General features: G+C 36.4%; 4 protein-coding genes and 2 long non-coding RNA genes across 9 annotated transcripts; 3 read left to right on the top strand and 3 right to left on the bottom strand.

Moving 5' to 3' along the window:
• Positions 1-16779: 16779 nt before the first annotated feature.
• Positions 16780-52169, bottom strand: SLC6A15 (solute carrier family 6 member 15). Its single transcript, XM_059846841.1, has 12 exons — positions 52017-52169; positions 41926-42402; positions 33048-33205; positions 32439-32565; positions 31430-31611; positions 30081-30191; positions 26448-26689; positions 26149-26341; positions 24822-25014; positions 22280-22439; positions 19511-19673; positions 16780-18134 (listed from the first exon to the last, which is right to left on the bottom strand). Exons 2-12 carry the CDS (start codon positions 42212-42214, stop codon positions 17763-17765), a joined length of 2190 nt encoding a protein of 729 aa, XP_059702824.1. The 5' UTR covers positions 42215-42402; positions 52017-52169; the 3' UTR covers positions 16780-17762.
• A 32520-nt stretch (positions 52170-84689) lies between these two features.
• LOC132328103 (uncharacterized) lies at positions 84690-92077 on the bottom strand. 2 transcript variants are annotated; one of them, XR_009486687.1, is made up of 4 exons: positions 91901-92077; positions 88646-88801; positions 87936-88172; positions 84690-87829 (listed from the first exon to the last, which is right to left on the bottom strand). It is a non-coding gene; the product is annotated as an uncharacterized LOC132328103 (long non-coding RNA). The 2 variants fall into 2 exon arrangements; XR_009486686.1 differs by having other exon boundaries at positions 84690-88172.
• Positions 92078-111014: 18937 nt separating this feature from the next.
• On the bottom strand, positions 111015-119276 carry TSPAN19 (tetraspanin 19). The gene is given in 9 exon segments (XM_059847926.1): positions 111015-111155; positions 112437-112510; positions 112513-112576; positions 114276-114390; positions 116190-116263; positions 117494-117525; positions 117528-117623; positions 118999-119080; positions 119187-119276. Coding segments are annotated over 9 exon segments (744 nt in total). The 5' UTR covers positions 119253-119276.
• Positions 119277-122798: 3522 nt separating this feature from the next.
• Positions 122799-225476, top strand: LRRIQ1 (leucine rich repeats and IQ motif containing 1). The gene is made up of 27 exons (XM_059846840.1): positions 122799-122972; positions 123447-123615; positions 124899-125010; positions 125927-125997; positions 127184-127286; positions 127981-128186; positions 130067-130141; positions 130323-131525; positions 132320-132472; positions 133636-133786; positions 137657-137850; positions 138748-138875; positions 144901-144974; positions 145271-145364; positions 148078-148254; positions 154326-154802; positions 156820-156958; positions 159394-159513; positions 175245-175334; positions 176043-176167; positions 176773-176868; positions 177216-177301; positions 186562-186663; positions 206911-207034; positions 208570-208630; positions 213370-213490; positions 225211-225476. Exons 2-27 carry the CDS (start codon positions 123481-123483, stop codon positions 225348-225350), a joined length of 4557 nt encoding a protein of 1518 aa, XP_059702823.1. The 5' UTR covers positions 122799-122972; positions 123447-123480; the 3' UTR covers positions 225351-225476.
• On the top strand, positions 194437-198350 carry LOC132327554 (uncharacterized). 2 transcript variants are annotated; one of them, XR_009486548.1, is made up of 3 exons: positions 194437-195987; positions 196328-196437; positions 196548-198350. It is a non-coding gene; the product is annotated as an uncharacterized LOC132327554 (long non-coding RNA). The 2 variants fall into 2 exon arrangements; XR_009486547.1 differs by having other exon boundaries at positions 194437-196437.
• A 12610-nt stretch (positions 225477-238086) lies between the features above and the next one.
• ALX1 (ALX homeobox 1) lies at positions 238087-256975 on the top strand. Of its 2 annotated transcripts, XM_059846839.1 has the most exons (5): positions 238087-238210; positions 238728-239000; positions 241201-241505; positions 245084-245212; positions 256339-256975. In XM_059846839.1, the coding sequence occupies exons 2-5, from the start codon at positions 238769-238771 to the stop codon at positions 256657-256659; spliced, it is 987 nt and encodes a 328-aa protein (XP_059702822.1). In that variant the 5' UTR covers positions 238087-238210; positions 238728-238768; the 3' UTR covers positions 256660-256975. The 2 variants fall into 2 exon arrangements, with proteins under 2 accessions (XP_059702822.1, XP_059702821.1); XM_059846838.1 differs by lacking the exon at positions 238087-238210 and having other exon boundaries at positions 238589-239000.
• The last annotated feature ends 31383 nt before the right edge of the window (positions 256976-288358 follow it).

Genomic DNA, 288358 nt, shown 5'->3' with positions numbered 1-288358 from the left:
CACAAAGAGGAAGGGTATTTATATTCAATTCATTTGGCAGGGTTTGGCAGCAGGGGAACTGCTGGGGTGGCTGCTGTGAGATCTGACCAGCTTAAACCACTACAGTCTTTTCTGGTGCCACATGTGGACTGTGGAGGAATTTGAGGAAAGGGCAGTAACCCAGAGAGGTAATCAGCAAATCTTGATCTGAATGTTACCAGGAAGCAGAATATTTGTGAGAACTGTTTCGTAGTTGTAATGTGGTGTAGGGACAAAGGGTGTGGCATGCATGTGATGTCCACCAGCGTCAGTGCAGTCATGATATCAGTTCAAATTTGGTGGACAATGCTCTTTATCAATGTATGTGAGGTTTGTGTAAACTGTGTGGTGAATGCATATTTTAATGATAATTTTTAAATATGTTCTTCACAGAGGTGATGGGGGGGATGTCTGGGGAGGCAGATAACCCAGTGCAGGCAGAATAGAAGTAACCTGAAGGAAGCTGCAGCCTGTGGGGGACCTGCACTGAAACAGCTCTGGAAGAGTTGCAACCCATGGGAAAGCCCCTTGTTGGAGAATTCATGAAGGATTGCAGCCCAGGGGAGCAGGGGAAGGGCATGAGGAGGAAGGAGAAGCAGACCTGAAACATTATGAGCTGTCCACAACCCCATTCCCCTCCCCATGCCTCACTCAAGGGTGCAGGGGGCAGAGGTACAGGAGTCAGGAGAACCTGAGGCTGGAAAGAAGTGGGAGTGGTGAGGTGTGTTTAGTTTTGGTTTTGTTTCTCACTATCCCACTCTGTTTTCAATAGGAAATAAACTAAATTATTCTTCCTCAGTTTTAATCTCTTTTGCCTGTGACAGGAATTGGTGAGAGATCTCCATAGCTCTACCCATCAGCTTTCAATCTTATGTTGTTCCCTTGTCCTGCTGAGGAGCAGAAGCGACAAAGTGGCTGGGTGGGCACCTGACAGCCAGCCAAGGTCAACCCACTGCAGTACTGAACAATGAAAGGGTAGGTTCTTATCAATATCCCTGTGCTCTGCAAAGTCTGTGCAGTTAGAAATAAAATCAATAAGCTACACAAACTGGAGGGCAACTTTTAAAAAGCAGTGAGTAAGAAAAAGGTACTGAGACAACCAGACGAAGGATAATTGGTTGAAATTGCTTGCTGGTAAGTGCAATTTTTGAGAATATCAGGGTGAATTTCTTATGTGCAAGCCGAGCATAAGGATTGGAAAGTACAAGTGTAGATCTTATGATTTCCTCTGTCACTTGAGGAATAATTTTTTGATGATGATGTCCACTTCTGGTGTTTATTCAAGAGAAAAATAAGGCAATACTTTCTGTGGGTAAGTGTGAAACACATTTCTTAAAGTACAGACATCTATAACCAGCAGAAATTTTACAGTTTACAGTCACTGTAGGCTTATATAAGACAAATTCAGCCTAATATTGAGGAATTCCTTTTTAACACAGAGTGGCTAGCCATTGAAATAGCTTTCCTAATGAAGCATTGAATTTTATATCATCTGCAGTCTTTAAATAAAGATTAGATAATTTTTCTAAAATGTCTCTTGCTCAGAAGCTGCAGAGTGGATACATCATTTACCAGTTTAAAGTCTACAGCTTCTACAAGCAGCTGAAGATACAATGATTCCTTATAGACTTGAAATCTGTGTTAATTCTTTAGAGGAATATTAAATGTGAGTGATAAGTTGGAAAAGAAATTGCCAAGAACAACAAGGAAACTTAGGCACAAATTTAGTGAAGTGCTTGTAGAAGTGAAAAAGGCCAACACAGACTTGTTTTATAAACACAAAGGTCGGCATCCAGAAAAATGTGTGGATTCAGTGCATGCCTAGTGATGTCAGTTTAATGCATCTTACTATGGGTTTTATCTTGTAAGAGAAACTGGAAGATTATGGAGAAAATCAACAATTCTATAGGACAGAATTTCTTTTTTATTGTGGTATTTGCATTTAATTTTGCACATTTCATGCTTGAATTGTAACATTTCAGTCAATGGGTGCAAATGGCAAAGAAAGGAAAGAAAACATCGTGCAGGAAGCTCACTTTTCTGTATACTCACCCCTCAAAAAAACTGGTTTAAAAGTAGGATCACTAGCATTTCATCACATCCAGATTTTTCATGATTCAAGTTATATTTTCTGGAGAAACATCTCTAGAATAGGGTGAAGCCTGGTGTTTATCACAAACCGTATTGCATATGTAGTTGCAGATCATTTGTTATGACTGTAGCCATGTCCCTCCTTTCAGGCTGAAAATTTCACTGATTTTTGGAGGTATTTAGAGAATGCTTGAAGATGAAGAATAAGTTGCTCATGGATTTTCCAGCTTGGAACAACTAGCATAGCATTGCTCCCTGAACTTTTCAGCAACAAGAAGCTGACTTTTGTGCAGCTGCTGTCAGCAGAAGGAGAACCCGGCAAAAATAAGTTGTCTACCTTTAAACATGGAGCAAATTTAAAATAAAGAAAATAAGAGTAAGAACTGTAATGGCTGACAACATGCAAATGGGGTTTTTTTGGTTTTTTTGGTGTTTTTTTTTTGCTTTCCAGTCTGTGTATTCTATCAGAGTAGCCATATGCTCTTATTACATTAACAATAATACTTTGCTCCAGAAAATAAGAGTGATTAATGATTGATTTGCCATTGTTTTGTACTTTACCATGTGGTTCTTGCTATGCTTCAATTTAAATGCAGGGTTTATTGCCAACAGCTTTGTTTTACATCCCTTCAAGATTGCTTTCACACAGTAGGAATGGCAAGGAAAACTGCCAAATGAAGGCCAAACTTTTCACATAGCACCTGTGCACACAAAGGCTGCACATCCCTAGTCTGTCAGAGGGCAGACCTAGCTGATCAGTATAGTTCTCTTTTCTTTTGAGGACAGTGTGTCTTGTGGAAAAGCAATGTCTGACATCCTGCTATGCACTTCCTCATATGACAAATAGAAATTAGGTTTTTTCCCAGTTCAGAGGGCTGTTCAGATTTGAGAGTCATGTACAGTGAAAGTTATTTGGTATGAAGTCCATTTTCCATCCTGGTTTGATTCTTCCCCCTGGCTTTAGCAGCCTACCTGGTCTAGCCAACTGTATTCTCTCCTTTTCTGGATGGCATTCACAGGCAGCTCATTTTTCAGCTCCACACTGGAAAAGAGTTTTCCTGGAGTAGTTCTTCTTTCTCAGAATTGAGGATGACAGCTCAAATGTTCTTAGACCCTTTGCTAAATGGATTTTGGATGGTCTCTTAAGAAGAGGCAGAGCTGGGTACTGATCAGGATGTCTTGCTGTACTAAAGTAAGATGCATGCGTGCAGCAACCTTAACCTTTTTTTCATTTTCTCCTTGACTGCAGGAAAAAGCATTGTATTAAACCACTGCAGCATGGGTTCAAATACAGGCAGAGTTTGGAATAATTTTATGAGAAGTATCCTTTGATTCTTTCTCTTCTTCTGGGGCCCACCAGTTCATTAACTAACTGGCTAGCTAGCTAGCTAACTAACTAACTAACTAACTCACTCTTTACTAAACTGGCAGTAAACCTCCATCCCTGCATGTCTTGGAATGTAGGAATTTCAACAAGTGGAGCTGTTGCTTTCCTTGTGCAATAGGTGGAGTGGCAGCCACAGACAAGTTCCAATATTATATCCTGCTTCTGAACAATGTTGATCCTGTAAAGCACATTTACCAAAAGTAATCCTACATCATTAAATCTTTTAGTATTCATCATTTGTATCAGCTGATTTCTATTATCTTTTACTCTTCAAAAAAAGTTAGAAATCTCTTCCACATGTGATCACCCATATAGCTGGGTGTTGACTATGTGTGAGTCACTGGGGGAAAGTATATCACTACTTGTGAAATTTTAGAAGATACATCAGGGTTCTCATTGTGTGGTTTTATGAAATTATGATGCATTCAATTGGTTTGCTTCAAGTTATCTATTCTCTGGTTCCTGTTTTACATGAGGATAAAGAGTACTTTCCAAGGACAAAACCAGACCATTTATTATAGCAAGTAATTCATCTCTATCCACAAAAACAAAAAGCTATTTCCCTAGAAATGTTGTAAAACAGATCATGCAGTTGATTTAGGAAAACTGAGCTCTGCTCATAGTAAAATATGACTAGCTGGTGAGCAGGTATTTCTTTTCAGTAGCATAGATAATGAAATTTCTTCCTGGCTCATACTTGTGGATTGAAACAAATAGGTACAAAGTTCTCAAGGCAGGGTGTTTTTCGCCTTTAGAAATATGTCTCCCTTCATGTTTTAAAATCAAATTTATTTTCTATATATAGAGAAAAGAAATTGAAGATCCAGCAATAAACTGGCTTTTTCTGCATTTGGAGGGGTTTCTATGGTCCCTTGTCGCTAGACAGAATGAGACACTACAGCATCCCATGTAATTTTTTTTCTCATTTGGCTGGCAGTACTGTACACTTTCAGCAGCTACATGGCTGTGCTTCACTGTGTCTTTTGTGTCCATGAGTTGTACATTTCCAAAGCTTAGAAGTCTGATTCAAAGAAACTCTGAAACTGCACAGGCAGCAGAAATGACAACCTACAATGCCTTCTGTGGTTCACCATGGACGGGAGCCATGACTTCTGCCTCCTCTTATTTTGTGTGGGTGGTCACTTGACAAGCTATCTGCAGGCATATTACTAATACACTGATACTTTTATTTGAAGTCCAAGCCTATCAGTTAGAATGAAATCATGCTGAAGAAAAAACACACTTTACGAGGACAGTGAAAACTTTCTTTGAAATGAAACTTGGCCTCATGAAATCCGCAGCTCTGGCAAGTGTCTCCAAGTGGATGACCTATTCATCACCAGCAGTTTCTGTAGCTGGTTGAGGAAAACTATCAACAAAACACCTCATTCCCATGAGCATTAGAACATCCCTGCCAAAAATAGTCTCATTTTTATGACTGCATAACCTGCCAGCATCTGAATATGACTATTAGCCACAACACTGTGGAGAAAAAATGCTTTGATTTTGTGAGCTGAGTACTCACAGATCCCCATTACACAACAGTCCTAACAAGAAATCCAGGTCTCATACGGTCTGGATTTCTAGGAAGAGCTGCATGTACACCAGCTACAGAGGTGTTTTACTTCATGCAAAAGCCACCTAAACTTGCGCCAGTCTACACATGGCAGAGTTTTTCTGAGAAAGCTAAATACATCCTTCCATTAAAAATAAAATCAGGCATTAATAAAAGGTTTCAATATCTGCTGTTCTCACCCTGTTTCTTTGATTTCTAATTTTTTTACTGGAAATAACTGGAGAAAATGTAATATTTTCAAGAAAATTTCAGTATCAAATAAGCATCTTCCTACCACACAGAATTTCTAAGCAGCTATCAACTTCAGTTTGTCAATTTCACAAAATTATTACAAAATCCCAAACCCTCCTTGAAACCTGCACAGAAACCATTCTTTTTGTCCTGCAGTTCTCTGAGTGAAAGCAGCCTTGCCCACATTCTCCTGCACGTGAATTAAGCCTGAATTAAGAGTGCCAAATTACAATGTTGAACTTCTTGAGAAGAGCTCCAAGTGATGTCCCTGCTGGATGTTTTTCCATGTTCCATTCTGTGTGGGGGCAGCATCAAGCATCATGCTGTCTACCCCATTCATAACTGATTACCTCAAGCCTCTGTTCATAAAGCTGAAATATCATGCACAAGACTGTATTGAATGGGCTGGGTGCACACTTATGACTACACTTGAAAATGAAATGGGTAGATGCTCTGCCCAGAATATAGTGCTCTATACTGCCATAATGGAGGAAACATAATAGAGTGTCACAGAAAACTCTCAGGCTTTTCTGTCATTGAGAAGAATAGCTTTCATGAGGATTGACCAATCTATCTATCTCTGTACCAATTCATTTTTCTGTCTTCATTAATCTATTTCACAAGATATATGCAGTGTTTCTCCAGATGTGTTGCATAGATTAGAATCTGTGTTCTTTTCAGCAAATCTTTTGACCCAAAGCACTTTAACAGTGCACAATGAAGAACTCACAACGAATTAAAATCTATATTTGCTTACAAATCTGTTAATCTCAGACAGTATTTTACTATTTTGCTTTGAATTTGTGAGCAAACTTTCGACTGAAAGGCTAAAAATTAACCTGAATCTCATTATGCCTTGGGAGTGGAATAATTTTATTATCCTGCAGATCAGGTGTTGTTACTGTTATTGCAATGATCAGATTCATGGTTGTACTATTTCACTCCCAGTGTAGTCATATTCCAGTAGAAAATTGAATCAGTAGATCAATGACTCTTGCCTTTACAAAGACAATTTCTGTCCTGGCCAGCCACAGCCTAACTAAAGAGGAAAGTGAAATTACTTATGAACCTAAGTATGCAGGTGCTAAGCCAGCTTCCTTCAGAGAAAGTGCCAGCAGATATTTATGTCTCAAAGTGGTCCCAGCTTATGTGGCTTAAGATACAAGCAACCTCAGCAGTACCTGAGATCCCAGGCTATGCTTTGGCTAAGTCAGATGGCAGTGACTGTTTTTGGTGGAAAGAAAAAGTCAAGGGATTCTCTACTGCTGGTGGAGCTGGCTGAGTCTAATACTGACTGCAGGAGACCTAGGACTTTAGCTAATCTGAAATAGCTTTCCTCCACTCGAGTGCACCTAGAATTCCTCATGCCTACTTTAAAAGAAACTCGACATAAAAATAGAATACTAATTATTAACTAAAAAAAGAATACTCACTCTGCTGTTTTGACTATCTTCAATGTAACAGTGAAAAATTTATTAATATTATTATGGGAATATTAAGATAAGGGTGGCAACATATTCAGACTTTTTGCAGGAAATGACAGGTAGAATAGAGATAAATTAAATGAAATCACACAAGAAGTCTCAGTCAGAGCTAGGTTTAGATCTAGTATTCCCTGATGCATAACTCTGTACTTGGACCTTAAGAAATTCTCTCCTGTCAGGTACTTGTTGCATATGCAGAACAGGTTTCAATCTCACATTGTGTATCTGTCCTGACATTGTTGGTGCTCAGCTGTTTGGACATTTTTGCACCCTATGTGACAGCTCCACAGCACCTGTGCCTTCTCTGTGCAGCACCTGCTGCCAGACCATCTCATTGTCCCAAAGCACACTCATGTGCTATATATACTGCACACCATCAGGAAATGTCAACACACATTTGGATTTTCTACTTTTAAGCAAAAATCCACAACTAATTTTTTTTTCACCTTAAAAAAAAGTAATAGGAAAAAAAGATAGCTAAACACTTCAATTAAACTAGGGAACTGCCTGCTCCTACTGTTAGTTCAAAAGAAGTTATTAAAAATCCCCTACTTTAAACACATTTCCCAAGGGTTATAGAGCTAGTCAGCTCTGCACTAGGTATGTGAAATTGTATCAGTATCCATCATCTCTTAATCCCACAAAATACATTTTAAAGTAAGGACACATTTCTTTCTTTGTTTTTACAAGTAAAGTTTCAGCTTCTTTCTCTCCTTTCCAGTGAACGTGATCTTATCCTTGTTCTAAATTTGTCACAAACTTCATTTGTGTTTCCTTCTAGTTTTTTCCTCCCAGCACAATAGAGATCAAACCTCCTATTTCAGGGGATCTTTGTGTCAGTACAGATTTAAACTAAAAAAAAAAAAAAAAAAAAAAAAAAAAAGAAAATAGAAAGCACGCATCATGGGTCTCACAGTACTGGGAAGGGGCTAAAATGATCCAAATTATTCTTGCATTCTCATAGGCTTAAAAATGTTGGAGAATCAGTGTTATCCAAACATCAGCAAAGAGGGAAGAAGAGGGAAGTCCTGTGTATGCTGTGCACAACTTGTGCACTGCCGGTTGTTTGGAGGAGCAGTAATAACCTAGCCCATCCCCAATTGCTGACAGCATCCTGCCTCCTGTAGATTGGTACCTGCCCCTTTCCAGGAGCAGTGTAGTGGCTGGGAAGGAGGTGTATCCCACAGAAATTGCACAATTCTACCTGCACAAGAAGAATCCTCCCACGTGCTGATTTGGAGGTTTTTACAAGCTTTCCAAGCATTAATCATGACAAAGATGACAATCACTCAGGTTTTGTAACAAACCTACTTCACTGGAATCAATTCTCAAATCTGTAATCTGTTTTTATTCTTACCTTCTTCTTCTTCTTTTCTTAAATTTTAAATTTATTTTTATTTTCTATTTTTTATGAAAAGAGATGAAAAGTTAAAGGTGAGGAAATACCAAGTTACACAACCACCTACAAGCATGCTCTTCCCTCCCATGAAAGATACTGTCTTGGGAAAGGATTTTTTTACAACTCAAATTAACTATTTTTAATGGCACCTATCAATGGAGTAGAACTGTCTCCTCCATGTAGAAAGAAAGCACTTGCCAGCAGAGATGAATTCTTTCTAATGCTGGTGATGATGCAGCTATATTAGTTCAAGGCTGGACTGTCAGCATAATTTAGGAGCCAGAGTACTGTAAGTCAAAAAAGGTACTGGCACAAACAGGACAGTTTGGCACAATTATGTGGCATGTGAGTTAGGATGTGTAGTACATGAAAGATTCAAAAATCAAAATCTTCATTCCTAATGGTTGCACAGGGTCATATCTTCAAAGAATTAAGCTGTATGACATCCATTAAAATAAATGTTTAAAGCTTAAATCTTCTCTCCCACATTCAAGACTTTCCACATTGTAGCATGACTTTCTTCATAAGGAGAATGAAATATCATATTTTCCCCTTAAAACTTGAAGTCAACAAAATGAGGGGTTAATCCCTTTAGCTTATGATGCACTACCTCAATTCTTTAGCATGATATACAACAACAACAACAACAACAACAACAACAACAACAACAACAACAAAAGATGAAGAGAGGCATTATTTTCTCACTTTTGGAATGGTTTACTTATTTTATCTTTCAAGAAAGGCAAGAGGAATATAAGTGAGCATCACAGTTTGGTGCTGTTGCATTTTTCTCCCCATTTTAACAATTGTAATAAATCTGAGTTTGGGGTGATGCAGTGAGACTGGGGCAACAGTGATGCTACCCCACAGATGACTTCTGTCTAACTGTAAGAGTGTTCATGATCTCTGAGCTTGGCTCTGGTTCTCTTTCCATTAAAGAATTACATCCACATCTCACTAAAGATCAGTATTCATTTGTCCTTTGTCAGTAAAACACAGTCTTGAGGGAACAGTAGGTATCTCCCACTGAGCAGGTTTATCTATACCACTGTCAGTACCTTGTGTGAAGCAAACCCCAATTTTCTTCATTTCTAGGCACAGTCTTAAAATCTGTTACACCACATTCTGAGTTTCTGAAATGTTTTGCCTGGGCAGTACTCAAAAATTCATATATGTCTGTAAATGTGCTAGGAGTCAAATCTCAGATCTGACTTTGGACACATTTTCAGTCTTTAAAGAAGTGGTTTGCCATAGCTAAGTAATGATATACTGTTGAATAAAATTAGCTATTCAGTCTTATGACTATGATGATGAAAGGTCAACAGCACATTCAATCCCACTTCAAGACAGGGAAACTTCCCGAGTTCAGCAGCAGCAAGCAAGCAGATTTAAAATCTAAAAGAGGGGCAAATTATTATATTCACTTTGAAGACAGGATGAGGCTCTAATCTTTCCCTCACAATGATCCAGAGATCATTAAAGTGCTTTAATAAGAAAGTGCTTTATGAATTTAATACATATTGTGAAACTTCATGCATGCATAAGAAAGGCTTTTAATTGATAAAGGGGATTTGAGAACTACTTCTTCTAGGCCAAAATTTAGATTATCCCATCATACATCTCTCTCTTGGTGTAAATGCTACATGACTGAGCAGATATAATAATTTCATTACTAATAAATGAGAGATGTCCATTCCTTTCCTGACTGTACAGCACCTCCTCCCTCCTGCATCTCTGCTTGCACTCATTTTGTCCTGTGATGAATCAGTTTGATTCACAACTTTTAAAAGAAATAATTGGAATAACAGTTTTCTGGGCTAATGAAATGGATCTGTCCATGATGAATATGGAAGTGGGAAGGAGTGAGAGTAGGAAGATAGAAAGAATCTCCTCCTCCTCCTCCCCTTCACCAAATTGCTACATTTGTTCAGTTGCTTGTTCAGCACATCCCACAACAGGTGCTTCAGCTAAGAATGGTTTGAAGTGTTGCAGAGAATGAGAATTAGATCCCTGTGTCCTTTACACAGCCAGTACAGAGAGATGCAGGATGTGTGCACAGACAGAGTGTGCTCTGGACCAGACTCCTGACCTGTGCGGTACTGGCACAAGTGCTTTCTGTCCAGCACAGCAGTACAGGCTCAGCTTCTCTGCATTCAAACTGCAATTAAGAAAAAAAATATAGATAATTCAACAGTGATTTTTTTTTTTTTTTTTTTTGGTGCGTGTGTGAGTCTGCTTCAGCGAATTCCAGATACTTAACAAACCGTTGAGTCCTGAAGAGTGCTAATTCTGTAAGGGGTAAAAGACAGATATGGAAGGATACAAAAAGTAATCCCTGAAAACAGAAGAAAAAGGCTGTGTAATGAAACTTAAGAATTCAGATTCCTAATCTGTTTTTAATAATTGTTATAAAGTCATGATTTAGTGCCACCAGTGTTTCTAATATGGCTGTATGGCCATTTATCTATACTCCATGTATAGTCGAATTTTCAGCTACCTGACAACTGTAAATGATGTAAAACCCTTAAGAGGCTGGATACTTTTGCAATTTTTTTGTTTGTTTGTAACATAGTTTTCATAGGGAATACTGAATATTTCTAAAGCTGAAAGCAAAATTCCATGTTCTTTCTTTGGTGGCAGTGCAGGCTTAAGCAATTTCTGCTTTCAGCCCTTCCTTCCTGTCTCCACACCACCACATCCATTGTGCCAGCACAGCTGCTTGTGCAGCTTGTGGTGAAAATGGGAACCATCTGATAAATCCTGGGGCAGCAGAGAGGAATCAAAATCAAAAGGAAGCCTATAACAATGTGTGAATTAAGATGTGTAAGAGGCTAACCTTACATTGTGACATCTATGAGGTCTATGGAGGCCTTGTTAAGTTGACCCTAAAAGATCTGAGGTCTAGGGAAACTTTTAGAGTCTCTTATGAAATTTCAAAATATGTCTAAAGAACCCTCTTATTTACTTAATTCAAAACCTCTTTCTAGTGACCTTACTTTTTAGCTGTTTGCTGCTTTGAAGATTCTTTATGGAGCAATATTAAACTTACTTAAAAATAAACCTTCCTAAGGAGTTAAGACAGACCCTTAAGTGCCAACTGTTCCATGTCCTTCTTGTTCTTCTCTCAGAAAGTATGAATTGTAGATACATGCATATGTTTATGTATACATAGAGGCAAAGGGAATGTGTACATATAAACTTTGCAATATTTTTGAAAGCCACTCTATTTTTTTGTGTCAGGTAAGCAGGTTGGTTTTGCTGCCTATGGGGGAGCAGAACAATCATGACAGCTTTCTTAAATACAATATCCATATAACTAAACACAGTTTTTATTCAAAATATTTTATACTTGAACAAAGATGAACATTTAATTTCTGCAGTGACCCACAGACACTGATGTCTCACCCGTCTGTTGGGCAGCTTCTCCAGATTGCCTCAGTTCCTTCTTTTTTTGATAACAAGGGATTCTGTCACACTTAAGTCTTGCATCAAATGTTGCCCATTTACAGGCACATAATTTTGGAGGACTTCACTGTCCAGATGCTCTGCATATGGGAGGCTGGGTATCTGGTTTCCATTCCAGGGACCATGCAGTATAATGCATATCATTGAGGTGCTTTAAGATTTTGGCTAATTTCAAGTCCATGAATAATGGTTGGAACTATTCATATCCTTGATGTAGGCAAATGCCCAAGAGATTTACTAAAATGTTAAATCACAGTAACACAGTGGTCTCCAGTTCAGAGTTTTCAGTCACTAAGTAATTTTTCTTCACCTCATATTCTCATGCACTGAGTTTTCTGCGCTTTTAAGTAATTATTTTTCTCCTTAAACCTTAAATACATGGCAAAATTTCACTGCTATTTTACCCTGACAGTTTTGTCTTCAGATCAGACAGCTAAAATGAAGTAAGTTTGGAAGGCTGCATTTCCTTAACATCTTTCCCCAGAACATCTCAAAATGTGTTATGAAAAATAATCAAGCTCTTCAGTACGTCAGAGACACTTGAACACTTGAAGGAAAATGAATTCTGGCACAGCTCAAGTCTTTCTTCTCAGCCCAGCGTTCTCCTGCCTGAGTCATTCCCCCTCTCTCTTTCTCCTCCTATGCTAACAAAACTTCAACTACCTTTGATTCATACCTCTGTTCAACAGCTACATCTTACTGCAGACTATTTAATCTAAAGGCTTGATTACACCATACTTCACCAGCCATCAAAATCTGTTTTCCTTCTGAAGTCCTTTTTTCCCCCTCCATACCCCTTTATCTTTCTGATCAACTACTACCTGTTTAATTTACACTTTGTCATTTATTGAATCAGTCTTCTTTCCTCAGTATCTTTTTCCTTCCTCTTTTAGTGTGTTCCATTTCAGTTCCACCCCCTTTCATCAATCTTTTGACATGTTTCTTAATTCTTTATTTGCAGGATTGCAAACCTGACTCTTTCTTTGTACGTGTTTCCTTTTCGCTTGAATCAAAAATCTGAAAATCTACTAGACTTGCTTTGAAGGAAATTTCTTTTGCCTTTTCCCACCATTCTTCTTTCAAGTTCTTTCAGTTAAGAGGATATGTCACATCTTTGAATCTCGAGTGTTGGAAAACACATTCTTTTTTTTTTTTTCACCTGTTGAGTTTGGGTTGGAAAGATTCAGAGGGCATCACGAAACCAGAAAATTACATCAGACTGAATAAAAAGGGAGAATTCCTACATCTGGGTTTCCACTGAATGTATTCTTTAACACCCTAATTTAAAGACTATGCCATGGGAGCTCTCATGTCATTCTGTGTACTTTGCTGGATAAGAATCACTAAAGGCATGTGCTGCTGCTGATTTCAGACAAGGCTGTCTTGGTTAGTCTTTTTCACTCATTTAGTTGTCAGTAACAATGAATGCAGTATAAATGGAAGACACAGAAGTTTTGTCAGAGCTTGTGAGAAATACTTCACACCTTCCTTACCAAAAGGGTTAAACAGATGTCCAAGGCACGTTTACCAGCCTCTAAAAACCAGGTATCTCAGCAGCTGCTTTCCTCAGAAGCAATGCTGCAGGCCAGAGTCACTCCTTCAGCTGCTGCCTCTACTCAGTGTTCCTTGCTACCTCCCCAACACCTTCCATCTACTTCCTGTCAACTTCAATAATTTACTGATGATGCCAGTGAGAAGCCCTGAAGTTTTTAATATAATTGTCAGTGTTAGTAGCAATATTAGAGTCAAAGATTCTCTTATGCCACTAATCTGTCAACTAATGACTTTGCTATTTTAAGAAATAAAAATAGCAAGTAATAAGATATTTTAAAATAAGAAAGCATGTTAGATAATATTTTCTATGTTTCAAAATATTGACTCAAGAGCCTACTGCCTGCTCTCAAGACCCAAAAGTGTACTACTGAACAATGGGATACTGACAGCTTGGTTTTACTTTTGATAGCATTAAAAGTTCGGGGGTTTTGAAAATAAAACCCAAATATGCATGAAAGCTGCATGAAGAAACAGATTATTAAAGTTCTGAGCTTTACCAACACCATGATTATTCGGAAGTCTTGTCTGGATAGAGAAAAAAAAATATTATTCTGCCCTTTTCAAAACGCTTGAGCATTAGATACCACCAACAGACATAACATATGAGCACCATCAAGTGGCTAAGCACCTAAATTACAGCTAGTATTTTGACTTCCTCTTTTTTCCTCAAACCACAGAATCTAATCGAGGCATTTAGATGTTGATTTTAAATATCTGCAGTTTTTTAAAATTTGCACAACCGTGGTAGGAGTAGAAAGCTTTTTTTTAAAGGCTCTGCATGTCACCTGAACAGGGCACTTGAGTGTTCCAAGCTGGTTAATATAGGCAAGTACTTTCAGAGTATCTAAAATTCTTTTGCAAACACATCCCTTTTTTTCTCTGCCACTGCTACCACAATCATAACTGATTTCTCCCTAGTATGACAAGACCATTGTTCTCCTTATGGCAGAATAAGAATTCATCAACTAAACTATATCTGCTGCTTCCTTAGAATTGGGTTAAGATTGTTCAACCCTTTTTCCCCCCTTTTTCCCCCCTTTTTCATGCTTACATATTTTTCTTTTTTTTTCCCCCATTCTCTTTCTTTTCTTCACTGCATGATACTCTATAAGGTATCAATAAAATTTTGATCCATCAAAAAAGACCAAAATCAGGCATCAAGACTGTATGTTTATCCTGCATTTCAGTGAATTTGGGAACCTCTATTGATGACTATGGAGGTAATTATGTGGCCTTCATTTGTGCCATATTAATGATGACTGATCCTTTTAAATTTCTGTAGCAAAATCAGATCCCAAAATTAATATTGGTTAGAGGAACCTTATGCCTTCTGCAATAATTATATTGGAAATCTATTTTCACTTTCCACATGGATGATCTTGTTCTTAGGCCATTCCCTAAAACCAAAACTGTGTAAGACTCAATTAGGATTTTCTTTAATTTTAAGCATGACTGACTTTTGCAATGATCTCTTCCTTAAACCCTCACCTCCCCAGATTAAATGTAGCTATAACTGACATGACACAGAGACTTTTAAGTAGGTAAATAAGAAACCTCTGTCTTCTGCTCTTTCCTTTTACTGCTTTGCTCACAAAGCTGAAGAATCAAAGCAATGCAGATTCCCTTGGCTTTAACAGCAAATGTACATATAATTTCTTTCTTTGCTTCAGCAGTTCTTTCATTAATATGTAAGAGCCTGGATGTCCCCCTTTATAGTAATTATTTTAGATTTTATAAATCTACACATCTGGCTGGTTTTTTTGACCAGTACTGCTTCTTCAGGCTGGACATTTTACGCCTGTGGTATTCACATGCCCTCTGAACAGAAAAAAGCTGTGAGACAAGCAGAGAAGAAGGAAAACACAATTCTTACCTCGCTTGTTGTGCCTGTGTTGTGCTAAAGTATGCAATATGGAGATTGTTTACCCAAAGTGAGGATGTTTTGTTCCCTTGGCCTATCAGAGCCAAGAAGTGTGTGTATGTCTGGGACTGTCATGGGACAGTCACAAGAGAATCAGAGATGAGTGCCGTTCTGGGCAGTTGTGAGCAAGAGTGAGTGCTTGGCAGATTCAGTTTAGGTGAAATGTACATAGTGTAGTATAATAATTCATTGGCCTTCTGATGATGGAGTCAGATGCATCATTCTCTCTTCCCTTCGTCAGAGCCGTCTTTGATTTGCAATTTATGCCTTTTAAGAGACCATCATACCAAACCACAGCTAAAGAACTCCTGCACTTGAGCATGTTCAATCACAGTTATCATCAAATTATGAATTGAACATCTGACAGCAGACAGGACATACATTCTGGGCTTTCTCAAGCCTGATACATTTCATGAAGGTGAGGAGTTAATATGAAGCAACCAATTGAGACCTAGTAGAAAGTCTTAATACTCATTAAAAGTGTTGAAGTAAAGAGCAAAAGGGTAGACACATGTTCCCAGCAGAATAATCTTCAGCAGTCGGCTAAAGCAACATTAGTCCCCTTTGTGATGCATTAAATAGAAGTAGCTATTGCACCTTAAGAGTAAGATCTTGCTCATATTCATTTTAAGAACTCTTCTGTAGCTGCAAACATTTGACCATGACTCTACATTGAAAACTAGGGTTTACAAAAGTAAAAGCATGTCAGTACAGGGAACTCATCGACAAGAACAGAATTCTACACTCTGGACGGGAGGGATGGATGCATGGCAACTACCCCAAAGAGTCACATTAGAAGCCTGATGTGGTATGATGGTGGAAATTTGCAGTTGCTCTGCCACAACAGGAATATTTTGTACATGCTTGCTCTAACAGTGAGACATTACACACATGTTAATGTTGCCAAGACATCAGTTATATAAGAACAAGCAGCTTAATTATGCCAACTCTGCCCCATATGTTCCAACCCGTGTGTTTTAGAGGACTTCTTTAAATGCTTTTTTAGGTGTACAATTTCTATCACATGTAAAATAAGCCTGATAATTAAATATAGCTTTTTGTCAACTAATGCTACTAGTTCAACTTTCCGATGATTAGAAATTATTTCAAAAGCTCTCAGGTTAAAAGTGGAAAATTATCTGAGATTATTCTCCTGTGACAGAAGAGTTATCCATACAGAATTTTATCACTTGCTAAAGTATTTTGGTTTGACATTCTGCTTCTTTCCATTTATTTGTCATAGCTTCTCCATACTGAAACGCACAAAACTGTAGTCTTGAGGCACAGAGCTTCAGACACTTGCAATTACCTCAAATAAACTAATCTAGTTCTTTGATGCTGGGACAATGTAAGCAAGTTCTTCCCTTTGCTCAGTAGAGGTAGAAAAGTCAGAATTTATGCCTAATTTTAAAACACTTTAAGGTAAGGAGTAGATCATGTACCAGCTTCCAGCGTATCCTGCCAGTTTACAACGTTACATCACCTCCTGTAGTCACAGTAAGTGGCCCTGTCCAAAAGTTTATTATGACTGCTTTTTGTTTTCAAGTTCTCTTAGCATCTCTATTAATCCAGTAAACGTCATTCTTTCAGGTAGTCCTGATGAGGAAAAAGCAGGCTGTGTTATTATAAGTGTATCAGGATATCACAGAGAAATACCTTATCAATCTCTTTATTCATTGGTTAAAATATAATGCCATACAGTTCTTAACAATTACTGACTGGAAAAAAAGTATCTGCATAAAACAGAAGCAAAACTGAAGGAGACTAATTAAAAAAGCCATCTTGCTTCAACTTTTGAAACGATTACATACAGAATAATATACATATTTACATTACAAGTATATTATATAAATATAATATATATGTAATTTTGTAACCACAATAAATATCAAGGTCTTTTTTAGGCACACAGCATAGAAAAAAATGCAGAATCTGCACAATCCTTAAGATTCTCGGAGTGACTCACTCTAACATTGTTTTCACACTGAAAAAGCAAATATTTTACACAAAATATACAGCCACAGTTTACACAGTCCCCAGTGAACAGGGAATCTTTGATCGCCTTCCTATAAGTCTACTCCTTGATTTTATAATACTATTGCTCTATACAGCTATTACATAAGAAAATAGTTTGCAGGTTTGATTTTTACTCAGCTAATAGCCTAAGTAATTATCAGTGCTAATAAAATAAGTACAGCATATCTACATAAGGTATATACAGGTGTTTACACAAACACGGGTTTGGTGAACTTCTACTGAGCTCACTAGTAATACTTGGGAGTCAACCTGAAATCCAGCAGAAAAAAAATTGATTTTCAATGATATAACCTCAGAAATATTTTATCATCTGAGCGACACCTGGGCTTCAGAAATAGAAAACTTTAAATTTAGAAGTTAATTTAAAAATCAAATTCTTGGCTATGCTGGCAGATGTAGGCTGCCATTGCATTAGAACATTTCCTTCAGTGCAAATGAAAACTCAGAGAATCAATCCAACGTGAATGCTCTCACCCATTTTAAAGACTGTCACTATGGAGCACCTGAGATCGCACCCTAGTAAGTGACGCTGACCACACCTCACAGCAGGGCCGTGATCAGTGAGAGAAGAAACAGACAGCACTTTTTTTGTTCTGTGGTTACAAATCAGACTCTGGCATGTCAGGCATATCTGCCATCAGGTAGCCAATACCATAACGCCCGTTTGGAGCCGTGTCCAGGGTCGGCGAGCCAGTCTGTTTTCGATATATGTTTTTGCCAAAATTTGGAGATGGCACTTCACTTGGACTCTTCCCATGAATCAGACTTGTATTATCTCCCTCCAGGTTAACAGGTTCCTTTATTATCCGACCTCTTTTGTAGGATACAGATGCCAAACTACCAGAGCTGTCGTCGATAAGGTTGCAACGGCGTACCATGAAGACTATTGGGACTGGCAGTATGGCCAACACCATCAAAGATATACAGACAATCATCCCCCACGTTGGATAGCTGTGGAACTCTTCCACAGCCTGAGAAACACAACAGAAAAATAATTAATACATCTTTACCAGAAAAATACAAAAACTGCAGTCCTCATTGAGGTCTGCAGTTCTCGAGCACATACTCCACAGCATTCACAGTGCAGGCACCACTACAGATCTCAGATTTGAAGAGTCATGGAGATGTAGGATTGCTATCTTTCAGCCAGTGAGAAGGACTAAAACACTGTTGAACAGTTTCTGAGAGCGCTTCAGAAGCACACAAATGAAGATTTTCACTTTAGGCTTTCTGCTACATTTCTCTGTAGTTTCCTGATCCTTGAAAGGATGTCCAGAACAGACAAGTGTGCAGTGGTTATCTGTAACTATGCCTGAAAGTCAGCCCCTGTTCTGTAGGCTAATAGCTGGTCTAGACAGGAACTATCTCAGTTATTGCACTTTGCATAGACATCAGGTAAACTGTAATGCTGGGGTACTACTATACCCCACACCTCTACTGCATCCATGCATCAATGGCCAACTTGCCTTACTTTCTATGTGGGAAGGAATGGCATGTTTGGTATTCTAAGGTATCTCTCTTTCTAATTTTTGAGGGCAAGACTGAAATGTAACAAGAGCATTTTTCTGAGAATCCTGTCGTTGTCTGGATAGAGTCAGCCACACTATCTATCAATAGTAAAGCCAACCTCCTGTGTTTATCCTTTACCTGTCTTTGCTGTGACTTCCCCCCTGGCTAATTTGGGAAAGTTTCATTAGATGAATGTCTGTGACATTTTGTCTCTGTCTATTTTGCATAAAAAGCCTGTAGAAATAGCTGAGAGCTCATGGGCCTACAATTAGCTGAAGCTTTCAGAGTTCCCTTGACTGAATCTCTTTTTGAAGTCAAAGCTCAGATCTGTCTTGCCACTCACCCAGACAAGTTCTTATCAGAGACAGGTTTTAATACAGCTGCTACCTACACTGTGATATGTGCTCCCACAGGAAAAAACTATGACACATAAAAAACCTGATGAGTTATCTGAAATGATTTATCCAATTATCATCTGTTTTCTGCAGTAAAATAAGACTTAATGAATGTGAACAGACTCACCCATGATTAAGAGTTTCTTTATCATACATTACAGAATAAGTCACCCAGAGCACACAGGTTTGTGCCAATCAGTTCTACTTTAAAGCAGAACTACTTAAAATTAAAAAATTGTTGGTTTTACATCAAAGTTACTTGAGATAAAAGCAATCATGTCATTATTTATGCTGATTTTGAATTTCTAATTTTAATTTTTTTGTCTGCTCATGTGTTTCTCAAATGCTTCAGATGCGATCACTGTGATGATGATGATGATGATGATGATGGTGTCATACATACATACAAGTCCTACAAATACACATACATACTATATACATACCGTATCTTCAATCCAAGCATTGTAACCAGGAGGACTCAATCCCATTTGGACAATGCTAGCTACCAGCAAACATAGCAATACAAAGGGTGAAACATACTTCCACATGTAGTAATAATACTGGCTTGGAGAAAACCCCAGCATATCCTTCAGGTCCTCCATAAATCTGTGAAGGGATTAAAATGATATTGTTAGTGTAGACACTGAGGTTTTGAGCACTATAATCAATACATAGCACCCAACCTGAGGGAATCAACACAATGGAAAAAATGTGCATATAGAAATAGCTGTAGTTTAAATTACTTGATGGGCTGAAAAATGGAGCTTATAGTAGTAGTACAGACCAGATGAACAAAAGGAATCCCCTGCACAGCGCAGTGATTTAGTAAGCTGCTTGCTGGACTGTGCTGGAAGATATTTAAACTCGCTTTTCTTTTAGAAGATTCTTTTTTACATTTTCTTGTATTGTCTACTGGGTTGTTTACCAGCACACCTTACAGATTGTGCAACATTAATTTTGAACCCACACACATGCTGCAGTCTAAGAAAACCAACTTTATGCATAAGCTATGATTTGCATCATATAAGTTGCTGAAATAAAGCTCTGCCAAGCTATAAAACTGCCTCCTTTCTCCTCAAAATTTTAAGTTAAGACATGAACAAAACTCCTATTTTTGTACTCATGATGGAGAACATGGTTCCAGAGCCAGTAGAAACAGAGAATGATTTTAGAAATAATTCTTTCGGAGTGTGCACAAGCAATGATTGTTTTAACTCCCTTGTGGTCCCACTCCCTTTTGAAATGTGCATCTCAAAAAAGTTCATACAAAAGGATGTTTTCCAAGCAGTTACACATGTGAAGCTTCTGTCATGTAAACTCTCAGAAAAATATTTTAACTGCACAGCTTGAGGCATTCTATTCTTTGTTTACACTGAAATAAAACGTATCAACCAAAAGGAAGCTGAATTTACAAATGGCTTGTGCCCTCTATAGATAGCCTTCTCTTTCTGAGACCTCCAGATCTTCTTCCAGTTGAACATGAATCTGTTATCCTTACTTTAAAGTAGTCTCCCATTGTCTCTGTCCTACTCATCCTCTTCTAAAAGTCTCCTTTAGCTCAAGCTCCTTAGAGCCCTGATTCCAGTATGGGAGATTTTCCCTCTTGGCCACAGAAATTCATACATTGTCTCCTTTCTGTAGCACCTTTTGGATGCTATGCTTTGGTTTTCTACTATCTGATCAAAGACTTGGTGTCTAATAATTGGACATTTATATGGAACTTTATCTGCAGGGAACCCTTGGTACTATCACAGCCAATGGCAACCTGAGGCTGTTGATACTGACAGTTTCTGCAAAGTGAATTGCTAGGTTTCTGCAGAAACATACATCAGAAGAAATACAAGGAATACTGCAGAGGGAATCCTCAGGTGGTCATTATAAATGAGAAACTTTGCTGTTAACTTTTCACTGTATCCTGTCAGAACCCCTTCTGAAAACATGACTTGCCTTCACTGTGAGCCATAAACAAAGGATTATCATACTTTAGCTATGCCTAAACATCAACCAACAGGTCAGCTGCTGACTTTTGGCATATCTACTTCCATTCACAGTGGAGCTTGGACAGTACCAACCTTATACCCAGGTTGTCTGTTTTATCTTTTGGTTGCATGTGTAAAATAATCTATGTGGTGTTTTTATATCTAAATTATCAATAATAGGATTATACACGTGGTCCAAGTTGGAATTCTCCCTGAACAAGCAAGTAGACCAAGTACTACTTGCGTAGACCAGAAACAATGTCTGGAAACCATAAAATTAAATTTTCTTATAGTTTTGGTTCATTGTGATAAATGATTGGCTGATTACTCAGATCAGACAAGTGAAAAGTCAAATGAAACCCCACCCATTCTATGTCACACTTTTTCTTCATGCACAGGAATTACAGACATTTTAATTACTACAACACATTAGTACATCATGTTCTGTTTAACCTGTGCATGCCACAAGTTATTTTTGACACAAACTCTTCTATTCCTTAAACATGGCATATACTGATCTCACTTACTGAACACATTCTGCTGATTTTAGATATAAAATGAACTCAACAAAAAAGGAAAAAAAAAGAAAGAAAAAAAAATAAAAAAGAGGGATTTATGGTCATTCCTCTTCACACATCCCCAACAGGTCACTTTACTTCATTGTCAGCTGTGCTGCTTCCAAGTAAGCTTTGACCCTGTTTTGGCTATCATGTCCTCTCTCACAACCAATACAAAGAAAAATCAATTGCTGTAACACCCCAAACTAAATTTAGTTCTTAAACTGAAACTTTTTTCTTTTTACTGCCATTAGAGCTGGCTTTGTTTCTTTCTCAGGCCGCCTGGAATACTGCATTGAAATACTCATCCTGATCTGTTGCTTAGACCATGGTTATTTCTGAATTCTTTTTTTTGATGTCTTTGTTGATAAAAATTCCCTATACTTTTTTAACTAGCCTGCTTTCTAAATTTCTAATTTTGTCTCTTTTACTGCATTCTCTTGTTTTTGGACCTCTTCCAATTATTCTTTGGGTTTCAGTACACTCTTCTGATGTAGTATCTTGCTCCAATCTTGTTCTTAGTAACAGACTAGATTCTGGACCAGACTGTCTTGCTTTCTAATTACTTGTATTTCTGTGTATAATGCAAATGCTTCACACAATATAATTAAAATAGCACTAATTTTTGTAAAGAATGGTGTTGATATGGACAGCGAGATACATTTCCTTCACTTACTTGTCTATTCCATAAATTCGGATGACTGCAATATTCTCCAAAATGACCACGATAAGCAGGGGCAGAGTAGCTGAGTAGTCATCAAACATTGTCACAAAATAATTTCCAGAGCGCTGCACAAAGATCAGGCCAATAAAAAATGCTACCAAGCAGCAGATGACTGGAATAAAGGACAGAAAAGTGAGCAATAACTAGAACAAAGTTCCACGGACAAGAAGGAACTAAGACATTACTTCATAAACGTCAAGTCAGTAACATTTTACTGTTTAGGGGCTCTCAATTTTAAGAATATTAGTAATACTACCTCTTTCCTACAAAACAGAGAAATGATGAAATTAGAATTACTACAATCACCATATCACAGCAGTCCTGATTAAGAGAGTAATCAGCAGAGATTAATCAAGTGACTATTTCTCACTAAACATAATGTAAATGCAAAGGTAAAATCAACCAGCAGGCAAAACATCACACATCATGGTAACTGGTCACCAGCTCACTTTTTGGAATTCAGAAGTGAAAAGAACTTAGAAGTGAAAATATGGGGGGAAAGAATAATATGAAGAAGTTTCTATGATTCTAAAAAGACTATGATTCTAAAAAATACAATGGCTGAATAGACTGCTCCTGGAAGATCAGTCATGGCATAAAGCTCTATTAGGATCTGTCTAAATATATTTGTACATTAAGCAACATTTCTGTCCCTTCTTCAGGGACAACCCAGAATATATTTCTTGAAAGGCTGATCCTGCTGCTCTTTTTTTTTTTTTTTCCCTCACAGGGAACTTAGGCTAAGGATGCATCTAAGTAGTCCAAAATTTGGTGAAATTAAGCTGGGTCAAAATATAAAATATCTTTACAGAATACACCCATTGCATGAATCCAAAATAATCAGTTCTTATTGATTATAGTACTGAAAGTAAGACAATTACACTGTTTCAAATACTGTAGTAGAAGTCTAATCCTGAACCTTTTAGGAACTATTACTATAATGTCTTTATGGACTTTCCACCACTCAGCATGAGGCATTGTTGAATGCAAAATAAATTTAAGCATTTGAGTTGGTTTCTCTGAACTCAAAGAGTTGCAAATATATGAACAATTCTGTAAAAGTTGAAAGTTTCTGTTTTGTAAGCACAAAATCTATTGCAGCTATAATCCTTCTTAAATACCACCAGTACTGCATGAAAAATAATCCAAATATTTCATTATTTTCAGCTAATTAACAAACCACCACATCAAGTTTTAATCTTTTGAGTACAACCGAATTTAGCTAAAATCATGCATGCACACCACTTTAAAAAGTTACAAGAGAAAGGCAGTTCTTGAATGTTTCTTTATCTTAATTATTTTTTTTGTCTAACAGAGTAACAAGGAATTACTGTAAAATGCTCCATTACTCCAGTGTAATGACTATAAATCATGGTACTTGCACACATACTTAGGAAGAACAGCTAATTTCTAATTGTTGCACTGGTTATTCAGCAAGAAGCTGAGACCAAATTAAAAAAAAAACAAACAGACCAAAAAGTGCTCAATAACTTAGGACATCTGAAAAATCAATTGATTTAGCTTTTTTAAGAATTTGATTTTTTTTACCTATCAAATATTACTTGTTATCAAATATCAAATGTTACTTGTTATCTCAGTAAAGTAAGGAAAGCAATTGGGCAAAAAGCAGTTGCTCTGCTGTATCAGGAGTTAACTCTTATAAAATGTATTATTATTTCTCTCATAGAGTTTATTATTTTCTTCATAGACTTTGACAATTTTAAAGCGCCATTTTTTAAAATTTATTTTCTATCCCACCTTTTGCATTGATAGGAAAGCTGAATTTGTGCATAACACACCAAATCTCTTGCAGCTGTCCTGAAGGTTTTCAGAAAGCTAACTTTCACACCTTTGCTGGTGCTTTATACAAAAAAGTGAAATCCCTACAAGTAAAAGCTACATGAACATGCTACACCTCAAATAACTTAGGGCATTTAAGCAATAAAAAAACCCCAAACAAATAACTTAGGGCCTTTAAGCAATAAAATCCCCAAACAAAACAACTAGACACCTTGTTTAAAACTTTATAAATATTTAACAAGGAAAAATATGTTTCTCTAGAGAGTTACTCTACTGATTTTGGCATAATAAACATTTCATCATAAATTAAGATTTCATCTGGCCTACGCAGGAATAATTTGTAGTAACTTGCAATGTATTTTCACTCTTTCCTTTTCCTTTGTTTCTCCAATGTGTGACACAGGGTGGAATGGAAAGCATTCTGAAAGAGCCCAAAAGGACTGACCATACAGAAACTTGTAATAGAAATTTAATGAAAAATTAAGTTTTAGGGTGTTTATGCGACTATAACAGTCAGGAAAAGGTTTTACTGGCAGATATGAATGTGCCTGTGCATGGAAGTACAGCCTGGAATACACTGATTTACTGCTCTGTAAACCTTCACATCAAAAAAAAAAAAAAAAAATTTCATAGTGCCAAAAAAAAAAAAAATTGGTTTACTGCTCTATGGAGAAAAGAAATTTGTGTAACTCACCAGTAAGAATTTCTTTCCTGACCTTGAAGGTATCAACAATGGGCGTGATAATGCCTTCAATGGTTCCAAACATACTTCCAAGTCCCAAATTTACTAGCATGAGAAAGAACATGACTGACCAGAAGGGAGAAGCAGGGAAGTGGGTCATTGCTTCTGTAAATGCAATAAAAGCTAAACCAGTTCCTTGAACTGCCTGTCAGTGAGGAAAAAAAATTATATCATTATTCATGAATTTTCTTTGGTTTTCTGATAGTGTGACAGCCTGACAAGTCTGACTTTGTGCTCATACAGTGTCATTGATTGCCTCTTGAAGGCAGAGTGGGAAATTGCCATCTAATACGAAATTCTTCCAATTAATTATATTTACTGAAACATGAGAACTTGTAAGTTGATTAGCATTAACACATTTCTTTCATAGAAGAATGACACATAGACTACGAGGTTTGAAGGTCACCCATGGATCATCTGGTCCAAACTTTCTTGGCAAAAGCAGTCTAAACAAGATGGCCCAGCACCCTGTCCAGCTGAATCTTAAAAGTGTCCCATGATGTGGAAACCACCATGTCCACTGAGAGATTAGTCCAAGGGCTGACTGCACTCATTATGAAGAATTTTCCTCTCTTGTCCAATCAGAACTTGGACTACTACAAAATACACTCTGTATTCTCCAGGAAGCATAGAAAGGATTTAATTTCTATACTTTTGTTTCAAATTTAAACAGCAGCCATAATATAAAAACTTCAAAAGTCTAAGTCAGCAATTTTATATTTTATCTTCAGATGCTGATGCAACTATATAGAAGTCAGTGTTTTAATCTGCAATTGACTCTCTAAAGCTAGAAAACTATAATTTCTGTTACAGATTTGGCTTACTGTAAGATTTCAAAACAGGATGATACTCATTAAACTAACTAATAAGTAGATAATTTTTCTGTTTTAGTGAAGTAATCTTTATATCTAATAATTGTATCTTAACACTAGAATATCTTGCAGTCTGAGACATTGAATAGGTAACACCTCTGTTTAGTCTTTGGAAAAATCCTCATGCTCAGTTCTTCTGAAAAACAGAGCTTAAAAAACTCATCTCCTCCTGAGAAGAATGATATAATGATCAAAATATATTATAAATCAGTGAAGACTATATTAAGACATCAGACCTAAAAGTCCTCAAGTGAGATGGAATGCAACCATGTTTCCATCCAGGTCTTTACAGGTGCACAGCTCCCAGGTACACTGTGCTGATACTCTGTGCAGGTACATGTGACAGCTTTCTTCAGGTTCACAAATATTCATCTCTTCCTAATCTCTGTATTCAGACTTAATCTCACCTTGTCAAGTTCATCTTCAATTTGACAAGATTTCAGACCAAGAGAATCAAACTGTTCTTCTTTGACTTTCTGTATAATGTCATAAACTAAATTGTAATCTTCTGCTGTAATGCTTGAGAAATTGATATGATGTGGGATCATATCTTGGCTGAGATTGCCCATTTTCAAAAGTTTTAAAATCTTCTCTGAATTTCTGTAAAACACAACAGAACAGAGAGAACAAACTCAGTGGTCTGTGTTAGTTCGTAAATGAAATAAACCGTAAAAATAATTTTTAAAAAAGAAAGGGATATTCATACTGGGTAACACATTTTTCATTTATGATATTGGCTTTGAAGCCCAGAACTGCAAACACCACCAAAGTTGCCAGCACAGAAGTGAAAAAATTGATGAAGGACACCAGTACAGCATCAAAATGGCAGTTGTTGTCTCTCTTGTTGTAGCTTGAAAAGGCAATGACTCCACCAAATCCAAGCCCTAAGGCAAAGAACACCTGAGTAGCAGCTTCTCTCCAGACCTTGGGCTCCAGCATTATTTCAAGCTGTTTGAAATTAGATATAATATATGTCAGCTATAAAATGCATTTCTATTATATGAAAAAAACAACAGAATAAACACGACATCAAAAAAATGCCAATACTCCACTACAACTGTATTTTCATTATGATAAAATGAAAGCTGAATGAAACCCCTGAAGCTGGCAAACTTATGGGCCAGAATTTCTATTTATTTAATATTGTCTAAACGTGGAGGAGAAACATGCTATAGATATGTTCCAAACAATGAGACACTACTGGAGCTATGTAACTGAAATAGCAGCTAGTTATACTGAGAAATAAGAGAGATTATTTTCTTTTACAGTGCTCTTTTATTTACAGTATATGTACTGACTTCTGTTAGACTTAAGGTGTATTTTAGATTGATCAACCCTTTTAATAAATGCAATGAGTATGATTAAAGTTGCATTGCTGTTACTTTTCAAATGAACAAAAAAGAAGGTGAACATGAGATACACATGCTTATATGGAATTCTATTACATGCAAATATAAATAAACACTCGCCAACACAAGCTGTATAGTGCAGGAGTCAAATCTCTTTAGTCAGATGCCTTGAACTTAACTCTATGTTAAATGGGTCATGTATTTCAGGGGCAACTAAGTCATTTATCAAAAAATTCAACAGTATTGCTCACTCAGATCAACTGCATTGCACAAAAAAAAAAAAAAAAAAACAAACTTTGTCTATCTCAAATTCTTCTAGATACTGATTCACAAAAAAGAATTAAAGAAGTATATGTCAAATTTAAACATCAGATTTGCTCAAGCTGAATCAGGGCCTCTATTAATGCAAGTGACTTTTATTTTCTTTAAGCCCTAGGTTTATTCTTAGAAGTAAAACTAAAAAGCATCAGCATAGATGCCAGAATTATTAGACTGACTGTCTTACTCTGATGAGAAAGAAATCTGCTATTGTTACAACATTTTGGATAAAATGTCTGTTTCCCATGGAGATGTAATATTTATTACAGATAGGCAGCAGAAAGCTTCTTTATTCACTTATATATATAAGTGATAAAATACAATAAAATTGGGAAAAGGTGTTTCTGAGAATAAACATCTTCCTGACTTGCAATTTAGATTATAATAACAATGCACAAGTTGCTACTGCACATAGTTCTAACTCTGGCACTGTCATGCCAGAGCTTTCCCACCAGAGGGAGAGCAAGGAACACTCTTAACTGCAACAAATCCCTAATTGCTTGAAATACCAAAACACTTCTCACTTCCTATAACATATCCTTTGGTACCACCAGAAGTAGTGTGGTTTTGGATACACGTGGCTCAGGCCTTCAAAATTAACTCTAGACTCATTTAGGTACTGTATGTGAAATTTTGGAGTCACTGTACTTCAGCTTCATATAATCCCACAATTTAACTGCAGTAGTCAAGTGGGCTTTTCACATACCTTTCTTTAAGTTTTCCATTGTCTTATTTAGAATTTCTGCTTTGTTTAACAGCTATGCCAAAAGACTAATGCCTCCTGCATTAGTCTTGCACTCTCACGCCTGCACCAATGTGTGCCAATCCTCTCCCATGCTGGCATAACTGATGGGAATTTGCTACAATCATCTGTGCTCAAAATGTGGTCATTTGTTCATCTAATTGGGCCAAACAGATGTTTCTCCCTCTCACATCTATCTACCTGGATAATTTTCCTGCTAGATTGGTTTAGCATTCCTTTTTAGAGCCTGGATGCCCAAATAAAGTGTTAGCACAGTGGAGTGAATGAAATGACAGGGGTGGGAGTCTGAACTTCTTCAGGTAGTCTCCTATGAACCTACGGTCCAAATTAGTGCTCAAGTACCAAAAATTTATAATGGAATAATTTTGTAAGGTTTATATTCACATATAATACATACGACATACAGGCCTCCTATCTTCAAATTTAAACCACAACTTAAATTTTTATACAAATCTGGAAACTGTCAGAAGAAATTAAGAACCATTTTTCTTTTGATATAACTTAAATGAACAGTTGAACCATTTGTATAATTAAGTATAATCTAACTGTAAAGTAAACACCAGCTGCAACTTTTTTTAAGTATAACTCATGAAGTAGTGAATACTGAAGAGGTGCTGGTATCCAAGGACAGTTTTTATATTTATTTTCCCTCACTATCTAGTGGTACTTCTCCAGCCAAAGGAAGTATTAACACTGTGGTTGAGAAACCAGATTATATCTTATAGAGGTCTGTATTTCACCTTTGCTTTAGACTTTCTCTCATTAGTAGGCATTACATTTCTCTCTTCCTCAGGTTTCTCAAATTTGCCTGAGCAGTTTGCAAATCTCTGCACAAGCATGACTCTCTAAAGTGGTGACAGTGAGTGAAGTGGAACGTGACTGCATCAATGTGAGAGATGACAAAGGTCATTTTTATAGGATGACAGCTGTCCAGACTCAAAACACCTGGAATCAAAACAACTGACAACACCCTGTCATCTGGCATTAGCCACTATGTGCATTGATTTTGATTATCTTATTATTTAGCTTTCATTTCTGAAATAATAGTCCTGTTTTTCTCAACTGTATTGTGAAGTGGACTTGTTGGAAAGCCCATTTCACAATACAATATGAAGCCCAGACTTACTCATTCCTGAGTATGGCTCTGACTATCCAATCATCCTGTTCCTATAGTATAGATGTAGTTGCAAGCATTTGAGATAGGTGCAGGTAGAATTTAGATCTTCAAGCTAAACAGTGATTCATAACACTCCTTATCACCTCCAGAGTTAGAAAACCTAAATGTGTTTCAGGCATGTTCCTGGAAAAAATATTGGCAGTAAAAAAAATATGCTTAGAACTGCTGCTATCATGGCATGTCATAAGAAAAGTAGTAAGGAAAGCTGAGTGGTGAGTACTTACACTACTTCACTACTAAATACAAGTCGCCTGTACTTTGGGCTTCTATGTAAACAGCTTTAAGTTTTTTCTAAAAAGGAGGAAAATAAGATGCTCTTTTCCAAAAGGGACGAGTTAATTATGCATGCCATGATAAAAGTGCAAAGTAAGGCACTGACAACCCAGAACTAGACATTTCAATATTAGAAAATGGCAAACTTCAGTATTTAGAGCTCTCTAAACTTCCTGAATCCTCCAAATTGCACTCTCAGTTGTTTAGCTCTGTAGAGGAGTAAAACTACAGGAGCCCTCACCTAAGAGAGGCAACTCTACAGACCCTTGGAACACCTTGAGCCTTTGGACTTTAGGGCTTGGTATTGTGCCACTGAGATCAACAAAAATTTTGCAATTTAAGCAAACAGAAATACAGCCAAATGTTCTATGAAAACAATAAGCTTAAATGAGAGCATTCATAAATGGTCAAAATGCCACTGAAACTTTAATACCCTGCAAACAGAAATTAAGTACATACCTTAGGGGTGAACATGTGACGAATTCCATCCACTGACCCATTAAGCAGCAATCCTCTGATCAGAAAGCATAAAAGTACCACATAGGGAAAAAGGGAACTAAAATACATGATCTGAAATACAAGAAAGCAAGGAAAAAATGTAACATGACATTTAACACGGAGTTTCTTTTCAATATGTTCATTCACTACACAGTATCCTTTGGATATATGACTGAATTGATAATCATATGCTCTATGAAATATGCAGAACACTTCCCCTTCCCCTTGTCTCTGTAGAAGAAAGCAAAATCACATGATTGTAAAAGAAATTAAATTCTCTACTGTACAAAAGCAACACAACTGCCTGATGTATTTATCACTAACCCGTAAAGAACCTCTGGACTTCCAGGGAAATTCAGCATTAATTCAATGAGATGAAAACAAAGACAGAAGTAAACTGTTGCAGAAAAGCTTCTCTTTACAAAAGCACTTTGACTGGGTATGGAAAAGGTATGCAGCATGAATAGAAATCAATTTTGCCTTCAGAAGGCATGGGGACAAGAATCAATAGAAAGTACATAACCAATGAATTCAATCACATGCTTGTTGTCAAAACAACAACAAAAAAAATCAATTCTGATCTTTCATTACCCATCACTAAAAAGAAAATTTATTCTGTAAAGCTTAGTTAAATGATTTTCTAGTTAAACTTGTTACTTGTTTCTTTAACTGAAATGCCCCAAGGAGGTCACATAAATTGCCATGTCAGTGACAAACTTTTTAATAGCAAAGAATTTTGCTATTGGGACAAATTGTTTTTCCTCTGAAAATCCCACCAAGATCAACAGATCAAGCAAATCTTTCACCAGCTGGCTGCATGCAAAGGAAAGAAGACAAGCTAACAGTACTCAGGTGCAAAGGGATGGTAAATCATTAGTCAAAAGAAACAATCCAGAATCCTGGAACGCTGCTGTGTTAATGCCAGAAGCATGCAGTTGTGAATGCACTGCAGTCATAGGGTGAGTACACATGGAAACTTATTTCCTTAGACACTCACAACACAGAGACTTATGCTGCACAATAAAGCTGAGGTACAGTTACATGCAACAACTGTGCTGATGAGAAGCAAAATTATTCTTCTTCAGATCTCAATTCCCACTAAATAACTACCATTTCCAATAAAATTGATAGAATTTTAATGCTTAACTACTAATATTCTTCTACTTGAGATTATACAAATGCAGGAGTGAGTCAAAGCACTTAACCTGCTCCTACAGATTTCATCAGAGTAAAGAGACAGTTTGGTGAACAGAAATGTCCTGAAATGCCTCAAAATAAAACAGTGTCATGCAGGTGAACAGTATACTCACTTTGCCTGAAGACTGAATGCCTTTGATCATGGCTAAGCATACCATGACCCAAGCAGCCAGCAAGCAGATAGTCATCTTCCAATTTAAACCCCCACTCTCTGACAGAGAGCTGGAAATATTCAGTGCTTCTCTGTACCAGTAATAAGTGGTTGCAGAACTTTTTTCACACTCTGGCTCCACAACTGTCAAAGATATGTTAGCAAGTAAAGAAAGGGTTCAGGAGAGATATTTCATAACAGTGCTCTATCACTTCTCAATATTTCTAACTGTGCCATCATCATTTATTAAAAAACTTAACTCACAGAACAGTCTCAAGACATTGTCTAAAAGAAAAAGTGACTGCTATCAGTAAAAGCTTCTGGGTATCTTTTAAAACACCCTTTTGGGATAATGTATTCCTCTGCATTATGGTTAAAACTACTCCAAGGCAGAATTTATTTCTCACTTCAGAACTAAACAGTAATCAGGCTTAGATGAAGACATATATTGAATTTACAAAAAAAATTACATTATCTGCATATGATACTATGAATTACATACTATGAACACTACCTCTCTGCAATGAACAAAAAAAAGTACAATGTTTCAAACATCCCTGGTGGTTCTTTATTCAAGCAGTAAATAAACCCACAAAAGATAATTAAAGAAAAGTTAGAATCTGAAAAAAAAGGAAAAGAGGAAATAATTCACATTTCAATAGCAATAATAATACAAAATATGTACTGTTATAAGATAACCAAACCAAAGGGATAAGGAACTTTTCATGCTGTCATAGAATATGTCCGTAAGAGATTATCTCATTACAGCAAAACTCAAAGGACTGATTATCTCATTTCTATTAATTTACATAGAAAACAGTGCTCTTGTAGGACACTTAAGAACACACAAATAGAACACTTTCGCACAAAAATATCTTCTTACATTGTAGTTTTTCTCCTTTTTGTTTGAAAGCCTCAAATTTTATATATTTGATGTGATTTTCAAGAACCTTATGTTAACACAGACTTACAGGTATGAGATGCATTTTTAACTAAAGGACATTGGTCCCACGGTAACGGATGCTGAAAAGACTGGGAAAAGTAAAACAGGCTCCATCCAATGATGACATTGTAGTACAGGGCCACAAAGAAGCAGACCTAGTAAGAAGTAAAAAAAAAAAAACAACAAAAAGTTACATTTAGGAAGCAAATAAAAAAATGCCTGCTGAACTTCTGCATATTTCTGTACATCAGTCAATGAACCTGATTAACTAAATTTAGTTTTATCCAACTAAATCAGAAGAAGGGAAGGACTTGTCCCTTTAAAGTACCTGACATTTTCTAAATTTTCACTTCTCTCCATATTTATTTATGTTATACCTACACTGTTACAGGCATTTTTCCTCCAGAAGGGCACTCTGTTCCACAGTTCCCAATTTCAAAAGAATAACAAAATACAAGTTGACTGACTTAACAGACATATATGTCAACAACTGGATCAATTCAAGTTGTAAGATCTTCAAAAACACCGTAAACTGACCTTGATGCCCAGTTATAAATCAATGGCCTTTCCCTGCAACAAAACAGGAAGTCTAAATCATGACATCTGACATCAAGCAACACAGTGTTAAAAAACATACCACACAGCTTGCAAATCCAATTCCTCCAAGTTTGGGGCTGATATAATTCCACACACCAATACTCCCTCGACGGATCCTCTGCCCGACAGCAAGCTCCAAGAAAAAGAGTGGAATCCCTATTATCAGCAGCAAGATTAAGTATGGCACAAGATAGGCACCTATGAGGGGAACAAAGAATAAATCAGAGTAAATGGAAGAAGAGCCAGGACAAATGTGAAACTTGACAGAGCAAATGTGAAAATTTCTAATAGCTTCAAATTTGAATTAGTGTCTTTCGTTGCAAAGCTTTTTTGATCACATGCAAGAATAATTTTAGCTGAACCTCGCTCATGTCTTGTAAGATATCAAAAATTCAAAGACACCTAATCTATAAAACACTGTAACATGTTTGATGCAAGTCTTCCTGCAAGTGAGATATTACTGAAATGAGTTATTTGTTTGAAATATTGGACATTCAATCAAACACTTTTTAGAAAAACAGAATCATCGGGAGCTAAATCAACATTTCTTAGAAGACCCAACAGCTTGGCCTGTAACAGAGCAGCAAGACTGAATATAAAGGAAATACAGAAAATACTCTGTACACAACATTCTGAGTGAGCTTCAATCATAAGAAGTCTCGGAAGATATCTCTTGATTTCTCCACTTCTCAGATGCTCAAAAAGGGGATTTCATACTGTCCATAACAATGATGCTTCCCAGCTAAGCAAGAAAACTGTATCAGCCTGCTGCCACAAGGCTCCAGACAGAAAACAGAAACATGAGGTGGAAGAGAAATGGAGTATTGTAGCTCTGTATCTTGCAGTACTCACCAACTCTCTTCTTCAAGTCATATTTGAAAATGCAGCTGTAACTTCACCTTTACATATAAACATATATATAAAAAGCAATTCCTCTTTTTTAACGTCTTATTCCCAGGAACTGATCATACACAATTCTAACTTAAGGATGCATATCCATTTATTTCAGGAAGTCTGATTACAAGCAAATATATCCATACTCTAAGCACACTGACAAGTTCCAAGCCTAACTTCCTCCTTGGTGTCGTGGAGTATTTATTCCCAGAGCTAATAAAACATGCAGGCATCAGCCCAAGCAACATGGCACCTGACTTTGTGTGGCTCTTAAGCTGCACTTTAGACCACTGTGCTGGACAACTAACTCAAAGGCTTTAGAACTTCTGTTTGAAACTATTATAAGGTTAAGGGAAAATCTTTGAGAGATGCAGACTGCAGTGTGTTGAAGCAAGCTACAAAGCAAAGATCTAAAGACCTCAGAAGCTTAGACTCAGAGCTGCTAACTTGTATAACCAATGTCTTCATCCTGTGATGAAAGAGAAGCTGAGCAAAGTTCAGAAACCATTTTGGCATTTATCCTCAACTCCAGCTACGTCCTACTCCAAGTTCCCTCATCGAGGGTCAACTTTCTAGGGCTTTTATCTATCAAAATGCACTGGCATTTTCATACCCTTAGTGGGCAATTTACCTCATGCAATACAGTTTATGCTAGAAAAGCTAAACCTTCCTAGGCTGTGCAGGAGGTCTCAGATGTTCTGGTAGCATTCATTCCCATTTAGGTCCACTTGCTATTTTGCTTCTCACAAAGAACACACTAATTGGACACCCCCTTCCATTAAAAAGATCTTATAAATTCGTGCAGTTAATCATGGATTAACTGCAGATTTGAGTTCAAGACTAGGGAGGGAAAAAAGAGACAAAATCTGAGTAAAATGGGAGCCCCAACATGAGATGTTGACCACCTGGAATGAGTCCACAGGCACCAAGTTGGTCACAGGACTGCAAAAGAGACGTGGGAAAGTTGGGGTTATTCAGCCTGGAGAAGAAAAGGTTCTGGAGAGAACTTACAGAAACTTATAGCAGTACTAAAAGGGACCTACAAGAGAGCTAGAGACCTTCAATAAGGGCTTGTAGTGACAGGATTTGGGGGAATGGCCTTTAGATGAAGGAGGGTAGATTTAGATTAGATATTAGGAAGAAATTCTTTCCTATAAGGTTGATTAGTCACTGGAACAGGTTGCCCAGGGAGGTTTTGAACTCCCCATCCCCAGAAGGGGGCCAGTTGGATGGGGTTTTGAGTAACCTGATCTAGTGGAAGGGTCCTTGCCTATGGCAGGGCAGTTTGAACTAGATGATCTTTAAGGTCCCTTCCAAACCAAACCATTCTACAATTCTATGAAAAACCACTGTCACACCAGACAAAGCACATTAGTCTCATGTACCTCACAATCTATGAGCTGTGTTACCAATGAAGTAGCTCCAAGATAATATGCTATGCAATGATATGGTCTGACAGTGTCTACTGAAGCACTGTTTTTACTGAGGCAGCAGTTACATTCCTGCTCAGTACTTTGGTGTCTCTTGCAGTTCATCTTCTATGTGCATGTAATCGAAAGAATTCAAAGGACTTACTGGCTATTAAGAAAAGAGACAGAAAAAACCAAATGTGAGGAAAACTGAAGAACAGAGGAACAACCACATTAAAAAATGAGGGGGACTATCTGTCTTAAAAACATATAACACAGAAACCATTAAATACCCCTGACTGACTCTCAAACTTTCTGCAACACAGAATTTACATTGCAAGTGAGAAGCTTTGGCATCACTGTCTTTAAAAAATCTGCTCACACAATTCATTGAAAGCCAACAGTACACAGGTGTTATATCATATAATGCTACTGTAAATGATACCTTAGATCTTAATTAGACAGATGTGCCATAGCTGAGCAGAGACAAACCTATACAGCTCAAAAAAACTGGGGCCTAATGACTTACCCTGTATCCCACTGGATGACTGTATTAGAGCAGGAACTGAACCCAGCTCTTCAGTGTCCAGTCCACAACCTTAATCACAAGGCTGCAAAGTTAAGCACACATTTAAAGACTGGGCTGATGTGGGTGTTTTATGGTGCAGTATCAATGTAAATTGCAAGATTTATCAGTTAGACTCTACTAAATGAGTTCAATAAATGTGGTGCTAAATCCACATTACATTAAACAGGACAGCTCTGTAATTCAGTGGGTAGCCAGACAGCAGAGTTCACCTCTACAATGCCAGGTTTGTGCAAAGCACCTGAAGTGCTGGTTCTTCTGATGATTCAAACCTCCTGAGTTTCCTTCTATCTTGTTCTTGTCACCAAAATGGACATAATGGAAAACTGTGCATGTGTGAGTTTCAGTACAATAGAGCTTGGACATAGCTGGATTATACAGCTGTGTCACAGCTGCAAAAGGCTTCTATGCCCCATAGTCAACAGGAAACCACAGCATCTCTGGGCAAGTATTTGGCTGAAGTCTTCCCTTGAAGCTAGACATACTTCAAAGAACTCTAAGACATCCTAACTTCATCCTAAAAAAGAATCACTATGGAAACATCCCAGCATGTCCCTTGCCTGTGCGTGAAACCATGGGACATTGCAGTTACTATATTGGATAAGGACCATTCTAATTTGAATTTGAATAATAAATTGCCCTTGAACAACATCCTACAGTCAGTTGTCTGCTACACCTATCAGCTAAGCTGCCTTCTGAATATTATAATTCTGTGTAATTCAGGATCCCCAGGTCTCCTTTCTACACTTACAAAATTATTCAACTGTGAACTCACTTTTTTTTTTTTGCCTGTTTTAATCTTAAACATTGGGTTCCATATTAAAAAAAAGTCATCTCAATAAGAAAAAAAAAAAGCTTTATCCATCTTTACTAGAATGAATGACAGAGATATAAGAGATTTCACAAAGATTTCATGATTGCTAAAACTGTGCACTACTTGGATTTCCTTATTTTTTCATTTTACTCAAGCACCAGAATGGGATATCTGGTAAACTGTTTTTCTTGAGATTACCATAAGGACTGCCTTTGGCAATATTATTGACAGAAGTGGAACAATGACATTGGTTTTGATTTAAGCTCTTTAAAATGCTTCAAAATTTCATAAAATTACATGATTAATTAGCAATTAAAGAGTTGGAAAACACTTTCAAAAGCAGTAATCCAAGGCAACATAACCATTACCACCTTGATACTACAGATGAATTTTCTTCTCCTAACAATTCTTGCTGCAACAGGAAAACATATTAACTTTCAACATTTGTTTCAGCTGCTGCTGTGCTAGATTTTAATTAAGTGTCTGGTGTCGGATTTAATTCTGATTCAATCAAGGTAAAGTTTACTACTGTCTTGTAGAGTGATCCCAGCTCTTATTGCTTACTTGACACTTACTAACAGAATGCAAGCAAGAAGCTGACATTCAGATGAAGATAAGCTGATTTTCAACGTCAAATGCTCAAATTTTCGAAGTAATGACAAATGAGCAACAAAACACTATAAATTAACAGTATACTAAGTTTCAGAAAGTAAAATTATTTACCACTACAAAATGGAAACTGCTTTTGTCAGGAAAATTCTGATAATGGTTTTACGTTTTATCTGTAGGTTTTTGTCTGTATCCTGATAGGATTGTCTTCCTGTCACTAGTTCCAGTTTCAGTATGTTCAGGTGTGCCTGTTTACAAAACTGTGATTAAAGGGTGAATATCATCTTAGCCAAATAGCCTCACTGAAGAATTGCACTTGCAAAATAGAAACAAGACATTTTCAGTCCACTAAAGTACAACTATTTTGAGTCTGATAATACTGAACTCGAAAAAATTATACTGTAGTCATCAGTGAACTCAAGGCACTGAATATAAATTAGTGATCCAAAGCTACATCTCTCAATCCATACTCGAGTATTGGAGTCCAAGGGGATATTTGCTTTGCTCCCTTTTCTCTTGCATTAGTTGTTTGCTTCTAAGAGCACTGCAGAGAAAAAAGTACAACTGCTGGCTTTTTCATTAGACCACAAAAGGTTAATGTCAATGTCTTGGTGTTTCAGTAAAAAATTCTGACAAATTAACTCTAAAAACTCACAATGTGACTCTACCCAGGTCAATCTTTTCAAAACATAATGACAGCATCATCTGCTACAATTTTTCGTATTTTGCTTACAACTTTTATCTCTAATTGTTTAGTTCTTTCGACTGAGATTAAAAAAGACTTACCCTGAAAAAAGAAAGAAAAGAAAAAAAATCAGAAAAATTAAGTTAATGCTCACAAAAATGCAACACAAAATCTTTGAACATGTAGCACCTTGGAGACTCCTCACTTTTCTTCAATGTAACACAGTCATTTTAGCAGAATAGCTAATTTATTTTGCTTTTGTTACTTCTAATTACATAACAGTATCATTATACTTCTGCAAATCCTAAAGGGAAATGACAACCAAACAGAATAAACTGTAAATATTTTCTTTGTTTGAAAATAGTGAAAGGTGTGCAAGGCTGTCCTCCAGATGACAGCTAGGAGCAGCTGCAAATTATAAATCCCATTTGCCACTATTTATGAGCATCTTGGCAAGACTGGGTGGACCTGAGCATTTTTAAGGCTACCAAGCACAGGAAGCTGAGGCAGCTCTGAACCTATGCTACCCTAACAGAGGTTATGAAATTGTTATATAGGAACTGTGCTTATCTGAACAAACACACACATTCACCTTCATGGAGTAAAGGAGGAATAAACAAATCCTACAGTGCAAAAATGAAATTGAGCATACTCAGCTCCAGCATAAATTGCCTTTATCAAGAATCAAGGATGAAAGAGCTTTTCCATCTGTAGGTTGCAAAGAGTGGAAGAGGGGCCCTAAGTGCCAGATGGAGTCTGGGCATTGTATGCCAGGGGTAAGAAGGGCCTTTGGTGAGGACAGAGAGATCTAGAGTCAGTTCTCAACACTTTACTGAACATCTTCAGCCCCTATTTCACAGAGCCTAAAACTCCTTTGCACCCTTCCTCTCCAAGTCAAGAAAGTCAGCACCCTGGAGTGCTCTTAGCTGCTCCCAGACTCTTTTTTCCACTCGATAATTCAGCATTATAGTTACATCCCCAGTGTGGATCCAAATACAACCTAGCTGTGTACCAGCCCTTTCTCTCACCTCTCCCAACAAACATTTTTCTGGGAGTAAGACAAGTGTGAAAGTCAGCAAAGAGCTACCCAGCCTAGTTTTAACTTAGTTAACTATAAAAAAACCAGATATTACTCTAAATATTTATGAGTTGCTGTGAATTAAAGCAATGGGAGCAAATGTTTAATAATCACAAGAAATAAATTGAAGGAGTTGGTTTGGTAAAACAGACCAGATCCAGAAACAGAGATTGCAAACACATCTACAGACATCCAAATTCTCAGTGCAGCATAGTGCCATTCAAGTTACTTTTAAAGATAGTGTCACAGGTATCTCATTGTAGCAGGAGAGAGCTCTGACATTAGGAATGCCTAATGGGCCACAGCCATAAACAAACTAAATCTCTATTGAAAACAGAGAGGGAAACAAAAAATTTTTTTCCACAAAAATCTTGAATAACACATGTCTATTTGGGCTAACCTTGCTGTGTCTTATCTATGTTTGTTTTGCTGTTCTGTCACAGAAGTTTAGAAAAAAGATAAAAATTGAGAATATTTCATAGTTAGGAAATGCCTTTTCTTTTACTGGTGGCTTTAGTGTTGTAAGAAGGCCGTGAAGGAAACTAATGAGTAACTATGGTTTTTACTTCCTTTTGGTTTAAATTGGAACTGGATCTATCAGTTTGCTACTTTTTAATATAACGCCCTCTCCTCACATGGTATTTTCCAGATATAAGTTCCTTAAGCACAGGGAAGAAAATGAAGGTCTAAACTGAAGGTAGAGACCTAGTCCTACACTAGGAAAGTTTACCTTATACCAAGAGACTTCAACAGGTATTTATCAGCTTTATCAGCAGAAGATTACAGAACAGTTCTGACACTGATGTTTACATGGGTTACATAAAACCACTCTAATTTTACCTAGAAAACTTATTAGAAATAATATGTGTAGCAGAAAACAGAACCTCATCCAAAATGTGTGTAGGTTTTCTTACCATGTGCTTGAAGTTTTCACTCCCTCCCCCTATTCTTCTATGCACTTGTGACAATTATCTGTCCATCTGCACACACATACAGGCACCAATGGACTGTACATATTTCCAAGTTTTGTGTCACCTTCTCCATCTTGCATTATGATTAACTTGAAAACCAAGCAAGCTTCAGCTCTAATGATCAATTCCTTTTCTCTGTTGCTCAGAAGGCTGCCATTTGCTAAAATGGTGCAAAATTATTGTTAAAAGCCAAATACACTCTTGTCTCAGCATGTGCAGAAAACATTGTATCTCCACAGACTATGCTATGCATCCAATTTCCTGTAATCACAGCACAGGAGAAAACACTTAAATTCAATCTCAATAGACATCATAATTACTTTTTCAAATTTGATTAATAAAGTGTCATAATCTTTGAAGATTGGCTGGTTTACTGTTTTAGGGGTTTTGTTTTTTGGTTTTGTTTTTTTTTTTTTTCTTGAAATTTGTAATTATTAACCTTACTTAATTTATTTGTATTTGACCAGAATTAAATTTACCCTCACTGACACAGTAACTTCAAAAGCACCTGAGGGCATGAAACCAACAGCCCAAGGAGCCCACCAATGGATCCCTTCTCGTGGTTCAAAGGAGAATCCAACTGGCTTGCAAAATTCCTGACTACATTAGACACAGACTTTCAAAGGAACACAACCACATAAAATAAACTGCTGTAGTCCATTGTCCCTGAGACTACAGCTTGACACCATACCTTAAAACAATAATTTAATTACTTTCTCTACAGAATAAAAGAGAAAAAAAGAAACTTAAATGATAGCAAAAAAAAAAAAAAAATCTACTGATATAAAAGAATTTAACTTTATCCTGAAGATAGAATATTTAAAAGCATAAACTTAATTTTTAGGGCTTGAATTGAAAGAAAACAAATAAAGAATTACACTTTTATCATATTCTAAGCTCATTTCTATACTCCTCAATTACATCAGTTGTATCTTTAGCTTTTAAAAAAGCAGCAGGAGTAGAATGCTATTCTTCATTTTCTGTACACATTCACTTTCTGTATCATAAAAGGAGGTTTGTTTTGAATGCAGCTTAGTAATTAGCTGTGATAGAGTGTGCTTTAATGTAGTATATTTGGGTATGGTATAGCATTGGATGAAGAAGCATTCTGCATTCATAGAGGAAGGAAAGCTTCCAGCCTCATACCTCAAACTGCATTCAAGACCACAGATGGTCAACTAACAAACAGCTTGATGCCATTGTTTTAAGTGAAAGGTACCTTGTTATTTACAAAAATAGTAAACTGTCGAACAGCACCAAAACATATGCAGTCCCTTAATGGAATTATTTAAATTATTTATCATCAGTTAAAAAAAAAAAAAAAATTAAAAAACCCAAAACCCCTACTTTTTCTCTTCCAGAGTATTCTGAAGTTCTTGCCAGAAGTAAATAATGATCAAATGGCAAGGAGTTAAAAGCAATTAGAAAGTAAAGGTGTGAAACTTAGTACCACTTAATACTAAAAGATCAAATGCTGCTTTGGTCTTTACAGTGGATGTAGTTTTAATGCCTTGATTTATTGTCAAACTATTATAAAGAACACTTAAGCACAATAACCAGGTCCTAAACAATACAACCCTCCATAACTATGTGTCATGGGTAACCACTGGTTTGAGCAGTAGCTAAGGTTGTATCAAGAGCTTTCTACCCTAAAATGAGGAAATGGCATCTTGGAAGAATCTGCTACTTATTTCAACAAATGCATCTTTCTAAATAAAGAGAATGTGAGATTTTCCTCATAGACTCTGGCAAAAACTAAAAGAAAAACTTGACATGTTGGAGCAGGTTTGACTGTGGCTCTCTCTGCTAACTTTGTAATCTGAAAGGTTAGCATCATCATCTAGGTACAACCAGCTGTATCACAAAACTTACCTCCACCATTCTTCTGACACAGATAGGGGAATCGCCACACATTCCCCAATCCCACAGAAAATCCAACTTGTGCCAGAATATACTGGAGTTTGCTGTTCCAAGCAGGTCTTTCATCTTCTACATCTGAGCCTTCTTCAACATCTACATCTTTTTCTTCTGGATCATCAACCATAAGTTCACTCTTCTTGAAGGCATCATCTGAAGAGTCCTCATTAGAGAGCAGGTCCTTAACTGACTCAATGACCTCATCATCTAGATCTCTTTTCACTACCTTGCTGTTCTTAGGCATTTGTAATTTGAAACAAACAGCAAGGAGATGACGTTCAGCTGAAAGAGATGGACACTGAAGCAGACTCTCCCTCTGCTTGGGATAAAATACTGAATAAAAAGACTGAAGATATTGCCTGATGGGTCCTTGATACGAGAGAATCAAGAGTAAGGACTTCTGTTTCTGAACACTTGCTCTACTGAAAGTATCTGTGGAAAAAGAAATTAAAAAGGATATTATATTATTACACAGAAGAAACTTAATTTTGAAATTGCATCCTTTGTTTTACCCATTTTTGCATATCTCAATGATTTGACAAGAAGAAAGGGATGTTAAACCACTTTCAAATTGTAGGGAATAAGTCCACTACTTACATTTATATTTTATAAATATTTTATAAAACACATTTCATTACCTTCTTAAGGGTTTTGTTTTGGTTTAGTTCCTAAGGACTGACAGACTAACCGCTCATACTTTGATACCACAACAAGATTTTTCTTATCAGGCATAAAAAGGGTATGTACTTTACATAAAATATAGAAACCCAACTCCCTAATTTCCTGACTTAATAGCTTTACTTGAGTTTATTAAAAGTATATTTTAACCAAAGTAAATTAAGTTTTTCAGACCATTTCAGAAAGTCACGCAGCAATTAAAATTTTGATAGAGAGGATGCACCTAGTAGTTCAAAAGCAATGGTGACTTATTTTCTTATCACTCTTCATCCTGGAATATATAATCACAGTCATAGTTTGAAAGGAGAGATGCTCAACTCTTATAAGCTTTGATGCTTTAGATATTTTTAATTATTTACTGCTTCTAAGAAACCATTTGAAATATTTGAAATGCCAGATCCATTTTAAAAGCCTACTGTTTCAAATGGGTATGTATAGAAACTAAAATGCCTGCATCTGAGTATGTGTTTTTCTTAAACATAATCATTTAAAAAGACAGACTTGCTTGCAGCTGCCATACAAAAGGCAGCCATAAGATTTTGGGGAGGAATGTATTTCAATAAATTCTTCACTAATCACATGGGATAAAACTAGTGTGTGCAAAGCCATCTGCACAATTAAGAGTCTTAAAAGGGATTTAGATTAGGTGTTAAGCTTCATGAAAGCTCTGAAGAGAGCTTCTGTAAAGAATACACAAGTAATCTAATCAAGAACTGCTGATGAGAATCAGAAATGACTTCAGGAAACATGAGACCTTACAGCTTTTGCTTATGGACTTGCTGCAACATCTATCTGGTCCACAGTCTGAAGGCTGCATCATGTCCTGACAAAATCCCCTGCACTGGAGAACTGCAAGGTACTGTTCACACAGCCACTGGGAGGTCGAGCACCTCGCGGCTGCTTCTGTGCCAGAGCCAAAGGAAAGACTTTGAGCCACTGGAACCCAGCCCACAGCTTATCACGCTGAGACTTCACAGCACCAGAAATAAAACCTCTGCCACCACAAGTCCTATCACCAGCCTCCTAGCCAACAAGGCAATCACTTTTTCCAATAATTCCCAAGGATTTGGAAGTTGAAGTTCACTCCAGTTGCCTACTGAACTCCGTTGTACCCTGTTTTCACTGATTCCCTAGACTCCGGTCACTGTCTTCTCACTTTCCCTTCTGTTACTGCCTCCTCTCAGCAACTCTAGCTCTGGCAGTCAGCCCAGTTTTTTTAAGCATAGTAGAACCTACTTGGCTTGTGATCTGCTTCATGTTCACTACTGTCACTGAACGGTTCAGGGTCCTATAAACCCTCCTTCTGACATGCAGTGGGACTAGCACCAGGCTTTGCTTTGACTGATACTAGTTCTTACAAAAAAAAAAAAAAATTAAGTGTTTGAGCTATACAGAGAACATGAGAGAAATCCTAATACTCTATCCTGTGTATCTGGGCTAAATGAATGTCTGTGTGGGCCTCTTTTCATCTATTCTCTCTTTTGCATTGCAGTCTTCAAAGGACTACACCTTCTTCTAGTTCATACATGATTCAGTGGCTCTTAGTTCTGACTGAGATATCCTATGTAGAACCAAAATGCAAACGTAATACATTAAGATGAAGCATTTGAGCAGTCCTAATGGAGCTCTGGGACTATAAGCCACAGCATCTGCTACTTCAAATATTACTTTTTGTCACAATTCAAACTTTTTTTCCCTTTGTTTCACTGATGCAAATTAGAAAGCAGCTTCTCAGTTCCAGTAATTAGTAATAAATTCAGGGATTACATTAAAATGAAACAGCTGCACATGTGAAACGACATCAGTATTTCTCTCTTAAGTCTGAAATCCTTCTCTAATTGTAATAACAAAAAGAGATTTTCAGTCAAAAAGACACAAGCCATAGATAAGTAGTTACTGAAATGTTTTAAAAGGTCATACCTGTTTTAATTATTTTAGATAGAGTAACTTGCAGAGCAGCAATATGATTTATCTGGAGCTCTCACTGATGAGTCACTTCCAACAAAAATTGCATCACTCTGTCCTGTCATGCATTAAACATTGCACTGCTACGCTTCAGGATAAACTGGGCTTGAGACTTCTACTCCTAGCACAGTATCATAATAATTTCCCTTTCATTAACCTTCCATTAAGCAGTATGTTACCCACAAAAATATCACTCTATAGACTGCAACATTTGCAGGGCTTGAGAAAATGTGGGAGGCATGCTCAGCAGACTGGTGCATGGTTCTAACAGGACTGCTTTCCTAACTCAATGCATCATCACCGGCCAGACTGCACCAAGGATGAGGACAGTCCTTCCGGACACATCACAAATCCAAAGGCACTCTCCTACTGCCAGATTTAACAGCTTTTCTCTGTATTAAAGGAACTGGTACTAAAGCAAATAAGGAGTCCTCTCTGAAGAGATACTACCATCAGGTGCAAATGTTTGAAGAGTGAACCCAGCAGGTTTGTGCAAGGAGTCCACTGCCCTGTGCTCAGCACTCCCAGAACGCAGTCAGTGACATGCACAGAAGCTGCTCTTTGATCCAGAACAAACCTGCACAGGAGACTGGTATCAAACTACTCAGCTTGAGCCAGGTATAGATATGAATGCTCCTGGGTGAAGTCTGAATAGGGAAAAGGAGTAGAGTTACTCACCAGCTCTGATTAGCTAAACACGAATCCCTGAACAGGCTTTCATTTTCCTCATCAGAGTACTGAACTTGAGCACAATGCTATTCTATGGTCCCACATCACTTGGATGTGATCTGGTACTGAAGTTCATCAGCATTAAACTAGGAAATATCACATCAAATTCTGTTAAACATATTCTGAGAGTTTCAGTACTTGTTACCTTGTATAGAAATAAAGAACTATGTGATGAGACAGGTAATTTTGTAAATCCTTAGTAAAATGGGGATTTGTTATGTAGATTTTTAAATTATACTTAGGAGAAACTATCATTATATTATATTATATTTATCATTACATTAGGACTCCAAGTCCTAAATCTTGTCAAGTATTTTAAAACATTACTATGATTTAACCAGTACCTCGGATTAGAAGTAAAATATCTAAAATATAATTTGGCCTTATTAAAGCTGTTTGTTTGTAGGTTGTATTTTTTCTTCTGTCTTGAATTTAGATCGTGGAATTTGATCAACTGATTAAGTTCTCAGTGTCTCATCCTTTTCATGACTCAAATGATGTAACCTGTCAGATGAAAACACTGAAGGGAAATTTTTATTACCACATTTATCGGAGAATATAATATTTTTCTGGACTTTTCCATGACTGAAATGAGCAAATAAGAATGATTTTCCTTTTTTTATTAAAATTCCATTTATAAAGAAATCTAAAATTACTCTTAAACTAACCTGACAAGTGTCTGTATTGTTTGCTGGAATTCAACAGAATGGAAATTGATGAACAGTACATGGTTCAGTTAAAGGAATATTTAGAAAATTATTCTGTCACTGAAATAAGAGCAATCAATAATCTAAGTTGGCATAAACAACTTTTGCAAAAACTTTACTAAAACAAACATATGAGCTAGATTTTAATTATGTCTTACTAGCATTGTCCTTGATATGCTAATATCTATTTCTTTCACATACTGAAAGATAAAACAGTAAGACTTCTCTGACTTTTCTGACATCAAGCAAACTGCAGACCCCAACTTTCTCTCTCAGAACACAGCAGGAATTTTGTTATTTTTTTCCATGGAAAAAGAATCAACTCAATGCACCAGCATGCAGAAGTAAAGTAACCTGATTAGACCTCCGCACCGCTAGCAGATTAAGCAATAATAATCCCTTACAACAGGGAATTCAGACCCAAATTAGCTCCCTGGGAGATCCACGCTCACTATAGAACTTTTACTTCAGCTTCAGGCCTGCATTCAGAAATGCTGGCACAGGGAGATAAGACTTGCAATGCCTCCACTGACCAAACTTGCAAGCATTTGCAGAAAGACCCAAAGGAACATCATTAGTCAAAGCACCAAAAGACATATTGAAAAACATCACTGCCTGTCCTTTTCTCACAATCGTTTTTGCAAGGAATGCCTAGTAAGGGAGTTGTCCTGTTTCTGTTCAACACTGCTGCTCCTCTTCACCATTACACTGGCAGTGAACCTTGTGTCGGGCTCCCTCCGATGCACCTCTATCAGACAGATCTGCATGCCAATCAATACAGAGATACCTACTAGAACACCACTGTACTTCTGGTTCTCTCAGCTGTGTAAGACCAATAAGCAATTAAAGTTACAAGGCTGGAGATTTTCCCAACATGTACAGAAAAAGAGTCACAAAAGAATCCCCTCACAGATTTGAAAGTATAATGAGTACAGCTGCCCCATGTTCTTGGAAATTCACCACAAACCTCTATAACAAGCCATTTGTAAGGCAATTTCATGTTTAAAACACCCCACAATACTATTGCAACAAGTGATATAACTAAGTATTAACAAACTTCTAGCAGTGTTTTTCCAACATAAATTACAACACAGTAATTCTTACATCGCGTTTCTTCTTAAAACCAGCACTTCCCTCTGAAAAGGAGAGCCAAAAATATTATTTTCTAACACAGTGCATTTTTTATTTTATAATCTTATTTTTACTTCTGATGGAAACACAGCGATTTGACAAAATTATTTACATTTCATTTTTACTGTTTTACAAATAATCGTCGATACCTTTCTTTGGTTCAATGTTTGCCATTGAAGGGATTAAAGAGAACAACATTCTACTCTTCAGAGCACTGCATTCTTCCCTGAGGAAGCAGTTACATACCAACATTCTGCTGTGAGGGTGGCAAAATGCAATAAAAAGCAGCCAGTTCACATCACTATAATCTCAGTTTTGAAAGTAATTATGCCAGTGTGGTGTGCCAGTCCAGTCCCACAAGCTTGAGTCTTATGTTCCTGATCACCAAGTCTTCCCTTTGACTCCCAACAAAGAAACCAGTATGGTTAAGCAGAGGACATGGAAGTAAAATCAGGATTACCACCATGACACATGTTCATAAAAGATTTTTATTGGTATTCATGCCAAATGTTTCAGTCTGCATGAAAGTGCAGAAGAGGTGCCTTTTGCAACAAAAGGAAATTTACAAAATGCTTCTCAAATATGAATAGACAAGCTGGGAAGAAAAACCATGATGGAAACAAGCAATACAGAAAATGAAAAGTGAAGTTTTGGGAGCAACACACAGCTGTAAGTCTGCAAAAAAGAAATCTATGCAGACAGGATGTGGGGAATATCTAGTGACAATCTATCTGAGTGAAAAAGAGAGGAAGAAGACTGCAAGAGCAAACCAGGTTTCATGGGAGTACTGCAACTGTGAAGAATGGCTATCGCTGGGGGAATCTGTGTACAGATAATTATTTCAGGAAGGGTTGCACTGTGTAGCAGTACTCATTGCACAGACTGAATTACTGCTGCAATGCAGCATTGTGTTCTTGGGCGGAAATAGGAATACACACCATAACCTTTTTGCCTAGTCAAGCCCATCTCTATCCATAAACTGAAGCAACCATTATGCTGCTCTTCAGCATGAACTACATGAAGTAGCATTTTTTCCTACCTAGTTTAATACAGCCTGTCAGTAATACATAGATTCAATAGGTGCTTAACTCATTTGCAATTAAAGATAATGATATATACAGTTATACTTGTATTAGCATGTCTCAGAAAACATCACTGAAGAATGTAAAGAAATCTGTTACACATTCACTGTAAAAAAAATAAGAGCTCTGTGGGCTATGGGAGACAAACACATTAGAAAAAAGTTTTTATTCTGGTGTCTACAACAGAATCATTAATATTACAGCAAAGCTATTTAAAAATGCCAGACTGAATTCACACCTGCTGCACATACAGGTAGTTATACAGTTTTTAGTGACACTGCATGTTTCATACTGCTAAGAAACTTGTTGTCCATTCGTACAAAATTTTGTTCATGGCTTTATCCTACAACAAAACCCTGCACAGACTCAAATGCAAAAAAAATCTGGTCCAGATTAGTCTCCTTAAATTTTAGCTACAGGAAAATTCTTCCTACTATTATAGAACAAACACAATAAATTGACAAAATCAGCAAAGTTTCTTTTTCAGGATAGTTCATTATCAATAGACTTGATCTTAACAGCTTGTATGACTACTGCCAAATCCCTGGCCCAACAGAAACATCTAGAGACAGAATGTTACAACCTAGAGCTCTTAAATGCCAGGGGTTTTTTTCACTGCACATAATCTCTAAAAAATTAATTTGCCCTAATGTAGTTTTTCGCTTCTGCACAGGTTTCTCAGTATTTTCTTCTCACAAATCAACCTCACTGAAATACTTCAGAGACTTATAGGATCAGCTAACTGCAACCTCCTATTCAAATGGAGAAAGTATATCACTAATTCAGTGGCCTTTTCTTACATGTACTTCATTGAACGAATAAATTCAGTGCTACCACTCCTTCAAGTGATCTCAGCCATGATGAAGAAACTCTACCCCTGGTTGGTCAAACTCAAAAGGAGTAACTATTGAAAACTTGAAACAAAATCTCCATATTCTACACTCGCCATATAAGATACAAGAGAACCATGAGTTTATTGTACAATTTTATCACACTTCTCAGAAGTGAGAGGTTGTAAAAGTATATTTAACATTTCAATAAGGTGTTAAAGTCACTCAAGTGTCAGAATCAATTACTGAAAATTAGACATTACCTGATACATAGTTGCCCCAAGACCCTAATTCTCTGACCTCTGTGCTTTAGAGGGCATCAAGAAGTCAATCAAGTTTCCCTTGGGAAGAATTTATGTGATTACTTCTTCCTCTTTTCTATACGCAAGCAAAAAGCCAAACTGAACATATGGGTTAGCGGAAGTCTTACTTCTCATCACATCTGATTATGTGATTTCATTACACGAATCACACTTTTTTTCCCCCCTAAATTGTTTCAATACATTTCCTGAGTAATGGCAAGGTTACTTTGAATCACTTTTCAAGGACAAATGGAGTTGCCCAAGCGGCCACCTGCTGATATGTTAAAGTTATTCTGCAACTGAGAATTCTGAGATCTCAAAAGTCATGCGTAAAAGCTGCTACCATTGCTATGCTGATCTATTAAAATTTGGGACTGAAAACTTCTTCCAATGTCAACAGGTATTTTGTCTTTTAATTAAGAACATTACTAATGGAGATGAGTGAAAGAACAATGGAAAGTAGTTGGGAAAACAGGTAAAAATGTTCTTAATGTTGCGCACACGTTTGGTAGACTACTCTAGAGAATTTAAAAAAATTTATCTTCCCAGAAAGATTCTACCACAAATACTTCAAGTGGTAAATCCATGCCACTTGAGCAGGGATTACTCCTTAACAATGTCATCTAAATCAAAGGAATAGCTGCAATTAGTAGATTGTGTTTCTGAAGAATTTGTGATTTTTTTCTGACCAATTCAGCATTTTAAAAATTTTGTGCATACGAGCGTTTGCAATATGGAAAAAAGACAACTGCAAGAACGACAAGACATGAAAGGTCAAAAGGGATCAGGTTATGCTGTAAAACTAGTTTCAAGATGCCTTGGCAGTTTCACATACTCAGTTTTCTGTACTGGTGACACATCTGAACAGCTATGAATGGTTTGGTTTTTCATGCACAGATCAAAACCAATGGGATTTTTTCTTCTTCAGTCTGAAGTGCAGAGCTGAGCCCAAAGGGTGTGTCCAACATGCACTGCATGCAGGCTGTGATTCTATAGTTATCTTAATATGGGGTGTGGGTAAACAAAACACTTGTATATTAGCCAAAATGAAATTAAGCAATCTTTCCTGAGTGTTTTTCATAGTTTCCTTTCTAACGTGAGGCAGATAATCGGAAATATACTGCTAAATAGAAAGAAACTGATTATGTTGTCATCGCTTTTTAATCAAATGGAGAAGCTGGCTGCACAATACATCCAGCATATATTTATATGACATCAGATAACAAAATCTTTACTTCATTCACACTTTTCTCTGTAGGGGGGAAACTGGGTCCATATCCTATGGTATGCCACAGTGACACACACATGATAACATATTATTTAGAAATTATTAGGCTTATCTTAGAAAACAAGACTTCAGCAGTGAGCTTGTTATGTAGCAGTAGCACACGGAAAACAAAATAGTTGATGATAATGTGGTTTTTAACAAGTAAAACACAGTGCGATTTACTTAATTAGATGCAATCCCATCACAACTCACGTGTGCCAGGTCAGTGTGACTGTGCAGACATATTAAAATCATCTCATTTACTTCCACAACAAAAGCAAAGCCTTGTGAAGAAATTCCAGTTCGCTCTAACACTAGCAAAAAGAGAACAAAACCAGGCACCACTGGCATAGAAAATTAGAAGGATTAATAAGCAAATCGAAGAGAAAAAGAATCACTGGGAGAACACTGTAGGTATGAATCTACCCTGTGGACATGTCGTGGTACATGCTGCGGGCTGCAACCATCAAAATCGCCCACAGAAAATAAATCCAAGAGGCACAAAGGTTGGGAGAAGGTCCTCATTACCATACCCACCCAAACATGGCTGACACCGGGGCGCACCAGCCCCCGGCCGCGGGGGGTGACCCCGCCTTCGCGGGGCGAGAGACGCGGGTGGCGCGGCGCCGGGAGGCACCGTGCGGCCCCGCCGGGCGACGCCCACGCTCCGCAGCAACAATGCAGCGCCCGGGCCCGGCCCTCGCCCCGTGGCGCGTTCGCCCGCGGCACATGGTGGGGATGGAGCCCGCGGGCGGCTCCCGATAGTGCCCGGCTCCCTCAGCGGCCGGCTCGCCCCGCTCTCCCCGAGCCCGGGCTCGTCCGGCACATCACCGCGGCGCTGCCGGGGGGGACAGTCCGCGCCCCCGCTCCGCACGGAACACGCGCTACACATGCATCTTTTACGCAACACACAGGAGATGAATGAAATTTCTTTCACTCGGAAAAAGATCTAAGTTCCTCGTCCTTGCCAACAGCAATAATAACAATAGAGCTGATTAAAACAGCCCCGTACATCCTTTTACCCTACCGCCTACTTAAAACACATGGGCGGCTTCTAACCGGCGCCGCTCGCTATTGTTTCCCGAGGGGCCGGCTCTCCGCGCCAGCGGCAAGCTGGCACCAGGGCGAAAGCCCCGGCTGGGCTGGGGGGACCCCTGACCCGCAGGAAGGCGGACGCCGGGCGGAAAGGGACCCCCCACACATCCTGTCCCTTCCCGACCGGCGACACACGCGAGGCTGCCACGCTCCCCCGCGGCCCCAGCCGCATGGCAGGGCTGGGAAAGCGCGGGCCGCCCCGCGCACCCATGCTCGGCGCCGCGCCGTGCCCTGCCGTGCCGTGCCCTGCCGTGCCTTACCTCCGCCCGCCGGGTGCCAGCTGCGAAAAGGGGGGGCCGGGTGCCCCCGCGGACGAGGATGGCGAGCGGGGCCGTGCGGGCGTGGGGCTCAGCAGCGGGCAGGCGGTGGCAGCCACATGTGCCCAGCCCTCACTGCGGCGGCGTTTAAAGACAGACATAAAAGCGGCGGGGGGAGAGGAAAGGGGAGGGCAGCGCCGGGCCGGGGGAGCCGCACCTCCTGACGCAGGGAGGAGCGCCCACCCACCCGCCTGCAGCAGCATCTCTCCGCCGGAGGCGGGCGGGGAGGAGGCAGACACGGCAGCGAGAGGAGAAGGAGGCGGCCGCGCCAAAATCCCCGCGGCCACGCTTAGGCACCGCGGGTGCCTCGTTTCTATCCTCATCATCATCCCCTGCCGCCTCCGCCTCTCTGCGCCCAGACTCGTGGCGGTGCCCAGGTCCTTGTGCCGCTCACGCTGCGAGCGGCCGCCCTGGCCTTGCTGTTGGTGGGGTAGCGGCACACGGGCGGGGGCAGCCTGGAGGCGGGAGGTCGGCACACAGGGGAACACGTAGGTTTTCTAGAAGAAGGGGGTCAGTGGGAATGAGGGGTGTGGGAGCCAGGAAGGAAGAGAAGCCTGTCGGAAGGAGAGGGGCGGCCGCAGCAAGTGCAACACCTAAATGCTGGCGGCCGGCAGGCGGCTGGGGGCGGGCTCGGAGCGGGATGGAGCGACTGTGAGAAGAGTGGAAGGCGCCGATCATCCCCGTGGTGATGGTGCACAGGTCTTGTAGTCCTGACTCCTGCAGTTGCTTCAGTCGCAGGAAGGCGATGTTTGGCTTCAACGCCTCCCCGAAATGTTCTGTCATTAAGTGTTCACTGTCTTTCGGTCAGTTTTTTCTCTGCTTGCGTTTCTCTTTTGGAAAAAAAAAAAAAAAAGAGAAGAGAGGCAGATCGATCCTGTCTAGCAAGGAAGACGTAGTAAAGATGAGGAAGTGAGTTGTTCAAAGGCGCGGCAGCCAGGTGGGAGAGGCTCATTGGCTTTGCTGAGGATAGGCACGATTGAATAGAGAATGAACTGGCTTTAATGCTCGCTGTGTGAACAATTATTGCGACAGCTTCAGTCTTAACGTACATAACCTTATTACATCTCGTGAATCAAGGAGAGATTTTCCTCCAGAGTATGGAAGGTAGTCTGCCTATATGATTTGCATTTCCTTCATCTTTTACTGAGAAACCTGTGATACAAACTTATTTTCATTTTAAAAGTAATTCATTATTAAAAGTAATTTTAATAATGAATTAAAAAAAAAAGCTTCATTATTAAAAGTAATTCATCAGAGCATTGTGCATTTCTTGCTATTGGTGCTAGTTCACTTAAATAATAATTTCCACAGTGTATTTCAATTATGTATAGAAACAGCCCTGTAGACAATAGATTATGTACTCACTGAATATTCTTTGCAACTCAGGAAAAATGAACTTGCCTTGAGTAAGTTTCTAACTGTGAATTAAGTTTCTTTTACACTAAGTACTAATAAAAGGAGGAATTTATGCTTTCATTTGCCAGATCATGAGTGATACTTTTATTTAGTAAATTAACTAGTAATGTTAATCAGATGACTGCATAGTTAATTGAAATAGGAAGAGGTCATTTCTAGATCCCTTTAAATTCTATGTGCCCTTAATGGTGAGCTAAGATCTGACGTAGGGTGCTACATGCACACAGACACAGAGAAAGCTTCATTTGCTTGTCTGACTCTCCAAGTGTCTCTGCTTGTGACTCAGGAGATTTGAGGATAGAGAGAAAAAAATCTAAGTGGAAAGCAAGACATGCCAGCACAACAAAAATCATTATCGTAAAAAGCAAAGCCCAAGTGCTGATGTACAAAAGTTCTACACCATCAAACATTTAGAGAAAAAAAATGCAGAAGGAGAGAAAATGACTGGAAGAAAAGCAGTTATGCCAATTTCATTTTTCTGCTAGGTTTTGCTATCTTGTCACTCATGTAGAGTTTTAAATGCCGTGAGTTGGAAGAGACCCATAAGGATCATCAAAGTCCAAAGTCCTGGCTCTGCACAGGACGACCCCTCACACACCATGTGTCTGAGAGCATTGTTTGAACACTTCTTGAGCTCTGCCAGGTTTCATGCTGGGACCACTTCCCTGGGGGGCCTGTTCCAGTACCCAGCCACCTGCTGGGGGAAGAACCTTTCCTTAATATCCAACCTAAACCCTGACATAACTTCAGGCCATTGCCTCAGGTCCTGTCACTGGGCACTGTTGTGGTGTGAAGCTATATTCTGTCCCTCAGCTGTGCTAACTTCTCCTTTCCCTTCCCCCTGCCCACTTGCCCTCTTCCTAAGTGCTGTCTGTCAAGTTCCACATTCCAGTAAGGGCGTTGTGTGATTGGCAGAAGTTCAAAAGATGCCTCTCAGACCTGGGGTCATTGGCCTGTCCAGGTGTCATTGTCCCCTGAGACCCTCCTCCTTCACACCTGGTTGGTAGCTCACCTATCCTCTCTTTCCCCCCTCCCTGTGGGCTTAAAAGAGACTGAAGCCATGCGGTCTGTGTTCTGTTGGAGCTGTTACCAAGATTCAGAACTCTGTCACCCTGGAATAAAACTCTGGATTTAACCCTCCGGCGGAACCCGCTCTCTTTCTCTTCACCATCGCCTGAACCTTTTCCACCAGAGGTAAACTGAGTTTCTACTTTGCTTGGACTCATTTTGAGTGCCTGACTGCCAGCCAGCCAAAGGTGTCTCTGAGGTGAAACATCCACAGCTGCTACCTTTGAGCACTAGGGCTGGATGAGCCCAGGCATGCTCCACCCGGCAATATTGGGATTTTTTTATTCCTATAGGGCACCACAGAGAAGAGATCAGTGCCTGCCCCTCCTCTTCCCCTCCCGAGGAAGTTGTAACTGCAGTGAGGTCTGCCCTCAGTCTCCCCCAGGCTGAACAGACCAAGTGACTTCAGCCACTCCTCACACAGCTTCTGTTCAAAGCCCTTCACCGACCTCGTGTCCTTACCCTGGAGGCTCTCTAAGAGCTTCATGTCTGTCCTATGTGGTGGGGCCCAAAACTGCACCCAACACGTGAGGTGAGGCTGCCCCAGTGCAGAGCAGAGTGGGACAGTCCCCTCCCTTGCCCAGCTGGCAATGCTGTGCCTGATGTCCCCAGGTCAGGGCTGGTCCTCCTGGCTGCCAGGTCACTGCTGACTCATCTGCAACTTGCCATTAACCAGGACTTCCAGGTGGTTTTCTGTGGTGCTGCTTTCCAGTAACTCATTCTGGATGGGTTCATGAGTTTCCTGACTGCATCACCTGGTTTTGTGTTCTGGAGACACTGAGAAAGGTGCCTGATTCTTCCCAGACTGGGGAAAATCGAGTACATTGCAAGCATTGGCCCAGTCTGTCCATACATCCAAGGCTGCCCCATCCCAGGTGCAGAATCTGACTTTTGCATGCAAGTATCATTAATATTCTCAGCACATATTAATGACACTTTTTCACATGCTGGATAAATGCAAATTAGTATTGTATTTTACACCTTTTGAATCTGTCACTTTTGTTAATATTGTCTTAATGTTAGTTCAGCACTGAATTTTACCTAAAAATATTCCACTCCAGAATATTATAGATTATAAACTCAGTGATACCAGTAATTAACAGCTATACTAGTTTGTGTAATAAGCAGCCATTCCTATTTTTTCCATATTTTTCAAAAGGGTTTGTGATCTAGTAATTCTAAATCACTTGTGATCCTTTTCAACTTTTTTTTTTTTCATTTTATTAAATGTAGCCTCTTTGGTTAAGAACTGTAGTAATTTATTCAAGAAAACAAAAATATGCTTTGTTTCCAACAGTAGCAGTAGGATTAATTAAAAAGAAAGAGATTCTTTATATAAGTTGTGTATTATTACTGGTCTTATGATAATGAATCTGTTGAGGAACTTCAGCTGAACAGAACAGAACCCCTGACAAATCACTGTGACTTCTTATTGCTGCATCATTCTGGCTGCTCTTAGTTCTCTAGGAGATGGCATCTGGTCAAGATTCTGAAGGAGATTTTGCCTTATTGCTCAAGACACAAATTATCCCTTTGGACATAGCAAGCATAGTAAGCATGGATTTCCTGACTACAGTTTTTTGTGTTCTGGAGACACTGAGAAAGGCACCTTATTTTTCCAAGGCTGGGGCAAATCAAGTACATTGTTAGCATTGGGCCAGTACAGAGATTAAAATAGTTCCAGGGACACTGTCAGTTTAGGGTATGGCTAGTTAGGGTTTGAGATAGGTGTTTGAAGTTTAATTTTCACCAAATTGAAAGTTTAGATGAAATTAATGGAATGGTATAGTGACCATAATTTCTTTAGAAGAATAAATTAAACAAGTACCCTATTTTACTCAGAGAAGAGAGAATTAGCATTCAAAATATTTAGATAAATACGAAGTATCATGTAAAGTAAAAGTGTAACCATCAACTTAGGAATTTTGGTTTTGAAAGTAATCCAGAACCTACTGCTTACTAAGGAATGCTTCCATGTGTTACGTTCATCTATATGACACATTATGAGAACTTTAGAAGCTATTTTCTCCTCTGAGATCCAGTGCTCACTATAAAGTCATAGCAATAAAATCATACCCAGGGGAAGTTCTTTCTGACCCCCAAAATTCACTGAGACTAGAAGAAAACGATTATAGCAACTCAAAACTCTGCATGAGTTAAAAAATAATTCCCTCTCATGATGTGTTCTATCTGAGATGATCCATTTTGCAGAAAAATTTTAGGATGTATTTTTTAAAATAAATTATTACTTCTATGATAGAATTAAATTAGTAGGAATTATTATTTCAATTACTACAATTCAGAATACCATGTAAATAACAGAAACTAACATTAAGACAAAAGAAGAGACTTTATTTTCAGAAATCCACTAAAGACTTTTACAGATTTAACCAATGGTAAAATAATTTCTGTGGCAGCAAGGAATAAAAAGCAATTGCAAGCCGTCCATGAGAGCTGCTTAAATGCATTTAGGCATGTAAATGGTGTGTTTGAAACCATCAAAGGAACCTCTGAAACTGTGGTAAGGCACATGGAAAATAAGAACATTATTGGTAAAGGCTAGCATGACTTCACTGAGGGCAAGTTGTGCCTGACATCACCTACCTGTGACTAGGATTCCTTCTGAAACTGTACAAAGCATTTGACACTGTCCTGCATGAATTCTACTCTCCAAACTGGAGAGACAGATTTGGTGATGGAACACTCTGTGGATAAGGAATTGGCTGCCCAGAGCTGCAGTCAACAGCTTGGTGTCCAAGTGGAGACCAGTGGTAAGTGGGGCTCCCCTCAGGGGTTTATAGTGGGACTGGCACTGCTTAACATCTTTGCTGGTGGCATGGACAATGGGATCAAGTGCACCCTCAGCAAGTTTGCAGGTGACAGAAAGCTGTGTGGTGTGATGGACATGCTGGAGAGAAGGGATGCCATCCAGAGGGACCTGGACAGCTGTGACAATGCAAACCTCATGAAGTTCAGCAAGGCCAGGTGCACGGTCTTACACCAGGATCAGGGCAATCCAAAGCATAAACACAGGCTGGGTGGAGAATGGATCAACATGAGCCCCAGAGAAAGGATTTGGGGGTGTTTGTGGATGAGGAGAGTGACATAAGTTGGCAATGGAGAGTTTGCAGCCCAGAAGGCCAACTGCATCCCAGGCTGCATCAAGAGCAGTGTGGCCAGCAGGTTGATAGAGGTGGTTCTGATCCACTCCTCAGTTCTCATGAGACCCCACCTGGAGTGCTGCATCCAGATGTGCAGTCTCCAGCATAAGGAAGGCTGTTATATGTAGGGAGATGTAGGGAGAATAACAGGATGTAGGGAGAATAACAAGTGCTCTGCTCCAGAAAATAGAAGAAAAACAAGATCTCAGTCATGGGTGTCATTGCTACAGCTGTGCTAAAAAATACTTGCTTTGAAAATTAAGAAGCCAGCAATTTACTGGGTTGTTTTTTTTTACATCAAAAATAGATCTGTATTGCAACACAGCATTCAAAAAATAAAATGTTTACATGGACATCTAATATTTTCAAATTGCCATATACTCAGCTTTAGCACATTTCAAATTAAGATAAACTATTAATATAAACCATTATATATACAAACACATAGGCATCACGTAGCAGTTCAACATACAGGTGAGCACAGTGATCTGTTCATAGATGTACTATGTCCTGAATTAAGGTAAAATGATGTCAGGAAGTTTGTTCTGGTTTTTAAAGCTTGGAGAGTAGTCATCTAAAAATTATTTTTGCTTGTAGAACAATGTGTCACATTTTAAATACTATATTGAGGTCTTAGTTCAGAATGGCCTTCATGTTAATTCCTGCCTAAAAGTGCACATGACACTCAGAATTGTTCCTTATGTTTTAGCTAGGTAAATTTTTTTAAATATAAAGTTTTGCTATGCTTTGGTGTTTTTTATCATTGCATAAGGAGGTGAGCCAGAATGGAATCCTAGTGTCTTCAAAATGAATTCTAAAATTCATGGATCTAAGATAACATGAGCTGTGTTAATCTGTACATTGCATGAAGAAAAGTTGTTTGAAGAAAAGTGGTTTAAAAAAAAGTTGCAAAATGTCTCTTGTCTCAGGAGATTTCAGGGCAATCCAGTTTGCCAGTATATTTTAACATATGTCATGTGATGACAGGTTCTGGGCTTAGAAAACCCAGGCATCTTTCTTAATCCCAGGACTGGCAAAGGCTCCACTAATGTGTGCAATCCACTAATGTGTGCAGTGAGTCATCACTGCCCCCAGAAGCTATCGTTCTCTACTTGCAGCCTAATAACTGAGTTATCCTATAATAATATAAAATCCATGTTAGATTTTGCCCATGTCTTACACATACTCTGTCATTTTTAGTTATTGATGGGCAAGTGTGGAAATTACTTTTTTCTCCTGCATGGAATTTTGTTTAAAATCTGTTTACAAAGGACTGGTGTTTTCCATATGCCTCAAGCTGAAGCCCTTATGAATCAACCACAACTTGACCCTTGTGTCAAAAGGCACAAGCAATTCATGTGAAATAATTTTATATTAATGCATTGCAGTCATAAAGCAATGAGGATATGTAAGCCTATAGTACATTAATAGAATTAGAATTGAATTGTTGACCTTCACTTAAGGGCAGGGAGTGAGGATCAGGATGTGTGTTTCATTCACAGGACTAAAAGACTGGAGGGGACAACTGGCATTAGCAAATCCAGTTCTGTGATATCCTAGTTAACTTGCCTGTATAAACCTGCCCCTATATTTATCATGTTCATTCTTAAAATTACTTCACTACTGCATCTTGCTGAAGTTTCTCTAGAACTTCTCTCCTGTGATGGTTAGAAACCTTCTTTGAACAGTCACACTTATTCATCATTATTTTTTCTTGTGCCAAAAGGTTTTTAAAATGCTTTCTGCCTTTCTATTTTATGTACCATTATGTATTTTGGGAGAGTCACTCCATTGTTCCCTCCCTTTGTTTTAATAGGGTAAAAAACTGAGGGTTTTTACAGCAGTAAAAGATGATACAAAACTAACCTCATAGCATATTAGTCATGCACATCATGAAAAGATATTAGCTTGAGTCTTAAAAGGAGCAGGCATGTGATAGTTTACTCTGATACTGTGATAGAGAAGTGTTAGTCCTGAGTTAATCTATTACATCTGTGAGAAACTCAAGTAGTTCCCCTGTGGCACAGTACGGTGCCCGTGTAAATACAGGACCAGAACAAAGATCCATCTGGACAATACCTGCCTTCAGCAGTGCTACATGCTAGATGTTTACAGAAAAGCATGAGGAACAGTGCAATTAGGACTTCTGATAGTATAGCAATCGATTTATAAATTTCTGACAGCATTTCCTTTAATTAAAGTAAAATACTAGTTTGTTCAATAAAAACACGAAGTTAGTATGCATGAATTATCCTTAGCAAATCCATACAGATATTACCAACTTTTATTTATCTTTGACTACTTCTTCTTTCACTTTGATTGAAAAATCAGCACATGATTGAAGTCAAATGAGTAGTCTCACTGTTTATCACTGTTTATTTTCAGACATATTTACTATTCTTAATTTATCTATTGTCAAAAATTACCAAGGAAAGTCTTAGAAACTTGTATTAGAATCTGTCATACATAGTACTTCTTGGTATTCTGGGATGGAAATAATATGGCTTTTTCCTCCCTTAGCTGTCTCCAGCTACACTTCCAGAAATAGAAGTTTGATTGTTGAGATGTGCTCAATTGTAATCATTCTCATTAGCCAAGCTGCCTTTGCCACCAAGAGTTACATCGCCAATTTTGCTTGAAGACTCTAGCAAGCTATCTAAATTTTTGCATATTTTGCTTAAGGACACTCTGTACTTACTCATTGCATAAGTCCACAAACTTCTGTAATAAGTTTCCTAATGTCTTACTCTTGGCTCCTCTGAAACTAAAATGTTAGTTACAGAATTACTTAACCTCTGTGTTTATGTAGACCAAGTTCAAATTTGCAGTGGTGCCTTTAGTTTGGAGTAGAAAACTTCAGAATTCCTTCAAATATCAAACTAGCTAACTCATGAAATTCAGCTGTTGGTTTGGTTTTTTTGGTTAGGTTTGGTTTTAGGGGGGTTGGTTTGTTGGTTGGTTTTGCTATACTAAATGCAAAAATACACAATGTATCACAATTGCTTCACAGACATGATTTACCTAACACAATGTCATCCAGCCCAACATCATTGTTATTTAGATTCCTCTGCAGGGATGTGATAAGTTTGGTTGTGGATACCTGTTCTGTCCAGCATCTCCAAAGAAGAACCTTAGTTTAAACGAGACTCCTAATTTTGCAGCAACTGAAAAATTCCATTTCTTGCCCAGGCATTTTACATAGGTAGAGACATGAGATCCCAAGTTGTTAAATTGGTCTCATTATGACAGAAATATTTTGACAGAGCTAACTGGTTGTACACTTTGACTAAATCCATATTATTAGAATTTGTGATGAAGAAATGTTTGAAAATGAGTATTTTCAAACAAAGTACATGTGGCTTTGTATTTTTAAACTAGCTATGTAAAAATGCTAGTTTAAAAGTAACACGCTGTAGAAAAATTTACTTTGGATTCTAGATATTATTTTGCATCTTAAGTACTATATGAATATTAGAAAAAGACTATTATGATTCAATTTGGGCATAGAAATTTCTCAAATTATATTTTTCTGAATATGCATTTAGAAATGCAGGGAATTTTTAACTCTTATTTACCTGAAAATAAGCACTATTTTCTGTACACAGAAATCAACATAAGCAATATTTACACTGATGATATTGTAGAATGCTTTCTTTACAGAATACTCTAATTTAGTTTCCCCTTACTGGTAGACAAATGATGTATCAAGGAATTTATGTTGTTATGGTGAGAATTTTCTTTGACGTAGACCTTGAAGAGTGATTTTAGCAATGCAGTTTAAACTTTCAAAATGAGAGATACTCAACTATACAGGGCTTGTGACTCAAAAGCTAAACTTAAATGCAATTTTCAGAGGTGATATTGAAATTTGTAGGTTTGGTGGCTGTGAAGACCTTGTTAGGTTAGTTCTTTTTTCAGGGCTTTTGCTTTAGCTTGGGCACTAGTCTGCACCTGAGAGCAGTGTGGGGTGTTCTATTGTGGAATTGAAATCACAAACTAAGGAGTAGATTGTTAGCTTAATTCTCTGTAGATGTGCTTTTCTTATGATATTATTTGGTTTGCAGTGTTCAGGCCTATGACAGCTGGGATTGATCCTGTTCCTGGCAAAGTCAATGGCAAAATTTCCATCGTAACAACTTACCAAAGTCAGTGGCAAAATGGTAAGTAACAACTAGAGTTTCCCAACCCTTGACAATGTTAAAATACGCAAGAACAAAAGCTTTACTCTGCTGCAGGTATGAACTAGCAAGAAATAACTCCCCAGAGTAAGAGAAGTAGGCAGGAATGAGTGCCTCAGGGCAGACAGACATGGTACTTGTAAGTTCTGCTGCTTTGTGCACCAGACTTGCTTTAAGCCAGAAGCTCTCAGGAAGTCAGCACAGGTAACAAACATTTCAAGTGGTAACTGATCGAGAAAGTTTGTCAAGGCTGATGTCTGTATAATCATACACAGGTGAATCATATACTTCAGGTGAAGTATATAATTAAAAAGGCAGAAAGCTTCCTCATATTTCCATGTTTTATTCACAAAAATAGTATGTTCAAAGTACAGAATCTCTTGCAAATATGTACAAGGAGACAATTAATGCTGGATGCATTACATGAAAGCACCAGTTAGAAAGCTGATTTCCCTGGTGTCTTATCTTTAAAATGCAGTGACCCTATTTAAACATGACAAATGAGGACAGAACCCTGCAAAACAAGCCTTGTCTAGTTCGTAGTGCTGATATCATTGTTTAATCAATGAAAAGGATGGATTTCATTTTAAAAAGTGGATATATATAATGGATTTCCTAAGGGATCATAGTGATAAAGCATGCATGTAATATTATTATTTAATCTGTAAAAGTAAACTAAATGCAAACAATTAAACTTTAGTTCTTAATTACGGGAAATACTTATTCGTATTGGGGTCAAAGACTTACAATCATGTTTACCCAATAGAACTGATAAATGCTACTGAATTCAACTGAGTATTTTTCCAGCTGTTTAACAGAGGATTATGTTTTCAAAAGGTTTTCATGAATTTGTCAAAATCAGGAAAAAAGTTAGTAGAGGACAGAGTGTCTTGCTAAGTAAATAAGCTCATTGATATGCCAAAAGTTGGGAGAACGAGGTTGGGTACATACTTCGTGGTGGCAGCTTGAATGTTGTGTAATTTTGGCAACCAGATTCACATATGCATAAGAACTCTGGTGATTGCTGGAGGATTAGCACAAATTTGGGATTTGGAGAAGCAGCAGCACCAAGGGTTCAGTTGAGCATGTAGTGAAAGTGTCAAGAGTGTTGAAAAAGGTGATTTAGTGTAGCAAGTAAAGAAAGTTCTTTAAGTATATGTTTATGTTTCCACTTTTGTGTAAGTACTCCGAGCCCAGTTTTATTCTCTTTCGTGACAATAATGGAGGAATAGGAATGCACCAATGAAGTGGATACATCATCCTTTAGACCAGAAAGGAGGTCCAGAATTTAATTTTCAGCTGCCAGGAACAGGGTCCTGAACAAGGACTCTGGCAGGGTACACCCATTCTGCAGTGCCATGCAGAAGTAAATAGAAGGTTCAAGTAGATAGCAAGTAGAAGGTTCATTTTGTGGTACCAAGGAAGGTAGTCACCTTCCTCACCTGTTTACTCACCACTGGCTCATCACATGGCTTTAATGATCAGTTGGGAGTGGGAAAATATTCAGGTTTTATTCAATAGAAATTACATGCTCATTTTTTGAAAACAGAATTGTTAAAAACAAAAAATTTAAAGACAATGCTTTAAAAATCTTAGATAATTTAAAACTGTTAATATTTTAGCCTAATTATTTTCTGAACCAGTAGAATATTTATATATTTGACAATTTGACTTTGTATTTAAAAGAGAAAATTATCTGTTGTATAACTTCATTCAGCCAGCTCTCTTGTTCATGTGGTTTGAATTTGGCTAGGGTTACAGTACAGTACATACTTGAGGGATTGGCATTAGAAACTAAAATGGGGTCAGAGAAGGGAAAGATGGCTTCAGACATTTCAACTTTGCATATTTAGAAAGTTTATTACAAAAAAAAAAAATAAAGACAACAAACAGATAATCTTGTTTTCACTTTGTAGTGATTTAGCCAATTTTATGTTTGGTTTCTTTAAAATTTTCTCTCTTATATCTGAGCCAAAACACTGACATCTCTTCTATGTCATCTCCTTTGATGTGAGAAATAGAAGGATTATAAATCACAAAATCCCTGCAAGCAGAATCTACTAAGTCTGTTGGAAAAATTGTGTAAATTAAGTCGGATACACCACTGTGAAATCCAAACTAAAACAGCTTTTGTTGTAAGAAGCTCACATCAGCCAAAGGAGGATAGCTATTTTGTGCAGAATGCTTGGTGGGAGTTAGCCATAGTTTTTGAGTTAGCCATAGTTTTTATACAGATTAGCAGGTAAAGGGAAAAATAGAAAGAAAACGTGGTTACTAAATGCTTCTGTATAAAATAAAACACCTGTGGCTCATATTCAAGTTCATGGAAAACAAATGAGCTAGTAAACATGTAGTGTTTTAATTTAGCAAAAGGATTTTGTTTCACCATGGGGGAAGAAAGAGTCTGACTCTACATTTGTGGTACTTAGACTTATATAGTGCTTATATTACTTGTCATCATACCATTTGCTTTTTTATTGCAAGTCTGGCAAAAATAAGATCAGTCATCCTACAAATGATGGACTAACGTGAAAACAGCTTCAAAATTTAACTCTTTTTGACCAACAGGTTGTTCTTACCAGATAGTACTTATAAAATTATGCATATTTCTACTGGAGCTGACACATATTCTCTTTCTGCAGGAATGCATACATGAACTGTTCACCCATATATACACCTGTACATATGCATTTTCAGGTATTTATACGTGGATATCTGTGTGTAAGGGTATACATACTTACACTAACCTATGGATAAACCATATATTAGAGAGAGAATGAGAGAAAGTGGTAGAGGGGAGGCAGAGACAGATGCATATCCATCTGTCAGGTTCACCAACTCCCACAACTCAGTGCTGTTTGCTTGTGGAGACTGGGGCTGACAAGCTGCTGTTTCTGAGCACAGAATGGATTTGCTTCAGGAATTATGTGCCGACACTCAGTGGTGACAGGGGACCCGCCAGGCCTGAAAGTGTGATCAGTGGAGAGAGTTAGTCCAAGGGTGGCATCAAATCTGGAACTTTGTGTCTGCTGGATGAACACCTTTCCATCCATAACTGCAGGGAGAGACTGTGCCTCCAAAAAAGGGCATCAGGATAAAGAAGTGCATGGTAGAAATGCTATTTGCTTTCCATATCTGTGTGAGTGAATTCTTGTGGGAACTACTTAAAAACAGGTCGAAGGAGGATGATGGTAAAACAACATGTGGGAAATATACTTAATTGATATTTTTGCTTATTTTATTTGATTGACATAATTCAGCAGCCAATGCCAGATTCTAGACTATATATTGGATGACATTATGTCTGTTGAATATAATCAAAAGAAGGATATCCTGCCAGCTTCCCCATTGTAAGCCACAAAATTTGTCTTCTGGCTACACAAATCTCAAATTTAAAATGTTGCCCTAACTTGCAAATATGCAGAATTTTTTTAATTTTTTGCATCTTGTTAGACTAAATATAACCTGTAACATTTATTGTTCATTATCCAGTTATTTCTTTTCCTGAGGAGTAGGAGAAAGTCATTCTGAAAACTAATGGGGATGATGATCACTGCCAAATTAAATCTGGAATAAAATCATCTGAAACAACCAGCAAAGTTGTGCATTCCTCTGCCATATTTTGGTATACAGATAATAATCCTTTCCCTTAGGATATAACCCTGTTCTCCTGACAATAGGTATTTGCTTCTGGCTATGATTTCTAAAATCATAAGTAAGTAAGTTACTTCAAAGTATGATTTTTATCAGTTTAAAATGGAGGTATGGTTCTGAATTATAGATATACTTTAAAATTGGTTTCCTTTCATGTTAGTGACCGGTACTCAGATTCCCTAATACATGGACACAGACTGCTTTTTATCCTTTTACCTTTCTATATATGAGAAAGAATATCCTGTCTGTCTGTTTGCTTGCTTGTTTGTTTTGGGTGATATTTCATTTAGATGATAGTGTAGGGAATATTCCAACTGACCCATAGGAAAAAATATACTTTTTTCACATCTCAGATAAAACAGTGATAACAGTAAAATGAAAATATTACTCAACCCCTAAATGACTGACTTGTCCAATAACCTAAAATTAGGTTGCATATAGGATTGTAAACAGACACAGGTTTCTGACCACAGAAACTTCTGAACTTGCTTTTAACAAAACAACCAGTTTCAGAATTAATTCAGCATTCAGGGTGTGGGGAGTAGGAAACATTTTATATGCCAGCTTGAATATACTATATTTTATTTTTATATCATTCAGTATTTTTTCTTGCAACTCTGTGGGATGAATAAGGCAATCCACAACAGGTTGGGAAACCTTGGAAGCATGGACTAGTCAAAGCAGTTTGTCTCCCTGATGATTTCCATACACTCTACAATAAAACAGTTATTAAGCAGAGCCCAGTTTTATTCTCTTGTGTGAGTGACAATTTTGGAGGAATGGAAAAGCATCAACAAAGTGGAGATCTCATCCTTTAGACATATGATAACCAGAAAGGAGATTACCAGAATTTAAATTTCAGCTGCCAGGTTCAAGGACTCTGGCAGGGTACACCCATCGTGCAGTGATAGCAAGAACAAGGTTCCCTTTGTGGCACTAAAGAAGGGAGTCACCTTCCTCATCTGTTTAGTCACCCACCACTGGCTCATAACACATCTTTAGGGATCATTAAAGAGTGGCAAATTCACCAGTGCTTTGTATTTTAGTCGGTTTTTTAGAGGTTTTTTTCTGCTTTAACATCTTGTTAGGAGTATTTCATCATGTTCAAAGCTCTGGGCAGCATCACATGTTACTCTGCATGTCTTAGCTTGGCTGAAGGAGCTTTTTGTCTACATTTCTTCCCTCACAGCTAAGGGAAATTGCTCTGGCTCCTCTTTTCCATAACTGAAAGTTTGTTTATGTTTGGCTGGTGTTGTGCATTTTGTCAGCAAAAGTAAACTGGTTTCTTTTACATCTCCATTATTAGTACAATACCAGATGGATGTGTGTTCCTCCTGTCTCATCCTCCTCTCTTTCATTCTTTTTTTCTCTGCTTATTACACAATTTGTTTTTTGAAGATCTATCTTGATGTTCAAAGCCAAACGAGTAGTTACAGCACTTTCTGCTAACTGCTTGATTCTAAGTGTGCATTGAGAAATGATGCCAAAAATGTTACTAGAATAAAATTTTGCAAGTTTAGGGGGTTTATAGAAAGGGAGAGATCTGAGGTCTAGAAATAAAACCAAACCATGTCACCCTGAATTAAGGACAATCAATTATTGCTGCTACTTAACAGAATTTCATTAATTGTAAAGGTCTTCATGGGGGGAGACAGATACAGAATGTCAAAGTATGGCTGAACTCCAACCTAAATGCCTGCCTTTTGCATGGACAGAGCACGTGGAGGGTGTGGAGAGGCAGCACACACCGTTCCTCACGCCTGCTCTGCCCGCTGCGCCGTGGCACCCCGGCACCGCGCCGCCCGTGTGACGGCCAGCCTGCCCACAGCCACCCTGGCACGGTACCTGCAGGCACAGGGGCCAAGGGCAGCTGGAGCAGCTGCTGTGACTCACCTGCGCCCAGCAGTGAACTCGCTGCTGTGCTCTGCTGCCCTGTGTGCACACGTGTTCGTGCACACGCTGGAGCATGCACACCTTTTCTTGCTCAGAGACATTTCCCTACCAAGGTGATGGTAGTACATATGGAAAACAAATCTCAATATACAACCTAAAGTGTGCTACTTCTAGCTCATTTACAACACACCAGTACTCACTCTGAGTAACATTGCTTGGCAGTGAAGAGAAACAATTGAAGTATAACCTTAGAGGAAAATTAAGAAATAGTGTTGGTTTTTTCTTTTGCTTTCCTTGACATATTTTCTTTACAAGACTCCATTCAACTTTAATTAAGTTTTGCTTTGAGGCTCTGAACCTGAAACAGTGCATTTTTATTTTCCTTGTAATATAACCTTTACCTTGCTGGTAGCAAAAAATTGAAATCTTGGAGCCATAATCATCAGATCATAGAATGAAAGGATTATAAGTTTTATACAGGCTAAAATATAAAACCTTTGAATTAATTAGCATTTTATGAGTTTCAGATATCTGTGAAATATCAAATTAGTAGGGCCTTATTCTATTCCTATTACGTGTTAGAAGAGTATTAAGTGAGAAAATGTAACTCATGTTCAGTTTAAGAGCTCTTCAAACTAGGAAGATGTTGGAAAGTGATTAAAGGATAGACTCTGAAAGCTTCACCAGCTTTAACAGTTTAAACTAATAGAAGCCAAAGGTTTGGGGGTGTTAACCTGAATAAGAGGAATAAAAATTCTACATCAAACAGAGCACCCTTTTAAACTGAAATATCTTGTCTTCAAAGTTGCTTTTATACCTCTGATATGAGCACCATGATTTCTAATGTTTCCTTTCAATGTAGGATTACAAAGCCTATACTGCTGCTCATTATCCAATTCTGTGTGAGAGATGCAATTGAAACAAGTGAACTAATCAAAGGTAGATGAAGTTGCAGCTCTGAAAGATCACAGAGCATGAAAAATTAGTAATAAAGAACACATTTTCTTGTATATTAAACAGGCAAATAATTCTCATTTATACTATATATGCATGTCGAGCATTTTAAAGACAATATTGAAATTGCAATCTAATTTTGATCATGAAATATGTTAAGTATTTCTGCAGTTTTATTTTTTTGAGTCACAACAATATTATCTTCTCTCATTGTTTCAACAAGCAAATATGAGTTTCCAACAATCAGAGAGACTTATCTCAGTCTAGGTATGAGAATCAGAGATAAAGGTTTCACTGTCCAAAGCATAATCCATTCTAAATTCCTGTGCTGAAAATGCACATAAGGATGTATTTCACTGCACAGGGTCAGAAACTCAAACTAATGTTGTAGTTTTTCTACAGTGGGTATTATGGGTGGCTTTTTCATGAAATTTCTGGAACATTTAATATCCCATGAGCATCCTTTTGCTAAAATGATAAACGTGAACAGATATTGATTGTGCCAAAAAAATAAAAAGTCAATCTACAAAATAATAACTTGAAGGGGTGCAGAAATGTCAAAATCAGCATTGATTTCAGAGAATAGCCTGACACATTCCTAAAAATCTGTTTTTCTGTGTGCAGCTAAGGCTTATATCCTGTGCCATTATAACTACAGCAAGAAAGGCAGAGAAAAATTCTGATTTGAGATCAACTTAATTTTTGAATTCTGCTTTTCAAGGAAGAAACTATTAAGAGAAAGGAATGAGCAAAATCCAAACATAGACAGTATCACTTCTTTAATGTAATTTTGAATTCATGCTAAAAGCCCTAGTTCTGAGACAGAAATTTTGTCAGAAACAATGACACTAACTTAGCTTTGTGCCCTTGTGCTCTGTTGCTCATGAACTTAGTTTCAGATCCATCATCCAAACTTCTCTTTGAGTGCAGCAGCTTGCTGCAGCTTCTTTTGTGAGGGGAAGGTAGAGATTGTGGAACAAGGTAAGTGCTTGGAAAAAGTTGCAAGCTCATGCAAACAGAAGAATCCTTCAATATTTCAGTCTTTTATCTGGTCAGCTACAGAGATTTCAGAATCTTGCTGACAGGTTAAAGAGGACTATTTCTATGTGAATATATAACTACAGGCTATGTTTTGAACTGTTAAAACTATTCCACAGTTGAATGAAGATAAATATTCATCTGTAACTTACACATTATTCCCTCTGTGAAGATCAGCAATTATGTTGGTGCTGACTTTGTTTAAAAGTTAAAGTCCTCCTCCTCTTTGTTCACTCCAATCTCATTTGGCTTCCTTATGTGACTGCAAAAACTTACTCTGACCTGAACATCACAATAACATTAGAGTAAGACACATTTTGAGTAAGGGTTTAATATTGTTTTGATCAAACATCAGGATGTGATAAATAAGCACATTTTATGCAGATTTCCTCAGTGTAGGCCATGCCCTTTGACTTTCTCCTTTACTAAATCATGAGGCATTATACACTCTGCTGCATGTTGTTTGCTTGGTCAGGGATCCCTGAGCAGCTGGGAGAGCAGAGCCATAGTTCCAAACACCTCCTTGACCTCTTTCAGGATGCTGCTGATCAGGTCCATCTGGACCACAGGACTGCAGAAGTACTGATTCTTGTGAAGTCCAGGACAGTATCCTCATCAGCATCTGAGGAAGGCTAACCTGTATTTCCCCTTCTTTGCTGAGAGCCATTACTACAAAGGGCAGTCAACACAATCCATGCAGTTGCTCAGCAGCCCTCCTGTGCTTTTATCAATGTGCTTTTCTGTTCACAGCTTCCTCTGCAATTTGCTGCAAAGGGGGCACATGCATAAAATGGGAATGGAAATTTGGAGACACATGGTGAAGAAAGGACCATGGTAAAGCAGTGCTCTTCCACAGCATAAAGCAGCATGAGCACAAATTGCAGGACATTTTATAAAATGGAAGCAGATGTTTATCTTGACTACACAGACTAAAGTGGATTTTTCTCCCAGCCATATAAAATTAGTATTAAACAGCAGAATATGACATCAAATTGTGCAAATTAATATGACCTTCTACACAGAGTTGAAGAAAAAGGACTGTCTTTCAAAGTGTTCAAGCAGAGAGAAGATGGGTTATTTTAATAACAGTATCATGCAGGTTCTTGTCCTGTTAAAATATTTTTATTACTACTAATTACTTATGTTCTAAGGGGAAAACAATGGGTTCTCTGTTCATTCTTAGTCTATTTCACAGCCAGAGTGCACATGAGCCAGCTTGTATTTCTTAAACCAAATAAGTGCAAGCTGTAGTCTTGATGATAATTAAGGTGCAAGACAGACTGAAGATTCAACTAGTTCTATATGGTTTTCTCTGTAAAAAATTTGTCCTGTCACATTTAAAATCTGTTATTTATGCATTTCACATAGTCTTAATAACAGATTCATATTTTTAAAAATCTTATGTATTTTCCAATAGGCTCATAAGGCTAGATCTAGAGGTACTTAACTTTCTCCACAATGATGTAAGAATTTCTGAAATCAGTTTTATTTGGTTAAAGTGACAATAGAAATTCCATTTTGAAACTAGATGTGCAGCTTTCAGTTGGAGAAAATCTAAATTAGGGGCTTTCACACTCTTCTCTTTCTGCCATCTGCCGAAGGTCAGACCTTGCTCTCAGTCCCTTAGTGTTTTTTATTGAATGTCAGTGACTTTCTCAGTGACACCACCTCTGGCTGGTCCCTAGAAGCACAATCTGACAAGGCTGAAGTCTGTCTGTCCTTGCTGCCCACTGCACTCTCTTTGGTGTCTGAGACTGAGCAGCTCTTGCTGTTGCCATTTCCCCTCTGTAGTTTCCTCAGGAAAGATGCAACGTCCTTCCAGACATCCCACCTGATGGATCTCATCTTGTCAACTATAAATAGCTCCTCTTCAAACCAAGACAGATAAATCAATGTTTGGCATTAATATTAATTTTATTTCTTATTTATTTATTTATTTATTTATTTTTTATTGTCTGTATTTGCCAGTCATTTTTACTTTGCTACCACTTAAAAGCAAGCCTTGGTCTCATTGTGCTAAACACTGCATGAACATAACTGATGACATGGTCTGTGTGCCTAAAAGCTTTCAGTCTGAAAGATAGGACATAAATAGTAGATGAAACAATCAAATCAACTGGACAAAACTGAGGGAAAACGTGCTCAAAAAAACCCCAACAATCCCCAGTTTAATGCATTCTGCATCACAGCCACAATTTTCCCATCTGTTTCTGACTGATAAGAGACTGAGAGATACCATTTCCCCTGTTACTGCTTAATTTAGTAAAACATTATGTTAAAAAGATGCCTCTCTCAGGGACATTAGTGAAAGGAATACAAGTGAATACAAAGCTTAAGAGGTTTTGGCCTCCCAGTTATTCCAAAGGAAAATAAATGCAGTAAGCATCAATGTGATTTTTTGCTGCCCTATGTTGTCAACAAAGGTGGTAGTTCTAATAGCAGGCAAGTCAAAGAAGCAAGGACTTCTCAGTCTTTCAGCCTTTCTGTGTGTAATCCCACCCAAGTCAAGAGCTGTACGGGATAGGATTCAGCCACAAGAGGTTGAAAATTAGTTTCAATTCAGGAAACAGATGTAAATAAACCAAATCAAAGTGTAAAGAATGAAGAGGTTTCTTTTTCCTTTAACTTTTCAGAGGAAGGAAAAAATGTTTTTAACAGTACGATCTAGCAAAAGTAAATCTAAGCAACTGTTGTTTAAAATAGCTAAATGAATAATATATTTGAAACCTTTTACCTGTCTTTTAATATATTCCCATAATTTTTTCATCAGTGGAAGCCAGCAACTTATGTCCATTATAATTATGATTCCCAGAATTTGTTGTCTTAAAGAATTTTGGCAAAATTTGCAAAGGAAAGAAAGCTAACAGAAAAATTAAAGGCAATGAATTTATATTTATTCACCTTTGAAAAAAGATGAATTTTGATATCCTAACAACATCTAGACAATTTTCCTCTTAAGATAAATCTTAAATTTTAGGTTTATATTCCAATGTAAAGGCTGGGATGTGGAGAATTTATTTGTCTTGTTTAGCTTCATAAGCAATATTTAAAGGTTCAGTTGTATTTATCAAACTGATTCTTCATTGATATTTATCTTTTGCCATACAGCTTATTGATTTATTTTTTCCTACTGAAAACTGTCTGTCAGCTGTTTGATTTGGCCACCTGACTTTTCAAAAAACTTAATTAGGAAGCAAACACTTCATCCTGGGCTATGGATGTGAGAACTTCCTGCAGAGGAAGAGGCACACACACATGTTTGGGGCAGCTGCTGTTTGCTAACTGAGCTGTGTCCAAGCCCAAATTCTTCCCTTCCCTCAACCTGTCATGTAAAGATAATTCAAGCTCCTCTGTCTTACATTGTGATCATGGTAGTTATAATATATTGCACAATAATTTATGATCATTTTGGTACAATAATTTATCTACATTTCAGAGGACCAGGTTGCTTTTGTGGTTCTTTCATAGGTACGAAGAAAAAAGTAATCCCATCTAGTAATGAGTTTTATAGCAAGCAAGTTTTCTGGCTGCATTTTGAAGTGTCTTCATTTTTTCTTTTCTTTCTTTTCTCTGATCTGATCAATAGTCTTCAATTTGCCAGTCAGGCCATCTCGTACTTGGCTGCTAATTTCGAAACTTCCGGAAACAGAATTTTTCACCTTCAGTTTTCTATTTAACACATTCCAAGCATCACTTCTCAGGTAACATGAAAGATAGTTTCTTTCTCAACACAAGAGAAAAGAAAATTTCTAGCTATTTTCAAAATTATTCTGAAAGAATGGAAGCTGTCTGTAATTTTTTTCTGACAGCATTTCTTTCTTTTGGTTGGCTTGATGGTTTTTTCCTTTTTATTTCTTGAAAGTCCCAAAACTGATGAAAATTCAAGCTGTTGAGACAAAGAAATTTTGAAAGATTAATTTGATGTCTTATATTTGTTTAGTATCCTTTAACTAATCTTGGTAATTAAAGGATTCTAATGAAATATAAGACACAAGTTACCCAATAATATATTGAATAGCATAAACTACACCCACAGGAGACCTATGAAGAAATAATGCTCTTTGCTTCATTTTTTTTTTTTTTTTAATTTTTTTGCTTTTGAATATAGGCAGGGTGAGGACACAAAGATTTGTGTAGTTTATAAATAATTACAATCTTCAGGACTAATTTTTTTCAAGATTTTGCTCCCACTACCAGAAAAACAGGATAGAATTCATAAGGTAAATAAATATCAGAACTTCCGACAAAAAATGTCTGCTTAAATGAGATGAGAAAAGAAATAATAAAAGATGTAGAAGGGATAGAAGGAAAGGAAAATCAGAAACCAAAGCGAGCTAAAACACTAAGAGAAGAAAAGAATGGTACAAGAATAAACTTGCCTGTAATTTCTTCTCAGTCTTGGCTTACAGAGTTTACTTTTAAATACTGTTCCAAAGATAATTATTTAAATATATCAGATTATGGTCTCAACAGATAATAAGATTACCATATACCATTTCACACATCAACTCTTAATTTCCAAGTCAGTATAGATCTTCTAGTTTGGAATGATTCACTGATTTTAAAAGATCTTAAGTAGAGATTCAACATACAATTAAACAAGCATACAATTAAATTCTGGTCCCTGTTTTCTCTTACATATGCTATTAACCTCTCCCTGTGTTTTAGTAGATTTGACTGTGTTACTAAATATCTTTTATTTTGTTGGCAAAAAATATATAGGTAAATATCTATTGCTTTTTCCTGTATGCATTTTCTTGAGGAATAAGAGAAACTGCATTTTAATGGGAAATTCATTATGAATTGGTCAATATTTTAATTTATGATTGTGCTGTCTTTTTATGCTATATGCTTCTATGGAACTTGCTTATTGTTATAGAGAATTCAGAAGTAATTGAATTCTGTAAAACACATCATACTTTAAAGACAACAAGAGGAGAATATTTAGCTATACAGTTTATCCAAAGTGTAAGTAAAAGGAAGTCTGATGAGTAGTTTTAAATATATCACATTTTCAAGATCAAAAATGTGAAATTTTATTTGGTATTAGATTATTTTCTAAAACCTTACTGGAATCTTTCTTTCTGCTAACAATCATAATTCTTTTAAATTGCATGGCACTATCATATACAGTAAATTATGTCCTATTCACAGAAATATATACTAAAGCCTACAAAAACACCTTAATGTGAGGCAAAATTAATAGCACTAACCAGTAGCAATATTTCAGCCTCTTGTTAGCTTGTAGATGATAAAATATTAATTCTTATATCTGTCACAGAGAATTTAGATTACTGAGCTACCACTCTTATTAGCCATTATCAACTACTAAATATTTCATAAAAATTATGTTGCAAATCAGTGCTCTTAGGTGTTGTTGTGTGTTGTGGGTTTTTTAGTCACTGCAAATCAACATATCAATACTCCTAAAGAAGCCAACAAGTTCCACACCAGGACACTTGCAATCCCACAGCATGCTGCCACTTAACACTAAGCCATGGGTATGGGTGCATTGCTCAGACAGCTGCTGTTGAATTGCCACAAAAGACAATCTGGCATATTACAGAAAACTGAAATTGATGGGGGTCTACCTTAAGATGTCAGGCTGTAATCTGCTGCAGTCATTAAACTGAAAGAAACCAGGTTTAGATTCTTTACTGAAGGTGGTGAGGCACTGGAACAGGTTGCTCAGAGATGTGAATGCCCCAGCAGAGGAAGCATTCAAGACCAGGTTGGATGGGGCTTTGAGCAACCTGGTCTAGTGGCAAGTGTCCCTGCTCACAGCAAGGGCAAGGAGCTTGAAAGTAGGTAATATTTGAGATCCCTTCAAACTCAAACCATTCTGTGGTTCTACAATTTCAGAAGCAGCTGAGCAGCCCCAGAACCTGTCTGGTTCCTGACAGGAGCAGAGAGAGGCAGGTTAACACCATGGGAGACAAAGAGCAGAAGCCGGAAGGATGGCTGGTACTGCCTCACTCTTCTGTGGAAATATATATTTTCTGTGTCCTCTCCCTCTTCACTATATAGCCACTTGTGGCTACTATTGCAGGGATGTTACTTTTCTGTTACCAACTCTTTCAACTGTTATTAAGGAACTGCAACAAAACTCCCACTAAGTACTGCAGTCATTAAACTTGATTCTTGGGAACTGAAAGCTGTAGGAAATTACTTTTTCTGTGACCTGAAGACCTTGATGTTTAAATTACAATCCTTCTAATTTCTGCTTTCATTCTGACCATAACACGAGTCACATGCCTCTCTGATCGTTCAGTCTCTGCTAACTCTGTTCTGCTTCTCTGCACACTGATTTCTGTGTGCTAACTTATGTCATGCCAGTGATTTCGTACACTGATTAACTGAATTGCTTATTGAATGGAGACATCTTTTTTTTCCTGATATTTTCCCCTTTACTCAAGCCTGGAACCTTAGCAAGGAAAAGAAAGGCTGATGTGTTCCGTGAAACCCACAGATGGTGCACATGGTGGTCTCTGAAATGATATTTAAGTACAATTGGGTCCTTGAAGAATATTTAAGCTCTTCCTCAATCAGTAAATATCTTTTAGATTAGGGTATTCTGTTGCTGGGCTTTTTGAATGATACTTGTGATAGCCTCATTTCTAAAAGTGATTGGGCTTCTGCAATTCCAGTATTCAGAAGAGTATATATCCCTTGACAACCTACACAAGATGTCCAAGGCCTGTGACTTTGCTCTTAAGCTGAACAAACTAAAAAGAAGATTGTCCATACCTATAAAGCTTTATCTCTTGGTACTGCTATGTCTCTCCTCCACAGAAAGCCAGCATTTCAGCCATAATGAATGGCTTGTACACACGTGATTTTGTCTCTGAATTCATCATTCTCTTTCCAATGAAAACCGGCGCTGAGGTGTAGATATACACAGATGATGAATAGATAGATAGATAGATAGATAGATAGATAGATAGATAGATAGATAGATAGACAGATAGATAGAGCAAAACAAACAAAAACCCCCTTTTGTTGAATCAAGTGTTTCTCACCTGTAGAAAAATTAGCCATGCACCAATTCAATCTTCATTTTCTGTATGTATATTTGCATGTTGCCATTTCCTGAAGAAAGACTTACCTTTTCTACCAGTTCATGAACCACCAGTCCTTTTAGAAGGAAGTCCTTTCTATGTAAAATTATAAATAATTGCATTCATATAAATATGCTTTCACAATTTTTTCTCATTGTGATAACTCATATTAAAATATTGAAGTGAATGTTAAATTTTCTGTATTACAAAGCAGATATAATTTGAAATTGTACACAGAAAAGGATTTAAGGCCCAGATTCATCACATTCCTACTTATTACCATAGGAAATGATGGGAAGGAGTGGTATGTAATAGTGCATATGGAGTTTGATTTCCCTTTCGTTCTCCTCTTGTGGTATTAGATGAAGGTAAATCACATATGACAAATTACAATTTTAATCCTATTTTTTATAAAAAGGACTAGATTTTGTAGAAAATTTAAGCGTTGTCCAAAATCCCAGGCAAATTTTCCGCCTTTTCTGCTACAGAAAGTTTTAAAAAGTGGACCCATGTGTGCTGAAAGGACCAAAAAACCTGAAAAGCAGATACTGAAATACAAAATAGAAGACACACTTTAAAATTAATTCTAAATTTTTTGGACTGGTTATTTGTTTGCAAATATTTGGGGCTTTTTAAATCATTTTTGCAATGAAAATATTTCTGTTTATGGGAATATAAACAATCCTGATTCATAACTGTTTGGACTGATATGCAGAAAAAAATACATATATATGCAATATACACTATGCTCTCATATGTTTTTAATATAACTATCTTTTCATAAGTATTGTGTTGTGTTTAATTGCAGATTTGCTTTTTGTTTTCAGACAAGTGCATTCCAGGATGTAACTTGTTTCCATCAAAACAAGTTACATCCTGGAATGTAAACCTGTCATAAAAACCCTGACCCCAACAGAGCTTTCAGGAGCATGTTCCTCCACTGTAGAACGAAAAAGAATTTAGAACTGTTAGGATTTGCATAAGTTGTTTTGTATGGCTGACGAAAAAAGGCCAGGAATCACATTTACTCTACCCCATATGACCATAAATTGAAAAATCCATAAAACAATTACACTGAAAATATTTAGGGAAAAAAAAAAAAACAATGAAAAAAAGCCTGAGATGAAGATATCAAATTTATCTCTTCAGGGGGAAACAAATCTTTAATTTCATGTTTAAACTTGTATGAGAATGTAAATTTTCAAGGAATGAAATGAACTTAATGATCACTGTACAGAAGCTGAACAGGAACATAACCAGGATCTGTCTCAGCACTATCCTTTAAAGGTCATCTTGACCTGAGAGAAAATTATCTTCTTTATTCCTCACCCTAATCCAGTTCTGTCAGACTTCACAGATTCCTAAATTCATACAAATGGTGTAATCTCTGTATCACACACTTGCTGCAGCTCTAAGACAGAGGTGTTTATACACCATGACAACACTTGGTTTTGATTTAGTAATGCCTTAGCCTGATTAGGACACATGAAATACTTATCTGCAACAGTTTTATCTGGGAGATTTTAATTACATTACGTTCATATTTAGGCCAACTTTGCTCAATATTCACAAGGAGATGTCATTTCAATTTCATATTACATAAAAGTGCATTGAGTATTTTGAATGAGAACAGAATACACATTGTCATCATTCACCCACAAAATGTTTATTCCTCCATGACTCATGCTGAATTGTATATTACCCCTCAATGAGTTCTATAGCAACCCTTTAGCCCCTTGCAGAAAGAAGCAATTTAAAAATGCATAAAATACTTTGAAATGTCTGCAGTTCTTATTTTCTTAATGTTCGTACCAAAATGTACAAGCTATGAAGTACAGTGACCTGGCAAGAGCCAGGCCAGAATTCACTCTTAGTTTCCTCTGTTAATAGTTCTTTTGGTGTTTCCAGGGCTCTGTTCATGCCTGTATGTATGCAAGTAGATACACATAACTGTAAAAACTGCCAGGCTGTTCTGTTTGCCCTCTGCACGTTTAAGGATCACCTAGGTTTTTCTTTACTCAGCAAGTTGGAATTGATTCACGTGCATTTCAATTTAGTTAGTGTTGAAGAATCCAGAAAATCTAATTACTTTCTCAAGAAGTCGTTTGAACAGAGATTCATGACATGAGATACCTTCATCATGGTATTTTTTGAAGAGGTTTTTAGAACCACCAGGAAACTTTTTTGTGTAAATCAACTAAAATTTGTAATGGAGGCTTGACACACATGAGGCTACTTGGTTAACCTGTTTCAGAAAGAACGCCGCTGAATTCCTACAGGCATTTTATTCACTTTTAGTTAAACTTTGGAAAAGACATCCTAAAGGCTGTTGGTTAAGTGGTGTCATGTTAGGGAGGGGGGAAGATGGTCTTGAGTGGTGTTTGGTTTGTTTTTTGATTTTCCATTGCTGATTTGTAGTCCTATTTCAATATTGCTGGGGAGCAGCATTTATATCATTTTCTCTGACTTTGTTACTCTTTTACAGGAAATGTCCTAAATACAATATTCATGTGTCATTCACTCACTTTTCATAGCAAATGTCTGCTAACTGACTTCTTAGAAATATTTACACAGATCTGTGGCCTAACACGTGGATTAAATGTACAAAAGATAATTGTGATTAATTACAATACATTCTTGCTGCATGAAGATACATGTTCAGGTAAACTTGCCCGCCAAAATAATGGAATGTTTCTTCTTTTATGAATTTCTAATTGAACATAATTTTCAGCATCTTAACACAGATACAGTTCTTGAAAAATTGCAGCTATACTTGTACATATAACATAGAAAAAGAAACTATTTTAAAACTATCTCAACATTATGGTATAAATTTTATTCTGTTGCTTGATGTCAAGATGGCAAGAAGCTGAACTTTTTACATCCATAAATACTCTGAGTACCTTAAAAAAATCTTACAGATAAATCTCTTGCATCTTGCTTCCTCTTATAAAAATTGTATCTATGCAAATGATAAAAGAATTAAATGCAGAAAAAAACATTGATCCTCTTGTTGCAAACTTCAAAAATAATCTATATTTTGTTGAACTGGCAGAGAAGAGCACCCAGCTTTCAGGGACAGAAATGTTTTCTATTATACTGACAGTCCATTAGCAATCCCCATTCTATCACACTCTCTCTTTTTTCCTCTGCTCAGAAACATGATGCAAATGTTATTGTCTCAAGCTGTGTTTATGACAAAAGCTGTGGCAGAAAAGTTAGTTGTTTTAATTTTTGGAGGGAGGAGGGGATGTCTTTAACAAAAATGTTAGAATTGATGCACAGGCCATCATGTTTTAAACAGCTTTTTCAGCACACAATTCATTTCTTTTGGGGAGCTGTTATAAAAACAGAAGAAAAACTTGGGTTTGGGGTTGGTTTGTTTTGTTTTGTTTTTTTGCTGTAATATAGGCAGATTTTAATGTTACAGTACAGCTCTCATTTCCACTCCTGACATCAGTGTATTCTGATGTATTGTGCAGGTAAAAAATTATAAAGTTGAGAACATTCTCTGAGTGCCTTTCCATTTATGTTACTTCAGTGAAGCACTGTTTCCCTCAGATTCAGTGTCTGGCCTGCTACTGAGCTAGTACTCCTAAAAACTCACATACCTTAGGTGAGAAAATATAAACCCTGTGAAGTTCACTAGAGGCAGAAATCTTGCTAAGATGGACACTCCCTTTTTACCCTGAAGAAGCCTTTGTTGATGGTAGGAACTTCTATCCACTTGGGATCTCACTTGCCAGAAGAGAAGCACATGGTAACTATACCTACCTTATAGCTGAGCAGTGAAGAAGTTACAGCACTTTCTTGGGAAGTGAGAGGCCTGGCTTGTAGATATTACAGAACAGGTCAAGCTACATCTTCTCCCCAGCAGATGACTGGTAGCCCATGAAATATCTTTGCTATGGATGCCATGGAGCACTCCTGCTGAACTTGATGCACTACACAGCTTGAGAGTTGAGGGTGATGTTCCCCAACTGAGTGACTGCAAAAGCAAGTTTCTCAGTACTGAAATGGCATCCTAATCCCCAGACCTTTCATTTATCATCTGTACAATAGTCACATAGGGAAAATCTCCCAAGAAGCAAAGTGAATATCCTGCCACAGTGCTCACCTGCTGCACAGGTGTGCTGCCAGCAGGGCCTCAGCCAGTGAGCCTCAACCCAAGACCAGGCACACTTAGAGAGGTCTTCTGTGCTGTTAGTTTGAAATACATAAGGTCATGATGCAGTCATGTAAAAGCAGGCATGTCCACCACTTTGCGGTAGAAATTATTGAACTTCTGTTTTACAGATGGCTTTCTCAAATTTTGTGGTTCTGTACATGGCATTCTTTAGTAAATACACTTAGTGCCATTTAGAAGACTCCCATTTTTAAGTTTCAGTTGTGTTATTTAATGTCAAAAGTGTTTGCATCTTTCAATAATATGATGAACTAAGAACGCATTTGCAGCATGTGGTGAATTGTGCTATCGTGTGTGTTTACAATATCTCTCTCTTTTTAGGGGACGTCTGTAATTCAAAGGTGCTTATTCCTTCTTTCAGCCATTTGGGTTCATAAATGGGACATAAATTGTTTCTTCCTGTTTTGAGTATTTTGAACTGAGTATTTCTGTCATGATGTATTCTTAATTTTTTTTTTTTATCATTTCCCCTGCAACACAATGAGTTAAACATTTCAGAGAGTGTGTCCACAGAAAAAAATCATTCTTTAGCAGATTTTTTTTAAAAGTGCTCTCCTAAGGTCATCTTAATAATTCTTCATCCCCAGTGTGTATATTCACATGATGTTCAACATTCCTCTGAGAGACCACAATTTAATCTCTCTCATTTGTTCCTCTGTGCCATTTTAAAGTGTTTAACTTGAATAGTCATACAGGAAGGTTGAATAAATGTGATACTTTAGCAATCTCGGATAACAAATAAAAAAAATTTATACTCTTTGAAACTGCATTTGAAAGATAAAGAACCAAAACTTTTCTATCAGTATCTTACTGTTTAATCCATGACCATGAAGCTATTTTCCTGGAGAAAAGGAAAAGGGGAAGACACTGGTCTCTTCTTTGTGCTGACCAATAACAGGACTGAGGGAAGTTGTGTCATGGGAGATTTAGGCTGGATAGTAGAAAAAGGTTCCTTACCCAGAGGGTGGTTGGAACAGACTCCCTGGGGAAGTGGTCACAGCACCAGCCTAACAGAGTTCAAAAAGAGTTTGGACAATACTCTCAGGCACTGGTGTGATTCTTAGAGATAGTGCTGTGCAGGGCAGGCAGTTGGACTTGATGATCCTTGTGGGTCTCTTCCAATTCAGCTGATTCTGTGATTCTGTAATTCTTATTTAAAAGAAATGTGTTCACACTAATCTTCACAGATGAACACTTTTGTCTAAATTCTGCTGATGCACTTATCATCCAGTGAAACTGCCCAGCAAGAGGGACCAAGAGCAGGTCACAATTCCTCAGTCCAGAAAAATGCCTGTGGTTGTATCATAGAGAAAAGAGAGGCTTTATACTATAGATAGCAGTTAGGCTTCTTCTGCAACTGACAATCAGTTACTGTATAAAAAAAAGTGAATACATAACCAAAACATTAAAATAGAACTCATGATAAACAGAGAGTTTTTGTTTTCAAATCCAAACTCACACCTTCTTGGATATTTTACACTGCCTCTTTTAAGAAGAGATTTGCAATTAGTAAAAATGAAATCCAATTGAATCAAAAGATTTCTTTTTGATACTTAGCTAATATAAACTATTTCTGTCAAGTCTCCTTACACAGCCTGAGCGGCTCAGACATAACCACAAAAAATCCCTTTTGGAGACTAATTTATAATCTGGTCTGGAGTGTGCATATGCATCTGTCAAAGGATATTTGTCACCTGATTACTAGGTTTCAACTACAGACTGAGAGTCATGTTTTCAGCTCTGTCTTGAAAGCTCCAGACATTTTTATGGTAATGTTATTTTGCCATAAACTTTGTAAAATATGAAGAAAAAAAGATACAGAACAAAAACCAAAAAATATTTATGCAACTGAGTTGTCTCAAGGCTTCTCAATAATGAGGGCATAAGAATTTTATCACTACAGAAATGAGGGACTAAAAGGAGGATGAATATGCCATGGTAAGGAAAGGAAACATGGAAGGACAGAAATAGGAGTAGACATTGATATAATGCCCTTGGAAGCGTGGGAATTTTGGACTGGATAACTACAGAAAATCCCCCTCCTCTGGTCTGACAGGTTTCTTCAGCAATTTTCCATCCCACTTCCTCCTTTCATGTCTTACACAACAAGTAAAGTAGAAGTAAAGATTGTTTTCTGACAGTTAAACATCGATCACTTAAAAAAAAAAAGTCAAATCCTAAATGTTTTATCAGAAAATAAGTTAGTAACTCTGCATTCTGAATTATTTCCAGAGTATAAAGAATATCTTTTGGTCCTGTCCCCGTCCCACTGAACTCAAATAGCAAACTTCCCATCAAATTAATGGGAAATAGTTCCAGAGTCTAGTTCATGGGACAAGTAAGTGTGTTGTATTGAAATGATGAATTTTGAATTAGGATGAATTTTCAAATGTAATGTCAAAAATTAGTTCTGCTATTGCAGGTTGTAAGGTTCTATAAACACTCAGAAAGCTGATAACAAGGGGCTATTGAAAAATATTTGAAAATGATAATTTAATGACCATGTAATTTTACTCAGATGCCCCAGAGAAAAGAAATGCATCAGTGTTGTAGTTGTTAAGAGACACAGGAAGTGTCAGATATACAGTACAGGTGATGTACAATAAATGTTACCCTAATATCTCTCAGTAATAAGATTACATAATGTCAAGAAAATAATGCCTTCAGAGAGCTGTCTAGAAATAGTGAAAGGTCATTTGCACTTTGAGCAATATGGAGAAAGCAGAGACCCAGTAATTTTTAACCTTTTGGGTTTTTTCCCCCAGAACCTGGTGAAAAATCACCGCAAACAGGCTCTCTATGAAACAATTTTCTGACAAAACAGCTGCCTTTGCCTCACGTTAACCAAGCTACTGATCTGGGCCTTCTAACACCAAAGGATTTATACAGCCAATAAAAACCCCAATTCTGAAGCTTGTTTTACCTTACACTTCCCTACCAACAACTGTGTCTGAGTAATCACATTCCAAAATATGAGTGGGAGTTATTTTTTAAAACATGTTTTGAAGTTTGGGAAATTCAATTATTTTTGAAAACAGGCTTGGTGTCCAAAAACTTGTGTTAGCCAAGCAAAGATAACGATTCTGTGGTTCGGAGGAAAAGAAGAGTAGATTACAGACATGTATTCATCTTCTTATTGAGAAGACTTTTTTAACCCTCAAGAGAGAGGAATGTAGGAAGTAAGTGCGTGTTGCACCCCTCCTTAATTTCTGTGAGGAAGAGAGGTGAGGGGAAGGGAGTTGACAGCTCTTTTTCTCTCCCTTCTCTTGAAGCAAGCAGTTCTTTTGTCTTCCCTGTCCTTAAAGAAATTCACTCCTTCTAACAAAGTGCACAGACTTACACAAAAATGTCTCAGCAGTCTCATACCCATAGGTTGCTGCTGGCATATGCTGAAAGCAACAGTTAAAGGAAACACCTATTTTTTATATCCAAAAACTCAGCTATCAAGTGACTCTGCTTGAGTCAACAAGGGATTTATTCCTCAGGGCCATCAGGATTTAGAAGACAGAAGCAAAATCTGGTGGAATTTCCAGTTCACAAGGGACTTGAATTTAACTCTAAAATTTAAATTCTTAGTGTTGAAGTTTGAATTTAAAGGAAAAAAGGTCTTGTATTCCCTGGCTAAAGGATTTTCTTCAGTATCTCTGTCTTTTTTCTTTAAACATTCATAGGCAAGCCTACTTTTTCTCCTATAGCTAGAAATAGCAAAAGTAACAATGAGTCTGATCTAGGCCTGCCAGCAAGCCTGGTCTAAATGAGGCTTTCATACAGTGATTAGGATTTTTGACTCTTTTCTTTTACCTCTAGTCTTGCCCCTGGCAGTTGAAACAGTGCCAAATGGACCTTGACAGCACTTCGTGTCCACTGTGTGCTCATACGCTCAGGTCTCTGGGAGACTGTGCCGTAATTAAATCTGTCTCCATCAACAGTCATAAGAGATTTTCTTTGGCTGTGGGGCAGGGTGAAACATTTCTGGCTTCTAGTCTGTTTATATAATGATCACAGGTTGAAATTAGAAGTCTCAAAATTTCCCTTTCTCTTGCTTACACAGAATCTTAAATTCACCATAAAATGAAACAGAAGATAGCAAATTTGGACCAAAATTAGTACAAAAGCAAAAAATAAAAGGAATGTGCAGAAAATTGAGGTCAAATCTTTGTTCTGTTAGAGTTAAAAGCAAAGTACCTAGCTGTCACAGTTGAACTCATTTTTATTATAACACTGCAAGTGAAAACACAATTTATAAATCTGTACATTTGCAAAGTGTGGGGGTTTTTTAATCACAGATGCTAGGGATGAACAGCTGAACAAAAGATCCAGTTAATGCCAACAGGTGACAGTAATCTGAGCAATCAATAACTATTTTCAGTTTTAACTGAATGACCATCTCATGTAGCAGGATGTTACATATACCCATTTTCATCTTTATCAAAAATCGCATTTTTCTCTGCCTTTTCTTCTTTATTTCTTTTCCCCCCTCTTTCTTGCACATAATTTTCTAATTGGTAGTACTCCTAGAGTAGTTTTAGTTGAATTATGACTAATGTTTTGTTTGTGTTCACATCTCAGATTGCTATCAGTCTGCAACTCTTAATAGTTTATTTTCCTGAATGGGGTTCTGCAAAAAAAAAGGTAATTCTACACTTTTACTTTATTCTTATATTATAGGATGTTATATGTGGGTTTTTTTGCTTTAACTTTGAACATAAAAACTTTTAGAACTACAGTAAACTCATTACTTTGGAACTGAGCAAATATCCATCACAGATCTCAAAATTAAGATTTTGTGTAATCAGGGTAAAAGTACTTAATTCACTGTTCCCATGGAGTTTTATTAAGGAGATAACACAATGATCTGAAGATCTTCACTGCTGCCACATGTTTGTCATCTCCAGGCTGCATTGGTATAAAGCATTACATCTCTGGTTGTAGCTGGGATCAGGGCAGAGCTCCAGCTAGATGGGATGGGACAGGCATTTCCTCAATTAGGTGAGTCACTATATTTACCTCTAATTCATCCATCAGGTCTCAATCACTTCCCATTCCCTATTCACCATTTTGCATTGCTCAGCTTCCTGACAACTTCAAGAATGTATCAACACTTTTCCTCCAGCAACAGTATTTCCAGATTTGCAGTAAATTTCATGATTCCAGAAGGAATTAAACCTGTATTTGGGGAGAATTTTTGGGGGTGATGGGTGGTGGGGAGGGGGATTGTGTTATAATGAATGAATACTATCCTTCCTCTCCATTTAATAAGGAATAGTTTTATAATTATCACCCTTGTTTTGCTGATAGGGTCAGGGCTTGTAATTCTGTTCCTTCTGATTCAGATTATTAAACTAGTTCCCCAGTTTCTCACACATACATAACTACATACATACCTGGCTTTGAAAAGGGTACTGTTCATAAGATACTGAGATGGAAGAAATACAGGCTTATGTCCTCATTTGAAATCATTTAAACTTGGGACTCCTGTTGTGCAGTTAGTGGCTTTTACTACATGTCTACAGTTTGCAGGTTGTGAGCATACAATCTATATTTCTCAATCATATATAGAGGATCTAGGAAAATCAATGACTGTATCTTCCCCTATGATCCATCCAGGCAAGAAGGAAGTGCAGTTAACTACAGAGAGCACAAGACAACAGCAACGTGGACAAATTCTTCTCTGCAACTGCTCATAAGACACAGAAATTCCACAGCATATTCACATAGCTGAAGAAGGGGTAGGTGCCTCCTCAGCAAGTTTGCTGGCAACACAAAGCTAGGAGGAGTGGCCAATACTGCCCTTCAGATACCCCAACCATTCAGAAGGGCCCCAACAGGCTAGAAAGATGCACAGCAAATAATCTCTTAAACCAGCACAGGCTGGGCTGACCTGCTGGAAAGCTGCTCTGCAGAGAAGGACCTGGGAGTCCTGGTGGACAGAGAACCCTCCATAAGTCAGTAGTGCCCTGGTGGGCCAATGGTATCCTGGAGTGCATCAGGAAGAGCAGTCCAGCAGATGAAGGGATGTGATCCTGCCCCTCTTCTCAGCCTTTGTGAGGCCACCTCTGGAGTGCTGCGTCCGGTTCTGGGCTCCTCAGGGCAGGAAAGGCACAGAGCTCCTGGAGCAGGTGCAGCAAAGGGCCATGTGGGTGATTTAGGGACTGAATGGAGCTTCTCTCCTATGAGAAAAGGCAGAGGGAGCTGGGCCTGTTCAGCCACAAGAGGTGACTGAGAGGAGATCTCATCGATCCATTTAGGTGTCTAAAGGGAGACATCAGAGGATGTTTTCCAGGCTCTGCTCAGTGGTGTCAAGCAAAAGGACAAGAGACAATGGGCAGAAACAGATTCACAGAAAGTTCCACCTGAATATGAGGAAGAACTTCTTTACTGTGCAGGTGGCTGAGCACTGGAACAGATTGTCCAGAGAAGTTCTGGAGTCTCCCCCACTGGAGAACAGCCTGAACACAGTCCTGTGCCATGTGCTGTGGGATGACCTTGCTTGGGCAGGGAGGTTGGACCAGATGACCCACTGTGCTCCCTTCCAACCTTAAACATTCTGTGATTCTGTGAAGTGATTTGAATACTGGAAAATTTGGATTGTGCAGATACAGCACAAAAATAACATTCTTCCTTTCCTGGAGTCTCAGCAATTTCTTTAACTGGGTTATAAAAGTTGCATTCCAGGGGCTCTGGAAAGTATTTCACTCACTTCTTTATCAAAAGAGCATCTTGATAGAGAAATAGAATGACTTGCATGAAATAAAACATGAAAGATCACAAAAAATTAGGGCTTCTGAATGTAAAGTTCATGATGTGCGGTTAGTTATGGACAGTGTATTTTCTTTCTACATTGTGTTCTCTTTTTATTGGAAGCTTACTGAGTGAATTGTAAGTATAATGGAGAGAAATAGCTTTCACATGTCCTGGCGTGCAGCAGGAATGATTAAAAGTGCTCAAATGTAACCCACAGTTTCTGTATTTTGGAGAGCAATTATTTTAATCGGTGATTCTTATTTGTTTGTTTTCCAAATCTGGGTTTATGGCATAATTCAAAGACTCTGCAACTATTTAACAATTTCCCACATTTGTCTTGAAGTGAAAAAGTCCTTTTTATACATTTCTTGCCCCCAGGTAAGTGCACATATCCTGTGTAGTTCAGCTACAGAAAGAATAGAAGGGATGTTTTTACATATGAAATGAAATGACTGTAACATTTCAATGTGAACAGTCCTCTACTCTTCCTGCTGTCACATACCCAGTCTTACCTGTAGCCACTGGTCAGAAGTGCAGGCTCAAACCCATACTGGCATTTCAATCTAGGCATTTTGAAAAGACAGGGTACAAGGAGTTATTTTATGCTGATTATTATATGTGATGAATTGTGATGAGGTGTTCAGCTGTTTTGATAAGCATTTCTTGAAAAGCAGAGTTTTTCTTTCAGATCATGCTCTCATTTCTTGAAATGAAATCAGAATTTTATAGATTTTTAATATTCGCTTCCCCTAAAACAAAAAAAAAAAAGAATAAATACTTCTGGTTTCTGTATTTTTCTACAGGTTTCCAGCATTCTGGAATCTATGCTTAGTCTCCAAATTGGAACTGCATAAACCCAGGTGCCAGCAGCCCCTAACCCTAATCTAGGTAAAGCCCTTTTGCCCTCCACAAGAAGAACCAGATCTTCTGGGACCCCCATACCAGAAGTCACCTGCTGGGATGTCTTTGAGTGTCACTAGATCTGCTAAAAGTTGGTGAACCTGAAGATTGTTTGGATAAAGTGTTTCAAGGGAGACAATACTAACAAATGAAATCTGATTGATTTATTTATTTATTTTAAGAAAATCTGTAACCAACTCAAACAGTAAACATAAATACTTACTGATATATCAGATGTTGAATTTTACTTATGCCCTTATGCCTTCATGTGGAACACAAGAACATAAATCTGAAAACCAGATTTTTTTCCAGCAATACTCACTGTAATTTTCATGGTGATGACAGAAGCTCATCTCAAAACTGGGTCTTGTATTTCTGCCAACACACAGCATGCTTGACCTGCAAAGCCCTTGCTATTCCAGAACTAAGCCTCTGCTGAGCAAACTCTTGCAGTCATGCAGACCATGGCAATGTGGATCTGTAGCCAGTTAACAGGAAAGCAACATTAAGAAATTAATTGTCACTTGTGACATGGAGCAGTTCTCCAGAGAAGCTAGCAGACAGGCATAACTTTGTGCTCCCCAGCTTACAACACCAGTGCCTGATAACTGGTGTTCACCTGGCTGCAACTTTGAAGTGAATACTCGAAAAATATGATTTGATGATGAAACCAAAATGAGATACCTTCCCAGCATGAATAAATACATTAAAAGCAGGACAATAAATTTTGATTAGTTGGTTACCCCTTCCTTTTAGCAGAAAAAGTCAGTCATATTTGATGCAGTTCCTAAGCAAGTGTATCACGTTAACAAGGAAAATATTTTATTTTTGACTGGCACTGGTACAGTTCTTGGGAGATCATGTGTTCATGACATCAGTTTAAGCAATTCAAGGAGAGGCCATCTCAACCTGTGGTGTCTCAGAGCTGGCCAGTGAGGCGGGGTGAGCCTGGTGCTGCTGCCCGGAGCAGCAGGCAGGGAGGGAGGCATGTGACATTTGGTGTGTGACAGCCAGCCAGCAGCAGCCAGAGCTGCCTTTGAAGGGCAGCCCTGGAAATATTGGTTTGGACAGCTGGACAGTTTCCCACTGTGTCGCAGTAATATTGATTGATAATTCAGGTGGAAAAGAGGACAAGTATAAAAAAACCAACCCTACGAGCAGAAGTTCTAACTAATTTTTTAGATGTCCTTCCAAGAATTATTTATTAAAAAAAAATCAGCAGATGCACTTACCTAACATTAGAAACATTAGCTTGGGGTTTGGGTTTTTTTTCTCTTTGACTACTATACTATAATGTAAGAAAAAAGAAGGACCAAAACATTTAACAGAGAAATTATAATATATTTAATAAGGAAATTAAAGTCTGAAGTAGAATATATGAAGTCTTAAGAAGAAAATGTATGGTTTATTCATTTTTCAGTGTCCTTTTTTTCCTCAGGTACTGAAATAATGATTAAGAACAATGCTGAGAAACAGTGCTCATAGGCTTCAAATCGATTATTATTGATATAATATTATTCAGATATAATACTGATATATTATTAATCAGATATAAATGTGTATTAGCCCACTGTGCATGCCATACCTCTGCAGCTTGGCACAGTTACATGCTCCAGGCATAAACCAGAAACTCAAAATCATCAATATATTTTTTCATTCATTTTAAATCCAGTAGATCTTTAGAAGCATTATGTATGCAGCAAGTTCAAAATCTCAAAGTAGAATATTGTTATAGCAGAAAATTCTAAGCATTAGGTTTTTATGAGGCAACATTTGCAATATAACAAATCAGGGTAGTCACACAAACTGGAATTTTTTTCTATGTTGCATGTTTCAGTGTTTCAATTTTTTTTTTCCTTCATAATTTAATTTTTAAATTTGTTTTTAAAAGTTATCGTTTTGATAACGTATTACCTTCAGTCATTGTTCAAAATATTTCTAGATGCTTGAATAATTTTTTATTATTTATACATAATTTTAAATTTAATTTCACATAACTTAATTAGTTTTCTAAACACAAAAGATTGCCAAATGTCTGCAGAAATTAAATTTCTTTTCTGCTCATAATCTTATGCTTGCAGCAAAAATTTACTCGTTAAGTTATAAGACAGAATAATATGCTGTCTTTTTGCTCCATTCTTTCTGCAAATGTTTATAGTTGACTGAGGTACTTAACCCTACACCTTTGCAGTTCTTATGAGGATATGCCAGTAAGCATATATTGCAGCAATTAATTATGGACTGTGTTCAAATACCAAGAGAAGAAAAATCACTCAGATATCTGATGGATAAGGCACTTAAAGTAAATTTCTCTGAAGCGTTTCATGGGAGCAACTTTAGTTTTTGTATTCATCAGTCATATTTCTAATAGTAACAGCTTCTTTTTTAGACTTCTATATATTTTATTTTAAAGTGGGAATATTCCCTGAGGAAATGCTCTTTTTGACAGAAATATCTTTTTCAAGAATAGAATTAAATGCAAATCCTAGAAACCTATGGCATCAGACCATTGCACTCTACAAGTATTCAACAACTTGATTCAGTCCTCAACAGGATTTTTCCATTACATGTGGTAGAGAACCTAAGCAGGCAGATCTGAGATGCCTGAGCCAAAAAAATTTCCCTTATACTGCCCACTCAATGATGTCTAAACCTGAAGGCTGTTAAGATCAGTTGGTTGCTCCCTGATTGATTTTAACATTCTCTAAACTCTTAAAATTTTGTTTCAGCGAAACCCCAGGATTTCCCCATCCCCAGGAGATCCTTATCTTTCTCCTAACCCTGATGCAGATGTGAAAAAAAAGGCATTTGTCTCCAGGCTTCTGTAGGGTCTGACACAGGCTGACACAACCTCACAAAAATGTTGTGGCTGCTTTCCTTCCCTTGCAGCTGAGGGGAAATGCAGTGGCCACAGACATTCAAACATTCAACCAGGAAAGAGACACTCTGGATCCAGATCTCTTCTTTGCCTGAGGGATTCAAACTGACATAACCTACCTCCCAGGAGGGTCATAAAAGAACTAAGGTGTAGGTTATAACAGAAGCAAAGCAAGTATGTGAAGAGGTGCTCTTGGAATATTCTGGCCACGTTTTACTTCCAAGGGTTAAAACCAGAAGGCAGATGAGTTTATGGGTCCTTCATCTGAGCAAAGCAAGTGTGTGTCATGTTTGATTTAAAGTACAGAAAAGCCTTTGGAGAGCAAACCCACAAAATCTTCCAGCACATCAGGTTATGTCTCCAAGTCCCTCTTTCACTTATGAATTTCAGTGCTAACACAGGACAGGGACAGTGAAATGGGATCTAACCACAAACATTAATCATTGTTCACTGAATGTATAGCCTTGCTACCTTATAAGGAAGTTTTATGGCTTTAAACCTCTCTTAGTAAGGAGAATTTCAGACCCAAGCAGGTCACACTTTCTAAAAGATATGTAAAAGACCACCTCTCCATCTTTCTTCCTTCTCTTTCTTTCCCTACCACTCTCTCTCCCCTTCTCTCTCTTCTAATGAATAGTAAACCCCACAGTCATATAAAAGACTGGATAGAATTTTCTGCCACCATTTATAGGTACTCACCTGGACCTTTAGAAAGTAAATTATTCTTGTGGAGCCACTGTTCTTCAGCAAACCACTATTTCAAATGTACTGCTCCTCAGTGTGCTATGCAGACTTGATCTTTACCGGTATCTTTTCCTTTCTAGATCCTATTCTGAAACAGCTTATTCTCCTCTTCATCTTTATTGAAAGCCTAAGTGCCTCACTCAGAACTTAATTTCCACCAGGAAAAAATGCCTAGAACATAATTAAACATGCATATTTTTAGCTATTATACACAGTTCTTCATTAAATGCAGGGATTCGAGAAGTGGAAAGAACCTGGCTTAATGCTCAAAGCATGTAAGTAATTAGAAAAAAAACCCAGAACATTATTTCACATCAAAGCTAAATATTTGTGATATGAAAAGGCTTGCATTACTTTATAAATTAGATAGTATTCTCATGAGGCTTGCTTTCTTGGTCCCATCATTTCTGGAAATCACTTGTAAGAGAAATTTGGATGCTGCACATCCAGCCAGTTGCACTCAAAAGGATGGTCAGAGTGAAAGTGAGATATCAGCTTGAAACTGAATTGTTATGGCTTTTTTTTGCCCTCCACACTCACTCAATGCCATATTATCATGCAGTTTAACTCTGTGAATCTTCGTATATCTCATCTTGATGTTTCTCTCTGATTGCTTGCAGAGCAACAAAGAGGGAGCCTGTAATGCTTTGGTGTTAATTTACCATCACCACCTTCTGAACATTTTCCCTGCTTCATGGTATCACATGACTGGGAAATTCATCAAAGGAGGAAAAGAGAGTATGGTTAGAGTAAGTCCAATGGTTATAAAAGTTCTGTACCAGGAGGCTGCATTAATTTCACTGGTACCAAATTACAGTGGATAACAACAGGTGCAGATAGATATAGATAGAGTAGATAGATATAGATATAGAAGATATAGATATAGATAGATATAAATATAGAAATAGATATAGATATAGATGATATAGATATAGATACAGATAGACATATATACATAGCCATATGAATGAGCATACAAGGATATGAATATATAAGTACCTATTCCATACAAAGAAATAGGACAAAAAGGATTGTGACAAATGCACTTGCTTTATATGACAGGTAGTTTCTTCCTGCATTTCTGTTTCTGTAACTTCATGTCCTTAAAAAGTCTCATCACTTAGGGTCATATAGACAAAATTTTGGTCAACACCCAAATTTATTATTGAATCTTGACTTTTTGCTTGCCTTGTGTAAGTGACATTGTGTACCTTTGGACTCTTGTTTCCCTGAAAAATAATGTTTATAATGAATGAACAAAAATCAAAAATATTTGAAGAGTCTACTGCTAGGCAGAATGATACCATTAAGTCTTTTATCATTTAGCCTAGTTTATTGGAAAACCTACAGGTAAAATAATTTACAAGGAATATTATAAAATAATTTACCTGAACATCCCCTGACATGTGTTCTGAAAGTATTTCTCATAGCTTAGGAATTTTAAACTGTAGTGGATCTGGTCCAAACAACATAACATAATTGTGATTTGTATTTATATAGGCAAAGTGCAAGTTAGTAGACTTTGAGAAAATAATTATAATTGTTGATACTTATGCCAACTTATGCCAAAATTTTGAAGGGGCTTAAGAAGCAGATTTACATTAAGGTATAAGTTAATTCAAAATTAAAACTAGAAAAGGACTTTACACCCAGAGTTCTAATTCCATGTCAGACTTTCTACATCTTCTCTAGATACACAAGATTTGGTGTCAAAAAACCTTGATTTTGTCCTAAATTCTACAAATCATTCCAAATGTGTGTAATGTAGTAAATTGCTGAAATGAATAAAAAACCAGTTAATTTCCTTAACCTGTTCTGATAACATTTCAGTTAAATATCTTACATTTCTAAAGCTCTTTAATGCTTTTCAGAGACATAGCAGAGTTCATAGGTAGAGAAGAGGCAGCCAGCCAAAGCAGTTCAAACCCTTGGACTTCAACAAGGCATTTGAGACTGTTTGCCACAGCCTCCTCCTACAGAAGCTGCCAAGATACTGACTGGGCAGGTGGTCAGTGGCTTGGACTGCAAACTGGCTCACAGGCTGGAATCAGAGGGTGCTGATTGATGCTGTTTTGCTCAGGCTGGATGCCTGTCTCACAAAGAGTCCCACAGTGATCAATACTTGCCCCCACCCTATCCAACATCTTCATAAATGATCTGGATGATGAGTTTGAAAGCACCCTCACTAAGTTAGCTGATGACACGTGTAGAGTATTTATTACTCAAGTAAATTAAATTTCTTATTGTAAGTGTTATATAGAGTACTTTTTGTGCTATTTTTATGTCCAACTACTTCTTTAGCTACTTCTATCACTCCCAAGTAGTAAAGTTGCCACCCACGTTTAGTCTGCACTACTTTTCAGATTTTGATGTTGCATAAAACCTGCTCAGTGGTGGTAGAGAAAGGGAAGAGCAAAGAAAGCAGGTGTGTTGTGTTTTTTCACCAAAAAAAAAAAAAATGGTTTTGATGGTCTTGTACTAGGTGTTAGTATTTTATCTGAGTCAGAAATTATGGAGCCAATTTTCCCGTGTAATTTTGTATGAGAATCAGATTCTTTGGTGTCTGCTTAGGAGTGTATGTAGAGTTTGGAGAAGCTTTCCTCTGTGAAAGTTGTTTATTTTCAGAAAAGTTCAATTTCAATGAATATAAAAGTTTTGAAGCTTCTGTTTCACTTTCATATTTGGTATTTACCAATGGCTTCAAAAGAAGGGAATGTGCCTCCACAAGAACTCACACATTAAGTATGACTGTCTAGAACTTTTTTTCTTGAGGAAGGGATTTCTTGAAATCCCTTTGGAGTAACAGTAGAAGAAACACAGAAATACTATTTTATAAATATTATTTTCATTGTAAAATATATAATCTATTATAAAGCAGTTACTTTTTTAAAACATAGTTTACCCATAAACGTGCCAGAAGTCGAACTCAAGTCTTCAGAAAGGTGTTATGTCTGATTAGAAATCAGGGCTGCATAAGATGCTCTTTTATTTATGGATGACCTGGAGAGTTCACCTAGTGAGAATCACTTCTCACCATGCAAGAGCTGCAAATTGTATTTGAAAGTAGTATTTCTGATTGAAATTGGCTCTTCTGAGCCTCCTGTTGACTAACTTCTCTTTTCTTAAGCAGTAGCTTTATTTCAGCTGAAAATATCCCCAGCAGACATGCTTTCAAGTTCTGTACTTCATGCTGCTCTAATGTTGCAGGAGGAATCTCAAACACTTATCCCAGACACAGCCACCAAGCTGTAGAAGTGCCTTGACTTTTCCCTGCCATTTTTGCCACTGCTGTGCTGAAAGAGTAGTCAGTGTAGTAACTGAAAAATTCTGGTTTTTTCTCAGTCAGTGACTCTTACGACTGTTTTGATTACCTGCTCTTTTACTACTGGCTTGTGACCACTGGCCTTCCCAATGCCAGCCCTACTGTTTTATCTTATGACACCATTCTGATACATTTCTACAACTTCTGAGAAGTGTTTTAAGGTACAGCAGCAGCCAAGCTACCACTGAACTATTCATCTTTGGACTAAGGATCATGTCTTCCTGTGGTTTCAAAGCACAAACTCACAAAGTCAAACCCAATAATCTTCTAGGGATAAAAAGGTGATTGAAAGTTTATGCTGTTGGATGTACTTCCACTCCTTGCAGAAAAATATCTGCATTCACATATAATTTTTCTGCATTTGTTTATGCAACAAAGTAATATTGTAAATATTTTTTGTATTCTGAACATACTCAGAGAAATCTTTGCATCTTTCAGGGAGAATAGTTTTATTTAAAATAAGGCATTCTGAAAGTGCTGGTTTAAGAAAGCTTTCATCAGGAAGAGGAAATTTTGCCGCTATATTTTTTTTTTTTAGTAATTGATTCAAAAAACTTTTGTATTTATGATAATGAATAATACTTGCTTGTGTATTTTTCCTGTAAATACGGGGAAGAATGCATCACAAAAAGAATATGCAAATTCTACCACAAATTGAATTCACTGATTTAAAATGCAATCTGTTCTGCTGTGCTGCTGGAAGTTGTTACTCCAATACATAAGGTAGCAGGGAATAAGGCACACATCTCCATCTGCTCTGCTCTGGCTTACAGAAGCAGATGTGGTTTGGTTCTCTGCTGCCTGCTGCAGCTGATGGGGACAGTGGAGGGGACAGCCTCTGAAGGGGAGCAGGAAGTGTGTTGGTCCCAGATTCCACATCCTGTTCTCTGCTGGGTCTGCTCTAAGGACAGGCATGTGCAGCAGACCATGGCACAGCTGCAACACCTCAGGAAGTCCAGCTTGACTGAACTGATGATATCTGACCTGTTTCCTGCTGCTGTAGCCATGGGGAAAGAGCTCATGGCTGAGCACAGGGGTGAGCACCAGCGAGGCAGATTGTAATGGAAACAGATCGCTTGTTATGAAAACAGATTGTTCTTTTGATTTTGCAGAATTTCCTCTAAGAGAGACAAGCATATCTTTCCACTTCTCCCTTTTTCTGAGACATCAGTGTACACCAATGTGGAAGGGACAAATTGTCCCCTTTTCTTGACATTTTAGTTTGGCTGGCAGCCTGTTGGTCCATCACCTCCATGTTGGTGGTTCCCATACCTTATTGCCAACTTCATGTATTTTCTACTTTTTAAGTTTTTTTCTCCAAAACTTTATGATTAGGTGACAATTTAGGCCTTTTTTTTTTAAATATTTATCTTGTGAGCATCAAGTCAGACAAATTATATTTTCAGGCCTCACTCATGATTTCATATGCTTGGAGACAGCAAAATTAACCTCCCTTGCCACCCACCCACTTCCTGATCAGCTGCATCAGCAGAACAAGGGAGACAGAGGTATAATGCTCCCACTATCTCCCAGACCCAGTGTTATCTGTCTTGCAGGACCAAAGTGAGGTTCAACTTCTTTTCCTGGTGTCAAGTGAGTACAGATTTCCTAAAATGGAGGCTCCTTTTAAAATATGAGCAGAGGCAGAAAATATGGTTTAGTTGGAGATTCTTCAAACTATTGAGCATTACTGCCTTCTTATCTTTACAGGAACAGCTCCCACTTCAGAAACGAAACAAGTCTATAACTTTTCCTTCGACTCATTCTACAGATAAAAAACTTCAAAGTTAACATTTGCAACTCAAATTATGTTACTCAAAACTGTAAGCCCTCACAGTGAAGTCTTGAAATCACTGTGCAGGAAAGTAAATTGGCCAAAGTTGGGAGGCTGAGTGTAGATTTTTTACCTTAATTAACACTATCAGAATGTGCTTTCTTTTTCCTGGGAGACTATTCTTCTGAATCCTTTCCTAAAGGTTGTTACCTCTGTCCTTCCGTCAAAGATGAAACAGAGGCTGTTCCTGTCTTCCAAAATCCAGCTGTAGATGGTGATAATTCAGTGGTTTGAACATTTAGACTCACTTGCCTGAGGGCTGTCTTATAACCTACCAATCCTCCAGCTGCATCTGGGCCCTGCCTGCCACACATGAAGTTTCCAAGTGTGTGCAAGAGGGCAAACTTCCCCTCCACCTCTGGAATAACAATGGACTGAAACAAAATGACACAATATTGGGGGTGCACAAGCAGGAGACAAGGGAAGGCTGTTGCACCTACTTATTTGTTTCCACCTACTGCAGTGTCTTTTTCCAGAACTATGTACAACCTCTGTGTATTCAAATGCATAAAGAACTGCTGCTGCTCTTCTCCTCTCTTCAGTCATAAAGAGAAAATACAAAATTAGCCATTCAAGGTGCTCAAACTTCTTCAGCTGAAAATAAGAATGTTTATTCTTTTTATCCTTCTCTTCCCCTATTTGAATTCTGTTGCACTTGCTTGCATGTCCCTGAACTCTGAGTTCGGTCTGGCATTATTTCTTCCCTTCCTCATCAGATGCCATTCTGTCATGGTAAGAGGGGAAGCAAAGAAGAGAAATTAGAAAGTTGCTTCTTTGGTGCAAAAAACCCCAAATCCATGACCTCACTGCTTTCCTCTGTACCATTTTTGCAGAGCTCCACTTTCTGGTCCTGTCTCCGCCATATGCAAATGCAAGCACCCAGAAGTCCTCCTGTGCTGGATGACTGTGTAAATGCACCAAAAATGTCCTTGTATGTGTCCCACATGATCCATGAGAGTTAACCAATTAACTTCCTAATGACTGGGTTAAGCCAGGCTAACGTACAAGACATCCCTGGTGAATTCTGCTCAAGGTTAGAGAAAAGCAAAAATCTGAGCTTTGGTCATGGGGATGGATGCACCTTGTAAGCCACAGCTGAACAAATGAAAGCAAGAAAGATTTTTCAGACCCATAGCTTTGGTTTTCCATACTGCCTATGCTTGCTTTTTCCCCTGATATTAACTTTTGCTATAGATTCTATCTGTTTAGAGTTTGGATTATCATGTTATTTGTTAGCCTGAGGGTACTCAGCCCATCCTGTAAGTTTGGCTATTGCTTGATCTGTTCAAAAGAACTCCAATTTTCCTTTACTTGCAACTATTATCATTGTCAAATATTAAATGATTTGCTGAACCATTGTGTAGCAACATGTCTTGTAATGTGTTTGTCAGTGGATATATTTAGCTGGTATGACTATTGTATTTTTACAAATAAATTATATATCCTAGTTCTTTTAAATGGAAAATATTTGAATTTAAGTTAAGCCTTATCAAGCTACTACATGTATAGATATGGAGAGGCTCCTAAAATACCTTTTAAAAAGAGGCAGAAAATGCAGTAATAGGAGAATGGCATTCATTCTTTGAAGAATAACAGTAGCATCAGCTAGTAAAGCTATGAGTCCCCTATTTGACATTCAAAAATCAATCCAATATTTGTTTTGGTCTTCTAAATAATTTGGAAATAAATTTGTAGATGTTGTTGTAGATGAAAGTTGATGCTACGTATTTTCATAATTTTGTTTTTAGTTTGACTTCTCAGGATTTGTCCCCATAAAGTGGCAAAATTTCTGAGTTTTTACTTGTTTTGAATCTACTGAAGATATGTAGCACTCCTTAAATCAAAAGCAGAACTTTTCCCCAACTAAATAAGGGCCGTGATTCCCCACTCAACTATTTATGTCCTTACCTTTTATGTTATTAGTTAAGCATAAATTTTTATCCTCATCTCCTAAACATGAAGAAAGTTGTTGTTGACCTCTGATCTGAGGGTGAGTAGAATCCAGGACTATGGCAGGACTGGAAATTTCATATCTGTGTGATAAAAATGTCCATGCATACAAGATTCAAATGTGTTTTACAAACACATTGGGCGTTTATCAGAACTGCTGGGAGAAATTCAACTTATTATTCAATATTTCAGGGACCTTGAGGATTTAAAATTTTTAAGTAGATATCCAGAGATAAATGAAACAGGTTTAATATCTAAGCAGTTTGTGGGAGAAAAATCTTGTTCACTGTTAACAGATTTCTCCATCAGTCATTTATGAATGTCAGAATCCAAGGGCCTCACTGCACAGGTAAGTCATCTACTCTGGTTCAACAAAATGTAGCAGACACTCAATCTTGTTTTAATCCATAGGACAGGTATAGTGCAAATACACTTCAAAGTGATGTCTAACAAAGCTTAAACTCTTTAAGGTGCCTTTAATAGCAAAGAATCAGCAGCACTGTGGTGAGTCATCCATGTAAACAGAAATCATGCAGGAATCCTAACCCTCTGCATTACAGAGCATGGAAGAAGAATGGTCCTGTTTGGGAAAATTACTTGAAGTTAGAACAAAATCTTATAGATGCTTCTCTGTTAAACATGAAGCCTGGGTTGAATGTGGTCTCATCTATTTCAGTGGAGTTGACCTTCTCATCCCGGAGTTTCAATGTGTTTCTGTAGCTGCTGATGCAAGAAAACCATTGGGAGATGCTGTTAGTCAGCTGCCCTTAAGGCTGGTTTATAATTACTGAAGACAATTACAAGATATGTCAAACTATTATATGATGTTATCTGAACAGGTTAAAACTCATTAGAAACCACATAAAATATTTTTTCATTAATGCCATGAAACAGTCCAGTACCTCATTTTTGTGTCATAGGCAAATTTCTCTGCTTTTAGGAACACACCCTCCCCTGTTCAGTATTGGCCTGCAATCATGGCCAAGTAGATTAAGTATAAATTCAAAATCATTAGATTTGGGTTATAATTCCTTTCCCTACCATTAAGGTGTAGGTTAAGAAACAAACTATGTGTAGGGATGGTCTGAATCTCTTGCTTCTTCACTCCGTGTTCGAACCTGCTTGCTCTTGCTGCCACGTTGCTTGCTGCACTCTGCCAGCTGCAGTTTCTTGCATAATGTACCCATGGCCTGGGTCTCTGTGTGTGATCTTACAGACATAATTTACACTCTCAGCAATACAGTTGATAGTCATCAGGGAGTGCAGGGAAATTTTTTTTTTTGTTGTTATGTGTATTTACAATTTGTCTGCAAGTTTGGTCTTCGTAGATGACTATTGAGTGCCTAGCGGGGCTGACCTTCCAGCACAGCTCAATAAACTGTCCTGTTGAGTTAGTTGCTGGCTGATGACTTTTCTCACATTTGGAAACTCTACTTCACACAGATTTCACAGATATTTTCTTTCATTTTGCACAAAGTAAAAGTTTGTAATTTAAACATGTTTATTTATTTTTTTCTATGGAACAGCGAGCTTACATGCATTTAAGTATCAAAAGGCAAAATAAAGATTTTAGGTTGAAAAATTAAAAATAGATGCCTAATTTTAGACATCTAAGCACAAGAATTTAAAAAAAATAATTAAAACCCAGTCATGTATGAATTACAGTAAAGAAGCTGAAGGTACAGAGCTAAGAAATATAATAGTAGCAAAACATTGATTTGATTTATTTGTGCAAACCTATCACTTGGCACACTCAAGTAAGTGAGGTAAAAAGCACCTGAGTGAGCTTATAGGACTCCATTAGCTCTACAAGTCTTAGACCTGAGATTGTGGCAATAAGCAGATATTAACAATAAAGTTTCAACAGGATTACAGTTCCCATGTCTCTTAGCTAAGCACTTACTTGAGTGATTGTTTTATCTTCACCTTGTATTGGATAAATAGAAAGCAAAACAAAAAAAAAGTGTTTGCAATTTCTGTCTCAAAAATGGCAGAATTGAGCTTCAGCTTTCTATTTCCTCCGTGAAAATGGAGGATAACAAGATAAGGGCAGGAAAGTAACTGTTTGTGGGAGGGTCTTTCTGGGACCATGTGTTTTTCTGGCTCTGGAAAAAAAAAATCTGTTTAAGAATTAAGAAAAAAAGTCCAGAGAACTTAAAAAATAGTGTCAAAGCTTTTCTGACTTGAACAAAATCTGGCCACTATTTATGGAATAATTCTAATAGGGTTATGAAAGAATATGATTGAAAGAAAGATGCATGAAAGAATTTCCCAGTTTGTCAGTGTTCATACTTCCAGAGGAAGTATGACACAGCTGTTGTCTGTAAAATTTCTGTGAACTTAGATAGCTATGAAAATCTTTAAAAATTGCATTTTAGACAGCTGGCTGACCCAGTTCCCCCATACTTGTGGTGAACTTGTAAAAAAATTTGATAATTTGTATGAAGCATAAGGTTACAAGTCTGACTTAGACTATGAAAAGGCAAAAGTTCAATTTTTCAGATCTGTTCTAGGTTAGTTAACCGTCCAGAAGATCTCTTTCACCAGAATAGTCTCTCAGCAATATCTCAGGGATACCAAAATTAATAATCTCTACTGAAAAATTTCTTTAAAGGCACTTTCACAGGGCAAATAGTCTCTACTGAAAAATTTCTTTGAAGGCACTTTCACAGGACAAAGCAAAAATAAACAGCCAGACAGCTAAAAAACCTAGACATTCCAACCAGGAACCATTATCTCAGCACTTTCTCCAGTGTACTATATCTGGCAGTAGATATTTCAGAGGAAGTATTTTATTTTGTGTACCTTCATTAAACTGCTCATTTTTCTGTGCTAGATGCTGATGAAAATGCCTATAATGGTTTACCCTAAGAGAACAGTAGTAAAATACATTTGGTAGCAATACCTTGTTAATATAAACAGAAATGCTATCCAAACTTGTGCCCTTTTAGACTGGAATTACTATTGATGGAATAAACTTTGTGCAAATCTGTGCATGAAGCTGTCTGGCCTTTGTCTGGATTTAACTGGCTTCAAAAAAAGAGCTGAACACCTTTCTCCCTGCAGGAGAGCATAAGCACTGACTGTTGCTGACAGGAGCAGATACAGCTTGCTGATAGCTGGATTTTAGGCAGCTTCATTTCAATTTTATAAATTACTTTATTGTGATCCTTGCATGTGAATTTTGACTTTTACCATTGGATAACCTGACCCAAGTAGCCTTTCAGGCAACAGTGAAACTTCTATTTGTTATAGTCGTGCCCAGTGACTCCCAACAAAGACCACTAAACAAACATACAGAGTTAAAAAGCAATCCACATATCCAAAAGACATAACATTTCAAGTAAATAAGTCATGTGAAGACAAACAGGAAGTGTTCTTTTTCCATTTGGGGGCTTTGGAACAATAAGAGATGAAAAGATTTTCCAACAGTGACCTAGTATGTCAATGGCAGAAAAAACCTCAACCCTAGAATTTCTGAGAATTTCTGTCTATTTTCCTAAGTGCAGCACTTCAAAGCTGATTTCAGTAGTTTATTTCTGAATCAAGATTCAGTGGTGGTCTCAAATGACTTTTTTTTTTTTTTTTTAGTTTTTTAAGCTTTTTTGAATGTCTCCTTTCTATTTACAGTTCTCATAATCCTCACAATAGTTCATCCTATATATACATAACCCATTAGGTATATTACATGATGTATTTTATAGGAAATATTGTCAGATCTCAATATGACCATGAACAAATAATCACCTCATGAAGGCAGCAAAGGGAATACATATCTTCAGTATATTAGAGATCTCTTGTCTCTAAAAAAAAAAAAAAAGGAAGCTGGAGAAAGAAAGCTTTGTGATTCCAGGTTCGTCCTTTCTCACACTATTTTCCAACTTGAAGAATGATACTAAATGTGATGGAGTAAGATGTGTGTGAACTTGAGTGAGGAAGAGAAAAACCTGGCCTTTCTCTTCCTGAAAAATTCCTCTTTGGCTTTTAGGGCTGTAAAGGACACAATTAAATGCATGCAATGCAAATGAGCCAGGTACAGCATTATGTGAAAAATATTTTTTTATATATTCATGATGCACTTAATATATTTTGGTGGGAGAGGAAGTTGAAAAGGCTATAAATAAACATGGAGAAATACCCAGTGTTTCTTTTCATGTTTGCAAAGTCATGGCAACATACTAAATATGTTTGTTGTTAGATTTTTTGCATTTGTGATTATTATTTCTGTAAAACATAAATAGGTATGTGCAGAAAAAAATATCACCACTTGGAGGGTTTCAGCTAGTGCACTGAAGAATCACTGAGAAATCTATGATCTTTAGCAGTGACATGACACAGCACTTTGTAAAGAGAACACCAGTGACTCTGTTACTTGCTTTTAAGTAATTAATTTTAGTTTTTCTAAAGTGTAACTATGTTCTAGTATGTGGATTAGACCCTTAGCTCTTGTATATTTTCACAGGATATTTAACTTACTGGGGTTATGGTGATGATTTGAAAATTATTAGTGAAAACAGCAATCTTTCAGAAGTAATGAAAAAGAATAGTTTCCTTTCTGGGAAAGGAAAATATTGTGACTATTTCAAGCTGCTGCCACGCAGTCATCACCAGCGTGATGAGTGTGGGAATCACATCATGCAGAGGTTCAGGGCAGCAGATGGAGGTGTGCTGGCAGTCTAACTCTTCAGTGCTGTGTCTTAGGAACAGGAGACCTGCTTGCATAGCCCTGCAGTGATGGTGTGAGGGCATGTGGGCACAAGTGGGCAGGCAGGGACAGGCAGACACGTCCTTGCCTGAGTGCCCATCTGTCATTCCTTCCCCAGACCTTTAGCATCTGTCACCACTCTTGAATGTCTTTACCAGGGGAAGGTCTGAAAGGTTTGAAAATCTTAATGCTCTTGCTAGAGTAATGAACATGGATGGCTGAGGATAGCAGAAAGTCCCCTAGAGGAAGGGCTGCTATGTAAACATACCCTTCATTAGAAACATAAGACTTTATCCAGAAAAGAAATGCTCACAATACTTAAGCATGAGAAAAGCTCCAACTAGGCTTGTTTAGGACAAGCAAAATGCTTGCAAGATTGAGGCTAGGGACATTTAAACATTACTTCTTGTTGGTTTTACTTCCTGCAGCGAATGTAGGGATATTACCAAATATTTTTATTCCATTCCTCTGAGCTTGTTGATGATTGATATGTACCTGTGTCGGAACTAGTAAAGGAAGTAAGATGGTGTCACAGGAATAGTAAAGGTGTATCTAATCCACCCAAACATATGAAACATCACTCTGCTAGTGACTGATGAATGGAACTCGTGTAAATAAGAGCATGATGGATGTGACACGAGAAGAGGCACTAGCCTCTTCCCTCTTCTAGGGATATTGGAGGTGAGGTGCTGAAGGTTTTTACAGTCATGCTGATCAAATAATTAAATCTGAATTTTGTTCAGACTCGAGAACCATTAAGAAATTATTTTTTTTCATTCTGCAATTTATTTTTTTTCCTGAAACTGTAGCTATTAAATGAAACAATGCATTGCCAAGGTGTGCTGGAGACTTTGAAGAACTGTAACTAATTTAAATGTAGCCACTCAAATAGAGGAGTGTTGCCATTGATAGTCAGACTAGAATGATGTTGCTCAGGATCATACATTCATGCTCAACTCATGGTGTTTACAAATTGCACAGTGTCTAAGAATCATGTGCTGTACTAGACTTCAATACTTTGTGTCAACATGTGCAATCTGTATTAAATAGGACAGAGAGTCCAATAGTAAACTTGTGACTTCTGCAGTACTGGGAAAGTATGGAATTACAGGCAGAGATCTATGTGGTAGGTAGGCTGTCTAGGGAAGTGGCTGAGTCACCAGCCCTAGAGTTATATAAAACACATGTAGATGTTGCACTTGAGGATAGGGTTTAGTGGTGGACTTGGCAGTGCTTGGTTAATGATGAGACTCAGTGACCTAAAGTTTTTTTTCCAATACAAACAATTCAGTTACACTGTGATTTTAAGTCTCAAAAAAGTGTAAACCGCTGGCATTTATTTCATTTATTTCATTTATGAGTGAAGAGGTTAGGGGGTGCACCATCCAGCCATTTGGGACATCCTTATATTCTTTATTCTACACTCAACAAAAAGAAGACACTTCTCTCACTACACTTCCCTCACTTCCCATGGACATCATAAATGCCTAAAATGAGCAACCTGTTCCTCCAAAGCTGTCATGCCTTTTACCTGCCCTGGGAAGCCCTTTGAGTTTGCCCTACACTTCATAATCTCTGGGCACACTGGAATGGAATTGCATTTGGGTAAATGTACTCTAATTTTGCAATTACTTCCCAATAATTTAAGATTTTGACTGCCAACACATCAGAGCACTGATTTTTATTCACATACAAAAATATTTTAGGTGGTCATTTTGGGACCCACAAATTCCAGTAAGTTTCAGGGGGAAAAAATCATGTCTTTTCACCATATTTAAGTGCTTTATCTGGTTGATCTAGAAATATTGAGATTAAATCTTAGGAAACTCTTTATTTAATTCAACATAAAACAAATTTAATTTAGTTAAAGATAGTTCAGGCTGGGAAAAATTGAACTGTAAACATGTACTGTTCCCATCACTACATGATGGGAATCTAGCTGGGAAGATTTTTTTAGAAATATGAAATATACAGATCATTCTAATCACCTTATTGTCATAAGGAATAAATGCCATGAGTTGTGTGATCAAAGCACTATGCAAGACTGTCTGCATTTGTATTTAGCATAATTGAGGCTTAAGAATGTCCTTTAAAGAAACAAAGGTCACCTTTTATTTTGAAACATCATTAGATCACTGGGATCATATGTTAATGTCACTACATCTGTTCAAGCAAAAGGGGTATTATTTACTGTACTCCTCTTGGAATTCTAGATATTTTTATAAAAATGGAGAATGGGAGTTTGGCTAGAGATTCTTGAAAGATCTCGGAAGCTTGACTTATTAAAAAAAAGCTGTTCTCATTTTCTCATCTTTTGTCCTTTGTATTTTAATGCTAGGTATTCCTTTTTTGGGGTTGATTTCATTTTTGGGTTTTTTTTTTTTTTTTTGGGGGGGGGCACCTTTTTGGTTTGTTTTGGTTTGGGAGTTTTTTTGTTAATAGTTATTAAAATGGGGTTATTTTGCACAATAGTTTTCTGACTGGTAGTATTCATATAATAAAAAGTAGTTTCAAATTTTCATTACAAAGAGTCATCCTAGACAAACTATCTCTTTGATCTGTCCTGTTCCTTTGATCTGGGATGCTCAAATTCTTGGATGTCATACCTGAAATCATCCAACATGTTTTAGACCAAACTAGTATTTAAAATATGTACACCTCTTCACTCTTCTCCATGACTTTTATGCTGAAGGAGCTCTATCGACAGTGTTTTGGGAGCTCCCCATTCAGAACACACACATGACATTCACAGAGCTGACATTGATTACATTAGCTTTGGATAAGTACCAAACACAAATTACAAATGTCCTGTGGGAACTGCAGATTCTGTTCCCTCAGGAGCTGAGCAGTATGAGCAATATAATTGCAAACCAAATAACTACAATTTCTATTTCTTTCAGAATATGAAAACAAAACAACCAGGTGGCACTCACACCACTGTTTTTCTAGGGCTGCCTAGCCATGTAGACAGGCATATAGCTCATTTGTGCCTAACTTGTCCAAAAATTTTCTCAGAGTTTCAGTGACCATGCAGTTTTAAAGTGCCTGCTACATTGCTACAGGTCAGCTGGTTTGTACCTGTAATAATAAAATAATAATAAAAATTCAAGTCTAAACCGAGCAGTTTAGGATTTATTCAGAGCCACCTGAACTCTGCTTAAGCCCCAGGAGAATTCTGCAAACATTAGTCACAGTGAACACCATGACTATTTATTTGCAGTAATGCTGACACTGATCCCATTACCTTATATTATCTAATGTTATAAAAACTGGAGAAGCAATTACAGAGATAGACAACGTGTGAAATTTCAGTCTCATTATCCTCAAAAGGTTTAAACCACTTTAAAATTTCAAGTCATGAGACACTGAGAGTGCAGTGAGAGTAAGATTCAGTGTTCTTTTACTGAAGATTAACCATTGTGCACCCAGGCATATAACAAAGGGGGGCAGATATTAAGAAAACCAGAGGGACCCTAATTTTAGGATTGGGTTTAGAACACCCTGTGTACAGAGAGGACAAACAAAAATTCCAATCCCTGCAACATATATATATTTTACACTGGACAAGTCTTGACCCAACAAACAAACAAGCAAACTACAGGTTCCAAACCCAAAAGAAGTAACCAAAACAAATAAAGAAAACCAACTAAACAAAAGTTTAAACAAATCATTACTTTATTGAAGGGGGGTTTGTTTGACCCATCAGAGCCTTGGATCAGTACCTCACAGAGCTGCATGGCTACTAGTGCCAGTGCCTAGCCAGATCTTGAAGGCAGTGGGACCACCCTGCAGAGAAGAGTGCTTTTAATCCAAATGAAAGTGACTGTGCAACCACAGTCTCTGTTTTCTCTCTTTACTTTGTATAGAGCATTTATGCAGTTATGATTTCCACCTGCTCCCTTGTACATATAATTCCTTTAAGGACATCTCCTAATTTTAGTCACACAGCTTCTTAATTAGCTGAACTGGAATCACTCATTAGCATACAGAGCTTTAACACAGCTACTGAGTCGTTTCCCATGTCATTCATTTGAAGAACAGTCTCTCAAAAAAATTTTCTCTCAAAATAATTTTCTCACAGTTCCATGTGGCTATTAGCTTCAGACTTATTCAATATGTTTTGAAGTGTGCTCTATGTGTAAGGTGTGTATTTATGGCATTTTGCCAATCTTATTTTTTTTTCTGTCACCTTCATTATTCTTAAACTCTCTATGTCCTCTAGTGGCTACCTATCAGAATGGCAAACAAAATCTTGTTTCCATTTTTGTATCTCAAAATGTTAACAAGAATAATTATCTTTCCATCCTATAAATTTTATTCCTTTTTTTACTAATTTTTACATTAAAAGTGATGTTTTATAGTTATTCATGGTTAGCATCAGCAGTATATGTGGCAGTATTGACAATTTTATATATTATCTTCTTGCACACACATATTTGACTCTTGTCTAGTTATCTGTGTGCTTGTTGGAGATTTTAGTACTAGTTATGAATTTTTAATGGTTATACAGGTCTTATCAGATATTGTGGAGCACTTCCTTACCTACAGAGTCACACTCTTCTCTTGCTTGGGCATGCCAAGTTTTTCATTAGGACTTAAGAAGTTGCTTCTGTCCATCCCAAGACAATATCTGTGTACAAACCACAGTACATGTTTAAAGAATTTGTATTTCAGCCTACTGTGAAAAGCCAATATGTGAGCACATAATTCACAAACGTTCTAAAATAAAGATACATTAGGGACAAATGCAAATTTCACACTTAACATTATTTGGGAATGTCTGAATTATTGACTGTATATTATTAAAGTGGAATCCAGTTCATTTACTGTTAACCATTTTAAGTTGTAAAAGCTGTAAGTTAGGGCAAGTAGGCTCCCACTCGAACCAGCAGAATAATGGCACTTTTAAGAGGATGTCATTCTATAATATTTACCTAGGAAAAAGGATGAATTGCTACTCTACAGGAGTGCCTTACACTTCACATGCACTAGAATACTTGTCCAGCTTTACATGGCTGCACTTAGCCAGGTAATCTCATCCTCAATACCCTTTTGAAACAGGGGACATGAATAATTATTTTAAGTGTAACAGAACAGTGAGACATGAATAGGTATTTATTAGATTTGGATGTAATTTGCTGTGCTAGAATAGTGAAGAACTCTCCCATGTGGACTGAATAGAAGTATTTGTACACTTGCAGAAGCTGCTTCACACTGACTGAAGCATTGCATACTTCCCAAAATGTAATTCTTGGAGGGAAGGAGGCACTCCCTTGAATTTGATGTTCTCTAAGTATAAAATTCAGCCCATGGCAAGCACATGAAGTGGAATTATTTTCATTCTAAATAAAAAGAAGATACCAAATTTATAAGGGTCAGAAAATTGATTAATGAAAGGGAAGTTTTAGAGAAAAAATAAAAAAATGCTACCACATACGCTTGCAATACTACACCTCTGTTCCCAAGATGTTTCAGGTCACCTCATTGATCAGAGGATAAATAATGTTTTATGGTTTCAAGACCACTCCTCTCTGAACCACTGAATCCATTTGATTAAATTATTGGTAAGAGACATTGAGCGAGAAAAAAAAAATGTCAACAACACTCCTTGGAAAAGACCTGAGGACCCCAATATTTATAAGACTCAGTGAAATTTCTTGAGAATAAATTACATGACAGATAAGGACAAAACAGAGAAAGACTGGAAGGAAAAGTAAAGGCCTAAGGAAGCAACATTTAGTAAATTTTTTACTTAACCAAATCTGATAAAGGGCTCCTTCTGTTTCAAAGTGCAATGTACTGTATAGTACTATTTACATCACTTTGAACAAGTTGATCCAGGCATTCAGGAAACTAATATTCAGCTAAACAGGAAGATTTGTTAATCAGCTAGTGAATAACAAACTTTAACACACAAAATTTTGTAGCACACTACCATACCCATAGGCATGAGGAAAACCCAAACATATTAAAGCCCAAATGTTAATATTATCATGACTACAACAAGTAAAGCCTAATCCAAATTTTAGTGGAAATAATTTCAGAGACTATCATAAGAATGGATCAGAGAATTATTGCTCCACAGCAATGCTGAGGAGAGTTCAAGATTCATTTGGCCAGATATTAGTCTTCCTAATTTTTCTACATAGAGGGTGAGTGCAAGCAAAAAAATCTGGGAAAGGAAAAAAGGTGAGATAGAAACAACAAAGAAAGTGCTAAAACTCACTCATGACTGAGCCAAACCGACTGCTAACTGGGCTCCTATGCAGAGGATCATGATATCTAAAGACACAAGCTGAATTTTCTGCATCAATACAGATTTGCTGTGTAACATCCAGCAAGTCTACATTGAGTCCACATTCACAGAAGCGCCTTGAAATCCATTTCAAGTGACACATAATTCAGTGTTAAATGTTAAAGGTTTCACTACCCAATGAATCCAAACATGGTTGGATTCAATGACCTTAAAGGTCTTTTCCAAAGTAAATGATTCTATGATTCTTGGTCTTAGCTCTTGAATGGGGAAATAGATCTTTGCCATCTGACAAGAATGTGTCAGTGATAGTATACTGAGGATCACGAGACAGTCATGATCTGTGCTAGTGAGGATTAGGTGAGTATGAAAAAGAAACCTTTTCATTATTAACTGGCTCACTTCATAGCCAGAATATTTTTACTACATACATCTGTAGGAAGCTGGACATATGGAGGAGGTAAAATAGGCCATGCTTTTAATTGTCTGAGTAAAAATGCACTGATTTAATATTCAACCTCAAAATTTTAGATATTATTAAAAATCCTTCTTCTTCCTGCCTTCTGCCTACCTTCAGGGTATCTCTAGAGTGAACAATCAATTCTTTTTGCTATTATTCATGTGATTTTGTTCTGATATTAAAAGCTCTGTGCTTTTTGTCAAAGAAAATTTTCTCACAGATGTGGGAGAAGAGATTTCATTGTTTTGTCTTGTTTGATTTAGTACACTCATGGAGTAGGTTCTGTACAGAGGACAAAAGAGGTCTTTTGGTGCAGAGATTATACATACTCTTTAACCACTTCCTGGCCTTGAAATGCTGTTTGCTTTCAGAAGTCTGGTCAATAGCTTCATTTTACAGGCTTTGGACAACAGAATCTCTGATGGTGTTTGAATATATGGCAGATTGTTGGTAAACAGTGCTTGATCTCTCTTCTAATTAAAATTGATGGAAATATTTAAGAAATTTGTAGATCATGTCAAAACCAAATGGCACTGGATTGATTTTTACTCCCAGTAAAAATACCAGTATTTTGTGGGTTTTTTGCTTAGAAGTAGTCTTTCCTGTGTGGTTAGTAGGCTGATAGTAATTTTGACTAAGGTAAGAGGATTGTTTTCAAACTATGTATTCAAATGTTCTTCAAATCCCTAAGCAAGTACATAAAGAGGGATGTCAAGAAAAATCCTGTCAATTTTGGAACTTATATTGCATCATAATTAGAACATACTTTAAAAATATATAGAATAGAGCCTTTCTGTATGGTATGATAGGTTCTGGTATTACTTGCCAGAAAACAAATACATCAGTAGTGTTTACTGGGGAATATTAGCTATAGCATTATTTAAATTATCTGTACTAACCTGATTGTTCTTAAGAAAATTTGACATTTTTGCATGGAAATGTTCCAGAACTGACTTAATCAAAGCAGATTTGGCTTTTGTGTGTAACTGAGAGATTAATTTACAAGTAAATGCTGAAAAGAATATTTTCAAGTTTTCATTGATATGAATTACGCATGCTGAAATGTATCTGAGTATGTTTCAAGTTAAAATGTAAATTTATTATATTGTTTTTAAAACAATTGTCAAATTATTATGTAGATTAAAATAGGTACACATACAATAAAACATATACATAAATGTTTTCTATACTTAGAAGTGATGTTTTTAATAATGACAAGGGTTTGTAGAAACAGGGAGAAATTGAGAACTGATGAGCAAAACTAGACAAGGGCAGATGTCATTGGACAACTTCCCACTATTTACTGTTCTGCTTTGTCAAGAAGCAACAACTGCCCACTGCATTTTTGTCCTCATTGGCTGGTCCTAGTAACACTGCATGGTTTTCACTTTGCTCCAGCTCAGGTGGTGGTATCAGGTTATCCAATGCAAACTGGTCCCTTGCTATTAAGATGCATGAATGCTCACATGGACTGGTCTCACAGAACACATTTCAGTGTCTTGCTCATTCCACTTATCCTGTAAAGTATTGGAACTGCTCTGGAAACAAATAGTACATACCTGTGGAGACGTTGCTCACAATTACAAGCAGAAAATGCACTTTTTTCTCTTTATATGCTGCACTGTGTACTCTTTATATATAGCTACTTTCCACTGTCATCATTTATTTCCAGAGCATGGGTTTATGCCAAGATGCTTCTTAAACCACTTCTAAATTTCCCCGTGATATTGATCAGGCACAACTCCTGTTCTATTAAAGCATCCTTAATTTAGAACTGCCTACATGACTGACAGCTCACAAGTAAAAACCAAGGCATCCAAGTGACCAGAGACAAAACAATGAATATTGTTAAAAATTCAGCATTTGTAAGCCACATCTTGAAGGAAAATATGTTTTGTACTTATTTTCTAAAGTCTATTTAGTATCAAAAGTTACATTCTTCAAGACTTTTTTTTATTTCTTATCACGCTGTATGTTGAATCCGTTGGGACATCACAAAACCATTTCTTTAGATTGGATTTTGTGCATGGACATGGGAACTAGTATTATTTTTCTTTGTTTAGTTCCTTTCCCACTGTGTGGCACTGTACCTTCCACAGCATTCCATCTGCAATAGAAATCAAATAAAAACACAGAAACTTGGATGTAGGAACTTCAATATGGACCAAATTCTGAGAATATTTATTTATTTATTTCGTTGTTCCTTATAATTGGCCAGAATTCTCCCCTCTGAGATCTTCAGCAATCTCCCTTTTCCAACTCATTCTAGTAGCAATTGATCTGTCTTCAACATGGAGCTCAGACTTGGAGGACAAAGGAAATACTATGCAGTGTTCAAATAATTATCAGCTAGCTCTTCCTAATAACCTACTTCAATACCAGTAAAACAAAAGTAAACTAAACTATCAAACAGCTTGGAGAATGGAATTCTTTTCATGTAGAAAATTCCAGGAAATTCGCATTCTGAATCAGGATGAATCTTCAGAAATACTTGAATTGTTTTGTGGGAATAAAATCTTCCATATTTTAGTTCTGAGATGCTAAAAAACAACATCATTTTCATGTTTTAAAGGGTCAGTTCAAGATCTACTGCTTCTAAATTTTGAAAATTAGATAACTTGGCAAAAGCTGTCCTTTCCTGTACAGATATTCCATTTCAATAACTCCATGGTTTTAGTTAAAATAGTCACCATCCTTAAGCAGTTCCTTAAATATCACCAAGAATATATAAAATACTATTAATGGTCTCCTTTTTTTTTTGTCATTCTCATGGCAGATGTCAATGGTTCCAATAGCTGGGTAGGTGGTGAGTCTGTGCTCCTACAACAGTCCAATAAAACTGCAGTCAAGTGTACCAGCACATAGTCTGGCTGCACCACTGACATAATAAGGTCACCACTAATCACTTGAGAAATCATGAATGCAATGAATGGATTTCCAAAGAACAGATTTTAAAAATACATTGCAAATGCATTTGTAATCTTGAGACTAGACCTATATGCTTTGTGAGTTATCTGGAATCATCAATTATCTTCAGCACTCATTAAAAATAATGTAACTCAGCCCTGGAAGAAGTCATATTAAGGGACTCACAGCTGATCTATAGAAGCATATTAAGCCATATTAAGCTGTTAAACTGTAGTGTTTGTTATTACCAGCTCATATACAGAATTAATTTCAAAGGTGGATAACAGATCACTGGTCAAAAACATTCCTAACTACTTCCAATATAATTGACATAATCCAAATGTTTTAAAGGACTTTTCTAAAGAAGTAAACAAATTATCTGCTGCCAGGCCACAAATATTTTAAATAATAACGAAGCATGTGTATTGAACATGTTAAATTGCAAGCTCATTTTAGTCCTCAAGCACTATTTCTGAGAGTCTCAGTGCAAAACTTATCCAAATTTTCTCACAGGAGGAGCTCTATTTTGACCTCATATCATCTCTGCTTGGTTCACAGCAGCCTCGAGACCTAAGCAGATCAAGTATTTTGTGGAATCTAGCACTGTAAAAATACCAGGACTCCCATTAATTTTTTCAGCTGCAGGAATTTTTTCAGCTTTCAGTGACCAGAACCTTCTGCTCCTACATGAAATGAGAAGTTCTTCAAGAGCTTAATCTCATCAATAGTGACCCATAAAACAGCAAGGAATCTGTCAACCCACATCAGATAGTAGCAGTGGATCTTGAAAAATTAATCCTTTACTATATGAGATTTTTTTTATAAGTTCTGATTGGGATACAAATTTCTGATGAATGCAGTATTTTTAGAGGTCAGATTCTGTGGGGTTTTTCCCTTACATCATGCTGCATAGCATTCAGAATGTTTCACACAGATTCCTGCTCAGTCAGACTCTCAATCCTGTATTCAGAAATAAAATCATCAATTCTGCTGTTCCATTGATTGTGAACCCGTTAATAAATATTTACAGCACTTGATATATGCATATTGGTAAGAGTGTGGATGGATAGTACACTCCTTGATCTTTTACTGATATTCAAGCTTCTTCAAGGATTACTTGCAAGCAGCAGCATTCTAATCAATTGGCCAAACATGACCCAAGACACCTCACAGCACTAATAGGAAAGTTGTAATGCCAAAGGGAAGGATAAATGAAGCAACCAAATCACATACACAGCACAGGCAGGCACAAGAGGATTTGCCCAACTGGAGCCAGGAGAGCCAGGAAATACTTTAGTTCCACCTGATCTGTCCTGAGATACTAAATCCTACTTCTCATACTTACTTTTAATAAGCACAGAACCACATAATAATAAGCACAAACCAAAAATTCTAGACCTACTGTGACACAAACTTTTGTGAGTACCACAGAATCTGGCCAGGACATGTTTGCTGTAGGCTGGGAAATGAACAGCTCATATTTGTCCTAGATTATGCATCTTTGCTGAGACTGATAAAATCCACCTTCAACAGTAATTGAAATGGGCAAGCTCATCATAAAGAGTCTGAGTAGAGACACTGTAGCAGGGAATGTATGCAGAGGAGAAATCCTAGGCCATCAAAAGGTTTCATTACAAAGCAATGAAAAAATTAAACCCTCTAAGTCATTTTCCTTGCTATAGCCATCCTAAAAACAAAACTTGAAAGCTTTCACAGTTATTGATGATGTAACCATCATTATACTTCAGCAACACTTAAGGTTGAGATCAAGTGTAATTATAGTTGATATAAAATAAATTTAACTTCAATTTTTCAATCAATTTTTCTAGCACAAATAGCTGACTCCAGAATGCAGTATTCCTGACAGTTTAAATCTTTCAAAATATAAAACCACTATATAAAACAGGTATGATTCCATCATTAGAAATCAACATTTGATAAAGAAATTTGATTATACAGATGCACTTTGAAGGACTAAAAGTAATTTATTTGTGCTGTACTCTGCCTGAATAGCAGCAGGCTTTGGAGAACCATATGAACCTTATGAGAACACTGTCATTGGAGGTTTTCTTAAACCATAGCATTTGAAATTATGGAATAGAAAAGTGGTCAGGCTTGTATTGATTCAGTACAGATTATCTTCCACATAACACTGTGAGAACTACTCAACTATTGCAGTTGCAATATGTAGAAAAATAAATGACTGACTAAAGTTTCAGAGTGGAACATTTACTAGAGACAAGTTATGCTGGTATTTATTGTGGCTTGCTGTTGCTCAAATTGAAGATACATGTTCCTTAGATTAGATGTCTGCTTGTGCCTTAAATACAAGTTCAAACAATAAAGTTAATCATTCATTGGTATATTTTGTATGCCATGATACCAGTAAGTACTACTATCAATTGCACAGGGGACAACTGCTGTCACCTGCTAACAGACACAGCTCAGCATCTAATGATTCCTCCATGCCTGCAGGTACCCAGGAAAGAAGGACTTTCTGGATAATCCCTCAACAAAGAATAAACTGTCCCTTCCACAGCTGATTCCACATTCCTGAATAGGAAGGGTGTGGTTTTTTGCAGGGGAGAAATTGGAAATATACTTCCATGCACTCCCATTTACTATATTGAACCATGCTGAATTCCTCAAATTAAGTTTTTCACATGTTCTACTATTCCTGGTCAACATATAAAATAGTCAACTTCAATCAAATGGTAATACAGTTCACAGTGAGAACTGACTATTACACGTTTTAATTAATTGCACAAACAAATTTTAAGTTATCAGCAGTTCAACATAATTTATTTACATACTTCCTTTTTTTCATCATTATTAGCACCAATATTGCCATCTGCATTACAAATACCAGGATTTGAAAACTCATATACTGAAAAAATGTACAAAGCCAAGCTATCTATAAACATTATTTTGAATAACCGAGCAATACAGTGAAAATTCCAGAACCTCGTGTACAATCCTTCATGACTATTATTTACAGAGATTCCAACAGAAATAAGAATTTATTTTCCTGGAAACCTGTGAAAAGTGACATCATAGTCTAAGAAGCAGACTTCAAGCAAAGCACAACTCACTGTGTTGGGCTTAAAGACACAGCCATAACTTTCTTGGAAGTGAAGAACAAAAGCTGGTTTTAAGTGGCTGTGCTTCACTGAAGAAAATTCTGATTTCTTTATTTCCTGTTTGAAGACAATGGTACCTGAGTCTTATGCCTATTTAAGAATTCCTTTGATCTATAAGATGCAAAATAAAAAGATAGTTGATTTTGCTTACTTCTGGTGAAAACAAATTTTCACCCACAGTATTTAGATACTGTGATGGTAGATGGTTCCATGGAAGTTGGAAATGACACACATGTTTTTCTTTCATCACCTAACAAATTGTCAGGCCCACACTACATGCCTAGGCAGTAGCAGGGAGGAAGAAGGAAAAGTTTCCTGGTTATAGAACCTGGGCTTCGCTCTTTGCTGTGCAAATTTGTATTTGTAGTGCTTAACAAATTAATCAGTAGCACAGTTCTCTGCTTCAGCCTTCACACAGTCTAAAGCAGATCTCTCAAAAAGGGTGACAATAAACAAAAGATGGAAGAAAAATGGTGTCAAAATGATAATAGGAATGTTTAGTTACAATGCAATTTTTCAGAAATAAGAATGTTATTCCCTTAAAAAGTAGGAATTGTATATAAACACAGAGTCTTCAGTCTAGTCTACATAGGTAACAGCTTTTTAATTACACTTTGATATTATAAAATTGTAGCCATACTGTACCTATCTGTGCCTTCCAGTTTCAATATTCTGGACCAGGCTTTTCTTTATGTCTTCAACATATACTAAGCATTTAAAAACATCTATGCTAATTAAAAATCTTAAAACCTTTTCTGCATAAAACGGCAAGTATTTGGTCATTGAAAACTTTCATGCAGTGATATGGAAAGCTCTTCAGTTGTGTTGAGAATTCATTTGAGCCAGTACTTTATCTAAATACATCCTTCTATCACCAAATTTGTATGTGGAAATCACACCAGGACAGGATCACATTTTTCATGCACACGAAATTCTCTTTCATTTTAAAAGAAAGTTGGAGGCTGATTTCCACATACTGTAACCAGCAGACATTTGATTTCCACAACACTCCAAGGAATCCCACGGCTGATATAAAAGTAAAAACAGCTCCAATGCCAAGTTTTATACAAGAAAGGTATGTCACTGGCCAGTTCTTGACTGAAGAAACTGTACCACAGTGCATTTGTACTGTTACTTACTTTCCTTTTGTTTTTATGAGACTTCCACTTACACAACTTATTCCAGAAAAAATATCTTTGCAACACCATTAATGAAAGGATAGAAATAACAGAATTATAAAAGGGTATTTTTCTTCTTCTTCTTCTTCTTCTTCTTCTTCTTCTTCTTCTTCTTCTTCTTCTTCTTCTTCTTCTTCTTCTTCTTCTTCTTCTTTTCTTCTTCTTCCCTATATTCACAAAACGAAAAATAAATATTTTCATAAATTTAGGCAATGGTAATTACGTATGAAATGTAAACAGAACATTCTCAATTGAACAATGTGAACCACTCACAAGGAAATCAGTGAAAAATTACAGTTTAAGCTTACAGATTTTTTTTCTGTTTGCCCAGAATTATGAACACATGTGCAGATCCTACGGGGAGACAGAAATGTATTTCTCAATAAATTAAAGATTCAGTGCTGTCCTCCCTCTTTGTGACTGGCCACTTTCTCCTCTGCATTCCAACCCTTTGTGCATAGATATGGAAAGCAGCAGTGGTTTCATTTCTTCCAGCCCACATGTTTTCTCCCAGAATTACTGCATTGGATGGTTCCTATGCCATTAGTTTGGAACTGACACTTCTTTACACAGCCAAGGCAGTCTGCTCTTTAAGAGCATATCTGTTGTTATGTGACCCAAAACTCACTTTCCTTGGGAAAAAAAACTATAGACACTATGGGAAAAAGGAATATCCATATGGAGAGGCCATACTCTTATTCATTCCACCATAATCCTCACCTAAAGGATCTACCATCTCATCAAATGCAGGTCAAAGGCAGTCTAGTAAATGATATAAAGAAAATATGAATAGAGCTGATTTATTTCTCAGTGATTCATCTATAAGCTGTGCACCAAGAGAAAGAAACAAATCAATTGCATAAATTAGAACAATATCTAAATTTTAGATAGAGTAATATGTTTACTCCTGTTTTGATAACCATACCACGTAATGATGGAAAAGATACTTCAGAGGGGAAAGAAAAGAACCAAAAAAAAAAAAAAAAAAAAAAAAAAAAAACAAAAAAAACCCCACTCCTACCAAAACCCTTTACAACCATGCAGTTCTATCCAATACTGCCACCTTGTGAAAAAAAAATCCATTACGTCTTCTGCCGATTACACAGAACCACACAAGCACAAAACGGTTTGGGTTGGAAGGGACATTAAAGACCCTCTACTTCCAACACCCCTGCCATGGGCAGGATCACCTGCCACCAGACCAGGTTGCTTAAAGCTGCTTCCATCCTGGATTTGAACACTTCCAGGGATGGTGCATTTTTATTCTGCAATCATTTAAAACAAAAGAATAATTCTATTTATACTGAGAAAAAAAAAAACACCAAAGAAATTGTTTCTGTCAAATAAAAGCCACAAGCCAAATGCCAAAAGCATGAAATGCAGAGCCTGATGGGAAGGGGGGCAGGGGAAGGGAAGGATTGTTTTTTTAATTAAGAACATCTGAAAAAAAATTTAAAGCTGCTAAATAAGAGAAAGAAAACTGGTTTCTTGCCAAGAAAATTCCACTGAAGATATTTAAATAGCACTTCTTTATTTGGTTTTTATCTCTTATTTTCATTTTTTTGTTTTCAGTTTTGAATCACAGCTGAAAGTATAATCATATATTCAGTTCATTATGAAAAAAAATATAAGTATTCTTATAAATTACAATGGAACTTCATTTCTCCAGATAATATTTTATAAATTTTAAGAGTATTTTCTGAAACATTGAACAGAAATTTAACAGCAGCAGTAGGAGCATTAAGATTGTGTATGGTCTCCATTGCCTCTGTTACACTGTACACATACATTCTTGTTCTATTTTGCTTTTGGTTTTGGTCTTTTTTATTTTAAGTTGCTAAAGACATTTGGAAGCATCATGTATTTTGGAAGATTTGTATGGCAAGATTTATGTAGCCTGGCATACACTTGTTCTTCTATTCTCAGTGCACTTACTAAATAGTAAGGATACCAGCTGAAACAAAGAGATGACAAATGTGAAGCTTCTGCAGCCAAAATTTGTCCTGCATTAATAACTTATTTTACATAGAAAACGCATTACATGTGTATAAAATTTCATTTTTTAGAAGAAAATATTCAGCACAAACAAGCTTAGCCTGCCCTGTCAAGATCCTCAGTGCCTGGATTATAAAACTTCTGCTGGATTTCAGCACAAAGAGAGCTTTAGTAAGGTTCTCAAACCAGCTCTGCAGTGGAGTGGAGTCAATGATGGGGTCAACAATGCACCTGTAAAACTATAGACTGTATGAGACAACAGGCTTTTCAAATTCCCTGGAGAAGAGTCATTGAACTTTTTCTTGGTTTTCAAAAATAGAATGTATCAAAACAGTGGTATGATGCATTTTTTTTAGGAAAAACTCCTGAAGAGTTATATATTCAACATGAAAACTGGACTCTGCAATAGCTCCCTTGTGTTACCTGTGTGGTTTCAAAGATTTATTCTGAGAAATGTTAATAATAATTCAGTTCATCTTAAAAAATTTACCTAAAAGTTAAAAATATTATCCTTATAAATTAACTCATATTTTATATTGCATTGTTTCTACACAAGAAAATTTTACCAGTATTGAATATTTCCATCCTACCTTACAGAGAATGGTCAAACAATGATATATTTCTTCCTGAAGTCCAGTATAACCACATCCTTATGACAGAGAAGTTTTCTTATGTTGGTTAGCCCTGACTTTCTGGATACAGGCAACAGGTTTCAGGAACTTCTGGCTCATTTTGATGCACTTCCTGTCATTCCACGCCATGCAATTGTTTTCCCTTAATTTCAAATTTGTGAAATGAAGAATTTTAGCTACAGCACAGCTCTGTTCACTCTAGAGTTTTTGAGTGAGCGGCCACACTGGTGATGGGGATCTCAGCAGCAACAAGCAGCTACACTTGGGGTTTGTGTTCAGAGAGGGTTCAGAGAGCTGCAGAACCTAGAGCTTCAGCAACACTGGCAATCCTAAAGGCATTGCAGGGGCATCAGGGCATGGTGCCACAAGTGATAAATCCACACCTTTCAACCCGTGTAACCTGCGGCAGTGAGGACATCTGCACAGTCCTAAGGTGTCATTAGGATCAGGGTTAGGGTTAGTCTTGAGTGAGTCAAAGAGCCTGCAGCTCCAGGAGCCCTTGGGCTGGAAATGGCATGCCAAGGCAACCCCAGCATGGCCCCAACATTGCTGCTCCTGCTTCTTTCTAAAATCGAGCAGCCCTGGGGATTGGGACTTTAGGGTTACTCTGAGGGTTAGGGCAGTGGTTAGGGTTAGGGTTGAGTGAGTCAAGGAGCCTGCAGCTCCAGGAACAATATGGCTGTAACAGGAATGGCAAGGTGGTCCCAGCAGGGCCTCAATATTGCTGCTCCTGCTTCTTGCCAAATTGACCACCCATACGGATGGGGGTTCTATTGTTAGGGTTAGTGCTGGGGTTAAGTTTAGGGTTCTGTTTAGGGTTAGGGCAAGGGTAAGAGTTAGTGTTAAGTTCAGCCTTAGGGTTGAGTGAGTAGTGATTTGACAATTCTTAATTTCATTTTATGAAATTAAATCTTTCTATGATTTCTATGAAATGTCTCTCTAATTTGCAAATTTTTTGCTAAGACAGGATACATTTTTTATTCAGTATGTGCACAGCATAACTCCACTGCAAAAGAAGCATTAAGCACCCTTTCAATCATTGAATAAATAGTTGAACACATTGAAAAGTTCCCCAGTGATATGATTATATAAAAGGGTGGATTTCAAATGGATACATTTCCATTTTTTAATATTTAATTATCATGCTTATCCATAACACTGGTGAAAAAATGGTAATCAGTTGCTCTTGAAGCAAATATTTTTTGTTTAACACTCCTAAAACGTTGAGAGAGGTACTCAGCTTATTCTAAGGACAGCAGATGGGAAAACCCCTGCCATTTTTGGCACATCCTTTCCATTGCCCCCAAAATGCACATTTTCTATGTAAAACTTACATTTATCTTTTAGCTCTTAATTTTTGTTATTTTTGCATCTTGGTATTCCTCGTCAGACTCAGGGTTAGATGTGCTCCCTTATAAACACTCAAAAATGTTATCATCTGAACCCTGTCTGATCTGTGTAACTTTTCCTAGACTGAATTCTATTTAGTCTCTAATTCTCTAACTGGACATTTTCTCCAGGTTTAATAACCAGTGAGGGACTTTTACCCAGGCAGACAGTGGTAGGACAAGGGCGACAGGTTTTAAGCTAGAAGAGAGCAGATTTAGATCAGATGCTACAAGGAAATTCTTTACACCACAAAGGGTGGTGAGGCTTGAAAACAGGTTGCCCAGAGAAGCTGTGGGTGCCCCATCCCTGTGTTCAATGCCAGTGGGGATGGGGCACTGACCAACCTGGTCTAGTGGAAGGTGTCCCTGCCCACGGCAGGTTATTCAGAAGAGATGATGTTGAAGGTTCCTTCCAACCCAAACCATTGTATGACTCTGTGAATTTGTATTTACCTTTCTCTCACTTTTTTTTTTTTTTTTTAACTGCTACTATTTGCTCCCTCCCTGCAGCACTGGCAGGGCCATGCTGAGCCACTGGTCCCCCTGTCCCTGCGAGGCCGTGCCAGGCTGGCCATGCCAGAGCCCAGTGCCCCGTGGTGGCCCCAGTGCCAGCTGGTCCTTCTGAGCCAGGACCCAGCCCCAGCATGGGCAGACAGAAGGGATGTCTGGTGTGTTCCCATAAAACACCTTCACTGTGGCTTTAGCATGCTTTTATTTATATTTTTTTTTCCGCCTAATTGCCTCTTGCAATTTACTGTGAACACTAAATTCCAGTCTACGTCTTCAAAAAAAACCACAAACACAAACCGAAAACAAAACCAAAAAACGAATCCAAAACACCCTCAAAAAACCACTACCAACAACAAACCCCCAGAAAACAAACAAACGAACCCACAAAACCCAAAACAAACAAACAAACAAGCCCCAAACCCCAATCTTAAAGAGAAAAGCCCGAACAAACCACGAAAGGAGGCGCTGCGAGGCGCTCCGTCCCACGCTGGGAGGCGCTGCCTAACGCCCCGAGAACGCGAAACGGCCGCTCCTGACGAAGTCTGGCTCCTCTCGCTGCCCGTCCGAGCCGCTGTTTGCCGTTGCCATGGTGACGCTACAGCGGTAGCCGCGCGGTGCGGGGCTCTCGTCCTCCCCCTGGAGCTCCCCACCGTCCGCTGTTGGCGGATGCGGAATTTCAGGACAGAGGAGCGGTCGGTCTGCAGAGGAGGCCAGAAAAGCGGAGGCTCCGTGAGGAGCTTGACCGAACGACAGGTGAGTGGGTACATGAAGTAGACGGGGGGGACCTGAGTTCTGCAGGCGCTCAGAAGGCTGGACTACAACTCCCAGCATGCAAAGGGGCGGAGCCGTTCGCCTGTCCGGAAGCGGCCGTCGGCGGCTCTGCCCCGAGCGCGGTGCCTTTCGGGAGTTGTAGTTTTCTCTCAGCCGGCATCGTCTTCTTGCCTTCCCGGCAGGAATGCGCTCCTTGTGCCCGGTGTTCCGCTGCAGGAGCCGAACTCGCTGCCTCCCATTCCCCTCATTGCAGGGGGCAACGGGTTGCGAAAGGAGGGAGAGGGTCGTTTCCCCCTGCTTGCATCCATCCACAAGTTTTTACTTCTGTGGATTCCATCGTTTCTCACGGCTTTCTCGGTATCATTAAAACTTTCTATACCCTTAGCCTGATTTTGAGGACTCTGTTTATTTTGGTTCATTGCTGTGTTGAAAGGCATTACTTTTTTTTTTGCGTAGCTTTCAAAACAGATAAGACGCTGTGGGAGGCAGAATGTCGGAAGATATTGAAGGAATTGAAAAAGAAGTAGAAATTGAATTAGGCAGAATCAGTGTTTCTTCGTTTGGAACAGATGAGCCTGAGCCTGACACAGAGGTGTCAGAGGAACCCCTGAGTGACAGTGAGACAGTAAGTATTCCGTGAGCTGAACACTCGGTGTATTCAGCGAGTATTCAGCGAGCTCACACTGCTGCTGTGGCGTGTGCTACAGGAGCAGTGCTGGCATTGCAAAGCCAAAGTTTGGTGAGTGAACCTTTCCCCAGCACACCTAACCTGAGGCTCTGGTGTGAGCAGTAGTCTTGGTAGTACTGCTTCATGAGAAATGTGCTGGCAGGACAATAGGAGAGACGGGTATCAGCATTCTGCTTGAGAGGATCACACCTGGAGATTTTGTTTTGGAATCCTCTGAAGCTGGAAGATGTGGTGAGGTAGATTAAATCTGGATGAATAAACTGAATGATTCTTCACTGCAATCTGTATTTTAATCTTACAAGAGACTGGTTTAGGAGACTTCTTATAAGATTTCCAGATAATAATTTCATATAAATAGGTTCTTCAAGTCCTCTTTCTTGGATGATTTCTTATTTTGGGAAGTGGCTTTCCTCTGAAATAAAATCAGTTATTTTGGTCCTTTTCTGCCATTTTAACCTTTCAGATCCATAGCATAGGGATTGCGTGTTTGTAGGATAATAGGGTGATAATATTGATCATAAATGATGTTTCATATGATGTAGACAAAGGTATCATTGCTAAGTGTGCAAGCACTCACATACTGAACAATGTCAGCAATGTCTACCACAATTTGCACATCTGAGAGAAGGCAGACCATCTTCCCAAAATCTTGATATTTTGGATAGTTCAAAAAAACCTAAAAAAAATCTAAATCTAAAAACTAAAAAAACTAAAACATCTTCAAATCTTGAAATTTTGAATAGAAAATTTTTGAAAACTTTGAATAGAAGTTTTCTATGTAATAAAGAAAACTGGAGCATTGGTTCTATGTGCATACTTTAAACATTAATAAATTTCAAGTTTATTTATCCTGAAAAGAAAAAGATCCTGCACCTCACAGGTATTTGCTAATTTTTATCTTATTCTTCTTCTTTAATTTCTTGGTCCAACACAGATATAAACGCAGGAATTTAATGAAATGTGTTTCTGGAGAGAGTGCAAGATACATTACTAAAATTTGATTAGAATGTAATTAAAATTGAAATTATTAATTGTTCAGTGGGTGGTAAGAAAATGAGAAGAGCATAGGAATTTGTAAAAATATTGGTGGAAATTGCTGCTAAATCTCCATAAATGCTTTATAGGTGAAGCCAAAACAAGTCTTTATGTCAAGTATTTACGTCTGTTCAAGCCTATGAGACAGAACTGTAGAATATATATCAAAGGTTGTGTTTTTCTAGATTTCAGGTGACTTACCAGAATCATTTCTCGCCTATTTAAACTTTATCAAGAGCAGCAATGAAAAGGCTGAAAAGCTTATACTGCAGGACTTGGAAGATGAGCAAAGCAGAAGTAAGCATTAATCACAGTTAAAATGTTTACACCCCTCATATTGCCAGTGGACATTAGACTAATAAGCATCAATAAAATAATGCAAACTTTTAATTAGAACATGCAGTGAAACCTATTCCATCAGCTTCTGAATGATGAAAATCTCTAGGAATAAAGCCATGCAATGCTATCTTCTTGAATTAACATCTGAGCAGAAATTAAACTTTTTTAAAAACTCACCTAATGCTAGAGAAGGCAAGTTGCAAGGTTAATCTCTGAGACAGAGCCCAGGCCAGACTCTTCATGAAAGTCTAAAATGAAGTCAGTAGGAGCTGAAATGCAGGGTTCAGATACAGTTGGCTCCCACAGGATGTGTTTAAAGTCTATCTTGAGAGATGCCCAAGCTGTCATTGGATGAAATTACCATTAATTGCAAAAAAAAAATATTGCTGTCAGCTGTGTGACTGAAGCCAAGCTCATGGAACTGTCTGTTCCATTAGTGCAATAGGCTTGTGACTAGAAGTTCAATAAAAATTTTGATATCTGAGGAATATCCTTATTTGTTCTTTTTTTGTAATGCAATCTTACTCTTTTTAATTGTTCTTTGTCAACGTTTGACCTATGTGATACAAGTGCTACTGTATTTTTCTGCACAGAAAATGATCTGCTGTGTTTCATGATGTGGAATTCTCTTTCATGTTTGTTATCTCTATATTCTTACAGTATCATTGTGTCTGTTTCTGTTACACACATTTCCTTTTTAATGTAGATAAATGATTCCCATACATATTTAAGTAAAACTGGGGGAGAAGGAAAGGAACAAAACCACTTTATTTTAGTTTAAACATATTGAGTAGATAAACAGTGTAGACTAAAACTGAGCATTTGTAAAGGATTTTCTCTCTGTGAACTAAATTTTTATTTACTTTTTATTTAGATGACATTTATGAAGTAGTTTCTTGCCATCCTTCTGAACTGAACGAAGATTCAAAACAATTTAATGAAAAGGTATTTTCTTATTTATACATTATTTATAGGGATTAAAATTCTATTAAATAATCTAGATATCTTACACTTGCTTTAGTGGCCTCCTAAGGAGATCTATAAATGTGTTCAGTTTTTTGTTCTGTAAGACTCTCCATAAGGTATTAAGATGAGTTTCTATATACAATTCTTTACAATTAGGACATCAACTGTAATACGCCATGTCCATAAGCTTTCAAATTTGAAATAATTATCTGATATATTGAGCACAAAAATCAACAAAATTAAACAAAACTGAATAATCCTTTATTAATAGTTGGAGAATATTATCTTAATGTTATGATAGCACTTTTAAGTTTCTCTAATCTTAGTCTTTATGATGATCAGGAAGATGTACTACTATTAATCTTGCTCCTAGTATATTCTGTTATTTTATTGAAAATATAAACATAGTAATCTCTGTATCTTTTAAAGACAAATCAAGAGTTGTGAACATGAGTGCTTCTATTTTTTCATAGAATTTGACTGAATAACTCGCTGAAGTTTTCTTTAGAAAAATATAAAACTGTATTTAATTTATTCACTTTTAATTTGCAGCCTGGCTTTTATTAGAGAGCACTCTTGCAAACATGATTTTTTGTTCTCAGAAGACCATTGTTTAAAACAGCACAATTACTTCATGTGACTTCAGCTGCATTACAAATATTAATATAGGCCCAAAGCATGTGATGAACAGATGATAAATGAGCAGGAATAGATTACTTGCCAGTAAAGAACAATGAAATAAATATAGCAATCCTTTTGCCCATAGTATTATTTTGAAATAGTCTTCTTAAAAATTTGCTCTGTAACTAGTTCTTCCCCAGTGTGCATAACAGTATTTATGCATAAGTGCTTGGTTTCACAGAAAGTAAAATAAATCTCAAATGCAAGACATTCATTTTTTCCAAGTCAAAATATTAAGTATATTTAAAAAACACATAGAATTATTATGTATTTTGATAAATACTACGATATTTATTACTCTAGAAAACAATAACAATAAATATGTTAGCATTGTTCAATGTGTAAGGATTCCAGTCAGCAGTAAGTTTCACTATTTTGTACTTGTCATATGATAAAAGCTTATCCTTGTTTTGGAAGATTTTTATAATGTTCTGCTTTTCAATTCTGTTTCTTGGTTTTTAATAACAATTTTAAACTATATTAGATACCGCTTGAAGTTGCAAATGAAGACTTGCAGCTTGCTACAACACTTGATTATAGTCAGTGCACCAGTGATGAAGCAGTCACTGATGACCACTTTCTTACAGGTAAGCAAGCACATTATTCATTTGGTTGAGTTGATCTTTAACATATCAGTATTTCCTGCTTTTCATGTTGTCATAAGTATCATACCATTTTTTTAAAGAATTTCACATTGCAGTATGCAGCAGGGCTTGATACTTGATGGATTTGACATAATAAAACACTTTTGCCTTTATCTCATTTCAAGATCACAAAATGATCATAGAAATTAGTGTCAAAAAATACCACTCAAAAATGAAAGCTGCTCAGAGGCACTAAGCAGGTTCTGCTTTGGCCACAGATTTTTTTGTTGTTTTGGTTTTTGGATTTTGGTTTGGGTTTTTTTTGTGTTCACATTGACTGAGAGTGTTCCTTTGCCATTGCCTTTGGATCAGTTGGACTGGAGCATATCAGTGCTGAAGCACTAAAAGCCAGAGAAGACATCCTCTGCAATCCTAAACTGTACATTTTTAGAATAAGCATAGTAGTTGCAGAGTCAGTAAGTGTGCTGAATAATAATAAGACATCTCTGATGGAAAGGACTTGTGCTGTAGTTCTGATTTCCTATATATATATTATATAATACATGTAGGAAATCAGATATATATTGCTGGCTATGTAATGATCGTATCTTTTTCTTGCCAAATACCTTAAGACTGTTTAATGTTCCCCAGTGCTTATTAGGAAATGAAATAAAATGTTTTCTTGGTTGATTAATAGCTGATCTTGAAATGAGATCAGGTCTTGCCTTTTGTGAAGTAGAAGAACAGTGTAGACGAGCATTTGAGCTTGAAGATGAGAAGATAAAAAAGTGGAAAGCTGAAAGAGTATCACGGGAAAAACAGAATGAAGAGGAACATGCAAGAAGGGTGCAGCATCTGGAGCAATTTGAGGCTGAAAGAATAAAGTTAGATCTTCTTCATAAGGTAATGAATGATATTAAGCCAATCTGTTCCAGTCTAGACTATCTGAATTCTAGCTCTAATGTGAAAAAGAAACTACTGTCTCAAACTGCATGACTGTCCTAAAACCTATCAACTTGTGTTGCCAGTAAATTGTAAAATGTATTTAAGTGTAATCCTTTGGCTTTTATGTATTTACTGTTTTAACCAATAGTGAATGAATTTGCTATGCTAAATTTTAAATTATTCCATAAGCTTTGCCTTTACAAAGCTTTTATATTATTAAATCAGCCAAAGTACTGGGAATGAGAGTTGTGCTGAAATTAATCACAGATGAAAAATGGCCACTGTGCCCTAATAGAAAATACTTTGCTAGTTTGGACCTCCCAGCCCAATTTCATATTTCGATGTTAAAATCTTAATGAAGGTAATCAGAAACAAAATTACTCAGTTCAGCAATGCTGGTGCTGTTCTTCACTAGGTTAAAGTTACAATACTTCTGTCCCTGTCTTTATCTGGGAAACTTACTCAGGCTTCATCTACTGATGAATGCCACAGCAGATGATGACTCAACACATTGGCTGGTTGCACTGTCAGACTATCTAGTCATGTTTTGCTATAGTGGGTGGAGCATCATAAAGGACAAAAGAGTGTAGGAACATGAAGAAATTTAACTCTCAGATATTAGACTTGTGAGGCCACAGAATTTTATTATTTAGCCTAAATAAGTGTGTTTTGAAAGGTGCATTAACACTACATTTTCAGTTTAACTAATTTGTGGCTTTCTGAAAAGGTGGGCGCCTTGGCAGCAGCAAGGTGATTCAAGTCACCAGTAGTAAGGAAGGGCTTAGTAAATAAAAATACCTTTGATCTCAGTTCAATGTCCACTATAGCTCTCTTTTCAAAAGGTCAGAAAAAGTGGTAGGCCTTCTTGGCTCTTTGCTGTCACAAAACATTTTTGGATGTAAGATGGCTGTCTCTAGAGAAAGAGGGACATGGCCACATTTAGGCACTTTGATACTGCTGTTGCAGGAACACTTCTTTTAGAGGTGAGAAATAGAATCCAACTTTTCCTGTTGCAGAAGGATCTAGATTTCTGGTCTCCTGTTGTCTGAACAGCATGCTTCTGAATGCACATGAAAAATAGCACTTAGACACGTGGGAGACTTTATGCTCCAAGTTGAAAGTGCTTCCTTATACTACTTCCTTCATATCCTCCATATTTGATTTGGTTGATATATCTTGGTTCCACCAGGAGTTATGTGGTTCTGGATCAGTCTGGTTTTTAGTTATTTTTCTAACTAACTTTCTGGCCGCTAACTTACAGTCTGATTGAGACTTTTCCTGATTGAGGTTATGTTGGGCAAGGGGGGAAATGCTATTTACTTGCAAATAGTGAGAGAGTAGACTTGAACTTTCATTTTCTGTTTTGAAGCAATTTCAGCCAGAAATTTTTTTTAGCTTTACTGAACAAAATTCCCATTCAATTCCCATTCCCAAAATTCCCATTATCAATACATACCAGTGCAATTAAAGGGAGATCGTTCATGCTATTGTTCAGACATGTTTCTGTTTTCTGCCTGTACTTTGAATGGTTTGGTAATTAGTTTTCCTCTTAGATACTAGTACAGATTGTGGAGAGGAAGGTGGCAGCTGTTTGGGTCAGTACATAGATGCTGACTTTCTGAAGGTATGCATCTCTCAGTGCATGACCAAATCTACATTACTGATGTAAGTGTCCTGTTGTTTATTTTGATCCACACATGGCTCAGTTTCTCATTTAAATTCAGGCATTCACAAAATTGGATTGTTGGAAAGTCAAGAAGATGGGTGAGATTGGAGAGAGGTGTTTTGTGTCGTTCTGGGTTTTCTACGGAATTCATTTAAGTTAATTTGTTGTGCAGAAACGCCAGGCTGCAATAGAAGATGAGTTACAGAAAGAGGAGGAAGCTTGGAGAGACAAAATGAGGCAACATGGGGTAAGGTTGTACTGTGAGCTTTTGTCAAAAGACTGTGAGGTTATTGTTATATATTTGAGAATAAATGTTATCATGGAATGCTTAATATACTAGATTCTGTTTATGAATGATAAATATGTGCCAATACCTGTCCCATTTTAAAAGTGGTTGAAATCTATCCTAACTAATTGTTTTGGCTTAGGAATTGATCATGAAGCTACAGTTGCAAATGGAGGAGGAAAGAAAGGCCTTGGAAAAACAGAAAGCAAAGGAAAGACAACAACTGGCTGAACAACAGAATATAGCAGCTGTGAAAATCCAAGCTAGATTTAGAGCATATTTAGTCCGTAAAAAATACACTCCCATTTTAAAACAATGGAAATATGAAATGAGAAAGGAGCAGAAAATACTAGAGGAAATAGAGCAAGAAATGAAAGAAAGAGAGGAAAAACTGAACAGGCAAATGGAAGAAAACAGGTTAAATAGAGAAGAGGAAAGAAAGAGGCAAGAAGAACTTGAAAGAAAACAATATTTGAAACAGGTGAGGAGGCGTGAGGAATATGAGAAAAAGAAGGAAAGCCTGAGATTGGAAAGAGAAAAACAAGTGCAAAAAAAAAGAGAAGAACAAAGAAAATTAGAACAAAAAAGAGCAGAAGCTGTGATGAGTGAAAATGTAGAAAATAACATAGAAAACATAAAAAAGAGTAATAAGGCAGAAAATATGAAAGTAATTAGAGAAGAGAAGGAGGAACTAAATAAACAAGTAGAGGAACTAAAAGAAAAGCATGCTGAAATGATGGATGAAACAAATAATTGGATGATTCCAGCAGAAAGAAATTTGACACCAAGCACGCTAGGCTCTGAGAAGGAGCACCCTTCTCAAGTGAAAAATGAGAACTCATACATTAATTCAGTATCACAAGTAGAAGAAAATTACTCACAAACAAGTTATCTTGATAAAGTTTCAAATGGTCATATTTCAAAGGATGAATCTCTTAACTTTGGTGCTAATGACATGGCAGAAAATAAGGCAAACTGCATATGCAGCAGCCCTCCAAATGTCCAGCCAAATGCTAATAACAGACAAATTAAAGATCGATTTTCTCATGAAACTATGAAGAAAACTTTATTTCTGATGGAAAATACGACTGAAGAAGTCAGAGACACCTGGGACAGTAGTCAAGATGTAGCAGATTCTTCTAGTAAAGTAATTTTTCCTGATGATATTGAAAAGAAGAGAATAAACTGGATGAACACATGCAAATCTTGGTCTAAAATATATGAAGAAAACCAAAGAAAGCAAGCAACTATAAGAAGACAACTAAGGAAAAGTTCATTTAGCAAGATGCCTCCACTAAGTGCAGAAAAGATAATTCATAGTGGCCCTTGGAGTACCTTGCAACAGGTAACTGGTAATATGAAAGTTTGAGAGTGAAATGGGAGACATACTTTCACTTTTTTTGTTATGTTCTGTTTTGGTATGTTGGCAGAATGCTGTTTCTTGTTGAGCAGGAAATAGATATTGTGACAGTTCCTGTGCCCAGGTGCCGAATAAGAGCAATGACAATGCCTTTTGAATTCCAGTGAGTGTTGTGGAACAGACTATGTGGTATTAGTCTTCAGATGATTGATAATATTAACCTTTTAAAAGGCAAGAGCTCTTTCATTCTGCTAAATTAACAAGGTTTTGCCTTTGTATAAAGGCCCACATTTCAGCTCCTGCTCCCTTTGGAGTTTTGAGAGGAATAGTCTCTTCTAGAAACGATATATTACTGATCAGCGTATAGAAAATGTTTTGCCATAAAGAACATCTCCTGGTTGCCAGGACTTATTTTTCTTACCACTTATTAACTTATTGTATGCTTTCTCTATGCTCTCATCTTGATATCCATTCTGTATAGGCTTACTAGCCTATACACACTTCTAGTCTGAACAATTTTTGTCTGTTCTACACTCATTATTTATGATACTGTGACTATTGTTTTCATGCTAGCTTCTCCCATTGGACAGATCAAACCTATCATTGCCATTCTTTTCTATATGAAACAATAACCATTAGTTGCTTGCATTTTATTAAACATTAGTAGATTGTAGTTTTGTTCTCTTTTTCATCCTAAAGAAAATTACCATAACATGATGTTGTGCCATGAATATTCAATATGCAAAACATTAATTTTACTTATCAATAAATGCTTGTAGGTCACAACGCTTACGCTCGAAGATTTGCCAGCTTGCAGCCTCTCAACTTTATCTGAGTGTTCAAACCTTCAAGTCTTGACTCTGAGGCGCTGTGGACTGGTTGCACTGGAAGGACTAAGTAGCTGCAAAGACCTGAAGTATATCAATGTGGAGGTACCAAGCCTATTTGGTTCTTTGTTATAACATGGGGAGAACTGCTAGTTTTGCTCCTTAATTCATTGTTCAGTTGTCCAACTGAATATGTAACTTTTAGCCTTAAGAGCATAGGAATAGCAACAAAATGCTCCCAAAAATGAACAAAGTTATACAAGCAGATTTACAGTGCAAATAACAAAAAACTGCACGCTGCAAATGATTCAACCTACACTAAGAAAATAGGCTAAGGTTAGCTGTAGTATAGATCTTTGTTTCCTCAGTCTCTGACTGATGAGTGAGCAGATGCTGTTCACCATAGCAGGTGCTCAACTTGAGCAAGAATAGGTAGAAGGAAGAGTCCTTTGCAACATACACCTTGAATATTAATTAAGATTAGTAACATATGTGCTCAAGGAATGATATGTATAGTGAGTTATACTAGTGGCCTAATGTTAGATATTCACTACTGTGCAGTGTTTTACAGGCCCTGTTTAATGACTAAAGAGAACTTTTTCTCTGTAAGACATCTTTGTTCCAGAACTTGGCAATTTACATGAAACAGCTTTGTTCACATTTTCAATTTAATGTGTTTTAACAACACCATTTTCCAGATGAAAAGACCAAGAAGAGAAAACAGTGAAAGAGAAATCTGAGGAAGCATTATTAAAATAGCCTGGGGAAGGGGGTATGTAAAAAGCAGGATCCCTTGGAGGAAAAATATTAGCTTAGAACAGTGTGACCAAAGTACCTCTAAATGCAGACTTTTGCTATTAGTAAATAGGATGACAGCAAAATTACTGCTGTCTTCATTACCATCTAGTAAGTATGATGTTTCTATGCAGTTTTTAGTTCAGCCTTCCAGGGTCTCAGGAGGTAGAAAAATGTATATGGAAGAGACTGCTCTGTTCTTAACTCCTTTTTTATTCTCTTTTTCTTTCAACTTTGGGCATTTTCAGAGCCAGAATGAAGATCAAGATACATTCTTGTTCTATTTCAGCAGGACACAAAAGGTCATTTCTAGGACTCATCATTTTTTTTCCCAATGGAAAAATAAAGATGCCTTTACTCCTAGCTAAGAGCTTAGGATAAAAATAAGCAATGAAGACAATCTGCTAGATTTTACTTAGTTCTGCTACTTCACTTCAGATGGTATTTAATATTCTCATTTTCTTTTATTGCAGGAGAACAACATTCAGGTAATTGACTGTGCAGATCTGGAAAGTCTCTGTATTCTCATTCTGAATAAGAACCGTCTTTCATCAATTTGTGGCTTAGACGGATGCAAAAATCTCCAAAATCTTGAACTTTCCTACAATAGAATCACTCGGATTGGTAAGAAAATTACTCCAATTTGTATAAAAATATTTATGCAGTTTATATTCAGAATTATACACGCCTTGGATTTAGAGCCAGTCAGCTGCTAAGCCCAAGGAGCAGACTTGGCAAAAAACTTGCATCTTAAAGCATGGCTTGGCTACTGCCACGTATTCCATCTAGCAGGTGATGTAACTATTGTCAGCCAGAGAGCATTAAAATCTTTCTTAAAGGGCCACTAGCATTATCTGCACTGAGTCAGCTGGAATATGAGAGTAGGCAGAGTTCAGCTTATCTGCAGACATAATGAAAGCACAGCCTAGCTGTGCAACTGCAGGGAACTCCACTGTGCTCCTGGCTGACACAGTAAGTAGTTATACAGAAATGGTGTTGTCTGTCTTGAGTCTGCTGGACAATAGGAAAATAATTTAAAACAATTATTAAGCTCATAGACTAAACAAATTCACATAAGACTTGTAAATAAGTAGTTCCACTGTTAAATAACACTATGAACATGGATAATACAGTTCCGTGATAAACAGCAAGGGTGTAGGAAACAGAAAATGGGAAAGCTTTAAAAAAATCTGTAGATGTAGAGACTTTGATGAAGATATTATAAATATTTTTTGTTAATATGTGTAAATGTTAGTACTCATGAAGACAATTTTTAATACGTGAGGATTAAAGTGCTGGGAAATCAGTGTTTGCTGTAAAAACATATCAGTACTCTAAGGAGGATCAATAAAATAAAAGGGTTAAAAAGTTTCATCTGTATTATTGTGGCAAATAGTGCTTGAAAAGATTCTTATTCAGATTGATCTCATTTGATAAAAATGTCTGCAAGATTACTGTAAGAATGACATCTTTTTAGTGGATGACATTTAAGAATGTGTCATCCATGTGGAGTGTGGTAACTTCATACAGGCCAACTGGACTAAAATTCTCCAGTACTTTCTCTTTTGTGCAGTGCACTCCTACAATTACTTAGTCTCTAATGAATTTAAGTGGGTAAATAAATGTTCACAAAAGTCATCTTCCAATGTGGGTTTTTTTCCTCTCCAGTATCGCTTTGAGGATTTTAGGTTCAAACAGATGCATAAAACAGGATATATTTCATATTGAGTAGTTGCACAGAATGCATAAAAGTGGATTTGTGGGTTATACATGGTTAGCATATCACTCCCATCTGTAAATCTTGCAGGATGTCCCTTAGCAATTTTGGAAGCTCCACTACTGTGTAGTAAAGCTTATTTACATTCGTAATATTTAAGTTTTAATGACTTATTGTAGGAAATTTCTGGCATACTGTGATTTCTCTTTTTATTCTTTTCTCCTGTCATTGAAATAGAGCATCAGGAGGGGAAAAATTAGAGTTGCCAAAAACCCCTTAAAAATAGCAGTAAGAGAAATAGTCTCAATTATGCTTTCTCCCTTAGGAATGCATGATCACAAATTAAGCAATTGTGACAGTAACACACCAAAGTCGAGTGCATATGCTTGCATTTTGAGGATGAATGCTTTGTTTAAAAATTTTCATGCACAAAAAGTAGAATTTTGACTAAAGTTTTCAAATATGCTTCTGTAGGATGTCTGTACTGCCATAGAGTGCTGGGTGAAACCCTGGCAGCTCGAGGAATAGCAATGCATAACCATGCATGGTCATAAATGCTGCTTTCAATATACTCTTTTTAAGACAGCACAGAGAGGAATTTTTATTTTTCATCAGACACCTTTTTAGTTTTGGCATTGTTGTTTGAGGGTTTTATTTTGGTTTTGGTTTGTTTTTGTTTTCATTTTTATGTTTGCTGTTGGCTTTCACTGTTGTTAGTTGTCTTTGTCACACATAAAAGTGACTTCAGATCTGCATCAATAGCTAAGAGAGTCCCTAGCTGGCAGACTTCAGCTGCACTTTGCAAATTGCTGAGAACTTCTATAAAGGTTCTCCTTGAATCTTCCTAAAACCATGTAATTGCCAACAAAATGCTTTTCCTATGGCTGCTATAACTTTTGTTTGTTGCCTTCTGGAAATGCGCGTAAGAGTTTCATGCTTATATTTAATTTTGCATGTCGGCAGAAGAACCAGTAAAATACCATCTGTTTGTAGTACAATATTCTCTCTTGTGTGTTTTCTGTTGGACTGCATGTGATAATTCCAGAATGTTCTGAATGACATTCAGGTGAGGAAGAGTTAAAAGAAGGTGCTTTGTGCAGCATGCAGAGAAGGAAACTTCCAGATTTTGTTTTACCTTCTTGCCTTTTCTGATTGTTTGTGCAGTCTCTCTTCTTGGTCCCATTCCAGGCTCATAGAGTGCTTTTAAAGTTTCTGCTAAGCTTAAACTAATTTAAACTTAGGTAACTTAAGCTGCTCTTTAAGAGGAAGTCTTGGGAACAAACACACGAAAACGCGAAAGTGTTTCTGAGACCACTAGATGGTGCTAGTTCCTTTTTTATTTTCATCCAAGCACGAAAGAAAAATACAGACCAGGATCTTGCAGTCCGGGTGTTATGTCATGGACGTGTTTGAAATTTTTCAGAGTAATTAAAGATTTGTATATTTATTTTACTAAAGCACAGTTTTGGAGTTAAATTACATGTGCGTTATATTTAAGGTGATATCACTTTATCACAGATAATTGCGTTCTTTTCACTAAATGTTTTCTATTTTTAAATTAAAATTATTGGAACACCTATATTGGGAATTTTTTAAAATTTACTGCTGTTTTGGTATTTAATATTTTGCTTCCGTTTTCTCCTTATCATTTGTTTTCGTTTTTAAGTCCTCTTCTGCAATCTCAATACTCTATGGTATCTCTGGTTTCATAATTTTTTTGTGAAATAAAATATGGAATCATAGGGTTTTTTTCAGAGGACAGTCACAAAGAGATTCACTACTGTGAATCCAGCTCATTCAGATTCCTTTGGTGAACTTGTGAAGTTTTGGGTGAGATAAAGATGAGACACAGTGTTCCCTCAAATAATCCTAAATTAACTAAATTATCTAAGAATTCATGAAACAGATGTAAAATCAGAAATTCCTTATTTTAGATATGTTATGTGAAAGGTATCCCTTCAAAGGAATTTTTACTACAGAGATACAGCAAAGCTGCTTGGACCTGTAGGAAGTTAGATGCATCAGTGTCATTGCATGTGTAAGACCATGGGAAGGCAGTGTAATTTTTGCTGTTGTAAGGATGATTTTAGTTGAATTCTGTGAAAGAAACAGATGCTCATGGGAATTCCTTTGCATTTCTTTTGTGTGTAGAGATTGCATGCTCTTTAATGTAGATGGCAAGAGTAAATTTGTTGAGAGTGGGATGGCTACAGTAGTATAGCTTTGTTCTTAAAGGCACTAAATTTTCTTTATAAATTTTGTCATTAAATTTATTTTTCCATACTTCCTTAAGCAAGACTATTTTAAATAATAGTGATGATACTGGCCTAAGTTTTAATACAGTTTTTTCTAACCTTGTTGATAAACTTTTTCAAAAACTCTTTAAAAATGAAATAATAAAAATTAACTTTAAAACATAGTGTTTTCATTCTGATGGATGATTTTAAGAGGGCTGTTAGCATTTCACAGAGTTCAGAACAGGTGTAAAGTGGCTAAAGCATAGTAATTACAGTTTATCACTAAGAGAATGTTCTCTTCCAACAGAAGTACCAAAGAGATTATGAACTGTTATTATTGCTTAATTAACAGGATCAGAGATTTGTGAACCATATGTATTGTATATGTGATGGGGTCAAAATACAGTAATTCATTTTAAACCCTACACAGAAGTAATATTAATTGTAATATCAGAGAATGTACAGACAATTCAGAGTTTTCTTAGTACTTGAATGACAAGAGATTTTTATTTCATCGTGTTTTAAATCATGAATTTTCAGGTGGTCTGGAGTCACTGAAAAATCTTCAACAATTAATTGTGGACCATAATCAGTTAATCAGCACAAAAGGTCTTTGTGAGGCACCTACTCTCATTCACCTAGACTGCTCTTTCAATCATCTTGCACAAGTTGAAGGCATTGAGAATTGTGGCCTACTTCAAGTTCTGAAGTTGCAAGGCAATAATCTCCAGGAGGTAAAAGCTTTGAATTTAGTGGCTGTTGTGCATGCATCTTTTTTTGTGCATAGTCATATTTTTCAGCATTCTGAGCGTGTGCTTTTTGATTGGTGTGGGATGTTTCATGCTCTTAGGTAAGATTTTTTTTTTTTTTTGCCTTGTCACAGGGTGATTTTTCGAAGATACAAATGGCTAGCACTTAATTGTTTTCTTACTCCCAAGTCCTTGAAGAATTGAACTCTCAGTGATTATGGTTCCTCCTTCATTTATAGCATCTAGTTTTTTTTCTAGTTAGGATTCTGATTTTGTTTATAATGTAAGAAAAGATTATTATTACTTATCAGTCCTGTTATAATAGTAAGATAATTGTATCAGTCTGGTAATAATGATTTAATTGCCATTACATATAAGTAAATGCTCCTTACCATTACTTGTATATAATGACAACATTATTATAATGATTAAATTATCATGCTTATTTAAAGTATGTTGATTCTCCAAAACTTGAAATTTGTGCTGCAGCATTTAAAATAGCAAAGTTGATTGCTAAACGTATGCTTAATCATATTTACTAACAGTTATTCTCCTATAAATTCAAGAGATGAAAACCATTGTCAATAAGCATGAATAAAATAGTTAGGCTGTGACTCCTGGGCTCTTGAACTTTTTTTTTCTTCTTTAATTTTTTATATTGACTATTCAGTTGTGAAAAAAGACATTAAAAAGTATTTACCACCTGACATATGGAGATTATGTGTGACAACTGGTACATACATAATAAAGAAATGATACATATATTCAAAATGTCAATTTTTCTTGTATTTAGTAATGATTTATGAAAAGCATCTGGTAAACATTCCATTGTTGTTTCTCTAATTTATATTAGTCTTAAATAACCATCTCGTTTCTATTTAGCTTCCAAGACTGGAAAATCATGTTCTCTTAAGAGAATTATGTTTGGATGACAATAGCATTTCTTCTATGAGAATGCTTGCTTTGTATTGGTTGCCTCTATTGCAGATTCTTTTGCTGTCTCAAAATAGGTAAGAAACGTTCTTCCACTTACAGAACTGATCCAGAGAAATTTACTAACATAACACTTGTCTGAAAAGTATAATTCTCAGTATGGTTGAAATTTCACCATCTTTTTGGGATATTCTTTAAAAATAAAAATATGTGGTTGGCATGTAATTACATTGACTACCTCTACTAAGAAAATTTGAAACAGCATTAACTATGTACATTTTTTTCTCTTGGATATTATGTGAAAATAATTCTTGAGCATTGTGGCATTATTAAAACCATGGTGGGTTTCTTTCTTTCTTTAGCAATTGTTTCTAGAATATGTCTGTCAAACTTCATATTTCACAGCTAGCTTATTCAAAACAGACTTTGAAGGCTAAGTTAAGGGCAAATACTACAGTTAGAAAGGCCAAATAAGAATGTTTTTTATTTTACGTATATATTTTAATACCCTCCAAAACAAGTATATTTGCTTTAATTTTTCACTCTTATGGTTCTGTTTAAAAGGTATAAAATAAAGAAGAATCAAGACAAGCAGCGTAAAACTGGATCATGCCCTTAAGTTCTCTGTGATAAGTTTTCTGTTTGTTTTCTAAGATAATCTGTTCATCTTTAGAAGTAGAATAACCAGATATCCTGGATTCAAAATCTTATTTTCCCCACCCCTACTTCTTGTCTATTTAAATTCTGCTAAAAAAACATGAAACATTTATTACAGTTTGTAATATGTTAATAGGAAAATTAATTTTAATTAATATCAATATTTTTCTCTTCTGTGATAATTTTGTTCCGAATAAGACTGATCTCAGCTTAACAAAGAGATTACTACGTACCATGTATAGAAATATATTCTCAACTATTTACTTCACACTCCTGTTAGTGAATAGATGTTTTTAAAGGGTGATTCATCTGCCATTTTTAGCTGCTTGCTTTGAGGCTAATCATAGCCTAAAAGTGTCTGTTCATCTTCATTGACTAGTAAAAAAATCAAAATGACCACCCCATGTGTAGGTGTCAACAGCTGAACAGAAGAATCCCATCCTATGTGAAATTTAGTTCAGCACAGCCAATTGTGTCTGGGAGCCTGTGGGAAAAAGGATGTGTAAGACTGAGTTCTGTTATTATAAGCAATGTCCTTCATGGAAATTGAATATTATTTAAGTATACACAACCTATATTTTTATATAAATTTTCAGATTTTTTTCATAACATCTCTAGTGAAGTACTAGTCATGGAGACTCTTGGATGTAAATAAAATATCTACAGGATCTAATCTTCAAGTTCCTGATCAGGCTTCTAGGGTTTGGGATTTTTTGTTCCCTTATTAATTCTTCTAGAGTTTGGAGAAAGTGCTTCTCCTGCCTGTGATTGAGCAAGAGCATTATATGTTAAGCATTAGGTTTTGAGTCACACGGCTTGATTTAATTCTTGTTTTTAGCTATCTTTTTTCCTTGTCTCATTTAGTTTCTTTGTGGAAAATGTGGCTCTATATTGTAGTTTCCTCTTCTTCCTCCAGTGTAGCTATGTGTAATAAAGTGTTTGCAAACTCCTTGTAGTTCTCACATGCTTGCTAGGGACTTGCAAGTACAGTCTCAGGGATAGCTCAAATGCAGCCTCTGGATTTAGGTTGTGCTGGACTGGCATGTAGATGTACCTTAGGTGACTTGCCTATCCCATCATCTTAGGGTTTTTAAAGTCCATTGCAGTACTTGCTCTGGTTTTCCAGCAGCCAAGCAGAGATGCAGTGTTTGGTCTGCTGAGTTCCTTTTGCAGGACTGTGAGAAAGGACACATTTTTGCATCAACAGACTGGATGTTCTGAAAATAAGTAGACATCTTGCCCCCAAACAATTCCCCTTCTTTCCATGACGTATCTATAGCTAATGGGAAATCTTTGTGACAAACAGGACAAGATAGCCTTAAATCCATATTAAAAGCCTCAAAATTCTTGGCATTTCAGTAGCCTGCTCTGTTACACTCATTTTATGTACACTTATAAGCAGCTCCATATGTGTGTGCTATAGCATAAGTAACTCGATGTTCTATAGAAACAGCGAATGTAATGGAGTAAGCTGTTGAAAGAAAAGCTGTTTCTTTACTTTTATCCTACAGCCAGTGCAATTTTGTGAATTTTTTCCAAGTGTGCACTGAGTGCCATTTCCTCTTTACTGATTGCAGGAAGCCAATATAATGATAATGCTATGAATCTGTATTCTTTCTGAAAGTGAAGTCCTGTGAAAAGAAAATTCTTACACTAATTTACAGGACATTTTTATTCCTGAGATGCTTTGTCTGCATCATAAATAAGAAATTGTCAAAGGCAAAACTCCAAAAATTATTTGATTTAAATTGTTTTAAACCTATAGTCTTAACAAGAAACTAAAGCAGGTAGTGACTAATTCCTTCAAATAGAAAAAAGACAGCTATTTCAACACTGCTGTTTTTATTGAGTGTTTTATTGTGGCTTTTATATACAAACCATATTCTTGATCAATGTGCAGTTGACCAAAGGAAATGGTGAATCTCCTCTTGACTTGGTTTCTGCACAACTGGGACTGTGAAGATCCATGCTCTGTTTTATAGCAGCTGAGGACACAACTGTCAAGTTAGTTTAAAAGAGGGACATATTCTTTTTTCTTCTGTTGTGGATAAAGATTTAGGTATAGGAAAAAACAGCCTTGTCCTTGTGTAAAATTAATAAATTTTTAATATGTTTTCAGAATGCATGTGGCATTTTTATTTACATGAAATCCCATTTAATTATGCAACCTACTAGTTAATGTCTTTTTAATTTAAAAATTTTACAGTGAGACACTAAACATGCTGTTCTGGTACCTTTTTTTTCAACTTCCAAATAGACAAAATCCCTCCTAACATTTCTATTTTAATGTGATATTAATATGAAAAATTCCTTTTTTTTTTTTGCTATCATTTGCTTTTGACTAAGATAACCTAAGTGAGATAGATAAAAATTTAATATTTACAAAAATGTAATTTGCAAAAGTTCCTTTTTATTTTGGGAAAATGGTTTGGCCCAAATCAAATTTGTTGTGAACATGTTGCTCCCATGTTTTTGCAGCTAGATTCATATAATTCCTAAAAAGCTTATATTAGAAATGCTAAAAAGTTGGTTAAGTTCTTTCTTAGCATGCATTGTTCTCTCAATTTAAATATATAGGGTATCTGTATTTTTAACTGAATTTCTCAGACATGAGAATTGATCTCCTTGCAAGCCATGATATTTTGAAAATTTGACCACTTTTCCAGAATTATCATAACAAATCTAAATGTCATTGGATGTTGAAATAAGTCATTCATGAAAAAAGCTATACCGATATACAGTATTTTTCTCCATCCTCTCCTTACTACTCTAGATTTTTTAAAATAATTTTCAGTAATTCTTTACTGGTGATAAGTTTATGTCTAAGTATGTGGTATCATGGATAATGTAGTTGAAGTACTGTCTAGAAGCGTATTCAAGAAGCTAAGTGGTTACCTGACAGATTTCCTATATTCTGTATATTTGCTGCTTATAAATACGGGGATTATTGTAAACTGAACTGTCTTTAATTTAAGGAATGAAGAAGCAATCTGATCTTTACCTAAAGATCTAGATTACAATATATTTATTTTAGTTATTTTGCCCTGCTTCCTGCTTACCGCTTATTAACATCAATGCTAATTTTTCTGGGGAAAAGCAGTTGCACAGTAGGATTTAGACCATCTTGAGCAGTAACTGCTATTCATGTTCAGAAACACAATATTTATTTTCTGTGATGTATACTTGCAACTATTCTTAAACCTTGTTTTCTGATATAGCCACAAAGGCTACATAAACTCTATCTCTGACTGTTCTGCTAGCGCCTTAAATGGGAACAGAAAAAGGAAGCTATAGCTTGCTTTTTTGTGGATATCTTTTACTTTTGTGTCTTCTTTGTAATTTATATCTCTCTTATGCCCAGGGCTAATGTGACAAGGTCAAGTAGTATTAAGTTTTCAGTAATGTCCTTTGTCTTTCTGGTTTGAATTTTCTTAGGAAAAAAATTAACAAAGAATGTCGGTAAAGGAAAAGCTATAGAATGACGGAGAAATGTTTTAACTCTCATAATGCCAACGGCAGGCAAGGACAGTCCAGTAGACAATTTCTAATCCACCACAGCATATGCTGATAAAGATCCAGAGAACTTGTTATAAATAAAAACCCTGCATAATCTTTTGCCCCTCATGCATTTGTTTTCTGAATATATGAATCTATAGTCATGAATTTTTGGTTTTTGCAGCCATACTATTAGCCAGTAATATCTATGATGATATTTGCTACAAATATTAAAAATACTTATGTATTAATGACCGATGATGAGAAACTAAAACGCTGAAATTTGTATTACTAGTATATACAGATCTACATGTAAGGCTTAATCATTTATAGAGTCAATACTTGTTCATAGTTGTTTGATTGCATGGAAAGCTTCCACAGCACAAAGGAAATAGAACTAAGTAGGGTTACAACCAGGAAACTTTACAATGTAGTTTGAAAAAGAAATGGAAGTATAGTGGCCCGTACTCAGTTGTCTTTGCATTTGTTTCTCTGCATTTACTCTTAAAATGTTATGTTGTCGTATAGAAATACTTCTCAACTGAATGTGGAAACTATTTTTTTTTCTGTTTTTAATTTGGTTATATTTTCAATGAGATTAAATAATCTATAAGCAACATTTAGTTGCTTATAGAATAATTAGTGCACCAGAGTGAAATTCAGCTCTGCCTTTTCAGCTGTAAAGCCTGTGTTGGAAGCACAACGTAGTAGTACCTTTCAGCAGCAAAGACGCATTTTTGTCCCTCAATTTCATTTTTGTGTAGGGTCATATTTCAGACAAAAAGAATTCTCATTTATACCTTTCAAAGGCACTACACCCTCAGAAAATACTACTTTCAGTGAAAATTAGCAGTCAAAAACCGACCACGTACAGTGCCATTTCTGTTACCATGCTAGGGCCTTGCTGTTAAAGGGATGAAACATGTTACCTAAACATGTATTTCTCTAAAAAATGTACACTTGGTGTACCATGTGCTTAAACACTCTAGTTGTAGTTGATAATTGGGATTCTTCGCATCTTGATTTTTACCTTTTCCTGCCTCTTCCATATTCAACATGAACTAAGGTAAACTTTAATCTGAAAGGTGATATTTGTCAATAGCCTGGCAGCTGAACAAACCATTCCACATTCATTCTTGCATCAATGAAAGTTTGTAAGCAAAGAAATAACACTGAGCCTTAATCCTTTAGTAGTAGCAATAGCAGTTTCTTTACATTTGCTCAATACTGCAAGCAAGAATTTTGTCCAGTCTGTAGCCTGCAGTACTGCTTCGCTGCATTATTGCTCAAGAAAAGCTCTGATAATGCAAGAAGAACAATTCCATAACCAATTCCATCAATGTGTCAGTAATCAGCACCTATTTGACACAATCTGACAGAAGTATTAAGACAGAGGAAGCCCTAAAAATATATACAGGATAGTGCAGCCTTGACCTGTTGAAATGGAAATCCCGTGACAATGGTTATGCTAGTTTTAGGATCTAGGAAGTAATGTGCTGATTGGAGGAGAGAAACAACCTGATAAGAAGTTTGAGCAATGAGGAAAGAGGAAAGAAGCCAAGTAAATTTTATTTTTTCTCCAGAATCAGGACCTTCTATTAGTACCATTCATTAGTAGTAGTTATGGTGCCTAAAGAAAAGCCAGCTGAGTTGTGTAAATTTTATAAGATTTCATATATTCAGCACTAAATCCAGGGAAGAGAATGAAATATTTATCAGTTAAAAAAAAACATTTGTGAGAAAGTATTAAAAACTGAGGTGCTGAGAAAACTAAGAAATATTTTCAGGTTAAAATTTCAGTAGTTAGTCCTAGCACCTTGGATAGATAAATGGGCATTCTCTTCCATAAAGAAGTAAATTGTTGTACCTGCAAAAGTTTCTGGTGCCTTTCGGTGTATGAACTCCTGTTTAAATTTAATTTTTAAAATATCTTATCTGTTTTGTTCTTAGATTAACTGACCTTGTGCCTTTAAATTCATTTGTATTTTTGGAAAAGCTAGATATCAAAAATAACTGCTTGTCAGGTGAGTTGTCTTAAAAAAAAAGAAACCCATTCAAATATGAAGTTCTTAGTTGAATTATAAACTGATTTGAATGTGACTGTTCCCATGTATTTATAAGACACATTTATGTAGAAAATATACAAATATTTTCTAAACATGAATAGATATAGATAATAATTAAAATTATACTGTATAGATAGCAGTCTTGCTTTTAGGACTGCATGATGCTGGTACATTTTATTTTCATGTAAGAATTTACGGGAAATAAGATGGTTCTTCATTTGGACATATTTCAGTTTCTTTCTGCTATGCTACAGATCTTAAAGATGTCCATACATGGCTTAGTGGCTGCCATAAACTAAAGGAGTTGTCATTGAGTGGGAATCCTCTTCTCCAAGAAAAGAACTGGAGGTAAGAAAAATACTTTAATTTGCTAAATCAAAAAATCAAAATCAGACACAGATTGTTGAATCTTAGTTAAATAGTAGAAGCATTCCCACATACAGTCTGAAGAGTCTTGCTGCTGTGACAGGTTCACATTGTACTTAGCTAGTAAAGGGGTAGTGTCTGTTAGAAGAAAAAGGATGAATGTTTGATTTTTCCTTAGTAGTTGTAATTACTTAGTTTGATTATTTAGTAGTAATTTAAAATTAGCCTTTTTTATGCTTCTTCAAATTCCTTATCTCTGCATCAAAAATGTAAAGCCCTTATAATTATGAAAGAGATGTAAGAGTAATGCTGTCATTTGCCCTTCATTATTGCCTGGAATAATGATCTGAAAAGTTAAAGAGCTACTCTTAGAGATTATGATATGTCTCTATATAAAAAATGAGTAGGGTAGAAAAGAAACGTGTCATACAAAATTATATGCAGTTAACATGATTCCTGAAATGAGTAGTTACATAGTTTTGTAAACCATCAGAGTAAAATTGCAAATGAATAGGGGTTTTTTGTATAATTTTTTGCATGTTAGACGTAGTAATTGTGGTGTGGCCTCACTGATGCCAAGTACAGGGGTATGATCACTGCCCTAGTCCTGCTGGCCACACTAAAACCTGAAAAACAAAAACAACCCTTACATTTATACCTTCCATTTGAAGATTTTTGTACAAATTTATGATCACTAATCAAAAGAAAAAGCTCAACCATTTCAAACTTTTATTTAGAAGTGTTTGAGTAGTTTAAAAGGTATCTGTGCAAGTACATTCTAGATTGGTTTGATTTTTTTTTAATGAACAGACTTATTTGTACCCTATGGTCCCTGCAGGTAATTTCATTCATAAAATTCTGTGACTGTGACAGTGTTTTAAATTTCCATTTCTATTGTTTGAATTCCTACTCTTATACAAAACTAAGTGTTATTTCACTTGTAACCTAGAGGGAAAAGCTCTCTGAATTTCAATTTAGCTATGAGAACTGACACTTTAGGTTGCTTAAACCAATAGAGCTTTTATGATTAGACAAGAGATTAATTTGTCTAAAGGATTTAAAGTATGGGATACTATGAAATATGGATTTGCTGAATACAGCATTGACTGTAACTTCAGACAATATGTCCCAGTGAACTTTGCATAACCCCTTGATACCAACAAAGGAATTAGTTGTAAAATTTCCCAATCGGTTTCGTACTTTCATGTCCAGCCAGCGATAACACCAACAAAAGTGAAGTAGTAAGAAATCTCTTTCTAAAAATTAAACCCTGAGATCAGTCTGAGCACTCCTAGGGGAATAGGTTTCAATGCTGTAATGATTAATAGAGCCTCTTAAGTGACAGAATATTCACCAGGAAGTTTTCACTAAATGAAATATTGACTCAGCCCTTCACCAGGAGAAACCCAGCTGGAAAAATGAGTGTTGGGATCCCACAGCTCTAAGAGACAAAACTTCCATCACTGATGAACTTTGATATGTCACTGTTTTGGTGTATTGTTATTCAACATCAGCTTTGGTAATTTCTCTCTACTTGTTCAGGAACTGTTGATCTAAACCCATAATTTTATTCCAGACATAGTTGAGATGGTCTTCATTAATGGGCAGTAGAGAAGGAAAGTTTTCTATCTGCAAAAACTGATGTTCTAATCTGTTATTTGGAATACTATAACTTTCTCTGTTTTTAAACTTAGACTTTCTCAGATTTTAAACTTAGTGTATGTTGTCTGAGCTTGGTAGTAATCCTTTACTTTCACAGGGAATAGTCAGGGATTCCAAAATTTTGAAAACAATACGATCTTTTTCAGTAATAGAGGGATTTAGAACCTACAATTAGTATTCTTTCAAGAGTCCATGTTACTTAAAAACTGAGTTAAAGGAAATATTGAGAATTGATATAATTTTGCAATCTTCAGACTTTCAACAACTTTGGTCTGGTACAAGAAATATGTGAAACAAGGTTGCAGTACTGGCTTACATGTCTTGCTAACATAAATGAAACCTCACTAATGATGCATCTTTAATTTTTTTTTAAGTTTCTCATACATATTTTTGTTTCATCAGTGGCCACAGCTGTCATTTTTATAGCAAGAAAATTTCATCTTTGCTCTCATTCCTTTCCCTGACCCAAATTCACTGTTTTCTTTTTCCTGTCAGGCGTTCTGAATAGCATGTCAGTATACGTGGGTATATGTGAATGATAAAGGGAGTAGAATTAATAAGATTTAGTATTTTGTGCAGTTTTAAAATTTAAGTTCTGTGATGTGTCAACAAAATCAGACTGTATCTTAATCCTATGACTTAGTTTGCTGTGTTGCCAACTAATCAAATGAATTACTGGTGCCTATGCATATGTCAAATTTTCCCATTGAGGTTTGTGTAGGTAAAATTCTAGCTCTAGTGATTTGAAACTGGTACCATTGACTTTCTTAGTGTCAGTATTTCAGCAGTGTTCATTATGCCAATGAAGTGTTAAGAAGTCTTGCTATGTTCGGTGTTTTAATTTTTATATTATTCTTTAGTTTAAGTATAAATTCTTAGTTAATGTGTTAACATATGAAATAAGGACAAATACATGCAAACATTTAGAGGACTATCTTTATGTTCTGAATTTGTTATATGATTTTTATCAACAAAATGGGTGTTTTAGCATAAGGATTTTTTTCAAAAATCTAATTAATATTTTTTTCCTAAGGTCTTCCATGTTGGATGTCCTTCCTAGTTTACAGTTGCTTGATGGTGAAATCTTAACCCATCCTACTTTACCCACAACTGAAAAAGTCAAAGCATCAGAATTGGGAACTTTTCTGGAACTTTGTCAAGTTCAAATTGAAGAAAATATTCAACTGAAAAAAAAAGCTGCTGAGTTGGAGTACGTATTTATGTGAATATAAATTGCATTCAGAAATATTTCTTCATGTATTCTTACTGAAGTTCTTGTTGGCACAATAATTTTACTTAGGGTTTCTTGCCTGGAAATGTATTAGCATAAGAAAGAGATTTGAATCATTGACTTTAGAGCAAAGTTTATTTTAGACAGTTATTAAATTTTGAGGGCCTTGAGTTTTGTTTCTTTAAGTTGGAGAAAAGAGGTGGATCAAAATCTGCAGTTCAAAGTAGTTGAATGAATTCATGCACACAACATAGTGCTATACAGGAATTGTAGCTTAAATTCTGAAAGCTGAATAATCATATTAACATGATTTCCAGCTTTAACTTAATCAAATCTAATTTGGCTTTTGGTACAATATGCTCTATTTTTATTTCTGCATTTTTTCCATGTGTGTGTTATTCACGTGGAATAAATAATTGCAAATAAATAATTGCAAAAGATTTGACTTCTTTTCTCTTAAGGTAGTGAATTAGATGGATCTGTTTAGAAGTGTTTAATTTTGCCCTACTTGCTACCTTTATCACTGTTACATTGGTTAGTTGTCCAGTAACTTCAGTTTAGACCATCCAGGTAGTGATGTATCACTTACCCATGCTATGTTTTAATTTTTTGTGATATCTAAATATCTCAAACTTCTCATTTCTGCTCTTGTAATATTGCATTTTTTTTTCTTTCAAAGTTCCTTTTCATTTCCTAGAAGGTTCACAAAATCCTTATAGTCCTTGAACATCCAACTTATGTTTTAATATTTGGAAAAGTAGTTTTCTTGATTCTTCCAGGTACTGAACATTAGCCCAGAGCAGGTGAAGCACGTGCTGTTTTACATTGTTTTAGTTTAAACTTTGCCTTGCATACTTTGATGGTTCAGGAGAAGTATGCACTTTTTTTTTCAGAATCTGGCTATTTTTTGTTTGCATGTAAGCCTGTACATCCATGGTATTACTAGCTAGCAGTTTATTACATCATTGTATTATTGCAGCTTTAACTAAGCTGCAGTAAAATCTTCATAGCTCAGAATCATATTTACTTGAAAAGAGATTTGTATAAGAATTAGATTTCAATTAGTTGGGAGAAATTATATAGTGCATTTTTCTATGACAGATGTAATGTGTAAGTGGCTCCTAAAACTGAGGTGTTTCACCATTAAACCATCAAGATATGTCTTCTCCACTTCTGTGATTTTTGGCTTCTGGTTTGCAAGTGGGAAATTGATATTTCCAAATCTATTTACCATCCTGAAATGGTGTTCTCTCCTTCCTTTTTCATAAAAGAAAATAAAGGTCTCCTTTTCTATGATTGAGAACTTTTTTCCATGTCTGATATTTAGACATTTCATCATTATCCTTTGGCAGAAAAAAAAGCCAGTTTATAATTAGGATATGACTTGGGAGCAAAGTGTAGTAAAATCTATGGAGCTAACTTTAACTTTCATATACATTTCTGCAGGATGGTACAAAATGAGAGGGAAAGATGATATTCCTAAATTTTATTTTTTTTAATTTTACATGAATGAACATAAGAAGAATAAGAAACATGTTGGGTTGTCAGGTTAAGAACATCCATTAATTATGAATAATTATGAGTATGTGGCTCCCACTCCTTTCTGGAAGCTGACTTGTACTTCTAACGTCTTTTATCAAAGGCTGGGAGCAGGAGATGGAGTGCACACTTACTACACTTGCATACCAAAAGCCTTCAAAGGCGATTGTTAAGGGAAGGGCTACCAGTCAGACACAGGCAAGATGGGAGGACAGGTCACCAGGAACCTTGTCAATTCAGCAAGGGCAAGTGCACAGTTCTTTTCCTAGGAAGGAGATAAAGAAAGGAGGCTTTCTGCCCACTCCCAGGCTGCTTGCTGGGTGGAAGAGAGAAGGCTTTGACTCAGTCACAAGCACTGTTCAGCAAAACATTAGTGTTTTATAAATACAGGTTTGGTCACAAATCTAAACAACAGCATTATATGGACAACTGTAACAGGAATGAATTCATTCCAGCCAGAGACAGTACAATTGGGCATAAGGAAAAGACTTTTCAGGGTGGGACAGTGATGAATTGCAATAGGCTGCCCAGAGTGGTTGTGCAGTCTTGTTCTTGGAGATTTCCAAGCCCTGACTGGATGAAAACCTGAGCAGCCTGGTCTGCTTTGAGAGCTAATTCTGCTTTGAAGTAGAAGGTTGAACCAGAGACCTAAATCTGAGGTTCCTTCAATTGAGAATTTTTTTATTATTCTATGTAAATTTTCAAAGAGAAGTTTTTGAAAGAGCCTGCAGATGTTTGAGAAGAACAGTAGTGGAAAGAGGTGATTATGTAAACATCTCTTCTTTCCTGAATGTATGGTTTGGGTGGAGGGAGGGTGGGGAGTGCAGAGGAGGGAGGGTTGTGGATTTTTTAAGCTTTTGAGAATTCATTTGTGATCTTGTGAATCCCTAAATGTGACATGATTGAAGCATCTTGTATCCAATTTGGTCTTAAAATTAATTTCTTGTGTGTTAAAGCCATCTATCTTTTATTTTGACTGAAGTAAAATTTATGGATAACTTGAAAACCATTGCAAACTGCAGTTCATAAAAGGAACTCTAAACAACTTGTTTGTATATAAGCCTTAGCAGCATAGCTATTATATGTACATATTGCAATACTTTGACTGAATTAATGTGACATTACTAAACAACAGGCCAGCAATAGAGCAAACTTCTGTCTGTTTCACATCTTGCTAAGTTATGAGCCCCTGTAGGTGCGACCTCAAGTATGTAAGCTGCCAGAAGTAATCACTGCTTGCTTCCCTAATCTGTTTCATACACCAATGCTGCCCAGTTAAATTCTCTGTGCTGTTTCTTCCCAAAACTTCTCTGTTGTTTCCATGCTTAAGAATAAAACTGACTTTAAAATTTATTTTCTCTATTACACGAAATGTTTTCTGTCACGTAACCTTTAGACGACTTGTAATAAGTAACTGTGTACAAAAATATGATACTTCTGCTGCAGCAATTTGTTTTCAGCCATCAGATGTGCAGTTGGCTGGCTAGTGGAACTTGAACTTTATAAATACTGTATGTATTTTACAGTGAAAATGACAAGAATTTCATAAATGGTGATGGAAAGAGAGAATGTGTCAACAGTGACCTGTTTCATGTTTGAAAGGGACTTTGGTAAACTGCAGTTGAACATCAATAATGATGCTTGTAGAAGTTTCCCTGAAGACAATTTTACCCCACACTATTGCAAACAAAAGCTCACATTAATTGAGGTACACTATTTGAATATTCCATGTATTATAATTCTGAAAGTCACGGTAGGGGAAAACATGATATTAAGCAAGGTTTTAACTAGCACACAGTAACATACAAAGGGGTAGAATATCAATTATGATTTAAGTACAAGAACCAGGAGAAAACTGCCATTCCTGATCAGAACTGGTTTCTTTTTCCCAAGCCTGTCCTTTTTGCCTCTGAGAGATTTGTTCTGCTGACTTTTCCAGATTTACTGTCTCATTCTGACAAAGTTATGCTGTTTGAATAACCAGGCAGCCGTTGCAGGTGTGATTGCAGTAGAAAATTCTATACCAAATATGTTGGCTCTACAAGCAAGCCTCTGCCGCCACTTTAAATTTCATACGTAGCAACATTTTGGCTGATTTAAACTCCGCTGGAAGGCCTTTAGCATAAATAATTTGTCCATTTCTGTACCTGTTAAGTCAGCCTGTGCATGTGTCCATGGATCCTTAAGCATCCTAGCAACCAGTGGGATTTATTCCTCCCCTCTACTCCTCCGTTGCCAAACACTGCATGGGAATTGAGCAGGTTTTGGTCTAAATTAACCAGGATAGTGATGGATAGTCTTTGTGAACTGGTGTGAGGATAGAAGTTGTAACAGTCCTTAATAAATGCCTGATTTAATCCAAATAGACTAAAATCTGATTCTAATGCTTTTATCTTTCCTCAAAGTCCTGCAAAATGCTAGCACAAATTGAGAGGTATCTGGTATTAAAAAAAAAAAAAAAAAAAAAAAAAAAAAAAAAAAAAAAAAAAAAGAGGTACAAGTACAAGTAGTTTTTTACTCTTCATATTTTTTTTTGTGAAAATAATATCTTGGACTTTAGTGTTAGGGCCACTAATGTGCCCAGCATGTTTGTACAGTACTGCAAGATTCTACCCTTGCTCTTCTGGCTCATTGCCCCTTTTTCCCACTGCAAAAGCAGTGGTTATGCTTAAATTTGCATATGGCATAAATCACTTTCACTTGTTATGATCAAAATAAAGCCTAGCAGCGACTGAACATGAAGGAATGTGCTGATCAAAGCTGAAAGCCATAAAAATTTTGCTGTTGCAAGGCTACCATATTTATCTGTATTTCATTGCGCACCAAGCAGCCAGACACTATGGATACTGATGCTTCCATAGGATAATTCCATTTCTTGTTTTGTCTGGATGCCAATTTATGCTTAAAACCTTGGTCAGATCTTAACCAAGAAGCAATTCCAGGTTAAGTGTGACCAATAACTGTGGAAAAGGTCTGAAAGGCAAACCATGAATTTACATTAATTTAAAAGGAAATATTGTGGTATCAAAAGTCTTAATGTTGTCATATTTCTTACTTTGTCTTCTCCCTTCCTTTGTATGTTCTTTTTTTTACCATTAAAGGTGTAAACCATTCCTGCATATTTTCCATTACAGCAGCTTCCTTTCTGTGGTCTGAATAAGCAATCTTCAGGAGCACCTCTCTAGTATCAAGAGTGCAGTGCAGTTGAGACACTGGGAAAGTTGCAGTGTGTTGATAGGATGTTGATATATCCCTGTTGGCTGAAGTAAAGAATTATATATATATTTAAGTAAAGAATTTAATTAATGCTGTAACTATTTTCTTTTAAAATAATTGTTATTCTTACTATGTAGCATGTTAGATCCTTAAACAAATTTATAGATAAGTTCAAATATTTTTAGGACTTGTATGTGTGGAATTAACAGGAGTAGGAGTAATATTTTGTAGTGGACAATCAAATGTACCCAGTGAGTTGTGTGCTTAAGCTGTTTGGATCAATTTACCCATTCAGATTTTGTCCAGTAGCACTGAAGTTGCACGAGCAGTGGAAGAGTTGGAATCCTTTTTACTCTTATAGGGTCTGATTGATTATGTTCTTAAAAATCTAAAATGTTAGTTGAACTTCACTGAGGGTATGATTATAATGGTAAAGAGTCCCCAGAACTTTATAAAAATTTCACCTTTCCAGAATGATGAACAGGAAGGACATTTCTGTTATTCTAACTATAATTTTATTACCTAATTTTTCCAGACTAACAAGAAAATTGATCTTATTTCTATTTTTTCTCTTGGATTGCTGACCTAGAATTGACTTTGCACTCCTCTGAAATTAACACCAGATTACAGATCTCTGCATCTATCTATACTATTAAAGGAAAATGTTTTCATGATCCCAGAAGTACCTGCCACCTAATAAAATGAACAAACACCATGCAAAGTACAGACAGCCATTTGAATCTAACAATTAGTTCATATTTACTCTTACTTATCCTCATCATTCTTCCTGAATTTTCTTTAGACATTGTAGTTTGTTGGTTTGAATCTACGTCTGGGTTTTGTTGCTTTAGTTCTTATCTAAATTTTAAAATTACTGTTATTATTATATGAGTTTTCATAGTTGCAAGGTAAGATTGGATTGTTAAGGCAAAATTGCCTCAAACCTTCCAAAAATTTGGGCTTCGCATGCCACTAGCTACACAGAAAATTAATAGTGAAATTCATGATGTAAAGGCTATTTTAAAAAGACTGAAAACTTTCTCTTTTAGGAAAACTCTGAGTAAAATAAGAAATATGTGTGATTATAGTTTAAATATGTCCAAAAAAAGATAAAATCTGTTAGGATTCGTAGTTACCAAAACTGGATTTCCAATCACACTAATTGCTATTTGCTGTAAGACCATGGAAACATTTAAGAATACTTGAAAGTACAAGCTATTTTAGAAAGAATAGAGGGAATTTTTTTTAAAGCATTCTAACAGACATGTAAATTTTTTTTTTAATTATTTTTTCAGAATTACCTCTTCTATTGATTCTGTACTGGGACAATGCTGTTATTTTAATCAGTTGATGAAACTTAGTATTAAACATCGATATGTACATGAGTACGGTGAACTAAACATTAATGACAGAGATGGACCAGAAGCACTTCAAAATCTTTTAAAGCAAACATCCACTGGCTGCCTACAGGAGAATAACCTCTTTATCATGGGTGTGACAGAAAATAAACAGGTCTTGTTGGATCCTTCCAAAAGATGGATTGCAACTGGTGATATTCAGGCCACATTCATTAACTCCTCCCTACCTGTGCATCAGAAGGAAAATAGAGAAGATCAGAGAGTGAAGCAGAAGAGCACTGAATCTTGTGTTAATTACAGTGGGGAGAGCAAAGGCGACAATAACATGTCAGGCCAACTCACATTGCAACAGTCAGTGACAGTAGCAAGTGATAAGGAAAGAAATCTCCAGCTCTTTGGGAATGATACAGAGAGGTAAGATAGATGTCAGGTTGCTTTCAAATCGATTATGTAGATTGACAATAGGAGTGAGGATTTTTTGTTTAAAACAGAGGCACAAAACTTGTAATATGATATTTTTAAGCTTATTAGACAATAAAGAGTTATAATCAAGTGTTGCACACTAGGTTTCTGTATTAACAATTAAGAATCCTATGTGCTATTCTCCCAGTTGGTATATTAGGATCTAGATATTTATATACTTCAAATAACATTAAGACACCAGTTCAATGACACATACAAAGTTAGGAATGCAAATGACAAATGCTTTGCAGAAACATTGGAGGAGATTAACTAGAAACTAGTGTAAGGTTTTTTGCCAAAATTATCCATTAGACATTCAAAATTAATTTGTGTAAACTTTACAGTCAGTATCATTTAGAAGTCAAGAAGAAAAATTGCTTAAATCTACCATCCTAATCCCTTGATTTTGGCCAGTCTTCTGCTGTTGTGATGACTGAAGAGCTAATGGCCTGTCCTGCTTTTGGTGCTTCTCCAACACGCCTTAACCTGCTTATTAAAAGTAGAGGCAGGGGTGAGAGGCCAGTTCAGCTTGTTATGTGTCCCTAGATTTTCTCCTGCATGAAACAGACTGGTTTGTTACCTCTTTGGAATGTGTTTGCTGCTGATTTTTGTAGTTCTGGATGTACAGACAAGGGAGACAGAAGCTGGTTTTTTTGCAGAAAATCTTCAAGAATTGAGTTAAAATTTCATAAGAATTCAGTTTCAACAACAGGTATCTTGAGAACCTGAAAAGCAAGCATGGTGGGTGTGCTTCTTTGAGCTGTTTAGACTTCTGGTAAATAGGAAACTGCTCAGTAGGTACTTAAGGCACTAAAAATTTGTCATAAAATTTATGATTAGAGAGGACCATGCAATTCACTATCACCTCTCAGCAAGCTGAAAGCAAGAATTCATTAGTCAATTGCATGAGATGAATACTTCAAAAAAAATTTTGAAATAGTTAATTTAGTTTTTTGTTAATGTTTTGAATGAATTCTGTAAGTATTTTGTGGAGAGTTCTCTTCAAAACAGAATGCAGACCATTTTTTGCACTTGTCTTGACCTCTGAAGCATGATTTTTTATTTTCTTTTTTTTTACTGACTAGTAGTCCTCTATTTAAGTAGATACACTACACAAGGAAAGGAATTATGTAAAGATTGTAAATTTTGATGTCTTTTCTTTAATACACTATTCAATTGAAATGAGTATTTTGTGGAGAAAAGAATTCCAAAAGACAGTAAAGTCATAATGCAGAGCTGACATTATACTTTTTCTCCATAGGTATGAATTAGTTGAACATATATTTAGAAATTGGAATCACTGAACAGATCTAAATAGTCTGTACTTAGTTCTTGTTAAAAATGAGCAAATTAGAAAATTTCCACTTATAACCAGTGGTCAGAAGTCGTAATGGTAAAAGCAGCCAAAGATGAAATTGCACTGTTTTTCCTGTCTGCTCCATTGAAAATACCTGTCTCATTCAGTTTTCGGTATTTATCCTCTTTCATGCTTAGTGTTTGTTTTTTGGGTTTTTATGTTTGGTTGGTTTGGTTTTTGGTTTTGGTTTTTTTTTTTTTGTTTTGTTTGGCTTTTTATTGGGGGGGGTTTTGGGGGGTTTTGGGGGTTTTTCTTTTTTTTTTTTTTTAATATATTCAGTGGAAATAAGGAGACCCCTCCTATTCAGTCACTGTTAGAGCACTTTTGCTCTTAATCCTTCCTTTGAGGACTCTTCCTCTACTGTGATTATTCATGAAATAGAGCCCAGTGGAGATTAGTCCTTAGATAATTGGATTCAGAAGTTATGTGGTGTGAATATCCTCCGGTGAGCACATATATCACATCTTGATTGTAATTTCTTGTTTAGCAGCACAACTTTTCGTTTGCCTCAAAGCATAGTGCTGTGTTTTATGGTTGAAGTTTGGCAGATATGATAATCCAGTTGTATTGGTGAGGCTATGTGAATCATAAATGTATTTATTTCTCCATGAGCCTACATATGGAAGCATCCTCAATCCAGTCCTTCTGGCGGCAGTACCATGCTCAGAGGAAAAATGACTGCAATAAAACAGAGAATCATCAGTTGGTAGAAGCTTTGAGACAGAAACATGAAGCTGCCACAGTAATCCAGGTTGGTTTATGGTATTTTCTTATTTTGTAAATTTAATAACAAAATCTTTTGTTTAATTATCATCTTGTATCTATTTTTGATTATTATCTTATTAAGTTTCAAAATTAAACGTTTTTGTTTTATTTAATCAGCATAACCTTGGTGTTTCTAAACCAGATACTTCTTTACGAAAGGCTTTATAGAAACATATTTTCCCTTTACCGAAAAATATTTTCCCTTTTTTCACCAAGTATTTCCCTGAATTATTTTTACTTGATATAGTTCTAATATTAAGTTTACAAGATATTGTGCCCATGTTCTTACTGGGGCCTGTGTATGCTGTGAAACTGATGGATGCTGTGTAACCCGTGTTGAGTCTGTTATCTATGTGACTAAATAATCTTCCTGTCTCTTCTGTCCTACCTATCCATTTCTTTCCTTGTCTTCCCAACTCCAAAACCCAGGATTGCTTTATCCATATTGTCCTTGGGAACAGACCATGACCTAGGCTGGTCTATGGTAGATACTAAGCTAATAATAACAGTAAACAGAACGTGTTACTACGGGCAAGGGTTGGAGTCCACACCTTGACTCTGTTTAGTTTGGTAACCAGTATTTGCTTGCCAAGTTGACAAGGTTCATGGGGTTATTTCCTACATTTTGAAGTCAACTCTGTTGATTTTATATTTCAAGCTAACTTGGAAACATTCCATAGAGTAGATCTTATATACAAATTTCAAGAGTAACAACATGGTTTAGAAGCAAAAATTTGTTACTGGAGTATAATATGTAGCTAGCATACTAACAATTGATTTCCATAAACTTGCTTAATCCATTTTTGAACTTACTCTTGTATTTGACCTCTACTATACATTAAAGGGGTGCATTTAACAAATCTAAATAGTGATTAGTATGTGCTTCCTTTCATTTGTTTCAAACCCGGTAATTCCCAAAGAGAGTATGAAAATAAAAGTGATCTATTATTTATCTTCTGTGCATATTACAGATTCTTAGATCTTTCAGACATCCATACTTACATCCACCTTTTGTAAATAAAATTTTCATCTATTTAGTCTCTTTTCACAGTTCTCTGTAATTCTCTTTATCTTTTTGTTCTTCACTGAACCTTTGCCACGATTTGTTACAATCTTTTTTAAAGAAGCAACAAGAACTGAATTCCATAGGCAGATATAGAACCAATTTGTACAGTAAAAAAGTGGGTTTTTTGTTTCTTAAAAACTACTATGTGTAACTTTTCTCTTTGATCATGACTGAACACTGATGCTGGTGCTCTCATAGATCTCTGTTAGCCACTACCTCACAATTTACCTTTCTGCATATATCATTAGGATTGCTTTTCTCCTTTGAATCTGTAAAAGATAATTATTGCCTTTGTTGAATGAAATATATTTTCCATTTGATCACTCAGTAGTATCAGGACATTTTATCTAGATGCTTATAAAGGTCTGTAGAAAAATAGCAACAATGGAATTATAAGAAAGCAGTTCTAAAACTTTTAATAATTTTATATTTTTTTATTATCAGGAAATATGTGTGTAAAATAGTAACATTTCCAATAATTTATGGGGTTATACAGACTTTTTCTAAAAATTAATAATCTGAATGTTAGACCAGATGATGAGATTTACCCTTCCTATTTTAGTGCCTTCATTGCAGAGCCATTAAAGGTGTACAACACCACTTCTTTTATGACAGTGAGAATATTTTGTGTGGTGTTTTAAACACTTGGGGCATCTTGAATTCTAATGATGTCAAATACTGATCTGGGGAGAAGTTGCCATCTTGTATGCAGTTTTCTTAATTACATCTATCTCATTGTGATCTCTGAAGTGTTTTTTGCTGGACATGATTCTATGCTTGGCATGTGTTCTTAACACCCTTCCTAGTTTTCTAGCACTTTAATTCCTAGTGTGCTCCTTTTTCTTAGAGATGATTATGCTTTCTGGTAATATTTTTTTTAAGTAAAGACCTTAGACAGTTGAGAGAGAGTAGCTGACCCAGGTCAATTATATGAGATGTCTCCAAGAATTGCTGCATGTATACCAGAGGACATTTAGTACATCTGTATTTTTATTCTCAGTAATTTGATTGTTGGCACTCAGGTTTTTCATGTGTAGGCTTTCCTTTCAGTTTTTAATAGTCCCTGAAGGAATTGTCATATAATTAATTAGTTGACCCAGGTTTGTAGTTGAGGGAGTTGCAGGATTCCTTTCTGCTTACTTGTGGAGAGCCTCTTGAGTACTCTAAGCTTTAGACATATGCTGGCATTTAATTTGTCTTGTAGTTTTAAATGTCACATAAAGTTCAAAAAACAGATCATTGAGCTATTAAACAAAGGCCCAAGATGTTTTATCTTCCTAATGGGATAACATAGGGAATCTGGATTTGGGTTTGATCTATGGCTATGTATAACATGCTCTAAATTTTTTGTTTAGGCATTTTGGAAGGGTTGTCTTTTGAGAAAGAAACTGGCCAGTGCTCTTGCAGATGTTAAAAGTGATGAATTGGAAGATGAATATGAAGAAATAAATGTGGATGCTTTCACGTTTTCTGAAGTAAGCACAGTAATTAGCATAAAGTCTTCACTATTCTTCTTAAGCAATCATGTAGGTCTTGGAAATAAAAAATATGGAAAGATTAGAATTAACTACCAAGATTAGAATTAACACGTTGGGCGTCCAGAAATAAAGAAGCATTTCTTATTTATAGCTGATTTAAATTTATTTGTCTTGGATTAACTGCTTCCTGCTCTTTGAGATGCTCTGGTACTTATTCTGCTATTAATGTCACACCCACTGTAGAATGCCTTATATTTTTACAGCTGAAGGAAAATCAAATGAGAATAAGGAAACAGTTGCTTTTGTTCCAAAATGCTGATCTTTTTAGTACTTCAGTAACAAATTATGATTTCAGTAATATTTTAATGTGTATTTTGTTCATTTTCATTATATAATGAGATCAAATTAGAAAATAATTGCAACACTGAGTGTCAGCTATATTCCAGTAAAAAGAACATATCCCCAAACCAAAAGGTGAAGTAGGCTTATTATCTTATGTGTAGTGTGATAAAAAGATCAGAGGTTTAAATACAGTAATAAATTATTGTATGGTTAAATCAGAAAAAAAAAAAAAAAAAAAAAAAACAAAACCCCACACACTTAGCAGCTCTGGTATGCCAAATGACCAGAAATTATTACTAGATATTTTTACAAGTTATATAGAGTTAGAAATGCTCTTTCAGTTTCAGGAGGATTGAAACTGGATGAGAAGCTTCCATTCTAAAAAAATAAAAGTGGGCTCTAGAGGAATTTGAGGAACAACATAACATTTAAAACTGAATTTAGCTATACTTAGGTAAAAAGTGAAAAATGTCTATGGAATCAATACTGCCGTTCAGTAAACAAGAAGAATCTTTAAAGAAATATTTTCTTTATAGCCTCAAAAGACAATCTATATGGGAAGTTCTAGACACAGTATGCATATTATTTAGTAAGGCAGCTGTTGATGAGTCAACTATGTACTTGTCTGGAGACCTGCTTTCTCTAATTGCTCACATTCATTGGCTGCCCTTTCTTTTTTTATTTTTAATGGTTTCAGATAAAGCAAGGAAAGCTAACAGCAATGTGGCCTTTTGAGACCTAAGAGGATATAACTAAGATTTTTTTCATGAACCCTTGTCTCTGAATGTGCTTATTCAGGTGCTGTGTCTTTGCAAGAGCCATTTATCAATATTCCACTGTAATGTTGCAGAGGAGATTGATGCAGTAGCCCTGCTACTGGCAGGACTAGGTCCCATTTATAATTAGATGTTTGTATGGATCATGGAGCTATGAAACCAAGTATGCTGCTGGTTGGTGCACTGCAGTTTACAGTTGATCGGTCTTTGGTCATGTGATACCAGGCTTCTTTTACCAGCTCCTCCCCATAGAAAATAGCTGGGTTTTCTCTGAAATTATTGCCAATGTGTTGATGACTTAGGGAAATTTTATTTTCTTTCTTCTCCTTTTTAGCAACTATTTTAAGGTACATTTTTCAAATACTGCTTTATTTAAGAGCATGCAAAGGGTTTAGGCAGAAGTTCCAAGAATCATTTGGTAGACGGGAAATGTGTGTGTGTAAACATAGAGATCTGGCTTAAATTTTAGGATTTTTTTTATTTTAATTTTAAATACATATACAAAGCAGTTTCATTAGCTGATGTTCTCTGATCCCTGGCTTCTTTCTAAAATAATAAAAAGCAGAACGTTGAAGGTTTTATTTCTTCACACAGGAAGGAAGTATCTGTTCGTATGTTACGGAAGGAAAATATCCTGTTTTGAATTACTCAGCCAGTAGGCCAGAGTTTTACACACAGTAATTCGGTTGAGCCATTCTCGTTTCTCTCTGTCTGGCCCAAATAACCCTGTCATGTTTGGTTTTGGGTTTTTTTAATTGCTTAACTGAAAACTACACAGACAATTCCATCTTTCTGTCAGCAAGACAATTGCATTTGGGCAGGTGTTCCTGAGGCCAAGGAGAAATGGAAGGGATGGAGAAGGCAGGAGAAAGAAGCCCAGCTGATTTCAGAGAGATTTGTACTGTATTACCCTCTGCTGTTGCCGCACTTATTTTTTCTTTTTTTTTCCCCAAATTACTACTGAGTTTATCGATAATTAAATAAAACATGGATTTAGGGAGAAATTCTCAGGAAGTGTTTACATTGAGATGGTGAGAGGTGAGCCACGAGCTGGCATTTTAATTTGCACAGCAGGCTCAAAGGCTGAACTGTGGACTGATGTCAAATAAGTTACTCAAGCCCTTAACTTCTTGTAATGAAAAATATAATGACATCTGTTTTCTACAGAGCAGTGTATGTGATAAATTTACAGTGTATGTGTCTGTGAAGTATTTTTTTTTCAGTGAGTGATTATTTCAATGTTCAGCATTGATGACTGTAATTAGAATTATACCCTGCAATATTTATCATATTTTTTCTTTTTTTTTTTTTTAATGTATATATTGTTTGTCCTGAAAAGTGGGTTTTGAGAAATGTGTGGCATAACTATACTAGGCATAGAGTATAGGCATCTGCTCTGTCTAGCCCAGACTAGTTACTCAGTACTAGGTTGTCTCTTTCCATGTGTCTGTAGCTCTTTCATTCTCTGCAGTTGGGTAATACCAAATCATGTGGACTTCCTACTCCTGGAGAAACTAGCAGCAGAAACTTGGAACAGTCTGTACTTCCTATTCCTTCCTTTCTGGTCTCAGTGTTTTATAGCAAAGTGCTGAAGCAGAGCCAAGTAATGACACATGGTATCAGTGGCTATCTGTTGTGTCTCAAACAAGTGTGTAGGGAGGAGTACATATTGCTGGGCTAAGAGATCCCATATGCTAGGGCTTGAAGGAAGAGAAAAATATTTGGATACCATTTTGTACTGCAGATTTCAGTGTTGTATAGGGTGAGTGAAATGAGAGAGAAGGGCAGAAAAACCTTTCCTTATTGGAAACTGATACAAATGTTTAAAAGCTTTTTGAATAGTTTACTATTTTGTGTTGTGGTGTTTAGGTTTTTCTTACGCTGTTATGTAGGTTTCAGTCATTATGATTTTATTCAGTGTTATCCAACATTCTACAAAATCACTACTGTGCAAGCACCTCTCTGAACCGTTTGTAAATATCGCAGTGCAATAAGTCACTAGGCATCAGTCTTCACAAAAAAAATGTGTAAAATCTTTATTATAAACTCGGTGTACCCAGGTGTTCCATGGAAGGTGAGGCTGTGAAACAGCATGGGGGAAACCCTAGTCTTTGACAAAGATCTTCATTTATGCCCATTGAACAACAGTAGATTTTTACTACAAGCTAAACACTGTATCACAGGAAGCATGTATTGCATGTTATTGGGCTAGAGGAATGGGCTTTATCTTTCTAACAATACCATGAATGCTAGTCTTTTCACCTGAACCATTGCTGATACCTTCTTGTATTCATATCAGCTCCCATATATTGCCAAAGCCATTCAGAGGCAATTGATGGCAGTAGTGTTTTGTGTCTGTCTAATTGTGCAGTGTCAAACAGGCTATCCCAGATGACATGAATGATCTGGCCAACAGATGTTTCACAAAGTATGAGCCTGGTATTTAGTGATATCTTCATGTCTTTCATGTGGACTTTGGAGAATTCCAGCCTACATGCTCCAGAAGGCTGATCTTAAGGCAACCTTTCATCAGCAGTCCATCCTTGTAGCAAACGATCTACAAGGCAGAGCTCACTTTACCTCTGGTGGATGAAATCTGACAGCACATTTTCTTGACACAGCTCTTACTTCTGTACCATCTAAATATTGTTGTTTTCTTGATGCAAATATGATATGAGCCAAATGCAAAATGTCTAAACTTGCCAAGGTGTCATAAAGCGGAATAAATTAAATATGAGGAGTTTTTAGTCTTTACCCTGAGCAATGATCACTGAATAAATTACCATTTTCTACACTGAATAAATGTATGGACACATCTTATTCTCATCAAGAGAAACATCAATATTGATGATTACATGGCACACCAAGTAAGTACTCTATTTTAAAAACTTCATTTTTAGTTTAATTTAAATCATTTTAGTCATACTTTGTCAAAAATAAATTTGCTTTATAAGTTGCAACCAAGTTAAAAAGAAATCCATTACTGCTCTGTTCATCAAAGGAGATAACACTCTTGCCCTGAGACAGTGTTGTTCTTTTTCTGAGGTTGATTATGTAGAGTTTTTTTAAAATCCAGCCTTTTTGACAGCTTTTGAAATTATTGTTCAGGAGTTTCCTTCTCTTTTTTTTTTTTTTTATTGCATATCCATGCTCAGGCATATAGCCATTCCTAATTTTTGCTTGCCTTCCAAAGCAGGTAGGTAGCAGTTTTATTTTTCTTTCTTCTCATCATTTTTTTTCTGTTCTGAGGGGTCGAAAGAATAAGAACTAGCTCATGTGTGCTAACTCTTAATAAGTAAACAGTAATTAGAAAAAAAGTTTCCTCGTGTCTCCCATCTTCAATTTTTTTAGCACATGTCCAAACTAACCCATATGATGTGTTTTGTTTGCTTTTCTGATAATCCTTCATAATGTGGTTTGTCTCAGACTGGGAGCTTACGAAATGTGAGCTTGTGGCAGTGATAGCTGTTTTCTGACTAGCGCCAGGACATAAGTGTAGCCCATGGATTAGAAGGTCCCCATAACAGTTCTTGTATCTTGACACTCTTGTGTATGTCTAGCTCCTGCAATTGCTTATGAATGTCAGAACAGCATCCAGCTTTTCTGTTTTGTATGCTGCAAAGAATATGATCCTTTTTTCATCAAATTTCACGTAAAGTTACAGTGTTGTAGAAAAACAGAAAAGCGTCTGTTGAAAACTTCATTAGATCCATACCCTTCTTTTAAAAAGGAGGAAAAATCTCTCTCCTAAGCAATATATTGAAGGATCAATCTTTTTTCCATCAGTGTTTATCAATAATCTCTTGATATGTCCCTCTTGCTTCAGCTGCTGTGTTAGTAGGTTGCATGCCATTCATAGTCGGTGGCATCTGCGGATGCATAAAACTTCTACCATTTTCAGCAGTGCTGCTTATCTCATTTCCTAGTCATCTCAGATAGTCTGGGCTTAGAAGTAGGTTGTTGCAGTCAGTACCTGAAAAAATAAACACAACCCCAGCTACTAAAGGCTGTTGCTAACACTCCAGCTTCACAGCTCATGCAGGATGCCCTCTGGTTGCTTTCTGGCATTCCACCATGAGATCTCTGTTCTTCCTACCACCTGAAATGCTGTTAATTTTTAAACAAAACCTATCTTCATCACTTGTCTCTATCCAGTTCTTGGTTAAATAGCCAGATTCAAACAAATACTTCCCAAAGGATAGCCTCCTAGTAATGCATGGCACTACAGATATATAATTTGGATCCTACATGTAGGAAATGGTGTAGTATTTTTCTAAATTATATTTAGCTTCTCTGACATACCAAAGGATAGCAATATCATAAATTATAATTCGTAGTCTTATATCTCCAAAGGCAAAGTCAAGCATCAAAATTGAATAAGCAAGGCAAGAAATGGAAAAATGTAAGTGAAAAAAAAAAGCTTTCATTCTTTGAAGTTTCTACGCAGTACTGTAGCCTCAAATGAAAATTGTTCTAAGCCAAAAGCATCATTATAAGTGGAATCAATAACACAGTCATACTCATTCTCAATGAGTATATCTCCATCTGGAGTCTCTTGAAAGCTGAGCTAAGGATCTCTAATTGTTGAATACATCTTCCCTAAATTCTTTAATTTTTGTGTAATGTTGAAACTGATGTTTTGGTATAGATATAGGGTGCGTTTAAAATATCTAGTTAAAGATCTAATATTTAGCATGTCCACATACATTGATTTCCATTGAAAGAGATTTTTTATTATTCCCTATTTACAAATTTCAGGAGCTAACCTATTTGATTTGTTTGGGTTCTCTGAGAAGAAGCCATTGATTCAGAGAATATTGTTATTGAATTAAATTGCAGTTCTTATGTGGGGAACCAAAGAGGAATGTGAGCTGTCAGCTTGTGTGATCCTCTGCACTTGAATCTCTGCATGTCTCATTGCCTGGAGCTTGAAATCCTTTGGATTTAGCAGAAAGTAGATGTTATCCAATTGCAGCACAGCTTAACTCCCCTGAACATATGCAAGTCCAAGGGAACAGATAGGATGCATCCAAGGTGGTTGAACAAGCTGTCTGGTACCATTTTGAGGTTACTCTCTATCATCTTTGAAAGATCACAGCAACTGGGGACTGGAAAAGGGCAGACATCGCACCCATCTTCAGAAAATTGAAGAGGAAGATCCAGGGAACTAGAAGACATCAACATGATCTTATTTTCTGGGACTGCTTGTAGTAAATAGATTTAGAAGCCATTTCTAAATCCGTGAAAGAAGACGATTGTGAGAATCTAGTGTGGGTTTACCGAGGACTCATCACCTTAATTGTTTTCTGTCATAAGGTGAATGGATATTATGAATTATTATGAATAAGAGGAGTGCAGTGCATATTGCACGTCTTTATTTTAGCAAGTCTGTTAACTATCTCCCAGAGTCTTATTCCCTAAATTTCTTGAGATATGGGCTGGAAAACTAGACACTAAGGTCACTGGCAAATTGACTGGACTACCAAGCTCAAATAGTTGCATTTCGTGGTGCAAAATTACAGTCATAATTAGTGGTGGACAGTAATTAATGGAGCCCATCATGGATGGTAGGGGGACCAAAACAGTAAGAAATTTAATCAGCTACCTGTCTGATGGAACAGAATGCAATCTCAGGTGTGCAGATGACACTGGGTTGAGGGAAGTGGTTGGCATGCTGGAGGATCAGGGTGTTTTTAAGAGCAGCCTGCAAGGGCTAGATAGACAGGCTGACCAGAGCCTCATAATGTTCAACAAGAGCAAGTGCAAAGTCCAATCTATAGGCAATACTGTTGGCCAGGGTCTGAATTTCTAGGAAGCAGTCTCAAAGAAAGGGATGTGTAGTCATAATGGAGTTTCCATGTAATGCTTTAGTTGCTAACAGTGAATGCAAAGAATGGTAAAAAACCCCAAACACCTCATATGCTATAATACAGTCTTAATTTAGCTAAAAGTTATTTAGGTTTTGTCTAGTTTGTCCTAGAATAGAGTGAGCCAAAGAAATTCTAAATGCTAAATACTGTCCTACTACTCACTGTAGGATTTTTTTTACATGAAAAATACTTTAAAACTTTTTTTTTTATATAGAAGTAGAAATAGCTATTGATCATTTCATAAACCAGGAAAACATCCCAAAGAATCAGCTTCTTTCCAAAGAGTATCATTACATGTCCCAAAAGATTTAAGGTGTTGAGAATACAGGCATGAATGCACAAATTTCAACTTGCAGATTCATTTGTGGATAATTTATTTCAAATAAGAGAGACAGTGCTAGAGACATATAAGGAAGACAATATAAGTGAAGCTGAGAGATAATTTAGATGTACCTCTTTAGAATTAAGGATTTTGTAGTGTAATTAGAGGTTAGTTAACAAAGATTGCAAAAAATCTTTGTTTATGACTTAGCCCTTCTTTGCTCTTTAGCTTCCAAAACCTTTTTTTTTTCGTTCTTCTTTCTGAAATAGGGACTTTTGAGCAAGAAGGAAAAGTTGTCTTGAAATTGAATCTAATCTTTCATGTGACCTGAGCTTTGAAACATGTTAAAGGTTAAATGACTATAAACTTCTGACTAGTCTATTTTTTATTACCCTGTGCTTCTGCATGACTTCCTTTCTTAAGACAAAATTGCAAGCTGAAGCACAGCTTTCTTTTCTATTGTGTTTTAGTAGTCATTATCTAAGCTGGATAAAACATTTTGGGTTATGTTCCTTCAAAATTCTTTAAGTGCATGGTATTTAAGGGGTAGTGTTGAGAGGTTCCTTGGCTGTTTTGGTTTTTTTTTAAGTTTTAGCTCATTGCCTCTTGAAAGTTTTGTTTCTTTGTTTTCATGGAAGTAGAAAACTTCAGAAAAGGTTTGTAGAGACATAGCAGCAAAAATTTGTCATATGCCAGAGTCAGAGAGGGGAAGTCCTGAAGACTCCTGTCATTTTAATGGGGATGAAGAATATCTGGGGTATTAGACCCATTTTGAGGAGTGGATTGAAGGTTCCAGGAGCTTGGTGTTTATTGAGATGGGTGGAGGTTTATATCTCAGATTTTTCAAGAATATATTTCTGATGCTTACTTGAATCATGTCTAACCTCTGAAGCTGAAGTTACCATTTACACATCGGCATTTTTTATTCCTGTATTCAAAGAAAGCACACAGAGCTTCCTTTGAACGCTGTCAGGAGTAAGATAAAATGCATTTTTAGAAAAGTTTAGGTCACCTAGGTTGTGAATGACTGCCATGAATTACAATAAGAGTCATATTTTTGGAGATTTAAGTATATAGATATTCAACCTTTTATTTGAATGAAAACTTCTGTGGTCCTTGAAATTTTCATTGTTCATTTACTTTTCCACAATAAATTCTTCTCGTTTTATTTGCATTTGTGTTAACACATTGGTACATGTATCAAGTGTAAGTATATATATATATATATATATATATATATATATATATATATATATATATATATATAAGGATTTTAGAGAACAGCTAGTTTTCCAAGCTTATTAAAAAATTAGGAAAAATTACATTCTACAATAAAACTTTCTCTAATGTTTTTGTTAACAGAATGTGATATTTCCAGTAATCATCAATGTATCCTTCTTAGAAATGGACAACTCCCCTTGTGTTCTCATTTTCCTGCAAGAATGTACTCTAATAATTAAGCAGTTTTTGTAGGTGTATAAAATCTCTTGAGGTCAATTAATCGTTGCAATGTTTCTCTGGAATTCATATGATACTCACTACTTTTTTTGGCTTGAAACTTTGTTCAGTTTTAGCAGTCATAAGAATGCAGAACCCAGATTTCTTTTCTAATGTATATATATTGTCTAATATAAAAACAGGGTTGAAAAAGAAGCATTGCCAAAGGTTAAAATAACCTTTATTAGTGAGCTAACCTATTTATCTTCAGCACATAAAATATGTGAAAAATACTGGAAGACAAACTCAGAGAAAAGGAATGTTTTTCCTACTGCTTTAAGTTCAGATATATATTTTCTGTAAAATGTGCATCCTCTAAGCTACCTAATTAAAAAGATTCTATAATTTTTTATAATGTTGTTAGATACGTTTATGTGTAGATTTAAAACAGTAGAGTTTAGGCTGAATTTTTGTAGTAGTGCAAGTAGAATAATATTGCAGCTAATAGAAGATTCAGTTGAGAAAGTTCATATCTGACGTTTTCTTAGCTTTGGAAGTTATTTATAAAGTCTGGATCTGAGCTGATGCTCAACTTCCTAACATTGAACTACGCTTTACACATGAACTTGAGTTTCACAGAAAAACTAGTCCATAGAGTAATCTGATTCCTCAAAGGAATGGATGAAAGAAAAGGCTAAATACACAAATATATTCAGATCTTTAATTTCAAAGGAAGTTTTCAATCACAGTCTATCAACAATATACAAAAGAACACAGAAAAGTGATCTGGTTCTTCTGTTTCAGCTGTAAGAGCTAAAAATTTGTGATTTCTTAAGAAATTTGTTAAAACTTATTTAGGATTTAAGATAAGAATTTACCAGCAAATACTCAGGCCTTGGCAGAAATAAGTTTAGTTTAAAAAGAAATGAAATATGTTTTCCTGGACTAGCATGATATTTAAATGAAATATCCTACAAAGTGAAATATGTTTGCCAGGAACCAAGAGAGAAAGTTACAGCTTTCTGCCAGATGAAGGACAGTGCAGTGGGCTGGCTGGGAGTATCTAGAGGGTTAACCTTCAGCATAAGATCCCTCGGCCTCACCACTCCCCCTCCCCACTCAAAGCAAGTATTTAACCTAGAGGATGTTTAACATCAGGAAAAGTAGTTCTTCATGTGGAATGTATTGCCCCAAAATAATTTTTGTAAGCTTATTTAAAATAGTCACAGAAGGATGTTGAAAGTTTTGCCTTTCATTTGTCTTTGTTTTTACTTTTTATTGTCTTTCAGTAAACTAGACTTTAACTGCACTATTTAAATATACTCACTAAAAACAGGAAATTAGGACATCACCAGCCTGAAGAACTTTATTCAAATTTGTATTCTATAGAGAAGACTTAATGGAAAGATTAATTCTCATTCATTTATTTGTTTACTCTAATTACATTGTATTCTTATAGAAAACAAATTTGAATGTGAAGAGGGTAGATACTTTGTAACATGTGGTTGAAAAAGGGTCATTCCTCCTAAGGATGATGCTAATGGCCTACCTCACAGAGGTGAGCAGAAGTACAGAAAAACATATTGGATAAAACTAGGGAGATGAACTGGAAAGAAGAGTGAATCTTTCTTCAAAGCAGAGTACTGCTTTGAAGTACTATTTCTATGAAATTCTAATGTGGAAATAATGTTTCTGGTAGAAGATTCTTTTTCTTTTTCCCTTGCCATCCTTCCTGTTAGGCTATAATGATCAGGAGCCAATCATTACTCTTAGTTCATGGTATGTTTTCGATGCTAGCTTGCTTCTACTTGTCTATATTGTTGGGTAATTTACTTGTTTTTTTCTTAAAATACTATATAATTAAAGGCACTATATAAATATCAATATTTTTTTTTCTAAACCATTGCTGTCCTCTAAACAGTGCATGAGTCAATGAGGAGATGAAAGAAGAAAGGAAAGAGGTATAAAGAGTTAGTTTCCCTGATTTTCAAAGGTAGTTTCACTGTTTTCTTAGGTGGTGATTCTGAGGTCCATCGCACTTGGGGTATCTTCAGCTCCTGTGGTGTCCACCATGATGTTCTTTTGAAGCTAATCTACACCACTTCAGCAGTTACATCCTATGAGTCATATACATGATTTGCATTCTTTCTAGGTTGACATATGTCACCGTTAGGTCGGACGTGACGTACATACACGGGATCAGGGTCCAAGAAGAAAAAAGTTTTTATTCTGCGTGTTCTCCAGTTTATATACTCTTAACAAAGCATGATCTTAAGTCATTAACTACATCACAATAACTTATTATATTCATTGGTGCAAAGCAATCAGCATCAATATAATTGGCAAAAGTTTTACAGAAATGTAATAAGGCACGTATACACATCTACTTATGCACCTAGTCTAGCTTGCCAAAATTCTCATGTATCTTTTCTAATCTGTTTCCATGCTGACGGCCTTGTCTTCTTCCTTGCTATGGATACACTCAAAAATCATCAATTGTTATTTCTTCTATTAACTCAGCTTTGCTTGCAGGCCAGCTGTCAAGCCCCTCCACAGACACAGAGATGACATGGCAAACATGCTGACCAGATAGTTGCATTTGTCATTAGAAAATAGGTAACTGTTTTAGGGTGAGGAATATTTGCCTAGATTTTAGCAGAAAGTCCTTAAACCACCAGTTTCCAAGGTCTAAAAGAATGTACTAACGGAAGGATTGTCCTCATCATGTCCAACTTTTTTCATTCTTTCCATAAGCAAGTGCTGCTGAACTCTTCTGGAAGCAGAGTACTGATGTAGATGGATGTTTGCTCTGACTAGAACAGTGTTGTTAGATGTCAAACGCTGGCCTTTCTTTTCAGCCTGTATTGTTAATGCCTTTTTGCGTCCTCTGCTTTAAACCATAGTGCAGTTTCAGGAACTGGTTTGGTTTCTATTATGCTCTTGTGATCCTCCTTGATCTCAGAGAGATGAAAGGCAGTATGTGATGGCATTATTCACAGTTTGGACAGTTTCTTGTAGAAGTGCTTCAAAGCCTGAGTGTAAGTTTGACACTGTCCTGAGAACTGTTTTTTGTTCATGGTGTAAATATGACTCAGAACAGCCCTAATTACATGTATAGTAATGATATATTATAAAAGATTACTTAGCTCCAGAATGTAATCCAGAGCACATAAAAAATGCCTTGGATTAGATTTTGTAAATAACGTTTGCACTAAAACTCGATTTTTGGGCAGCTCATTCAGACCCAATTAAAGTCAGCAGAGCCATTCTCACTCACTTTGCTCATTGTAGGATTAAATTCTGTTTCTGAGACTACACAAGTTCAATGCTTGATGTAAATAGTCATTGCATTTTGCAAAGGACGCAATTGAGTAAATACTAGAGAAATTAAGGACAAACAAAATGAAGAAGGTTGTATTTCTTATGCCATGAAAAAAAAAATCCCTAAACCGCCAGAGTTTGGTAATGAGCTGCACAATCAAAGGAGGAACCCTGTAATAATAGTGTCTCAAAGGATAAAAAATGCATTATGAATCAGGATAAAAAGTTCTTGATCCTGATGGATAAATGGAAATAGCTAATAATATTAAAGTTTCATTATTAAAATTCAGAAAGAAGATCCTAGCACCAAATAGATTCATGCCTCCTTCTTCCTGAAGAGTGGTATCATGGAGAATTGGATTGTGTTTGAAAATTTAAAAATTGATTTCAAATGGGTTAACAAAAAAAGTGGAAAAAGCAATAGAAAGCTCTGTATATGTTTTGTGTGTTTTTAAAACTTGAAACTTAAATTAATTAATACAGATCTTTTTGAAACAAACTCTGGAATTAAAGTATAAAGGATACAAAAGCATAAAAGTTATCTTCAGGTGAACTAATATGTGTTAAATAAACAGTGTGTGATTGACACATATGTGTAAAGCCACATTGTATACCTTGCATTTAGTAAATTACCTAATTTGGCTTTAGAAATAAATACAAGTATAGCACACCTATCGCTGTTTGTATACACCATACAGTCAAAAGCTGACATTTTATTTGCTTTGTAATTCATCTCAGATTGTTGGTTTTTAATCTTAGTGACCAATATCTGTAGAAACAGATCTGGTTTTAAGCCTTAGGTGTTGGTAAATCTGTCATAAACTTTTCATGAGGACTGTTTATAGGAAAGGTGTGGGCAAATGTTTCTTGAGCTTAGTGCTGTGAAAATGCCCAGGCAAAATATAATGGAAGGGAGTGTTTGAAAATCAGTTGTGTTTACTTTTGTGGACAAAGCAAACATCATTGTGGTATATTTTTAGATTATGCTGTACATTTATAGGAGTAAAAGATGTACTTAATATTAAATAAGTTGTCTTTTTTTTATTGTTGTGCATATTTATACCTTTGATTCATCCTTTTATCTTTTTAGTGATATTTCTTTTCAACACTTAGGACACTGAATTACATTCTCTAGGCTACAAAAGAAATAAAACCACTACTAGTACTAAATTAATAAATAGCAAACACTGGGCTAGGAAAATATTAGTTAGACAAGTTTTTAGTATTAAGAGTTTAATTGAGTTATGGTACAACTATAAAGCAAAAGGATTCAATCAATGTACTGCTAAGTGATTCTTGTTCCAAAAAATTGGCTATATCTTTGAAGTGTTATTTCTCATTGGGATTTTTGTTTAGGTTTCGGTTTTTTGTTTGTTTGTTTGGGGGTTGTTTGGTGTTGGTGCTTTTTTTTTGTTTGTTTGGGTTTTGTTTTGTTTGTTTTTATAAACTATTTCATCATAGAAGTAAAAATTCAACTAGCCAGCATAGAGGCTTGGCCTGAAATTTGATATCAGAGCTTGGATAATACTCACTGCTACTGGAAGACCTCTAAGTACTCAGGTAAATAATGGACACATCACAGTACACATGGATTAAGTTGATTGACATTTAAATTGTGCAAGAAGTTGAAATCTACCTCTCTAACACGTATATTGATTCTTCTGCAAATAGAGGAGAAAGAAAAATTTCCAAAATTTGCTGTTTTCACATACATGTATATACCAGCACTGTTGACTGGACGGTAGGCCCAGTCTTGAAAAATAAGTAAAAAATTCCCATCTGAAGAATGAAAAATATGATTTGAAAAGTGAAATTGAGAAGTATATTTAAAAAGCACAAGGAGGATTAATATCTATTTTCAGTGGAAGTTTTCAATCAGATGTTGTACCTTTTTCATAGCTTTTCTTTTTGACCATTCTGCTGGAATTGTTGTAGCTTTGTCTCTGCTGAGATATGAACTTGTCAGTCTTCTATATTCAAATAGTACCAATGTCACATTAATTTATCACCTCTGGGATTTGATTTACTGCAGTCTGCTTTCTGGAATGATTTTTTTTTTAACGACAATTGCGTGAATCGACCACTCAGTGGTTATCAGCATGAGAGTAATCACATCACTGAGGAGACATAAATTGGTGGGTTGTAGATAACTGTTAAAGAATGTGATACATTTTATTTGTTGCATGCCTTGCAGTTTATTTATATAGATTTCTTAACATACACCACCACCCAAGAGAGGAGATACATTCAAATGGATAATGTTATGTATTTATCATGAATTGAAATGTTGAGGGGAAGAGTGGTTGTCTGTTCATAATGAGGCCATAGAATTTTTCCAGATTTATTAAATAAAGGAATGAAACTCAAAACATACTGTAATCAAATAACAAGGAATTCCAGAAGCAGGGAATCAATCAGACGTAGGAATTAATCCCTTTTAAGACATGAAAATAAAATCAAACATTATTTTTCAAATCTCGGTCAGAATGGAAGCAAAAAGAGTGATCTTAGGGCCACCAAATCATGTGACCAGCACTTGAACTAACCTTTCAAAATACCTGGAATATGATTCTTTTGTGTCCCAGAATTTCAAAGGTCTTGGAAGATCTTATTCACCAATCTAAAGCTGTACAAAGTCCTGTTTCCACAAACTACACAGCAAGGTATCCAAACTTAGGATCATTTCTCAGGGTCAGAAATCAGTAAAATCTGAAATATTTTATGAATGGGAGAAAGATAGTCCAGTTTTATAAGTAGGCATTTCCAAAAGAATGAACCCCAGGCTCTTTGCTGTTGAAGCAAGAAGAACCTGAATGACTGAGCCCTGTAAGTCAAGCCAAATTCTTCAGTGGTATTTACTTACTGTGTGGGAGTGATTTGATTCTCTCACTTATCAGAATATATTGAAAAGACATCATAAAAAACCTCGAGGACCTATAAGAAAAAAAGGTCATATACAGGTTGGGTTTGAAGCAAAGTCTAGAGTTTATTTTTATGAAAGAAAACTGAATTCTACCTGAAAGTGCTAAGGACACCAATTAGCAACTAATTCTGTCACTCTTCATTCCAACTATTATTTCAGTTTCCCATTTAATCCATTACATCAGAAATAAAACTGCATAATTGAAGCATATAGCATTATATAGCATTTACTTTTTAACCCCAAATTTCAATGAAAATTACTCACCAGTTCAGTTCGACAAAAACAAGTTTGACAGAATCAGGCACTTGCATCTGGACATAAAATACTCAGTCAATAACGTCACACAAAGCTCTTCATATTCCTTATGCCTTTAAGTATCTTAGGTCTGTATTTTTTCAAAGTTTAGCAGTCTTTTATAATAACTTGGGTTTACTAACCATGTTGGAATAAAATTACAGGAATTTGAGAAAGAGGGGTTGCATCTCATACCAAACCAACACCCAAAAAGGACCTCCATAACCCACAAATACTGTTGCTCTGATTTGTTTAAAATAAAACAGTACAGCACAGCATCTCCAAAGGTGCTTTGAGTCTGAATGCTCTGCAGGTGGCAGTTCTGATGTACGACTTGAAAAGATGTCCAAAGTATGTAAGACAATTTAAAAGAGACTTTGCAAAAGTTATCAAAACTAATCTGATTTTATCAGTGCACTATTTGACTTTGCTCATTCATGCAGGCTGCATTAGAGAAGGAATGGCTAACTCTAGATTCCACCCGTTTCCCTTCAAAAACACTCCTGCTCTCAAACCAGCTGCACTGGCCAAAGGTAACATGTCACAGAAACAACTTAGTCTTCAGTCTTTATTCATTCTTTAAGGATATGCTATTCTGAGGTGATTAATATGACAGTTTAGTGACTTAAAAACACAATTACTTTTAGAAGTCTCAGACTTCCTCCTCATCTCTAGATGCAATTTTTCTTTTAGATTTTCTTTCATTTGCTTATTTTTCTTTATTTTGGATTTATTTCAACACTTTACTTCACAGTAGCAGAAAAAAAGATGATGTGCTTCATCTGCCCATTTGGCAATGGATTAAAAATTGCTAGTTGACAAACTACTTTAAAAATACTAAGATCTGCATTATATGACAACAGCTGAATGTTTTCAGAACAGCTAAAGGTCATTGAACTGCAATGTCTGCTAGATAAACTTTGAAGTTTTGGCTTTTTGTTTTTGTAGGGCTTTGTATTCTTATTACAAGCATAGTATTACTAATGTTTTGTTTCCTACAATTAAAAGGGTCTTATAAATGTACAATTTATTTTATTTGGGGATATTAAGTGTAACTAAAGTCCCCTTTTTTTTTCTGTTTGGTTAGTTGAAAGTAAGGTTTGTAATGGGCATATCACTATTAAGGATCCTTTTAGTTATAATGATAAACTCTGCAAACCCTGGTGCAGTTTTTTTTTTTTTGCACATTTTAAACTCAGACTTGTGGGGACAATCAGCTGCATTCCTTTTCTTTCTCATAGAAGTTTTCTAGGCCTTCAGATTCCAGTGAACATTCAAATAGTTTGCCATTAGTACCACAAGAAGTCTGGCAGTGTGCTAACAGACCACATTCACACTCAGCAGAAAAAAGTCATTTTCATACCAGGTAAGTTAAATTATATTGTTTTAAATTGTATTTAGTTCATTTGGATTTGACGGAAAAAAAAAGGAGAAGAAGAAGCTATTTTCCAATGCTTTTGCTACTTTTGGTCAATGTGATATTACTGGAGTTAAAATGTATTTACTTTCTAAAACCAAATGTATTAAATTCAGTTGTTATTTTTCATTGACTACTATAATTAGGAATATAAGAATATATATGTGTAGTTTTATTATTTAGGTTTGACTATAAATCATAAAACTTCTATTTTTTCATATATGTTATGAAATAGATGTTGAAATAGAGATCTTTAAGACCAGATAAAGATTAAAAGGGATTTCTTAAACAGCTGCATTCTGTGAAAGGAATGAAATATGCTTCAAGTAATTGAAATGTAAACATTTCAAATTGATGGCAGACTTTTATTACTCTCCAAGATAAAACCTTCATGGAGTATTAAAATGGATTTTTTTGGTATCATTTCCAAGCTTCAAAAGTGTCTTTAAAAGGCACAAACAAGTTGCAGAATAAAAAAGGCTGCAAAATAGTGTAAGCCCAGACCCTTTCTTATTTACTTATCTTTCAGTGCTGCTATCATACTTTGTTTCCAGGTCAGGGAAGGAAACAATGTCACAGCTTTCTAACTGGAAAGAAAAAAAGGAGTTTTTATTTATGTCAGAAAAAGAAGAGAAAATATCTGAAGAATGGTATGTTAAGCTCTTTTATTTAAACAGTGACTTCCAAGAATAGGTATTGTATAGTATACTTGACTGTTGTTGCTTACTTTTTCTAAGTTCCACTTTTGAAGAATCTCTGTTTTCTACCAAAGTAAAAGTTTTTGTAATTATTTTTGTGTCTAGGAAACTATCTTAACAAGTTGCAATAATGTAATGTTAAGATAAGAATTGCAGCTATCTCTGTAACTCAGCAAGTTTCATACTGTGGATGAGTACTACACACCAGTATTCTTTTTGAAAAGGGTATTATACAATAATATGCAGCTGGTGTAACATAATACATGTGAAATATTTAGTAAGCTATTTTCTTCCCTTAGGGGTTTTAAGGATATTTCTACTGCACAGCTAATGCTGAAGAGGGCCCATAAAATGAAACCTAAAAAATACAGTAATAAAAGTTTAGGTAAGTCAAAGTTAAAATAATGGTTACATTGATGTAATTTTTCCATTCTTCAAATAGTATTGTATTTGTCTTTTAAAAACTTTGGTTGTACAACATTAAACATTAATTTGAATACAGGTGGAGTGTGAGTAAAAGCAACTCAGTTTAAATCAACGTATTTCGATTTTAAAAACTATTCCACTGGATTTTGAAGCTGACAGCTTATTTGACATATTTGACAGCTATGGCAAGCAGAAATTTTATTTCTTCCTGTTCATGTATCTCATCTTCTAGATGTGGAATTTGTATTTCTGCATTTTGTGTTTCTTGTATTTTCTTCTTGAGAAAATCTTAGGTTAAAAAATTTGACTTATGCAAGAACTATTTATGAAAACAACATTTCGATATATTTGAAAGTACACCATTAAATTTTTTTAATTATATATTTACTTTGGAAATAGATAAAGCTTATCCAGCTTCTCATCCAATTATGTTCTGGCTCTTCTCAGATACTTCTAATGTCAGTGAACCTTTCTTAGAGGTTGTTAATATGATATGCTAATAGAAATGTTGCTGGAATATATTAATAAACATTTTAGTCAAATACTGATAGTACTAGAAGCATTTAAACATTTAAGACCCTAGTTGACAATAGGACCTAGCACTAAATGGTCTTTAGAAAATTCACCCTTATTTACCTATATTTTGTATCACAAGCAACACTCTTCTGCATAACTTTGAAAAACTCTTCTGTGTTAAGTGTTGAAAATATTGAAAGATGTTTTGCTCTTTGAAGGGAAAAAACCCAGCCTACAGATATATCTAGACACCATTTTTTTCTGTAAATTTTTTCTGCTTTAAGCAAGTGCACATCATAACTATGACTAAGACTAGATAGGATAAAAGTTATCTATAGTTAAAAAAAATAATAAAAGGGATAGGTGAAAAAAGACATGTAATCTGCAAATCATGCTTTGTGGAAATGAGAGTATATGGATAAGAAGTTAAAGTTAATATATTGAAATCTTCATAGCTTTCCATGGTGCCCTACCATCTTATCTCATTTAAAAAAAAAAAAAAAAGTAATAAGTGTCTGGTGTGCAGCTGAGGGTTTTTTTAAAATATATTCCATTTTGGGCCTCTCTATAATTTTTCAATGAATAAAACTTATTAGGTTATATCTTCTTTTCTCCATATGCTGTCTGTCTTATGTTAGTAATTAATCCAGTCAGAGATGTCAGATTGAGCATATCAAATTTGCTGTCCTATTTTTGTTGTAGTTCTAATGGATTTCATGGATATGTTTATGTTCACTTTGTTCAGATTATTCAACATGATGTATGGGTGTTGAGCTTTTTAATGTAGTGCTTGGAATATTCTCAAAGTACATTGCTAGTTTTAAAAAAAATTGAAAAACCTTTTGCCCAATGTTTTTATAGTTTCAAATTTTCTCCTCTTGACACTACCTCATATAGAATTTTTTTGTCTTTCTGACTAGTACATCAAGCACAAAAATAACCTGTGTATATAGTTTGCCTGTATGGGTTTCTCTGTCAGTCATTAAAATCACAGGGTTTTTTTCAGATGAACCAAAAGCATAGTTTCCCGTACCAAAAAATGTGACTGAAAATATTTCACTTCATCCCTATTCAGTAAAAAGGTTTTCAAGCTGACTGTTCTTTCTTATACAGCACACTGACAGTCAGTCCTTCCTTAGTCTGTAAGGAAGTTATTAATGGAAATTAATAATGGAAATTATCAATAAGTAAATTATAAAATAATAAAACAAGTATTTTTTTTTATTTTTAATTGATCTTTCATCTCCAATCTTATATTAAAAAAGGTTATCCTGATCAAATATTCTCCATGTGAAAAGAATGTCCACATAAATAATTACGTTTTCTATCAGGTACATCCTCTGAAAGAGGTGAAAGTAAATCAGGGTCATTTTGAGGGTCTGGTGGAAGAGAGGGGCTTTTCAGCATTTAAATTAGAGTGGATACACCTTATCCTGAGGCTAGCCAGCTCCAGATCAGGAAACTGTAACCACACCCATTAGGCTGCCAGTATCTTTCCTGGTTCTCTGTGTGGTCCAGCTCATGCTCGGTTACTTTCAGCAATTTCAGTGTAACTGGGGAGAGACAGTTCACACACTGAGGCAATTGCTTTAAGTTTAACCCTACGGAAGAAGGAATTACAAGAGAAATTTGACTCCTTCTAATATTCAAAAGGAGATTGAAATTCATCTGAATAAGCAGATGTCAACATTGTCTTTTAATGTTCCCTTAGAAGTTACCATCCTATTGCCTTCATCTCCCCTGAAATGAGGTTCATTTATCTTGTACTTAGTGATATGCATATGGAAAGTTGTAGGATTTAGTTTTAGCAATACTATTTCTGTTCTTTCTTTTGAATTTCCAGGTCTTCAGTGTTATAATTACAATTGTTTCCTTTTAAGCTTTCTAATTAAAAGTAGCTGAAGTATACTAACCACAAAAAAATAATTTTGTTTGTGATAAACGTTCATACCCGCTAGAAAGTAAGTAACCAGCAGCCACTTAGAAGTGGGAATTATAAGATATAAAGAAGCAATTTTTGCTGTTATACCTACTTACACATCTGACTTAGAAGTAAAACTTCAAGCTTTGAGAAAATGCAAAGCAACAACTTTAAAGAGTCTAGATACATATAAATTATAAACTCTTCACATTAAACCTGTAGCTTTTATGTTGAGATTGCAGTGTAATCCCAAACATTTTTTCTATGCTATTGATCATTCTGTGTAAAGATCTCATTACTTGAAGGTAATGATAAGATATTGATGGATCCTCTTGGAACAAACAAGCTTTCAGAGTATGTTTTCTGGTTCCATATGCTGTCAAAGCCCTTTACCTTAGACCTGAGATTCACAAATGCTTGCATTCAGAGAGTTATACAGTTACTTTTGAATATTTTCAAGACATCTGCTGGGTTGGAACCTGGACTGGACAGCCCTGAACATCTTTGATCCTTAATATATTCAGGTGTGGAAATTTATTCCTTTTTATTTTCCAAATAAAACATTTGTCTTTACTAGTGCAGCAGTGATGGTATCCATTTGATAATTATAGAAGTCCACATCTGAGTTAGTCATCTGCATTGTTTTATGGAAAGAAATTTCCTCTTAAAACATAATTCAAAAACAGGCCACTAGAGTCTTACTGTAAAAGCACTTATAGTTCTCCATTGCCTAGATGCAGAAGCTAGACTGAATTGCTGAAGTGCAAAGTTAAACTCTAGATATGTAGAAGTAACTGAGAAGTATCTTACCTCATATGTCTGGCCACATATCTTCTCAGTAAAGAAAAAAGCATGGAAAATACTAGCAAGTGCACTGAATTTGTATTGTATTGCAAGAGAGAGAGAGTTTAAAGTAGCATAGCCTTATAATAGGGAGTGATTCAGACAAGGCTTATATTGCAGCAGACCAGTCCCACCAGCTAATGGCCTTAAGGCCTGTATGCCCTAATCCACTACTGTTATGTATCCTTGGTTGTGCAGTTAAAGAAAGTTGTAGCCTGCATTTTACTGATACGAAATGTATGCTTTGTCTGCTTCAACTATTTTTACTGTGCATTAAAATAATACAAAAAGTGTGAGCAAGAAACCAGAAGATTTGAAGCCAAGTGAAACTGGCATCATGTCAGAAATATTCCTGTTAACCAGGGTGCATAATATTCTATGGAAATTCTAATTCAAAATCTAAATACAGCAGATGTTATTGCACCTCACAGTGCTTAAGTGGCTGTGACTCATAACAGTCTTAGCTTCCTAAGGATGTCTTGGCACAATAGTACCAAATTTCTTGCTTTACTTGGAATTTCCCTCATCTTGTGGATTTTGTATGAATCTCTCAGTTAACTTCTTTTTCTTCTAAGATGGATGAAAGCTTGTCTCTCCTACACTTCTTGCTTAACCTTTTCCTCTCCAAGAAAAGTTCTTTTATCAGTGGATCAGGCCCAGCCAGCATGGGTTTAGAAAAAACAGGTCCTGCTTTGGCCAGCCTGATCTCATTTTATGACCAGGTGACTCACCGCTGGATGAGGAAAAAGTTGTGGATGTTGTCTGCCTGGACTTCATGAAGCCTTTGATACTTTCTCCCACAGCATTCTCCTGGAGAAGCTGGCTTGGACAGATGCACTCTTTGCTGGGTTAAAAACTGTCTGGATGGCCAGGCCCACAGAGCAGTAGTGAAAGGTGCTCCATCCAGTTGGCAGCTGGTCCCTGGTGGGGTTCCCCAGAGCTCAGTGTTGGGGCTGGACCTCTTCAATCTCTAAATTGACGATCTTGGCTGGGGGTGGGGTTGCAGAATCAAAGGCAGCCTTAGTAAATTTGCAGATGACACTAAGCTGATCTGCTGGAGGGCAGAAAGGCTCTGCAGAGGGATCTGGACGTGCTGGATTGATGGGCCAAGGCCAGTTACATGAGGTTCTACAAGCGTGCTAAAGTGCTGGGTCCTTCACTTGGATCACAACAACTCCAGACAGTGCTGCAGGTTTAGGAAACAGTGACTGGAGAGCAGCCCAAAGGAAAAGGACCTGGGAATGCTTGCTGACAGCAGCTGAACATGAGCCAGCGTGTGCCCAGGTGGCCGAGAAGGCCAATGGCATCCTGGCCTGGATCAGCAATAGTGCAGCCAGCAGGACCTGGGCAGGGAATGTGTCCCTGCACTTGGCACTGGTGAGGCCACACCTTGAGTCCTGTGTCTGGTTCTGAGCCCATCACTGCAAGAAAGGCATTGAGGTGCTGGAGAATGGCCAGAGAAGGGCAACAAGGCTGCGGAAGGGTCTGGAGCACAAGTCCTGAGAGGAGGGGCTGAGGGAACTGTAGAGGTTTAGCATGGAGGAGAGGAACCTTCGGGGAGACCTTATTGCTCTGCACAGCTGCCAGAAAGGAGGCGGTAGCCAGGTGGAGGTTGGTCTCTTCTCCCAGGCAACCAGTATCAGAACAGGAGGAAATGGCCTCAAGCAGTGCCAGGAGAGATTCAGGTTGGACATCAGGAAGAATTTTTTTCACTGAAAGTGTAGTTAAGCATTGGAAAAGGCTGCCCAGGGAGATGGGTATCCCTGGAAGCATTCAGGAAATTACTGGATAGTAATGGCGCTTAGTGCTGTGCTTTAGTTGGCATGGTGGTGTTTGGTCAAACGTTGTATTAATGATCTTGGAGGTCTTTTCCAACCTTAATGGTTCTAGGATTCTATGGTAATACTTGATTCCACATCAGAAAAAAAAATGAAAAAGGTTAAAAAGCAGCTGAAGTGTACCTTGATCACTAGAACCAGAACACAATGATAAAGATATTTCATAGAGGTCAGCAAATATTTTTCATTCAAGTTTAAAATTTTAGACAATAATTCAATACTAGTTAAAAAATGAAATAAAAACCAGTAAAAAACTCAACCCATCTTCCTCAAATACACAACCCCAAAACAGATAATCCATCTTAAAGTCAGAATGAAAATTTGTGGCATATTATTCCTTATTACACATTACATGAGTGATCATTGATCTACATTTTCTTAGAAAATAAAGCTGCTTTTGTTGTGATTGTGAGGTCTGCATAGAAGTTTCTTCTGGGAACTCCAGCCATGGATGAGTTGGAGTTCTAATTGCTATGCCATTATGGAACAAAATCTGGTCTTTCTTCCAAAGGAATTTGCAGTATAGATAAGCATCTATTGCTGTGTGCAACTTTGCCTTATCATCTCTTTAAAGTTCACGTTATCTTTCTGTTTTCCTAATTACAGGTATTGCACAACAAAAATGAATGGCAAATATTTTAATTTTTCAGTTTCACGTATTAACAAGGAGCTTAGGAATGTGGTGCCAGATCAGGCTGTACCTACTACTTCCGTATTATTTCCATAACGTATCTTCTGTTTGTCCAGCTTAACTTTGCTATTTGGAGGCAGCCAAGGAATGTACATTAAATTACCTCTCTGGTTTCTAGATTGAGAGCACAGATCATCATCTGATAAGCTGCATTTAAATGAGTATCCAGGAAGATATTTTATGATTTTGAACTATTGGACTCTTTCACAGTTCTCTGTGTGAAATCTAAAACATTTGATTGCTCGTCATCAAAGCATACATGCAGTTCATTTCCCTAGCTCACTCAGAGACTGAGAAGGTCTAGTATTATGAAGTAATCTATGTAATATTGCTTACATTTGGGACTAGGTAAAGAAAAGGACTCATTTTTAATAACAGAAGAGCTGTAGGCAATTTTTGAGGTGACCCAGGTAGGTACAAATTCAAGTAGTCTGGCACTGTGTTAAATCCATGTAGATTCTTTAAGTTATTTTGCAAAGATTCAAAGATAAATCTTCTGATGGAAATTTCTTCTTTTAGAAGAACAATTTCCATTTAATGCCCTTCTTCCCAGTTCACAGAAGACTTTGCTGCTGATATCTTTGTGCACAAATAAATGTTTGAGAAATCTAACTTGGGAGTAATGACTCTGAGTGACTTCACCAAAAATCTTTAGTATAATTTAACTTTGGACTTGGTGTTTTCATAGAATTGGGTGGAAGGTTGCATAAGGAAAGATGATATTTTATAACATTTTTGAGCAATGTCAATAGATCCACATAGGAAAAAATATATGATTTCAGGGATTATTTTTAATTAATCAAAATTAGTTTGGAAATTTTCAATTGCATTTTGTCTTAAGATGTTTTATATGATTTTGTCACTTTGGTCTTTTATTGAAGAAAGACACTGGTTTTTGTAACTAGCATAAAGCTGGAAGAAGTTAGAAATCTTTTTTGCCAACGCTGTATGATAGATGTTGGAAAACTTACAATTATGAAAAATTGTATTTGTGCATTTTTATATATGTGCAGGATGTGCATGGCCATGTATCTTAGAACTATGCAGCAGACAATAGTAATTCATGCTTAAAATATTTTTTATAACTTATATTACCTAAAATATCAAGGAGAACTTTTAAAGAATAATGTAATACAATTTCAAGGTATTTTAATCACAGGTCTTACTGTGATTCACTATCCCAAAAATTTGCTACCCTGATGAACACTAGTCTGATACAAATTTTTTTTAGTTGGAAGGCTGCTTTATCCATTTATACAGAGTGAAAGGATCTACAAGCTTGGTGAATGAACTTATCCCATTATCAGTTAGTGAATGAACTTATCCCATTATCAGAATCATTTTAATAATCCACCTTTGAAACTAATGGAGGTAATCATTATTTATTTTGCTTCTTGAATAGTTTCATTGAATTTAGCTAGTGAAAGTGAGTTAAAATTACTCTAAATATGACATCCTCTGGATTAATCTGAAAGCTAGAATCATCCTACAACCACATGAGAGAGGCTCTTAGCCAGTTTGAGATAACAAATTGTAAGGTGTCACTGATTCTACCTTGTGAAGAAGTCATGACCTAATTTACTCCCTCCCCACATGCCACCACCCTTCATCAGTCAGGTTTGCTGCTTTGTGAGAGGTTAGCACCATTAAGAACATTCTGCCAGCCACGTGCTGCTGCAGTGTGGGCTGACCAAGAGCACTGTAACAGCTCAACGTGTTTTGCCAATGAATTATCTCTTAGGGTGCCAGTGCATTATCTCTTAGAGTGCCACACCCATTAGAGATCTTCTTTAGGCTTGTAATACATCTTCCCATTCTCTGGGGAAAAGCTGGGCTCTTAGGATCCCTTTATGTACTAATTAGTTTGTAATTGAAGTGTCTGCTACAGCTGTAGAGGGCTAGTCAAAACCAACCTTGCAAATTGTTGTTAAAATTCATAAGTAGTTACCCACCATCTTAACAGGATATTCTGGTCATTCAGAAATAAGAAAACTGACAAACAAGAAAGATATTTACTTTGCTGCAGTATTGTCATGGTCTTATAAACTCTCTCACTAAACACTAATGAGATCATGTAAGGGACTCAAAATGAAGCACCAGACATAACTAGTAATTTTAATGTATTATGTCTGAATGCTCTTTGAGTTTTTCCACAACCTGTTTTCCTGCTCTGTCTGTTCTGGCAGTGTCTCACATATTCATTTTTGCTACACGCACATTCTTTGAGAAAATTTAGATCCTTCCCTTTCCATTTCTACTTTCTTGATAAGCTCCATTGCTTTTTTTCTCCTCATTACTAATTTCTACACTTTTTGGACAGTTTTTGGTCATCTTTGTAGGCAAGCTTCTTCTGCCTCATTGTTTCTCATATATTTCTGAAAGTGGATATATCTGTTTGGGCTACTGTGTTCTTTTAAACATATTTATTTTATCTTTCCTTTCTGTTATGATTCTGTTAATCATATTACCTTGATCCACGGCATATCTACAAAACTCTTTGTACTTTGCTCCTCATTGTGTATCTGCTTTTGTTTCTACATTCTTTTCAGTCCCTTTTTTTTTTTAATATTATCTCTAGTTTATTCTGCAATGTGCCCACAATTCTCACATTCCTTCTAATGCACTGTTTCCCTTAAATTCTGAGTTTCCTTCTGTGCCAAGCAAAAAATTCTTCCTTCACAATGTAAATAACATGTGAAAATCACTTCTCCTGACTTGTGTGGTTTTTGCATCAGTGCAGCTTCTGTTCATTAAACTCTTTTTTTTTTTTTTTTTTGCCAATCTAGGAACATGTCTTGTATAGATTTATAAACAATTATATGCTCATCTTTACCTCTTTGCAAACTTTTAAAAGTAACAGTTAAGACTCAAGATTTCATACTTCAGCATGTAGACTTCTGGGGTATTTTTTAATTTAAATTTAATTTCAATTAGGATGATAGATGGAGGAAAACTAGGTTATTATCTAAAAGCGTAGCCTCAAAAAATAAGCTACCCCCGTTAACATTTTTTAGGTATAAATGTCTTAATTTAGACTGCTGAATAATTCTAACCCAAAGCTTTTAGAAACACTGCTTGATATGGACCCTGTTAATATCTGCTTTAATTTCAGTCTTAAAATCCAGATTTTTAAAAAATATTTTCTGCAAATATATGCTTCAGAATTTATTTTTAATTTGTAGATGAGTGAGCTGAAAGATCAACAGTGTTAAAATTGCAAAACAATTACTTTGATTCTCAGAGGCATGTGTATTTATATGGCTTTATTTTAGAAAGTGTAATCCTTTGTGAATATAAAACCTACTTTTAAAGGTATTTTCATTTATTAAGTGGCTAAAAGGTGAAAAACTGCTTGAAGGAATGAATGAGCCAGGTCTGACCTTTGATTTTAACTTGTTCTTGTCATCTAGACCCAGCTGTGCGCCTGGCGTTGTTCAAAAACAATGAAAATAAACATCTCTCTGTGAAACCACCAGGGAAGACACAGCCTATAAATGCTGAATACTTTGAAGGTATGAAAAAGTATTTCATTTTATGCATATAAACGTATATGTTTTTGCAATGTCTTTTAAACTGGCTTACTCAAAATATAAAACAATATGTGTAAATAGAAAAAGGCAGAAGTTTAAGGAACTTATCTGTTCCTCAAGTCACAGCAGCGAAACATTTCAATTTCAATTCATTGCAGAGAGCAAGATGTGCTCCTAGAGCTTAATTCATAGGGAGATGGAGCCTAACTTATTTATTTATTGTTTTATTATTAAATCTCCATCAGGAAAATGTCAAAGCATGTCAGCAAGATATAAAATACAAAGTACTAGAATAAAACTTCATAAATGAAATATCACTTCAAATTCTTCATTAAATTGCTACCTTTTCCAAAGCTAGACATTAACTCCTAAAAATCCTTAACATGTTTTTTGGAAAGTACTTTCATAAATATTCCCCAGAAATTCACAATTTGACATAAGGCAAGGAAAGAACATTCAGCATGTAAATATTAATTTATTTTTCATAAATATTTCATAAATATTTAAATACTGATGTAGCTCTTTTACTGTTGAAATTTATGTTAAAACACTCCTTGGTTTCTGTACAATTAAAAGAAGGCCAAGTCTATTTAAAATGCCATTGTTGTAAGAAGACAATCATCTCCAGAGACGTTTTTATATTGTTTTGATTCTTTTTGCAGCTCAATAGTGTACTCAGAAAGTTCTCACCTCTATCTTTTTATCTTTTTCAAAGACATAGTCATATGCTATCTGATCTATTCCTAGTTTCACAAAGTAAAACTACAAATTATACTGTATTAGCATTCACTGTATGAGGATAAAAATTAGAACATGTCTGAGACAGGTGTGAAATAAATCTGAGTCTACATGAATTGCAATTCAGTCAATTAACTTAGCTGTATGGAAGCCTAGATTTGCCTCACATTCATGAGTCCATGCTCAAATTGCTTTGGAAACAATTCTTGGTGAATTCTAAAGAGGAAATATTTTTGCACTATTATTTGCCTTGGGTCCAAGCATTAATTTGCCTTGACTATAGAAAGTCTGTGTGTGCTGCACCTGACTGAGCATTTCCCAGCATCTCATATATGTTTCTGTGGCATATGCTTATATACATCAGCATGTATCATCTGCTGAAGAAACAGGACAGGCAGGCTGCCTGTGAAAAAGTGAATGTCCAATAGAAACAATTGTAGGAATGCTCAAAACCATGTCAGAGATAAGCCTCTATGCAAGTTCAGTACCCTAAAATCATTGTAGGTTTAGGCTAGCTCTCCTGCCACCAGTTTATTTCCTCCTGCCTGAAAACATTTCCCTTTGTTTTGAAAAACTGATGTATGCATTAAAATATTACTGAAGTTACTTTTTGAATTTATGGAGAGAAGGTACCAAGGGAAATTGGAAATCAAATGGCATAGTGGTGGTGCTTTTAATTGTCTTTCATTTCAAGGACCATTTTATTCCTCTAGCAGGCTAATAAACAGAAACATTTTTTCACCACTCGTGGCTGCTCACATGCAGTCTGCTGAGCCCTCAAGGAGACAAGCAATACTTTTCTGCTTGACCAGAATAAAAATGTGTCCTTCTACCAGAGGCATTGCTACTTCAGACATTATGTCCTGAAAATTCTAGGTTATGAATTAGAGAGTGCAACACGCAGCATTTATTTATATGTATGTGAGGTATCATCAGACAGAACTAGGACTTTCTAAATTTGGAATTAGTAACACTTTGCACCTGCCTAATAACTTAACAGAGTTGTGTTATCAGAGATGTCTTCTCTTGTTTCCCATTCCCCCTCTTACCTTTTAAACGTTTCTTGCTCTTTTGCCTGCAATAGGTCTCTTTGGGTCTGTTCAGTCATTGGAGTTCTTTCTGTAACAAGAAGGTGGAATGTTTTCATTCTGTATCCATAAATCTTGTGGTCATTGTATTTTAATTTGATAGAACCCAGACCTGTCCTTTGTGTGGTGGAAATAAACTTCCTCCCTTCAAGACCTTTTACTTTCACAGACTCATAGTGAGTCCTTGGGTAGAAAATTTGAACTCCAAGCCATCTTCTTCATAAACAATTAAATAAAAAACAAAGCACATTCTATATATTCCTTCTTTATTTCTTTAAATTGGGAAATGGAGGGGAGAAGTCAACATCAACAGCAAAACAGCAAGTACACACGTGTTATCTGTTAAATAACAGAATCACTACTTTTGAAAGGGGATGCCCTAGGAAGTGAAACAATTAGAACAGTTTTAGATTTTCAAACTGGAACACATCATGGTAATGAATATTTAAAAAGAAATCTAGTTAAAATGAATGATGAATGTCTTTTGTCTTCATTGTGGTTTTGTGTGTAAGACTACAAAGAAGACAAAAACTAATAAAAGCATAAGAGATATAAAAATCGTGACAAGAAATGAGGTTACTATCTGATCATTTTGTTTTCTTGAGATTATTGTTCTGTCATAATTTTTCTTCTTATTTTCCTGCTACAAAAGTTTTGATAAGCTGATATGCAATATGCTGTTAGCAAGTTTTGAAACTTGTGTATAACTTTAATCCCATAGGATAATGCATCCATCTCTAAGTTGACATACATGTTGTTGGAAAATACATTTTCAAAACTGGATTTATTAATTCATAAATATTCAAAATTTATTCATGAATTTTTATTGAATTTTGGATGAGTCATCGTGCTTTGCTCACTGATGTTAGGCAAATACCCACCAGGGACCTTTATTTTACATTTGAATCACAGCAGCACACAGAATTTAGTCAGAAATAAACCCCTTTGTAACAAACACCATGCAAGTGGCGTGAGGAGATACTATTCTCACAGAGAAGGGCTTACTGTTTGAAAATACAAGCAGCATTTGAAGGCAGAAACCATGGATTGCAATTCAATGCTTTACTGTATGTGCCAATATATGTGTCAATATATCTGTGTCTGTATGTGTCAATGTATTTACATACAGTACATGTGTCTGTCCTCCACAAATATATAAGCGCATACCAGGAGTATAAGTAGGTAAAATAATTCAATAAATGTAGCACTTATAAGTTTTTATTTGTATATTTTCACAGAAAGTAAATTATGAACAATTAATGTCTGGCGTAATTACTAGCATCAACATGCATTTTGTAATTCTAACACTTTCTGTCAGATGCAGTTTCACTTTCTTTAAAGTTAATTTAATGCATGTGGTCATTGTATTGTAGATACATTAAAACTATTAGTTAAAGAAAAATGTATTTTAATCTTTTTGGTGACGTTAACTTGAGTAAGTGTAAAGTGTTGTAAAGTGAGCCATAGAATATGCAAGTATAAATATGTATTTACTGTTTCTCATAACAAATTATACCCTGATCAAAACCCTGAAGACAGATGAAAGCCTCACTTGATGGCCTCCTGATGATTTGCTGGACATTTCCTGGGACTGTGTATATTACACTGCTCTCTTCAGTGAGATAAAGTTATGCTTCCATCATGATTGTTGAGTTTCATTTAGTGTCAGGTAGCTGACAAACAAAATATGCCTTCTTTAATGCATATTCTGGTTCAATGAATGTTCTTGGAGATATTTTTGTGGTTTGTAGATGGTGACATTTCAAAGATCTCAAAACTTTGGAAACTTTATAAGGCACACAGATAATTGTCATAATTTCCTATTTTGCATCAAAGCATATTTTTTAGAAAGCTTTATGACTACTTGTCCACTTTTTGTCTGGAGGCTATTCAGTTGTTAATTTAATGAAAAATAGTCTTGACTGTTTTGGGTAAAGTACATTAGGAACTGAAGGAAAAATCTATCCTTGACTCCTCTTGGGAAGTTCCAATTAGTCCTGGCTGAGCGTGTAACAGAGCATCTCTGCCATCTGTGGGTCCGTAATTACAGAATCTATAATTTCATTTACATAGAAGAAGGATACTTTTCTAGCCAACAGTGTGAATACTTAGTCCCAGTACAGCAGCTGAGAACTGAAGTATGAGCCCTAAGGCCAAGCTCATTTTTTTGCTACAAGCTTTGCAATCAGTGTGTGTCTTTTTGGGTCCTCTTTAATCCAGTTTCCTCAATGGTTTTGGTGGGTTATCCAAATAATTTTTGTTCAGTGGGATAGGAAGCTGAATTCCAGTCTGTAGAGCAAGTTGGAAGAATGAAGGAGATCAGATGAAAATCCATTCAAACTATCCAAGTATTATTTGGATATGGTTTGCTTTATTTCACAGGTTGTGCTCTATTTAATTTCATAGACTGTGCTGTATTTAATTTGTAGGTTAGGTGCTTTATTGGAATATACACTATTTTTATTTTTAGTCATATCCATATCCATATCCATCAGTGACACATTTATACCATACACATCAAAGTGAAAACAATGCAATGTGACTTCACCCAAAAATGTGAACAATGATTTATGCCTGGAGGTTTAACTATACAAAAAATGCACCAGGCTGTGTTGACAAGATATGTTTGCTGTAGTTTGGGAACCTGTAGTTGTATTTGGCAGTACTGTATTTCCTGTCATTTTATGCTTATGGTGACCAAGGAAAAGGTAATGGGCATAGTGTTAAGACTGATTTCACCAACACAAATTTGATAATGAAAAGATTATGCTTTCTCGGGTGACTTTTAATTATGCCAATATTTATTTATTTCTGTAGAAATTGTCAGTTGAAATAACATTTATTTTTCAAGAATAAGAAGTAAAGTGAGCTTGTGATTATGTCATATGATTTGAAGATAAATATCAAGGAATCCACTTAGTCATCTGTTTTCCAGCTTTATAATAGTTCCTAATTATGAAATTCCTTGTAATCTCAAGCAAAAATTTTTGCAAAACATTCTTATAGATTATTATTACTAGTGATAATTGGAAGTGCAAATGTGAGACTTTGGAAAGTTGGAATTTACGGTTGGCTAATTCTGTGAGTTCATTAAAATGTTGCACTTGATCAACATAGTTTCTTAGATTTTCTGTGTTATAAAATATGAATACATTTTTTAAAAACTATGCATGACATTTAATAGAATTTGTATTGATTCAATTCACTGATGCTTGACAAATCACATCGACATGACAACTAAGAGAAGGTACTGAGGCTGGAATGCTACTATTCATCTTTATATGGGCTTTAAATGTTCTGTTGTTTGCTGTTTAAGAGCATGTAAAAAGACATTGAACTATAAGTGAAAATTTGTGTTAGTTGCTTTCATCTTTTAGAAATCAGCTCTTTTAATCAAGAAATATTAATGGCATAAATTCCCTGGAATCACAATGTTTGTGAACATCCATTTCTAAACTAAGTTGTCTTTTATTGATCTGTTGTGTCAAAAGGATTAATAACCGCATTTGAAATCTGGGCTTGCTGCAATTCTATGAGTTGAATTGCCATGTTTAAAGTAAACTGTAACTGTTACATATCTCCCAGGCTCTAAATTTGTATGCCACTTTAGGGAAGCACTTTCTAATCCATACAGCACTGACAAAAATGACAAAATAATGCATTTTCAGAGAATGTAAGATCTGTCCTGAAATGTAATGAAAATGTGTTACAGAAACTTGCAGTGCAGAAGAGGTTGTATCTTTTGAAATCATAATTCTATGGCTTTGTTTCTTATTATTTAGTTTGAGCTCACACAACAGAACTCTTGCATTGAAATATTTTCTCATTTTAAGGAATTAATGGCTCTCCACCAGCCCTTCAACATGTAAAATGAGTAGGTTACTTGTGTCCAGTACATCCAAAAAGAGCCAGGATAAAATAAACATAAGGAGTTGGATATCTTGGAAAAAATCTGTCATGGGTTTGGGTTAATCATCTCCAGAAGAAATTCAACTTGATGCCTGAAATGTAAGACTTCTTGGAGAAAGCAGTAAAGCCTGAGGCAGTGTTGATCTGAAGGAGTGCTCTCCATGGGTCAGAGCTGCTCTGCTGGCAGAGTGCAAACCCAGTTCACAACAGCGGTACGCTGAAAACTTGTAAAGGACTGCAGGGGCCTTACAGTGCACGCACTCAAGCTTCAGTTACATAGTTCTACTGGTCCAGTTTCTTATTATAAAATAAAACTGAAAAATAAAATCTGTGCCTAATTTTCTAGCCTCCTGTCTGTCAATGATAGTGTAGGATTTTTTCAGTATTCATGGAATGAAGCAATCCTGAAATTATGTTTAAAAATAAATATGTAAAACATAATTTATGTGGGTTTATGCAGCACGCTTCAGTGTCTGAGTACTTATAAATGATCTAGACATGAAATTTTTATTAATATTCTTGCTTTTCACTTTCAATTACCAAAAAAAAAAACCAAAACCAAACCACTTCTATTTGCCTGAAGTTCCTGGACAGGAGGTACTTGCCATTGATACATACCATCTAATATGAAATATGAATTCTTATTTGTGGTTCTAGTCTTCAGAGTTCCTGTATTCGTATATTCAAGGTTTCTGACCACATATTTCACCTGCCTGGGTACTTTCTCTTTGTTCCTGACTCTGCTATTTTGCAGATTGTTATAATTTGTGGTAGCATAAGGATTTTATTAGAGTATCAGATATGAATGTGGTCTCTAACCTAGAGAGTGTGTTTGTTTGTTCCAATAAACTTCCAAAACTAGGATTTTGTACAATGTATAAGTGGTTACCTGTGCTTTCATAACATATTAATTTATTAGTTTTTATAAACCTAAAAGGAACTGCACACAAGAAAAAAAAATCTTACTCTTCTTTTGCTAATAACTACCCAGTGATGACCAGTAGGAGAGAGATTTCACCCAAAATGTCATCAGAGATGGAGAACTACTTTTTCTCATTGTTGAATAGGATGATATAATAGTTCAGATAGGTTTATTTGCATCTTCTTCAATTTTGCCTTTCTTTTTTCTCCTCTTCTTGATATCTTAAGTTCAAAATATTTGTAGTGTGACATCTGCATCTCAGCCAGTGTAAATGTAAACAAGTTGATTCCACATTCAGATCCACAGCTTTTAGTACTGCATAAGGCAATCGTTTTAGATGAATAGATCCCTGAGTACCGAAGCATTTCAAATCCTTTTTCATTTGACCATTCAGTGACCTGATAACTATTTCCTGTCCCTAAGTAAGGTCATGACCCAGGTCTTAGAGTGCAAAAGACAGATAATTTTAGCAACAAGTTAAATCCAAATGGATTTGGTTGGAGGGGGTATGGGACAATAGGTTTGGTTAATTTCCTTTAAAATAAAGTGTTATGAAAATTGTATTTAGCCTGTCCTGTTAAAAGTAATTATTGAATTTGTTGCTGTTGTGTTTGGATGCCTGGGGACTGCAGTCAATATTGGGGTGGTTCGCTTATTTGCTTTGCTTTCACTGGACAGTACCCAATACATTTTTTTCACACTTCAAAAAACAATTGCTAATGAAGAGGTCATTAAAAGTGCATATTCAGATATATTCAAAGTGCTTCCCAAAATGAGTTTTTCAAACACTGAAATCATATTACTATGCAAATGGTTTTAAACATAGGCCACAGACTCTGTCTGTAAAAGTGTCACAAATGTTACATTGCACAAATGTTCCTCTTGCAAAAGAATTTCCATTTGGTATGATGATATGAATAAGGAATTTAATGTAGCCTTAGAAATATTTTATAGGTACAAATCTTGCTTCGGTTGGAATCTATGGCACATTTTAAATCCCAATTAAAAGAATGTTTCCTGTAGCTATAGATTTTAATAATTGCATTACTCTAAGCATTTTCAGAGGTGAAGTAAAAGAAAAGCTCTTCACACCAGAGCTTTTAATTAATTTGAAAATATAATTTATTAAAGTTTGCTTGAATGAAATTTTTTTTTTCCTGTTCTGTAATGGGAAGTATGGTGTTATGTAGAATTAGTATTATTAATGAGGTCAGAAATCTACTGTATTCCAAAGAGGCCATTTTCACAAGTTTAATATTAAACACACATTGAATTATCTTTCTGTTTTTCTAACTAATAATGTTGTTGCTCAGAAACATTTTTCAAGCAAAATATCAAAACAACATTCTAAAATTGAAATAGAGGAATTTAAAATTTTATGCTGTTCAATACTAACTCTTAGAGCAAAGTTCTATAGCTTTTATAGATTTCATACAGTCCAGAATTGAGTGTGCTGTGGACCTACCTAATTTTACAAGGAATTCCAAGTAATTCAAGTATTTTAATGAGAATGTACAATCATGCAGTGATATCTATGTAACTTTTATGGTGTGTTATTTCTGTAATGTAAATTTTCTTAGTTCATAACTTTGCAGTTCAATTCTTATCAAAACATGTTAGCAGTTTCTGAAAATTGATAGATTTGTGCTAGTTTGAGGCATTCACTGCAGATAATTTATCTGGCTTGTGAGTAAAAAAGGTAGAAATACTGAATTTTGCAGTTATATATTTTTTCTCATATTGGTAAGAAAGGCTGCATTTCAAGACAGTATTTTTGAATGCAATTTTGTTTACATGAAATTCTGGAATTGTTCTCTCTTTTCAGGTTTATTGTCAGGTTCCCAATCCAACATGGTTGTAACTTCATAAATTAGCACATTCTTAGAATGTTGTGGGTAACCCAGTCCAGACAACGAGATAAAGAAATCTGAGTACCCAGACAAAAAAAACTTCATTTTTATATTCATCATTAAACAAGTACATTATGAACAACTGTATTTTTTAATGGTTTCTAATTGCACATTGAGCATCAGGCTTACGAAGAACCTGTGGAAAGACATTTCTCTAAAACACAAGCATGCTTTTTATTTTCTGATAAGAAGCAAGCTCAGCAGTTTTCACTTTATGAAGAGGCCAGTGATATCTCTTGTGAAAGATAGAATGCAACTTTTAAAATGGAGGAATTTAAACTCTGCTGTGTATTTGTAAGTTAAATTTACTGAGTATTTGCTTTAGTACCTGATGTGTATTTTGTAATTGAGAAATTAGCAGTGAATGTCAAAAGAAAGGAAGCTATGTGCCAGTAAGCCAGAAAGTTCTGATTTAACCTACCAATGACCTGGCTTTGTTTGTTCAGATGACAGTTCTAAAAGTGTGCAGAGAATATTCCCTTTTAATACAGTTATTTGCCGCGAGCCGTGACCTCGCTGCCTGTCGGGGAGCAGGTCTGAATTGGCCCTTTCTCTGATATCGTGACATTGCTTCTGTTGCCTCGATTGTGACCTCTGATTGCATGATACCCCTGAGAGTTCAATTTAATAAGCGTGACTCCTGACTCTTAGCCAGGTCTGCCTTCTTAGGTTTTGTCAGACTCTACTTGTAGTCTGGTCTGCATATGCTAAAACACTGCCTAGGCTGTCATCATACTGTGTGAGTTGTGTGCACTGTATTCAAAGTTCTCTTTCAAATGTCTTTTGCTTATTGCAAATGCAAATGTTTAGAAAGTCTTTCTTGGAATAAATTTTAGAAGTTGTTTCTTTCACGTGTATGGCTGCTTGGGATTTTTGGGTTTTATACCTTTGTGCAGATAGTTACTACTCTTTCACTAAATTAGTAAGCATGTGTATTAGCCATGCATCATATTAATTTCTTTCTTCTAATTTTTATTTCCCATATGAGAGTGTTGTATGTTTTTATGACTTCCCATACAATATGTTTGTTCAATATAGAAAAATTAGGGGCAAATCCCTTTTTCTCATTGTATAATTAGTACAGTAACACAACAAGGCAGTACTGATAAGCACCCAGAGCACTGTAAGGTGTAGTGACCCAGGAGCAGTCAGGTGAAAGCTGAAGAATCTGTTTGGAATCCAGGAGAAGGTGAGTAGAATTAAGACATTTTAAATACCATTGAAAATAAGTTATCTTGGGTTTAGTGGCAATTTCGCTATATCATTGCATTCTTTTCTCCTGTTTTCCTCCTCTTCTAGCCAGAATGCTGAGGAAGAGTCTGTTCTGGGACCTGGATGCCTTGAGGGTGATGATGCTATTCAGATATTTCTCCAGTTTTAGTGCCGCTTGGTGCATTCACTGAACCAGAATATGGAGAAGTTTAAAGATTGAAAGAAAGTTTCAAGAACTGTGGTACAAGTTACAGACAAGTTTCTGTATTTACTTACATGCATTTTCTGTATTCTCATTGCAGCTTTGTACCCATTTTTCTAGCCTCTGTATCAGTACCATAACTTAGTGCTTCTAAAAAATTATCATTTCAGAAGAGCAGAAAAATCTTGCTGAACAAAATAATGCTTTGAGCTTACTTTTGTAGTTACATTAAATTTTTTCTGTAAATATTACCATGTAATACTTCTTTATTTCTTCAAGTGCTTTAAAGAATTCTGTTAACCTTTTTACCAGATTAATTTTTATTAAAATTTTTTATTTTGCATGAAAACTATATTAAGATCTTTCTTATAAAACAAATTCTATATAAGGCAGAAAGTGGGTATTTTCTTCTTCCACTCAAACTTGACAATGAAATTCTATTCCTTCTTCATGACAGTGACTGTTTACAATGAAGTAAAATCAAGTAAAATCTCGGTTTGGCCAGGTTGGTTGGTTTTTTTTTTTTTTTTTTTTAATTGGTACACAAATTCTATTGTAAGATTATGTAATTTTTATAACTCAATTTAGTCTCTAAGGTTTTAAAAGTCGTAATATAATCATCTCTTTCCTTCTTCTGGAATAAATAGCGTAAGATGAGCTTCTAAATTTCCTTAATCTTAAGTGAGAGTTTCCCTACCTAATTGAAATTTATGGGATTTCACTCCTCTCTGGATCAGAGCTTAATGCTCTGTAAATTCCTGTGCTCTTGGCAGGAGATTAGATCATCAGCTGCAAACAAGCAAAGTTACAAGTGGACAACTATTTTAACCTGTTGGTAGACAACTGGTAAAACAAATTAAACTTTTAAATTAATTAGTTATGGCTGTTTTAAAAGCTATTGCAAATATAAACAGAATGCGTATGAGTCAGCTTCACCTATTTGGAATCATCATGATATTTAGGTTGTTCCCTCCTTTTCAAACAATTTTATATATATGTATATAGAAATACATATGTAAAGGCAGTGAGTAGGACAGTTTGGTAGCAAGTTTAGATGAAAAGTTTAGTCAAAAGAAACTAATTTAAACACACCTACAGTAAGCATAAACTGTTTAAATTCAAGATTAGGGACAGTTAAATTATGTTCACAAATAGAACTGGGGGGTTTGTGTTCATCTTCTCAATAAAAAAGAATTTGAATAAAGTTCTAAACAAATTTCTGTAAAAGAACAGAAGGAGTCAGATCTAATTTATTCCTTTTTCAACTGATCTGTTCATTCAGTAGGTAAATCATTCAAACCTTCTCTGCCTGGATAGAGAAAACCTGTGCCATTGTAACTATAACTGATTCAAAATCAATAAAAGGTTGGTTCCATACCTGGGGATATGTGCTGATTACTCTATAATTATATACAATGTTTTGATTCTTGTTTGTTTTCATGTGTTTGCAGTTTAATTAATGAAGAGATCTATGCAAATACTAAGCTCTTCGAGACATATGTATTGAGAATTAACCTGGGGCAACTCATAGGCAAGTTGCGGTTTTCTTTTGCCTTTTCTGCCTGACCTTCTTTACAAATGGAAAGATTTTTTGGGTTTTTTGATAAAACTACAAGATGCTAGAATTTCATATTGTTTATTGTCTTCCATGATGTATCAACCAATTAAATATAACTCAATAAGAGCAATTAGTACTTTTCTGTCTATATTTATTTATAGACACTCATAAGTTTAATGTTCATGGTTGTTTTTAAGCTGGATATAAATAGATAGGAATTACACACAATTGGGGGTTAACTAATTTTAGATGTAGAGTCTTAAGAAAAAGAATAGACTGAGTCTGAGACTTTTTTTCCATTTAATTCAATGAACATTAAATCAAGTCTTGTTTACAATGTTTGGCATAATGATAGGCCTGATCTTCAATGTTACCTCTTGGTTTTGCTATGAAGTAAACTAAACAGCAGCCTTGCATTCAGTGTAGACTTTGTGTGTGTATTTGACAATGGAGAATAGTTCTGCTGTTACACATTACTGTGCTGACAGAGCTGTGAATTCTTGTCACACTATGGTCATCAAATACCAATAGGTATTTCAAGTCAGCATCAGAAACTGAGCCAGAAATATTTCTGCTCAAACATAACAAAACCCTTTTAAATTGAAAGATATATAGTATTTTGATCCATCATCATATATATTAAGTATATGATATAGATAGAATGGATAATCACTTCAGAGGCATTCATAACTAAACTACATATTGACATTAGCACAATCATTTCATTATTTCACTTTCAGTGTTACTCTGCAATAAGCACCAGTCATGCATGGTACTTCAGCACATCACGTGTGTTGATGAGCATGAGTTCTTAAAACAAGTTCTATTATTCAGAAAGCTTTCTAGGAAAGATGTGTATTCTCAAGAGTAAATATAATAAAGTCTTTTTTAAAATGAAAATTCTGAAGCTGTGACATGAAATTACATGTTTTAATTATTCATAGAATGTATAAGACAATTATTAATGTGGTATAAGTCAGCTTTACTGACTAAATTCCTGCTGCTCCAGAGTAATGACAGTTTTTTTGTTCCTTTTAATACTTGGCATATGTATCTTCTTGTCACATAGAAGCCTCCAGTTTTTATTTTAAACAAAAATTTTGTTGGGTTTGAATTTTTCAGTTCCTTTCTTGTACTTTTGGTATCTTCACTACAAACAAAACCTACCCTAATGGTTGTCACACTCAATAAAATTGATTGTATTGTGTAGGTTTTGCCCTCTTTATTGTGAACAACATAGTAGTTAGACCTCCTGCATTCTTACAAAATGTTCCTTTGTACTTGTTAGTTTGAGAATTCCTTTGGAAGATCTTATGTCTTAAATAGTTTTACTTGGTTTATTGAATTTAGAGAAAGATATTCCTCTGGTTTGGACTACATATAAAGTGATATCTCTTCTTGCTTGGAAATACCATTTCATCACTGAGCAACTAAACACTTGTGCTGAAGTTCTTGATTGCTTCTGTCATTTAATTTTAAGAAGTGGGAATGGATAGAAATAAAATCTATCAAAATATTTTGTGTAAAAGGGCATTTTATGTTATGCATCTCTTCTTTTTCTCCTCAACAGTAAAAAATCCTCTATTCAGTAGAGAACATTTATCATTTGAGGGTTTATTAATTCCCAAAGTTTATGAGAAAAACTAGACATAGGGTGTTTACTAGGCAGATTTGAAATTTCAGACAAGAAACTATGTGAGAGTGTAGGCACTAAGGATAAACAAAATGGGCTCAATCCACCTCCATCTTATTTATACCTTGCATTTACTGATGGATAACTAAGCACTGAAATGCTGAACACGCTATTTCGAAATTTTTTTACTCCTCTTGATTTCTTTCATTCTTCAAGAGCCTTGACTATCCAAAGAACTCTTGGTAACTCCTGGCTGTGCTCCAGACTCACTTCTCAGCAGTGCTGTTGGTGAAATTTGCCTGTGCAGAGTGGCTGAAGTGGGTACTGTATAGGCTGCATAACACTGTGCTCATGGGAGACTACACAAAAGAATAATGTGCAATTATGGTATAGCTCTGTAAAATCTTTCGTGTTCTTTTTGAATTTGTAAATGCCTGAGTGCATCCTGAAGCATGCTGATTGCAGGTAGTAGTTTACATCAGCAACTCTTCTCTTTCTCTGCATGTGGTTGGCATATCACCTCTGTAGTTTCTTCATTTTTGGTTTTGCTATTGGCAGGGATGTTTTGGGGTTTTTTTAAGAACCAACTTAGTTTTTCAAACATAAAGCAACTCCATATTCAACCAGTCATAAATTAGCAAAAAAATTTGAAATGAACAGTTGCTTGTAAGGCAGCTTCCTGTACAGACCAGGTGAAATAGTTTTTTAGTTTTATACATCAATGCAGAAAAGTGTCATAGGTCTTAGGAGATATCACAATGTAAAACTGCTATTTGTTACGAAGAAAATTATAAAAGATAAATAAGAAATTGTATTTAATGTAAAGGGAGGAGTACAGGAAGTGATAACAACCCATAAAAGTTGCAAGAGTTGGTCAAATTGATAGGAACAGTGTTTAATGTCTTGCTGTCAGTGCTAGGAAAATGAGCCTTATGAAGCAATTCAAGTGGAAATGTACCATGTTACAAGAAGAGGAAAAGACCTGAGCATTATAATATAGAGTGGTAGTTTGCAATTATTTTTATGATCAGAGGGTTGCAATAGAAGAAGTTAATCAGGAGATCCTGGAAGAAATTCTTTGATATTGCTGGAATATGAATAGAGAGAAATAACTTTAATGGTGTGTTTTAAAAGTAGGCCATTGAGGATGAAATAAGACTGAATTTGCCTCAATATGGGAAAAAGAAAATGTTGAATTTAAACAGTAAGCTAGGGACAGATAAATAATAGTGGTGAATTCTGCAGGGGCAGGAGCAAGTAGCAAAACAGAAAATAAGGGGAAGGTACAAGTATGAAATCCTATTTTCCTTGAATTCAGAAGCTGAAATTTGTACTTTTTCAGTGATGTAGGAATCTCATCTAAAAGATTCAGCTTTTGCATAATCTAATAATAAGACATCAAAGAGAGAACACAGTCTGAAATATGATAACTGCTGAAATAGCATTAACTTGTTGGGGAAGACTAGAGAAGAAAAGGAGGTTTGTAGATCAAATAGTAATATAGTAAGCTTTATTTTTAGTTTGAAAAAATGGAAAATACCTGGTAAAAAGAGAAAAAAGGGCAAAAGTTTTGGGGAAAAAACACTCTTTTTAATTTTCTTTCAGTAGCTTCTTTTATAATTTTTGAAAGACATTTTGTACATTGATCAGCACTTCTATGTTCAAAACTCCTTATTGATTGATAATTGATAAAGTATTTGATAAAACCTTTTTAAGCATAAAAACTTACGTAGGTCATAACTTGAGGTAGTATTCTTGTGATACAGTTCTATTTCATGTTTTGTTCAGCTGTGAACTCAGACACTACTATGAATATTTTCATTTCATTCATTCTGGTCCTAGAGTTGGAAGTCAATATAGTCAGAAGTCTCTCAGATGAAAAAATATCTTCTAGAAGTACCTAGTATATCAAAAGAAAATGTTTTTAAGGTAGAAATATATGTACCCCATTATCTGAAAATTCCAGCCCTGAGCCGTAGATAAACATCTGAGGATGCTATAAGTTTCAGTAAGAACTCTGTAACAATTTCTGCCACACAATGTTGCCAACTGTCTGTAATTCATGTATGTATTTCCACCATAAATGAATATAGTCACAGAATACCTGTAAGCATGCTAAAGACCACTCTAAATACCATTATTTTTCCAGAACAATTTGGGGCCTGTTGTGATTACTGTGTCATGGATGGCAGTATTTAGGGGCTCCTGACAAAGTGCACTTCTGACAAATGTTTAAAGTTTTCTGGAGAAAAAAAAAAAAATCCTATAATTTCTCTTACATTTTAGTATATGAGTGGGTTTTGGGGGGTGAAGGGCAGTGGGGGTTGTAATTTTTTAATTATTGTGGTTTTTCTGTCTGTTTCCAAATACTCTGCTTTTTTGCCTTAATAGCAGGAACAACTCGTGTTATTCTTGCTTTCTGTTCTGTGTGTATTATATAGACTGTGTCAGAAATAAGGCATTTTTTTTGTTGTAACATGGAAAAAATGAGATTAAAAATTTGGATTTTAGATTTGGGATTTCAAGGTAATTTATAAATGTGTAATACACACATTATATAACTGTATAGAAGACAGTCGAAATTATAAATCCTCACAGGGTAGATAATTTTAATTCTCAATAATTTATTTTTTTTTTTAGATTTTGTGCATTCATACTACATATACTAACACACATATGCCCTCATATTATATATTTCTAACCAGTAATTTATGCCACAATACTGACAGAGAAGAAAAATGTAATATATTAATAGCATAGGCAATAATTTTATACCCAAGTTCAACTACTTAATTCCTTTATTAAGAACACTGATTCCAGAATACATATTGAGAAAATTAACTCTGGTCACAGATTTTTTTATTAAGGGAGGAAAACTTAGTATGCTGAAGTATTTCCAAGCCCTTCTTTCACATTGTAGGTCTTAGGTTTCTTAGTCTTTTATTTGTATTGTACTCCCTGTGGAGCAAGGTTTGAAGTGATTTAAATCACCTTCTAAACACAAGATTTGAAAGATTCAATACAGTGCAAGCTTCTCCATATATTTATCAAGAAGCATGACATATTAAAGTTCAACCTTATATCTTCCCATCGTCAGCAAATAGATTTGGAAAAAAATTCCTGTGTTGAATCAGGTTCTTTAGCATCCTTTTGCATATGAATCGATGAAGAGTGGGGTAACTGTCATTTACAACAACCAGGATTGGTGTTTTCCAGGCACAGAACTTGAGTTCTCCCTGAATGCAGACATTGTGTTACCATCCTCCTTCCTTTTGTGTGCTGGCTTGTTAACAACACTTGTCCTGCCACAGGGGAACTTGGGTTTCAAGTACCCCCTGTCCTGATGAGATTTGAATCTCCAGCTTCCACATGCCAAGCTATTTCCTTGGCTGAGGACACAAGATCCATATATCTTGGAGGAAAGAAAGAAAACTGACTCCATGTAAAATTTAGGGCACTTCAGCTGAAGTAGTTCATAGATTTTTTTGCCCTTCTCCTTTAGTTCACTTAACGGATTACCCAGAGAGAGTCTAATTTAAAGCACATAATAGCATCCATTTTTTAAACAGAATGTGAATTTTCCTGTTTCACAACTCAGCAAACAGATTTGACTGATGAAGGATGACATTTCTCTGGATATCAAAGTGCAGGTTCTTACAGGTTTGCATGTGGATTTGGTGACCCAGAAAAGAATTTGTTGCTTTCCTGTAATATGCAGTTCCAAAGGTATTTCAGATGCCAGGGCTTTTCTAAGCTCTCCCTATTTAGATGCTCAGATTTTGTAGGAAATTGCCAGTAGGTCGCCCTGACTGCTGCGTTGTATCTGGCCTAAGTGCACAGTATCTGTGTGGATGATTATTTGGCAACACCTAAAAATCATTACTGTATTAATGCCAAGTGTAAGACAATTCCAATCTTAAATTATTAACATGTGTGTCATGTAAAAAAAAAAAAAGGTCAAAAAGATTGAAGTCTTAGAGCGATAATCTAATGAGGGTATGATACTTTAAATACTTCTGAAATTAATTTGGGGTTTGATGCCTTCTTTGATGTATTTCTATTTTCTTTGATAGTCTTAGAGTTGTCCGCATATAACAATTAAAGATTATGGGTCTGATCCATTTCAAAGATGCAGAAAGCTTACAGCTCTTTGGAACTTCTATGAGTGTTAATGCTTCTGCAAAATCAGGTCCAGGTTTTAAAAAACACATAGCCCTAATTTAAGAAAGCTACCGAGCAAATGCATGTTAATGATACTGCTCCACATGATGTTGATAAGGGGAATAGAAAAGTGATAATGCAGTGTTTTAATTCATAACATAAATTTGGTTTTTGGTCAGGATTAAAAAGCTAGATACTACTTTTAACAAGCAAGGATATGAAAGAAAATGGAATACATTTCTGTAACATTATAAACAAATTATTCAAGATCATCTGCCCATTTGAGAAAAAAAAGCTATTAACACTAATACAAGCAAGAATATTCTGTCTAATAGCATATATAATTTTAAGGAAGAAAACTCTTTTTGTACTTTTGCCTTGATGCCATTTTTGTTTCAGTTATGTTTCAATAATCAACATGAGAAAATAAAAGTAAATTAAAATAAAGGTTTAGTAAATAAAAACTGTTGTGTTTCAAACATAATTAAATCAAAAAATGAAGCTGCAGCTAAGGAAAATTATTAAAAATAATTTTGGAAAATAAATTACCAAGTTAGAAGTATTTATATTTTTTGTAAGCTTTATTATAGCTTATTGTATGTTCATCTTCTTTCAACCATTGCTGACACACAGACTCAGACATGAGCTTCTAATGCTGATTTATCCCCTATATTGATTTCCCTTTTAATAGAGAAAAAGGTAAAAACAATTTAGTGGATGCACAAATAATGCAAATCATTTTAATTGCAAGACATCTTTGTCCTTAGAAAGATAGGAAGACTGGGCCAACTTTTCTGTAAATACAGATAAGAAAAAAATTAAATATGTTTTCTTGGGAGATTATTCCTCATTGGAGAGCAAATGTGGAAGGTTTAATCTCCAGATGAAGTGCTCCTAAGAGGTCTCTCAAATTGTGTCTTACTCTTGTTATAAATCAGCATCTGTCTTCAAATGAAGAGCTATAAGGATACCAGTGGACTTGGAACCTATAAATTTTCAAAATGGAAGGTTTAGATAACTATGCTCCTGAACCAGGAAGGCAATATCATAAATTTTGAAAAAAATAAATAGTTCCCACTTTAATAAAAGAAGCTGATGAACAGTGTAATTATCAGTCTTTTAGTATTTGGCACTGATTAAGTAATTCTCTGCTTGACTTTTTTGGTCAGCCCTCACATGCTCCTTTCCATAGATATAGTGACTGTCCGTCCAAGATTTTAATTTTCTGTCTTTCTCAGGTGGTAAATGGGACTTTTTTACATCAACTGAAGATAAATTCTTCTGCCTAAGTTCTAGTCTGTGAGAGGCTAGCAAGACATGTATATGTCATAGACATAGACATGTATATGTCTATAAGACACTTTATATTCTGGACCAGGACTTTGCCTTGAATACATTCAGCCTAAGGAATGGATTGGTTTGAATAGAGCCTCCCCATACTAAGACAAATAAACAGAAAACGTTTGTATTTCAGACTATGAAATAAACAGCTTTGATGCTTTAACTTAGAGCTAAAATTTGAAAGCAGTGAGCTCACAGCAAAGCTAGGTAAAATGCCAATGAGGGAAAACCTGCATATTTTGCAGGGTATGCAAAGTAAATTATAAATTTTAAATTTTAATTTAAATTTTAAAAATACTACAAGTAAAGTAACCAATCCCTTGAAAGGTGAATTGGTGAATATCCTATAACTTCAGTTTATCATGTCAAAACATGAATGAAAAATATGACACTTCTGATGTCTCCATCCCCACCCCTGCCATCCCTTTGGAGTTACTGGAAGTTAAATAATCCACAGTGAGCAAATGGTCTTGGTGTTAGTGGGTGTTTGCTGGTTCAAGTGTTCCTGCTAAAAACCTTCCAGTAGCTGCCATATTCACCTATCAGTGAGCAAGGAAGAATCTTTGAAAGAAAAACAAAAGGAATAATTAGCAACAGAGATGATAATTTAGTGTTATCATCAAGAAGGAAAAAAAACAAATGTTTGTACCAAATAAAAAAGTAAAAAAGTTTTCAAATGTCTCATGAAAGCCCTGAGTTGAAGGTGCTAAAAAGATCTAACCTATAAAGTTAATGTATGAGGATAGAAAATAATTATTCTTCTCCATGAATGTTGCCATGCAACAGTGATGGCTCCTCTGTGCACTCTTCCAATTCTGGCAGCCTCTTCCTGATCCTCCTTTCCATGTCTGTTATTCAGCAGAATGGTCCAAAAACTGAAGGATCTCCAGAACTGTACATCTTGGTTTTTTTCCTGTAATGTCACTGTTTTATTTTCTATTTTTAGATGTCTTTTGTGATCCAAAAGTTGGTAGTAATTTCTGAAAAATAATATCATAGATGCAATTGCTTTGGGATCCAAATCAGAAATTTCCATTAAAATGTCTTAAATGTCTTAATAGATCACATCAGTAAAAGACAGATAAGAGTAATAAGATTGCCATGTGTCGACTCTTGCGATATAATGGGGATTTGGTTTTTTAACCTTATAGATTGCTAAGTAGAATTGTAAGTATAAGTGATTGCATATTTTAATTATGGAGGTAGCACAATAAGCAACATTCATGGCAGCTGTGACAAGCAATTTATGTATAATATATACTTCTATATGAATTTCATAACAAAGGATAGATTTATTTCCCAATAAAATAAATTTATTCAGAAGGCTGATATCACATCCCAAAAGAGAAAACAAACCATAAAATTAACACTAATATAAAAGTATTTCTTAAATATAGCTGAAGAGATTTTAAATAGTTGAACTCTGCATGAAAATGAAGTAATTGCCTTTTTTCTTTTCCAAGAAGCCATAGGTTCTAAGTTTATCTAGGAAATCTTAAAGAAAATTAATTTTAAAATAATGGTGAAAGACAGGAGTATCTCTCTTCCTCCCCAGGTAAAAAAATTTCTCAGCTGGATGCTACTTTAGATGAGAAATTACAGAGAAAAGACTTCACATACCAATGGCTTCATGAACAGTTTTTGGATTATGAAGGAGCCAGTTCCAGAAATAAGAAGGGGTGAGGTCATCGCCTTTAAATTAGATTTTTTTTATTTTAAATTTGTCTTGTAAAGTGAAACCTAAGTTAATGGTTCTAAAACAAATATGACTTTGCAGCTAGCAGACAGTACAGCATATTTCCGGGTCCCAAATATGGCACCCTTTAGAGCTGGCTTAGTAGTCATTGTATAGATACTTCTTCCACATTGAAATTGAAATTATAAAATGTTTAGAATCTTATCATAAATAACTACTTAGATTTACTTAAGCAATACAGTGGGATTTAGACTGAAAAGAGTGTAGAAAAAAGTGCTTATTCATCATTTATTTTATAATGCCATTGATATATATTATGGTTTTATGTAATTAAATCAACTGTAACATTAGCTACATTGTTAGATTTAATTAAGAAAGTAAAAAAATACTTTTTTTAGCTAAAGAGTGTGTATTTATATTTTGTCTTCAAAGCATAAACCCAGTGTTTACATCTTTATACTACACTGTACTAAAATGTTGTAAACATGTTCCTTCTGTGTTCAGTTTTGGTTATTAAACAGGTAAAATGTCAATACAATTAAGGGAAAGGTTCATATTGCCTAAACTAACATGAAGACATAGGAAGTGTATTTTGGTCATAAATTCAATATAAGGTATTAGTTATCTTAATGAAGTCATTAGTAGACACAATGCCAAGCATCTCTAAGAAAACCAAACAAAGTGTCAGTGGGCAAGCAATGGGTTTAGTATATTAATGTTTTCATTATTTTCATTAAAAATGTATTTATAATGAAATGGGCTGCAAATTGTTCTGTCTTGTGCAGAAAAATATGCCATATATCCTGCTTGTATCAGTGATTGTAAAAACTATATGGAAAACATGTTCCTTAGGAAATATTTATCTGGCTTTGCAGAAATATTTATCTTAGTCATGATCCATAATAGAGAAATACTCTGTTTGTTTAAGGTCATATCCATTACTTTTAAATTGAATGAAAACACTGGAATACAACAGGTAATAATGATTGAAAGTAAGAAGACACAGAAATTTATAGAACAATTTTCTTAAATATTCTTGTGCTACCTCTGCAGGTGTATGCTATGCCCTAGTATTTGTACTGACTTTTTTAAGGATCATGATATGATTTTTTAATGTGCCAAAAGTTCAACTGATGTCCATTCAAACTTCATTGGTAGACAATTTAGAGCAGCTTATCTATTTATTCAGCTGAAAACAATTTTATTCTTACAAAAAGTAATATGAAAACTGTAATAATGTCAACACATACAAAAAGTCACGCTGGTTAGAATAGTTTAACTACATATTCTATCCTTTGAATAAACAACTGTTTATTATTTTTTAAATCAAGTACAAAAAAATTAATAGTAATTGCTCTGATACTTTATCAGTTAAAATTAATTTCCCTGATACATCTTAATCATGGAATTATTTAAAATAATTAAGCAGGATTGTTTCCTGGAAAGGATCTGTGCAGGTATTTTAGTGAGCCCAGTACAGTGGGATTTCCTGAAATTTCTATTCTACCTTTTTCCCAGCTGTCGTTTTTTGCCTGAGTTAGATCCTGCGATATGTGACAACAGACAAGTACAGCTTGTGGTAAGAATTTGTTTCTTTGTGGGATTTTGCAAAATTTTCAGGTATTTCCAATCCATACCTGGTGTAAAAACAGGAGAATTTTTTGATTAATATAATTCAGTAGTGTTATCTGTTTGGCAGTTGAGATCTGATGGATCTTCTGGTGGAGATCAGAAGAAAATATTTTAGCACAAAACCCCATGTAGGTGCTTTGGGTTCCAGCTTCATGATCTGACACTGAGTTTGTTTTTAAGACATCAAATGCTACTGTGTGTTTTTTAAAGCTTCTAAATCTGCATTTTCAAAAAAAGTTGAAAAAAAATTAAATAGTACCAACTACATTATTTACTGGAATTGTGTATGCTTTTAAATTAAACAACTTTAAATACTCTCAAATTCTGTATATAACATACCTAAGCCATTCTAATATGCTTTCAGTTTCATTTATTGAACTACTGTAAGTTGTAATTGTATATTAATATGCTGACATTATTGAAAACATTCAATGAAGTCAGACTTATTCCTACAATTTCTTTTTTTATATTTCTTTAGATCTCAAAATGTCCTCTGCTCTTTTCATGATTCACTCTTTTTGCAGCATTTTTAAAAATTGGATTTTCTGAAACAGGTAGTCATGTAAGTTGGCAGGAGGGGAAATATGAGCAATTTAACAATTTGAAGATTTACAAAATTGAGAGACTGTGTCAGAAGTACCCAAAAGTTCCTTTAATAGCAAGCAGTTGTAATGCCTCCAGGCCAATGCATACTCACTCTATTTCTATATATATAGACTTTACATTTTAGTGCCATTTTAGCAATATTATTGATGAAAGTTTGTGCAGAGTAAAAAACGGGGCAAAATTTTAGAAGCTAGGCAGAATTAGTATTTCATACTCATATAAATGATGTGAAATATTGCATAAAAAATATCTCCAGTTAGATTATGTGTCATATGCCTCATTTTGTTCCCTTATCAATCTTGCCCCTATCTAGCCTCTTCCTTCTTTAGCTTCACAACCTATGCAATTTGCATGTTTTGGAAATGTTTCCATAAACTCTCTTAAAATTCACCTCTGAAAATAATTATTTTAAGCCTCACATGTTACTATTGCTGTTTCCTTAAAGACAGATTTTGTGAAATATTTTTCTCTGGCAAATGTGTCCAATTTTTCGGTTCTTCTAAATTTAAAGGGCTGAAATCATGAACCGACTGTTGCAGGGTTTGATAGGTGGAGTCTAAAACAGTCATTTGAGCAAATCATAATTTAATAATGTTATCTAAATTACATATTATGTAATTATTGGTAAGCATATGTGAACATAGGTAGATTGTATGTTATTTACACTAAGTGGTTCTGTCCACAAAACACTGCTGCAATCCCACAATAGTATTATGTGGTGTGTCCACATAACTGGCAAAGTTATGGAATTGTCACAGCCTGTGCCACATAATAACATGGCTGTTCCACATGAATGAAATGCAGAGAAAAATGCAATAGAGGGTTCAAAAAATAGAAAATAGAATTAAATATATCTCTAATGCAGAAAGCAGTGCTATACAGGCAGTGAAATAATGATGTGGTTTGGACACACAGATGGCTGGAGAATTTTGGTTTTAAAATTTATATGAGTTCTCTCTTAAAGGTTGAAATGTGAACATGCTCCTACTGCTTTGGCACAGTAGCTTACTTAAAAGCTATGAAATCATGATAAAAATCAAGTTAACAGCTCCAATCATTATCAAAACAAATTCTTGTAAACTGAAAGAAAATGGAAAAAATATATTAAAAGCAAAGAGAGAGAGAGGAAGCATTAGAAGAGGAAAGCATTCCTGGGCATTTCCAGCAGTTTATTCCTATGCCTATGATCGATCATGAAGTTTTCAGATGCGCTAGACAATCCCTGCTTTTTTTGTGTTCCATAAACCTGCATTCTGAAAGTTTCATATAAAGTTTTCTAAATTATATTTGTGGACATTCCAGTAATTTAATACTTTCTTCTTCATGGATACAAAATTGCATTTCAGTGGTTGCATATAAACAATAAAGTCTTCTCGCCGGGGGTTATTGCTTTGTAGTAACCTTATTATGTTAATCTTGGTAATTTTGATGATTTTTCTCCTTAGTAATACCATTGAAGTGCTTAGGAAGGCATGCTGACTTACAGTTTAAATTATTTTAAATTAACATGATTTTGTGGAATAGCCAGTTGGATAGACTTCCTGATTCTTCTTGTATGAAGTTTAAGTTACCTACAGGGTTAACCCCTTCACTCTTGATCAGTATCTCCATTCATTTATATGTAACTTGAATTCAAAAGCACCTTTTATCTCTGAAGGTGACAGAACATCTTGATAATTTTACCTAGAAATAGACAAATATACAGATGCAAAGCTGTGTTCGAGGCAAAGATTCCTCCTGACTGATATTAATTTTCAATTAATTAATAAGAAAGGTTGGTGGTAGTAAAAAAAATGGCAGAAAGTCTGAAGAGTTAACTATGGTTATCACTACAGATGGAAGTCTAATACTACAGTCTGCAAAAATCTGTGCCAGTATCTTAAATTTCTTCCAAATTCTGGTTCTAAATCATAAACAAAAAAGGGAAGATTTTAATTAGCTTCAGAGGACTTTCAGTCAGCTTCTTTAAAAAGCCAAATTAAGTTTGCCCCAGTGATTAATACAACTTTAACTGTTAGTCTGATTGCAGTTGGGTGAAAACACTTACATGTAATTGAAATAAAATAACAAATATTTTACATCAGAGATCAGGATAGCCCTAGTAAAATCTAGCATGTAATCCTGAGTATTGTTGTCTAGAAGATGATGAAGCCTTAGTTTCTGTGATGGTAGGGATAATACCATGGAAAGGCTAGCTGTATAAAATTTGTGGCCTCATGGCCACAAATCTTTGGGAACTGGGACATTAAAAAGACTTTTGTTGTGTGTTGAAACAGGTTAGATAGAAATAAGAATGATTACTTCCATTGGTTTGAATCTCTTTGAGCATCACAATCATTGCATTATTTCTACTAATGAAAGACTAAAAGCTTTCAGTTTAAAGATTTTGAATGTAGGAAGCTCTCACAAGCTTAAAGCAACTGTAAATATTAAGGTCAATAAAATAGAAACAATTGGCAGGATAAAACGTTTATTTTTCAAAGTTTCTTGGCACTGCTACAGAAAAGAAAATAAAATACTGATGTTAACAGCAATAATAAAGACTAGCTGTGCAAAGCAAAACTTTAAATTCCTCTTCATTAAACATATAAAAGGTAAGCATCAGAAAACAAGGGATAAACTTTCTGTGTGGACACAAAGGGAATGTGATCACTAAGGAAGAGTGTAAAATCTCTGTATTTTTGGAGGTTTTGGTTTGAAAATGCATGGACTTTTTAATGAATTTTACATTAAACAGTGACTGAGTAAAGACAAGGAAATGAAACAGGTCTCCATTTCATCTGAGTTCTCTAAGTTAGACTGGACTACAAAGCCTGTCTGCATTGGTGCAGTGCTGCTTTTGGTACAGTGAGGTAGTTTGAACAGGAAGTCTGGAAATCGTCTCCTCCAGAATGGCCTGCAACTTCATAGTAACAGCACTTTCCTGAGAAAAAGGGAGCTGTGGGCTTTGTGCCCCTGAGGAAGGAGTTGAGACCCAGTCTCTCGATACCTGGTTGAGCAGTCTTGCTGCTAAAAGTTTCGTGACATTGCCTCTAGCAGAGCCTTTTCCTTTCCTGTAGTTTGCTTTGCAATTTGTTGTTAAAAAAGAAATACCCAGTTAGACACCGAGTTCTGAAAGACACCTGGCTCTTCAGCCCAGAGAGAGGAACAAGTGAATCTGCTTTTCTGGACTTCACTTCTGAAGGTCCAATCAGTACTTCCAGCTGGCTGACACAGGAATGCTGGGAATTTTGTAGACTGTTCATCAGCAGTGTCTGATTTTTCCCCATCATTGTTACTGGCTCTCAGTATCTTACTATTGTTAGAGGCTGCTTTTGTTGCTGAATAGCTTTTCATTTCATTCTTCAGTAAATGTGAAGTTGTTTCTGCAAAAATAACAGTCTGCAGTTTGCAGTGGAAGGTATCTTCCAGGTCGCTTTTTAAACTTTGCCCTACATGTTCCTAAAACAGCATTGCTAAAATGAAACACAATTTTCATTTTTCTTTTGTCATATTTTTGTGCAGGTAACATGCCACATGTCAAAACATACCACCACTGGATGTCAGAAGTTTATAATTAATATAATACTCTTGCCTAAAGTATAATTAAAATGCTGTCTGATGGTTATGGTTAATTAGCAAAACCCTTAAAGATTAAATTACTTACTGGGCCCATGACTGATTGAAGTGATACGTGTCCTGGATAAAGCATAAATATTGCAGGAAATAATCCAATATGACATCTCTGACATTCAACTATAACTTAAATTATAGACTGGTCAGTAAATGATCTTAAGCTGTTTAAGGTTTCATCAGCCCTCTGCGAGATTGATTTTCTTCAAAATTACTGTACTAAAATGTTTTCTTTTGTTGTTGCATTGACTCAGATCACAAACCACAATTTTAAGATCGGCTCTTATTTACAAAAATGCTTTGACATAGTGCATTTGTTCAGCCTAGGCAACAAAAAAGGATTGTGGTATCATTTTGAAGAAGGTTGTTTGACAGACCCTGTTTGTTTATTTGGAGTAATGTGAGCTACATTCAGAAAATGTTATATTTTGTTTCATGATTGTGTACATTCTCTCCCACTGCTTCCAGGCAAGCTCTGTAAGCAGAGAAGACATGGATTTAGACCTTGTTTCCATAGCCAGTGGAAGTGCTTTGACTGAGAACAGAGAAAAAAATAAGCCGCCACACAGACACTCAGCAAGATCCTCAAGTAAGTTATGGTTCTTTTCAATATCAGTATTAAAGATCACTTTAAAATGCTAGGTAGAACTGAGCATGCTTGGAATCCTTAATAACACACACTGCTTATCTTTCTGTTTCTTTTGTATCTAAAGCCTTTTCATACTTTTACTACAGTTCAGTTTAAAAACTGTAATGTCAATAGACTTTCCTTTTGTGATTTTAATGGGAACTTGCCTGTGATGTGTTGTGGGCCTTCTCCTGGCTGAGTCCTGAGAAGATTTTCTTTTCCCTTAAGTATGAAAAAGATTTGTTTTTCATCTTCCTCTTATTTTCAAAAGAGCTTTGAAAAATGCATGTTTTGTTACCTGAGAACCAGAACACATATCACAAGTCAAGGCACAGATTTCTGTCATGTTGATTACCAGTCATGCAGTAGTTTATGATCCCACTGAACTTATTATAGCTCAGTATTAGAGGAGCCTTTTAAAGCCTTATGTTTTTACCACTCTAACACCATAGAAGGTAACAAAAGAATCTATATACAGAAAAAAAAATTCTTTAATGTCGTAAAATTATAAAATTTTAAGTTTCATGTCTTATTTTGGGTAATATAACTGAAGAACTGTTAATATATTTCTGATAATATGACATACTCTATTTTTCTGTTTGTGTACAATGTTTTTTTTCAAATAAATAAAAACATGAACCCCCCAAAAGCACATTACAGAAAATTTAAGCTGTATTAAATAGCTTATCAAAATTCCTAAAACTTTTTAAGTAGTGAAGTTTCTTGAAATGTTGTCAAAATAGTAATCAGGTATTTAATATAATTTATATATATAAATTGATGGGTTTACTTTTTGATTGTTTTCATATATGCTGAATTTCTACTTTCAATAAAAAAATAGTATTCAAGAAAAACATGCAAAAATACTTGAAATCTCTATTTTTCTGACATACTCTGTAAAGGCTTTAGAATGAAGATTTATTTACATTACTTCACCACAAGCAAAAAATATAGTGACTCAATATGTTTGTGCTTATTCATTTGTTTTACATTCCTAAAATTAGATTACATAAAATTTATCATCATAGTCTAAGTTAATTGTACCAATGGAAAAAAACCCGTAATTCTGTCTTTGTGCCTGTCATCTTAGAAAAGAACAAATTGTGTCTTTAGTTTTCTTGTTTCTCACCATTGGCTAGTGATGAAGCCACCCCATTTAAATTAGATGAGATTCCTAACTGCTAAGATCCTGAATTTAGATGAGATAACTCTAAACTACTGATGTCAATGAGAAAATTATCATTGTATTCATGTATCCAGAATAGAATGTGTCCATTTCTTGAAGAATTGAGTTAAATAGTATACACTGCTTTCCTATTCAGTGTATAACTGTTGTTTAGACTGTAACCTATATTGTAACTCCATCCAAAAATAAATTAATATGAACTCTTTCAACATGGAGAACTTGCCTGTGTGGATCTTGGGAACAGGTTTTTCTCTGGAAAATAAAAAAGTGCCATTGCATTATACCTTCAAGAAGGAGAGATTAGGAAAGGAGCAGGAAAGAACAACCAACTGGCAGAGTCATAAATGTGAGGGAGCAGGGGTGGAGAGACAGAGAGTTTATAATGTCTGCTCACATAGGCATACTTTCAAAAAATACATCTACTCTGCCACACCTACATATTCATTCTTATTTCAGTAGTCCAGGAACTAAGGAAAAAAAGTCTAGGTCTTATGTCCTTTTAAATATGTCTCTACACATGTGTCTTTAGAAATGTTATCACCCCGGATTTAAGAAATTAGACAGTGATGATACGTTCAGTTGTGTCACTTCTGATCTATAAAACCAAACATTACTGTCACCTTTTTACAGTTCATATGCAGTATAGAAACGCATTTATTGCATTATTTCTCTTTGCCAAAGACTGTTGCTTTTCAATGATCAGAATAAATCATTAGCCCCATGATATCTTTAATCTAAAAACATTATGAATTTGCCTTTGCTGAGAATGTATTTGTTATAGAATGCTTTCTTGTTCTATAGTCTCTCTTGGTTTTGCCTTCTGAAATATTAAATGAGGATGCCTAGGAACTGTTTCAGTGATTTAGTAGATGTGTTCCCTTTGAGTTAACCTGCAGTTGTATTAGATTATTATAAAGATGCTGTGACCTTAGAGGAGCTGTCATTTCAATAAATTCTTAAATCAAGTTCTTGTATCATTTTTTCAGAAGATCTCAACCTCAAGGATTTGACAAGCTTTACTAATAAAATATTACAGAGTTCACTTTCCAACATCCATAGTTGTGCCTGTTCTTCATAATTCAATTATTGTTAGGAATCAAGAGCGGTTATTTGGGAGTATCATACATGTTCCTTATATATAACTTGTAACTAAGAAATTGTATCAATAAATTGTTGAGATCTTCCAGGCTGAAAAGTAAAGTCTAGAAATACAAAATAATGGATTCTTAAATATATTTACTAAAAAATCCTGCTCAAATTCATGTGATACTGAAATAAAATACCTTTTATATATATAGGGAAATGTATGAATTATCATGTCTTTGTTAAGACAAAATATACTACACTTCAAAGTTATTATCTTTTAATTCACAGGGGATTTTAGAAAGGCTAAGTCTAGATTTTAAGAAATATTTTGTGAACTTCCCAACTTTTATGTTCTTTCTATAGATCTTTTTTTCCAAAGGCAGGTTCTTTGAGTTCTGAATTAAACTGTTTTTAGTTTTTTAAAAGCTAAATTTCCTATTTTTTCTGAAATAATTGGATGGGATAGATTAATTCTAAACTAATTTAATTCTGTTCCTTGACAAAGCTAAATTAATTAAGTAATAAAGGGAATGCTTTTAACATAGTATATCTCAGTTTAAGGAAAGTATTTGTTTACGTAAAAGTATTTGATTTGCTTCCCTGTTGCATGTTCAAAGAGGAAACTAACTGTTCATTAAATTGACCAAATGTATAAAATGTGTATAACCTAAAGAAAGAGTAGCCATTGTTCAGCTGGAGTAAGTAGTTTTCTGTCTAATTTAGGACTTTGCTTCTGTTAATGACTGCTACGTTACGATCTAAGAACATGCTTATATTATGTTCCAGAAGTAATGTAATATTCCTTCATAGTTATTGCTTTTTGCCCCCTAGTAAATATTTTTTTCTTTTCTGTTTCTTGAGGTTATCTTTTGGGGAGGAGCTGGTTGGGGGGCAGGGGGTCTGGCCACTCTTTATAATTCTAATTAACTCCATAAGCATTGGTGTAAATTCCTGGTTGTATTTTTTGGCTTAATTCTTTCCTGAACACTAGCACTGTATCAGCATTAAGTTGCAACATGGGCATAGAAATATTTTGCAAGAATTAGAGGATAAGCATTTTCTGTACCTAGCTAGAAAGTATGGGGGTTTGCATATCCTAATATCCAATTTGTGAGTAGGCTATGATGATCAACTGCCTTCTATCATCCTAATCTGTTTCTAACCAAGCAATGTTGGACATATAGATGAGTCTCCTAAATATTTTATATTGTCTTACAGTCATCACAATTTTGTGGGGGTTTTTTCTCTGCAAGTCTAAACTTTATTTTCATTATATTTGCCTTGGGAACTGCAATCTCCTGACCAAAATTTGAAAGTGAAATGCAATGGGAGCTGTGCCTCTAATTTTTATTTTAAATACTGCCTGGAATTCTTAATACTTCTATTCACTGAATTTGAACTTTGCAGGAAGCCCCCGATATCAGTAAAACTGTTTTCCAGGAAAACAAATTAAATAAATTAAAACCTGAACCTTGTCATTCCTTTATTACACTTAATTTAAAAAATGGACCCATGTATATCTCCACTAAAAAACATTTATCAGTTCTAGTTCTCCAGTAAATTCACACTTTGTATTATGCTAGTCAGTGAAAATAAGTTAATGTAGTTTAATTGTGCCTTTCTTACAATGAAAAGTCTGCCAACTCAGAAAAAAGCACAGTAGCTTTTATTTCACTTCCTTTTTAAATCTTACTAAATTCTTTTTGCTCTTGACAGAACCCCCACCTTGATTTTTTTTTGCCTCCCTTTCTTTCATGAGAATTCTTAGAAACCCTTCAGCTTTGTTATAAGCAGTGTATGGTACAGCTTCACATTAAAAACTTCCTGCTTTCCTATTCCTTTCTTCTTAGCATCACTATTGTCTATATATTCTAGTTCAAGGACTGCTGTCTTTCATTTAGGATTTGTAAACTCTCTCTGTGTAACAAGCATCTCGTTTTTAAGCTCTCTGTGAAGTTGCTCATTTTTTACCAAGGGGTTTCTTGTGCATATTTCTTTCCTACAAACATATTTTTCTCTGTATTGGTTGACTATCAAACAACATATACCTAATCTTTCTGAACAGACTACAGAATCATGTCTTAAAAGATGCTGCTTAATTGACTTTGAAGTTGCATATTAAAAAAATTACCTAAATGCAGATTTTAAAGGCATGTAGAACTTGCTTTCATTGAATTTAACAGGCTAGGGAGAAAAAATAGTACAAGATCTCATGTAATTTCATCATCTGTGCTTCCAGTTATGAAAATAATTCAAGAACAGATACACAGAGGCCTATTTAAATTTTAAGTGCTTAATTTTACCAGCCTCATACTCTTCTACTAGGGTTTGGAAGTTCTTCAGTGTGGATTTTTTTGAAGAGAAACTAGCTTAAAAAAAAAAAATCTGTTTTGAGACATTGGCTTATAGTTCACTTAGATATCCACTTAGAACAATGGAACCATTAGATCAACAATAAGGATTTCTGTCCTATGATTTGAGTAAATAATAACAGTTTTATGTTTCCTTTGCTGTGGGATGTTTGTTAAGTAGATTGAAAAATATTTCTCAAGTCAGTTCACTGAAAGGCTCAGTAATTTATGTTTGGCTACTTCACAATATTGTTGCACTGGATGGTAAAGATGTGTCGAAAGATCTTTTCCAAGGCACTCTTTCTTTCCTTGCTTTTTCCTTCTAATTTGTCTCTTTTTCATTGATGTTTTTTCCACAGCTGTGCTCTGTAATCCTTTCTTTTACTGTGAATGGTTCTTGTTTCTCTCCTCCAAATTATTGCAGCCTAAGCTTCCTCTCCCATTCACTCTTCTCTCTCACATATGCCATCAAGTCTTCTGTTTGTTTCTACAGATCCTGGTCTGATTACTTTTTCCCCTCTCACTCTCTGTTTCTTTTTGAATCCAGATTATGCCTGAGAGTATTCCTCAGATTCAATCATCTTCTAGTTTAGACTTCCTCCAAATATGGACTGGTTTAGTGTACTGTTTAGGTAGATCTTAAGTCCAGTCTCTTAATGTACTTATTCTATGTGTTCTTTCTTAATATTACCTGTATTTTTACTTCTTTTAATTGTATTCATTTTGAAAGTTATGAACCATCTAGTTCCTAACCCAGAACTTGAACCCCATAATACATCTTTATTCTTGCACAGTTTCCCTTTGCCAATTCACAGTTTTTTTTCTTCTCCATGTTTTTCTCCCTTCTCTGTGTCAGTCTCTTTGTCAAGTCATTCTAGTCTAGTGCCAGCTGTGCCAGGGCATTATTTACCAGGTTAGCTTTAGCTCTCTCATCTTGATTCTGAGTCAGTCTCATTTCTCTCTCGGATTTTAGTTGCAGCCCTTTGCCTCTTCTCTGTGTCTTCTTCCTGTAGGAGTTTTGATTGTTACCCTCTGCATGGTTCCTGTAGCCATTCTCCATCTGCCACAGGCAGAATGAAACGAGCAGGCTTTTAAGTTCCCTGACTTAGCACCATTCTCTTTAGGAACAGCCTTGCTTAGGTCCATGTAATATCATGGTAAAGCATGTTTCCATACTGACTGGTATTTTAGTGACTCTAGCCCAGAAGATCAATAATTCCTTCTCTGATCCTGGAAACACTTCAATTCATATATACTTGATCCAAGCATGGACATTTCCTAAAAGTAAGGCTCTTTTGTTTGGTAGATTTTTCTGCAAAGCACAGCATAAATATTTTACATATTTTCTCTTAGAAGTGACCAATCTTTTGGAAAGTTTCAGGCAGACACTCAATTTCATCCTAAATAGTCAAAATTGGGGAAATAGATCAGGAGCTGAAACACAAAATAAATATTGAGCTTTAATAAGCAGTGGTGCTGAAAGTCTTTTTTGTAGTTTGAAAAGAGTTGTATTTTTCAGGAATGTATTTGGAGCACTATGTTTATAATGTTTATTTTAATTGTGTGGAATGGTAATTAATAAATTAATAAATTAATAATTTGTAATATATTCCTGTATATTGTTATCTCTTTCAACTCCATGTGACATTTTAGAGTTCAGATTATTCAAGTATGTAATTGTCAGCATGATCTAGTTAGAAGAGCATCAATCTTTGATTAACAAAGACATTTAAGTTCATTGTTTCTATAAAATTTTAAAACCATACTCTAGTCCTACTAGCATGAAGTCATGAAGATTCACAAACAAAATTCACCATTTACTTTAAAAAAAAATTATGAGTATAGTCTTTCTTCAAATCTCCATACAAAAAGAGGATATATCTTTACATATCATGCAGTATTTCATATAAGTGGATCCCCAGACTTGTCAGTGCTATTTAAATATTATCTTAAAATTAAGAAATATAATGTAAAATTACAGCACAATGACTATTTTTATACAAGCAATGCATCTAAAAAAAAAAAAAATCCAACTTTAAGACAGCTATAAGTAACATCATTAAAAAGTTAACCTTTCTGATATTGTGGCATTTACCTTTTTCACAGACCTGCTGAACCTACCTTCTTTCCAGAGCTTAAATTGATGTAAATGCTTTGCTGCTGAGGATTCGTTCTGGTCACTTTCATTAAAATGTTGAGGTTTTTTTTCTCCATGCCTTCTTATGCTGTATTTGCTTTTAAGTAATACAATATGGTAAGGACTTTGGAATAAATTACATCTCCAGACATACAATGTTAGGTGGATTGATAAATGTCCTATGACGTCTACTATGCATCATAAAATTTCTATCATAACCCTTTTAACAAAGCTTTTCTTCTTGGACACCAAGAATTTCATTCAAAGCATTTTACATATTGCATTACTTATCAAAACAGTGGATATGTAAACCTTGACATTTGTTAAAAGACCCAGGCTTTAACAAAAAAAAGACCAGAACAAATTGATAGCAGAAAACAGATTAAACAACCAAAAAGTGACTGCTTGGAAATAGAAGCATGTGACATTATCCCAAGACAAGCTTTCAGCACATACTCAAAATAGGTTTTTGCTATATGCAGGCATCTGAATGTCTCTCAGACTGTTCTGGAGCTTCATATATTAAGCTGCTACAAGTAAATGAATGTACAGTAAATAAGTGTTAGAGCCTGTCTTCCAAAGCCTGCTTTAGTGTAGCAGAAATTAAATTGCTTTTCTTGGCTAAGATTTCTTCCCACATCAGTCGGTATTAGAATAACCATGTACCCTGTTAAATTATACTTAATATACTTGCCAGGTTCTATTTAATTCTAGTACAAATAATAGTAGTAGTAGTAATAATAATAATAATAATAATAATAATAATAATAATAATAATAATAATAATAATAATAATAGTTTTTGTCAAAAATATCTGTCCTGTATATAGTAGACCCAATGTAATTGTTCCAATTTACATTTAGTAAACATGTTAGTTACATTCAATATATACACCTAATTCTATTTAGTGAAGATACTAAATTTAGTATCTTGAGATGCTGTGAATATTTCTGTTGTTGGCTTTGGGCAAGGCCCACTATAAATACATTTAAGGAACATAACATGAACTAAAAGTATGGTGATTATGCTTACAATTATTCATAAATCACAAATGCACATACCAAGGTGTGTATTTATGCATAATAATGAAATATATGCCTATTTATAGGAAAATTACTATGTCATAAATGTCACCTTTATTTTACCAATTAAGCAATTATGATAGCAGTAATGTGATTCACTCACATGCTAATATTCTCTTAATTAACTCACAAACAAAACCATTCATTTGCAGGATACATTGCAGTTTAGGGGAAAATAGAGATAGTGCAAATCCAAGCATGCTCTAAAACTGTTCACATCATTAGTAATGCTGTAATAGAAATATTAAAGGTCCCCCAATAAAACCCCCAATCAATAAATATAGGAGAAAAAATTTAATAAGAATTCATTTTGATATGTTTTGAAGGTTTTCAGAAAGTTAGGTTTGTTTTCTGGTTTGTGACTTTCTTTTTTTAACGAGACTGTCTTTAAGGACTTTTTCCAGATTCAGTCTGCCAATTCAAAGTGCCACTGTCATCCCTTACCAGACTCTCTTGTCTTTTCTCATTCCCTTGATCTTGACAAAATTCTAACCATTTCCTAATGGAGGTGTCTTTATTGAATACTTCTGAAGAAAAAAAAAATTTGCCCGTTAGTAAATCAGAATCAGAAAATCTTTTGTAAACACAGGTATTGACAGCAAAGTTACTGAGTTTTTTTTAGTTTATGTGCAACTTTTTTTACTTCTGGCAAAATTCTACCTAGATGCTCGCTTTTCACTTATGTGCAAAGCTACTCTTACTTGAGCACATGTGAAATACTCATACCTAGATTTTCAGTGGAATAGCAAAAGCCATGAACTAAAAGTAAGGGTAGTAATTCATGGGCATATGTATGATCCATCAGGTAAGTCCCATATTTGCAACGCATTCCATTCATTATTGGATTAGATATTAGGAAAAATTTTTTCACCAAAGTGGTGGTCAAGCATTAGAACAGGCTGACCAGAAAAATGGTGGAATCACCATACCTGAAAATCTTCAAAAAACCTGTGGATGTGATGCTTAGAGACATGGTTTAGTGGGGGACTTGGCAGTGCTGGGTTAATGGTTGGACTCCGTGATCTTAGAGATCCTTTCCAGCCTTCATGAATCTATGATTCTGTTCTTATTTTTCATTAATCTTTCTGTTTGGTCTTGCATTAAACTCTAGGAGAAAGAGCAGCAAAACCCTTTCTCATATTTGACTTATACCTTCATTATACCTTTGCTTTAGGACACAATTTTTCAATCATAAATAATATTTAGCCACTAGCAGTTACAATAACCACTAGTGTAACATCTGAGAAATAACTGTGGTCTGAATAGGAGTAAGCAAACTGCATTATGCTGGTGTGATTTATCTTGAGAGTCCTTGGAACTGTTCTTCAGGGAATAGTCTTTTGGTACTCCTTGCCAGCTCTGTCTTTCATCACTCTACCACTGATAACTGGAACAGCAGCACTGATAATAATACCCATCTCTTAGTAGATATTTAGTAGATATCAAAAGTGATTTATCAGAAGTGCACACATGATTATGGTCATTTCAAAGATGGAAAGATGGGACATACAAAGGGAATGATTTACAGTGATTTACAGCAAACCCCTCTGTAGATTTTTCTTCCAAATTAGTTGATCTTTCTCTACAATGGCTTTATTTTCTTTGGCTGATTAGTGCTGAGAACTGTGTAAAGGGTGGAAATAAAGAATACAGAGTTAGTCTGTGCTTCATGTCAGATTGTCTAGGTCACAATTGTATACCAAAGTTTAAAGCAGATGCTAGGAAATCTAATGAGAGCAGATTTTAAAAAAAGAGACCCATGACTGTCAGACTTTGGGACAGCCTCTGATGTGTTAAACCTGCATACAGCAGGTCTTTGGGATTTTTTGATGGAACAATAATACATATCTCATACTCATGTAAGGACAATATATTCCTTCCAATGCATTGTATATAATTACAAGTGGAGAGGCAAAACCCCTACATGTACAGATTACTGAAATCCATAATGAAAATACTATTTAGCAGTGCATATATGTTCATAAACAAGTGAGGTTGTTAGTCCAGAAATAATCGAGATCAGGCAATTAGGATTAGGTTGACTTCCTGTCTTCCTATATTGACTCTATCACTACTAGACTACTTTTCAAATTATTAATGGGCTCTTTCTCGCATCTGTTTTTTTTCTTTTTTAAAAATAATGTAATCAAATATATTTTTTGTCAAAACATACAAAAAAAATTGGTATGTCTTGTTTGCCTATATTGTGGATACCATGTTGAAGATGAGTGCACAGAAAAAGCATAAGTTAGCCCCAGTTTTGGTTTCCACTGTAAATGTGCAATAGCTATTTCCTTTTTGCTTTTATTTTAACAAAAAATTCCAGTCGTAATTATTTTTTGTTGTTTAACAATGTTTTCAATTTCATAAAACATTTCTTGAAATTAAAGGCATGCAATTTAAAAAATATTATTGCCATGTTAGATTTATTTTGAAGTTTCATTAACTAGCCACTTAATTTACTAATATGAGGGTTTCAGTCTTCAGTGAATATGCTATGGTTTCCAGGTAAAATAATTAACAGAAAGTTTACTGCTTGATTAAATGTTTTCTTTGCTCTTTAAAAAAAGCCTTTCTGTACTATAGAAATCTGCTACCATTTGAGGTGTTAAATAAAATAATCCAAAGGGAAGGAAACTGGGAATGCTGTAAAGGCAAAATATCAGAATTTTAAATCTTTAGGAGATACATCTAGAATAAATTATATATTTTAATAAAAAAAACAATTGACTACATCTGTAGAGCCAAAAGAAGATGAATGGAGATAATGTTAAAAATACTTGAAAGCTCTTGGTTGCCAAAAGAGAGAACTGTTTATTACGATACATTTACAATAATTTAAGAATTCATAAGAAAGGTAACAGTAGGCTGGGAAAATCTCCAGACATTTAGATCTAGAAGGCTGCAGGAAAGCATCCATGAAAAAAAACAAAGAAACTCCTACTCTTTGAAATTTTAGCTATGTTTTATATATTGGTACATAGAATGATGTTTTACTTTTTTGTCACTATGTATTGTGAGAAATTTAATTTTTCTATTGAGCAGTACTAAAAAATTAAAATATCAAAAATACTGAATTTATATATACATATATACAGTCACAGACAGGAACTGCTGTATTGTGAACATCATATCACTCTCTTTTGAAGTTTGGGTTGTCCTCCACAGATGTTTTCTTTCTTACACATGCCAAAGAAAGATATTATCAGGTGTAAAATGTTCATTTATTTTAAATAAATATTATACCTTTGGTCATGCCTGCTGGTTATTTTATTTCAAAAATTGTCTGAAGAGTTTTTTAGAAGCTATTGTCTAAATTACTCAAGCATCCATATTTATGACAATGAATGTGATTGTTTCACGTGTTCCTATGTGTTCTTAACTTTTTAACTTTGGCACCATCCGGCATTTAAGTATTCCTGAGCTTTGAACAAAAGAAATCTCTCTTTTATTTGGTCTAACATAACCACAACAACTTGTTAATTAGATATGTCTTGTGAACTAATTCTTCACCCTCTTGAAGGATGAGTTTCTGTGTCAAAAGCATTGAGTATCTCTGTAAGTGTTTAAGTTCAAGATGGACAGATAATGACACTTCTAAAAATATGATAATTTTGTTTAGTAATTTTACTGTCTTTTTGGATAAGGAGTTAATTTTTTTAAAGTACTAGCTTGTCAAACTACTTGTATTACTTTTCAATGGTGAGTTATATGTAACTATAAAAATTGTGTGCTAATTAGACCTGGAAATATTATTGTCTCGAAAAGAATATGGTACAGTGAAACTTAGGGAGTTTTGGTTAGTTGGTTTTTAATTTCATGTCTGTTTTGTTGTTTAGAAAAGAATATTTCTACTCCAGAAAAATCATGTTTGGGTCCATCTCATACAGAGCGGATATCATTTCGAGACCATCCAGTGCAGCTAAGTGGAGGATGGGGAGCAGGCAAAAAAAGGCAAAAGCTTAAAAATATTAGCTGAATATTGGAAATAACTAGTTGATTTAATCAAACACAGCCAGCATATGGAGATCTGTTTCTTTTTAAGCCTCTGAATATCAATTGTTGGATTTTTGTTTATTACCAATAAACCAGTTTCAGTTAACTACTTTTGACTTATTTTATTATACATGGTTACAGTGGTTGGGGTTTTGTGGGATTTTTTTGTCCAAGTACTTTATACCTGTCAGTAAGTTATCATAGTTTGTGTTTTCAATTGCTTATATGTTCATGTGGTATAGAATGCAGAACTGATTAACTCTACAAGGTTTGTTGTACAGTGACTAAGCTTAGGCTTGCTTATAAGAACTGGATGAAAAATCCAAATGTAATAAGGGTTAATATTCATGTGATGTATGTCACATACTGAAACACTGAATTCTCATTTTCTCACAAAATAAAATGCATGCTTGCAAAGTGTATTGTGAGGTATAACAGGTGGTAATACCATTCTTAGAGAAGTCTGTTCAGAATATTTTACTGAACCAGTATACAAATGATGAGCATGCACTTTCCTTTTATTAGGAAGATGAGTAGTCCTCTAAATCCTCCATCATAAATTATTGTTAAAATATGTTAAAGCAACCTGTTGTGGTTTTATACTTTCAAATACTTCTGCTTCCTAGAGGACTTATTAAAAAATAAAAGGTTCTCATTTTGTACTTGGATAGTGTAAAATTAGATTTATATGTTACTGTTAACCCAATTGAATTTTTTTTCACCTAGACAGGCTCCTTCAGACCCATGTGTAAATGTTTTTGTGGTGCAAGGAAAGCTAGAGAAAAAGAAATACTGATTCTACTGTTCATGGGTGTCTAACTCATTTCTTCTAGTCAATGCTTTGTCCATCAGCATACAGGACAGAAAATGTTCCTTGATTTCAAAGCCTAACATTATTTTAATGTTTTCCACTTTGAGGGTATAAGTTGCAAATTGGGTCTTTAAAAAGGCTGTCTTTGGTATTTCCTTGTCTGTTTTTGTAAGCCACAACCCACTGTAGATGAAGAAAGAGGTGGAGAGGGTAATGGGGCTTGAAACTTCAGTCAGTAAAGAATATAAATTCTGGCATTGTGGCTGTTTTAAAATGTACTTAAATTAACAGGTGATGTTATTTTGTAAAGTGTTTTCTATCCTAACATACCTGGCTAACTATGGGTTAAAAGCATTTATTTCCATTTTTGTGAATACTTGCATTTTTTTTCAGATAAAAAGATGGCTGATCTCATGGAAAACCTCCAGTAAATGATTTTGCTTGTTTGAATGACTGTCCTGTTTTTATTATCACTTTGCTTTTGAAAAGTCAGTGCACCCTATTTCAGAAAAGATTTCTTTGCCTTTCTGGAGAATTATGGTCAGGTTGCTTAACCTGACTATAGAAATCCTATGGTTGTCAACAGGATATAAAATGTCAGTAGATATCTATCTTACCTGGTTAGTTTCCAAATGTATGTAGTGTTCAGCTTGATTTTAGGATCTGCAATATAATGACTTTTAAATGTCACCAACAAATACTGGAGCTTTGTGATTTTGCTTTTAACATCAAGGTTCTAATTTTTGTAGGAAAAACTTTATTATTTCAAAATGTCTGCTGTTACACCTGGCAGTGTGTGTAGCCCCTGTTACAGGTGTTAATTGGAAATCAAAATACAAAATCAAGAGGTTCATAGCTTAACACTTCTTGCAGATTGTCCCCTCTAGAGCTTCCATAATATACTGCACATCACCAAAGCTGTAAATAAGGGATATTTCAGATTTTATGTTTCTTTCTATATCTGTATCTACAGCTATATCGAAAAAAAAATATCTGCTGTATAAAAATTATCATACCTAATCTGTTTGATTTCAAGGTGTTTCTGAATGAGAAATACCTCCCAGCCTAAATAAAATGTTTTGGCAACATTTTTTAAGGCCTTTTATTTTGCAAAGACAAATGGTAGCTTTTTAATATGCAGTTTCCTAAATTATAAATTGGAGTGACAATATTCACTGACAAGCCTTTTAGGTTCAAAATACACTTAGTCTGCATAAGTTAAGTAATATACCCAACATAAATTAAGGCATAAAGTATGTCAAAACATGTTGCTGTTTTAATTAAATAACATTGCAACGTGTAATAAGGTGAGGTCTCACTGAATCCAACATATTTTCCTTAGAATTGCAGTGTTTAAAGTACAGTATGTCTGACCAAATACAGAAAAATGTGTGAGGTGCAACTTCTGTTCAAGCTAGCAGAAAGGCCTTTATTGCATTCAGGGATAAGGGAGGTAATACAGATGATACACGTGGTGGATATTTATGACATGAATTTTTTAAGCCCTACTCTGCAAGCAGTTTTATGGGTTTTTTTGTGTCTTTTGGGGATTTTCTTTTAGTTCCCTCTTTTTCATTTCGGGTTTTTTTTTTCCTTTTTTTTCCCCCCACTTTTCTTTGTCTCCCCCACACCTACCCCCTGATGCAGTAATTCCCATTTAGGACAGGAACATATTCTTAAAAGTAAGCTTCTCTGTCAGTCTGTTCTGATGTTGGAGTGACTGTGAGTCAGTGAGAGTCCAGCAAAACTTACATCACAGAACCCTGATACTGCATTCCTGGATGCACTGCTGCCTTTGCAGTGCTTCAGACGTCTTCCAGGCTCGCTAGCATCATCTCCTCAACCCTTTTTTCTGTTCCCTGAAGATCCTCTAAGATCCTTAAGATCCTCCTTTAAGGAGGAGGGACTTCAAATGAATGAGCTCTTTTAAAAAATCTTCCTTGTATGTATGAAGCTTGAGACTCGGGAATGTAGGAAAGCATTCATTTGAAACAAAGAAGAAAAGGACAAGGTGCATTTATGTGTTGAACTGTTGATGGGTGTTACTTTCCAAAGTGAAGAGCTTTCTACGAGATCTCCTGAACAGATCCCTGAACTGTGTTTTCCTGTGCAACTTATCTGAAGGTGTGCTGCTCAGGAGTTCTTTAAACCCTCTGTTGTTTCAACGGGGCATCAGGAAAAACACCTGCAGCAACTGGCAAAAAGAAAAAAAAAAAAAAAAAGCTCCCCAAAAGGCATAGCATCTTAACGAGGTGCTAATATCAGATCACCACACCTGAACGACAATGGTCTGTGAGGAAATGTTTCACGCTGAATAAAGGACAGGTTTACGTACTTCAAACGCAGTACCCGTGCTGACTCGAAAGATAATCGCTAAAAGGCATTTCGTGTTTTAACAGATGTATAAATAGCCAGTGTATAACACTGACATTGTTTTGGTGCAGGGTGAGTTAGTGTTACATTGTGGTTGAGTAAATCGTTATCTCTAATTATTAATAATCCTATTGTTCTCACGTGCATTCATTAAAGGTGTGTCCACTGTACATAGTGTTTGCATTTTTTAAAATCTTGCCACCGGTGGCATCCAAATCTGGCCTCAGACACATGGCTGCAAAACTGTCTCTTGGTCTTCCATTACAATTGTTAAAAGCACTATGAGGAATATATAGGATTAATATCTCTTTGATTTTAATTTCGGATCCTCGTGATAACAGCAATGTATGTTTATGAAGGTACAGACTTTCCTTGATACATACTGAAATTCCTTCTATTAGCATTCATGGAAGCCAGACTAATATTGTGGGATACTGTGCAATCTTAATATGCTTTTGTCAGAAAAACACATATGAAAAGTAGCTATTACCACATGGCCCCAGAAAAGCAGGAATAGAACTCCTAATTATATTAGAAAGTGCTGAGCTGCCTGATGTTACATCTGAGTTCCAAGCAGTTTGTACTTAGCTGTATTAGCTGGAGAAAAAAACAACCAAACAAACCAACTCCCAGCAGCTTGGGGTTTTAATGTTTTGTTTATTTTTTTCTACGGTCATAAGTGAAAAATTAACCAATTTTTTTATAGCAATTGTGAAATTGTTGTGTTTGAATGTTAATCTGTGTCAGTCCCTGCAGTATTTAGAGCCTGTGTGAGAAATATATGTCTATACATTCATATACAATTTCATACATACTTTTGCATATACTTTCATACATATATAGAGATTGGTCACGGATGCAGGTGTGGTTAAGTAGGAATGGGACACCTCTCCTCTCACACAAAGTCAGAAAAATGTGCCGAGTGTAGGGGAGGAGGCGGATATGGCCTGCCTGCAAGTAACAGTATACATAAAGTAAAGTAGGGTTGGTCTGGTGGACAACTGCTCTCCTGGTTTGGACAGGAAAATGCTGACCACATGCCCTTGGCTACATCCTGAAGGCACTTTCTGGTACCAAGTTATGCTGGAGGTTTTTTAGCAATAAAGCACTCGATGGAGAGATGTTCATGAAGTTCCATGATGAACAGAGACTGGATTTCTGAAGAGATTTTTTCTGGAAATATTGACTGACTTCGGCAGGCTGACCATCCTTACAAGGACTGGTAGTTGAAATTAATGACACTATGAGCTACACTGTTATTTACAGGTCACTTAGACAAGTGGATTGTCCTTTGTGGTCACTTTCTCCGTTATTTTGGTGAGAAATGCTGCCACAACAGGTTAGTACCTAACTAGCTGCCAAAGACTAGCATTTGTTCCTCCCCTGGTCTTCATTCCAATGTTAAATAGATTTGTTTTGAGTTAATAACCTTTTCTTAATTTCACAGTTGATTGATTCATACTTATATAGCAGTTTGTGTTGGTGGTTTTTTTTTTTTTTTTTTGTTAAATATTAAATTAGCCAAATATCTAGGAAGATATAAGAATACTTTTGACTGAGATGTAATTGATAGCTCTTTAACGATAAAGCAGGTAAGACCATTTTATGTGGGTAACAACAAATGCAGATTCACAAAGTTAAGAAGCGCTAAAAACCACGTTTGTTAATAGCTGAGGGTCAGGTTTTCTTTATTTCTAGCTTACTCATTTGTTAAATTACGTTTATACAAAGAAACCGGAGGTTAGCATTTTTTTTTCCTACTAGACACTACTTCAATCCTGAATGCAAATAAGCACCACCAAATAGTTGAGCCATAGCCAAGGTGTTCCACATATATCCTGAGATGGGAGACAGCTTTTTAGGAGAGAGTGCTACAACTAGTTAAATTCTAATATAGGATAAATGCCTCAGTTTCAAATCGGCACAATTTTCTGTGCTTGTGAACCGTGATCTGAAAAAAAGAGGGACGTACAGAAATAAAATGTGCTGCATGTTCTTGCTACATTCCGATCATGTGATGAGAGCTGTCCTGTCCAAATAGTGAGGGTTTTATCACCATTAACGGGCAGGGAAGGTTCGAGAGGTTATTCATTGCAAGAACACAGGTCAGCCGTAGGCTTGGCTCGTTTGTCTGATACCTTGCTATTCGTGCGGTTGAATTCAATTCTCCAACAGTTTTCCTTTAAACGATGGTGTCCTGTACATGAAAAAAGAAGGATTGTTGCGGGATTAGGAAAGCACGGCTAGGAGATCAGAGGACAAAAATACCGGCCTCGCAGTCTCTAGAAGCGGCAGTTTGTGGTGGCTTTCTCTCTTGCCTCGCAGTTTACTTTCTAATTTGCAGGTTCTGTGAGAGGTGCGGCTGCGGCCGGTGCCAGCCCGGAGCGGCAGCGTGCGCCCCGCTCCGGAGCGACACCGAGGGGCTGTGTCCGGGGAGCCGGCACAGACCCTGGCTTCCATTCCACCAGCCACAGCTTCATTTCCCAGTACGGGTCCACATCCATGGATTTCTGAGCGACATTTGACCGAAAATAATTTTTTTAAAAGCATCGAACAAACAAACAAAACAAAACCAATAGCAAAGACCTGCATTTTACACAGCCCCTTCACGTTTGCGCCGTTTGCATTCGCATTTAATTTCAGGTAATGACTCAGGAAGCTGTTCCTTTCATGTAATGTGCAGTCTGGCCATGTGCCTGGGCCAGGGCGATGTGGGAAGGACTTGTCCCTGCTCAGGAGAGATGCTCTGGCTGTGCTGGCAAATGGAGGAAGTGGAGGACCTGCTTTCACCTGGTGGGCACCTCTTGCCCTGCGAACAGGAGGCGAGGCAAAGATTCAAGCTTACTCAGTTTTGCTTTACCTGATTACTTGATAACGTTGAACATTTTGTGCCTCGCCGCAGCAGAAATGCAAACAGAAATAAGAGAATTTCCTGCTGGGTCATGCCATCTCACTGCCCATCGCTGTCTGATACAGTCTAGAAAGAGCCAGAGCACAAACGGACTAGGAAGAGTGTCTTTCATGGTGACTGACACATGCCGGGTATGGGTTTTGTCAGGAAAAGTGAAATATTTCGAGGCAATTTGTAATACAGTGGATTAATTTGGATTGCCCAGGGTAGAAACAAAAAGAAGACTGTCTCTAACCAAAGGCTGGGGGCTGGCTTTATTTGCCAATATCAATATTTGTGTGGAAAGCCTAAAATATGATGTTTTTCCAAGAATTGAAGTTTTTAAGGGGGGGGCGGGGGGGGGGGGGTAAGGAGGAGAAGGAGGCCTGTGGATGAAATATTAGCAGCATATCGGTTAACCACTAAGTTCTTTTTTGTATCCATCTAGCCGTTTCTGGTAGGAAGGGCAGAGTCTAAAGGCTCGGGGATAGATGCTCCTTAATGCAGGCTAGCGTTTCCAAAGATACAGGCAGCTCTCAGCAAATGACAAAATAAGGCTGAGACTGTACAGAGGCGGTGCTGAAAGACCGGAATAAAATTGCTCTGTGGCTTTCAGCATCGCTGAATTACACATTTTTAATCGCATCTAGCACACATCACATTGGAGGAGAAAAAAATGCAAAAAAAGCAAGGGTTCTTTCAAACGAGGTAGCCTTGAAAACCGGCAGTCCTTGTCAAAGCAGCTCAATGCATCCATTTGTTAGTACCTCCAACTTGAACAGGGATCTATTTCTTAGACCCTGCCCCTTCTGTCTCACACCTTCCTTTACCTTCGTGCTTAAAAACCACAATGTCGAGCCATATTTCATGCCTTAGAAGAAATCAATTCATCTGAGATGACAAGGCAGCCCCCCACACATTCTCCAGGCCTCTCGATACATTCAGAGCCTCGGGTCGCTCCGGTAATGTAGCCCTTATATTTTCGGAATTGTCGCAGTACCGAACTGCCGTCAGGGAAGGCTGGGTAGCTTGCGGAGGGCGGCTTTCCTTTTTATTTGCTCCCTTGCATAGGTACGCTAATGCTCGGTGCCCTACAGCCCAGCGTGGGTTCGCCACAGGAGAGCGAAAGGGGTAATTTAGAATTGTTCATTACAAACTCGCTCCCAGCTCCTTTGGGGGTCGGCCCGCTCCTTGGGAGTGAATTCCAGGGGTAAGGGTGGGTGGAGAAGCAAATATTCACTCGTAGAAAACCTAATAACGTGCTTTTCCACGTCTAGATTTTCTTCTAAGGCGTCTGTTTCCGTGATATGAAGAACGGTGTTTGTCTTTTGCCTTGGGAATATGTCTATAATTTGTCGGAAAGCTTGGCAGAGGGGGAAGGGGCGAGGATTTGGCTTCTGAAGAGCCGCTCCGGCTGCTGGAGCCCGGCTCGGCCGAAGCTTTGTCCCCCGGTAAGGGCGGGGGGACAGCCGCCTCCTCCGGGCTGCAGACAGAGCAGCTCTGTGCTTGCCTTACCTAAGATCCCGAGCAGAAGCCAGATCCTACTCGAAGTGCGGCGGCGGGGGGGAGTGGAGGGGAATAAATACGTATATGCTGAGAAGCATCTTTAGGAGCAAATCTCTTCTTTATGGTGGTGCCAAACTGCACGGGGCTTTGAGTTCCACGACCCAACTTTCAAATCCTTTCTAAACTTGATAAAGGGCTACAATAGCAGTCCGATGAAGCATAGATTAAATTCGTGTAGGATTTGTTTTTGTAACACATATGTAAGTAGGATTCATTATAATTTGAACTAGATCAAGATAAGAGATTAATGCTCTTATAGAGCATCTCTGCTGAGATTTCCTATGGGGCTAAGATTAAATCAACACACAAAATATTATCTCAGTCCATTTTGCGTTAAAAAAAAAGAAATGTTTAAGGAGCGTCACTACCTGTTGCAAGAAGAAAATTGTCGAAGTTTGTCCAGCCCTGACAAGCAATCAGCAATCCTGCTTCCCTAACTTTCCCATTCACCAAATTTCTTGCCTGTCCCCGAATATGCCTTTGAGGCACATGGAATCTTCATTCTATCTGTGCAGGTGTCATACGGGATATCTCCCTAACAGCTGAGATACTGTCAGAGAGCCAAACTGCAGGAACCGTGAAATGGTTGCTGTCGTTACGTTCGGGCTGTTTTGTGGACTAGACCTGGAAACGTCTGAACCTCGAGCCTGGCTGGGAAAGTAGGAAAAGCTCCAGGCTCGGGCCCAGCCTAATGAGAGGTGACACCACGTTCCCTGTACGAGGTGAGCGGGGCTCAATAGACCTTTCCGCTGCCCACGCAGAATTAAGTTACCCAGTAGAAGTGCAGTCGATTTGCTCCTACACTTCCACTGATCTCTGAACCTACAGATCCCAGGTTTCTGGTAAAGTCACTCCAAACAGTGTCAATTAAACATTTCCTCTCCGAACGGAAAATCGTAAAGCTATCCACGTACACCAGAACCGATTTGTGTTTGCTCAGGTGAACAAAACCTGCCTGTTAGGAAGAAAGTTCGTTAAAGGGAGCTTGGATCGGGATCTTTTGCAGCCTGGCTGCGGAAATCTGAAACACAATCTTTATTTTCAGGGATTAAAATAGTGATGCTCCACATACCCCACCCCCCCAAAAAAACCCCAAGAAACAAAACAAAAAACAACAAAGAAAAACCCACAACCCCCTCCTGCCCCCCCCCCAAAAAAAAACCACCAAAAACACAAAGAGGAGGAAATCCAACAGTCCCCAAATCTCAACTTCTTTCAGTGTTCTTTGAGAAGCTATGCACTTCTTCTTGCTGGCAATAAGAATATTTCACATAATTCTTCTCACAAACAGGATGTCTGGAAAATTATTACTCAGCCAAGCTAGGTTTTGGATGGTAACTTGCAATTCGCTGCATTCCGCAGGGGGAGAGATATGGAGCGAGTCACAGAGTGTCTTTTTACACCTTTTTTTTTTGCTTCTGCACACCAGTGGCAGGACCGAGTGGCAGAGACCGAGAGGCTAATTTCTCAGAGGGTATCTCTGGAGCCTACGCCCATCTCATTCAATAAAATCTCCGTGTCTGAACATGAAATGAGCTCCTAGGTAAAGCCTCAGCAAAGATAACAGAAGGCTTGTGGAAATGTTGAACCATTTGAGCACCTGTTGTTCAAGACAGACAGTTCTCTTCGTGTTTCACACACCTCCCCCCTCCCCCCCGGCGGCTTTTGGGGTGCTTGATCCCATTCAAGAAAACATATACACTTCCCTTCTTCCTCTATAACCATCCCTCAGCCGCCCCTCACTGCGGGGCCAGCCCTCCCGCGGGAACACCCAGCCCTTATCTTCATAGCTTCACCGTCCATTTTCCCAGACAGCTGGAGTATGCATATGTGAAAGGGATTGAATAATACCCCCAAAATTCGTTTAGCCGAGTCCCAGGTAGCGCGAATTTCCCCCCGTTCAATCCTTAAATAAACTTCGTGCTTTGACTTTTCTGGAGGGAAGAGAAGTGTTGGTGTAAAAAAATTAAGAAATAAAAATCTTTTTTTTCGTGCTACCATCCATAGTTAAAACCCGATATTAGAAATGGGGAGGAGGGATGGGAGGGGATAGGGATTCCTGGACATTAGAAAGGGGGATCATCGCCGGTATTGCTGCCGTTCTCACTTTATTTAAACAAACGCAAGGGTGTGAGGAGATGCCTTCAACACGCAGTAGCCCTGTTTCGGCTGGAAACTGCCATCACGAGCAGCAGTGACTGCGGACCCAGAAACGGAGGTCCGAACCGCAGTCACTCATTCCTTTTCCCAAATTTTTTGACTGTTCGGCAGCGAGACGTTTGAAATGTAGGCGGGATCCTCGTTCCTACGCTTGGATCTCAGGAAGGGAAGGAATTCCAGGACGGCGGGGGTAAAGCAGCCTGCCGTCCCCGCAGGAGAGCCCCGCGGTACCGCGCAGGGTCCCGCGGTGTGCGCTCGTCCCAGTGGACAGGCTTCCCCCAAGGAGCTCCTATGCGCTGCAGGGGCGAGCTCCTTCACACCACCTCTGGTCACGAAACGTCTCTCCATCACACATAACACCCTTTCACAGAAGGTTTGGGAGATACTCCATCTCTGGAAACACAGCGGCACATCTGCATGCAGCTCTTAATAACGGGGCTGCCTGGCGGAGGGAGTAGGTCCCTGAAGAAAGATGCTTTTCAAAGCTGTCTCACCTCAGCACAAAATTTGTTTTCCCTTTGCCGCCTTCTCCCCCGGGATCTGTCCAACCCCTCTCAAATGGTTTTAGCCCGCTGAAGTCAGCTTTCTGTTTTCAAGCTTTTAAGGAGAACGAATGCCATACGTGGCGCCAATTCTCCCCTAGGTTACATCTCTCCTTCCCTTTGAAGTCCGCTGGGTTGCACAGAGGTAAATGAGAGTAGAATTTGGTCCCTGGAGCTAACAGTGATGTGGAATCACTCTGATTTTTATTTATTTATTTATTGTTTCCTGTTGAGGAAGGACGGGTTTTAAGACCCGGTCAGAGCTGGTATCGCGCTCTATATTTAATACTCAGATATTGCAAATATATATATTCATATATATAAATGTCGGCGCTAATCTCGGCGGGGAGAGCTTCGCAAAGACGGGGCGATAAGGGAGAGGAGCCCCTGCTGCGGGGAAGATGCTGCAGGAGGGTCGTGTTTTCTCAGAGGAGCGGGGGTGAAGAGCATGGAGGACGCAGCAGGCAGTCCCCATCCGGTCCCCAGACGAGGCTGGCTCTTCCACGGCTCCGCGGGTCAGCCGCCGCCGCCGGGGTGGCCCGATCCTCCCGGGAGGGAAGGGGTGGAAGGGCTGCCGGGGTGCGGAGCAGCTCGGTGTGGAGCGAGGACTGCCGCCGCCGAGGCGGCTCCTCGCCGCCAGCGGGACACGCGCATCCCCGCGGAGGCAACCGCGCTCCCTACAGCCTAGAGAGAGCCCTGCTGCTGCTGCTGGCAGCTGTTGGGGGGTTTGCGTTCATAGGAGATGCTCCTTGTCCTCGGCTTTCCTGGAGTTTAATAGCTGTCTTTAAAGAGGGACATTTATTGGGATAAAAGTCGATTGCAGTCTGCAAAAACTTTGCATGTGTCTTTCATTTAAAAGACATCCAGAGCTCCATTTTTCCCTCTCTCTGTCTCTCTTCCCCCCCTGCTCCCCCCCCCCCCCCCTTTTTTTTTCCCTTCCCCAGGGCATTTAGTGCTTTTAAGGCACAGTGATAAACACGCTGCCGAAGTGCCAGCGCACGGAGATGCGGGGTCAGGGAGAGGATCCGGAGGGTCCAGAGCAGGCGTTGTTCCAGAAGGTGCAAGGAGGAAACGTGTCATTTTTCATGAGAAATCCGGGGACGGGAGCTGCCCTTGGAGCGGCCCCTGGGGCAGGCTCCGGCCGCTCTCCCGGGGCAGGCAGCGAGCCGGCCTCCGCCGCACCTGGCCGCTCACCGCGGGCGCCGCTCCTTCTCCGCGCCACTTCAATTCCTCTTCTCCCGGGTCTTACGGAAACCGCTTCCACTTCTCTCTCTGCACCAAAGCGACACCCCCACGCCACAAAAAAACCCGTCCCACCCCAAGTCCCCGAGCACCACCTCTGCGCTCTGTCGCGACTGGGCTCCGCGCCCCCCGCAGCCCCCGCTCGGTGATGGCGGCAGGTAACGCTGGGAGCTGGAACGGAGGGGTGGGGGTAGCAGCCCGGTCCTGACAGACAGCAGGGAAGGACAGATTGTGCGTGTAGCGGATGGTGCCCACAGCTTCTCGATAGTGGTAGGGGAAAAAAACCCTCTCCCTACCCCTTTCTCCGGGAAAATAGTAAGTTAGAGACCAGCTGAAGAAGGAAGGGAAGCTGCCTGCCGGGAAATATGCTGGACCCGAACTGGCCTTCCCTTCACCTTTGACTGGGTTCACAGGAAAGGTCTCTAAGCTGCTCCACAGCCCCGGCCGGCCAGTGTGGCACCAGTACTTCAGCCACTCATTAAAGCCTCGCTTCTTCTCCCCTCCCCGCCCCAGCGAGGGAAGGGCCCACCGAACTGGGTTCTAAAACAGCTTCAGCAGAAAAGACAAACGCGGGCCCAAGATGCTGAAATCCTCATCTGAAGTGATTGCGATCTCGAGTTTGCTTTACTTCATAGAGTACTCCTTTCACGAGGAAGTACGGAGATCTTTTCCGTAATTCGTGCCTCTTCGAAATAGTCCACTATCTCTCCCGCCTATGTTTAAATCTTATCAATGTGCGAAAAGACCAAGGAATTCAACACTTCAAAGCTCACACATTGGGTGGAAACCACTCGCTTTCCCAATATCCATAGGAATGCATGCGTATTTGGCTCATTTAGTTTTCTTTTTATTCCCAAAGACTTTAATAAATACTTTCATTTAGAAACAGTATTGTTTTTTATTGATAGTATTTCAGGAGATTTAAAATAATGTCCGTTTTAACCACTTTGCACAGGCGCACAGACACCCCCAACCCCAAACACACACACAACAACTGAGATCTGTTTCATAGCAGGCAAATTCTCTTTTAGGCCAGTTTTCTGATGTGAGACAGTTCTAGTTTTAAGTTCCGCTGGTTTACATTCCCTCTGCACAAACAACTGCCTACAACATTTCTTTCTCTGTTTAACTCTAGGACAAAACTTCTGAGCTGTTTAATAAAGAAGGAACACCGGTTCTTAATTTTACAGCTTCAGGGAACAGGACTGCAGCTACCGACGTATCAGTCAAATCAATTAAAGAAGATCCTTTACTTAAGGGTATGTGCCCCTGAAATTACCTCTCTCTAAGCCTCTCAAGGAGCTGGGGGGAGAGGGAGGGAAGCGAGGGATTACTCTTCCAGTATCCCTGGAGAAATGCGAATAGGTTGCAGAGGGGAAATGTCCTTTTTATTTGTCCTCCCTCCCTCCCTCCCCACCCTCCCTGCCTCCCTCCCTCCCTTTCTCCCCTCACCCTCCCCAAATGCTTGTGTGAGTCTGTCTGAAAAAGATCCGTCTGTGGAAAATGGGCCTGGAACTCCCTCCTGTGTTGGGATTAGGTCTTGGGGGACCTGGGGTGGAGTTAGACTGCTTGCTTATTTTCATATTCATTAGAAATGGGAGGTTGCACAAGAAGTCCTGCTGAGCTTCAAGATATAAGAGCAACTTCGGGTTCCCCTTTCAAGACAAGACAAATCAAAGGCTCAGAGGCAAAACAGCTCTCTAAGCACTGAACGCCTCTTCCTCCCTCCCTCCTTCCTTCCCTCCCATCCACTCACTCTCCCTCCCTTGCTCACAGTCCAGCCTCTGTCTAGGGAAGAGGCTCTCAAGCAGCCTTAGATGATTATGGATTTTCTGAGCGAGAAGTTTGCCCTGAAGAGCCAGCCGAGCAAGAACAGTGACTTTTATATGGGAGCAGGAGGCAGTTTGGAGCACGTTATGGAAACTTTGGACAATGAGTCCTTTTATAGCAAAACGTCAGGCAGCAAATGCGTACAGGCCTTCAACCCTCTGCAAAGAGCTGAGCATCATGTGAGGCTGGAGAGGACATCACCCTGCCAGGACAGCAACGGTGAGTCGTCATCCCGGGGTTATTCCCCCTCCTGCAGATGTACGGGGGAGGGCAGGGATTCTCCCGCCCTGGGAGACCAAAGGCAGCTGCGCATCCTTCGGATGTGGGCATGCGAGGGGCTGTCAGGTCGTAGTAAAAGAACAACAACAGTAACAATACTACTGTTACAATGCTACTACCGCTACTATTAAAAAAAAAAAAAAAAAAAAAAAAAAACAAAAAACAAATCCGGGAGAAGGCAGACGGTTGCTTTGAAGAGCTCCTTTCCTTTCAGTGCAGCTTTTCAGCTACTGCCTTCCCCACCGGCCCGGCCCGGCTCCCCCGGCTCGCCGAGAGCACAGCTCCGAGCACACCGCACAGCCCGCCCGTGGGACCGAGGGGCCGGAGGGTCCCGGAGGGTGCTGTAGGACACGGCCGTCCTCCGGTACCTTCCGGCACATCCTGGCCACCCTCGGCACCCCCGACCGGGCTCTGGTCGCCCTCCGGCCGCTCCCCGGGCACTCCCGCCCCGCTGCGAGCCGCGGCGTTTTCACCCCGCAAACTCCCGGGAAAAGCATCGCCGGCCCGTCGGCGTCGGAGGGAGCCCGGACACGGCCCGCTCTCCGGTGCCGATCCAGGCAGGGAACGGAAGGCAGCTTGCTCATCTCTGCTTCCTTCAAATATCGTCCTGCGACCGTAGCGGGGTTCTCCGCAGTGTTACCAATCGATGCGTGAAGGTGATTTTTCCGAAAACCTCGTCGGTCCCCGAAAACCCCAAAGAATAGTGTTAAACATTCTATCAAGTATTAAAATTTTCTAGCTTATAAGCAAAGATAATGAGGAATATTTTCTTTTTAAAACATTTAAAATCTTCCTCATTATCCCGACATGATGAAAATCGCTATAGAAAAAATTTAAAAACTGATTTCCTACAAAAATTGGAAAACATTGTTAAGATCAGCTGCAGTAAGACCAACAATGTGATATTCTTTTTTACTTCATACAGTCTTTGAAGTATTTATATATTTTTTGAGAAAGATTTTTATTTCTACGAAAAAAATGGTGAGAAATTGATAGATTTCTTCAAGTGCAATTTAAAAAACAAAAACCTATAGGAAATTGATTTATACATTGAAGTTTTTCTTAATTAGCTAATTTATTGTGTGCCTCGAGGGCTTTGGGGCATTTCCTATCTATGTATGTGTTGATGGTAAGTGTCTGAAAATTGTGTTTCATTGCAATCAGCTCGAATTGAAAGAAAAGAAATTGCTGAGAATGTGAGGCAATCTCAAAGCAAGCTTATTATGTTACATAGCATGGTTGTAAGTTTTAATTTTTACAGAGTTTGAATCTTTTTTCCCCACCTTTTTCTTAGGAAAAAAAAAGTTTTTTTGAATTCATTGACTTATCTCATTACTTTTCCAGTGATGTGTGATAAGTTAAAAATATTGAAAAGTAGGAAATGTTTTCATTTCTTATTAAGAAGCTTCTGTGAAACATTTCTTATCTCTACCACTCAAGTTTTACCTAAAGACAAATAGTTCCTGCTATCCTTTTACAAATTATATGAGTTAACATTTAGCGAGATAGCATTTTGCAGAAATGCCCTGTATTTTGTAACCATAACAAATCTCATTGGAAACAATTCCACAAATGCAAAAGAAGGTATATGGAATTTATTGAATTTTAAAAGTGAATTTAATTTTTGGTTTAATTTGCTTCTGGATTTGTCAGTTTGCAACTATTAAGTTTACTTCACTGTTTGTATTTTCATAGAAATAGAGGTTTTTTTGCATTTGCTTCCAAGTTAAAGGCACATTTGTCAATAGCTTTGTGTCTCTATTATGAAAATCTGTTTTGGGCTAAGATTCCTTATCTGTACAACTCTAGCTGAGGCTGATTTCATGCATTGTTAGCTACTTTAGCAGCAGTAGTGGTAGGGTGAAAATATCCAAGTCTCTTGCACAGTCTCCTCACTCTGTAAGTTTTCAGATGATATTTTCAGGTATCACTCTCGGTTAAAATTCAGTGTGACTTAGCACTTTTATTCTATCTGTAGTTAATATTACAAATTCCTCTTCAATGATCTCATAAAGAAATAACACTGCCACGATGGAATCTGTTTCCTTGTGAAACTGTTTTATATGAACTCCTGAATCTAAACACCTCTCCTTCCCCCTTGATCATTTATTAACCAGCTGTTAACCCACCTTGTGTACAGTGAACTACGGGATTACTAAAGTGGAAGGACAGCCTCTGCACACAGAGCTGAGCAGGCCCATGGACAATTGCAACAATCTCAGGATGTCTCCAGTGAAAGGGCTGCAGGAGAAGGGGGACCTGGATGAACTTGGTGATAAGTGTGACAGCAATGTCTCCAGCAGTAAGAAGAGGAGACACAGAACAACTTTCACTAGTTTGCAGCTGGAGGAACTGGAGAAAGTATTCCAGAAAACTCACTACCCTGATGTCTATGTAAGAGAACAGCTAGCTCTGAGAACAGAGCTCACTGAGGCCAGAGTCCAGGTAGGAACCAGATTTCAGCCTTTCTATGACAAATTGTGCATTGTAGGAATGAGTAAATTACACTCTTGGGGATTGTACAAAAGCCCATAAAGCAAAAGTAAACAGCTCGTTTTGCCTCATTTCTTTATGGATGTGAGCTGTTACGCTGTAGTGCTAAAATAACTTGTTATTTTTTTAAATAGCTTGTGTTGCAGTTCTGAACACTTGTTTAAAGAATGAGAAAACAACATCAATAGTAAAACTGTCTTGATCTCTTGTAGAATTCCAGGCAGTGAAAACATAAATTGTTAGGCGTAAAGATCCCACTAAAGACTTGTTGCATGTAGTTCAGACTGATGACAATGCAGAACTCAGATGCAGAGGATTCTGTGTGTGTCACGGCATGAAAATTACAGTCTAAAAAGTAATCAAATTCCTTGTTTCTATCCAAAGGGTGTGCAGTGAAACTGAGCTTACATAAATGTGTAGAAGTGTCTCTATATCTACATACCTATATTTACATAGATATATTTGTGTATGAGTTTTGTGCCTGTATAAAACAAGGACATAATCTATTAATCTTTTCCATACAGAATGATCTTAGAAGTCACAAAATTAGGAGGTAAAATTTCTGCTTTTTAAACTTCCAAAACTTATTAATAATGTTATTTGAGTTTTTGTAACAAAACATACTGAGGACCACTTAGTACATTATTATCATATATCGTAACTGCCTACAAATGTGATTCATTCAGTATGTGCTCATAGAGTAATCTCAATAATAGTCATGGCTTTTGATGTGCAATGGTGAGAAAAGAAGCTTAATATCCAGGAAATGCAGCCTTTCCCTTGTTTAGAGGTCTTCTGTTAGAAAAGGGTGTGAGCCACACTTTGCAAGTTTATCTTCATTTTAGATATCTTTCCTGTTCTGGTAATAATCATGATTTCAGTTTGGAGAATAACAGTCCTGTTGATTCTTACAGACTGGGATTAATTTTTTTAATTTAGTGACTTGAATATGATAACAACTTCACAACTTGTAATTAAACGCATACTCACACACGCATGTAGAGAAATAGACGTCAGTGCACATGCATACAAACTGAAATTAAATCAGAAACACTTTCAGAAAAAGCCAGTTAATTAATTTTATAAAGAAGTGTTCTTTTCATGTCTTTTCAAGCAGGCATCACATTTGCCTTTGTCATCAGAAAATAGAGTGCAAAACTGTGTGTTCACTCACATCGATGTGATATCAGCAATGCCGATGGAATTTGGTTCAGTGGCTTTTAACTCTTTAGGCTCTGTGCAATTCCTCTCCTGAATTTGGTACAGCTTTCCAAGTATGACTTCCATTCATTGGGATTTAGTCTTGACTTAAAAAAAAGAAGGTAGCAAAATGTTAAAACACCGTTCTAACAAATGTATAATTCTGGGATACGGAGAACTACTTCAAGAACAAATTAATTGCGAGAATAGGGAGGGGAAAATTAAGCTAAAGTGTATCATCTGACTTTTTTATCACTTTTTTTTTCCTTAAGATTTAGAGCTTCACATGGTAAGAGTATTAAAAAGAAGACAGTAAATGAAAAATAGATGTCTATATCAGACTTTCACAGAGTATTTATTTCTATTTTATTTAAACATGTTCTTACCTTTCTTAAAAGATAACTGATCTTTGCATTCTCATGTGCTAAATATGGAAGGACATGTTGATCATTTCTACCCAGAGTAGCAAGAGTATTCCATCACAAGATTAAGCAATTTGCAAGGCCTTACGTCATTAAAGGCAAGCATCTGGCAATTCAAGGATAACAAGCAGCAGATTTCTACATTGCTTTGTGGAGGCAAATGGTTACTTTATCTCTGCCAAGAGTAAGTTTCTAGTAAAGTGGTGTAAACAGAAACATTTTGGGGGATTGTCAAAGGAAAAAAAAAAAAGTGCTTTTTCTCATTTACTTCTATGAATTCAAGCAAATTGTTTGACTTAGTGTAGCAGAGTGATCAGCTGGATACCTTACCCACAGTTCCCTTCACCACCATTTCATCAACATCCAATTTAATATTTGTCCTGCACACATGCAGAGAGAGCCAACCTGAACCTAATTTATCTAAGTTGCTCTCTTTCCTGCTGCATGTCAGTCCAGTAATTGGTACCCATTTCAAGAAGATTGTCAAGGTCTTTTTTCAAGGAAAGAACTTCATGACTAAATTTCCTTATCACGTCCTTGATGTGGAGACAGGAGAATTTTTTTTTTTTTTGCCTTCCCTTTTCTTTTTGCTGAACCTCAGGCATCATAAATAACACAAATTTACCACCAAGGTTCCTAACAATATATACTCAGGAGTTATATGCATGAGCCTTGCTTTGATTGCTGAATCTTTTAAAAGATGGTACATCTGCCACAAACCCTTGGGAATCAAAATGAGCAAAATTATGCCCTGGTTGCTTAAGCAGTATCAAAAGACAGTTGAGTTCTCCAAAGATCAATGCAGGAATGGAATTATAAACCAAACAGTGTTATTTTAAATAACCCACAACATGGAATCAGAAAATATATCCTAAAATACAGGAAGTATCAATAAAAAACCCCACCATTCATGTATGCATACATCGAAATGAATTAATGATCAGTTTAGCAGGATAACTAACTAATGTCATTGTTTTCTTTAAAAAAAAATTATTCAGTTAAAAGTGTGACTTTGAAAAAAAGTCTCAGTGAGCTTGCTTACACCAGAACAACAATGACTAGTTGGATATTACTCTTATACAGTGTTACTTTTCTTAGCAATCCCCTTTGTTCATCAAGATAATTCCTAACTGGTCCAAACTAAACTGTCCGAAAGACCAGACTAAATTTTTAAGAAAATGGGACAATGATAGTTTTCAGTAACAGAGAGAAATTGTCATATAATGTGTTTTTAATATAATACTTGACACTCAAAATGTTAGAGAACAGACCAAGGAGTACAAATAAATTTAAGCATAAAATCTAAATTATTCCATAGCTGAAAATGTAATTCTTTTGTCTTCCATTAAAAGAAACAGATATCACCTAACACCAAAGTGAAAAAAAAAAACCCACAGTAGTTAAAAAAGTGTCTGTGACATGGTAACTTTTTATTATCTTCCTGGCCTTTTAGCTAGCATTCCTTATAGAAACCTTTCCTGCTGTTTAGATTACTGTCCTTGTGCCAATTTTTCCTGCCTTTTTATTACTGCACTTGATAAATACTATGGACACCTCTCTAGGAGGCAGATTACGGGCAATCAGCAAGTTAGTGGGCATGGGAATTTAAGAGAATGTTTCTTTACTTGCTACAGACTGATCTTTCTCAGGTTGTCTTTGTTTTTGTTTGTTTGTTTTGAGGAATATAAATGAAACCATATGTATATTTAAAATAGCCAGCAATAAATTAAGCAGGTGTGACATTCACAAGATTGAAACAGTGAAAAATTAATTTTCAGTTGGAGAACTTCTCTTTTTAAGATAAACAGAAATTTTCAAAGCCAATGTCCAAAATTTTTTATTTTCCAAAAACCCTTTCACAGGATATAATTTTGCTTACCCTGATGACTCTTTTGTTGTATACTCTAGGTTTGGTTCCAGAATCGAAGAGCAAAATGGAGAAAAAGAGAACGCTATGGTCAGATCCAGCAAGCCAAGAGCCACTTTGCTGCCACCTATGATATATCTGTTCTTCCAAGGACTGACAGCTACCCTCAGGTATGGTAAAGACCAAGCAGTACTTTCTTTGGTTCTACATTTGGCAGCCATCCTAACAGCTCTGGTTTTGTATACTTTGCTAAGATGAAGTATAAACTATCTGATCTCTAGACAGCTTCCTCTTCATATGTTAAACATGCACCCTTTCCTTATGGACCTCAACAGACCATTAAATAAAATAACAGTCCTACTAGCATAAAATCGTAATATAGCCATGCAGAATCAGAACTGAATGTATATCACAGGGGGAGAGTGGCAGAGGGACAGGAAAGCTCTCTCAGACCATTGTGGTTGGTTTAATTTGTTTTTTTTTGTCTTTTTCAGTTCCCTGTTAGTAAATAGTAAGGTATACTGCATAATGAGGTCATAATCTTATCTCTCTATTCTCCAGTCCTTTGGTTTACTGCTTTGCCTCACTCTGCTTTTGTTTGTATTCTTGCTTGTTTTAGCACATTAATTGTTTTTATTCTGGAGCCTTTTTTTTTCATGTCTCTGGTTTCACATTGCTTTTACCACATAATTAATAAAAAAAAAAAAAAAAAAAACACCATGCAAAGCAAAAAATCTTTCATGGTTCCAGTCCACTGCTGGTGTTTTGGTGCTCTTCAGCTTCATTAGGCAGCAGGATCTCCGCTAACCTTAAGAAAATGCTCATATTCCATGTGAACTTGCTTTGGTCATGCTCTAAATTGGCTGAATGAAGAAGTCCTCAGGGCTGGGGAAGAGTGGCTGGAATTTGACTCAGCAGAGGGGTCTGTGGCTGCTGGTTGACAGCAGCTGAACATGAGCCAGCGTGTGCCCAGGTGGCCAAGAAGGCCAATGGCATCCTGGATCAGCATGGATCAGCAATAGTGTGGCCAGCAAGACCTGGGCAGGGGTTGTGTCCCTGTGCTGGGCACTGGTGAGGCTGCACTTGAAATTCTGTGTCCTGTTCCGTGCCCCTCACTATGAGAATGACATTGAGGGGCTGGAGAATGTTCAGAGAAGAGCTGGGGAGGGGTCTGGAGCACATGTCCTGTGAGGAGCAGCTGAGGGAGCTGGGGTTTTTTGCCTGGAGAAAAGGAGCTGGAGGGGAGACCTTATCACTTTCAACAACTGCATTAAATGAGTTTGTAGCACGATGGGCCTTGGTCTCTTCTCCCTGGGAGCAAGTGAGAAGTTAAGAGGACATGACCTCAAGCTGAGCTGGGGGAGGTTCAGGTCAGACATCAGGGAGAATTTTTTCACTGAAATGGTGGTTGAGTGCTGGAGTCACCATCCCTGGAAGTGTTCAAGAATTGACTGGGCTGTGCTTCAGTTGGCATGGCAGTGTTTGGTCAAATGTTGGACTTGATGATCTTGGAGGTCTTTTCCAACCTTAGTGATTCTAAGGTTGCTAGTCACATTCCATGAATGTGACTAGCAATGAACCAGGGGTCTTTGGCTTATGTGTCATCTATTCAGTTTAATGTGTTTTGCCTCTGAAGAGGTTACATATTGCTAGGTTTGGTGCCTGGGCCAGAGCTGCCTCGTGCTCCTGCAGCTCAGAACATGGACACAACCATTTCAGCTGTGGTGGCACTTGTAAGGCTGTCTGGATTTATTTTAAAATAGAGCAGGGCAATAACCTAAACTGTATTAGCAAGCACTGCATGACTATGTTTAGGCACGTGGACACAATCTTAGGTAGCCCCAGGTAGATTCACAAAGCCATAGATTTGCATTCACTCACGATCTGTCAAGGTGGTCAGCTCTCCTTTCAAGGTCTTTCTGATTTACCTATAGCATCATAGCAAGTGATACAAGGAACAGTGCTGAAGCTTTGGGATTTCTAGACTAAATTTGTGTCTGCCAGCTTATCTTGTATTTTTAGTAGGATTCCATCTACGCATTTCCCTAAATTACCAAATTTCATTAGTATAAGATAATGGAATAATATAAATCATTGGTAAGCACTTAAAATCATTGTCATAAAATTAATGTTTTTCAATAATCCCACATTTTTAACTATATGATAATAGGATCTATAAAATTCCAACCCAATAAAAGATCTATTCTGTACTTTCAGATTAAAAAGATTAATTCTCTGCAATTCTGATTATATTTTTGTCAAAAAATATCTGCTAGACAGATGACACAACTGAGTTTCAGCCTGACAATATTTCCATCACTAATTAATAGATTCTTAAAAACAGAAGATTAAAATGCAAATGCTGGTCCCATCATCCTATATCAAGCATCTCTGGTGTGTAGAAATGCAAAATGTATACTCATTCACAAGCACAAATGCCACGTGCTCACCTACAAGCCCAGACTGACAGACTGCAGGTAAACAGGGAGGCAAAATGTGTAATCTGGTCACCTGCATGAGAATGCTGCCTTGTGCTGTTCTGTTCTTGCTGTTCAAGAGCAAGGAGCTGAATGAAGGTGTGACGGCGCTTTGGCTGTTTCAGCTGAGGGCTTGCACACATAGCTTGGCTACATGTTAAAAACAAGATAGCCCTCTCCTCAGAGAAAAATTTGGCTACTTTTCTGTATATGAGTAGGTATCCAGGCAATTATCACAGAAAATTTAATAAAAATTCATAATCTTGCTAACCTGGTGGAAATTCTTCATGGTTTTCACATTCTGAAATCCTGTCTTTCAGTAAAACCACATCTCTATGATATATATAACATTTTCTGCAAGAATGAGTGAGACAATGAAAATCTGTTTTAAAAACACAACCACTAACATCACTGCATTCAAATCTTTTGAACTAGATGTCCATTATTAATTGCTTCACTTATGGAAAATAAATATACAGCTCCCGACTTGCTATAAATTCATCAATCTATCCCACAACTCAGGCAGAAAAGGTATTTAAAATGGTTTCATTTTAAATACCAAGGGTTTCATTTTTAATACCAATTAATTTCATAAATTGATTTCCCCAGCAATTCCTTTATTTCGTTGTAGTTAATGTAAGAGAAGAAAACAAATATCCTTTTTTCCTTTGCTTTTATTCCGATACCACGACCACCACAGGCACTTCTCTTGTGACAAGGAAATAAGCAAATATTAGACAAGATTTGCCATATTTTTAAATAAATAATTTTTAAATGAACTTTTAAATAAGTAAATTTTTTCTTGTGGATTGTGGAACACAGATCACTGGAGTTTATTTAAGAAACAACATGGAGAAAAACAGACCCCCTGTTGCTGGAAGAAAATATAGGTTGAATGTTGAAAAAGTATGAAATCAAGCTGAGAAGTTTACAGCTTCATAGTAGAAAGAGCAGGAACAAATATGAATTTCTGGTGTGCATTATAAGGATTTGCAGCCTGCAGATTTTTCTGTTTTGAGTCCAGCCATGGATATGATGAGAAAACACATCTTGGTTGCATTCCAGCAGAAGCATCAGTTTCCTGCAGTCAACAGAGGGTGTCGTGGAGACTTCTGTTTAGTCTCTTCACCAATTACCTTCTTCAAATACAAATTAAGAACATAATGTTGCCGTGCATTGTGTGACTTCATAAACCTGAAAGGTTTCTCTTGTGGGAAAATGAATCTTTCATTTTGAAAGACAGAAGGTTGGCTTTGAATCAGAGAAAGGTTGAAGTTGGAAGTGACCTCTGAAGGTGATCTGGTACAAGACCTTTCTCTACAATCCAGTCTAATTTTGCTATTAAATTCCATGTCTTTATCTTCACCATAACAACAATTTAGGTAATTTTTTGGTAGATCATAATTCTTTACTTTGCTCTTTCAGTCTAATTTTAATTATTTTTACAGTATATTGACTTTTGGGTTTTTGTTTGTTTGGGTTTTCTTAATTGCTTGTCTGAGAAATTGAATATCTCCCAAATTGAACCTGCCAAGAAATTGAATATCTCCTAAACTGGCCAAATTCTGCATGCATATATCGTCTATTAATTATACTATCAAAACCTGGGTTACAGAGAAGGGCAGTTTGTACAACATTCTAGAAAAATCATCTGTTATTCAGATTTTTTTTCAAAGCTCTAACAACATTATGCTGAAAATCAGATTTTTCTAGGAAAATTTTATGAACAGTGATTTTCATTAATTTTAGTAAAAGTTTTCAGTTTCATTACTTTCAGTGTTTGAACTTCAATGTTTTCTTGTAGATACAGCACATTGTTGTCTAAGTCATCTTAAGTGCACTCAGGAAAACACATGTCATAGACATTTTTAGCTTAACTAGCAATATCCTATTGATGATATGAAAGTGAAGATGGAACATCTTAACACCAGTGGGGAAATGAATGCAGATTCCCTTCATGGGGAAGTTTACTTCATTTCACCAGAGTGAATGTTAGTAAACAAGCCATACTTAATTTGATCACTTAAATACAGTGTAGAGTGTTATTAAATATATCTCAGGATATCTGAGATAATGTTGAAGTGAACAGGATTTAAAAGAAGGATCCATCCTTCATTTTAGGCAACCATGGTCAGATAAGTATTAGACATTTGTGTTTAGAAAACTTAACCAAAGAGACATTTATGCCAGATATGGGTTCCCTTTACAGTTAATAATCTGATCAATTAAGTTGTTTATTCCTAAAATGTAAGGTGTAAAATAGGTAAGATAAACTGTCAACATCTTTTTATTCTGATACCTGGTTCAGCTGCAGTCATTTTTAGTTATCTACACAGATGCATAAATATGTTGGAAGAGGAACAACAAAAAAGCCTCTTTTGCTTTTTTCTCCTCTTACCTTATTGGTCTTTATTTGACTTCCTCTGCCACCCTATGTAAGTGGGAAGGCACCTGTTACAAAGGTACTTGATCTCGTCAGATTTAATGATTACTTGTGAGAACTAACTAGAAAACCTGAGAAAAAATTTCATTTTACCCTCCCTCCCCCTTATTTACACAAACAGGAGCCTATACTATTATCACACAGACTCCCAGATTTCCCTATGTGAATCAAATTGATAAATAACTGCATCAGTATGTAAATAATCATTACATTGTGTCATTGAAAAGCAGATTAAAAAGGTCAACATTTTTCTCCCATCTAGGCTCTTTTTTTTCTTTGCATCTCTTCTCCTTACTTGTTATTTGAATCATGTTCATTTGTTGTAATTTTTCTTCTAAGTTCTTTTAAAAGGATTAATTTTGTCATACCACTCTACTTTCCCTCTTAATATCACATGCAAAATGTTTGGGTATTTTTTAAATTTTCTTGAAAATGCAGGCAAGACTTGGATAGGATAGAATTTAATTTTTTTGTTTCAGTTGAAAAAGCCCAATCTAGTGCAGGTGGAAATCCTAAGACAACAAAAGCTTTTCAGTATGGGAACAGGAATGATATAGAAGGTGTAGAAAGAAAGGAAAATGTTGAAACCTCATAAATAGGAGGAAGAGGCTGAAATTTGCATTCCATCCACCAGAATGATAAATCAAATTAATATGTTGAACAGCTTGGCATGACATGATGTGTTGGCAGTCAGAGTGTAGAAGTGGTATCAGCATACATGTGTTAAGTACTGAGTCCTTGGATCATCATTATCGTTTGCTCTAGCCTCAGTACATATGGCTAATCCTCATTAGCAATAATCAAAGTTACATGCTCCAATTAAATGTTCATATGGAATGTATTAGACACCACATGTTATATGACTTAAAATTTCTTTTAACTGTAGTAGACACATAAATGACAGCTAATCACAATAGTTCGTTAAGGCTATGGGTACACTGATTGAGCATGAGTAGATGTGGCAGACATCTCTGAGCTGGCTTCAAAGAAGTTTGTCACACACTCATGCTGTCTGGCTGTGACAGCGTGGAGCTCGGGCTGAGCCACCACCTGCATGGTGTGTGTCTCACTGCATGGGTGCTCCCTTGCCCTGCTGTGGCTGATCTTCCAACAAGAGGGGAGTGACACTTCTAATCTTTCTGGGTGGTGTCTGTTCCACACAAAGTAGATATGCACTGCACTTTTATTTTTTCTTGGTAATTAACCATCACTTTATGTGGTCCTTCTCACAGTCTCGACATTCAGTTTGTTGTTCTGTGGAACTTTTTTGTGAAACGTGTATTTCTTTAAGTGTGAGTGACTTAGTGACTTTACTGGGGCTTAATTAAATGGCAAATTCTTTTTTTCCCCTTAAGATACACAAATTTTTTAATAGTATTTTTCAAAATACAAAATATTGTGTTTAACTGTATCATACAGTTGAAATATAATTCATCCATATTGTAAGTGGCCTCAAGATTGCAGTAGGGAGAATTTGCAATTTATAAAACATCCCATACAAGAATGAAAGCCTGATGACTTTTCATATCCTACATTATTTTGAAACTTAGCAAACTTGTTCAAGTGTGTAATCTAACGGTCAGTTTTTTATTTTGTTCACCATGTGTAAGCCAAATGTGGACTGAAGGGGTCTATCACATATTTTAAATCTGTATCGTTAAGCCTCTCCCTATCATGTGCTAATTAGCATTCTATTTATATCTGCAAATTGTGTGCTGCATCTCTGCCATACATGAGCCCAATGCAGTACAGGTGATCTTCACACGTGCACTTGTCCAACAGCTCCTACAAAATGATCACAAATTAAACACCGAGAAGTGCTCTGTCTAGATATTAATGTAAAAATACAATGAGAGTGGTGAAGCACTGGGACAGATTGTCCATAGAAATTAATGAACCCCTGCAGCTGGAATGACTCAAAACATGGCTGGATGGAGTTTGAGTAACCTTATCTAAATTTTAGAGTAGCTACAAGCAAGGGTTTAGAAAAATAATCCCAGAGGCTCTTTTCGGTTTAAATTATTCTGAGAATTTAAAAGTTTAGGAAGTACAGGCAAATTTCTACCTGAATTTCAGATGTTCTAAAGGGGCACCCAGAAAAAAAATATATAAATTTACAGTACAAATTAGATGTAGTGATGGACTAGAAATGACCAACAGATACAAGCTGTGAACTAGTAGTTTTGAGCAGTTTAACAGCTATTGCATTTAATCTCCTGAAAGTAGTTTCTTGTGCTAGCACAGATTTGATATTTTCTGCTAGTGCAAGGAGAAGAGTGACAGAAATTTAGCAAATCCGTCTGACATTCATATGTTCTCTATATTTACATAAATTCTTAACTCTTCATTTAGTGCCACTCTTGTTTTCCTCAGAGTAAATGTGTAGTTTCTAATTACTAGAGTAATTATAATAATATTTAGCACATATAACATTTATGATGTAACGTAATAATAACGTCTCTTGATATCTAGACACCTTAAAAGAGATTAGAATTTTGTTTCCCATGTGAAGCACTAAAACATGTGCACTCAAACAGAGATGGTCTCTAGCTTGGATAGGCAGGCGGCTGAAATAACACGAGTCAAGAGTTTGGTGATGGGAGAACAAAGCAAGGGAAGTGATAGCAAAACTCCCAGAAAAATTTGATATTTGAGTTTATGTGACTTTTCCAGGGGCTGCATAAAAAGGCTGAAGCTCAGGGAGCTTGAAAGTTTTACAGACAAAAAGCGATGACACCAAGTGGGATGACCAATTACCTCAGCTCTTTTTCCTCTGCAGTGTCCAACAGAAGGTCATGTGCTTAGGAATTTGTATCATAACCATGTTAACAACCATAACTCTCCAGTTATGTTCTTGTCACAGCTATGAAATCCTATTTCTTTTTCTATCAGGAAGGGTGTGTGTGCATGTGTATGTGTGTATAAAACATACAGTAGGTAAATATATTGAAGGGCTCTGGTAATTTCATGGTAACCACAAGAGCAAAGCTCAAGTTGTTTGTGATGTTAACAGAAACCAGAGATGTGCTGTATGTATGGCCTCATTCACAGTCTCTGAATTGCCTTTTATATAGTTCATGGATCACACAAGATTTTAAGAGGAAAAATATTTTCTTTAAATTCATGTACATAATGTCGCTTTTCCTTCTAACATACCAGAAGAAGGTCTGATCATTTTGACTTATTGTGAAACATTACTGTATTTCTTTTTAATACAGGAATACCTTCTTCACCTAAATTTCACTACAAGATATTTATGTTGTAAATCCTTGTGAAGAAATGAAAATTTAATACCAAATGTGAAGTCACTGCACCAACTAAAATGAATAGAAAATTGATATAACTGAAACATTGGTTTGGAAGGCATAACTGCCTGATGAGAGAAGATGTAAAGCTCTCTGAGAATCTTGTGGCATTCCTGAAGTTAAATTTAATAATTTGAATTCCTTTCTCTAAGGAAGAAACCTCGCGCACTCCTTTAAAACTTTTAGAAATTAATAGCTTGTTTACATATTTCTTGAAAAAGACATTGGCATATTTTAGGATTTGCAGCTGAATTCTGTTCTCATTTACACCTGTGCAATCTCACTGAACCGAAATTGAAAGAGATTTGTCTAGAATAAAAATATCAGGAAAATTGGTGCTACTAAACTTAGTTTACTGCAAACCAAACCACTCAAAGTATGGAAAGAAAGAGTGATTTTGTGATTCCTCCAGACCACATGGGTTATTGGGCACTTAATAACTGAGCCTTTGAACCTTTTGAAGATTTCCCATCATGACTCTATTAAAGGCAAACTTGTTCATGTTTGTATTTAAACTTTTTTTTTTTTTTTTGGAAAATTCCTCCTGTAATTATATCTGTGCTGCCTGGGTGACTGCAGCATTTGGCATAGCATTTCTTAGAAAAAAAAATCAGTAAGTCAGATAAGTAGGACTTTGTTGCATGTAAGTTAGCTTTGGAGATTATGAACTCCTTCAGAAATAGCTCATGCATTTGACTCTGCATAGGTTGACTAGTTTCTCCCTGGGGAAATTTGTCTGATTAGAAGTCAAAACTGGCTCAGGTAGGTTAATCAAGGAGTAATAAGGCAGCTGGGAATCATGTCAAACTGTAGAGAGTCTCCCATGGGCTGACGTTTGAGTCTTCTAAAAAGTGATTATGAGAGGAGGCAACTGGAAAGTTCTGAAACTTTTTTTAGATTTCCTCATATAGACATCAGGAGGCCCACAAGAAGGAAAAATCTTCCATATCCTACCTCAGTGACCTTACATCCTCCATTGGCTCCCAGCAGATCACCTAAAATATGCAGGAGCAGGAGCCTGGGGTGTCCCCAGCTGTGTGGATGTGCATGGAAAGGCACATCCATGAGTGTGTGTGGAACTATAACTGCATGCATGCCCGTCCACGCAAACAAGCTGAGCAGACCCAGAGGCTGGGGAGATATGTTGCTACCATGATTTTTCCCCAGGCTTTCAGAGGAAACCAAAATGGAGCATTTACTGGATTATATTTTTACTGCTGGAATTCCCAAGGAGTCCAGATTAGTTTGTCAGCTCCTGATGACCTTGCTAATACAGCTGTTTAAAATATTAACTTTAAAAATAAGACTATTTCATCCTTCCTATGTGCACTCGATCTCAGCTAGAGGAGTTCAGCGAACCATAATTTATCGCTTTAGCTTGTTGGTGGTTTGGTATGTGCTGCTGCAAAGTGATAGGACAATGAGAGAAAACACAACTCATCAGCCTTAGAAACATGTTTTCATTCTGTGTGTGTGTATGTGTGTGTCTGTCATAATTCATTACTTCCTCTGACCTCTACTTTGACAGAAAAAATCACTCAGCTAGAGAGATAACCTTTATATCTTAAAGTCAAAATTCCTTTGTCTGTGGATTTGGAATGTGAATGTAGAATTAAGTTTAAAGTGGGAATTCACTTTTCAGTGCTAACTGAAGAGTAATTGAGTTACTCCAACAAATCACAGAGAAAAAAGACACGTGGGCTCAATCTCAGTGCATCAGGGCAAGGATACACTGAACAGACAACAGATTTTTAGAGTGAAGACAAATTTAGCAAAGGAAAACAAATAGGAAAGGATACAGTTACTGGTTGACAAGATCTGTATTGTGAACGGGGGCTAAAAATGTCTTGCCTGATGTTATTTGAACATTAAAAAATCAGCATTCAGGAAAGGCATATAAGGTAAAAGTGGAGAAGCCATACAAAGCTGTATGTATTGTATAACGGTGTGTGTAAATGAGGAATGACCGAGGAAGTTCGAGTATGCCAGAAATTATACCAGATGCAAGTAGTACTTATAGAGAGACAGTAGAGAGTTTGGAAAAACAGAAGGGCAGTTGCTGAGTGTGAAGCTTGATCAAATCAAAGTGAATAGAACAGGAATGAAAGACCATGCAATCTGAGAAAACAACAAGAACTGACCTATAGGTCTTAAAAATCTTCCTGTCTGTCCATCTAGTAACAAACAAGTGAAAAATACCTATCCATAAATAGCATCTACACATAGATGGTAGAAGGCCTGAGACTCAGAATGGAGTTTTAAGCAACTGCCAAGTATAGAGGATTATACATCAAAGCTTGAATACATGGTTGCTCCAGACATTGCTGATAACCACAAAGTTTGTGTCCTGGTCTGTCATGCAACGTTTTCCAGGGATGCACAATGCAGCTTGTAAAGGCTGAATGCTGTAACAGAAATGCTCTCAAAGTATAGTTTCCCATAACAAGTCATGAAAAGAAATTTTATGTCAAATCTAACTTTGAAACAAATTTAAGAAAAGGTCTTGAATGTATTATCTATAATTTTCTGTGGTTTAGGTTTCATTTGTTGTAAAGTAATTATGCAAGGCTTCTCATTATTAAATTTTTCAAATACTTGTTGGGTTTTATCCCTTGAGAAATCCAAATTGCTTTGTTTTGTTCACCCTTTTCCGACCATTACAGTGGGAATTCTAATGAGGAGAAGCAGTTATGCTGAAAATATCTGTGATCTTGTACTCTTTTGACACCTTTTCTCTGATGTCAGTTGTGTGTTTCCACTAATTTTATTGACTGGCTGGGCTGATGGCATCCTGAGCTTCAACACTAGACATATATATGGAGCCTCAGGACAAATGGATGACAAAGTAAGGAACACGACTCATCAGGCCTTGCTCTTAAGTGAACGATCTCATATTTTGTCTGATGTGATCTCTTCACACTATTTTCCGACACGATTGCAGAGAACTTGTTACATACTTTTTGCTTGTTTCAGAGGGGAACTAATTATATGCGAAGTAAAGCAAACCAAGCATTGCAGAAAACAAAAGATGAACTTTCTAAGTTTAATTGTGTTCATTTTATATGTTCCAGATTCAGAACAATCTGTGGGCAGGGAATGCGGCCAGTGGTTCTGTGGTTACCTCCTGCATGCTGCCACGAGATACATCCTCCTGTATGACACCTTACTCCCATTCACCCCGGACAGATTCTGGCTACACAGGCTTTTCAAACCACCAGAATCAATTTAGCCACATGCCCCTCAATAATTTTTTCACTGACTCGTTGCTTTCTGGGGCAACCAATGGACATGCTTTTGAAACCAAGCCAGAGTTTGAAAGGAGGTCCTCCAGCATTGCAGTTCTACGGATGAAAGCCAAAGAGCATGCTGCCAATATTTCTTGGGCCATGTAATATAGCAGTACTCTCTTTCAATTTTTTTTTTTTTTTAAGCAAACTAAAACCATTTTTATTTCCCATATTTAAAGGGAACAACAATAAGCTGCTGTGTGTGGAATGCTAGAAATCACAATATACACAATGTCTGCTTTAAGAAATGCAATATAATATTTAACAATAAACCAAGAATAAACCAAATAGATTTACCATGCATCAAGCTCAACAAGCCCTCTTTGTTTTGCTTTTTATATATGTTTTGTTGTACCAGTTGATGAAATATGATTATAGAACCTGAAAAAAAAAAAATAAAACTACTAAGCAAATGTGTCTACTCCATGGTTTTTAGCAGTCCTGTATAAAAAATTCATGCTTTGCAAATGAATACTTCATAAAGGAACAACTTGGTAAAGGGAAATAAATTTATTATACTTAACCCATGATGTAAATCTTTAAGCACAAAGAAGGAAATATATGACCACTCATGCTGTAGGTAGAATTTGTAGACTGAGTTCTCTCAGCACTGTGCTGCTGCTCTAAGCCAGCTCTGCAGTTTTGCTAAATGCATGTTGAGCTTGTTGAATTTATATCAATGAACAACTAATGCAATAAGAATAGAAGGTGCTACTTTGTCTTGTGGACCTGAGTGTGTTTTGATTAAAGATAATGCGATTTTTTTTTTGGACACATAAAAGGCTAAAAGTAGGATCACAGTGCTTAATAGAGTTTTAAAAGGTGTGCACAGATTATGCGTCAACTAGTATATTTAAGTTAAATCTCAAAGGTTACAGATAGGGTGTCATGAAGCTTGGGTGACTAATAGACAGCATGGAATAGTACTACTACACTTTTATCAGAATTCAGATTAGGGAAAAACCCCAAACAGCGCAACACTGAGGTCTTACTTCCTACAGTCCATTTTACTGGGTTTTGCTACTCTATGGTCAAACTGAAACAAAAAAGTGCAACAAGGCTTGTCAGTTTCAGCTTGTATCTGATCCTAAGATGATGTTAATGCCATTTTAGTTTTAATTACATTTTGTTGAAACTTTACTTATATGCTTTCCACAGTGTAAAACTAGTTTGCTACTCTTAAAGTATACGGGAAAAATCTTTTTGACTGCAATGGCAGCAGAACTTGGCTCTCAGCTCCCAGCCTATCACAAAGGAATTAAAATGTCAGCAGACTTTCTGACATTTCTGGTGGAAAAAAAATAGAGGAGAAGAAAAATACTTTACATCTGGAGAATTGATATCTGCTTTGATTTACTTCTCCTCCCTTTCCCCTGTCACATTCCAAGCTCCTTCAGATGAGTGAAATGTCAGCCTCTTTGAAAGCAACAGTCAGTCTCTCAGGTTCATAAAGGCAAAGTAAATTAATTGAAATAAAGAAGGACTTGCATGGCTGTGATTAGAACAGGATACAACTCTCGGGGCACCCCCTTCTCATTCTTGCTTTTCTCTCTGGCCATTAGTTAGGAACAGAGGGCGCTTGGGGGAAGAAGGGAAGATTGGGAAGCAGATTTCACCACAGCAACTGCAGAACTACCAGTACTCACAAAAACAAACACACAGGAATCCCCAGATTTTCTCTTCTCCCACTCATGGGGGCTAAACTTGAAACAAAAATAGGAGATGGACTCATTCCGTAGTCTTTCAAGAATAAACAAACTTGACTTTGAAACCATCAGGATCAACTAAAAATGGGAGTTTTACAGCAGAGTCTTACACAGCTGAAAGGAAGGTTGTCCTATTTTCCACTAGTAATAAACTCAGATTTTAACACATACATATACTCCAATTTGTGGTTTCCTGATCTGATTCTCCTTCTAAAAATTCTATTTTGGCCTGAGGAGCTGGAAAAGGGTATTCTGGCTAGAAGTTATCTTTTCCATTTTTTTATGGTCTATTTAGACAGCAGTAAAACCAGACTTATGTTTTAAAGCAAAAAGAAAAAAAAGAATTTTATTGGTACAGGTAGAGGCATTAGTTTTGTATAGAATATTTTGCAACATGCAAAAGGATGAAAGTGCTGGAAGTACAATGGATTGTTAACAAATTATTTTCAGTTAAACTTTTTTTTGTTAAATTTTATTCGGTTTCCACTGAAAATAATTATTTTTAAGGCATAATATTTAGAACATGCCAAAGCGATTTTCAGAACTTTTTGTTAGGGTTTCATTAGTGGACAAAGAAGGAAAGGTTAAGCTGGCAATCTCTGATCCATTTTTGTTGTTTCCTCTTTCAATTTAATTATTTATTTTCATAGCAGAATTTGCTATTGTTTTCTTCTGAAATGCCCCCAAAGTAATTTGTACAAGTTTTTTTATGTCGGGAGTAAGATGCAATAATTCCTAGGAATTTATTGCAATTGCAGATTTATTATAGAATAAATATCCATTTTCAAAATATTACAACTACTTTAGGTGCTTGAAACTTCCAAAATCAAAGGGGGAAAAATAAAGACCATGTCGTCTTCCTGCTGATTTTAATTAAGTGGAAAGGATGCAATTCTAATTAATTCATCATCCTCAAATCTAGCAATGGAAATTTTTCATTCCTTGTTTCTAGCATAAATTTATACATTAAATAAATAGGTATTCAACCCCTCATTAAACCTGAGGTGTGATAAGTTGCAGGCCTGCATTAAGCTTGTCATGCTCTTGCATCAGCCTCGTCTCGAAGAATGAATGATGGCCTGTTGGCTGCAGCGTTTCATTTAGCTAATGAAAAAGTATCTTCGTGTTAGATGTCAAGTACTACAACAGGGTCACATTCTGCCAGTTTTATTTAGTAGTGCTTTACTCCGTGAGTAGTGGCATTGATGAGAGCGGGGCTACTCACATAGGCCAAATTGTGAATCACTTGTAAATGTTTATTCACAATGGCCCCATTCATGCAAAAAAAAAGCCTCTCAGCACAACATGAGTAATCGGTTCATAATCAGGCCCAGCTTAAAGTACTATTCAGCTCTACTAAGGATGGCAGGATCTGGCCCACGCTGGCTTAAGGCCAGACTCAGATTTTTTAACCAAGATGAGTAGTTCCTTATTCCACAAATAGTGCAAAGAGACCCAACAGGGCTATTTGTAGTGTTCTCGTTTTCTAAGAAAACTCTAGAAAAGAGACATTTTAATTTCCATAAATAACTTAAGCAAGTTTCTATAAGAGGTATATGATTTTATTTTCTACTGGATTATACTCCTACATTTGACAGGATTTGTGTTCTTGTGCTTTGATTTTATCACTTAATGATTTCTTAAGCAACTAATCTTTTCACTGCTTCTTGAACATGTGGAAAATGCCCTAAAAACAAAAGGAGGTGATTTACATAGCCTTCCTGCCAAGCACGTTAAGTAATGTTTGAGATATGTGATCATCATGCTATGCTGAGAAGTAAATTTATAGAACTTTTGGGAAAAGGGTCCCTATCCTGTTAAAAGAGAAAGTGAAATATTGTTCTAATTATTGATGCTCTGTGTTTTCTCCTGTGATTGATTCATTAACATTTTGAAAACTTTAAGCCAGTGTTTTACAAAATTTCTTAACAAACGTAAATTTACTTATGAAATGGAAATTTATTTATATTATAATTTTACAGACTCGTAAGTGATGGGCAACACCGCATTTAGCAGCTAAAGATAGCCTTCTTATGACCAAGATGGTCAGAAAGGTTTGATAAAAATTCTACCTACAGTTTAACAGTGTTACATACCACCAGAAAATATCAATGAAAGCATCTTCTGTTGCTTAGAATAAGTTGAAATGAACTATATTTCTCATTTCACTTCTTTACTGTCATAAAAAAGTGTTGAAAAAATCCAGTTTGATATGTTAAAGGCATTTTATTTTGACTTTGAACTTTATGGTAAGGCCCTGAAGTATAAAATTTAACAAGTATAACCTATTTTATGCATTTAATGAGGTAGTTTAGCATGATAGAAGTAAATTATTTTGTTTTGCAAACAATAAAATATTACAGGCTTTTTTCCCAAAATTACAAAGGTTGCTTTTATTGATAAGTTTCTATACATCTGTGTTGTTTCAAAGTCAGAGTTAAGTCAGGCTGATCAGAGTCAGAATCCATTAAAACCAGTTATTTTTCTTAGTTTCAAAATATTTTCAGGGGAAGTTCTTTCTGTAAGAAGTATTTCTTCCCTGTAGTGGTTTATGCCCAGCTAGCAGCCAAGCCCCACACAGCTGCTCGCTCACTCCCACATCAGAGAGACTGGGGAGAAAATCAGAAGGGTGAAAGCTGGAAAACTTGTGGATTGAGATAAAGACAGTTTAATAGGGAAAGCAAATGCCATGCACACAAGCAAAGCAAAACAAGGAAATAATTCACTTCTTTCCATGAGCCGCCAGGTGTTCAGCCATCTCTGGGAGAGCAGGGCCCCATCATAGCAATGATGACTTCAGAAGACAAAGGCCGTCATTCCAAATGTCCCCCCTTCTTGCCCCCACTTTATATCCTGACCAGGATGCCATATTGTATGGTACATCCCTTTGGTCTGTTGGGGTTACCTCCCAAGCTCCCAGGCATCCCAACCTCCATGCTAAGGTGGCAGTATGAAGAGCAGAAAAGGCCTTGGCTCCATGTAAGCACAGCTCAGTAGTAACAAAACCATCTCTATGTCATCCACTCTGTTCAGCACAAATCCAAAACACAGAGCCACAGCAGCCACTGTGCAGAAAGTTAACTCTACCCCCGCCAAAACCCAACATATTCCCACAGCACTTTCCTACCCAAATAACAAGTGGCCCACTCATTCCCAGAATGCATACTCATTCACCTGCAGTGATCTTTTTAGATTTGGCTGGCATTAGAATGATGAAGCAATGTGCAGTGAATGGGATTATGATGTCTGGGGACAGAATAATCTTCTGGGAGGAGTGTCAGAATACAATGCTGGTGTAAGGGGGAAAGCTAAACCCAGTGAAAACCTCCCTTCCCTCTTTGCCTAAACCACTCCTCCTGAATCTCACCAGGACCTGGCAACATAAGGCTCATTCTATTGCCACCTTTCCAGTATGGGTTTAAGGAGGAATATTAAGAATCAAGAGTAAGTCTTGAAGATGTAGTGTGGGTAGGTGTGTGACTGTCATTGACAATAAATACATGCTGTGAAATCAAGAGCAGTTTTATGAAGAAGCATCTCTAACAATGAATTTCAAGATTTTTTTTCTCTGCATTTTTGAAGCAACAGGAGGACAGAATATTAAAACGAACGTACAGTGATGGTTGAAACAGTGAGTCCAGAAAATTCCTGAAGCACAGCCACTCTCCTTTGCACCACTGGTATGGCTGTGGCATGCAAATGAAGGAATATATCACAACACTACCACATAAAATAGATTTGAGATATTGTCTTGTTCCTGCCAGTTATATCTGATCTGTTTAAATAACAGTATAAAAATGACATAATTCCTCATCAAATCTTTTCAAACAGTCCACAGAAGACACACAATATAAGGAAAAAAAGACAAAACCAAGGAGGAAAATCTTCAAAACCTATTATTGTCTCAAAGAATAGGGGTTTGTGAGCCCTTATACTTGTGAGGCTTCACATTCAACAGCTCAACTTCAGCTTGACTCATACTGCCCAACTTCATAACAGTGATTATTCCCATAGGAATAACTAGTGCACGAGACTAATAAATACATCAATGTATAGGAAATAATACTGGTTAAAGTAATTGATGTTAGCATGAAAAACATAATTTCAAAAATGTAGGTTATAGGATCAGGTCAAAAATCCTAATTTCTCACTGGCTTATAGAGTGGAACTTGATGGTTCACAAGATGCTGTTACAGGAGTGCTTTTCTATGCTCTACTTCTAATTATAGCATCCCTCCATAACCTAATAGCTGTCTGCTTCATCTCTCAGAAGCTGGGTTCTGCATTCTCTAATTATGAAAATAATTATGACAATTGAAACAAGCTTGAAACTCCCTGCCTTGTACTCCTGTGAGAAAATCCATTTATGTGTACTGACTGCAATTTACTTTAGTCTCACTATCATTACAGTGAGACAAAGTATTCTGTTTAAATATTGTAAAAAAATTTGATTTTTGATGCTATTACTGCTCTGTGAGTGAGCACTTTATTGATATGGAGAGGAATGACTGAGTTGTGTATAGCCTTTTTTTCATTAAAACCCAAAACCTTAATTTGCTTGGTTTTGGTTGAATACAGTGTGATTACAATTAACAAACTGCTTTTAGGTGGGATAAAGTCTTAGTTAACACTTTCACAATATTTTTGTCCATCAAAAAAGAAAAGGATATCATTAAAATGAAGCTTTGTCAAACAGGATGCTCAAAGGCAGACAGAAGTATCTGAATCTTTGGAAGACTCTGTTTGCTCAGGTGTGTTTACTGAAATGATTTTAGTTTAATCATTAAAAATGGAAAACAGCTGAGATCTTTAATGGAAAATAACAATATAAAACATGTTAATTGTATTTTTCTTTCAAAGTGGTATTGGAGAAACAACTCTTCTTCTGGTGTACTAAGAATGATTTTCCTCATTACTTGTTATAAACATTTTAGTATATAATGAAATGCATATTTATATATGGAAAAACCTGTCAGATATTACTTAAACACATAGGGTAAATAAAATACTAAATTATTTTGGAAGTCTGTTAGAAAAAGATCTGGGATAGAGATCAGTTAGTGAGTATTATTTAACAAATGCTTAAGTAGTATATACAATGAGCAAAGAGGAAAATGCACTCATTGGCGGGGAGTTTATTGAATATTTAGAGCCAAAAAAATCAGTGTTGGCAAGGAGGAATGAAATTTTCTTTACTCAAAAATCTCCTTATGATCAGATTCTAATTGAAGTTATCAGGAATCTTGCCAGCGATCTCACTTGGGAGTAGGATGTGATCCCTAATAAACAATTTATAGATTTACTATGATAAATTGAATTGTCCTGGAACAACATTACTCAGTTTATATGATTTTTTTGATAAAGTAGTCCATTCAGCTTTTTTTAAAATACAGAAATTATTAAATCAGTGGTTTCCATCCTATTTACTACAATGGTTTCCATATTTGTGTCTGATTTTTTTACAGAATTAGAGAGACAAGGATAGACTGAGCAATGCTTTTTGTTTTTAGGGAGTTGTGTATTAAGAGGACTGTTAGCTTCAGTGTGAAAACAGTTCTATGCATATGCTAAATCATTAGTGCAGAGGCATTAATCCTTGTGTAAACTAATTTGACTAATTCTCTTCTGGAATTTGGGCAAATAATGTAACTGAGATAAACAGAGCCGCTTACATGTCCACATTTATCTACACTTTCTATTTATACTGTTAAATGCTTAAAACAACACTGGCCCATAAATTTGCCTTTTTGTTCTCATTCTTTTGGCAGGGTTTCCTACATGCTGCACTTTTAGAGTGCAGTTTGGTCTCATCTCAAATAAATAAGAGCCATGGAAGGAAAAAACTGCAGCTACAAAGTAGTTCTAACCCATTAAATGCAGATGGCCCACAGGGGGTTTAACCATAAGAGAAAGAGCACACATCATGCTGAAATATAGAGCTGTTTTCTATCACTTGTTACCATTTGAATGTCTGTCCCAGGAAAGTGAATTCAATATATCTTCCTGGCCATCAGTTGCCCTCTGAATACTCCTTCTCTCTCTGATGTAGCTAGATTTCCCTTTAGAACATACAGAGATGAATGAGCTCTTACCACACGTAGAAGTGAAAGAAAACATTTCTTTCTGCACCAGAACAGATGAGATTCATCATTAAGAGAATGGATTTGACCTTGTCAAGTGGACCAAAGCAATTTATAAACAAACTCCTACAGGGGAGGCTACTTTTGGCCAAGTACTATATTAGCAGTGTTTTACTTATGCCCGCTGCTACCTTACAATAACTTCATAAACAGGCTGACTTCCTGAAATATGGAGTGCTGAGAGATATCACAGATGTACCTAGAAACACTGGGATAGCATAGGGTTACTTCCCTCCCTAGAGGCTGAATAGAAATATGTCCACCCACCTTGCTTTCTCATTCTTGGTAAAAGTTGCTAATCACTATCCAAATTAATCTTCATTTCCAGTTTAGATATGTATCAAAGAACATATTTATACTTCAATTTGCCACTGTTTTATTGTTGTTCATACAAGCAGCACCCAGATGGGTGATGGTGTCCAATATGCAACTGAATGGCATCTACCTATCAGAACACTAGCAGAATAACAAAAGCAATTCAGTGTGGGTCTATTTTATTTCCAGCATCAGAAAAGGAAAATAAAGAGTCAGTAGTTACCTACAAAGTTATTTAGGTCAGATGATACTCCTACTAAATACCAATAATGTTTCTTCCTCTAACAGCCTATTTAAACTGCAGGTAGGAATTTTATCTCTTCCCCTCCCAAATAAGAACAATCTTTTAGTGGTAACAAAAGTGTAGTGGTAATAAAAGCACCCAAATCTTTTTGTTCTGTCCAATGACCATAAGAAGGGAAGAAAAAATGGGGACATTGAGTGGCTCAAATATAACTCTGCTGTATGGAAAGAGAATATTCTGCACCAGTCCAAGGGGATGGTTGCATGATAAAGTGAAGAAAAGTCTCACTATATATGTAAACTACACATACAATTAAAAAAAAAAGTTTTTGCTATGACTTTTGGGACTGACATCCCCATCTATATCAATCTCAGTCATGCCAGCAGAGCTGATAGTGTTGTAATCTCCGCTATGTCTACAAAAAGAGAATCATGGAACATTTGCAGAAAGGGACTGACCAGAATATTCAGTTTTCTTTGACTCACTTTCCCTGTGGCATGTGTCCAAACAGAGATGCAGTTGCAGATACAGTTACTTCCTTCAAAGACTACAGAAATAAGCCTGTATAATTTTTTATTTTATTCTTTGTTGATATTGCCTTAGAATCATAGTTAGGGTTGATGACAGTGAGAAGGAGCTCTTCGCATATTAGAAATTTAATGGCCTATAGGGGAGGCCTTCAAGCCATGAAATTTCCAAAGACTTCCAGGAGTCACCAGCATTAATGAGCCTTATGTGAATAGCCAAGAGCTTGATACATATTTTAGCTCAGGAGAAATCTATGCTGTCCAAGTCTTGTCTGCTTCATCATAGAACCTCTTTATGGTTCAAAACCCAAGACCACAGTCTTGTTCCATTGCCAGGAGATAACAATTCTGACCCTCTTGAGGTCAGAGCAATGAAAAGAATTTCCCAAGTCCTTAAAAGGCATTATATTGCATATATTCATAGCTGCCTAGCAGATTTATGCCTTATTTTCCTGTAGGCCAAATTCTCAAGGTCTTCTGCTATTAGGTTGAGAAAGGAGAAAAGGCTGCTTGCTTGCTTCTTATAGCAATTATTCACTATTCATGCACCTCTGTGTGTGTGTATGTGAGGTGTTCCTGAGCTAAGGATGGAGATGAGGCACACAGTTCTGATATTAGTTTCCTAGTTTTACAATCACTTCTCCACTCTTATTTACAGAAGTGTAAGGAAGGATCTTGGGCCCTCTACCCAGCACACTTATAGTGAAAATATGCAATTTACAGAAAAATAAAGAAAGATTATAGCGAAGAACCAGTGACAGAGTACTACTGTATAACTCAATCTTGACTCACATTTTTACAAGCATGCATTTGTTTACACTGTCTAAGAGGAAGATCAAAGTTCACAGAGAATTTTTATTACCCTGGGAAGAAATTTATCTCTTTTTAAAAGAAGAAAACATGGTTTATTATCTGCCTTAAATGAAACAAAAACAAATCTGTCCCTCTCTTCACTTCAGCACCAGACAGTAAGCATCCAAAATAGGTGACACTTAGTGAAAGGTCTCAAAATTTCTCCAAATCTAATTCATCCTGAAATCAACCCTCACAGTTTTGGTTGGCCTGAAAATTCATTAGGATGTTTACGAAGAGGGTATTTGGCTGTTGGTCCTGTGGATTAATGGGGTAATCACATTTCTATTGTCCTTTAGTTCTATTGATTCTGCTGTAAACCACAGCCCAGGATAATAAGGGCTATTTTCTGTTCATTCTGTGTGTCAGTATTCAGATGGGGGTCCTTGGGAAGTTGTCAGAGGCAAGAATTCTATAAACTGCAATAGCTTGCTACAGAAGACATTTTATTTATTTTAACTTCTCCACCTCCATTCCTTTTTGGCATCCAATATGCATATTTAAAGTGTTGCTGCTACTTTCCAGTTTGACTTTAGAGCTCTTTGTTTTTATATAAAATAGTTCTGTTGCATTCCTCTAGTATGTCAAAGCAAAATCAAGCTTGTTTTAACTTTTCAGGGCTTTATAAATCTCTGCTTTCCTTTTGTTAGTATGTGAGCTGGCTCTCAACTATTGTCTCTGTTTCATGAATGTTAGCAAGTTGTTGCATGACAGCTTGAATGCTCCTTTCACATAGCCCTGATTTCGTATTAGAGCCCTCCCATGCAATGATTTTTTAACCCAAAAATTAGTTCTTTAAGTTGTCTTCCTTGGTTTTGTACGATGTTGTGGATTCATACAAAAGTTATCTAGTGTAATTTATTTTCCTGAGTGTTCAGCTTGTGACATCTCAAAGCAGAAATTGTCCATAATTTTATGCAGAATGATTGGCAAAAATAACTCTGTAAAATTATTTTTGTAGGTCAACAGATTTATGACTTCCTCTGTTTCCTCACTTTTAGTTCTCATTAAGAAGAAAACTTGCAAATTCACTTCCCATTTGATATTCTCCATCTATTCAACTACCTGACTGTCATAAACTAGTCTTTTCTAAGGCTATGCTGATTCAACTTTCTCAGTTACATCCTTCTCTTCACTGGTCTACACCTTTTTCAACCTAGCCTTGATATAGTTTTCATGTATTGGGAAACATATTTTTACAACTTAAGTGTGTGCATTTTTTGTTACTGATGCTGTGTCGTATGGTACTCATACTCAAAAACTTCTTCCATGTAGTGTTTAGCACAGAAGTGCTGTCAGCATTTAGCTTTTACTAATACCAAACTCTAGTTCTAAATATATTGGTAGTGGGAAAATCATGGCAGAAGGAAATGAACCACAGGTTATATATTTTTCCCAATGAATCCTGGAGAAGAAATTGACACCTCTCTGGATCTAGTTAGTTATTTGTCTATCAGCTGCCCTTCTGCAAAGTTCAGGAGGCATGGGGAGAAGATACTTGATTCCATCATTATTTGCAAAAGTATCTCCCAAGGAGATCCTCTGCATGCAGCCTTGACAGACAAATACATGACAAAAAATTATATACTAAATATGGGGGAAAGGAAGAACTATATGGAATCTCTATTGTTAGATGGCTAAGTTTTTTTGATTTGAAGCATGTAATTCACAGAGAACAGATTGCTTTTGCACATCACAGAACACAACAGATTTTCTGTTGCTTCTGTAGCCATGATGTATCATTTTAACTTTGAATTTTAAGTAAAGTTCCCAGTTATCACATTTCTTCTGACTTATTCCACAGATACATAATCTGTGTTGTCCTCTCACCTTTCTAAATAAATAATACAAATAAGATTTTCCAAGGTAGAATTAGAAACCATACAATCTGTACTCGACCTGTTTTTGAGAATTTGCCCAATGAGTTTTACTTTGCTTGGATCACAGGAGGTAAGAAGTGGCTTTCTATCTCTTGGCACAGGATTTAAACTGAAGTAGAGAAACCTTTCGTTAATGCTGAAAACCTTATTAGGAGGCATGAAAAAGCCATCATTTAACTCAAGGCCATCAAAGGCAATTCTGCTAGGTGAAGTATTACAAAACTCCAATTTTTGTTCCAATGAATGCTTGAAGAATCTGGCAAATATTGGTGGAACAGGATGGGGACTTGAGATCAGAGTCTGCTTGCTATATCGTAAAAATAATTCTCACTCATGTTTACTCTCCTTTTATCCATCTGTGGTGGTTTCTTAAGCTTCAGTAGAAGTCAATAAAAGAACATGTCTCCCTAATATATCTGACAGCAAGGATGTTTGGATAACAATTATTACAATTTTTCAAGTAGATGATGAAGCTAAGCCTGCTGCCATGAAAAGCAGAGGTTAGTGATAATTCTACCTGTGCAAGATTATTTGCAATGCAGAAATGACCCTGCATGTCTCAAAAAGCCTGTTTTCCATATAGGCATTACAGAGGATTTAATATTTATTAACATATTTATAAAACAGTGTTAAGGTGATTAAGGATATCTAGTCTGCTTCTTCATGTTACACTATTCAAAGACACCATGACACAATATGTCGCTGATATGTTCAAAATATACAGGTACATATTTTAACTGTCATAAAATGTTTGTGTTTGAGTTTATCTGTGTATATTTCAAACAATAAGTCAAATTCTCTGCAGAAAGTATTATGACAGATATTAAAATGGAGAAACTGAAATGATGTGGCTTTTCCAAATAGGTGATATTTACAGTGAACTGTTGTTCAGACACAACCACATGAATCTGAAATATTTACAAGCCTTAAAGTGGGATTTGTATTCAATGTCGGAGACTAATTTTCACTTTTGACTTTGTCTTCAATAAAATATGGTTTCTATTTCTCAGATTCTGAAGAGGCTTCAGATCAGTCATGCAAGCAGTTGCAAATTCTGAGTGGAAGCAGTGACTCAATGGTAGTTGGAACTTGCTTTGATGAGAACACTTGGTGCAGATTATTAAAAGAGACAAAGTCTTAATGTCATAGTATTGACTCTCAAACTTGAGTACCAGCCATTGGATTTTGTTTTTGGCCCCTTGTGTTAAAAACTGTGTTGTGTGTAGACATGCAGTTGCTGGCAGTGGGGGCTGCAGAGGAGACCTCTGTGGGAGGAGGGCATCATCTCCCTTGTGCCAAACCCTTTGCACAGCGCAGCTGAGCCCAGCAGTGAAACTGGTGGTGCCTCTGAGAAAACACTTGGGAAAAGGCAAAATTCCTGGGCAGAGAGAAGGGGATGAGGTAACAAAAGACTGAAGAACAATTGAGGTACCACCACAGTCAGAGGGAGAGGAGAAAGAGGGTATGGGTGTGGAGATTCTCTGGGCACCAGAGCAACTATCCATTGCAATCTGAGCAATGAACTGGGCAGAGATAGTGCAGGACCTGAAACTCCAGTGGAGAATCCATGCTGGACCAGGGGAGAGGTGTGATAGGGAAGGAGCAGAAGAGAGGAATTACTACATTTTGACCTTCATCTCCTTGTCCATCCAGTGTCACTCTTGGGGTGTGCAGAGGAGTTGGGAGTGAAGGAACAAAGCCAAGCCTGGGAGACTGGGAAAGAAGGTTGTTTTAATGTTTTCCTTTACTTCTCGCTATCCTAATCTATTTTAACTGGCAAAATTTTAAATTTAAATTAGTCTTCCCCAAGCTGAGCTAGTTTTGCACAGCACAGTAATTGCGAAGTGATCTACTGGTCTTTATCTCCATGTGCAAGCTTTTAATTCTAGTTTCTCCTCACTTCATGCTGGGATGGGGAGTCACTGAGCATCTGGGTGGGAATTTGGCTCAGACAATGTTAACACACTACAAAAATAAAATTGTTTCTGGGTCCAAAACAATTTGATCTAAGACATGTTGTGCAGTCACCAAACGGAAGATTCAGTTTTCAAGGGGTTAAAAATCTTCCACTACCCATGACAAATCTGTTTCACTTTTCAGTCTTTCCAAGTATGAAACATTTTTTCACTGTTTCTCAAAAAGTTCATCAGTCCCAGTTTGAAAAAAAAGTTCCCCAGTTTCATAGGGTAGTTTACTCTCATTATTACTTTGATGACCACATCTAACACCCATTTATGCCATGTTGGATGGAAAACAAGTTTCACGAGTCTGAGTCAGAGTCTGAAGAAAAGGTCTTATTTTGTGTTTAATGTCACATCTTTGAAAGATCATCTCCCAGTTTTACTCTTTCACCTTTGTTTACAAAACACTGGAAACCATTGAAAGTAGTTATGAGGATTTACATTGCAGAAGACTTATGTGAGGAATTAAACTAGTCCAAAATTTTACAGGGGTGAGACTACTGCAGCATCAGGTCTTTGATGAGTAAATGGCACTACTTTAAATATCACATTAGTCATAAAGAGAAGTGTACTATTATCTTAGGAGCAGTTGAACAAAAATATATCCAAGTAAATGTTAGAAGTAGCTAAAAATGCACTGTAAAAAACATATCAATCATGCAAGAGGGAGAGTTTAGAATGATTCCTTTCATGGAATATTTTCTGCCCTATTTCTACCTGCTAAACATTTTCTGTGTATCCTAATTCTTTGTGTATGAGAACACATCTAAAGGATGTTTTCCTGATGCATTACTAACTCCTGTCCACAGAGATGTACCAATGTAACACCTTCTGCAGGAAGTGAGTGTGGCAAGACAAGGAAGCAGCAATATTCTACATTGATAAAAAGAATATTCCTGCACAGGGAATTTTCATGTTAATGGCAAGTAACAATCTTTTCAGACACTAAACACAGATATTAAAGAAAACTCCTAAGCAACATTTTTCACATCATTGGCTATAGAGGAAAACTAGGAAAGTTGGCCTTGCTTATCTGAAGTTAGTTTTATGAAAGCAATGGTTTTATTGAAGCCTTACCACTGATTTACTAAGCAGAAGGTATCTTTCTGGCTTGAAGTCATGAGAATGAAAGGTGGTTGCAGGAGTGACTACTAGTATCAATTAAGGCATCCCAAGGTTTGCAGTGGCTTTCTGCAGCCCAGCCCAAAATGATTATGGGCACTAAGGCAACAAGGTGAATTCTGTGCTGTCTCTGTCTGAGGGCTCAGTCATTTTCCGGGTTAGAACTTTTTACCTGAACCTCTGCCAGGTGTAAGAGCAAGTCTAGTGCTGTTCACTCCATATGAATCTACCTTCTCTGGATCTCTCTTTTGTAATCCTGCCCTCTCCATTTTGTGGAGCCACACACAGAGATTGAGATGAGAAGCTAGAAAGGAAATAAGAAGACTTTCACAGCTCTGCACATATATAACATATCCCACAAAAGTTATGAGAGTTAGGTGTTTAAAGCTCCTAAGGGTCTTTATGTTCTGATGTTGAGCAATTCTCTTCCCCCTGTCCATAAAGAGACGGGAAATCCCTCTGGAGAGGTCATCTGTGATGTTCATTATCTCTGAAATGCAACTATTTTAACTATTTTATAAATCAGGTTCAAACAATTTGGAGTACACAAATGTGTGTAAACCTCTGAGGGCAAGTATGTGGAAAGGTTCCTCCCTCTTCCTACTTCCTTCTCCCTCCCCACAAGCAAGGCTTGCAGATGTTTTCTTCTGCTCTTTATTCCTTTGTTCCTGTTTGACTGTGACCCTTACTCCCAACTGATTCTTTTTTGTCAAACTTTGTTTTTTCCTGAGCCTTTGATCCTGTGCTTTGACTCTTGCAATAATGCACATGACACTATTATTTTTTTAGATTAATTTTTTGATTTCTTACCTCTCAGAGTCCCCTCAAGCAAAAACATACACTTGTTTTGTCAGTGTCTCACAGCAAAAGAGGGGATCTTACAAAAACTGCTGCCTCACCTAAGGACAGGTGAAATACAGCCTTTCTTATGTAGACTGAATACTTAAGATTATGCACTAGAGCTATACTTTGGATTATCCAGTCAATCTTTGTTGATATATCTTCAGTTTCCCAGCTAGGGGAAACTAGTCAAAGATTTAAAAATGTGCTAGTAGAACCAATTATAGAAGACACATAGCAGACAAGAGGCTAGGGTTCCAGCACTGGGTCAGGAACAAGTTATTTGTTCTCAGAAAGAAATGTTGCCCTATGCCAAAACTGAAGATACCCTTAAGTCTTCTGACAACTTTTTTCCCTGCTTTCTTTGCTCAGACATCTCAGTTTGATCGAGAAAGGTGGGAGAAAGAGGATCTCTGTGTGCTTCAAGGAAAATAAATGTACCTACACAGATAAAGTTCTGGTTGTAGTTGAGAACCTGTCCTATAGTAGATGATATAAGCTGTGAGAAAATGGTAAACCAGGAATCCAGATCAACAAATCCAGAAATTGCTAGCAAACTAGAAAGGTCTTCCTCTCTGAAACTGTGATTCAGACATATATATTGAGTAGCATACACGTGTAAGAATAATTATAGAAGGTATCGCTTAAGAAGATTTGCAAGCATGTCTTTTCCCACACCTCCTTTCAGCTGCTGCAGTGATTTACAGCAATCTCCCCATGCCTTGCCTTTGAAGCAAGGTGACTTTCTAGTCAACACAAAGCTGATCAAGGAGGCTGTCTATCTTTTGCCACAACAGTGGAGGAAGTTATTTAAGGTTACTACTGTCAGATCCACAGAGATCTTCAAACTATTTTAATTTATGTCATAGGCACGCAGGTCCCAAGCTGTGCTCAGATGATCAGAAGCAGCAGTAATAACTTCAAAACAACATTTTTTTTCTCAAGTGTATGTGTTGAATACAGCTCAACTGGAACAGAGGGAATCAAATGCAACTTTTCTAATTTGATTGTTTAAAATCAACAATCTATGTGAAGAGAGGTAAGGGAAAAAATATAGACTTAGTAAATAATTGCCCGAAGATTTATTTTCATACTTTTTTTTTCTCAAGTAAGTATTATTTAGAAGCAAAAATCTAGTTAATGTGTGACAAAACCCCTAAGATATAAGATCAGTAAAAAAAGTTAAGGAAAATGAAAGAAGGGAACAAGAGAAGGGAACAAGAGTCTTTTGATTCTATCTATTTTCGTAAAATACCTTCTCATGAAACAACCCCCAAAATGTGAAAGCAACACTGAAAGGAAAAAAGAAGTCCCACAGGATCAAGTCCATATAAAGAAACATATCTCTGGCAGACAGTAAATCAAAATTGCCCAACCTGGTTCACTCCAAGACTAGTTGTCTACAAAGTTGGCTGGAATTAAGGGAAATGCTGGAGAGATCTGTAGTTTCAGAGCTCGCACTGGTGCATCCAGCTGAGTCTCAGACAATTCTGTTTCTGTCTTTCTGACCCATAACCATGGCAAGTGACATGCCCAGCTGTCAGTGCCAGGAAAGATATCTAGTGCTTCATTCTCTAGTGATTATCTCAGTGCAATTTCATATTTATGTTTCCCAGATATAGGCAACAGAAAACACAGTAGTACTTGTTGCAGAGCTGCTGGCAGAAGTAATGGATTTATATACAGACATATATATCTACATATGTATAGAAGTATATAAAAAAAATATATATTTTCAAGATAAAACCAACCAAACAAAAACCTCCTTACTGGTAAATTGGCTGAATGCTGGCAATCCTGGGTAGGATTACAGGAGGGTTTTTTCTGGGTAACAAATTCAAGTGCCATGTGTACTGAAATCCTGATGTTGAATCAGTTCCATGCTATAGGACAAACACACATGTTTCTGTTAAATTTTAAATCCTAAGGTAGCCAAGGTATGGATATAGTTCAGCACTTCTTCAAAACTTAGAAATATTCTGAAACTTTATGTAGAAAGTGACACAAAGCAATTGGAGATGAGCGATTAAAGCTGAATACATGTAAATAAATTTCATGAAAATGTAGGCAAATTCTGGCTTGTGAATTTCAAGAAGAAATTGTCTAAGCACTTACACAGGTTAGTGCCAGATATTAAGCAGGTCACAGATTTATTCTACTGCACCCTAGAAAAAAAATTTAAAATTCTTAAATTCAAGAATATGGAATGGAATATCCCTGAAGTTTTTAATGCTCCTTAATGTAGATATGTTTAATGCTCCTAAATGTGGATGTGTTTTAAGGTGTGCACAGAGCAGAGAAGATTAAATCCTGAAATCAAAGAAAAACCTCCCCCAAATCCTAATAAATTTATTCTTGTTCTGTGTCATGTCTGCTATTCTATATGCTTAAATTGTTTTCCACAGGCCAAATGCAAAAGGTTTTGCATTTCTCCTCTACTTAGGATGATTTGTTGTCAAGCCCTGAAATTAATTGTCATGCTATTACTTGCAGATTTATAGCTCAATCAGCTTTGTAGTAGCCTCTTCTTTTATGGGTGTTCTTTCTTTGAACATTATAAAATATCTGCTACCTCTTTCCCTATTTTTTTTTTTTTTGTTAGAACATTTTTCAAAGCTCACTAACTCTGAGACCAAGAGAACGTGGATTGCATTTCAGTGCTTAACTTAGATGATGCACAAACCACTTGGCAAGATACTCTGTTGAAATGATTTTTAAAGGTATTACCACACATTTAGTGCTCAGCAGTGAAAAAACTATCATTATTTGAAGTGTTTTGTTTCAGAGATAACAGCAGGGGAAGAGGCATGCTAGGACTGTCTCTCAGAGAGCTCTACAGTTGGTTGATGTAATAAATCCAGCTTTTTGAGCTCTTGGATAAAAAGCATCGTGGTAACACAACACAAAATATTTATTTGATGTGAAGCTAGTTGATTACTTTAAACTTAATTGATCACTCAAAATGAAAAGAGGACTTTCTTTACTTTTCTTTCCTCTTTACAGGTACCTGTTTAGGTTCCTTTGTAATGTCTGGTTCACACCAGCAGTGTAAAGCCTACCAACTTTGCCCGTGTGAATGCAGGAAACACTTATCCCATACTTATCCCATATCTATTCTGATTAGATCACAGTAAGGTAAATGCCACATAATTAAGCCACATTCGAGATTTTTTTCCTAACTTATTTTCATGACTTTGTCATAAATATTGCCATTGTTTCTAATTAGTCTTATCTAGATAGAAGATTTTGTTCAGACACTTCCTGTGTGACAACAAGCATATTTATTAGTATCCTGGAATTATGCTGGAGCACTTAGGGTTAGATTTTGAAACCCAGACTTCTTGGTCTGAGTTTCAACAGACTCAAGTCATTTGCTAGAGACCAGAAAATCTTGTAGCACTTGTTCATCTCTAATTTACACTTACTTGCTCTGAGTTCAGATTTAAAAAAAAAAATCTTATACTCTTCTATTTAAGACTGCCATCCATGATTTTTCTATTTTGGAGAGAGCACTTGAGGCCCAGTATGTAAGTTTAAAACATCAAGATGCATTGACAATCTTACTTCCAAATGGAGTGCATATGAAATTGTCACCTTTGTGAGCAGAGGTGAAATAAAGCTCATCCAGTGCTGAAGTGAACTTGAAATTCCATCCTAAGAAAAACAATCTGGAGCTTACACTTCCCTTGACTTGTGTCTGGTACATCCATTAAGCTTCCCACTAGTTATTAGATAGTAAAGGAACTTAAGGCTGATTTATATTTTTTCTTTTGTTTTTTAATTATGCTATCATTGCAATTATCTCAAATTAAAAAAAAATATATTTTTTGAAAATTTTATTTTTCAGTTCTGTATTGTTAACTGATCAGACTTTTTACTGTTTGTTTTTTTTCTTCCTCATTACTAATGTAAACCTAAGTTAGAAAGAGAGAAGGAAATACAGGTAAAGTTTTCCCTTTTTCTTGCTATGCAGCATGCAGGTGTGAAATGTACTGCTCATTGCGGAATGTTTTTAGGTTGATTTTAATATCCAATAACTTCAGTAGACAGAATTTGTCTCCTCATGCTGATAGTACAAATTTGGTACCATAGATGTGTGTATATCTATCTATCTATCTATCTATCTATCTATATACATGCACATTTCAAACTTCACAGAGGTGAAGGGATACTTTTGTGAATTGCCCTTTTAGATACAAAATAAAACTGTAGCTCCCAATCAGCATAAAGCAGGAGTTGATTAAAGCAAACCAGCCACAGACACCATTCTGGACACACTTAGTTGGCTTGTTGAGCAGCAGATGAAACCAACTGATAATATATATTTTGCATGAAATATCTGAATCCAGGATTTAATCAGAGATATGGTCTCGTATGTTAAAGAAAAACAGTTTATATGCTAGCAGAGAATGTTATCTTTGGAAGAGTTAGGAACAATAAGTTTGAGCAAAGAAAAATATTTTGTACCAAGGATGACACCTGAAACAGAGCCCCTGTATGACCTGTGGTGTGTATGAAATGGTGTCATTCCAGCATGAATCTCTGCTTTCACTACAGCATAAGTAAGCATCAGTATTTCTGATCTTTGGCATGCTCTGGAAGATGGGAGAAACCACAACATTCATCCCAGGAATGCACTGTTGGTGACACACCGATGCTCCAGGTCCAGCCAAGCCACTTCATGAAAGGCAAAAGGCTGTGCCAGCCAGGCTGCATTTTGAATTCTTGCTGTATCTGAGCAGAGAGTGATGGATGAGCTGTGTGCAAGAAATGGCATAAACACCTCTTAAAAAACCACAGCTGCACTTACATCAGTCCTAAAAGGCAAACCAAGGGGGGAGAAATCATGAAAAACTGAAGAAAAATTGATTCATTTATGTTTACAGAGGAAACACTTAATTTTCAAGCATATATAGAATGCTAAGGTAAAGTACAAAGTAGTTGGCATCTCTCTTTATTTTTGCAATATTGCTGAAGTATTTCAATGTCTATTTCTCATTATTCCCTATGCCTATTTGAATGTATTTTTATTTGAATTTCCATGGAGCAGTGAAACTGGGATCAGGGTTCTTTTCTTCTTGGTCCCACACAGAAGAGGAACGTTCTTTCACTGAAGCTTTTACACTCAAAGAGCTCAACCTTACAATTGGTAATACACAAAGAGATAGAGCTGCTGAGGATAGTAACACAATCTCAAATATCATGTTTTTTAACTGACACCCATAAAATTTCATTGCCTCAAGCATAATTGCAAGTTGCAGCCGTCACCATTTCACACTTTCTCTTTCACTAGCTAGAAATACAAATGTTTTTAACAAGACAAATAGCAACTGGGACAATTTTCTCACAGATGTGGTGGATTCTTGAACACACTCCTAAAAGCTGCTGTAACTCAGATAGAGGTTGCAGGTTTTGGACCAGTCAGTAGATGAGTTTCTATTACCTGATTTTTGTGATCATGGTAATCAACAGAGGGGATATCTGACTTTAAGATATACACGTCTGTCTACCAAAAGAAGAATGGAAAGGAGAAGTGGCAATTCCAGAGTTTAATTCATTAATATATTTATATGTCTTTCTAAATATTTGGAAGCATCATTTCAAAAGCTATGAGACAAAAAGAAAAAATCTTTTGATATTTTTAAAATTTTTCAAATGGTTCTTGTCATTGAGTTGGTGCCAGTGAATAAAATACATTTTTAATATACATTTCTAATTGCCCAAGATACTTGGACCATCAAACAACAAAATAATAACAGAAATTCCCCCACAATGTTCCTGTGTTATTAGTATTTTGATCCCTGGTAGAGATTGGATTGCTGCAGAAAAGCTCCTGCACTTCTGCTTCTGGATCAAAGCAGGTTTCTGACAACATGACTGCCTTATGCTGACTTCCTCTGGGTTGCTGCTACCTGCTTTAGGCTAAAGAAATTGATAATAATTCTGAGTTATTTTTCCATTAAACAATCCTGCAACTATAGTCCCTTCCCACTGATTATCATCAGAATCCCATTCAAAGCTGCAGGAAACTCAAGGAAAAACATATAATATCTCAGAGGAGAATGCTGAAGGGTGGATGAAATGCCCATTTAACTTTCTTTTCAGTATGTTCCTATTTATGAACTCTGATTGTTTCTTGAGCACAGTTGGTCCGCCTGTGCCTCACACATCAAGAGGGCAACAAAGATAATTAGTAATTATTATCATGTTTTTCTTCTTTCCATCACTCTTTCTTGGGTTCTTTTTATACACTTTGGTATTTATATAGGTGCAACTAAAGAAAAATGGGTTGCCTTAATACTCATACAGTCAACGTTCTGAATATCCCACACTTGGGATGCTCATTTTTAGTAAAAAACTTACCTGAAATTTTTTTATTTTTCAGATTAAATATAGTCATTGGATGAGTTTCTTCCGTGGAACATTTTGTTTGTTTAGTTGAAATTCATTGTTTTTTAACCCGCTTGCTTCTGTACCAGGAACTGAGGTACACCCACCCACACCCAAACATACGGGCACTACACAAAGACAGGCTTTCATTTCATGTGCAGAAACATCCATCTCGCTAGTTGTGGAAGGGAACTCTCTCAGGAGTTCATTCCAAATGCAATGTCAAGTTTACAATAAACAGAATAATTGCGCTGGTCACAGAATTTATTTTATTACTATCCTTGTGATTGCTGCAATTGTAAATAAATCTGCTCCTTGCCACAAATTTATTTTGTTTTCCAGAAAGAAGGGCAGATTTGCTTCCTTTGTCTGCAATTATAATAATGAACAATATATATTTGTATTTAGTTTTCTTTAGCCAGTGTAAGCCAGACAGCCAGGCAGCTGTTGATCTTAAAGGATTATCACAGAACAAGTTCACTTAGCTTTAGATAGTAATTTATCATTTCTGGCAAAATCCTGATTGTGTTTTTAAAACAGTTGCATTTTTTAAATGGCAACTCCAAAGTATATACAATATCTGAAAAATGATATACTCTTCCATGAGAAAGAGAACTAATTCATGGTGTTCACGTCTGAACATTCAGTGAAGCTGTCAAGATAACCTCATGCTCACATCAGCCATACAGCAACTGAGCACAAAAGACCAAAATGTGCTGGCAAGAAAGCAAACTCTCTCCTGTAACTTCTGGTTGCCTTGACTTAGAGAGATTGGTTTTGCACTATCTCTTCCCACAAAAACTGGAGGGAAGATTAAGGCTATGTAGTCCCTAAAGGATCTCCCCAGGACCCTTGGTAGCTTTTGGAATCAGTAAGGCAATACTATTTTTTAAAGAGTCTGATTAAAATTTGAGCTAACTTGTATGTAAACGGACCATTAATGTAGGCAGACATACAATCTACCAAATAAACTGATATACCATGTCCATTTTGTGGTCAGTTCTTTAGGTGGTAGATGCTCAGACAGGATTTATTGCTCCATCCCATAGCATCAGCAGATTGCATGGTAGGACTAAAAAACTGCCTCAGTGCAGGACAGCCTGTCAGAGCAGAAAGTCAGCTGCAGCCTGCTTACCTCTGTGCTCGTGCTGGAGCTGAGGGACAACAAAGAAATGTTCCTGTCTCGTGCCAGGCTTGGCCACAATTTTGACTTCCTCCTAATACCTTTAGCAATTAATGTACTATGAAGCAGTGAGAGAATTTTCAAGTACAGCATGGGGGAAAAAGCCTCAGATTAGTTCATTGGAAACACCCAACAATGCCATGTCATGGCAGTGATATGTTCAAGATGAAAAAAACAAAATAAAGGGTAGGGAAGATTGCATTAGTTTCAAGATGGAGACAGATGCATCTTATCTCAACTTATGTAAAGATTAGAGATCTTGAGTTTCTTTCCCCAGAGGAAATTTTTTACTTGAAAATGTAATAGAGATCACATGCTCATTTTAATTAAACTCCTGTGAAATTTAAAATTCTTCAAAGATTCTTTGTCATTAATATTTTTTAATTTGGGCTAAAAATATTTTATTGTGATATTTTTACTTTATTAGTCTATAAGAAACTAGAATCTTGCTGGAAGCTAGTCAGATATATATGATATTAAGTGTTTTAAAATGGTATATTTCTAGTCACAATATGGGTATGAATGTAAAAAGGCAGAAAACCTCAAAAAAGGTAACTAGATGTTTTATATTTTAAATGGAAATTACTAAATATACAGAATACCAGCATTTTGCTTTTGATAATTGATCTCTCTTGTGCACAGAAAATGTGAGCCATGTTCTTATTCTGTCACATGTAGATATTCATCAATCCATGTGTCTCAAGGAGTTGTAAGTATTTGTCACCACTTTCTTCTGAAAAGCCTTTACAAACAAACCATTTGGTTTTTCACTGTTAGATAATGGCTAAATCCTGTGGCATTTTACTAGTATGCAACACAGGACATCATTAGCAGAGGAAAGGAGTCAGCAATAAAATCAACTGGACATTAAGCTCATTCACAAAACTTAAGTCCCTGTTGAGTGTAGTGTTAAACATGCTTGATTGTTTCATTCACTAGTACAGCCACTGATGGGGTCCCAGAACCCTAGTTAAGTTTTTATAAGGCTTTTCACTAGAGAACTTCACTAGAGAACATAATTGTTATTTCCACGTACCTACATTCAATTTTCAGGGATTACTTTTAAGTGTGAATTCTTAGGTATTTCTTCCAGCTGCCTCCTGTCAACCCATAATCCCATATACTGAGCTCAGTCCCTGCAGGGTAAGCACTTGATCCTAGGGTCAAAGGTCCTTTAGCTCTTGACTAATGCACCTCATTAGAAGAGGAAAGCAGAATGTCTCCAGTAATTCAAATGTCATGAGAAGTAACAGAACTATGTATTTTTAATTGTGTTAAACAGGATTGTTTTATTTTAGACACAATGAAAAAATAGAAAGCTGAAGGTTTCCCATTTGTAACCACTGGAAACACTGTCTAAATTGTTGTGTATCCATGTATGGCACAGGAGTGTGCAACTAAACTGGAAGGAAATTACCAGTTCCATCGTGTGCAGTAACCTTTTTTGTTGTGGTAGGAGTCTGGTCATAAATACATAACTATTCATTACTCAAGTATTTGGACTAAAATGAACATATCAGTTAAATGAAATGCTGTTTTTCTTAGTACTTTATGTATGCTAGATATGTTAGGTAATGGTTTTATCCTGTGCTGAAAAAATAATCACCTCGTAAAAAGCAGGTTTTGATTAAGCAATGAAACTGAAACTTGAGTTCACCTGAATCCCTAAGCAAACACAAGCTACTGCATTTTCTGCATAAGCTTTTCTATGGGATCACTGTAGCTATAAAGAAATTCCTTTTGGTTTGGAAGTTGAATGTAGTTATTTGCATTTTAATGTTTGTATATTGAATGCTTTTTTACTTTAATTTGAAATTAGCAATTCTAGCTGGTTTTCACTCTTGCATTCTGAAGGAGTGTTGCAAGGTAATGATGTCAGCCAACTTGTTTGTAAAATATGAACTGCACTTATTCAATTAAAGAGCTTCATTCATTGCAGTAAAACAACTTACACCTTTGCATTCAAACAAGTTAAAAGAAAGAAATGACAGTTATAGTTTTACACCAACTACTTTTTTAAAAAAGCAAAACATTTTGTATATTAATTGAATGGAGATACAGAACGTGAAATCTTGATGTCACCAAAGCCAAAAGCATTTTTACTCTGATTTCAAAATGTGAATTGTCCCTAAAGTTTGTTTTATGAGGCTTCTGCTTGACAAGCATTTTGAGACTGTATGTAGGATTCTCTCACAGTTCCAGACATTTTCTGGAATAGAGGTAAGGTCTGTGATTTTAATAATTAGAGGAAACAAAAACACAGGAGCAGATGTGATGACATGATCTCTGGTTTTATATCATGATTAAAAGTGGATTTCTCATAATATTTTGATATCAGAAAAACCCAGACACTTTTTCTATGGCCAGCTACTTTTAATGTAATGATGAAACATAAATGTGAGAAAGGGAATTTTATTTGGTTGACAGATAAATTTGAAAAAAGCTGAACAGTTCAGGCTCACAATTCTATTTTTGTCTTGGGATTGTTGCAGTTATAACAACTGTATTTCTATGTCTTATTTAATATCTCTCATTCTGAATAAATCGGGATTTCACACAGTTTTAGAGATATGTTAGTATTTTTATTATCACTTAATGGAAAGTCTTGAAGATTTGTTTGCAACATGTTAGGTTGGTTAACATTATGAATAATACATGTATTATTTTATCTTCTCCTAAGTTTACAAGACTGCACAAATAGATTTTTTCTATTCCATCTGGAGACAGATGGAAACCACACAGTGAATTATCTTTGATTTTTTTATTCTGTTTGTTAACAAAAACCCACCAAACAAGACCCCCACCTCCTCAACAAATCTCTTTCCTAAACAGAATAGGTGCTGTCTAATCAGGTATTTTCCCTACCTACATCCCTTTCAGCTAGCACCCCTGTTGAAAAATGTTTATGTTTACTGCTATGGTCCAATTTAATGCTGAAATCCAGGTGTTTAAGCTGTACAACATTTTATTTCGGTCTTTTTTCAGAGTGTATAGATATGATTATCTATCCAAGTTCAAACCCCAGCTCATAAACTGCGTGTACTCTGACTATTTTCTGCTAAAACCACTTGGCTCACACCGTTCACTTCTCTCAAGCAATCTTCCACTTGAGTCCTTCTCCTAGCAACTTCTTTAAATGGAAATCAGTAACAGCTTTCCAGATCAGGGAGGTTAAATCATCCTGTAACAATAACATGGTTTAATTTAGGCTCTAGCAGCGAGAGCAGAGTTACTGGACAAACTCATGTTTGTCTCACCAGTACATATTATTTCAAAGTGTCATTTACTACAGCTGTAAACTCTAGCCTTCTGGTTTGTAAAAGCTGTATTAAACTCATCCTGCTCATTGAAGAAAAACAGTTACATCTGAGGTAGCTTTCACTACTGAATTGTTTTGTGCATTTATTTTCCTGCTGGCAATTGTTAGCTGCTATGATTCCCTCGATAAATCAGCAAAACAGCCTTGTTGGCTCTTGGCCCTCTCTTAACTCTCTTACCTATCCTAGCCTTGCCTTGAGTTGCACACACTACTCTACACATAAAAAATCTCAAAGCTGCTAGGAGAGGAAATTTTCTCAGAGGGTTTTATTGAAGGGTATTTATTACAGCTAGAGATGTATATTTGGAGAGATTTACCTGTGTGCATTTAACAGGTCCATTTGTAAATCATAGAATCATAGAAAGGTTTGGGTTGGAAGGAACCTTAAAGATCACCCAGTTCCAACCCCTCTGACACAGGGGCACCCCTTCCACTACATCAGTTTTCTCAAATATTACACACAACTACTTGCTTCCTCAGGTTTTAGTAATGTTACATCTCTAAATAAAGATAGTAGAAATGTTTACCCTCCATTTCACTGAGATTGCCATCAAATTCACACTGCTGCTGGTCCTGCTCCTTGACTGCAGCACTGCTGAGAAGCTGACAGCTGACCATGTAAAGCAAAAAGCTGAAAGGGCTACTTGAGGGTTGACAGTGCTTTTCTGTGTCTCCCATGGTGTTGGCAGGTCAACTCTGTTTGTGATGGATAAGTGTCTCCCTTGTCTGTTCTTCAAGAAACACCAAAGATTTCCTGTAGGGATGATACTCTGTTCTGTTCAAGATGCTCACACAGCAAAAAGAAAGTATTTAGCCTATGGAGGCTACAGATGAGAAAGCAGAGGACAATTTGCCAGAGAAAAAGATTGGAAACATACTTAGGTTAACAGAATACTTTCTCTACCTTAAAGATGTTGAAAGGCATACATCTCTATCTCATTTTCATTATTGTATCCAGAATGGGTTTATAGAACCAATGATTAAGAAGCTAAAATCTCCATATTAATGCAAAAGTTATATGTTCTATATTGCTACTGTTCTGCATCTGCAGGCTTCCTCTTATGTGTCCTATTTTATGAACAATATGTATGCTTTTGATTTAGGAACCAATAACATTTTAAACTCTGACACTAAAGCAGACAAAAAAAAAAAGGAAAAAAGGGCAAAGAAAGAAGTGGAGAAATGATTAAATAGCATAGAACATTTTTTTCTTTTAAAATGCAGTAAAAGATTCAATAGTTGAAATTGCTTAGGGGTGATCATATTTCTTTCAGAAGGTGCTCTGTATTGGGACCAGTGTAGGTATCAAATACTGCTGATAATTCAGCAGATTTTTTTTTTATTTTATTGAAAGTCACAGAAAAGAGTTGCAATAAAACCTGCATTAACAGCCAGAGCTGAAACTGAGGCTGTCTATTGATTTATGCACTTTCCTTTGGTTTTGATCTTTTAAAGAACGTGACTTACCACATTAAATACTCTTCTGGGATTTTCTCCCTCACCACTCATTATTATACTTTCACTGTCAATCTGATCATATGCAGTTTCATATGATTCAGTTAGAAGAAAATAATCCACCAGCAGTCAGCTCTGCATGATTTTGCACTTTTTTGGCTAGGGCTCTGATTCAAAATGCAGTCAGATGAGTGAGAGAACACTGGTTGTTTTTAATGGGCTCTGTATTGAGCTATAAATGCCTTTCTAAGGCACGCAGTTTTAAGTTATTCTGTGTGTGTAATTGTTCTTTTTAAATGCCCGTCATCTCGACACAAAGCTAGTCCCAACAAATAAAATAAAACAAATCTGCAATTTATCTATTGTTTAGGATGGACAAGAGGATTTTTTTTTCTTAATTTTAAGGAATACTATTTCTTAGGAACTACCTTATTCCAGAGATTGCAACATATCCAGAGTTCTTCAAGTACAATCCATAGTTCCTATTTGCATTTGAGACTCTGTGCAAGTTTTTAAATTTTCACGTTTGCCTCATGAAAGTAACTTGGGATAAGAATAATTTTTCAAATGTTATTAATAGATAAAGTGTAATCCAAGGATAAATACTTCCAGACTGCAGCTACTGTATGTATCTAGGCTAGACATACATATCTCAGTGTTTTGTTTTTTCAGTCTGACTAATTGTCTTTGTCTTTAATGACTCTCCTTCAAATGTCTGCTTTATGTTTCACAAATACTTAATCATTGCTTTTCTTCATCTGTTTATTGATAGAGTTTAAATGTGCACATATGAACCAAAATGACATTAGCTGAGGAAGTTGGGCAGAAATCTGTTTTTTTTTCCTGTCATTCAAATAAAATATTTTCTCCTACCTGAAACAAAACCAATCATGCCTTTGCTCCTTTGCTGTAAATACATGAAGAAAATTGTGTGGAAATGGGAATTGTTAGAGCGTGCATAAAATACACTTAAAAAGTACCCACAGGAGAAAACATCACTGCTCAGGACCCCATCCTGGCCTGTATGAATTGCTCCAAGAAGACCAGTAAGCCAACTCGTGCATGTAAACGCTGCACACGTGTTTAAACTCGGAAAATAGTGTCTCATAGATGGAAGCTCTTTTACTCTAATGAAACACCTTTGAGTATGATATAATGTCAATGGAACAGCATGTGGCTTTGGTACATATAAAAGCAATCATGGAAGCAATAGTACAGGCTGGCTTGCCTTTTTCCTTTGGTTTTAGGGCTTCAGATTCCCTACGACCTGAGTCAGAATGATAGCACTTTCCTTCTTGTCATCATCTCACAATAAAACTTTCCATTCTTTTAATTGCTCAGAAGCCCTTCAGATCTGCAATTTGTACTTACATTACAAGCAGATACATTAGCAATATTTTTCAATTTACTCTGGGTTGTTTTGTTTCGTATTTTTGAAATTTTAGATGATTTTAAATAATAGTGATTTGGTTTCTAGTTGTTTATTGACTTTTCCCACATGATGTGTCTTGAAACTATGGTATAGCACATGTCCAGATTTCAGAGAAGTCCAAAAATATAGTGTCAGGTGATATATACACAGAGTATGTTATGTTGACAGTATTGGCCACTGATAACCCTCTCCATCTGTCTTGCCTCTGACATGTTAGCTGGACAGGGTAGAGATGAGGCAGCCTCTAAAAACAGAAGTCATTATGAGAAGAAACAGCAGCCCAGCAGCAATCAGGTATTTTGCTGAAAAGTTCAAAAGATCGTATTTGTTTTTTTCTTTTTTTACCAGCTTTAATGTCCATAATCACAGCAAACATGGTATTTCCTTAGTGGGTTATAGAGGATGACTCAATCTTTCTAAGCTTCAGCAGTGCAGTCTTGTTGGTTAAGGATCTTGAAGCCCAGTTGGGCTTGTCTCTTCCTTCTGTTTTTGTAGCTCAGGACTTGAACCTTGATAAACTCTGGCAGAGTTATATTTCAACACTTCATACCGATCCTCCTCATATATCTTTAGGGTGAGTCTTTCTGCAACTAATGAATGTTCGTTTCTTTTCCTTTTCCTTTTAATCAACTTTGAATATGTCGAGTTCATTAATATAAAAAAAGCCTGATTTGTATGCCATACATTATGTAATTTGTCATATTATTCTGTATGTCAGTTACATACTCACATATGCATGTATCGATAATAGTTAAATTAAGGATTAATATCATTTGTGCATTCATACACAGGAAGAATTAATTTTAAAAATGTTTTGTGATGTAGATGATATCTTCGTCTTTGTACATGGCATACTACACTGCCTAAGAAAATATAAGCTTTTTATTTTTTGGTAAGAAAAATCTGTTAAAAATACTTACAAAAATGCATTTTACTTCTAGTGGTCTAACAGAGATGGAAGCACAGTTCAAACCCATTGTTTTATTTGAAATTTCCATATTGGTAGTTCACATTCTGCTCTTTGGCTACCGACTAGATGAAGTGAGAATTTGAAACAGCAGAGTAACTGTTTGAGTATTTCAGAACTTAGCATAAAAATCCAGAGTGGGGGGAAGGGGGAAATGTTGAAAGAAAAATTAAATATGTTATACATGCCAACTGTTGACCACTTACTCATATCATGCTGGGTTTTTAAGTGGTTCTCTCTTTTGGTTACACAATAAACCCACTCCATGTATAAAAGGAGTATAACCTTCTATTTCATGGAGAAAAGTCCCCTGTGAATAGTGAATTTTACCTCTTCTCAGACCTACTTTAAAATTTTTACTTCCTTTTTCAAATGATATTGAATTTTAATACAATAATTGGTGGCCTGTGACACTTTTACTGAGCCGAATACAATTCCAGCTCTGCTATTGTGCTTTTGGAGCTCTCCTAGAGTGTCCTGTGAAAAGAGCAGGAAGATTTGTGCTGGTGGCTTCTATTTATTCAGATTTATTTGGTTTAGTTCCTCATCCTTCTGGTTTGAAAGCTAGCACCAGCACAGTAAATGGAAGATTTCTTGAAAATTATTGTAAGCTCCTAAACCCCATAATTACAGTCCTACAATATCCCTATCTGTGAGAAATACCCAGCACAGCTACTGTAAATAGTCATTATAATGCCACTTTTTTATCAGAAACATGATAATTCAGTTGCTAGTATGCAGTTCTGTTCTCAACCAAGGTCCCTGGGATAGCCCCTCCCAAAGATCTGGGGATGCCCAGGAAGTCCCCAGAAGTGAAATGCAAGAGGTTCAAGAGCACAGACCAAACAGTGCTTCTTAGAGAGAAAATGTAGTGATTTCCCAGCCTTAGTCACTCATCTTTGCCACTTTTACCTGTGGTCTCACGAAGACCTCAATAACATCTTATTAATGGTGCAAGTATTGTCTAACAGCTTTTACTGGCCCCCTGTGCTGTATTCTTTCTTAGAATGAGCCCTGTTTGCTTAAGGACTGCCTACCCACGAATGTTAATCATTTGTGATCACATAACACCATCCCCCAAAATATGTGACTAAAATTAAACTACAGATGGTGTTCACAAAGGTTAACCTTAGCCTGGGGTGCCAAATCCCCACAGAATCCCTCCACGGTCAATGGGAAAAGGAAATGTCTCCTTTAACACAGTATTCCTCAATCTGTGCTCTGGGAACCAGTAGTGATCTGGAAGACATCTGATGGTAGTTCATGAAAATGTTGGAAACGTTTAACCTTCCCCCACAGAAAACACCTCCAAACTATATACAGAAATTCCTATGTATGCACACAAGCAAACAATCAATTTGGGAGATTTTAAAAGTAATAAACAAAGCTTGAAAGGGCATTTGGCTGTAAATGAAAACCATTATGACAACACTTCATAACAGTACTTTGATTTTTTTTTTAAGGTTGGGTA

The sequence above is a fragment of the Haemorhous mexicanus genome, chromosome 5, assembly GCF_027477595.1.
Source record: "Haemorhous mexicanus isolate bHaeMex1 chromosome 5, bHaeMex1.pri, whole genome shotgun sequence".
Classification (NCBI taxonomy): Eukaryota; Metazoa; Chordata; class Aves; order Passeriformes; family Fringillidae; genus Haemorhous; species Haemorhous mexicanus.
The sequence above is the reverse complement of the archived record's forward strand: the minus strand, read 5'-3'. Positions and strand labels throughout refer to the sequence as shown.

Coding starts and splice junctions, on each gene's coding strand:
- SLC6A15 (XM_059846841.1), bottom strand. CDS start 42,214: ATGCCTAAGAACAGCAAGGTAGTGAAAAGAGATCTAGATGATGAGGTC. Junction 32,566..33,047: donor TTGGATTTGCAAGCTGTGTG/GTATGTTTTTTA, acceptor ACTTCTTACTAG/GTCTGCTTCTTTGTGGCCCT. Junction 26,690..30,080: donor GTCACATGTTCACCCCTAAG/GTATGTACTTAA, acceptor AATTTCAAACAG/CTTGAAATAATGCTGGAGCC.
- LRRIQ1 (XM_059846840.1), top strand. CDS start 123,481: ATGTCGGAAGATATTGAAGGAATTGAAAAAGAAGTAGAAATTGAATTA. Junction 145,365..148,077: donor CTCCAAGAAAAGAACTGGAG/GTAAGAAAAATA, acceptor TTTTTTCCTAAG/GTCTTCCATGTTGGATGTCC. Junction 176,168..176,772: donor AAAAGTCATTTTCATACCAG/GTAAGTTAAATT, acceptor CTTTGTTTCCAG/GTCAGGGAAGGAAACAATGT.
- ALX1 (XM_059846839.1), top strand. CDS start 238,769: ATGATTATGGATTTTCTGAGCGAGAAGTTTGCCCTGAAGAGCCAGCCG. Junction 239,001..241,200: donor ACCCTGCCAGGACAGCAACG/GTGAGTCGTCAT, acceptor CCTTGTGTACAG/TGAACTACGGGATTACTAAA. Junction 241,506..245,083: donor TCACTGAGGCCAGAGTCCAG/GTAGGAACCAGA, acceptor TGTATACTCTAG/GTTTGGTTCCAGAATCGAAG.